A 259,099-nucleotide genomic window follows, 5' to 3' on the forward strand; every position below is an offset into this window, starting at 1 on the left:
TGTGCAGCCTTCTCAAGAAACCAGACTCTGAGTGGGCCCTGAACCACGCGGGTCGTGTTAAGGGATCCCACACTCAACTCAACTGTTTAAGAAGGCTATGTGCACAGTGGAGGACATTTGACTGTAGAACTTATAAATCTGCCTCTGGCTGGAGATCAATTTGCCAGGAATACAGTTTGGCCTTAAAAGAAGATGCCTGCTTGAGTCCATTTATGAGTGTAAGTCACCATGGACGAGTCTCCAATGTGCGTATCTATGGTCCCGAGGACACTAGGCGGATCACGTGTGATCACATGCAAGCCGCTCGGTGCAGAGCCAGCTCCGCTGTGGCTTGCTGCTCCCTGGGACGGCCTTGCTGACCCACAGGAGGCCCAGGCTGCACGGCCCAGACCTCTATCGGTGGAGAAGCAGGTGGAGGCCACAGGGCTCTGATGCCTGAAACCCACATTTCAATTCTGTTTGAAAAACATCTATTTTAGGGCTTTGGTACAAAGGAGTCATTTCCCAGACTCATTTTCATTCTGGCTGAATACAATGATCAAAATGATCATTGTCTTTGTTTTGACTTCCCGTTGGCCTCACATCAAGTCTTCCCCCAGAGGGAGCTTTACCACACTTGGCATTCTGCTACAGCAGTGATAGGAGAGGCAGCCCGCCCAGGCCTCACAGCCGCGGGCCGGGGTTCCCTGGGTGCAGTTCTGGGTGATCCAGAACATTCTTTTCCTGGCCTCTGGCTGTCTTGAGAAGGGAGAAGTCAGAGGTTGTTAGAGTGCCTTAGCCTTGGTGGTGAGGAGTGGAGTGGTGAGTGGGGAGTATTCAGCTGAAAGGACCTGGTGTTCTCAGGGTGCACATGGGTCTCCCCTGAAATCACTGCTGCCTCTGCAGGTGAGTGAGCTTCTGGAGGGAGCGAGCTGCAGGGGGGCCTTCTGGGGACTCCATTAAATGGTGAACATGTGGTTAGGTTTGAAGGTTTTGCCTGGAAATGGTCCTGTGAGATTGTTGTTCAGACCAGCTCATTGCAGCCCATCCTTTCTCTGTAGAACGTGTGTGTGCATGTGTCTGAGCATGTGCCTCTGTGTGTGTGCATGTGTGTTCAACACCCAGCCTTCCAGCATGCAGGTTCCTTCAGGTCAGGCTGTGTCAGGCAGTGGGGCGATGTGCTGTGAGAGCAGGGGGTTGGAATGGGTGAACCTGGTCAGGGGTGGGCTGGTGACATGGAAAACACTTGACCAGAAGCCGGATGCCTTGAGCTTCCGGCCCCGCTGCCATCCACTGGGGGTGTGATTGTGTGGCCATGGGAAAATCCGTGAACCTCTCCCCATGTCGGTGTGTCATCTTCTGAGTTGGGATGCTGACTCCTGCCTCCCGGGATGCTGGCCACAATTAGATAAGATTATGAATGTGAAGGAGCTTTGCAAATTGTAAAGTGGGTTTCGCTACTGTTCTAGCAAGAGCTGACCTCATGTGCGTTTGCTGGGTTATTTGAGAATATATTGTTCTGCTCAGAAACAAGAGAAACAAATGAATAAGGAGGGTAGATAAAACAAACTGAAGCAAATGGTAAAAAGATGTGAAACAGACAGAGTGAATCACGTGTGTGAACACAGAATGGGAAAGGAGCTGAGTAGGCACTGAATATTCACGATTCACACTAAATATGCATGAGCACGTGAAGCACCAAATAGGATACATCCAACACACGTGAGACCCACGAGGCTCTCAGCCTTCAATTAGCTGCCCACTGTTGATGCCTGTATGGTCCCACTCTAACCCAGGAGATGCAGATAAACAGCCCTGGCTTTGGCTCACTAATCTCGGAGCTACAGCTGTGCCAGCCGTCCCTGCGGCAGGTCTCGCTGACAGACCACCTGGGAGCCTGGGCCCCAGCACCTCTGTCTCCTGGGCTCCTTGCGGAAGCCTTTGCTCAGGTGCTTGTAACCACACCATCAGTGATGTGGTGCCTCCCCCTCCCGCCCTCTCTCCTCCACCCCGCAACACAATATTCTAAGTGTGTTTGCTACTCCGTCTCCCTCATCAACTATGTGAGCTGAGCCTGGTGCGTCTGTCTACCAGATTGGAGATTGGAGTAACTTGCTGATAGTGTCCCCTGGAGGCGACCAGCAAGGTAATCTCCCCGGTGACACCTGGGTCCAGGACAGGGGAGCCAGGTGGGGGGAATGGGGGCAATCGACGGAGCTCGGGCAGGGTGACTGTGTGCTTCAAACCATTGAGCTTGGCTACTGAGATGTGGGTGCTGTGCCCACATGTGTGGTGGACAAAGGGCTGCCTGTGCTGCTGGCCCCCAGGAGGTAGAGCTGAGCCAAACATGGTCAATTATTTCTAAATCAGATAAGTCTCTCAGCCTTCATGACAGGGGAGGAACCCAGCCTGAGAACAGGGTTCTCAGCTGCTGACAGCCCTCACTTTCCACAGCTGAGATGCTATCCTTCCACCCCCAACCCCAGCCTTATCCTAGGTCTACCTAGCCAAGGACAGTCTCCGTGGAGCCAATTCCCAGGATTTCTAGTCGTTTCTTGGATTTGCTCAGCACTCCTCCTTTGCAATTGTGTCCAACATAGATTAGAAGTAATCAGGTGTGCGTGTGTGTGTGTGTGTGTGTGTGTGTGTGTGTTTTAGGCAAATGAAATGTGTTGGAAGTTCCCTTATTAAGAACAGTGGGTCCTAGCAGGTTTGGCTCGGTTGATAGTGTCGGCCTGTGGACTAAAGGGTCCCAGGTTTGATTCCAGTCAAGGGCAAATGCCCTGTTGTGGGCTCAATCTCCAGTAGGGGGCATGCAGGAGGCAGCTGATCAATGAAATCCTCTCATCATTGATGTCTCTCTCTCTCTCTCTCTCTCTCTCTCTCTCTCTCTCTCTCTCTCTCTCCCTTCTCTGAAATCAATAAAATATGAAAAACAAAAAGAGCAGTAGGAAGCTGAAGAAGCAAGCAGGCTAGTGTTCTGGCCAGGCCTCCTTCCGGCTATACCTAATAGGACTGTCACTGTTCAAGGCTGAGCTGGTCAGAAACCCGCAGGGCAGGGCGTCCAGAAGTGACCAGTCTTTGGGAACTTGGGTCCTCACCAGTCATGCTTATGTGCTTGTAATGTGTCCTGGGAATTCAATCCACCAGTTGTCATTGAAGAAGTCCCCTTTAGTGTGACCATACACTTATGTCTGCCCTCCAAGAAGGGCCACTTCTGGGCTCCAGAAAACGCAAGCAAATCATTGGATGGCTAAACAGACGGAAACAGGGAGTGAGCGGAGCCCGAGCGGCTGCAGCACAGGCCTTTCTAGTGTTACATATTTGTGCTGCCAGATGCACACTCCTTTATCCCCTGGACAGCCCTCCCAACATGTGAGCTCTGCGCCCATCTATCTGCCTGCACTTGTGCGATGTCACCTTCTTCACTGGAACACATGGAGCTTTCGAGGCAGGCCGCACTGTCCAAGTTCACAGATGGGTTTACGATGATTGCAGTTTTGAGTGGCTGCTTCCCTGGTGGCCTCTCTTGCACACCCCCAGCCTCAAGTGAACACCCCAGCCTCACGTGAACACCCCAGCCTCATGTGCACCACCAGCCCCATCCCCAGACCCGGTGTGAGGACCCTGGGGCTGAAGGCAGGACCTGGGGAACTGGTGACCAGCTGGGGCCCGGGGCCCAGCAGGTCCCCGGAGCTACAGGGAAACGCTGAGGGTGCCATGTGCTGACTGGGGGCCCAGGGGACTTGAGATGCTGCCACGGGGGTGGGGTGGCATCTGGGATTTGGACCAGGAGGCACAAGACAGAGCCACATCTCGCTGAGCAAATGCAGGAAGTCTGCTGGTTTACGGACCCCGAATCTGTCTCATTTCAAGGTAAAAAAAAAAAAAAAAAAAAAAAAAAAAAAAACCTGCCAAGAGAGGCAGGTGGTGAAAGCCAGGCGGGGGTGGAGGGTAGAGAAGGGCACTTTGTAATCTAAGCCACAGGCACTCCTCCCACCCCTCTCCCCAAGGCAGCAGGATTTGGCCAGAGTTTGCAGCTGGGAGGGACCCTGCCTGGGGCAAGAGAGACCAGCCCTGCAGTGACAGGACCCCTGTCTGCTGAGGTGGAGGAGGGCTGTGAGGGAAAGGATGAAGCCCATCTGAGCAAATGGCCACGGGGGGAGGGGCGCTTCCCCAGAGGTCACAGGTCAAGGGGACAGAGGCTCTGGGTAGCCCAAGCTTCCATTTTTCTCTCTGCCCTTTTCCTGCTGTGTACCCTCAGAAGAAGAAGCCCCTTGCCCTCTCTATGCTGCCTTTACTTCACCTGTGGGCAGGTGCAGGGGTGGGGGGGAGCACCCAGAGAGCTGAGGTGTGCACTTGATGGGGACAGGGCCACGTGGACAGCTGGAGGTGCTCTCCTGATCAGGGGCGGGGCCACGAGATGGGCCAGAGCTGTGCAGGAGACCAGGGGGCGGGGCCCATGATTGGCCTGAGGCGCCCACTTGAACACAGTGTGGGCTTCCATTAGGGCTGAAGAGGCAGCACCAGGACATGGAGGCAGAGTCAGTGAGGATGGCTGGAGAGGCCAGGCCAAGAGAAGGGGACCTTGGAGGGATCCAGCGAGGAGCAAAGGAGCCCCGGGAGCCCCTAGAAGCCTACCAGCTTTCATTCTCTTGTCTGTCTTTTCTAAGCTTTTCAGCCGCCCCTCTCAGGGCCACCCTTGTCCATGTGGGATAGCACAGTGCTGGTCCTGTGTTTTGAAGGATGCCTTTTGGATTCTCTGATGTTTTCCTTATAATAGACTGGGGTTCAGGGAAGAGCACCACATGTGTGGAGCATGCTCATTGCACAGATAAGGGCACAAGATACCAACACGAATTATCCGTGGATCCCTGCTGATGTTGGCCTTGGACAGCAGGATCCTGGGCTGTCTGCCAGGGTCTTCACTGTACACCTGCCATGATTTCCATCCCACAGTCTGAGCATTGGGAGCGAGACACCAAGTGGTAATGGGAGGAAGGCAGGGAGCGGGGGAAGTGCTTAGGGTAGACACAATTGCCCAGGGTCCTGGAGGGTAGATTGAGCCTGAGCAGAGAGGATGAGGCGGGACCAGTAAAAAAGGGCTGGGCCTAAAGGTGGGGGTTGTTAGGAGAGATCTGTAGTTCTGTAATTAATTTGTGTCCTGCCTTGTGGACCTACTTGCAACCTCACCCAATGGTTGTTGAGGGGTAGGTCCGGCTGCCAACCTCACCCAATGGGAGTCTAGGGGCGGGTTCCACTGTCACCTCAGCCAATGGTGGCTGAGGGGCGGATCCCACTGCCAACCTCAGCCAATGGTAGTTGAGGGGCGGGTCCTGCTGCCACCTCAGCCAATGGTAGCTTAGGGGTGAGTTCCCCAGCCAAACTCAGCCTATGGTAGTTGAGGGGCGGGTCCTTCTGCCAACCTCACCCAATGGGAGTCTAGGGGCGGGTCCTACAGCCACCTCAGCCAGTGGTGGCTGAGGGGCGGGTCCTTCTGCCAAACTCACCCTATGGGAGTTGAGGGGCAGGTCCTGCTGCCACCTCAGCCAATGGTAGCTGAGGGGCGGGTTCCCCAGCCAAACTCAGCCTATGGTAGTTGAGGGGCGGGTCCTACTGCCAACCTCAGCCAATGGTACTTGAGGGGCTGGTCCCACTGCCTACCTCAGCCAATGGTAGCTGAGGGGCGGGTCCTACTTACATTTCAGCCAATGGTAGTTGAGGGGCGGGTCCCATGGGCAACCTCAGCCAATGGTAGGTGAGGGGCGGGTTCCCCTGCCAACCTCAGCCAATAGTAGTTGAGGGGTGTGTCCCACTGCCAACCTCAGCCAATGGAAATTGAGGGGCGGATCCCACTGCCAACCTCAGCCAATAGTAGTTGGGGGGCCAGTTCCTCTGCCTACCTCAGTCAATGGGAGTGTATGGGCGGGTCCTACTGCCACCTCAGCCAATGGTAGCTGAGGGGCGGGTCCCACAGCCAAGCTCAGCCAATGGGAGTTGTGGGACTGGTCCCACTTCCAACCTCACCTAATGGTAGTTTAGGGGCCGGTCACACTGCCTACTTCAGCCAATGGTAGCTGAGGGGCTGGACCCACTGCCAACCTCAGCCAATGGCAGTTTAGGGGCTAGTCCAACTGCCAAACTCATCCAATGAGCTTTGAGGGGCCCGTCCCATTTCCAACATCATCCAATGGTTGTTGAGGGGTTGGACCCACAAACCAGTCCCTGGGCTGATGCTCTTACCATTGAACATAATTGTCCAGAGCTGTTCATGACATTTTCAAAAATAAATTTTCTTGTTTTGGAATAATTCTAGATTTCCTCTCACAATTGCATAGTTAGTACAGGGTTCCTTGCGCACAGGTCTGCATCGGTAGTCTCTCCGGTTGTTCAAAGATTCCATAACCCCGGCGCCAACACAGCTAACAAGTGAGTGCTGGTGCCTTGCTTGAACCAGACTATAGACTTGTGTTTTCCTCATCTTTCACTAATAGCCTTCTTCTGCCGGCGGATCTACCCAGAACCCCACACTGCTTTTAGCCCCATCTGGGCAATGTCTCCCAGGCGTGCTTGTTTTTAATGACCTTGAGGAGCTTGGGGGGTGCAGAAGGGCTACAGCATTTTGACAGGTTCAAAACCAGAACTAATGAGAGGACCCAGTCTTCTCTTGGCCATGTGCATGTCCCAGCTGGGAAGGCAGAGCCTCCCAGCACAATTACATCCAACAGCTAGAATTGTAAGCTTGAACCTATGGTCTGAACACGTGGCCCCACTTGCCTGAGTGATATAGGCTGCAAGTAACCCAGGTTTACTCAGGTGCATGTAATGGATGGGAACCCTTGAGAATGCCGTAAACATCTTGACCAAGTCCTTACTTTTCCTCATGGCATCTGCTAGAAAATAAAGCCTCGGCTCGTGGGCTTGGGTGCTGTCTCTCAGGAAGCAGCATCCCACCGAGCCCCAGCTTTCATTCTCTTGTCTGTGTTTTCCAAGCTTTTCAACTGCCCCCTCCCAGGGCTACCCTGGGCCATGTGTGGCTGCACCGTGCTTGTCCTGTGTTTTTGAAGGATGCCTTTTGGATTCTCTAATGTTTTCCTTATAATAGACTGGGGTTCAGGGAAGAGCACCACATGTGTGGAGCATGCTCATTGCACAGAGTAAGGGCACGAGATACCAACACGATTTATCCGTGGATCCCTGTTGATGTTGGCCTTGGACAGCAGGATCCTGGGCTGTCTGCCAGGGTCTTCACTGTACACCTGCCGTGATTTCCATCCCACAGTCTGAGCATTGGGAGCGAGACACCAAGTGCCAACTGGTAATGGGAGGAAGGCAGGGAGCGGGGGAAGTGCTTAGGGTAGACACAATTGCCCAGGGTCCTGGAGGGTAGATTGAGCCTGAGCAGAGAGGATGAGGCGGGACCAGTAAAAAAGGGCTGGGCCTAAAGGTGGGGGTTGTTAGGAGAGATCTGTAGTTCTGTAATTAATTTGTGTCCTGCCTTGTGGACCTACTTGCAACCTCACCCAATGGTTGTTTACGGGGGTACCCACTTTGAATGTCACCCAATGGTTGTTGAGGGGCGGGTCCCACTGCCAACCTCAGCCTATGGTAGCTGAGAGGCGGGTCCTACTGCCACATCAGCCAATGGTGGCTGAGGGGCGGGTCCCACTGCCAACCTCAGCCTATGGTAGTTGAGGGGCGGGTCCTTCTGCCAACCTCAGCCAATGGTAGTTGAGGGGCTGGTCCCACTGCCAACCTCACCCAATGGATGTCTAGGGGTGGGTCCTACTGCCACTTCAGCCAATGGTGACTGAGAGGTGGGTCCCACTGCTAACCTCAGCCAATGGTGGCTGAGGGGCGGGTACCTCTGCCAACCTCACCCAATGGGATTGTAGGGGCGGGTCCTACTGCCACTTCAGCCAATGGGAATTGAGGGGCGTGTCCCATGGCCAACCTCAGCCAATGGGATTTAAGGGGCTTGTCCTACTTACACCTCAGCCAATGGTAGCTGAGGGGCAGATCCCTCTGCCAACCTCAGCCAATGAGAGTTGTGGGACTGGTCCTACTGCCAACCTCAGCCAATGGTAGCTGAGGGGCTGGTCCCACTGCCAACCTCATCCAATGAGCTTTGAGGGGTGAGTCCCATTTTCAACATCATCCAATGGTTGTTGAGGGGCGGGACCCACTCACAACCTCTCCCAATGGTAGCTTAGGGGGCCAACACACTGCCAATCTCACCCAATGGTATTTGAGTGTCGGGACCCACTTTCTACCTCACCCAATGGTAGCTGAGGGGAGTGACCCACTGCCAATCTCACCCAATGGTTGTTGAGGGGCGGGATCCACTTTCAACCTCTACCAATTGTATTCGAGGGTGGGACCCACTGCCACCCTCAGCCAATGGCTGTTGAGAGGCGGGACCCATATTCCACCACAACCAGTGATTGTTGAGGGGGCGGAACCAACTTCCATCCTCACCCAATGTTTGTGGAGAGGTGTAACCCTTTTGGAACCTCACCCAATGGTTGTTGAGGGGCCAGTCCCACTTCTAACCTCACCCAATGGTAGTTGATGGGCAGGGCCAACTTCCAAACTCTCCCCATGGTTGTTGATGGGTGGGACCCACAATCCAGTCCTTGGGCTGTTGCTCTTTCCTCTGAACATAATTGACCAGAACTGTTAATTACTTTTTAAAAACGAATCTTTTTTTTTTTTTTTTTTTTAAATATTTCTCGATTTTTTCCACAATTATATAGTGAGTACATGGTACCTGCGCATAGGTCTGCATAGCTAGTCTCTCCTGTGGTTCACAGCTTCAATAACCTCGGCGCCAACACAGCTAACAAGTGATCGCTGGTGCCCTGCTTGAACTGGACTATAGACTTGTGTTTCCCTAGTTTTTCAATAATAGCCTTTTTCTGTTGGAGGATCTACCCAGAACCTTGCACTACTTTTAGCCCTGTCTGTGCAGTGTCTCCCTGTCGTCTTTGTTTTTAATACCTTGACGAGCTTGGAGGATGCTGTGTGGAGAGGGGCTACAGCATTTGGACAGGTTTAAAACTGGCAGTAATGAGAGGACCCAATTCTCTTGTGGACAAGTTCAATTCTAAGCTTGGAGAGCAGAGTCTCCCAGCACAATTATATCTGTCAGCTAGAGTTGAAGCTTGAACCTGTGGTCTGAACACGTGGCCCCACTTGCCTGAATGATATAGGCTGCAAGTAAACAAAGTTTGATCAGGTGCATGTAATGGAGTAGGATCCAAACAGTTGACCAAGTCCTTACTTTATCTCGTGGCATCAGCTATAAAATAAAGATTTGGCTTGTGGGCTTGGGCACTCTCTCAGGAAGCAGCATCCCACCGAGATCCAGCATCTTTGGGTTCAGGGAGGCAGGTCAATTCACCTCTTAAACCTGAAATTCTGGGGCCAAGACATGAAAAACACGATTTCACATGTTCACACAAAAATCAGTAAGATTCCAAGGTATGCACAGAACCATTGTTTCAGTACCTACCAACCTCTCTTGGTCACATTCCATCCCTCTCCAAGATGGGTCCTGTGGCAGGCTTCTGGGACACACTAGATTCATACAAGGTAGCCATCAGATGAGCACTGGCAACCCTGGCTTCATGGCAAGATGAAAAATGGCGGGTGTATGTGTGTGTGTGTGTGTACATTTCCACATTCTTCCTCCCTGTGGCTGTTCTCTCAGTCCCACACTTTCTCATTGCCCCCACCCCCCCCACCCCGGCTCCCCTGTCCCAGCCCCAGGTGTCACCGGGGAGACTGGTGGGGACCCCAGTTCCCTAGAGCTCCCCAACCTAACATGGATCTGAAAATGCTGGGTCTGACCTGTTGGCTACCACATTGGCTCAATGTGGGTACCTTGTTGGGAAGAGAGGGAGCTTTGGCTTCCTGGTGCTGGTGTGCACACATTCACTTTAGGGTCTTCATCTGCTCTGGTAGATAAATCACAAACATTTCCGTGAGTAACTGAGACTGTTATGTAAATTGGTTTCCGTCTGCTGGTCTGTTGAGAATAATGTTCCATAATTACAACAGTTATTTACTTATGGGCAAATAGCTTTCTCATCACCTATTTCATTTGAGAGAGGCCTCTAACTGCTGCAGGAGCCCATGTGCCTGGAAGGGCCGGGGTCTGAGTTGGTTCCAGGACAGAGGAGGAACCAAAGACCAACATGAGGGGCTGGGCACCCTCCTGGCTTCTCTGCACTCGGATGTCTGGGGCCCACTCCTCAAGGGTTTCACTAGGAAACAAGTCACGTGGAACAAATGGGAGCGAATGAAAGCCCTAAAATGTGTGGTTCAGCTCAGGATCAACGCAGTAAGTATTCAGCAAGGAAGAGATAGATGTGGCCTGAGGATTCTGAGTTAGTTTCCTAGAGGGAAACCTGCCCTGGGCGTGGGATTCCCGGAGAGGCCTCAGATGGGAGGCATTCCAGATCCAGAGCAGAGGCTGGAGGCAGATCCAATGTACCATGGCCAGTCTGGGTGCAGGGAGGTGGGCCTCCCAGCCTGGAAATAACTGAGATGGATTGAACAACTAGTCTCTTGCCTCTGACACGTCAGGCTCACTTAGCTGTCTGACAGCAGTAGTGAGGGAGGTGTACCGGGACCGGTTTGGCTCAATGGATAGAGCGTCAGCTTTGGGGACTGAAGGGTCCCGGGTTCGATTCCAGTCAAGGGCATGTACCTTGGTTGCGGGCATATCTCTGGTAGGGGGTGTGCAAGAGGCAGCTGATCGATGACTCTCTCATCAATGTTTCTAACTCTCTATCTCTCTCCCTTCCTCTCTGTATAAAATCAATAAAATATATATATATTTTAAAAATAGTGAGAGAGGTGGGAGCATCTCCAGATAGGAATACTGAGGCAGGGAGAAGTTGAAGTAGATTACCTTAGATTACAAAACCCGAGAGGTGAGTGTAGGAAAAGGAAGCAGACTGGAAGACAATTGAAGTTCTAGAATTTCAGGGAATGCCATTGGGACATGACTCTCTGTAGGACTGTGCCATAGGACTGTGGTGAAGTGGTGGACAATGTTGGGCGAATGAGTCAGATCAGAGGGGGAGCTGGGAGGGTGGTCATGCTTTCTTTTCTGGATCTTTCATCTTCTCTCCCCAAAATGTCTGTTTCTCTTTGATTTTGTAAAGTGAATCCAATAAAGGTCCATAATCCAAGATTAGGAAAGGCTTCCAGGAGGAGGTGACATCTACTCATGGGGCTCCAGCCACACTCATCTTGAAGTTACAGATTCTTCCCCACTGCAAGGTATTTTCACTCTCTGTTCCCTCAGCATCAAATGCTTTTCCTTCTCCTCTTGACTATCTACTCCCATACATCTTCCAGTCTTGGTACAAATACTACTTTCTCAGAGAGGTTCCCACTGACCTGACTACCCCCACGTCTAAATAGTGACTCCTGTTACTTTTCTTTTCTACTATCCCATTCCTTTCCTTTATATCACAAACATATTTATACCTATGTAAATCTTTAGATAGTTGTCTATTTTCCTTACTAGCATGTAAGCTTCTCAAGGTAGACTTGTGTATGCAGTAGTGTCTGCCCCACGGAGGACATGCAATAAATATTGGTGGGACGCATGGATGAAATTACCCAACAAAGTCAAGTCAAGAAAGTCAGTTCACGATTCCTTTGAATCTCAGTTTCTTCATCTGCAAAATGGGATTTGCCTATCTACTTTATAGGGTTTCTATAGTGTGGTTAGCTGAACAATGTCCCCCAAAGATTTTCATGTGTTAGTCTCTGCAACCTGTGAATATATTACCTTAAATGGCAAAAGGGACTTTACAGATATGATTGAATGGAGGATCTTGAGATGGGAAAATTATCCTGGGTTATCCAGATGGGCCAGATGTAATCACAGGTGCCCTAATAAGAGGAAGGAAAGAGATCAAAGGGACAGAGGCAGTGTGATAACAGAAGTAGAGAGTGACTTGAAGATGTTATGTGACTGGCCTTGAAGATGAAGGAAGGCCACAGGCCCAGGGCTACAAGTTAGAAGATACAAGAAACAGATTCCCCTCTGGAGCCTTCAGAAGGGACCACCCTTGCTGACGATTTAACTTAGTCCTCCAAGACTCATATTGAACTTCTGACTTCCAGAACTATAAGAGAAAATATTGTGTTATCTTAAGCCTCTAAATTTGTAGTAATTTGTTACAGCAGCAATAGGAAACTAATATGTGTAGGGCTCAAATAAGATCATGTGTGGGAAGACTCTTGGAAAAACACAAGATCAGGAATCATTAGTTTATGATCTCACCCCTTGTTTATTCTGTTTCTGTGCAGTGCTTTGTAAGTTCCAGCTACCATAATGAGGAGAGATGCTTGAATAATAGCCCTGCATCCCAAGGAAGGGTACTTTTTTATGGTTTATAATTGCCATAGAGCTTGAAAATCGTCTAGGTCTTATAGTTCTTAATTATGCTCTCATGCATATGCATCAATTGCCCACATGCTCCTTACCTAGCTTGTTATGGCAAAGATATTAAAAAAAATATTTGGAACCATTTTGTCTGCATGCATCTCCCTCTGAAAATAGCCTATGAAATATATCACCTCTGCTGCAATAATCTGCTCCAGTTGGGACGTGCTTGCCAATCTTTTCCTGCACGATGGAATGAAACCTCGCTCTCATCTGCTGTGGTCTGTGTCTGCTCATCCTACCTGGCAATGCTCTCCTAATGATCATTAACTCCCCGTGGCTTACCTGCAGATTCCGTTCTCTGGCTTTGTGTCTGCTTTGCTGGTATGGTCTGCAATCTAGGGAGAAGCAGGGTGTGCCTGACCAGGAGGTTATGTTGAAATGGCAGTGGAGGGGAAGGAAGACACTGTGTTGATGTCTTGGCTTGCTGTTTCTGCTTGTGAGAAGTGGCTTTGCCGAGTCTGTACTTCTGGCCCACTGAATTGCCATTGAGTCTTAGTGCTACAGAGGAATTTTACCTGCAAATCAAGACTTGGCGAGTGTCCCAGGTAGCTCTTTGGTGATTTTCAATCCCAACTAGCTCAGTTGACCAAACTACAAGTGGATTTTATTCTTTCCTGATCTTCCTACACCCTCACTTCCCCCACCCCTTCCTTCTATTCCATCTCTCCCTGACTGCTCCCTGTCCTAGAGATCCCACGGGAACTCCATCTGCTTGTTTCTGTTGGGAAAATCACAATAGAACTTGATGGGTGTTTTCATGAAAAAAAGTGTCATTCTGCTGGTGGTCTGCTTTAATTTTTAAATTTTTTTTATTGATTTTAGAGAGAAAGGGAGAGTGGGGGAGAGAGATATAGAAACATCAATGATGAGAGAGAATCATTAATTGGCTACCTCCTGCATGAAACCCAGGCATGTGTGCCCTGACGGGGAATTGAACCATGACTACCTGGTTCATAGATCCAACCCACAACCACTGAGCCCGGCCCACTGGGCCTGCCTCCACTGTTTGACTGTTAGACTGAACTTAAAAATTTTATTTTGTGAAAAAGATGATGTCATCTTTGGAGTCTTTATTTTATAAGGTGAGTGATATCACCGGATAAATCCCTTGACCTCTCTCCATCTCAGTTTTCTTATCTGTCAAATGGAGATAATCATGTAAACATGGTAGTGTCCTTCGGAGGATAAAAATTAATTAATGTTTAAAATGCTTATCATATGAACCAAAAGATAGATATAGAGACAGTAAAGCAACAAGCAGATTGTCAAATTACAGCAGGGAGGGGAGGAGGATCTGGGGGAGATAACAGATCAACCGAAGGACTTGTATACATGCATATAAGTACAATCAATGGACATAAAACTCTGGGGAGGGAGGGGATGTGTGGGAGGGAGGGAGGGGGGCAAAAAAAATCAATAAAATATGTAAAAATAAAAATAAAAATAAAAAATAAATAAAAAAAGCAAAAATATTTTTTTAAGAAAATGAAGCAAAATGAGAAAAAAATAAAATAAAATGCTTATCATATATGGAACACAGTCACTCAAAAAATGGTCCTTCCACCTTCTGCCTCCTCACTTCGTCTTTACGCTTGAGATGCCTACACACCCCCTGGTGAGTCTGCTTTACTGTGACCCCCTGGGGTCTCAGTATGGAGTGTCAGACTAGGCTAGTCTTGGAGGAAGCCTGGGAATCTGCACTTTGAGCCAGCAGCCCAAGTGATGTTGATGCAGATGGCCTTCAGACTCTGCATATAGAGACTGCTCCACAGGCTGTGAAGATGGTGAGCTTGGTGTGGCATCTTAAAGGCAGCACCTGGGTGGTGTCAACTTGTATGTAATCACAACACCTGTCACAGAGGAGACACCCATTGCACACTGGCCAATGCTCAATGATTACCTTTGTGCACTTTCAATATTACCTGGATAATTTTTTTTTTAAGTTTTACTCCTCACTGGACAATTAGAAGGTTATGTATAGAGTACACCAGTGCAAAACCCCACCAACCTTGAGACATATTCCTAGGGTTTGTTTGGAGTCCCCAATCTTCCCCATTTCAACATGTCCAAATCTAACCATCCTTCAATAGATCCAGTTCAGAACCATATGACACCTTTCCTAGTTAGAGCAACACTGTCCTCCTTGTCAAGCATATTTCTATGTCATTGAAACCAGATGAATTTTATGGTTTTTTTTATGTCTGAGTATTAGCTCTCTCAGCAGATTGCATGCTCTTACTGGTTTCCCCCACTACCTCTCAAAATCACCCCCATCTGTTGTAGGAAGTGGTTATAGGGTTAAGCCTCAGACTGACCTGTGGGCAAAGTCGCAAACAAGTCCCAGCTTGGAGGGCACAGTCCTCTAAGCATAATTAAGCTTGATCTTGTGACTGCTCCCTAGATCTTTCCTGGGTAGCTAATGGGCTGTGGGAGGTGCAGCAAATACTGCCAAAATAAGGGAAACTGATAAGAACATTGTAAATTACCTTGTTTGTTCCTCACAATAAATAAAGCATCAGCTTTGCAGTCTAGATCTGTTCTGTGGCCTCAGCCAGGCACAGAAGATCTACCTAGACCCAGCTTTTTCTCTTTGTTTATCATTTCTCCATTCTTCGTCGACCCTGCTCAGGTTCGTTGAACCCTTGGCTCTGCTGGCGCGGCAGATTCTGTCATCTGACATGTTGGCCCAGTCCCAGGCCCATCCTCTTGCTTGTATTTACTTTGTTAGCTTCTTCTTTGGTCTGTCCAGCCATTCTGGACCTTTCCAAATTGCTCTCATTTTTGTAGCTGAAGGAGACCTTTGAACACAAGGATACAATAAACCATCCCTTTACAGCCCTTACTCACCAATCCTGTCATTTAGAATCAGCTCCTGGCTCTGCTTCTCTGTGCTATTGGGATAAAACTCAAAGTTTTGAACATGATCTCCAAAGTTCTATGGGGCTGGCTATCCCCCTGCCTCTCCAGTCTCCTCCTGTACTATTTTTCTCTCACTTGATCTTCTTGCAGTTCCTGAAATGCAACATGCTGCCTCTGGCCTCGGGGCCTTTGCACATGCAGACCCCTCTGCCAGGAGTTCTCTCTTCATCTCTGCCCCTTGATCTAGGTAACTTTGCTTTCAACATAGAGTACAAGTCTCCCTTCCTTAAGAAAACCTCCAGTGGAACCCTCAGTCTAAATGAATTTCCTCTGTTATATGATATCCTCAAATGGTGTTCCTTTCCCCCATTGTCCTCATCTTAATTACATATCAGATAATTTATTAATGTTTGTCTCCAAAAGAGAAAAAACAGACTTGTCTGTTTTGTTTACTGTGTCTCCTTAGTCTTAGAGGGTATACACATACCAGTATACATTTGGTGAATAAAAGAAGTAAATGCATGAATGAGGAATATGCACATTTTACCCCCAATGGGGACTGTTGTTTTGAACTCACCCAGAAAGCACCTGGTTTCATTAAGTCTTAGGAATCAGAATGAAGCAGTTGGCCTCTGGAAAATAAGTCAAAATTAAAAATTTTTTGAAAATTTGCTTCTGGCTTGAACTTGAACTGAAGGATTATGCTGATTGATCGTGATATGACTACATCAAATTCTCTAAGACAGCAGGTTTTGCTGGCTAAACGACATATAGAACAGACTTTGGTTTGACAGATGACTGAAGAGTACTATGACAATGTGAGCTTTGGAGACAAATGCTTTCTGTTGAGCGTGGAGCTGACTGCTGTGATTAGATAAGTGAAGTGTGGTTGGATGAGAGTGGGCATGGAAGATGTGGAATCTCAGGATTGAGATCATATACCATCATATGCCCTCCATTCACAATTGAATCTAGGAATATCATTCAAGAGTAGATACAGCTAAGGGAAGGTGATGAGAAAGTAAAGGCCATGGTCAGGATAAGGTTGCTTACTGAACATGAAAAAATATATAGAAGAACAAGATATGTGGAATGAAGGGCAACAGGATACAGAAACTATGGGAAATAAAAAGACTCAGGAGATTTTGATCATGGAAGCTGCAGTCACATCGCTTGGGGTTCCTGCCCCCACCCAAAATTTCCCTCTCAGGCAATTGCTCCTAGCCCAGCTTGGCAAAGGCAGCCATGACAGTAGCATGCAACCTGTTCCCCCCATTCACTTCTCATATATATATATATATTTAGAGCAGTTTTCAGAGCAGAGCTGAGTCAATCTGACCCCTCTCTTAAAGTTTGGAAGTAGAATAGTGAGGGACTGAGTTATTTGTCAGAATCTGAGCCTCAGTCTCAGGGGCTCTACCATAGCAGGCCATTAGCCCAACTCAAGCGAGGTCAGATGAGCAGAAAGGAAAATCTCCGTCACTCAAGTGTAACAGAGAATGCCAATTACATAGACACAAGAACTAGAGATGGGGTCAAAGTCACTCCAGTGCAAGCCAAACTAAAAATATGGGAGCAGAAACCATGAGTGAGGAAGCAAGTGTGCAGAGAGGGGAAGGCAGAGATGCAAGACTTTTTGTGTCAGAGAGCCTCACAGAGAATAACTGCTTGGTCCCTGCATCTTCCAATCACTTAGGTCCTCTCTCTAAGAGGCCTGAATGGCGCAGGTGACTGTAACTTCTCTATTTTATCAATGAACCCTCCTTTAAGGACTAGCTTAAGTGGGTCTTTCTCCATTCTTTGTATTCAAAAGAAATGTGGGAAGCCATCAGTGATTGAGTATTTAATGGAACGAATGTTTCTATCTGAATTTGAGATATACCTCGTAGGATTCAGCTTTCCTAAAGACGGGAGCCATGAACATGGCCTCAGCAGAAACAAGCTGGAAATATTATGCTTGTCTGTAAGCCAAAAGCTAGTTCTTGTGTCTGTGTAATTGGCATTCTCTGTTACACTTGAGTGACGGAGATTTTCCTTACTGCTCATCTGACCTCGCTTGAGTTGGGCTAATGGCCTGCTACAATGGAGCCCCCGAGACTGAGGTCTGGAGAGGAGTCGGCTGTGTTTCTTTGGGAGATGATAATGGAAATGACAGGCAGACAAAGAACTGGTCTAGCGTTTCCCTCTTCCCATAGAAGCCTGTCCTAGTAAAAGGCGTGGAGTCCCTTCCTTGCTCTTCTAGATCATTTCTAAGGTGTTAGCACCATGCTGATGCTCTTTAAATCACACTGGCGGCTACTCCCCTGGGATGGTGTCTCGGCCACCAGCTCTAAATGCCTTCAGATGTTCAAGTCGGCAGACTGAACATCCTCCTCGTTGCCCAGGTGTTGTCAGCTCGTCAGCAAGCGTTTACTGAGCATCCCCTGGGTGCCAGGTGCTCTGTGCCCTTGGCTTACATGTGTGAAGAAAGCAGTTAATTGACTGCCGTATGTGCTGTTCTGCTGGAAGGTTCCGATGCTTTGGTGAGCATTGCCAGGGCAACTGTACCAAGAGTCTGTTAATTAATAAATGCTGCAGTGGTGGCACCCAACTCCAGCTACAGAGCGGAGGAAACTGGTTGGGATGATTTTCTTGTTTGGGAAGGTCAGGTAAAGGTAAAAACAGAGCAGAATAGAGGTTAGATCCCATTTTAAAGATAACTGGGAAAATACACAGAGAGTACTGGTGTGTGTGTGTGGGGGGGTAGGGGGGTGGGGATTGTCATCGATGACAATAGTTCAGTTCATAACCAAGTGCAAGATCAGTAGAAAACTAAATGAAGGTTTTCTTAGGAAAGGAGAAAACCACAGCTTGAAGGGTCTATCAAGGGAGATGCTGAACTGCTGAGTTAGGGGTTGGGTTCTGTGTGAAGGCTCGCCTTCTGATCAGGGTTCCTGAGAAGTTTCATTGAGAAGGGCCTTTACAGAACAATGGGAATTCATAAAGAAAGACACAGACATATGTATTTTGTGTATTTTCTTCGTTTAATTGTGTGTGCGTGTATGCAATAATTTAATTTAAAAAAATCAGTTGTTGTCCAAGTTTCCCATTGGGAACTTGATGTTTTTGGATTTCACATAAACACGCATGAAATTAAACAACACAAACACATAATTGTGTTGGGCTTAAGGGTGCACGTGCTTTCTTCCCACAGTCCTGGCTACCTTTTTGTACTTCGGGCCCCAATCTGCAACCGAAGGACTTTGGACACATGATGGACTCTGAAGGAACTTGCCTGTAGGCTGGGCTGTGTCAACCAGAATATTTTCTCTCTTCAAAAATTTCACGAATAAACGAAATTAGTCAATAATTAAGAGTTTGAATGGGGCTGGAGAAGGGGGTGTCACAGAAACCTGGTTCTAGGCAGCCATTTTCTTCCATGAGCTCTCAGAGGCAGAGAACAAGACTGGAGAGAGAAGGAGAATTCATTCATTCTTCACTCATTCAAAACTATTTATTGAGCACCTTCTATGTATCATGCCCTCTTCTGGGCTCAGACGAAGCAACCATGATTTAAACAAAGTCCCTTTCTTCATAGAGGCGAGGGAGAGACAGAAAAGAAACATACTATATGCGCAGGCAGCACTAAGGGCTATAAAGGAAAAGAAAGACACTAAGGCCATAGAAATTGAGAGGCGGCTATTTTAGGCTAGGAGGACAGGTGAGGGGAAACAAGGGCACAGTTCCATGTGGCTATCCAGGGGGGAAAGACTGAGGCAGGTGGTTGAGAGTTCTTAGGTACAAGGCTTCCTGTGGTCCTAGGAAAAGGGAGGGGGTTCGTGTTTTGAGATCTGCCTGTCCTTACTGTCCTTGGGTTCTGTGAGATATCTGCATACATCCAACGAATTACCCCTCTTTGCTTAAGCCAGTTTGAGTGGTTTTCCCTTTCTTATGCTTAACAGAGATTGAAGTCATCTACAAATCCACAAGGTGGGTCTAAAGCAGCTATAGGCTGTCTAGAATTTCTGTCAAGACTCCATAGGCAGAACCTGTGGCTCTTTATCACCACCTAATGGCAATATCCTTGAAGTTCAGGGGTCTTAACAAAGGGGCCAAACTGGACCAGTCTGAGCAAAACAGTTGTCAGTCAAGAGGTAATAATACTGCAGCTATTGGCTGCACCCTGGAGATTGCTCTGTCTTTGAGAGTCTGAAAAGAAAAACCGATCAAGCTGTCAAAGATTTTTAATTATTTATTTTTAATTACTCAAGCAATGCATGGATATGTTCAGGTTGTAAAAAATTCACACAATACATGTAAAATTAAAGTCTTCCCCAAGCAAAGAATTTTAAGTAGCTCTGGTTCTCACCTGTCGGACCACAGCTCTGTTGTGGACCAGTTCTGAAAATGTGGGTGAACCAGGAGGGGAGTTAAGGAAGCACAGACAGAGCCCTTGTGGTACTGGGAAGAGCTGGGGTTACTTGTAAAATGGAATGGGGGCGGGGGGAGGTCTCAAGCTGAACTTCCTCATGCGACCCCTGTCCCATCTGACTTCCTGAAGGAGCTTCTCAGTGTTGGCTTACACCCTCCTGAGCTTAAGGGGCTTGGGCACACTTGGCCATAGCAAGTGGGTAGGTGTTTGTCAAATTCACTTCTTTCTCAACAGCATTCTATTATTGGGTCTTTCCCTTGGACTCAGTATACCCCCATATAAATTTGCTGCCAAACCACATGGAGATGAATAAAGCATTTTGGAGGCAGAGTCAGAAATGCATTGAGCCAAAGAAAGATTGACATGGAGAACATCTTAGAGACCATCTATTTTAGTCCTTCACTTTCCAAGTCCAATAGCAGAGCCAGATGCAGAGTGAGAGCCAGCACTCCATGTTCTCCATCCATTATACCAGAGTTGGAACCCCAGCTGCCACCGTGACCTTCCTACAGGACCTGGGCAGGTCACAATAATTCTTGGCCCCAGCTGCCTCATCTCTCCTCTCTACCTTAGAGTAGCAGTGCTAACAGCATCAGATAAAACAATAGCGGTTAAGTACCTTGCAAATTGCCAATTTTCAAGTACAAAAAGTGAACTGTGTTGCAGTTATTGGAAAGACAAGCATTCTTAATTAGTCAATTGTTTACAGTAGCCTTTCTCAAAGCATGATCATTGCCTAACTGATCAAACATTTTTGGGAACCTGGCCAGAAAACTCTGCTTTTTTGTTTTTGTTTGTTTGTCTTTTTTAATTCCCTAGAAACTTGATTGTGGGCAGAGTGTTATAAGATCTTAGGAAATTATTTTTAATTCAGTTAGATGTGATAATGGTGTTGTGGTTATGTCCAGAAGGTCATTCATTTGGGGAATGTGTGCTGAAGTATTTTTGGGTCACTGAAGGCTATTACTTAGGTGTTATGTATTATGATGGCTACAATTTACTTTTTAATGGCTCTGCTCATGCGCTCACGCACACACACATATGGCAAAATGTTAACATATTTTGAATTTAGGTGGTAGGTATGTTATATGTGTGGCAGTTGAGTATAGTATCTCTCTATCTTTCGGTGTACCTGAAATTTTTTTTATAATAAAATGATGGGGAAAACAAGTTATCCAGGCAATTCTGGGTCTGTCCCATGGTTTGAGAACTGGTGATCTAGAGCTGTGAGCCACTGCCCAATGACAATGTGTGAGTGCAAAAATATTTTTAATCTCCTCTTCAATGTCTTGTAAGAAATGGAGCCACTTTTCCTTAGCAATACTGGTACCAGAGGTTCTATTTGCCTGGGTTGTCGAGAAGGCCAAACTATTGAGCTAATAGACCACCTTTCTCATTTCCAGGCAGGCCTAGAAGTGATGCTGACTCAACTGGATTAGACCAATGGTTCTCACACTTGGGTGCCTGGAAACATCACCTGTGGAACGTCAGCAGGGCTAAGGTGAGACACAGCATTTCATTTAATGGCATTCAGAGGTACTTCTAATGTACATCTAGGTTTGAGACCACCCACTGCTTTCAACCATCATGACCACAACGCCAAGGTCATGGGTTTGATTTCCAACCTACGAGCTATTGAATTTGGCAGGGAGAAAAGTCCTGTTCTTTAATGACATCCTGCGCTGCTTACCCTGCTCTACCATTTTGAAAGAGGTGTCCCAATGGAAAAAAAAAATTAAAAAAAAGAAAGAACAAGGAGAAAAATGGTTTATGGATTGGAGCAATTTACTATTGTAAATACACGTATGATTTCCCCCCCCTTCTTGTGAGAACCTGTTACTTTCTATTGTAGAGGTGGCTGCATTTTATTGATGGGTGAAAAGAGGTCTTTCTTTGTTGTTCTCCTATTATGAAATGTATCAACTACCTTAGGAATTTTGGATGAAAGGGGAAAAATGTTTTTTCGGCATCCGTGATTTATGATCAAAATGAATGACGCTTTTAATGAAAACCACTTGATGAACACTTACCCGGCAAGGCCGAAGGCAGCAATTGAAGCTCAGGAAACAGAAAAATGAACCACTCCCCCCTCATCCAGCCATCTCTATTATTCACACTTTCCGGAGCTTCTCGTGTAAAGGAGGCGAGGCCCACCGCTCCAATGTAGCCCTGGTTTCTGCAGTGGTAACCAGCAGGGTCCTTCACGGACACCCCATCCAGCGGCGTCCCTGGTTTCCTATGTAATATGTTTTCGCAGCTCAAACCTTTAATTAACCAGAGATGTCATCAGGAAAAGTTTGCCAAGGGAGAGGATGCCTGGTTTAATTAAAAAGATCTTTAATAGTTATTAAGGGAATCAATTTGGAATTCAGGCCTGAGAGCAGTGATAGGGGAAGAAATCACAGGGAGGAACTTTGCCATCTCTCCGGGTAATGGAGGTTAACCCTTAGCTCTGCGTTGTTACATAACCTGCTGGGGCAGTGGTGCGGGGGATGGAGAGCATGCTTATCACCCATCACCTCTGAATCTGCATCCCCCTCCCAGAGGCCGCTCTGTCCTCCATACGAGAAGCCTAACCTTTCCGGAATGCAGTTAGTTATCCCGGCAATCGAAGAAAACAGTCAACCTTAATAAATTCAAAATCTCCTACCTCATAAGTATAAGCTATTTTTTTTCCTCCCCAAAGAGATGCATTATTCTCCCTGAGGATTTGTGCTCAGACTATACCCATCAGGCTTTTTTCCATTACCACTCAAACCCGCCTTCTTCCGATCCAGCCAGAAAAGGGGATTTGGCTCTTTGGAGCATAAGGGAAATATTATTTTCACTTGCCTCATGAAAATGATGACACAAAAGGTGAAGTAGCCAGAGGATGGGCAAAATAAATTGTCTGAGAAACTGCAGAAGGGAAGGAGTTTTTATGTTTATTTTTTAAAAGAAAGAGCATTTGCCATCAGGCGAGGGTATTAATATCACCCTCTGATGCCGCCCGGGTGAGTTCAAATGCTAAAAGCACCTTTCAAATAATCTATGTTTAATTAATATTTGTACAGCACTTAGCGAGGGAAACTGAAGACAGGTGCAGAGAATGGCTGCACACCGACTTTCAGGTTGCAATGTCGCTATTTCTCAGGTGACCGAAGCACGTCCTCCTGAGACTCAGTGGCAGCTCAAAGGGGAGGAGGGACCAGATCTTTTAACACTCGGCCCTGCGTCCTAATCGCCGGCTCACACTTGCTTGAAGAACTGAAAATAGGCCTTACATTTATTTGTATTCTTCAGAGGAAATTGCCCAGAATTGGTGCTTGCTGAGTATTTGTTAATTGCTTTGCTGACTACCTGAAAACATCTGGCCATAATAGCCTCCCCCCCCCCCAAAAAAAAAAAATGTCTCAGCCCCCTGCTTCACTTAGTCTATTAAACCTTGTAAAGGATGGCACTGGAGAACTGGGGGATCTGGATAGATGACTTATAACTCAAGCTTTACACATGGACTTGTCCTCCTGCTGCAGGTAGATGATGTAGCTTCTCTAAACGCGAGTTTCCTCAATTATAAAATAAGGAGCACTGAAGTCGTTGGTCTCCATATCTCCTTCTCACCCAGTACTGTCTGACCCACCGCTTCTCCTTTGCCTTAGCTGGGTATATCTGCTTGAAGTTAGTAGAATGACGGGACACAGGAAATCTCAGTGCTCATTAAAACATTTATGGCAGAAGTACAGGTTGTAAACTGACAAGCATCAGACTGGAGCTAGACTGCAGAGTGTTTGGGTTAGCCCACCTGATGTTTGGGGGTGAGCGGTGGGAATTGAATTAGTTAACCATGGTTAAAGTCCAGGAGGATTCATAGTAATCTGGACTGCTGTTTCTGTTGAGAAGTAGGAGAACTCTGGTACCACCTATTCTACACTGGCCATGATGAGTTGGAACTGCTTCCTACTGAGACGGACATGGACACCACCATTTCCTATTATGTCATCAATGTAAAGGTTGACTGTCCAGTCCCACTGTTATCATTGGGCTTCCGCTCCTGCTTCCCTGAGCCCATCTCATTTCACTTGTTCATGCGACTTTCAAGGCCAGAGTAGGTATGTGGGTGAGAGGAAGAGGTGGCTGGAGGCATCATGATAGTCTGATATCGGGAACCCCTTGCCCCCTGAAAAGGCATCTGCACCAGGACCATGGCTGCTTCCTGGGGTGGGTGAGCTACTAGGTGGGTAAAATGCCTTCAGTTGGGTGGATGAGAGCAGAGAGCCATTGACTGATGCCGGCAACACATTTCCTATTCAAAGCTCAAACTGTCCACATGGTCTCTTCTTTGAATAAATGTCTTGAATATCATTTACTCAGAACAGTGCCCCATAAGCACGCAGGCTATCCCCAACTCAGCAGAAGGTTCACAGCAAAGATGCACATTTTCAGTCACCTAAGAAAACCAGACTTCCTTTCAGCACCATTATTGGAAGTGCTCCAGTCCACTGGAGTGGCCAACCAATTTATTGTCTAAAGTAGACATATTTTTTTTAGACGTCAAAGGGGGCGTCATTACTAACTATGCCGGGAAAACAGGAATAAACCAGTAAGCAAAATGGGGCTTGTGGTCACCCTGCTCAATACGCAACCTCCACCGATGTCCTGGTTATAAAACCTGCCATTGGCCACTGCAGGTTGTTCTGGGAGACAGGCTTGTCCCATTTCCATCCCCGGAGTGTGCTTGGCTCATGTCACTGCTGAAGTTCCTACTGGATTAGAGAAGACCCACAAGCTTTGTTCTCCCAGAGGTTGAGCTCTCCCACCTCTTTCTACCTCTCACTGATGCCTCTAAGCCTTAGCCCATTAAGGACAGCCTCAGACACTCAGATGATGCAGGTGGGACCTGGGGAGCAAATGACAGGTCTTTGGATCCCTCCATTTCTTCTGCTGTGCTCCCCTCGTGCAGAGACCCTTCTGGGTCATTCAGGTGAAAGAAGTTTCCTCTACTTTCTGTTAAGCTGATTGGGTCACCCCTTCAGGCCACTAGAAATTCACAGTCCCAGTGGAGGGGGAGGGCATGGCTCAGATCACTGTAGGACACCACCATGGATGATCAAACCACTTTCCACAACCAGCAAAGACGTGTCATCGCAGCAGCAGTAAGTTTAACACTTCCCGTTTGGGGAAGAAACAAAGAAAAATTGGGGGCATTTCAAATATTGAAAGAAAGAGCCAGGTTTTTGACATGCAAAGGTATGAATCCCTTTCCAGGAGGCAAATTATATAGTAGTACCTAAAGCTATAAAAGGGAGGAGGAGGGATGGAGCATAGTGGGATGGTGAAAGAAGTAGTCTAATGGATATAGGAAGATCCAAAAAGGTGACTCTCAGATCCCTTAGATAAAGCCACCCAGCTACTAGTCAAAGGTGAGAGGAAAAGCTGGCTGGCTTTATTCATTTAACAAAGATGCACCCATGTGACAGAGAGAGGAGGTTAGAAGGTTGGCAACAGCTCATTCTCATTTACTGCGCATCCTCAACGATCCCATCACCTTATAAGAAGGCCTGGCACGAGGCTTGGACATGAGGTTTTGACAGAATCTACAGTGGCCAGGAAAAGGGAGAGGCACACGGGGGGGAAGGAGGGCTGATGCATTATTTACAGGTGGAGAACTTGAACAGAGCAGCCTGGCCCAAAGACCTGTGTCTGCATGACTGAGGAATAAAGACAGACATATCCGAATCCTCACGCTGGCCCCCTTTGCCGCCAGGCACCCAGGGCGGCGCTGGGCCAGCCTGCGTGTGTGTCATCTCGTGGCTGCGTCGTAGTCTGCCCTGCTACCGGTTACCTTTCCCTGAGGGCCAGAATCATAAAGACCTCCACAGAAAGCTGTTTGGGCTTCTGTGGGTGAACTCTCATTCCGTTGGCAAGGAGGGCATCTTGCTGGTGGTGACAGGTCTAATAAGCATGCAGATGGCGCGCGCGCACACACACACACACACACACACACACACACGCTGCGACTGAAGTCACCACACAGTGGGCAGACAGGAGGGATGTGGGGAATCTGATCTGAAGGGAACAAAAGGCTGCCTCCTGTGGAAATGAGCTGAGCGGGAGCGTCAGGCGGACAGCATGAGGGAACAAGGAGCCGCGTGTGAAAAGCCACAGCAAAAGCCGCCGGAGAGCATATGCATCGGACTTCACAGCTTCCTCCCACCTCCGGCTAGCGTTTGCTCCATATGCTGCTCCGCACAGCGTTCCGGGGCCGTCCTGGGTTTTATCCCGTAGTTTTTACACCAACATGAATGACTCCCATCTGCTCCCATATCCCATTCCCTCGCTAATGTCTTCAGCTGTGAGGAGAGAACAGCTTCCGTGAAACTTGCCAGCGACAGGCGTGGCCAAGGGAATCCTAATTCGGGGAGAAGGACGGCTGGAACCTGTGTGGGCAGGAAGGGCCTCTGAGAGGGCGTGATGTGACCGACGGGGACACGGAGACCCAGAGGAGTGTGGGACTTGCTTAAGAACATCAAGACCAGGGAGGCCCCTTCATTTTTGGGGCACCAGGGTACACCTAATTCAGGGGGCCGCCTATATTTTTATTTCCTGCCACATGAAATCTTTTGCTGGGAGGTTTTCCTCCCCATCTAAACTGCAATGAGAAAAAAGTAACTTGGATTCGTTGCTGATGATAGTTAATCCCCCTGTGCTCTGCGTACCTCAAGCTGGTTATTAAAGTTTTAAATATCCGCCGGAGCGTGGGGACCCCCGGGTAGGCTGTGTCCTGGGAGAGACCTCCAGGGCGGGGCTCCATGTGGACACCCACTTGGCTTCCAGATGTTTGGAGTCACATCCAAAGTAGATCTCAATCCTAATAACACTTCCTGGTTTGACAACCCAGACCAACGTGCCTTTTGGCTGGATCAGGTAAGGGCACTTGGCAGAACCCGATTCCCTCACCAGCTCCCAGAGGCCCAGGAAATCTCCTCTTGCCTGGAGGACAGAACAGTGACTCCAGAGGCAAGCACGGTGGAAGGCAATCCCTGCCCTCCCGGCTTCGCAGGCCTTGCACGGAGCTGATGTCCCGGGGCCCCGTGCCCCTAGGCGCTGGACAGCCAGAGGGGAGCACCTAGCCCCTCTGCGGCAGGCGGTGTGGCGCTGCACCATCTCGGAGCCTTGGCGTGGTTGGCGTGGTGTTGTATAACTCCCCGCCATCTGTTACTCAGAAGCAATATCACTGAGCGCTGAGCAACGGGCTACGGTGCTGCAGCTCCTGCCTGGAGCTGACAGCGGCTCAGCCGCTTGCCCGGGGGTCCCCTGCAGAGTCTGCCGCAGAGCACTTTGCAGGCCCAAGCCAGCAGGTCCCGGGTGAGGCTCCTGGAAGAGATCCAGGCAGCTCAGAGGCTGTAGGGATGGGTTCTCCTGGGCCTCCCCCCCCCCTCCCCCCCCCCCCCCCCCCCCCCCCCCCCCCCCGTACTTGGACCTTTGTCTGGCCAAAGTGATGGCTGGGGAACCCACCCCAACCTGTCAGTATCTAGAGTAGTAATGAAGGCGGACCCTGGGCCACCCCTGGGTTCTGTGTGGTGGTCTGAGCGCTCAGCCAAGCTTTGAGATAGGCTGGCAAGAGTGCTACACTCTTCTGGATTGTTTGAGTCCCCCCTCTGCTCCTGGCCAAGGACTCTTTGGGGCTGTGCGGCAGGACTGCCCTGTGACAGGAAGACAAGGTACCAAGCAGATTCCTCCATTTCTGACTCCACTTCTTGGAGGCCCCCTCTTATTGAAGAATTAATTCAGGAGCCCCACTTTCAGGAGGGCATGGGGGCTTCCCTTATGTGGAGCTTGGTGAGGAGAGGCAGGGAGGATGGTGTTACAGCAGTAGGGACATCATTCTCGCCTCTTTTTGAAAGGTAACCCTCTACGTCCAGTATCCCGCTGTCCAGGGTCACTTTCCAAGAACTCCACGTTCAGACCCCCTCCTTGGAGCATCTGCCAGCCCAGAGCTCTAATGCTTACAGGGAGAGCAAACCCTTGAGGGAAATAATGGCGCCTTAATTTTTAAAAAGGATTTCTTCAAAGTTACATTTAGACCGACTCAGCGTTCCATTAAGCAGGAAAAGTTGCCAGGCACCTGCATGCAGGCAGAGAGACACCCGGGGAAGTTGGCTGAACGAGGCCTTGGCCCTGAACCTCTTCAGGTCCCAAGCTCTCAGAGCCGCCTTCTGGGGGAGGGGGAAAAGGGGGTTGCATGCAGGGGGGTGGTGGTGCATTGAGGGCGGGACTAGGGTTTGAGCGCCACGTGCAGACCCCCCTCTGTGAGCTGGAAAGTCCTCTGGGAATAGCCACAGCAGACATAGGTACGGAGGTGGAGCTGGCGCTGGCAGCCTCCTGGATGCACCATCCCGCCCCGCCCCGCCCGCCCCGCCCCAGGACGGCCCGGAGCTGCGCTGGTGCTCGGCGCGGGCGGGCGGCCTCCGAACCGCACTGTGCGCCTCGGTCGGCGGGCGGCGGTAGCGCCCCCTCTCCGAGCCCCCTCGCTCGCACCCTGGCTCCCTCCGAGTAGGTCAGTCAGTCGTGCCTACCCTCCCCCTTCGCTCTCTCCTCCCCTTCCTCCCTTGTGTTCCTCTCGGGGTGCCGGGCACTGCCTGGGATCCCTCCCTCCCCGCAGCAGCTCCGTCAGTTTCCCTCCTGGCGGCTGCGGCGGGCGGGCGGGCGGCGGCGGCGGCGGCGGCGCGGGGACCACGTCGCTGCTGCTGCGCTTGACCAGCTTGGCTGCCCCGGGCCCTTCCCTGCCGCGTCTCGGGGCGCCCCGCTCCCCCATCCCTCCTGTTCTCTCCTCTCGGTTGCAGGCGGGGCGCTTGCTTTCAAGGATCCCGCCGCCCGCCGCCCCTGCACCCGCGTTCCTCCAAGGAGCGAGCTGGGAGCTCCCGGGACTCCTGCCCCGCCGGCCCTGGCCGCCAGGGGGTGCCCCAGGGTCGCAGTTCCGTGGAGAGAAGGCGAGGAAGGGGGAACATGCGGCGCCTGTCTCACCGCCTGGTGCTGCCGGTCTTCGGGGTGCTCTGGATCACCGTGCTGCTGTTCTTCTGGGTAAACAAGAACAAGTTGGAGGTGCCGAAGGCGCCTGAAGTGCAGCCCACCAAGGTGAGGGGGTCGGCAGCGCGCCGGGTTTGCAGGCTCCCGGGAAGCCGAGGCGGGGGTCTGGGTGCAAGGGAGCAGGTAACGGGGCGCCGGATGCGGCTATAGGATCTTTTTCTGGATTCAGAAAGCTCGGGGGGTATCCACGGAGTCGCCGTGTGTGAAAGTGGGAGTGGGCGCGCGTCCGAGTGGAGCTCGCAACTTGGGCAGCGCGCCGGGGTCCGGAGCAGAGGGGGCGCCCCCTGCGGAATTGTGGCCCGGAAGGTGGCGGTCTGGGGACTCCTCCAGAGAGTCGCTGCCGGGGTTTGGTCCGGTGGCCGGGCCAGCCAGGGCTGGTGTCCGAGAGAGAAAGTCTGGCGGCTGAGCTGACCTCCTTCCTTCCCGCGGGCGGCTGCCAGGCCCGGCGTTGGGAGGCCAGAAGCCCCGGGGTGCGCCGCGCGTGTCTTATCGCCAGCGAGTGCCCTGAGCCTCCCACGGCCTGGTGCCACGCCTGCTTTATGATTGTCCTAAGCCCTTCAGCTGCATTGGGAATGGAACATCACTAAAGAGTCTGTTAACACCTACCCCCATCCCCCTTAAAGAAAAAAAAAAACACAAAAAAAAACCTCCTTGGAGAATCCAAGTGGCTTTTCAAACTCCTGCTCCGTTGGTTCATCTGAGCAGAGCCACTTTTACCTGGAATTCAGAGCTCCCATTTCTCATTCTCCTTCTCGTCCACGCACCTGGCTGTGGGACAGAGAAAGAGGCAGGCCTGACCATGGATGCAACATTTATGAACTTAAAAAGCCTTGGGTATGATTTAAGGCCCAGAGCCGGAGCCTGACAGCAGGGGGAAGGGGAATGTGGAGTCCCCCCCAGAGGACTCACTGTGTTCCAGGTGACGCAGTGGGTGCTTCTCCATAAGTAGCTGTTTGAGTTGTGTGGTACTATCCTCATTTCATAGATTAGGAAATAATCTACCTTGGTTCAGTCTTTAACTACCTTGCCTTAGTTCACGCTACTGATTTGAACTCTGACCTTGGATATTCAGGATCTTTCCTGTAATATCTAGGTGCCTCTCAGACCCCCTTTTTAAGTGTCTTCTGGCACTGGTGTTTTGGAATCTTGCCAACTCTCAGTTGCGTCCCACAAGCATTTTTCGGCCGAATGGCATCACTGTGCTAGAATGTGAGTAGAGAGATGCAGAGCTTACAGGCTCGGGTGGGATTTGCTCATCAGTGGACCAACCATACAGCGTGCTGAGAGCCGAGATGGTCTCAGTGCACTTGGTGTCATGCGAGCCAGGGGGCTTCCTGGAGGAGGAAGACTTGGCAGAACTGAGTTGAGAAGTGTGCACAGTAGGTCTACCGGTGGGTAGGGAGGGCACTCCAGGGAGAAGTGAACGGCACCGAACAGGCTCAGAGGAATGGCACAGCGTGTCGTGTGAGTTTGGCAGCGTTGGAGTGAGAAGCAGGTGGCAGATGTCAGGGATGAGGCTGGGGATGTGAAGGTGGGTTATGTTGGGTAGGACCTCGTGGTTGCTAGGGAACCTGGGGGCGGGGATTACTAAGCAGGAAAGTGAGGAGGCTTCAAACAGCCGTTAGAGCACAGGATCAGTTTTCTCCCTCACCTCAGACTTGCCCCTAGATCTAGAGAGCTTTCCTCCTCCTTTCCCGGATGCTCCTGCCAGCGCGGACGTACACTCTCTGATTTGTGTTGGACCTCATTACCTGAAGTTCACTTGCCTTATTCTTAGCTTCCCCCCCAGGGTCTGTGACAAGAGCTGTTTCCTTCTCTGGGTACTCTGTCTTTCCTTACCTGCCTCTTCTCATCCTGGTGTGCACTGAACACACATTGATGGGACAAATGCAGCCCTGTGCCAGGCTGTGGGCCCGGTGTGGGGGCTACCATGGCGAGTACGTTGGGTCCCTGCCCTTTGGGGGGGCTCTCACGAGTGCCTGGTTGAGGTGGCATTACAAACAAATGAATAGTGTCAGGAGGGGTCTGATGCCACAGTGCTGTGCAGTCACGGAAGAGGGGCTTCTAGTTTTGACCACTTGCTCTGTGTCTTAACATCCTATCCCCGCCCCCCCTTTTCTGTATCCTTTATTGCTAGGAGTTCCTTGGGCCTAAAAAATCTTGGTATCTTGATTTTGTTGGTGGACCAACCATACAGTGCGCTGATCAGTTAGGCATCGATCAGGCTGGCCGGGGAGTGGTTAGGGGGTGGTCAGGCTGGCAGGCAGAGGGATGTCCCACTGCCCATTTAGGCCTTCTTTTTAGTTAGTATATTTTCCCTTCCCGTTTTTCATCGGTATGTTTGACTGCACATCTGTATAGACGTGTTGTGTGTATTTATGGGTGTGTTTGTGTCTGGAGAATGACCACGCCTCTGTTCTTAGTGTATATGTGTCTGAGAACAGAGGTGGAGAGACCGAGAGAGATCTCATGTTAGCCCCAGAACAATTTTATTCGCATGATGACCAATCCATGGTGTAGGGAATTTGCTCATCCTGCCGGCAGGTGTGCAGTTGGGGTTCCTAAACCTGACTGCATGTCAGAATCACCAGGGCTGGGGACTTCCCGGATTTTATTTTATTTTTAAAATACATATATTTTATTGATTCTTTTTCAGAGAAGAAGGGAGAGGGATAGAGAGTTAGAAACATCGTTGAGAGAGAAACATTAATCAGCTGCCTCGTGCACACCCCCATTCGGGGATGTGCCTGCAACCAAGGTGTATGCTCTTGACCGGAATCAAACCTGGGACCCTTGATTCCCCAGGCGGACGCTCTATCCACTGAGCCAAACCGGCCAGGGCGACCTCCTGGATTTTAGATGCCATGTGGCAAGTTGCCTTCCCTGGGGTCCGCTACAGATTCGAGTTCTGGTGCTCCAGGCCCTGGTTCTCCTTTCTTCAGGGTCAGGGCACATCTCGTTCACCCAGTGCCGGGACCTCCACGGAGGGCCTGAGAGGAAGGTATGCTGGGCTCCTGGCTGAAGAAAACTGAGTTTTTGTCCCCCCTTAGTTTCAAGAAGGGCTGGTTCTATTAATAGCTCAAGTATAGATTTCTTTAAGTGTGACTTTTTAATATTGATTCTGCCCTTTTAGCCGGTCCCCTCCCCCCACATTCAGCACGCTCTGATTCCTAATTGGAAATCATGTAACACGTTTGATGTCTTCATTCAGGCTGCATGGTTAGCCATAAATATGGTACCGCTAAAAAATACCCAAAAAATCTTTTCATTTCTTCTCGCCTCTTATCATTTGTTTGCCTTTTGAAGAATTCTGCAATAAATGAAGGGATTGAAAAAAGAAAGAAAGAAAGAAAACCAAAAAATTTGTCTCCTATTTCCTATAAGTAAATTTATAGTCCAAAGGCTTAAGTAAAAGGAAAAAAAAAAAAGAAAGAAAAAATTGAAGCCTGAGGGTACTTTTTGAGGAAAATATTGGAAAAGTAAAGGCTTTGAACTAAGTGCCTGGGGCCCATGTAGATGTATTTGTGTTGAACTAGAAACACAGCATACACTGTGAGAAAAGAACTCGTTTTCCTCTTAACATTTGCATACCACCAATGCTTGCAGTACATGACACTGTTATTTTATTCCCCATTTAGTAGATAATTCCTCCCATTTAAAAAATCATGAATTTCAGAGAGAGCCCCTATTAATCTGCGGATGCTCAGTGTGTGGGGATTGGACTCTGTCCAGGGAATTTGGACTCTGGCACGACCGGAAGTAGCCCGTTGTCAGAAGAACGTTAATCTTTTCATTGGCTCCTGTGTGGGAGCTGGGCCCTGGGCAGAGGCTCCCGGAGCAGGTGGTGGGAGGGTGGTGCCTGGTGGCCCAGCAGTGGCTGCTGTGAGAGGCTGGGAAATAGGGAAAGTAGGAGGTTGGAACCTCAGGTATTCAAGAAATAGCATGCCGCTGCTTTCTGGACATCAATAAGCACTTTTAAAAAATAAACAGCCGAAACCGGTTTGGCTCAGTGGATAGAGCGTCGGCCTGCGGACTGAAAGGTCCCAGGTTCGATTCCGGTTAAGGGCATGTACCTTGGTTGCGGCACATCCCCAGTAGGGGGTGTGCAGGAGGCAGCTGGTCAATGTTTCTCTCTCATCGATGTTTCTGGCTCTCTCTTCCTACTCAAGCTCTAGCTCCCTTTTCTCAAGGAGGGATGGGGGCGGGGGGGGGGGGGCTGTGGTCCTCATCAGAAGAGGGGTCAGAGCAGAGAGCCAGGAGCACTGGGTGGGGAGCTTAGGAAGAAGTCTGCTGGGAGGCCCCGTCCAGGGACCCACAGATCTGCTGGAAGGGAATCTCTCTGAGTCAGTCTGGGGAGTTCTCTTCCTCCCTCAAGTTCCTCTAATTGGCCTGGTGCTTTTGGGAACAAAGATCAGGAATCCCCGTCTCCAATGTTCTTGGAGGCACAGAACGGTTCCTGCTTAAATCCAAGAAGACAAAGGGGCAACACGGGGAAGGAAAGAGAAAGTAATGGCCCTGTCACCAGCTTCCCCAGCCTGTCTAGGGAGGACCACCCTTTTTCAAGGTGGCTCATCTGTCTGTGCCATTTAAAGTGTTAATTTCCACGCAGCAGAGGCCATTGACAAACCGGGACGGAGTGAGGCTGCGTCTGCTGATGCCACGGCCCCAGGGTTTCCGTGCAGCTCGTTCACTGCCATCTCTGGTGTGTGCCGGCGTGTCCTTTCCCACACCTCTCCCGTCCCAGGCCTCCCCAGGCCTTCTCCGTGACCAGGCCCCGGGAACACATTGGGGGGAAATGTCGCTGTGCCCTTGTTTGGTTTCTGACGCTCACAGTTTTGTCACTGTTCCAGAGCATCTCAGACACCCCTCTACCTCCCCCCTCGTGTGTTTTTTTTTTTTTTGCGGAAAAGAACCTGAATTAGAAAGCAGGGACACATTGCCAGCTCCTCTCTTAGAGGGAGACTGTGAGCCCTGCCACACCTTGTGCACATTCCAGCCCAGAGACCAGCATTCTGGACCCGGCGTCTGTGTGGGGAAGTGAGCTTGGTAGTGCCCGGTGCCCTCGCCAGCTGGCAGCTGGTGGCTGGCCCTTCCCACTTGTCTGCAGTGATCTGAGCTCGGTGGTCAGCCTTCCAACTCGATGGACCTCAGAGAGACTCACAATGCTCACTGGAGTCCAGAGAGAGAGAGAGAGAGAGAGCCCAACCCTCTCCCGGGGGCTCCCACGTGGGTGTCCAATCCAGTGGGCACTCACCTTCTGGGTTTTCTGATACACGTGGCAGCGTGGGGGTCTCTTTCTGGCACAGGGAGTGCCAGGGCCAACGCGGGTCCCCTCTTCAGGCTCAGTCTCCTCAGCTGTGAACTGGGGGCGGCGTGAGGCAGCACCGCCTGCCTCCCCCTTGCCCTGCCATCCGTGGCAGTGGTTCTGGGTTAACTTGTGAGTAACTCTACAGTGAGACCTCATGGCTATCAATAATCACACCACTGGTACCCTGTGTCTGTTACTGAGCTTCTAATTATTTTACCAGAGACGCTAGATTAACCAAACATAAATCAGTCTCCGAGTCCTCAGATGTCGAGCTGATTAAGAAAGAACCCCGCTGGGACACTGAGGGGTGCACACACATGCATGCACGCTCAGCACACACACTCAGGCGAGCGCGCGCGCATCCCCGGGTGCCCCGGGGAGTTCTGCAGAAGCTCCTGAAAGTGCTGGCTCTCGCCTTTCGGTATTTCAGGACCCGTGGCCTGATGTGACCTGCTGGGCAGGCAGCTGCTGCCATCACAGGACGTAATGAACGCCGGGGAGCTGAGAGGGAGAGAGATGGGGAGAGATTTCTACGCGGTGAGACATGCCTGGGCCACCCAAGGAGTCCTCTTTCCTTCTGCTTTTCTTTCTATGCGTCCCTCCTCCCTTCATCCTATTCCTCCTCCTCGTATTCACATCCCCTGCCCAGCGAGTGGGTCAGAGCAGAGAGCCCCGGAGCACTGGGTCGGGAGCTTAGGAGGAAGTCTGGAGGGACAGAGCCCAGTCCTTCCCTGCAGGCTCAACCAAGGGCAGGAGCAGCCTGGTCCCCCCCCCCCCCCCCCCCCCCCGCACCCAACCCTGGCCTCGAGGCTCTGGACACAAAGGCAGTTCTTTCTGGAGGAGGACGGTAACCTCTCTGGCCTCGCTGAGCCAGTCGGCTCAGGTGCCCTGAGATCGGCGGGAGCCCCCGAGTGTGGGGATTAAGGAGCCCTTTGACCCACTACCCCCTGGCCTCCTGCACAATGCCGATTTTTCAAGCACCAAGTCTCTTCTGCACCATTTCCGGGAGACAAGATTGGGCACTTAAAAAAAAACACCACAATTAAATTCTCCTCATGTCACTTGTCTCCTTAACTGTAAGCACTACAGAGATCTTTCAAGGAAAGGCTGGGGAGACCGACATGCTCACATGGTCCTAAAGCCGTGGGTTTGTATGCCAAGAGGAAGAAAACACCCGGGCTGCCCCCTTTCTAAGGATCCCATCATTTAAACCCAGTTTGCATCTCATTCCAGGCCAGGAGAGAGTGGGAAACATCGCAGGACTGGTCTGACCACCCCGTCCTGGCCACCTCTCTCCAAAGAGCTGGCCGTCTCCTTTCTCTTCCTCACCAAGGTTTAGAAATGAGGGTTTTTCCCCTTTAGGGTCCGATCTGAAGATTTATGTATCTTCTCGTGTTCCTCTGAGAACACTTGAATGATTCATACCCGATCCCCTTCTCCCCCGCCCCCCACTCCCCCACCCTGCCACAGAGACTGGTCTAATCAATATTTATGTGCCCATCACTCCAAGCTGCAACATGCAGGAATAATGAAGGCCCAATTCCTTGATGGCTGTTGAAAAATTAGCTGGTTGCCTGTATTTCAGGCTCATTGTTTTCTAGGATCTCGGGGAGATCAGACCACGTGGCCCACGGATTAATTCAGCCACCCAGATAATTGGCTGTTAATAGATGGCCAGCTGATGGCTGCCAGCCGGGTGCTGAGTTGGCTCCGGTCCTGGGGGGGGGGGGGCGGGGGGGGGGGCTGTGGTCCTCATCAGAAGAGGGACAGCCAGGAAGAATTGGCGGATGAAGGGTGAATCAGGACCAGGGAGATAAGAGGTAGCTTCTCTCCTCCATCACCTCGCGTGATGTTTTTTACAGTCGACAAAGCATTTTTCCTTCACAAATGCCTCATCCTTCCTGCCACCCAGAGAGGCAGATGTGATTATTATTATCCCCATTTTCTAAACTGTGATGAATCAGAGGTGATGCAGGGAGGAGACTGGCAAGCTCCCGAATGGCCTTGAACTCACTCTTTGAATTGTAGAGTATTATGGCCATCCTCAACACCTGTTTAGCTTCCTTTTCCAGGGGAAATTAAACTTATTTTATCTATGTACTAGAGGCCCATTGCACGAATTCTTGCATGAGTGGAGTCCCTTGGCCTGGGCAGGGATCGGTGCTGATCAGGACAGTCTCGCCCAGTCTGGGAGGGTGGGTAGAGCAGGGAAGAGGGGGTAGGGACCATGGGAGCACACTGACCACCAGGGCAGCTCCTGCGTTGAGTGTCTGCCCCTAATGGTCAGTGCAAGTCATAGCTACTGGCTGGTTGTCTGGTTGTCAGGTTGTAATATATTTTGTAATGGGATCATAAAATATATTCCATGTATATTTTCATATGGACGGAAAGTGAGGGTTCTTGCTGAGAAATGACTCCCTATCTCTGGTTAAATACCAGCATTGCTTTTCTGCACACTGAAGGGAACTGAGGAGTGAGTTAAGGGAAATATAGAGCCCGTCTCTGGAGGGCTATGGGGGAAGGGTACAGGAGGAATTAGGTTTCTCTCCAAGATAGCCCAAGTCTAATCCCTTGCAGGCCTTAGAGCAAGTATGTCAAACTTGCGGCCTGGGGGCTGCATGCCTCGTTTATTTGGCCCGTGTTAGCCTTTGAGTTTGACACGCTTGCCTTAGAGAAATGTGCCACAATATGCTGCCTTCTGCTGTGGGAAGAGGCTGGGCCACCGTGGCAGATTTGGGGTCTCAGGAGAAGTGGGGAGAGGCTCTCCCGCCTCCGCAGATCTGTGGTCAGCACTGGCTCTGCCCTGACGTGGTGAGCCCGTGCTGGGCAGCCATCGCCCCCCGGGGCCCTGGGGTTTGACAGCAGAAAGGAGGCTATGTTGTCATTCACGAGGCTGCTCAACTCATAAATCCAAAAGGATTGTGCAATTAACACAGAAACTGTTGATTGGAATCCCTCCCGTGATGAATGCGGTCCTTAAAGCATCGGAAGCCATTCCCTCCTAAGGAAAAATGCCGTTTGAAAGAACTTCATGCAGCCAGTTTGAGATGCAAGGCCGGTGTCCGGGGAATGACTCCAGGGAAGTACCTTTAGGAGACAAGCTCTTGGATTCACCCCCCCCCTTCTCCACGACAGGGGGCGCGCTGCCTGGGTCTTGCTGTTTAGCCTTGACTGTCCACTGAGGACTGCTCAGTTCAGTCCATTCTGTGCGGATGGACTGCTGGTTCTGCCCAATACGGGGCTCAGCTGCTTGGTGGCTGCTTTGGTGGCTGGGTGTGACTCATGTAGTAGCTGCTCATATATATGTTTAATCTTAGAAAAGCATAAAATCAGGAGACGAATGTCTTCCAGGGTATTTTGTCTGCAGTTCCAGTAAATGACGGGAGGGCTCTAGCTACGTGGCCTGAATGGCAGTCAGTCTCTACTACAAGTTCCCCGCCGGAAACGTGTCCACTCCTACTGATCATGGCAGCATTAAAGGGACTGTACTTTTAAAGAGTGCACATGGAGGAAGGAGGAAAGAAATGCAACCCTAGACAACCCTGATGTCTTCCCTCTCCACTTGGAGGCCCTGATAATTTTCTAATTATCTGCTCAATTCAGGATCAGACCAACTCCCTGTAATCCTCCTGTTTATTGTTAAGTGAGATTATGGTTTTAGCTTTTCTCTTAAAACCGAGCATATCTTTCTTGGGGAGCTTCCTGGCGGTGTCTACTAAAGCTGAACATATGTCTGTGACCTTGCAATTCGCCCTTGGCTATAAACCCAACAGACATGAATATGTATTCCAGTGAATGCCATGCACTCGAATTGGAGTTGGCAAACATTTTTTTTTTTTTTTTTTTTTTTTTTTGTACAGGGCCCGGTAGTAAGTATTTTGGAGCTTTTAGGATTTATAGTTTCTGTTGCAAATAGTCAGCTCTGCTGTTGGAGAGTGAAAGATGGCACGTGAGCAATGGGAGTGGCTGTTCCAATAAAGCTTTATTTATGCACACTGAGATTTGAATTTTATATATTTTTTTCATGTCTCATGAAATATTATTCTTTTTTTGGGTTTTATTTTCAAATATTTATAAATGTAAAATCCATTTTTAGTTTGCAGGGTGTATTAAAGCAGGTGGCAGGCCAGATTTGGCCTGAGGGCTGTGGGATTCCATTTATATAATGTGTGAGAACAGGCAAAACTAAGCCATGGTGTGGAAGCCGGCTTCACGTTGATCCCTGGTTGGCGTTAGTGACGAGAAGGGAGCAGGGGGCGCTTGAGGAGAGCTGGCACCGTTCAGTTTTTTAATCTGGGTTCTCCGATGTATTCACTTAGTGGAACTTCATTGAAGACGTGCTCTTTTGGCTTGTGTCATCCACGCTAATGAAAAATTCAAAAAGAAAAACCTGAACTGTGTATGGCTTCCAACTCCAGGTTTTAGCACTTCATTTGGGCTTCGTGTGTAGCAGGTTTCAGTCTCTTCACAGCCACTGCTGCTAGGTTTCTGGTAAGAGAGTCTCTTTGGAGAAAGGCCTTACTATGCCTTTTCCGCTTCCCCAACCTTATTCCTTTTTACAGATGGAGAGAGACATTTAACAAGGGTGTGGGACAGGCACCAGCCAACCAACCTACGAGTGTGAGGACGAGTGTTAACCATTTCGTTGCTGGATCAGGGGAAGATGGAGAGGAGTTGAGTGGAGATGGGAACCAGGAGTAGGAGTTTAGCTGGTACCATTGCCCAATAGCGAGTCTGGGCTGAACTCTACCGATGCTTATAAGTAAGAGGTGGAGGCTTAACTGCACGGAATGGAGGCTTAACTGCACCTGGCTTGTAGAAAACCAGCTTCTATTTATTTATTTTGCATCTGGAGGAAAAAAGCAGAGAACCAACCATCTGAACCCCAAGTGTCAGGTGCCTCCTGCGTCAGTCATCGGTTCTTCATAACAACGCTGGGCAGTGGGCATCGTTCGCCCTGTTTTTCAGATGAGAGAGTGAGGTGACTTTCCCAAGATCGTGCTGCTCAGATGTGGAGGAGCTGGATTCCAAACCAGCTCTCTGTGGCTCCAGAGCCACCCTGTTTCCCCTTCACCATGCTCACCCCCGGCTTCCTTCTCTCTGCTCACAGTCACACGGAGTCTGATCTCTTGGGAGTGACGGCTTGAGTACATTCCCCCTGAGCACCAGCCTTTATAAAAGCCCGCCTGTGTTCTGCTTCCCAGAATTGCACACACTTGTTTAGACCAGAGCTGTGGCATGAAATAGTGTTCTACCAGAAGCCATCTTTTCCAGGACGAGTCTTTTAAAACACAGCAGTGAAAGAGAAAACTTTACAGCTTTTTTCAAAGAGAGATATATTGGGCTTTCAGCATTATTTGACATCCCTTATGAATACTTCCCTCCTACAGGCAGGCTTGAAAGGTTTCTGGTCCCAGGGTTATGTTTTAAAAAAGGAAGTCTCCATGGTCCCATGTTCTGGGCACATCTCAAGACTGATCCAGGAGGCGGCCGTGAGGAACTGATCAACAGATTCAGAAAAACGCAAAGGCGCCTTTTACCAGCGGATGGTACACACTCCCCACATCACCCCTTCGGAGAGGAATAGTCTGGTGTCTAGCATAATAGCACCAATTATTTGGTTGTTTGTGCTGAGGAGTTGAAAGCTATCATGTGCGGGAGAAAATACTCAGCATGGAGCAGTAATTATGGATCAGCTGATGATAAAAAGATGCTTTGGATTGACTGCTAATTAGATTATTAGCACCAAAAACAAATACCTGCTAGGAACCATACATAAGCTGCATTTATAATATTTTCTACTTTTTAATGCAATTTTCTCTCTTTTTCTGGGCTAAGACTTTCCATTTTCGCTGGTCATATTAAGCATATTTGTTTATTGAGCTGTAATCAAGTTGTTTTCTTATTTCCTTCTAATCTCAAAAGGGGCTGAGAGCACTGACATGTATTGAGTGCCACATGGCAAGGCCCTCCGTGGAGCGTGTTAGATCTCCTCTGCTATTCCAGAGCAGGGACCAGGTCTCTCCCCTAGGCACAGGGATGGCAGGGTTTCCCCAGTGAAACCAGTGGTGGAGTTGATTGTCAAAAAAAATGACCTGGTTGCTTTTTTGTGGCACTTGGAGGTTAGGTCTTTTTGATTCTGGATTCAAGGAGTATGGGATGGGCATTTGGGTGCTTCAAATGCCCTTCCCTCCCCACCAAAAACCAGTCAACAAATAGGTTGACAGTGTATCCCCTGCAGTATGAGATTCCAGCTGTCTTCCTGCCCACTTGGTTGTGGGTTCTATGAATAGGACCATCTGGAGGACACTTGAGAGCTCCCTGGGTTATCCAGAGAGAGAGAAGCCAGCATCATCCAGGGGCCTCTCTGGCCATGTCCTTGATCAGTGATGCCAGTGATGGGCAGCGGTCCCGCAGAAGTGCTGGAGATGGAGCCTCCTCGTGGCCACCATTATAAGCCAGGAATATACATGTAGAGAGGAGACGTCTCCATGGGGAGAGGTGCATGGGACTGCCTTTTGGGAGAAAGGCCAGCTGCTTTATGTGTAGGCCATTCATTCTTTTTAAAACACCCCATGAGGCAGGTGGGCCGAGATTTAGCTAGCGCTTGTCAGTGTAGCCATAATGGGTGATTGAGACTGGCACCTTTCTGATGAAACAGTGCCTGAGCCACACAGGTTGTCAAAATGGTGTCTGATGAATGATGTCATCTCTCTCTGGATGGTGCCCTGATGATCTTTGTTTTACCAACGTGGGCCTTGTGGTTTATAAACGTCCAATAATTTGCCTGAGGCTGTAGAGCTAATGAGTGGCAGAACTGAGATAGGCCTGTGGGAAGGTGGAGCCCGTGCTGGGGTGCCTTTGGGATCATTGGCAAGTGAGAAACATGGTGAACCCTCACATATATTTTCTCCCCTTTGTGTGTCTACCCAGTGTGGGCAGAGAGAGTAGGCCAATTCTGCACCTGGCCATTGGGTTGAGTGCAGAGTTCATCAGCAAATGGACACGGGCATTGCTGGTGGGAAGCCCTGCTCAGGAGATGCCGGTCTGGCTGCTGACCTCCGTGCCCAGGGTGGATTCTGGGGAGTGGTTGGCCCCTGGCCACTTCTGCCTCTAGAACTCTGCCTTCCTCCTGGACTTTATCCCTAGAAAGACATAACCGTGTCTCTAGGATGCCTGTTTGACGGGGAACAGGACTGCCCAATGGATTAAAGTCTTTCCTCGCTTCTGAGTCAAAGTGAAATGTGAGGTGGAGGGGATGGAGAGAATCGTTACGCAGGTTCATGGGATCAAAGTCTGAGGCAATTGCTTTTGAATTTCCTCGGAGTCGTTCTGCAAGGGTGAATTTCTTCCCCTGATCGTGCCCCTCTTCGGTGAGCTCAGAAAACTGTGCGAGGTCTAATCTCACCCTGAAAGCTGTTTCGGTGAAACAGGAGCCTGCTATTCCACAGGGCGTCTTACTGGAAGGAGGAGGATCTCAGGCAGTCTTTTAAAGTCATTTCGGTGATTTTTGAAGAAGTGTATTTGCTGGAATCCACTTGTCCCCCAAGTGCCTGCTGTTTGAAAAGTGTAGCGCTAGTGGAAGGATAACAGGAAAGGAAAGCCAACTTCAGGGGAGAAAATAGGCTGACTGAGCGGCCGACTTTAATTGAATTAGTCGGGGAGGCCTGCTGTGGGCTCTGTACTGTTTTGGGTACCGATGGCCAGGGTTGGCCCCTGGCAAATCCAGACCCTCTTCTCCTGCTGTTTATATGTGGCTCATGAGCTAAGAATGTTTTGTTTTGGTTTTTTTTTTTTTGACACTTTTAATGAAAATTATATAAAGTTCAAATTCTAATGTCCATAAATGAAGTTGTGTGGGAACATAGTCATGCTCATTCCTTTGTGTATTGTCGAGACTGTCTCTATACTACATGGCAGAGTTGAATAGTTGCAATGAAGACTAGCTGGCCTACAGAGCCAACATTCCCAGGGTGGCTCAGGGCTTGGGCATGGACCCATCAACCAAGAGGTCACCGGTTCGATTCCCAGGTGCCCCGTCTGCTGGCTAGATCCCCAGTGGGAGGCATGCAGGAGGCAGACCATCTATGATGTTTCTCTCTCATTGATGTTTCTGTCACTCTATCCCTCTCCCTTCCTCTCTCTCTCAAAATCAAAATTTGAGCTGGTTCTTTAAAGAAAAAGTTTGCTAATGCCTGCCCTCGACCTTTGCTTCTCAAAGCATGGTTCATGGGTGACGGGTGCTGGCTCCGTTGGGAAGTCTGTTAGAAGTGCCATAACTCAGGCCTCTCTACACCTACTGATTCAAAATCTGCATCTAAGCAAGACCTCCCGCCAGCCTCCTCTGTAGATGACCGATGACTTGCTTACCAAGAGCTAGTGTGAACATGCTTCCCAAACTGAGGTCTGCAGTTGGTGCTTAATTTCCCTAATGAATTCAGTTCCATCCTGAGCTCCCATTCTCCTGGTTTGGAGTGGGGATTCCTCTTCTGCTTACAGTATCACAAGGATCCAGGAGCTTCCTCAGTGCCAGAGATATGGGAAGAGGCTGGAATCTTCATCACAGACCAGACCCTTTATCATTCTGCTGTTCTCAGGCTAGTGGGTTCCTTGTGACGCTGGGAGCCCTGGTGCGCTGGGTCCCATCTCCTAGGGGTACCACATGGCCATTCCTCTTTGACCCCGCTACCCACTGGGGCACCCACCACTCTCAGTACTCGCTGGCTGCCTGCATTGTCTTCCCAGCTGAAGGACCTGCCTTTTTCTATCACCCTCCAGGCTGTGCATTCTTTCTACCACCATATTTTGCATACCACCTCCATGGAAGCAAGAGAGCATCCTGGTTTTGTGCTGAGATGAGAGTAGCTGGGAAGAATGCATGAGAACAAATTCAGATGGATATCCCAGTACATCATCACCCCACCATACCTGTAGTACGTCACCATGCAGTCGAGGATACAACCAACACAATCTAGACAGCAAATGCAGGCTATCTCCCTGTAGAGCAAGAGGCAGATTTTGTAGGAGTTTAGAGAAGGGGAGGGTGTGCGGACAGCAGGGCCAAGGGAAGCTGTGGGACGCAGCGAGAGCGACCATAGGCCAGTGGGAACCAGGAGCTCGCCAGATGGTGGAAGAGTTTGAAAATCCATTTGCTTATTTTTGTTCTAAGATGTAAGTGCGTCTGAAAGTAGACAGATCCTCCCAGTTGGGATTATTACTAGTATAGTCTACTCACTGGGGAGTTTGTTCAGGAAATGTTTGGGGTTTAAGGGTTTTAAATGCTCAGAGTACTCGAATTGCTCTTAAAGGGACAATTCAGTGAAATTTGAACTTGGCATTCCCTTTCTTTTACCTCTCCCTCCAACCTAAATGATAGTCGCATATGTTCTCTATTTTCTCTATTGATGCTCACTTCTCTGGGCTATCTGTTTTCCTCTTTAATTCATGTAGTTGCTTTTAGAGGAATGCCCTGTGGAGAAGTCCTCTTGCCTGTTTACATTCCCTTGAGTGAGGCCTTGGTAGGGTCATGGCCAAAAGCCACCTAGTCATGCCCTTTGAGAGGGTATGCTGGGCACCTGAGTTTGAGGGCCTGAGTCCCGGTGCACTCATTGGAAGAATTCATTGGAAGAGCTGAGAAGTGTGGACATCCCAGCTGGTGTTACCAGGAGGCTGGATCAGGATAAGGACAGGGAGGATTTCCTTCTGCTCATGTATGCCAGGTAGCCCACAGGCTGATGGATGGTCCACTGATGTTAATGGTAATGTGTGGCTGGTCCACTGTGCCTCTCTCCAAATTATCCTCTTAGGACCCTGGGTTAGGAAAGGACCTAACATGGTGGACATAGAAATATGCTCTTGATAAAGTTTTTAAAAAGTTAGGCTGAAAAAAAAGGGGGGAATTCGAAATTGTGTCATAGTAGGATCCTATTTCGTTTAAACCAGATGTACATTGGAAAAAATCTTAGAACATCAAAATGGGCGATTTACATAAATGGGTATTGTTAATGCTGTACTTCTCATTGCTGCTTATTGATTGCTTGATTAAGGGTTATCTTTTCCCTAACTCCCTCCATCCTCCCTCCTCCACGTTTCAATAAACAACATAGCAACCTGGATATATAAACTTCCATATTATTCTTTGTGCATCCTGTAATCAGTACATAATCATATATAAACATTGACAGATCTGTTTTTGGTTATTATTAAAAGGAAGAGAGAGAAATTGATCATATTGTATATACTTTGCATCTTACTCTTCATTTAATCATGCATCCTAGAAATCCTCATGTCAGCTAACTTATCTTTTTTTAAAAAAATATATCTTTATTGATTTCAGAAAGGAAAGGAGAGGGAGAAAGAGGGAGGGCTTGTGCCCTGACCGGGTATCAGACCATGACCTCTTGTTTCATGGGTTGATGCTCAACCACTAAGCCACACCAGCCAGGTAGCTAGCTTATTTTTAATGATTGCATAATATTCTACAGTATGGATGTGACATTTTATTTAGTCATTTCCTTTTGATGGATATCTAACATATCTCTTATCTTTTATAGCTACACAAAGAGCTGCAGTAAATATCTATGTACACATATTCTTTTAAAAAATATTTTATTGATTTTTTTTTTTTTTAAAGAGTGGAAGGGAGAGGGATAGAGAGTTAGAAACATCGATGAGAGAGAAACATCAATTCAGCTGCCTCCAGCACACCTCCTATTGGGGATGTGCCTGCAACCTAGGTACATGCCCTTGACCGGAATCGAACCTGGGACCCTTCAGACCACAGGCCCGACACTCTATCCACTGAGCCAAACCGGTCAGGGCAACATATTCTTACATGTTGGGGCTTTTATTTCTATAAAATAGATTTCGAGGAATGGGAATTCTGAGTCAAAGGGAGTCAGACACACACACACACACACACACACAAATAATGCTTTTAAAACAGTGTAGTGATCCACTTTTCTGTTAGCAAAGTATGAGAGCACTCTTTCCCCAACATCCCCTTCAGCATAAATTTGTCATTATCATTTTGCCAATTAAAAGGCATAAAATGGAATCCTCTTGTAATTTTATATTCCTCTGTCTACCAGAGAGGCTCTCCGCTTGTGTTTGCCATTAAAGGAGCTGCTCTTCTGTGAAGTGTCTATTCATAGCCTCTGCCCATTTCTCCTCTGGGCTGTTTATCTTTTTGTTGTCAATTTTAATTGTTCGTTGTATGCTATGGATAGCTCTTTGTTGCTCATATGTACTGCTCATATTTTTGCTAATTAGCTGTTCTGCTGTTGATTTTGTTTATGATATATATTGTCATGTAGTCTTTTGCTTATTTTTATATAGTTAAATATATCTTTTTAATAATAACTAATGAGTATCTGTCCTATTAAAAAGACTTTCCTAACTCCTAGGTTGTATATAGAACATCCTAAATTTCCTCTTCATTATGATTTTTAAATCTTAAGTCCATCTGGATCTAATTTGTATATCTAGTTTGAGGTAGGAATTTAACTCCATTTATTCCAAATGGATAGTTATTTGTGTTAAAGCCATTAATTAAATAAGCCATCTTTTCCTTCGCTAACTGAAATACCATATTTGCCATACATTTATTTCCCACAAACACTGGGTTTTAGTTCTGGAAGCTTCATTCTAATCTATTGATCTATTTCTCTCTCACTATGCCAATTTCATACTTTTAACAAGATTTTTGTTATTAAATCTAGTAGTTACTTCTTAATTAGCCCATCAGATTTACTAGTATTAGGTCCAAAAATCATTATCAAAAAGAAGTTTATCTCACCTTTTGAGTGATTTATCTTGATTATTTTATTGTTTGTTTTGTCATATTTATGAGAATATTCAAAGTGAGATACAATGAGCCCTGGCTGGTGTGGTTCAGTTGGTTGGGCATTGTCAGGTGCACCGAAAGGTTGCTGGTTCAATTCCCTGTCTGGGCACATGCCCTGGTTGCAGACTCCTTTCCCAGTTGGGGTGGGGGGTGTACAGGAAGCAGCTGTTAGATGTTTCACTCTCACATCGATGTCACTCTGAATCAAATATAGTTTTACTTTTATTGATGCAGTGAATTATTTTGATTTCCATATTTTGAACCAACCTTGTATTCCTGAAATAGGTAGGCCCTATTCAGTTATAGTTTATTTTTATTTATGCTGCTGTAGTTTATCTGTTGCAATTTGATAAACTTGAACATCTATATTCATGAGTTATATTCATGGATTATACTGATTTATAGGTTTTTTTTGGTACTCATTTGTGTTTAGACTTAAGCATATACCACTACCATATTTAGGGAGAATGAATGAATTAGGGAGATTTTATTTTTCAACATGTGGGAATAGCTTCTTCGCTGGAAGCGACAGCTGTCTGTGGGGCTGGGCTGTTGGTGCTTCCGTGGCTTGTTTAAACAAAAGGTAAGTAAGACAGGAGATGGCAGTAAAATAAATATAGTCAAAGGAGGAGAAGACCAAATTGAAACTCAATCTTGCACAGAACAAGTGACTCATATGAGAGAAGGTCCTTCGACTATAAAACAGTTGTAGGCAAGCAGCTGTCAGCCTGCGTGGCACTCCATTCTCAGAAGGCAAAAGGCGCTTACGGTGTGCCCGATACGCTGATTCTGCATAGCCCTGTGTGGTTTTTCCTGGTTTGCTTTGGTTTATTCCCGGTTTGGTGGGTGGTAGTCTGAAGTCTTGGATGAGAGCCACCCGGGCTGTGCCCGCCAAACCAGCCTGGGAGCTAGCAGAGAGGGGCTCCCCTGCTGTCCATTTTGTGATCAAGTTAAATTCCACAAATGTTGAGTGAGTGTCTCCTGTGTCCAGCACTGAGCTCAGCAACACGGGGATGAGGGGAGAAGCCCTGGCTCTGCGCCCGGAAGACCCGTGCAGTTTTGCAAGGTAACTCCCCCTTCCCCCTCCCCTCCCCCCCGGAGGCCTTGCTGTGGTGCCCTGGTGCCTTGCTAAGGCAGAGCCTGGGTCAGCATGCTGGGCAGCTCGGCCGAGGCATTCCACCCACAGCTGATGCTTTCCTGCCCTCCTCTGGCCTCCTATCCTCTAGGCTCGGAATGCCTGCTGCTTTAAATCCCCTGACTCTGGCCAAAACCAGTTTGGCTCAGTAGACAGAGCATCGGCCTGCAGACTGAAGGGTCCCAGGTTCGATTCCGGTCAGGGGCATGTACCTTGGTTGCAGGCACATCCCCGGTGTGGGGTGTGCAGGAGGCAGCTGGTCGATGTTTCTAGCTTTCTATCCCTCTCTCTTCCTCTCTGTAAAAAATCAATAAAATATATTTTAAATGATGAATAAATAAATAAATAAATAAATAAATCCCCTGACTCTGTAGGAAGACCACAGGGGTGGTTTGTCTAACTCTCTGTTACAAATGGGGCATGGCAGTGAGGGAAGACTAAAGTCCCTGACCCCGAAGGCGTTCAGAGGTTTGGAGTTAGAGTCCACGTTCCTGCCTTTTCCCTCAAACCCCCTGACTCAGGTTGAGTCATGTCTTTGAAAATCAGGTGTTAAGATGCTGTTGTTTGCTTGAATCTAGTGCCTATAGGAGAGTTGACATAAGTCTTGTAGACTCGGAGAAAAAGACCAATCAGCTTGACATGAATTCCCTGAAAATTTAGAACAGATGGTTTTCTTTTCTTTTTAAAAAATATGTTTTTGATGATTTTTTTTAGAGAGAGAGGAAAGAAGAGGGATAGGAACATTGATGAGAGAGAAACATTAATCGGCTGCCTCCTGCACGCTCCTTACTGGGTATCGAGCCCACAGTCCGGGCATGTGTCCTGACGGGGAATGGAACCTGCAACTTTTTGGTTCATGGGTCGATGCTCAACCACTGAGCAACACCAGTGAGGCAGGACAGATGGCTTTCTGAGCACTTAGCGGAAAAAATGTGGTGATTGCCAGGCTCTCTTAAGAACAGAGCGTGTCTTCCTTCCTGTATTCGCTCTACTGGAAGGTCCGGGGAAGGACATAGTAAGGCTTGGCCAACATCTAACCCACGTGCTGGCACTCCTCCCTCACCCCCGGCACTCCAAGAGAGGTGGCACTGATCCTCCCCTGTGCCAGCATATGCCCACAGTTTTCATGGAAGCCAGCGCCATGCTTGGTATCTCCTGGTACACTTTGATTCTGCTTACTAAAGCTTGCCTTCAGGGTAAGAAACAGGCTTCTTTCTCTTTTGTGTGACTTTTAACATCCTGGGCCTGTTCAATTTTCAAGATGCCTCGTATTTGGAAGACGTGTCCTTGGGCAAGATTGCAGGTAGGACAGCCTTTGGATTGATGAGCTGGTGAACAGAGTGCCCAGAAGTGGGAGCCACGAGGAATCTGTGTGCTTCTTGCATTGATCGGGAACGCAGAGATGTAGAAGGGACGAAAGGGAGAGAGAAGGATCTAGATGGGCTATTCGGTGACCTGGCAAACGCAGAAATTAAACCATTTTCTTTGGAAAGATAGGACTCAAAGACAAGGAAAGAATGGATTTGTTTTTAATGATTCCAAGTGGAATTGAGCCTGTTCCCTGCGATAGTTGGAAATAAAATTGGTTAGAGAAATGATGTCAGCGGAGAGCGGGGATGGTGAACCAGGAAAATAAATGAGCTCTGAAATCGCCTTCTATTTTATAAATATTGTTTCTGGAGCCGAGAAAATTGAGATGGATTATTCCTTTCTCTCTCTCCCAAGCTACGGGTGGGAGAAGCCCTGAGTATCCCATTTGGACCTTGTGTGAGGAGCGTCTCAACCTGTCCGGGCGCGCTAAGTAGCTCTGTCTGCATTTAGACACACTCCATTTCCCCTTCAAGGACCGCTAGCTAGCAGCAGTAGCCAATTACAAACACACCTCATAACACATTATTGAGACACACCGCACGCAAATAAGCTGCAGAGATGTTTCCTGATTGTGCGGTGCAGCGTCCATTGCATTCTCCACCCGTTGGATGGACGGAGGGGCCGGCTCCTGGGAGTGAGCATTTCTGGGTATGTGTGCTTATGTGTATTTCACTGTCCCTGTGTCTTAGTTGGGCATCATCCGAGCCAAATCAGTGTACGCTCTGAAGGAAGGAAAAAGGGCGTCACTTCGCATGATGACAGGCTCCTTTTAAGTGGGAGATTCCTTGTCTTTGGCTCTCCGGAAGTATCGGCACTATGAGCAGCCTGAATTCACCTGAGAGCCAGGGCAGATGCACTTTCCGACTCAGTGGGTGGCTGGCTTCAGTTATCTGTTTCTCCTGGAGAGGCAAAACGTGGGCAGTTTAGGGAGATGTTCCTTGAGCTGTCACTTTCTCCACTCCTTCATCTGCTGGCTTGGTTCTGCAGTAAACATTTGCTGAATTTTATTTCCCCGGCTGTTTGCTATTGCCATTGGATTTGAAGTAACGACTGCATTCCCGGTCTGGGTGAAGTGGCGGCTGATTCACAGAACCCAGGGAGCTTCTCCCTATGGTGTTGTGGGGTGGGGGTGGGGTCTGGGAATGAGATAACAGCCAGGCTCGGGGCTAAGCCCGGATCTCCACTTGTTGAGGCAGGAGGCCTTGGAGTCTGTCAGACCTGCTAGCTCTCTCTACCTCTGAGGATGCTGAGGCTAGGGGAGAGGAAGTTACCTTCTCAAGGTAGCTATTTAGTGATGGAATTTATCTGGAACCTGACCTTGTGGCCCCTAGTCCAAGCTCTGCACTCTGTCTGTTCCAAGCTGGCTCTTTGCTTCTGTGAAGTGCAGACTTGAGTGGGGAGCTGGGAGCTGCCTGCCGACAGGGATGCTATAGGTAGTCCGTGGACCCTCTGCCCTGAATGCCATCCCGAGAGTGCAAACGACAAACACCTGTATCATGCTCAGACCCCAAGGAAACTCCATTCTGCAGAGTCCTAAGTGAGGGCATGTGATTGCAAAGGCTTGTTTTTATCAGAGGATTCGTTTTATCTTCATTTTTTGGAAAAACTTGAGTGCCCAATCCACCTACCTGTGTTGTTGACTTGAGTGTTGCTCTGGTGGTTGCGGGCTGTCCTGGAAGAGGTAGCAAAGGAAAGAGAGAAAAAACCTGCAAGTCAGCCAGACCCATTGGTTGGGGCCTTCCAAGCCTGTTTGTGTGGTTGAGCAGGTGACACGTCCAGCCTTCTAAACGTGGAGACATTTACTGTTCACACTGCAGTCCTATGTCCCTGAGTCCTTGGCAAATAGATTGCTTTTGAAGAACTGGTGTTCCATCTGCCACTGCTATTGGTAAGGGTGGCATTTGTGACTGATGTGGAAGTGGTGGAGTGCTGGGGCTTTGGGGGTTTGATGTCACCTGTGGGGTTTGATGTCACCTGTCTGCAGCCTGCAACCTCAGGGTTCACATGGGTCAGGGGTAGGAGTGTGGGTTCGGTGTTTCCTGAACCACACCGCCTGGCTGAGGGAGCCTGTGTTTGCTCACAGCCAGGCAGCTAGTGCCAAGTAGTGGCACGTTCCTACTGCTACTTTGCAGCCAGCAAGAGAAATAAGACCCAGCCAGCAAGTTGGTATTTTGAAGAATCTGCTCGTCTCTAGGTGTGTGGGTGTTGTTGGGGAGGTGGTGAGAGTCTGTGGTATGGGGTATGCTTCTGTCCCTAAGAACCAGCTGTTTCTTGGCTGGTGGTTTTGAGAGGAGCTGGTGCCGAGGGAAAAGAAACGGGATGGGAGGTGAAGCAGTCAGCACCCTGGGAAACACCATGTTTCTTGCCATTTAGGAAATTTTTTTCCCAAGAGCAATGAGGCAATGAGACAATTGCCTTATGTCTACACTCTGCTTTAATCATCTTCAGAAGGAACTGCTGCCCATTCTGCTAATGGGAAGACTGAGGCTCCAGGAGTGACTGTGGTTTGAGCAAACATGAATTCCAGCATGACATGGTTGTTTGTGCAAACCAACCCCTTCTGTTTTCCGTTCTTGTATGTTAGACAAAAGCAGCAAGAAGAACAATTTAAAAAATTTAAATGTCACTTTCTGTAGGATTAAAGGATGGATATGATCTGTGGAATTTGATTATGTACAAGGGCTGCCCCGTCGGCTAGGTTTGGAAGAGGCCACGGGGGTGTGTGAAGAGGTTTAGAAGAGTGACAGGAGTGCCAGATGGTAGAGAGTGCTAGCAAAATGTGTGCCCCAGAGGTGCAGAGGCATCCCGAAGGGCCCTCAGCTATGTCCTTGATTTGCAAATATTGAGCAGTGGCTGGCCTAAGCAGAACTGAAGGATGGTCCTTCTTGGGCCTATTTTGCTTCAGAGAAGCAGTGGGTTCATATAGAGGATTCTCCAAGGAGACCTATTTGTAGGAAGTAATGTGTGTGGCAGCACAAAAAAAATCTCTCGCCGGGACCGCTTTGGCTCAGTGGATAGAGCGTCGGCCTGCGGACTGAAGGGTCCCGGGTTCGATTCTGGTCAAGGGCATGTACCGTGGTTGCGGGCACATCCCCCAGTGGGGGGTGTGCAGGAGGCAGCTGATCGATGACTCTCTCTCATCGATGTTTCTAACTCTATCCGTCTCTCTTTCTCTCTGTGAAAAATCAATAAAATATATTAAAAAAAAAAAAAAAAAAAAAAGAATCTCTCCCTCTTCCTCCTCCCTCCTTCCAAGGAGTTTCCATGGGTCAAATTGAGTCAATATGAGCGTCAAAGTAAATAATTAGTATCAGATTATGACCTATTGAATAAGATAGGATTCCGTGAGCTCATACTGTTGCAAGTAGATGAGCAAATAAATAATGGATAATAGATAAGTAAATAAAAAGTGAGTGGGTGAGACGGGATAGCTCTTTCTTACAGTAGGGTGTCACCTGAGAAATGTAGAGGGGCTGATGGAAATACCTAGTCATCACTTGCCAACCACTGTAGTTGTCCATGGATGGGTAAATGTTGTGAGCGGAGGTTCTGTAAGGGTTATTGTGTTGGTGCCATATTGGAATCGTTTCCCACAAAATTGTAATCAGATACAATGGAAACACGATGAACTGTCCGTGGTGAAATCTGGCAGACACCAAATTGGCCAGTTGAGAAAAGTTTACATCATTAGTGGTGGGATGGATTGGCCTAGGGTGACCCTAGGTGTGATGCACTGCGACTGTGACATCATTCCTATTGTAGTCCTGCCTAGAATGCATGGCTTGTGTCTGGTCATGAAGAGACACCAGGTGGACTCAGTCCCTATAGAATGAAATGTCTGCAACTCTTGGAGAAACCTGAAAAACAGAAAGCCTGAAGAACTCTTCCAGATTGAAGGAGACAGATGAGACTTGATAACTAAATGCCATGCATGTTGGTGGATAGGGTCCTGGACCAGGATGGGAGAGGAGACATTGTTGGGACAGTTGAGAAATCTGAGTGGGTCTGAGGGTGAGTCTGTGCTGTGTCAGTGTTGGTTTTCTAACAGGAGGTTTAATGGTAGAAATAGCAGAATGGGGCATTCACTGGAATAGTCAGAAGTGATAGACATCATGTGAAAAGAAAAATCTCTCTCTGAAATCTCAGTAAAATATCATCACCTAGGGAATTTGTGTGGAGAGAGTATAAGAGTTTGTACTATTCTTGCACCAAGGTTTGAAATTACTTCAAAATTAATAATAGGATTATGAGAAAGAACAGTAAATAAAAATTAAGAGGAAAAGAAAAGAAAGAAAGGAAGGAGGGAAGGAAGAAAGAAAAAAGGAAGAATCTACTGGGAATCCAGGCAAAGAACTCAAGTTACATACGAGGAGAAAAATATCAGATGAGCCCTGGTTTCCTCTGCAGCAACATGCAATGCCCAGAAGACAGTGAAACGTCTACATGATAACCAGGGAAACGGTGAGCTAAAGATTTATATGCATCCTAGCCGTCCTGTAAGTAAAAAGACAGTTTTGAGCATGTGATAACTCAGGGAATATTGTTCCCGAGAGCCCTTCCTGAGCAAACTAGTAGGGATGAACTTTAGCCAATAGAGAGAAGACTGAACACTAAGTACTTCCTTCCAACTGTCAAAATAAAACAAGCTTAAGGATTAGAGCATCAGAGGAGAATATAAATGTGCTGTGCCCTGATGATACAGAAAGGACAAGACCAGCAAATATTGGAAGAAGGAGGAAAAAAAGAGTATGATCTCTGGGTGCCTTATTCTATCATATCAGGAAGGCAAAGGATATAATTTAGAGCTGACAGATGAAGTAATATGAGCATAATGATATTGAAAAGTTAATAGTGAGCATTAAAGAAGATAACATTATTGAATTAAATTAGATGGTGGAACGGAGACACAGCACAGCCAGAGTAAGTGGTCCACGCCCAGGACCTATGCAATGTGTTTGTTTCCCTGTGTGCAATTGCAATGTGTATAAGGGGTATCCAGGGACATGTGTCTCTTTTTCTGTCTACCCCAGTCGAGCTTTTGCTATGCTCCTGTGGAGAGGGAAATAAAGGGGAAGAAGAGAAAGTATACCAATTCAACTTTGCTTGCAGTGTACGACTAATGATATCTAAAGGCATGGGTTAAAATTATCATCTAACAGTGTAGGTATGAGTGCAACCACAAGAATAAAAGCATGAACCTTCCCGGAAGACCCACCCATGAGAAACAATCACAGAAAGACTAAAAATAATGCCAACGACCCAGAGAACATGATATAAAATGAGAACTAGGAAAAAGCCCATTCGTTATATTGCTAAATATAAATGAGGTTAACTCAGCTTTTAAAAAGATTTTCAGATTGGATCACAAATCACAATCCAGTTCTTCGTTGTTTATAGAAATGCCCTAAAGGAAAGCGATACAGAAAGGTTGAAAACACAGGAAGTAAAGGTTGAAAATAAAGGAATGCCAGGAAAGTGCTTATACGGTTAATAAAAAGTACATATAGAAATAAAATGTAGTAATTATAAGCTTGCATCACACAAAGTGGAATTCAGGCTAAAATGCATTAAATAAGACAAAGAAAGGAACTTCTTAATGCCAAAGTGTACATTTCAGAATGAAAAAACATAATAGCAATTCTGAAAAAAATGGAACTCTCAGGAGATGCAAGGAAAAATAGATCAAAGCACAGTAACAGATCACTTTAATTTACATGTTTCAGATAACTGGACAAAAAATAAAATCGGTATTGAAGACATAATTAACATAAGTAATAAAGAAGATCTGATTGATAAAGAGCAAGCCCTTTAGATTAAATGAAAAGAGTGCATCTTTCAAGAGCCCATGAAACATTCACAAATATTGACCTTCTATTAGAGGACAAAGACAATCTCAATGAATCTCCAAAGGTAGAAAAACATAAAAAGTATTCTCTGATTACAGTACACTTAAACTAGAAATTGATACTGAATCAGAAAACCAAAAGACCATTCCACTGAAAGTAAAATAAAAGCAAAACAAAACCACCACCACCACCAACAACAACAAAAAAACTCTCAGTGCATGGCTCATAAAAACTGAAACTGCAGATTTCCTGGAAAATAATTATTAGTGAAAACACTAGCAGAACAGATGTGATATAGCTAAAGCAGTACCCAGAGGAAAAATGATGGCCTTAAATATTTATACAAAAGAATAACACATGAATTAGTCATGTAGTCATGTAACAATAAAACATTACTACAGAGGAGAAGCAGAAGGAAGAACTGAATAAATGTAAAAATTAATGAGTTAGAAAACAAAGCTGTTGAAATAAATGCCAAAGCTGGTTTTGGTTTTTGTTTTTTGGAAAAAATAACAATGAAATGGATGAGCTATTGGTTAACCAATCAAGAGAATGTGAGAGCAAGTGTAGATACATAAAATGAAAATTGATACATGGGGAATAATGATAAAAACAGGAAATTAAGGGAAGCACAAGAGACTACTTTGTCCAGCTGTATGCAAATCCACTTGAAACTGTGAATTAACTAGATTTTTTTTTTTAAAGAAAGTTAAATTTACTCAACTGGCCCCAGAAAAGAATCCAATTTTTCAAAGGTGGAAATTTAAAACACACACCAAAAACAAGACTTTTAAAACCAGTCCAGATAGTTTTAAAGGGAAAATGTTACCAAACTTCTGAGAAGCAATTTCAATATGCACTACACTACAGACAAAGACGAGAAATAGTTACCAAAATCTGGCAAAAAAGGCATGACTATAGAAACCAAAGACTAATCACAAAAAATATAAAACAACTAATAATTAAATAGGAAAAAGATATGTGGGATCTATAAGATAATTTAAAAACACGAAGGGTACAGAGGGAGCTTGAGCAAGTGGAGAGGAATATCATGCTCATTTAGAGAAAAACATGTCATTCTCTCTAATTTGTGAATTTAATGCAAACTAAATAAAAGTGCAAGAAGGTCCTTTTTAAAAATGAGCTAAGTTTGCTTTAAAGTTCTCATAAAATAATAAATAAGGATAGTCAGGGGAGTTCGGAAAAAGAAAAATAAGGTGGGAAACTATCCGGACTAGAACTTATTGTAGTGCCTCAGATATTGAAGGTGACTGTTACAGGAACATGGATAAAAGAAACAGAATAGATAGTCCAGAACAGTGGTTCTCAACCTTCCTAATGCCGCGACCCTTTCATACAGTTCCTCATGTTGTGGTGACCCCCAACCATAAAATTATTTTCATTGCTACTTCATAACTATAATTTTGCTACAGTTATGAATCGTAATGTAAATATCTGTGTTTTCCGATGGTCTTAGGCGACCCTGCTAGCGGTTCTCACGACCCTGCTAGCAGTTCACGACCCACAGGTTGAGAACCGCTGCTGTAGAGTCTAATTACAGTTATGAAGCAAAATTACAGTTAGGAAGTAGCAATGAAAATAATTTTATGGTTGGGGGTCACCACAACATGAGGAACTGTATTAAAAGGTTGAAGCATTACAAAGGTTGAGAACCACTGGTCCAGAAAAAGACCCAAATGCCTATAGTCATATAAGACTTGATAAAGGTGGCATTCTCAAATCCCTGGAGGGAAAATTTAAACATGTGCTAGTGGAATAGCTTGTAGCCCTAATTGGGGGTAGAGAGTGGGGGGAGTAAAATTGGCTCAATACAGCATACTAAATAAATACCAAGTTTAAATTCAAAGTGAAAATAAGATTTAAATGCAAAACAAATCTATGGAAATAGCAAAAGAAAACATAAGGAGCCCTTTCTAACTAAGAGTCAAATCCAGAAGGCATAAAGGGGAAATCTGATATATTTTATTAGATGAAAATTGAAGGAAAACACACACACACACACACACACACACACACACACACCAGAATCACCTGACTTAGCAAAAAGCATCTACATAAAGTAAATTGAAAAGACACATGAAGAAGGACTAGTCACCTTAATAAATAAAGAGCTCCAAAGAGTCAATAAGATGAAGCATTTCCATCCAATAGAAAACATAGGCAAAAGACATAACCAGACAATTCACAGAAGAGGTAGGAGTGCTCCAAAATGTATTAAAAATAGACTCAATCTTACCTCATAATAAACGAAATTAAATCTCTATATAAATGCAACCATATTTCATCAGATTGCCAAGTTAAAAAAAAAAAAGATTCACAGCAGTGTATCTACAATACTGTCTAAAAGGTAGTAGAATGGAGATGGGGACAGAATTAGAATGTGTATTTATATTTGCATCTATGTGCATAAGAAAGTCGGGAAGCATACACTGACAATGGTTTGTCTTTCTGGGTGGTGAATGAGGGGTGGACAGGATAGAAGGGAAATTTTTCACTCTACACTTTTCTTTAACCATGTAAATCCATTTATTCTGTAAAGGGATTATTATACTGAGAGGACTCTGACATAGACACATAGTCACTGACACATTTACATCACAAGATGGTGCACATCCCTTTATCTCCCCCCCCCCCCCCCCCCGCCTGCGGAAATGGCTGCCAATGCTTCTACTCCAACCAAATGTAATTTGCTCAAAGCATTTCCCCCCTTAATAAGCCGTGAAGGATAGAGGCAGAGCTCTCAGCGTCCACTGAGTTTTTCAGGTAAAATCAGCATCTTCTCAAACCACTGACTTTTATTAGGCTCCAGAGTGTTTGTTTGCAGAACACAGTGCGTTTGCTGAGCGTGCGGTTTGCATCTCCCCTGACGATTCGGCGTGGCTCTGGATCAAGTGTTAGATGCTTGTTTTGCAGCTTTTTAATAGAGATGTGCAGGGGTGATTGATACCAGCTTGCGATTACCCAGTTTCCAATTACAATGGAGGTCTTAGCAGCTCTGCCCGGAACAGAGCATAGAACACAAATTGTGGGCGTTGAACGGGTTCTGTTGACTTGTGAAACTTTCCCACTTCATGGTAAGGAAATGAAGAGGGAGATCACAAGGCCTTTGTGAACGTGGGAAATGAGCGATGGGGGGAAAGAACAACAACAGAAAAGCACGACTGGCAGGTTCCAGCCCAGGTAGAAGGTACTTGGCTTGTCAGTGCTGAGCTGGGAGCCAGATGGAACATGAGCTTCTGAGCTGGAACCTGCCAGTTGTGGGTTCTTTCCCGTTGCCCATTTCCCACAGTCATCAAGGTCTTGGCTGGGCCAGTTCAGTGTACTCTTATGGACAGTACAGTGGCAGGGAGGCACAGTAGGAGAGGGGTAAGTGTCATCTGGGTTAGGATGCCTGGATGTGAACAAGAGGAAACCTGACCCAAATGAGCTTAAACAAAAGCTAACATAACTGAAAGGCCCAGATAATACTCAGGCTCTCTCTGTAACAGAACCCCTATTTTATTATTTTCATAACCCATGACACTCGTGAAAAATATCTTCTTGGATGATTTTTGCTTATTTATGTATTTGGGAGCTCCATGACAGCAGGGGACTGACTCGTCTATTCTTGTATCTTGTCTACTTTTGTCTCTCTCATGCCTAGAGTACATATTCGATGCTCAATAAATACTTGCGGAAGGAGTTAATTTTCCACCCTTGGAGTGGAGGGTGGAGGGTGGATCAAGCACATGGTCTGAGAATAGGGAGAGAGATTGTCCCCTGAAGATGTTGATGTGACAAACAAATAATAAATATTGACAGCACCTCAAAGACTTTCAGATAAACTTTAGCTCCCTCCTCCTCCCTTGTTTCCTAGAAAATGTCTCCACTGTTCATGTTTTCCCTTGCACTGCATTTGACGTAAGGGGACAGGGAGAAGCTCCCATGACCGTGATTAGTTGCCCTGTCGTGGGTTCTTTCCCATCGTTCATTTCCCACAATCACCAAGGTCTTGGCTGGGTCAGTTCAGTGTACTCTTATGGACAGTACAGTGGCAGGGAGGCACCTAAGCAGAAGGGTCTCGTGTCCCCAGCATTGCACAGAGGACACGAGACTCCCCCCACCCCAGCTGGAGGCTCATGACTTCTTGATTTAGACCCAGGACTGAAAGTCCCCTAGTAAGAAAGGAGGAATTCGGTTCTAGGAGAATACTTTCCAGGAGACGCAACCTGGCAGAGTCAGGAACCCAGAGGGGGAGACCAGGGGCCCGAGTTATCTTCAGAGACCACTCCCACCGTTGCTTCCATGACTTGATTCTGCTGTTGGTTCTCAGCACATCATTTGCCCTTTTGGTGACGGAGTTAGAGGATGCTCAGAGGAATCATTGATTCCACTCCAGAGTTGGCATTTGCTTGGCCATTTTTATTTGTTTATTTTTGTATCAGCTCCTGGCTTCTTTCTCATTTTGATCTTGATACTCCTTGTGGCTCTGGCCTGGCTCCTGGTCCAATCTGCTCACTGGGCAGATGAGCCACTAAGGCCAGGGAGGAGAAATGAACCACATGGGGCCAACATGATTGGGACAGCAGTGAGGCTGGAACTCAGTTTCCCTTACTCTATTCCTTGCTGTCCCTCCAGCACGCCCCCTACTGTGAGTATGTACAGGCAACGTTGCTAGACCAGACACAGCCTGTGCCTTCTAATCTTAAGACCAGCCTCATTTTCTTTGGGAAAATTGCTTAAACCTGAACTTTCATTTTCCACACGGAAGATGGAGAGAGCAGAGCAGACACGGAAGGACACCTGGGAAGCAGCGAAGTCTGACATGTGGAATGAATTGGGTCCAGGGAGGACCAAGGCCATCCTGTTGCTGGAGCAAAGTGTCCACAGTTTCTAGGGCTCTCTGATCACACACTCCCTGTGGCCTCCAAATGGGCTGGGTCAAAGCCTGCAGCCGGGGGTACATCTCACTGCACCACGGTGAATGTGAATGGCCTGGACTCGGTGGGTTTTCCAGCCGATCACCGTGCTGGAGGGGGGCTTCTCCAGCCCTGCTCGGGGTGGTTCCGTCTGGGACGTGGAAGCACCTGGCAGCTTTACTACCGTCTGTGCTCACGGGTTTTCTCTGGAGACCGCAAGTCTGCAGAAGTGTTTGTCAGCCCATTTGCATTCACTGCCTGCTGGATGCTACAGAAGTAAAGTGATGTATACATGATAGATAATAATAAGAAAGGTAACACTTGTCACTTGTTAACGGTGCTATTCATTACTCTTCCCGGCAGCATGGTGTGATAGATGCACATTATCTTCTTCCTAAAGAGGAGGAGATAAGCATAGTGGAATCAACCCACCATGCCTGTGGTCGCTGCTCAGGATGTTCAGTGGCAGGCTCCCCATGCACTGTTTCGGAGGTGGCGTGGCCTCTCCTCCAGGCTGGCTGATGTCCCCAGAAGAGGCTGGTCAAGCGGCCAGGGTTGGAGTCTCCTCCCCCGCAATGACATTATTTAATGTTTCTGAGGCTATAAGTCAGAGAATCCATCTTAAGCTGGTTTCTGAAAAATGAGATTCTTGTAGTGACCCGGAAGTGTGGTCATGGAAACCTCATGAAAGGTTTGGAGGCCAGGACACAGGGGTGTTGGGGGGCCCGAGAGAACTCTTTCTCTAGCTCATCCCTCTCTCCTCTCTCTGTGTATATCAGCTACATTCTCCTTTCCTAGTAGGCCCATCTTCTCTTCTCCTGAGCCCACGTGGTGGACAGAAAGGTTACTGGCCCAGTCACACAGAGTGCCCTTGTTCTCTCTCCCCCACCCTAACCCACTCTCAAGTTCTAACGTAAGGGACTCTCATGGGCCCGGCCCCAGCCAGGAGCCACTCCTGGTCCAATAAACCATGGCTGAATCACATGGTACGAACGTGGCATCCTGCGGATGCTTGCAGTGAAGTTAAGGCGGCCTTTGTCAGATAAGTCGTCTTCTAAAAGATGAGCAGATGCTGCTCATTGATCACTGCATTTTACTTTTATCATTTAAAAAAAAATATAACAGCCGGGACCGGTTTGGCTCAATGGATAGAGCGTCGGCTTGGGGACTGAAGGGACCCGGGTTCGATTCCGGTCAAGGGCATGTACCTTGGTTGCGGGCATATCCCCGGTGGGGGATGTGCAAGAGGCAGCTGATCGATGACTCTCTCTCATCGATGTTTCTAACTCTCTATCTCTCTCCCTTCCTCTCTGTATAAAATCAATAAAATATATTAAAAAAATAAATAAATAAAAAAAATAAAAAAAATATAACAATGATTTTTTACAGAGAGGAAGAGAGAGGGATAGAGTTAGAAACATCGATGAGAGAGAAACATCAATCAGCTGCTTCCTGCACACCCCCTACTGGGGACGAGCCCGTAACCAAGGTACATGCCCTTGACCAGAATCGAACCTGGGACCCTTCAGTCCACAGGCCGACACTCTATTCACTGAGCCAAACTGGTTAGGGCAATCATTGCATTTTACATTCACTGCATTGTACATCCACTACTGGGATGTCTGTAGTGACACGAAACTTGTCATTGAGACAGTTCAGTCAGCTAGGATGTTTCTTTATATTGAGCTCAAATGGCTTTTCAGTCCTCAGTCTATTTCTTGCAGCCACAGAGAATTATTCTTGCCTTCCTTCTTCGTGGCAGCTCTTTGGATCATTGAAGGCCCCCTCACCTCCCCGAATGATCTCTCTAACCCTGCTTCCCATGGTATGTCTCAGTCACGGCACATCCCTAGTTGACCCCTGAGCGTGATCCATTTTGTCTGTCTCTCTCTTAAAGTGGAATTCTCAGAATCAAACTTGGTCTTTACATCCTTTTCTAGGAGTAGCCTTGAGGCAAGTAGAGAGATGGGCTGTATCTGGAGTTGGCAAACTTTTCCATTAAAAACCCAATAAGTAAATAATTTGGCTTTATAGGCCACATGGTCTCTGTCACAGCTACTCAGCTCTGCTGGCGTAGCAGGAACACAGCCATAGCTAATACGTAACCCAGTGAGATGGCCATGTTTCAGTAAAACTTTATGGGCACTGTAATTTGAATTTCATGTCATTTTAATGTCACAAAATACTCTTCTTTTGGCTTTTTCAACCACTTAAACATGTAAAAACCGTTCTTAGCTCAGCTGCCTTACAAAAAGGAGTGGTGGGTCAGATTTGGGCAGGGGTCAGGAGAGGAAAGGGAGGTCAGAGGTCTGTTTGTAAAATGAAAATACTTCGGCAGCCGAAACCAGTTGGCTCAGTGGATAGAGCGTCGGCCTGTGGACTGAAAGGTCCCAGGTTTGATTCCGGTCAAGGGCATGTACCTTGATTGCGAGCACATCCCCAGTGGGGGGTGTGCAGGAGGCAGCTGATCGATGATTCTCTCTCATCGATGTTTCTAACTCTCTATCCCTCTCTCTTCCTCTCTGTAAAAAGTCAATAAAATATATTTAAAAAAAAAAAAGAGAAAAAAAAAAAGACACTCGCCAGTTTATAAAACATGCATTTTTTTAGTTCTCTCTTCCTGGCACTTGTGAGGTAGAAGTTTTAACGTTGCCTTCACCAATGAGAAGAAAGCCCTTTACAGAAGAAGCCACTGCCTCAGGCCCCCCAGCCCAGGAGAAGCCAGGGCTCGTCACAGGCGGGTCCGGGGTTCTGCCTACCGATGCTTTTAGAGTAAACAGACCGTTTCCTGGGCACTCACGTGGGACTGGCCTGCTGCCAGAGAAGGAAGTACAGGTGTATGTGATACCGCTCCAGTCCCCGAGAGCGCTGAGTCTTGGGGAAATACCTAAATCTCTGCAAGGTGAGAGGAGGGTGCACCCACAGCTCAGGAGAGGGACCCTAGGTCAACCGTGCTCTGGGGGCTTCTTGAGGAACACTTTGCCCCCACAGAGGAAGAGAGTGGCCGGCTTGGCCTGAGGATTCTGGGGTCTGGAAACGATGGGAGCTCGAGAGGGTGGATGCAGCCTCCAGGGGAGGGAAGGGAAGTGCCCTGGTGAGCTTGTCTGTGGCAGTGCTGTTGCTAAGCAGGTGTTCCCTGGACCAGTCCTGTCTTCGCAATAACCGGTGGGTGCTGGAGATGGCAGAGACGCAGGACCTTCTGAAACATGCCTGTTCTTTGAACTGAAACTTCAAGGTACACTCAGTGACCCTGGCCCAGGCTGGGGAGTTTCCTGAGAGCTCCCTCCGCTCTCTTCCAGGCATAAACACGATTTGCATAGTTGGGATGGAGAGAGCACGCAGGCTGGCTGCTTGCTAGTTCTTGGACCCCTAGCATGAAACACAGACTCCCTAGCTTCACCTGTCAGAGAGGGTGCTTTTTGTTTCATTAAAAAGCAAACAGGAAGCCCTCTAAGCAACGGCATTAAAGAACATCTGGAAAATAACCCTTTTGCTTTCCCGGGGAAGATGTCAGTACATCCAAGGCAGGCTGGATGAAAGAATGTTTGAAGCAGTCAAGAAGAATAGATCAGGCTACAGGGAAGTTGGCCTGAAAAGTAAGGAAAAAAATAACCCCAAACTAAGAAACATGTTCGCCTCACAAAAACAGTAGTTCTGGTGGCTAACTCTTCAGAGCTGGCCTGGCTTGATTTGTTTAGGTCCCAGGCAGCTCTTCTAGAAGAGGAAACGGTGACAGACAGATCCTTTTTCTTTTAGAACTAGTTGACAAGGGATTTTTAAGCCTCTCCAGCGTGACCATTCCTCTATCACTGACATTGTGGGGGATTCCAAAGGAGCGGACGCAGGGCCCCCATGTCTCATCAAGCTCAAGGCCAGCGGAGGGAGGGGATGTGTAAGTCCTGCCTTTGACAAGGAGAAGACTAGTCAAAGCTGGATGGGGGTGGAGATTACAGATGCTATAGGAAAGGGGCGGGGCCATGGTAGGCTGGACGGGTTAGCAAAGTCTTTCAAGGAAAAGTGAGATTTACTGGGATTTAATTTAGTGGAGAAAAGGTGGGAAGACTTTTAAGGAAGGGCAAACAACGGTCCCCTCAGCACTGCCAACAACACTTTTCTGGTGATCTTGCCTCAGCATTTCCTGAGCTGGTCTTCCCTCGAGCAGACTCTAGTCTTCTGACCTCTGGGACGATCTCTTCTGTTTCAGCTGTTTGTGACATTGCCATTCGGATGTCATGATAACTTCCAAACCTAATGCATCCAAACGGGATTATTTCCCCCTCTCTAATTTGGCCACTCGCTGTCCCCACCCTCAGCCCCGAGGGCCCTAAGCAGACCGTCTCAGAGCCTTTGGAAAGGCTGTTCCTTTTGCCTGAAATGCTTGTTGCCCTTCCCCCACCCCACCTCTCCCATGACTAGTGTCTTTATCATCATCCAGGGCATGGGATTCAGTGTTACACCCCAGAGGTGCCTTCCTTAACCATCTCTCTAAAAAGGCCACCACGTTCCCTATGTGGTCTCATTTTTTCACATCAGTCCCACATCTTTTACCAGTTACCCTAATTTATCATTCTTTTATTTGTTCTCTTGGATGTTTTCTGTCTCCTTAACTAGAATGTAGACTTCTTCTTACACACTCAGTAAATATTGGTTGAATTAATGACCTTGAAGGGCCCTTGGGAATGGTCTAAAGTCCACTGTTTGCCCGCCTGTGGGCTGTGGACTCTGGGGGACCGTGGAATTATCGCCCTGGGTCCAAGAGTGCACGGTGCTCCAGCCATGGCTTCGCCGTGGGAGAATGAAATGGTACATCTCACGTGTGTGTGTGCTCTACTGTTTTTCAAATGATGGTGTTGTAATGGATACAATACAGATTCATTTGCAGGGCTTACTAAATTCAGAGGGCCTTCTTATCTCACCTACTCACATGATGTGTGTAACTTCTACCTTTACAGTGTAAATACAGCTCCGGAGGGGTGCAGGGACTTGTTCCAGGTCAGCTTCTTCAGCAGCAGCAAGGCCTGGAGGGGGTGGGAAGGGAAGGTCGGGGAGCTGGGGAGCTCTCAGCCTGGTGATTGAGAGCACGGCTGGGAGGCAGACACCGAAGGTACTGCTGCCGCAGGCAGTCCCAGGTTCTGGGCCTGAGCAGATTTGTGGGGTTGAAAGCCTAGGACTTGGAGGCTGGTTTCCTGCCTCAGTCACCATCAGCATCATCAGTTCGGTGATGGTTCCAGAATCAACTGTTTCAGCTTCAGCCAACCCTGAACCACCAATGAAATAGCTTTGTTGTCTTAAATAGCTCATCTCTCTTAACCTTAGAGCACAGCTCCCTGAGACTGTCTTCTTATAAAAAAAAAAAAGGGGGCATACTAGTGCTTATTTTGCAGTCTTGTGGTGAGGATTAAACGAGGACAAATTTTGAGAAAGTGCCGCACGCAGTGGTTGCTCCTGTGCCCAGCTGGCAGGTGCCAGTTGCAGCTGAGCTTGGAGGGTGCTAAGCAGGCAGGTTCTGGCTGCGAGTCCAGTGCACTTTCTCCCCTGCTACGCTCTGTATCTGCAGCCTCTAGAAGTCGTGTTCCTCAGTCAATCCCCATTCTTGCCCCCACCAACAGCCTCTCACCAAATGCTCTGCAGGCCCTTCTTGCTCCCAGTTTTAAGATGCACCAGCAGCAGAAGAGGGAGTAGGAACCCAAGGTTTGTAACTGCCCTTTCTCCGTGTCACATGTGGAGTCTGGGGTCAGGGTTATGGGCAAGGCCTTGGGCCTGGGCCACCTGGGACAGGGAGCAGGGCCTTCCTGCTGAACCATGGCTCCCTGATAGTAATTCCAGCTAAGCGCCTAGGTCAGTGGTCAGCAAACTCATTAGTCAACAGAGCCAAATATCAACAGTACAGTGATTGAAATTTCTTCTGAAATTTTTTAAACAACTTCTTCTAATGCCATTTCTTCAAAATAGACTCGCCCAGGTCGTGGTATTTTGTGGAAGAGCCACACTCAAGGGGCCAAAGAGCCGCACATGGCTCGCGAGCCGCAGTTTGCCGACCACTGACCTAGGCTATTCTGCAGAGACATGTGCGAGGAAGTGGCAGATGGAAACCCCAGCCCTGTCACCGGCTTATCAAATGCTGTGCACCTGCCAGGCCCCCGAGTGGAGGTTAAACTGGACAAAGGGTGAGGAGATCAGTGAAATTCCGTGATCACTGGCAGGGCCAGACCTGGCATCCTCCCTGCTCCCTCCACCTCCTTGTTCTGTTTTCTTTAACTGGAACTGACTGGAGGAAATGATTAGATTGGGCAGCTTGTTAACGATCATCGATTCACTACGTTCCCTCCACCAGGCACCTTAAAGAGAAAAGCCAGACCATGATCCTCAAAAAAACAACAACTCAGCTTTCCATCCAAGCAGTTGTGTCTGGCTCCCTGCCTCTATAGACCTCTGATCCCCACAGCTAAGGGCTCTTAAGCCCACCTGCAGGGTCCGTCCCGCCCTGGGGCTCTGTGGTCAGTCTGAGCACAATGCAGAGAGAGAAGGGTCTTCCCGGCTCTTTCTAGCTATAGCTCTGAATTCCGGAATCCTGGGAAACCCATCCGTCCTAGACAGACTTACAGCTGGTCCCACTAGCAGGCAACATCATTTGTTCTTCTTCATCATCGTCATTATTGGTAATAACCGGTCTTGAGCACTTCCCGTATGCCAGGTTGGCACTATACATCTTTGGGAGGTCCATAGTCCCCTTTGGGGAGCTCAGGCAGAGGCTATGGTTAATTCATCTGGTCAACCTCTGCCTGACCCTCTTTCTCTGTACTCCCAACTCGTGTTTCCAGCATCAGGTCAGGGGCCCCTCCCCTCTAATCCTCGGGCTCTAAGAACTGGTTTCCTCCGCACCTCTGCCTCGTCCTGGTCCCTGGCTCTCAGCCTCTCCTGCGGCTGGGACCCGCTGAGCCCTGCAGTTTCCCGTGACTGAGGTCAGCCTTGTTCCTGACCTCCACTCCAGAATTCTATGAGAGCCTGGAGGGTTGCACCTAACCTTCTGTCGCTGAGGCTTGGCCTTTACACCTGCACCCTGCATCCCGCCTGGCTGCCTTGACCTGCGCTTGATCAGCTGCTTAGTAATTATAAGATGGCGCTTGGCTGGCCTCCCTGGAATTATCTGCAACCGGTCTAAGTTTGCAGAAGCCTCTGCTCCTTGCTTTGTTGGTATGGCACGGAGAACACAGCCCTTCTTTTTTTTTTTTTCTTTTTCTTTTTTTTTTTTTTAATCAGTCTGAGCATCCTATAATGAGGAAGACAAATAGGCCACTGAAAATAACATTCTGCGCTCCGAAGGCACGTATCAGTGACTTTTGGATGGGGTGGGGGTCCATTAAAATCCAATTGATTCAGATCATGAAGGACTAGTCAGGAAGAGTCGATTAAATCAATCTTTTCCCCTTCAAAAATGCATTTATTTTTTTTATATAATTTTAATGCACAGTCTCCCCAACTCTGACAGAGATAGATGTGGTTTTTCATTTTTAGGAGTTACATACCATGCATTTTTAAGCTGTGATTTATTTTGACATTTCGTTGAATCAATTTTGCAGCCACATCTGAGTCTTGAGTGATGACTTGGTTATTTTATTTACCAAAGCTAATCAAACAAATGTGTATAATTTTCCCAACAAAATAAGCATGTGCACTTTTGAATGTTTGACTGTGGGTTTTGTTGTTGTTGTTGTTTACTGTAAAGTAAGAATGTGTTTTTGCTAAGATGGATTAGACTGTTTCGGGCAGATCCAACCCAAAACACTTATCATACTCTATTTCGGAGTTAACAAGTCTTTACCTTTCATTTCTGTGTATTTGTGTATTAGAAAAGAAAGTAAGCTTTCCTACCTTTGTAGTTCCCAAATGATTGTTTAAATTTAGACTGAATTTGTCTCTCTTGCAAGACACTCTTGTATGTGTGGAGAAGAACTAGCTGTGATCACACCACTGTGATGTTCCTTTTAGTCATTGGTGAGAATCCCTGTGTTTGGCTTCTGCCAGCCATTGGTGTGAACTTCTGGGAGCCTTATCAGCATCTTTCATGATTAATTGAGCTTTACGATCTCTGAGACAGATTGTCCTCATAGGGATCAGTGGGTTTTATTTGAAGAAAGTATCTTCACAATAACCAAACATTTCAAGACTCACATTTGGAAGCAGTCTATGGAAGGACAGTTGCTCTTCCCCTCTATAAGCCTCAGCATGTTTGGGATGGACCCTATGCAGCGTCGGAGGCCTGGGTGTTGGGCTTACCTCTGTCTTTTCTGAGACTATTTCTGGTTTCAACTTATGACATTGTCTCCACAAACCATGTATTGGATTGGGTTATTTTCTCCTCTTAGCCTTCATCTTCTGGAAAGTAATGACTTTTTTTCAAACTAATCTCTTTATACAGACATCTAACGTTTGTTCATTTACAGCTGCCCTTTTCTGGACTTGCATAGGCTGCACGACAGTCTAGGTGTGGATGGGCACCACGTGCTTCTGCCCCAGGGACGCTAGGTTTAACAAATAAAAACAGAGGACAGCCAGTTAAACTTGAATTTCAGGGATATATTTAGTGTAAGTATGTCCAAAATATTGCATGGGACATACTTGCACTAAAAACTTGATTGGGCACCCTCCTTCATATCTCACAATCCTATTCTCCCTATTATTCAGGATAATGTATTGTGTCTGGTCTCTCATGCCGTTTTTAAGGTGTTTGTTAATGTACATAATTCACCTTATAGATGGCCAGACACGCCTGAGTTATAATTCACTGTGTATTCTACTCTGTTCTGCTTCATTAAAAATATATATCTAATGATGTAATAGGTTGTTGATGACAGTGTCTGACAAAATTTTCGTTCAAAAAAGTGATAAATTACTTCAAACAATGGGCAGGGCCATATATATATATATATATATATATATATATATATATTTGGTTTTTTTTTACATTTGGGATTCAAATATCAATGACATTAAGTAAAAATGATTAAGAAGGGGCCCAGCCCGACCGGTGGGACTCTATGGTTGAATGTCAACCCATGAACCAGGAGGTTGTAGTTCGATTCCAGGTCAGGGCACATGCTCAGGTTGTGGGCTTGATCCCCAGTAGGGGGCATGCAGAAGGCAGTCGATCAACAATTCTCTCTCATCAGTGCTGTTCCTATGTCTCCCTCTCTCTCTCTTCCTCTCTGAAATCAATTAAAACATCATTATAGATGACTATAAAACATATATATGTATATTATTTTTGTCAGCTCTGATTATGTCCCGTGTTCCATTTTCCTCAACATGGACACCGCAAGAAGGGATCCTATGCCTACAGAGCCCATGCCTGCCTAAGCCAACCTGTGTGGCACCAGGTCACAGGAGACTGGCCTCATCCCGGACTGCTGGGACCTAGAGCAGTGCCCTGAGCGCCCAGGTGACCACCAGAGGGAGTAGCTGTGATGGGGGCTGAGAGACAGGCCCAGGATGGGAGACGAGGAAGCCTGTGCAAAGCTCCTGCTGACACAGCCACTTAGCCGGTCGATGGGAGCCTCACTCAGAAGCCAATTATCCCTTGACACGTGCTTTCTAATCGGGGGAGCGTTTCTCTCTGTCCATTGCAGCCATGTGCTCCTCTGGTTTATGAACCAACGTGGCCTCCTCGGTCTCCACACCCGGGTTCGTTCTCCCAGACCGGTTTCTTGTCCTGTGTGTTCATCTCATGCGCCGTGTCATTCCCTGTTGTTTATCTTGGTGGCCTCACCGTGCCATCCAGCCTCTTCATCTTTGCCATGAGTGAACTCTGTCCCGAGTGGGTGGTATGGACCCCAGGAGCCAGGGCCTGCAAACCCCCACTGCCCCCCCAGTTCTGGCACTCCTGCAGGCCTCATCCCAAGACAGTGCATGGCCGCCAGGCAGGGTGGTGAGGGGGCCTGATTTGAACGGGGTCCAGGAGTGGGAAGAGAACTCGTTAGTGGGCCACATCCTCCCAGGACTGCTTGGATGGAGAATTCAGACACAGACCTTTTATTCTAAAGTCATTTAGTTGGCTTTAATCCTCGACACAATTTTCTGGTAACCTTTAAAACAATAAGGTTTCCTTATCAATTTGTGATCCTTTAATAAGGGACCGGCTGGTTAAGATGGGAGTTGAGGGGGGGGGGGGGGGCGGTGTGGGCAGACCAGGGGGAATGTATGAAGGTAAGGTCTAATGTTATCAGACCTAATTATCATTTTCCGAGCCTTGCTGAAACCCTGCAAGTTGTTGAGTCGGGTCATTACCATTCAAGTTCTCTCTTGCTAATGAGCCTGAACTTTCCCTGACGCCGCTTATGCCTGGTGGTGCTTTTGGGCGGTTGTCCCTGTTGACGAATGAACATAATTGGTCCAGGACTTTTTTCCAGCCTCCTCATTTCAGAGCGAGCCAGGTCCCCCCTGGGGCAGACTTTTCCCAGGATTGCCCTCCACTGCACTTCTCCTCGGGCGTTGGCACCTCTGGCCTACAGAGCGATGGCCTCGACTCCGGGCTTGAGCGGTTGTGTCCTTCCACGTTGCCCCAGCCTCTTGGTCGGCCCCGGTCTCCCCAGTTCCTGGGGTGGAGCCCCACAAACACCATGTGTACACGTTTCCCGTGGGCACCACATGAGAGAGCTTGGTCACGTTCCTGGGCCAGTCCGTCACAGATTGTACCTGAACTCCGATGCTTGTGCAGCGGGAAAGAGGCAGCGACGCGGGGTGGGAACCGAAGGCGCTGGGATTGAGTGAGAAATGCGTGTGCTTCGCCGGTCCTCAGGGGAAAGTGAATTTAATTAAAGCCGGTTAAAGAGGTAAATAACGATTTCTGGGGATTGTGAAAGGGGACTTCGGGGCACTTTTTATATCATTATGGAATGATATAACCGGTTATTATTTTAAATGTCATCTTACAGCCTAGGCTTCCTTTTGCCTTCATAAAGAAACTCGTAGATGTACCAAACAGGATTAGCTAGGGTGTCTGGGGCTTTGTAACAAGAATGGAGATGGCAAAAAAAAAAAAAAAAAAATTAGAGGGAAGAAAAATATTTTCTGAGATAGCTGAAGGAGGAAAAAGGACAGATATTAAAGAGGCAGAACGTGTTAAAATTGGGGAGAGAAACTGCCTGCCACGGCAGGAGGAGAGCTGGGGTAGTAAGAGGTGGGGGTGGGGGTTGGATCTTATGGCCTCCTTGACAAGGGATTAATAATGAGAGAACCAACCGTTTATAATTAAGACGAGGTCTTTAAATTCAGTCCTAGGTTTGAACACTCACTCTTCTGGGCACTGAGTATGTCACTCACCTCTTTGTCCCCTGTTTTGCTCACCTGTAAAATGGGTCTGACAGTGCTCACTTCTCATCACCGTGAGTATGAAATGATGATGTTTTTCATGGCTTAGTGCAGTATCTGGAATACCAACCAACAGAAGCTGCCATTATTATAAGGATTGCTACTATGATGATACAAATAACGCCAGTTATCATTAGTCACAAGGCACAGCGGGTCCTGTGCAGAAGTCCACACGTGTATAGGACACGGAAAAGCTGAGTCTGCATGAGTTTGGCTGGGGCTTGTGACCCCCTAGCCACCTTGGTTGACCTTACGCACGGGTTCACCTGCCAGTCCCATTTACACCTGTTGTCCAGCCATGGGCGGGGATGAGCAGTGCCTCCTTTCCTTCTTGTGAGCGATCCAGTTTGGATGACAAATCATACAGTTACCCGACATTTGATTCTTACTGTCTAAATCAGTAAGGCGGTATTACTGCATTATTTATTGTTTCCTGTTTTCTCAGATAGATTGTGTGTCTCTAGAGGCCACTATATATGTATGTGTAAATTTGTGTACATGCACACTTTCTCTCTCTCTCTCTCTCTCTCTCTCTCTCTCTCTCTCTCTCTCTCCCCCCCCCCCCTCTCTTTCTCTCTTTTGTATGTGTATGCACACAAACACACACTCTTATTATAGAACTGCTTTAGCACTTGCATCAGTTCCTTAACAGTGCTCATCTTAAAGAGATGTGTCGACCTCATCCTATGTGGTCATCTCTACAGAACCCCTCCCCTCACACTGCTTGCTGGTAAATGGGCCTCTCTCAGAGAGGGGATCATCAGAGGATGGTGGGCTAAGAGGAGAGTGATGGGAGGGTATTCATAGCAGCAGAGTTGGTTCTAAAACGTGGAGCTGTGGACAGACCAGGAGTCTGCTTCCTCGCCTGTCACCTGGGAGCTCCCTGCTCCTGGGCCACTCCCTGAACTTGTTTGAATCTGTTGGCTTGTACCGAAAAGTGAGCAATAAAATAGACCTTGAAGGCCTGTTAGGATCGCATTGCACTGGGCCTGACTGTGGTGGGTGATCAATAAATGGGAGCCTTGTAAAGAACAGTCCTTCCTCTGGGTTTTCCAGCTGTTCTTTAAAAAAAAAAAAAAAAAAAATATATATATATATATATATATATATATATATATATATATATATATATATTGAATTTTTACAGAGAGGAAGGGAAAAGGATAGAAAGCCAGAAAAATCGATGAGAGAGAAACATCGACCAGCTGCCTCCTGCACACCTCCTCCTGGGGATGTGCCCACAACCAGGCACATGCCCTTGGCTGGAATCGAACCTGGGACCCTTCAGTCTGCAGGCCGATGCTCTATCCACTGAGCTGAATCAGTTAGAGCTCCAGCTGTTCTTTATATACCATGGTTTCCAGGTCCATTGGTGACCGGATATGCTTGAGTTAGATGGTCAGGTAGATGGATAAGCCAATTCATTCACTCAGGAAGGATTCACTGAATGCCAGGCACTGGACTAGGCCCCGGGAATTCCCTGGTGAATGCCAGCTGCGGCCTGTGGTCTCACGGACCTGGTGGCTGCCGGCGCTGTTTGTAGAGCGCTCTAGAAAGATCTCTCTGGCCCTCTCACGAAAGCGTGTGTGGAACTGCCAGAGCCCCAGAGCCCAGCATCCTCTGAGAGAGGTCTTCCTCCTATGAGCTTTGAACTTCCTGCCTGCCTCAAAGTTAAATCATGTTATTCAAATGGGATATTTGTGAGTCAATAATCAATTCAGCAGTGAAAGGCGCGGGAGCAGCCTGCCAGGCCTGGCAGAGTAAATCATCCCGGAAGCATATGAGGAGCAGCAGCCTTAATAGCTCTCGTAAACATGCTGTCACTCTCGGGTTGAGCACGGTCCAGCCCAGCCTCGCCATGTTCCCCTACGTTTCTCGGAAACTGGGAGAGCCAGCTGCACACACGTTCCGCACCAGCCCAGGAACACCACGCAGAGATTGCTTCCGAAGTTTGCATGTCAATCAACAAGGCTTTTTGGGGGTAGCTTCTAGGTGGGTGGAGGATGCAGGCTCAGAGATCCAGTGAAACACATTTGCAAGAGAAAGAGGGGTGGGGACCTAGGAACCTCTATTCTCTGCCAAGCTCTGCATAGGTGCTCTCATTAGTGCTCATGGCAACTGTCCCTGTGGCTTTGTTTTGCATGAGAGAAAGCTTCAACTTGAGAGGTCAAGGGACTTCTCCAAGGCCACACAGCTGAGGGTTGGGGTCAGGGCTGACTGGAGGCGGTGTTCTCCGCTCAGTAAGCTAGGAGCGGACAATCTCTGTTAGACCCGCCTCCTCCCCTGCAGTGACTGCTGGCCCTCCCTTAACTGCTTCCCTGCAGCAAGGTGCCATTCCTCACCCACATTTGCCTCTTCCAAGTCCCCGACTCGCAGGTAGTTGTTTTCATTGTAAACCCCAAAGGACTATTATGTATAGAAAACTCAAATAACATACAGGTGGAGAAGTAGCCAGCCTGAGGTAAGGCAGAGGGGCCCAGGTGGCTGTGGAAAGAGGGTTCCACCCTAGACATGGATCCTCTTTTGCACAGTAGCCCCTGAATTTGCTTTATTTTTCGTCACGACAGAGATAACTTATCCATGATTTGTCTGTCTTCTCCAGTGGGGTGCAGGACCCAATAGGACAGAGTGAGACATTGTTCTTGAGGGACCCACTTGCTGCCATCACTCAAGCAATCGGGGGAGGGGTTTTCCCAGCAAAAATTGCCCGGCCCCTGCAGTTCCTGGTATTTCCTGTGACCTTGATTGTTTTCCTTACCCACAACTTCCATGTTCCCAACACTCAGCTGTTTCAGAGCAAAAGGTAGTTCATCATTTTGGGTTGAGAATTTAGGGTTACATCAGACAGATAGACAACTAGTAAGCCTAGTGCAAGGATGAGTCCATGTGGTCATGGAATCCACTGAGGGCTCTGCAGGAAGAGGGAGGGTCCAGAATTCAGAGGAGGCAGTGGTGAGAGGGAGGAGGTGGGGAGAAGGTGGGTTGGGATGCAGCTTGGATGCTGTGGGGAAGATTCCTGGGACCAGGTGAGCCAGTCATCCTGTAGGGCAGGAGAGGCTGGCGAGGGACCCCCAGAGTCAGCCTCCAGGGCTTTGGGCCTGGCTGCAGGGAAGAGAACATCTCTCATTAGAGGGAGACGCTGTCACCTGACACCAGTTTCTGAACGCAGCTTCTCTGTCATCTCTGACTGCAGATCCAAGTGGCTGTCTTGAGAGCACTGGCCGTCCATTATGCTCCAGTGTCCTCTGGATGTGGTTCAAGAAATAGCTGTAGAAGGTCAAGTCCAGGGAGAGCCCAGACTCATCCTGGGCATCCTGGTTGACCCTGGTTCCACCTTTCTCCAAGTTCAAGGAGGCCCTGGTATCTCTCTGCTAACAAGGACAGCGTTTGCTGTTCCTGCAAGCACAGTGCCTCTCTCATCCCTCCCACCTCAAATTACCCGACTTCCGCATCTGCATTTTTGCCGTTGGACAAGGATCTCAGCTTGCCCCACAAATGCTGCATGCGGGAATTTGGATGCACCTGAAAAAAACTCAGACTCCAGGATGTAGAACTTCAAATTAAAATTAGATGTGTGCTCACAGCATCGCTTGTTTTGGCTGCACTGGCTCATGCCTGGCAGTGCCTCTGCTCCAGCACACGGCTCAATGGCTGCCAAGCTTCTTCCGGGCTGGTGGGCAGGAAGGAATCACAGGGCTTCTGGCGCCTAACTGCAAGCCTGTTAAAGTTCAGTGTCAAATGGGCAGGTGGGAGAAGAAGGCCTTCGACCCAGGCCCACAGGGAGAGCAGGGCAGTCTGGGTAGGGCCTGCGTGGCGTTGCCATTTCTGGGTTCCTTCCGTCTTATAGGAATGTTGGAACTCTTTATAACCTAGATTAGAACTAGATTATCCAACCCGATCTCCTAGGTTTGTGTAGGGCAGCGGTTCTCAACCTTTCTAATGCCGCGACCCTTTAATACAGTTCCTCATGTTGTGGTGACCCCCCAGCCATAAAATTATTTTCGTGGCTACTTCATAACTGTAGTTTTGCTACTGTTATGAATTGTAATGTAAACATCTGTGTTTTCCGATGTTCTTAGACTCTACAGCAGCGGTTCTCAAGCTGTGGGTTGCCTAAGACCCGTGGTCATCAGACTGCGGCTTGCGAGCCACATGCGGCTCTTTGGCCCCTTGAGTGTGGGCTCTTCCACAAAATACCACGGCCTGGGCGAGTCTATTTTGAGGAAGTGGTGTTAGAAGAAGTTTAAATTTTTAAAAATTGGCTCTCAAAAGAAATTTCAATCGTTGTACTGTTGATATTTGGCTCTGTTGACTCATGAGTTTGCTGACCACTGCCTAAGACCATCAGAAAACACAGATATTTACATTACGATTCATAACAGTAGCAAAGCTACAGTTACGAAGTAGCAACGAAGATAATTTTTTGGTTGGGGGTCACCACAACATGAGGAACTGTATGAAAGGGCCGCGGCATTAGGAAGGTTGAGAACCGCTGGTGTAGGGGCTCCTTTCAGGATGCTGGACAGTGCCGGGTCCAGACTGAATGTGTGACAGGTGCTGGGTGAGTGAGTGACGAGGGGGAGCAGGCCCTGGCTCACCTGGGGAGGAAGAACTCAGGAGCAGACTCTGTGTCCTGGCAGGTGATGACGGGCCTTCTCTCTGGGACTCCACTCAGGTGGTGGCTTCCACCTCGCCTGTTTCTTCCCAGAGGTTCTTGGAGGATGCTTTGCAGACTTCAGGGGAGGGGCTGGTGGGTGGAGGAGAAGCTGGTGGGTTGATTAAGCCGTCTCCTTTTCTTCACCCGGGCCGGGGCCAGGGTTGACGGATTCCCCTCCTCCCTGTCACGGCGCCAGCTTCTCACTGAGCACCGCAGTTCATCACCCCATCGGGACGGGGAGACAAATGACAGCAGTAACGGGAACCGAGGAGGATTAGATAAAACCAAAGAGCTATCACACACAACAGTGGACAGTCATTTAAAAGGAAATCCATCTCGCCGAGGCCCGAGGCTTCTCAGGAAGAAAAAAAGACATCTTCCTATTGCGAGTTCAGTTTTTATGGCCGGGGTCAGCCTCCGGGAAGCGGGGCCCAGCTCCGGCAGGTTGGCACTGCCCTGGCTTGCCTCCAGCGAAGTCTCCCCGGGTCAAGGGCAAGGAGAAGAGGGAAGGTTCTGGAGAGACCGCCCGAGACCCCATCCCAGCACCGCGTCTGCCTTGCTCGGAGGAGGTATCACGTCTAACCTCTCGGTGAGTCCATTTCCTCGCTTGTGAAGTGGGGGTAATAAAAGCATTTACTTTATGGAGCCATTGTGAAGAGTAAATGAGGAGATACAAGCAAAGTGCTTAGCATCTAACTAGGATGCCATAAACGCTAAGTGTGGTGATTACGGGGCAGGAGCAGGCTGTCCGACCTGCCCGCAGACAAATGCACACGCATAAACACAGGCCTCCTCGCAGCCCTCTTATGACCTTGTGGTCAACAACAAAGGGACTGTCTCACTCTGTATTTGGGCTATTCACCTTCTCCCTGGCCCTCAACAAAAGGGAAGATAAGGGGGTGGGGGTTGGTAACATCTTTTGATTTTGTTTTTTCAGAATAGCATTATTGAGATATCATTTATCTGCATGATATCTTAGAGCTTCTTCATCCTCCTGGAAGAAACCCTGTACCCATGAGCGGTCACTCCCCATGCCTCTTCCCTGGTCCCTGACAGCCTCGACTCTACTTCCTGTCTATGGGTTTGCGTAGCCTGGACATTTCATATACATGGAATCATAGAATGTGTGGCCTTCTATGTCTGGCTTCTTTTACTTAGCATCATGTTTTCCAGGCCCATCCATGTTGTAGCACAGATCATTCCTTTTCATTGGCAAGTGGGATGCTCCCTTGTGTGGATGTACCTCGTCGTACTTGCCCATTCATCAGCTGGTGGATGTTTGGTTGTTTCCACTTTATGTTGAATAACCCAGCGTCATCTTGAACCGCCAAGAGCCTCGCTGTTGTGCTGGGCTCCGGGGTCGTGCTGCTGCTGTGTGCTGGCAGGTGGCCCCGGCCTGCCCCTCGGGTGGGTCCTCTGGGGCTGGGAGGGCAGAGGCGGTAGCGCTGCCCCTTTGGTTACTGTTTAAAGGGAGTTGGCCTTCGGTTAGTTGTGGACCTTTCTTAGAATGCAGCGCTTTGTCTTCTTAAGCAGCCAGAGCACAGGTGCCTGTGGGCTGGGCCCCACCATCCTGACCAGAGGTTCCCGTTCAGAGAACAATAGGAATGCTTTTCTGGGCAGAACTGGGGGCAGGGTGGGAAGGGGAGGCTCCTGAGCTTTGTGGCTGGTATAGATGGGGAGAATCCACACCAACAGGAGGGGAGAGCAGACTCAGTGAAGGGCCTGCTGCCCCAGCCTTTCTGCCGGCATCTCCCTCAGCCGGCGATTTTCAGCCGGCGTGCCGCAGGGACTTCTAAAACATGCAGTACCTGACTACTTTGGTCAGGGGCACTGACCTCTTTCCCCCTTAGATTGTCTTAAAAAGTGACAACAGCCAACACGACAATAACTGTCCAGCGTGAATGAACCAAAATGACACCTGTTTTTCTGTCAGTTCGGCATAAAATACTTCCTTTTTAAAATTTTTATTAATTTTTATTTATTTATTTTTTTTTCTTGGTGTGCCGCAGAATTGTAGTAATGAGCTTATGTGTGCCACGAGAGGGCAAAGGTTGAGAATCGCTGCCCTGGATGATGGCTCATGGGAACAGGGACACAGGGGTCCCCCCCTTATCCTCAGCTTCCTGTCCTGCAGTTTCAGTTACCTGTGGTCAACTGCGATCTGAAAATATTTAAATGGAAAGTTCCAGAAATAAACAGTTGTTAAATTTTAAGTCACATGCCTTTCTGAGGAGGGTGAGGAAATCTTTCACCCGGGCTCCGTCCCCCCGGGGCATGAGTCATTCCTTTGTGCAGCGTATCCACTGGAAACGTATACATTTCCTGCTGGATCGTCATTTAGTAGCTGTCTTGGTTATCATATCTGTTAACAGAGAGAGACCACATTCACATCACTTTCATTACAGTGTATTGTTCCATTTTCTATTGCTATTATTAATCTCTTTCTATGCCTAATTTATAAGTTACAGGAAAAAACTCAGTATGTATAGTGTACTATCCAGGGTTCCGGCATCCACTGGGGGTCTTGGAATGTTTCCCTCCAGACGGGCGGGGGGTGGGGGGTGAGGAGGAGGGGGTCGTGGATGGTGCAGCAGCTGGGCTGGCTGGGAAGAGCCAGGTGGCCTGGAACAGGTGTCTGTGGCAGCAACACAGTGGCTCCCGCCCACCTGGACTGAGACCCAGGGGCTGCTCTGTGCTCTTCACACATTTGCAGCCGATTTTATGTTTCCATTGGGATCGCTGGGATGGGTGATGTTTCGGCCGAGATGTAGTTCCTGTCCAACCCATAAAGACATTTCTGAGGGAAGAGCTCTAATAAAAGGCTTCCCTGCATGGCCCCTCCCTGCTTGCTCAGCCCCAGGGACATAAATAAGCCTCTTGTTTCTCTTTCACAAGCAAACAGGGACCCTTAATAGTGGTTGGATGCCACCCCTCCGGCCCCCACCCTCAGCCACTGGGAGTCCTTGGGCAGAGTCGGTGAATTACAGCTGCTGCCGAAGCCACAGCCTCGTTCCTCCAGCTCCTGGCAGGCTCCTGGGTGCTTCACAGCAGCCGCGGAGGGTGCTGTGAATTCCTCCTCCACCTCCCTAAGACAGTGGTGCTCTAGCCTCCAGGGTGGCCTAAAAACAGCTCAGCTGAGGAGCCAATGAGAAGCCTACAACAGTGTGCTCTCACAGAATGGGGCCTCCAGATTGGCGGGGAGCTCAGCAGGCCCATGGTGCTGGGAAGGGCTGCTAGGAAGAGGCCACCTGGCCTGTGCAATCCTGCTTTGAGCTCAGCACCTTGCAGCAATGATCTCCTCTCTCTCACCTAATAACCCTGCGGGCAAGGTGAGGGCAGGAAGGCTCAGAGATACTGAGCCACTTGCTCTAGGTCACACAGCTGGAGAGAGGATGGAGCAGGGTTTTGAATCCTGAGCTGAAGGCCTGTGCACTGGCAGTTGAGCTTTGGGACAGTGTGTGGGAATATGTAGGTAAGAGACAAGGCATGAAGGTGTTAAAGCTGGAATTCAAAACCCATAGCTGCCTTCTGCCTTCTGCCCTGCTGTTGTGCTGTCCCTGGACATGGCGGGGGAGGGTATAGAGGGGGAAGGTTGGTTGGACACCCAGGAAGTGTTGGGCACCTAAGGAGGACTTGTAGGAGGGTTTGTTCTAGTCCTTTTGAAAGCAGGAAGCCCCCCAGGGCAATCAGAAGGTGATTCCTTTCACAATGCTTCAATTCACACACCATCTTTATTTTAATTTCTTTATTTAATATATTTTATTGATTTTTTACAGAGAGGAAGAGAGAGGGATAGAGAGTTAGAAACATCGATGAGAGAGAATCACCGATCAGCTGCCTCTTGCACACCCCATACCGGGGATGTGCCCGCAACCAAGATACATGCCCTTGACCGGAATCGAACCTGGGACCTTTCAGTCCGCAGACCGACACACACCATCTTTAAAGTCTCCCATGGTGAGCAGGGCCTGTCAATATGAGACCCTGGAAGGGCCTCAGTAGCATTCACTCCCCAGAGCCTTCCTCCTGCGCCACACACCCCACACAGCACTATGCTGATTGCTCATTGCTCCCTTGTCTTGTCCCCTAGGATTTGCCAGGCACCAAGCTTTGTGGTTTGCCGAGAATATCTACGTTTCCTTCATTCTTACTACCCTCCTGAAGGGTATTCTCCCCATTTTTTCCAATGCAGAAAACAGAGCTCAGAGGGCGTCAGTGACTTGCCCAAAATCACACAGCTATTTGATTCGACTCACCGGGATGCTTTCCCCACAGTCATTCCAACCTTCTGTGGAAGGAAGAGAGAGGAAGGGGGAAGCTTGAAGACAGGCTGTCAAACATCAAAGCAGTCCCTGCTCTCAAGGTCCTAGGAACTGAGTGCATCCACGTAACAGTTAAAATAATAAAGAGTGGATAAAGGACCAAGCTGGATGCATAGACTGCAGATTCTGTGGGGTCCAGAGTCGGAGGAGGGCTTCTGGCTGAACTGGAAAGGAGAGGTCGATTTGGGCTTTGCTTCCAACCACTCCTCCATGGCCCCACTCTCCCTGTCCCTCTCCCCCCAGGAGACGTGCAGTCAGCCTGAAAGTGTGAGCACTCAATGTGCCAGCTATGAGGGAGGAGATCAATCTCTTTAACTGTTGTAACAGTTTTTCACTATTTGTTCTGGGGATCGATACAAAGGAAAAGTTATTCCCAGGAGAGGACTTGGCTATGTAGCTTTAAAAAAACAAACAAACAACATCCTTAGTCCTCCTTCCCTGGTCCTGCTTGCCTTCCCCCATCACATATTTTAGAGCAGAGCCGTTTCTGAGAAGGGACATAGGGTTGGTGGTGCTGAAGTGGACAGCGCCATGGCTGCAGCCTGCTGCTCTGCAGGGCCCATGGACACCTGGCTCAAGGAAGCAAGGAAGTCACCTCTGTTCTTTGTTCTTAATTTTTTTAAATATATTTTATTGATTTTTTTTTTTTACATAGAGGAAGGAGAGGGATAGAGTGTTAGAAACATCAACGAGAGAGAAACATCAATTCAGCTGTCTCCTGCACACCTCCTACTGGGGATGTGCCTGCAACCAAGGTACATGCCCTTGACTGGAATCGAACCTGGGACCCTTCAGTCTGTAGGCCGACGCTCTATCCACTGAACCAAACTGGTTAGGGCTCACGAGCTCTGTTCTTTGGATAGAAATGCCAACTTCCTGCACCGGAAGCCTTTTCAAGAGAGGGGACCTAGAGGCAGAGGGGACACAGTGGTCGGTGGGAAAAGAGTCTTAAGTCTTCTCTTGGATTCAGATCTCAAAATGTAGGAGTTTCTGGCAAGATCCAATAGGACAGTCTAAAGTCTGCCAATCCAATAAAAGTCAGATCTTCTGTGCCATGTATTTCAACATGTAAACATACAGTCTTGGCTATCCTGTAAGCTAGTTGGTGTTAACTTTCAAACATTTCCCCAATAGAATCCTTTTAGTTTGATTGAAATCTGTGCCAGATCTCATAAATGAACTGGATGAGAATGGAGCTCTGTTTTAAGGGGACATGGTTGGGGCAGACTCTACTGGCCTAGTGGCTCTTTGCTTTAGAATCTATGGCTGAGAGGGGTCAGCCCTGAAGGTTGTTTACAATAGAATATTCCAGAAATTCACTCTCTCACAAGATTCTCCTCTAGTCTTGTGCCTATGTCTAGACTCTCCAGGGGGCCTGTGAAAGCTGTGTTGGCAGAAACAGTATCTTAAATTTGTGTCCTTGCACTCAGTATGAACATGAAATAGGTGTATACACAGTTGAGCTTCAATCTCTATTCCCACTGAACTAAAGTGTTTGCAGCAGGGTTTTTAAGGCAAAATTATTCTTACTTACTGTCAGTCAGGGATTCAATTCATTGTCAATATTTTTATTAAATGCTGGGGGTGTGAGTCAGCTTAAACTATGATGCTATTTTCAAGGGCTGTTCAGTGTGGGTGGTGACAGTAGGCACCTGAGAGCACATGACCCGGAGGTAAGATGTAGTGGCTCAGAAAAGAGGCAGGTGTAGAGTAAATTGCAAGATTTTATTCTGAATGGTCCAGGGCATGTGGCTTATAGGACAAGGATTAAGGGGAAGAACATTCTGGGGGGGAAAGCATGCATAAATACTCACAGGGATAGCAATGCTTATTTTCCATGGTTGCATGGTAGTCAGGGGTAGTTGACAGGTTCATTGGGGAAAGTCACTTGAGGTAAGACTGGCCAGAGAGTTTAGGTTCCAGATGGGAAAGACCATATAAGCCACAGGACAAAAAGTGGGTTTCCAGGAGAGGGAAATTTATGGTCACTACTCAGTTTGAGGAAAAGTATCCTGATGATCTTTTGGAGGACGAGTATTATCCTTGGGAGGAATGATGGGCACCCAGACTGAGATGAGAAGATTTCATTTAAAATGAGAGACAGGAAGGAGATGGTTGCTAGAGATATTTGGTAGTAGAATTAATAAGCCCATCCATGATGTGAGGGTTGAGAAAGAGAAATTAAGAAAAACAGCAAACGTTTGTGTTGAGAAATTGGGTGGAAAAAGGAACTTGCTTTTTGAGATGGGAGTTGGGGGGAGAAATTCCTTGCATGTGGGAAGTGGAGATAAGGCTTTAGCTACGTGGAGATTGAGGGGGCCTATGAGGCATAGAAGTGGGATGCTTGCTAGGGAGTTTGGAGCTCAGAGAGAGGCCGAGTGGAACCTGGGACCTTTGGCCTATGGGTGATGGTTGACTGCCTGGGGAAGTAACAAGGAACTGACAAGTAACAAGGGGCCACTTGAAGGGTGGGAAGAGAAACACCAACACTTAAGAAGATGAGAAGAAATGCAGGTGGGAGAGCCAAAGGGAGGCCTGCCTTCTTTTACAAGCCACCTGGAAAGAAAGTCTGCAGTCCTACAGCAGCCACCTCTGTGTCTCAGAGACAGTCCCATGGCCGTAGACGCCCATTATCCTTCTATGCCCTGGGGCTCCCCCATGAACATCCTGGCCAGTGGAGTGCACTCAAGACCTAGGACACAGCGGAGCCAGGTGGCTCTGCAGAACTGGCTGTCTTCCAGCTTCTCCGACTTCCCTTGGAGAGGGTGACCCGCTGGGCCCAAAGCACCGAAACTAATCAGGAGAGCTGCTTAACTTAAACGTATCACCCGGCTGTGCTGGCTTGGCCCCAGGTGTCACGTTGACAGCCGCTGGCCCATTAAAGGTGCATCTAGGCTGGCGAGGCACAGCTCTGAGGAGCTGCTATTGACAGCATTTGATAGCAGGACTGCAGTTAATAGTTAGGCGGTGTTTTATGAACAGGTTCTTTTGCGCATTTTATTCATTTTAGAACAAAATGTCGGGCTGTTTCTGTTCAAAATAGAAGTGGGCTATGATTTTTTTTTTTTAATTCAAAGAAAATGAACACTTTTTTTCCATTAATGCTGGACAGGTGAGGAGGAGGAGGGCAAATCATGGATACATGGAACAGACGGAGGGAGGTTGGGGGATGGGGGGAGGGACCAAATGAAAAAAGGTGAGATTAGCGAAAGAACATGTATGCATAGCCCATGGACACAGACAGAGTGTGGTGATGGCCAGAGGCGGGCAGGGGTGGGTGGTGGGTGGGAAGGGCTGAGTGTAGGTGGGTAAAGGCGGGGAGGGGATGGTGTTACTGGAGCCACTTTGGATCCCTGGCAGAGGGTGGCTTGGCGTGGTCAGCTCCCAGGGTGCATAGTGGGATGGGAGAGATTGCTGTGGAGAACAAAAGAAGAACAGTCAGGATGCAAGCCCGAGTCTCTGGCATGGGAACCAGGCTCATTGCCATTTCTCTAAGCTGGCCCAGTGTTCCACACAGGCTCCCACGGGCAGGGGTGGGTCATGTGAGGACCTCAGGCTCTGTGACAGAACTCAAAGCACCTGGCGATGTTTGTTACCTCCCCTTTGGTACCCGAGTCAGGCCCCGGGCCTCAGCGGCTAAGCCGGGTGCCTAACTTGGCCCCAGCTTTACACCAACACATGCAGCTACTATAGGCATTTTGACATTTTCCCCCCCATCTTGTGACTCTCTTGAAATTATTGCAGTTATTAGACCATTGCTGGATCCTGTGGTTGAATATATTAGTAAACATGTTATTATTATATCAAATTTAAAAACTACTTTGAAAAACCAAATTTGAATAGAATTTGTTTTCTTTGTAACACTATGCCTTTGATCTGTGCATGTATAAACATTATTCTGAGAAGGGTTTCCCGTGGCTCCCACACCCACAGAAGGTTCAGCATCCCTGGACTGCATGGTCTTGACCCTGTCTGTATACGTTGTTGTAAACACAGGCACTGGATTGTGGCGGGTGAGGCCTCCAAAGTCTGGATCAGAGGGCCTGGCCAGTGGGGAGCTGGTCAGTCCCCTCTGCCATGAGCCTGCTCAAGGTCCTCATGACACAGAAGGCCCCTCCCAGGACCCAGCACACTGCGGGGGGGGGGGGGGGGGGGAGAAAGGGGCGCCATGGCTCAGGGAGCAGATAACAGCATAATAGACCCTCTGGCCTCCGGCAGCTGAACCCCCGCTGACCTTGGACTGTTCCCTTTCGACCCTGAAGCTTGCCAGGCAGTTGATCAAGTGGAATGACAAGTCTGTGGTTTATCCAGCACCTTTAGCCCCAGCATTTAAAGTGCTATCCAAAGGTCAGCTTCCGAGGGCTAAGTGCCCATGTCATTTATGCTTTTTAAAATATTAGGATAATGAAAAGCAGTGTTGTTGGCGCCTTGCTAATGGGTGTACCCTTTCCAAATTTTCATTAGGCCTCGGGAAGATTGCTAGCATTATGTGGATGATCTATTTGATAGCAGCGAGCCGGAAGATACTGTGTGTCTGTGCTGTGAATAACAATTTTTGCTTTTATTTAAATGACTCCCTTTTCCAGGGCATGATTCCTTTGATGAGCAATATTTTCATGGCCGAGTCTCATTGTGTTTTTTGCTCAGATAGTTTCCGGGCTTCCTGCTTATGGCTCTGTATGGCCCCAAGCCTCAGTCTCGCCTCCAGAAAACAAACGGTATCCGTAGTCTCTGCCCTGCCACGAAGACCGGCCAGTGCTTTTTAGTTTGTCCATGGTCTCCAGTCTGGAAAGATGTTATCCACTAAACAAATGGCTCTGGTGTTATGATGCTTTTGTTTTCCGCTTTTAATACCCAAAAATCTATTGACTAATGAGAGTTTCCGATATTAGCATGGGAGGCAGTCGTGCTGAGTTGATACCGCTCTAGTCCAAGGCAAAGAAGTGTGACATTTTATTTCTCCTGTGAGGCTTTATCAAGGGTACGCAAACAGATGAAGTCTGTTAGGCTTGGAATGTATCAGAATAGCTCGAGGAATCTTGTTATTACACTCAAGGGCCCCTGGGGGTTGGGGACCAGTGGGTTGTTGTTCTTCCCGTTATTTTGTTTGTTCATTTATTTGTGCAGTAAACACCGGCGGAGTGGGTGCCGGGAGTGTAGCATCACACCAGAAAGACAAGGATCTGCTCTCGGCGGAGGATGGATTAACAAATAAGGAGAGGCCGGGCAGAGAAAAATGCCATAATAAGAATAAAACAGGACGAGGGGAGGGAGAGTGACGGGGCCACCTCAGACCGGGCAGTTGGGGACAGCCTCTCAGAGGAGAGGGCACTGACGCTGAGACCGGAATGACAAGCAGGAGCCAGCCACGCCAAGATCGTCTCTGGCCACATGGGCACAATGGCCAGAGTCAGTCTGCACATATGTAAATACGACTTCAGTCTGAGCTCCAGCGATATTTTAAAAAAGAATGAAACAGCCATTAAGTAGACAGCCCACCCCAGGGGGTTGAAGGGTTTGTCACAGTTCCTTGAAGTGGCTGGTATCCGTGTCTCCCCCTAAGTCACGTGCGATCGTTATTGAAGGCGGGGATACGGACTTGCTTTCCCCGCGCCCACAAAGCAGTGCCGGGCTCAGGGGAGGCCTGCCGTAGGCCAGTGGATGGATGCTGTAGTTCTCACGGATCTCCTCCATTGGAATTAGGGATGCCAGGTAAGATACAGGATTCTCAGCTGTACTTGAATTTCAGAGAAGCAGTGAGTAATTTTTAAATTATAAGTATGCCCCAAACCTTATTTACAGTTGATCTGAAATTCATACTTAATATGGCATAGGGCATTCTGTATTTTTTAAAAAATATATTTTATTGATTTTTCACAGAGAGGAAGGGAGAGGGATAAAGAGTTAGAAACATCTATGAGAGAGATATATCGACTAGCTGCCTCCTGTACACCCCCCATCAGGGATGTGCCTGCAACCAATGTACATGCCTTTGACCGGAATCGAACCTGGGACCCTTCAGTCCGCAGACTGACGCTCTATCCACTGAGCCAAACCGGTTCGCCATTCTGTATTTTTATTTGAAGAGTCTGGCAACCCTAATTTGAAAGCAAACAAGCTCCCAAAGAGGCTGTTGATTTCTCAAGCTTTAGCTGTGTGGCTCATCCTCTGTGGTTGAGGCCGAGGGAGCTGCTGTTTCTCTTCCACCTCCCTGAGCACCTGTTCCTCTGGGTTGGCAGTTGAGCTGAAGGATGAAGCCCTTCCTTCAGGGCTGGTGCGGAGGGCAGGGGTGTCTTGGCTGGATGGAGGAAGGATGCCCTGGGGTCTCCCAGGAGGCCAGGCTTCCATGGAGAGCAGGCTGTTGCTCTTTGCTACTGCTCCCTGGAAAAAGAGTCCAAAGTAAAAATGCCCAACTTCCCACTTTGTTGTTTGACCTTGAGGATGTCCTCTACTGACTCCTAGGATGTGACCTACAGGATGTCACCCACACTGTATGGGTCACCAACATCTGTTGGGTGACAGAGCAGGGGACCTGAGGCTCGCAGGAGTCCTGGGAGATGGGTGTCTCAGTGTTGCGTGGGGTGCTGAGGACGCGCCCCAGATCTGTGGACTCCTGGTCAGCTTAGAGCCCACAGACACTGTTCTTGTCCTTGATTCTGAGACAACTGCGAGCAGAAGGACAGCTCTGAAGGCTGTCCCGGTGCGGGGGCTTGCTGTGTGCTGGTGGACAACTCAGTGAGTGCATCTCCTTGGCAGGTGGCACATTTGTTCTCTTCACCGAGGAGATCCTGTCAGCCCAGGGCACCCGTGACTGGAGGGCAGTGGGAAGCTGAGTGATGTGTTGTTATTTCTGAGTTGAAAATGAGAGGCAGTGGTGGGGGGAATGTCCACTAAGCTATTTCTGAAATGTATGTCACTTACTGTCACTTTTGAGTACAGGGAAAGACATCCTCTTAAGACAATCAATATGAACTCTTTATTTCACTGACGGAACGGGAAAGCTGTGGATGCACCGGTGATGGGTGTCACAGGCTCTAAACCCACAGAGAGATGTCAGCAGGATGGTGAATGGAACAGGCACCTCCACCCTCCAGGAAAGCAGAGCCAGTGAATATGCATGTCTCTGTCTCTATCTCATCTCATATCTATCTATCTATCTATCTATCTATCTATCTATCTACCTATCTATCTATCTATCATCTATCTATCTGTCTCTATCTACCTATCTATCTCTATCTATCTATCTAGATTGATTTTAAGATATTAGCTCAGGTGATTGTGGTGGCCAGCAAGTCCAAACTCTGCAGGGTTGGAAATTCAGAGAAGAGCTTATGTTGCAGTCTTGAGTTTGGAATCCAGAGGCCAGGCCAGGCAGAGTGGAAGCCCAGGTAGGGTTCCTATATTTCTGTAAACCTCATTCTTTGCTTAGGATCTTCCACTGGTTGGGTGAGGCCCACCCACATGAAGGGGGATGATCGGCTTGACTCAGTCTTTGAGCTAAATGCTAATCTTTTTTCAAAGCCCCTTCCTTGGGCTTGTGATGAGCATTACACACATGCCCAGCTAGTAGAAGGCCTCCCACACTCCACCGGAGGCAGGTTCAGAAGGAGTCCAGCAATGGGCTTCCTGATGCCAGCCCAGAACATTCCACGTGGTGTGAACATTCTAACCCAGTTCATCCCACTGCCTCCGTCCAGGTGACTTTTCTGGCCAACTTCTGAAGGAGGTTTCTCTAGGGCAGCGGTTCTCAACCTTCCTAACTGTGATTTTGCTACTGTTAATGAACTGTAATGTAAATATCTGTGTTTTCCGATGGTCTTAGGTGATCCTGCTATTGCAGTTCTCCACCCACAGATTGAGAACCGCTGATGTAGAGCCTAAGACCATTGGAAAACACAGATATTTACATTACCATTCATAACAGCAGCAAAATTACAGTTATGAAGTAGCAACGAAAATAATGTTATGGTTGGGGGTCACCACAACATGAGGAACTGTATTAAAGGGCCGCGGCATTAGGAAGGTTGAGAACCACTGCTCTAGAGCATCTTCCCGCCTGACTCCTTTGCTTCCATTTCTCTTCAAAGGCTTCCCCTCTCCTTCTCTCCTTTGCCCTTCTCCTTAGTTATAACCCATTTGTGACCTGTGGGCTCTATCTGGGGAGAGGTCCCACTCAGAGCAGGTCCCTGTTGGTGCTCGGCTCTCCCTAAACCCCACCATGCCTCATGGAGAGCCCCTCACCTCCAAAAGGGCTGTGCATTCACTGTTAGAAAGTGAACTTATAGTTTACAGGAAAGTAAACTATATCATTTTAGGTTTACAGGAAAGCTGCAAAGAGTACAGAGAGTTCCTGCCTACCCCTCACCCGGTTCCCACTAATGTCATCATCTTACATTACAAGGAACATTCGTCATGATTAAGAAACCACCATGGGTACTATCTACATTCCTGTTCACCTGGCTCCAGACTCTGCTTGGCTCTCACAAGTCTTTCAGCCCCAGGATTCAGCCCCCGATGCCACCGTGCCTTTTGTGCTCCGCAGGCAGGCTTGGTCTGCCAGCCACTTGCTCCTTCTCAAGCAGCCTTTTTAAAAATATATATTTTATTGATTTTTTACAGAGAGGAAGAGAGAGGGACAGAGAGTTAGAAACATCGATGAGAGAATCATCGAGCAGCTGCCTCCTGCACACACACACACACACACACACACACACACACACACCCCACTGGGGATGTGCCTGCAACCAAGGTACATGCCCTTGACCGGAATCGAACCTGGGACCTTTCAGTCCGCAGGCCGACGCTCTATCCACTGAGCCAAACCTTTCCAGTTCTCCCCTCCCCCTGCTTCCCAGTCTCGTGTCCCTAGTTGATGGTCACTGTCTGGAAGCCCGGTGGCTGTATCTGTTGATCTTTGTGCAGAGTTCTAACGCAGAGCTTTCTGCCTCTTGCTTAGGAGGAAGGAAGCCACCCTGGCCGCTTCGTAAATATTTTACAGCATCTAATGGAATCAAGTTGTTTACTCTGCAGGAAATGGAAAGGCATTAGTTAAAGAAAGTAACAAGCTGGCTGGTTGCTGACGCTTCAGGTTTAGGGAGAGTCCTGGGAGCCTGAATGATTTCCACTTAAGGAGTTTTAGTGCCGGCAACGGGAGCCTCCAGAAGGGATTGGTGTCTGCTGCTTCTCAGCGGTGGGGTCCTGCCCGCCAGAGCCCCTAGGGGCCAGGGTTGGGAGTCAGGCTCCCTGGAGCCTCAGGTCCCCAGGGACCTTCCTGGGCTCCTCCCTCAGCTGTTCCCATAATGCGTTCCCACCCCCCAACCTCATTCTCAAATAGTTCTCCACTGGGCCTGCTCCTCCTCAGCGGGACTCTCCCAGCCTATGTCAGTGTGGGTTCATGGACCACATCCTGAGCCTGTCATGTCTGTGCCCATCACCGTGTCCCTCGGCGACAGGACCTGGCTTTCTAGTCTGGAATGAGAAGGGTGGTGCTCAGCACATGGCTCTGAGACATTGAGCTGGACTACATTGTTTCCTGCTTCTGCCTCACCTCCCCCCACCCCCACCCGCTTTGGTCCCACCTCGATTTTTTCATGCTTTGCCCCCAAGAGTTTCATTTCACAGAAGAGGGAAATAAAAATGTTTATTATTTAAACCAAGGCAGATAAAGGCTGTAGTAAATTGTTTTGATGCCATTTACAAGCTGTGCGTTGTAGTCAAGTTTAATGTGAAGTCAGAAGGGATTTCGTGAAGGAGGACTGAGCGGAATCGTGAATGAAGGGGAATGGGTTTTATAGACCGAGGTTTGCAGGGTGGTCAGCTCCTTCCTGCCACTCCAGGAAGAGTGCTGTCTGCCTTGGTCCTCCATGCTTGCCCTGTGGCCTCCCACCCCTTCACCCACTCTATATCCTCACTCCTCCCTCTTCTCAGCCCCTGCCATACACACACACACACCATAGTTCTGGGATTCTCCAGGACCTGAGGCCCGGACACTGAGCTCCATGGTGCCTCAGCCCAGAAGCTGCGCCCATCTGGCTGCCCCCCAGTAACCTGGGAGCCGAGCAGTAGAGCCAGCTCAGCTCTGGCTTGGAGCATTCAGGAGGCTTCTGAGGCACCTTGGCATTCCTGTGTCCCCAGCCAAAAGCCATCGAGCCAGGCCAAGCCTGTGGTCCCTACGAGAAAGCAAGAGAAACAGACCATTATGGAGGGTTTTCTGCCCCCACCCTCCCACCTGAGGTGGGACTGAGCATGCCCCTCTGGGCCAGGGCAGGGGGTTCCATGACCCCCGGGTCGGGGCTGTGTCTCCCGGAGAGCTGGGAGCTGGCTCTCTCCGGGTGTTTGGAGGCATCCCACGTGCTCAGCATCTTTGGATTAAATGTGCTAAATCCACCTATTATGGACACTAAGCTGGAGCCCCAAAGGCCTTGTGCTTGGCTGGGAGCCAGTACTCCCAGAATAGGTTGGGCATTGGCACTCAGAACACGCCTGGAGATGGGGTGGGTGGGCAGCCTCGGCTCCCGAGGCACGTCTTCGTCTCCGGCGGTCTGTCCTCTTGCTGGTTGTGCTGATAAGGCTCCATTGCAGCTTTGTTTCCTTATGGCACGAGACTCCTCTGCAGAGCTCGTTAGCATGAAGGTTCCAGGGCCCTGCCTGCGGAGTTTAGGATTCCGTGTGTTTGGGGTATAGCCCTGGAGTCTGCATATTGACCCAACTCTCCTGGGTGCTCCATGTGCAGCCAGATTTGGGAACCCTTGCTCAAGGTCACCCTCTCCTAGGAAGAATCTCTTCAAGGTCACCAGCCCAGGCTCTCATGGATTTGGATTTGGAAGGGAGACTGGGGAACACCTTGGGCCCCCGGCCCTTGTTTTCAGTTCTACAAAGATGGGAGATGTTACCTCCAGTGCCCATCAGACCTCAGAGTCCAGAGTGCTTGGGGAGAGCCAATTCAGAAGCTGTTCAGAGCCTGGTGAGTGCTGCACGTGGGATCTGGGCCACTGGGATTGATGCCCTGTCTTACAGTAAAGTGGGCAGGGAAGGAGCAGTAGAGGCGGATGAGGGGCTCTAGGGTTGCATGACTTAGGATTTCCCCAGCAAGATAACCTCTGTACCCAGGGTATGATGTCAGACCCCAGAAAAGCCTGTCAAACAGCCCCACCCTGACCTCATGTTAGATGTTTCCACTGGCCTTTCATTCTTGCCTTGCAGGGTCTTACTGGGGGTGGCAGGTAAGGTGAGGCTGCGAGGCAGGTCTCCTCTCTATTCCTCTCAGCTGCCTGAGCCCACAGCTCAGCCTCCTGGACCGCTTAGGCTCTGCTGGTTTCTCCTGGAGGAGGGCGCATCATTGGAAGTGCTGATTGGCTGGCCTTGTGTACCTTGTGTTCTACCCGGTACCCTTAGGGAGGGTGGTCTAGGCTGTGAGATTCACCCCATGACGAGGAAGCCGAAGAACCGAATGGAGTTTAGTTCCAGCCACGCCACTTCCCAGCCTCCCAGCCCAGGCAAGGGGCTTGACTTCCCCGAGACTTAGTTTTTCCATTTGTAAAAGGGGATTTTGATTTCTGTCTTGGCCTCCCTTATGGAAACATTTCAAAGACCCAATGAGCTGAAAGATGGGGGAAATGTTGAAAATTCTACAGCAAGGTCTGTGAACTTGAAATGTGGGACATAAATGAGTGAGCTGGGCAGTGAGCAATGGCAGGAGCTGTGGAGAACTGGAGAGCAAAATTAGATTCGCCTAGGAAAAAATACATACCACAGGCTCCAAATAACTCATATCTACGGGCCAAATTTAGCTTGTGGGCCAACAATTAACCGCTACTGTAAAGTGTTGTTCAAAAGCCAGGTAGCTATCATCAGTTTCCATACACATTCATCAACTGTGCCATAACAGCACTCCAAACAGTGCCTGCAAAGTACTTTATACCTCGTTGTGTGTACACAGAGGGGCTCTTTGAGTCCAGGCTCCAGAATCAGTCTGCTTAGACTCAAACCTGGTCTCTAATGCTTGGACATGTCATTTCACCTTCTTCTACTCCCGTTTTTTGTTTTCTCTTTTATTAAATGTACTAGAAGCCCAATGCACTAAGATTCATGCCAGAACGGGCCTTCTTTTCTCTGGCACTGCCTTCGCTCTGGCCAGACCCACCTTTCTGCCTTCCTAAGCTGCTCAGAGGCCTGAAGCAGCTGGAGACCTGCATATGCAAATTAACCCACCATCTTTATTGGGTTAATTTGCAAACTCACTCCTGATTGGCTGGTGGGCATCTTGAAGGTATGGTCAATTAGCATGTTACTCTTTTATTAGGTAGATTGGGATAACTTTGGTTAATATGATCATGCAGGTTTCAGATGTGGATTTCTATGTTACAAGATCTGTATATTGCACTGTGTGCCCACCACCCAAAGTCAAATCTTCTCCCCTCACTATATATTAGGACCCGCTTCACCCACCCAACCCCCGTCCTACTGGCAGCCACCACAATGCTGTTTGTGTCCACGAGTTTTGGTTTTATATCCCACATCTGAGTGAAATCATATGGTTCTTAGCTCTTTCTGACTGACTTATTTCACTCAGCATAATGTTCTCAAGGTCCATCCCTGTTGCTGCAAAGGGCAATATTTCAGCCTTTCTTATGGCTGAGTAGTGTTCCATTGTGTATATGTACTACACCTTCTTTATCCTGTCCTCTATTGCAGGGCACTTTGGTTGTTTCCATGTCTTGGGCACTGTGAATAATGTGGCAGTGAACATAGAGATGCGTTCTCATTTTTTTTTTTTAATGTATAAAATGTGGGCAGTAATAACACCTTCCTCATTGGAATCCTGTGAAAAGTTTAGCCCAACGACTTCTCATAACTTAACCTTTCCAATAAGAGTTTATAATTATTTTTATTATTGTGTTACTATTATTCTCTCCTTTGTTGCACAAAGGAATAGAAGGACGTAAGCAGCAATAACAACATGATAATTACAGAATAAAAGAAGAGTCAAAACTTAAGAGCAGACTAAGATGACCACAGAGGTCTCACTTTGTTCCCGTTGGGAAGTTTCACATTTTACTTTGAGCTCCTTGATAACTACAGGGGACAGGGAGAAATGACCAGATGAAGCTTATCAAAAAGGAGGAGGGATCATGGAAGCTACCCCTGGATTCGTACTTGTATTTTGTTCAAGAGAAGAAGTAGGAAAGATTTTCATTATTAGGTAGCCAGCTATGGATGTACCTGGATAACTTATGTGTGTGGAGTTTGGAAACTAGCTTTTTCTCATTGATATGTCTGAGCTCAGATTGACACCTTGGTAGTTTTACACTTCAGCTGGTCCCTGGATTCTGAGACATTGAATGGCCCCCTATGACTAAGGCGTCAACATTCAAGGCTTGGGCCAGTTTTCTCACCTGCGTGCATGCACCAAGATAGATCGTGGATGCTACTCAGGTATTTCAGTAGTCCCAATCTTGCCTGCACTGTGTACCCGACCCTCTCCCTCAGTGACCTGGTCATTCTTCTCTTCCCATCATGCAGAGGGCTCCTGACACCTGCCTGTTTACCTCTCATCAGGAAGCCCTTTCTGGAGGTTTTCTAGGTGGTGATTTCTTTTGAGCATGTTGGTTTGAACTTCCGGTGCCTTTGAGGGATCTGTTGCCCCATACTTCTGACTGACCAGCCAAATGCACTTGGGACAGAGTGTAGCCAGTGTGTACTTTCTAGAAGAATCCTTCCTGGTTTGTACACTGTTAATATGCATTATCGAAGTTACTAGAGTACAGAGACCACATGTCTGTTCATCTTGCTCTGAGTTAAATCCTAGGCACAGAAGGACATTTAATAAATCCATGTCCTGATGAAGATGGTGGTATTGTCAGAAAGTGATAATAATTGGGAACGCAGAAGGGGACAATGTTACTTGATTTGAACGTGCACCTTGGGTTTTTGGGAAAGACAAGCTCTCTGCAATGTATTTAATTTAGGAGGGCAGCGTGCTCAGTTTGCAAGCACAACTCCATTGCAGGGTGAAATGAGCAGTGCATTATTTTACTGCTGAGCCCTTCCAGATATCTCTGGGAACTCTGATGTGTCAGGACAAAAGGCTTGTGTTTTGCAAACATCGTGTGCTTTTAAAGGGCTTACTAATGGGGCCGTGAAGAAACAATTACATGAAAAAAAATTGATCTTTGAATGATTAAATGGTCTTAAAGAATGATCAGATGGTCTTATAATAAGTTGCGTCCTTTGCTGTGTTGTTATAGAGGACAGTACATGAAGTTGGCAGTGGGAAACTTGACAGCATTCACAGAGGGTGGGTGCTCCTGGTTCTGCTTTCCAAGATGCAGGGAGGCACCTCTATCTAGCCTGGAAGGTCCATCCCCTACCCCTGCCCAACCACCACTGTTCTCATCCCTGTGGTATCTGATTCCATGGCACTCTGCATAGACACCTGATATTGTATCTATACACTGCGTGGCCAGATTATTATGTGTTCAGAGATCATAATAATCTGGCCACTCGGTGTATATATAAAAGCCTAAGTGACCGAATGACTTGAAGCACCAGTCAACCAGTTGCTATGACATGCACTGACCACCAGGAGCAGATGATCACATAGGAGCTGTCCCCTGCTGGTCAGTGTGCTCTCACAGCCAACCTCCCATGGCCAGCCAACCTCCCCTGATCTCTTCCTCCTATCCTTCCCCCATCCGGCAGGCCCCATCCTGTGGCCAGCAGACCCTGAGGCTCTCACAAGCAGCTGGCAGCTGACAGGCACCCAGGCCCCAGCTGGCCTGGTCCCAATTGGAACTGGGGAAGATGGCCCCAATAGGCCCTGATCGCTGGCCAAACCTAGGGACCCCACCTGTGCATGAATTTCGTGCACTGGGACTCTAATTGTATTATAATTCTTTGTTTACAGGTTGATCTCTCTGTATTGTGGGGAAGGACTGGTGTGGGGTGATAGCTTATTAATCTTTATATGCACAGGACCTAACAGGTAGTAGGCCCTCGATATGTATTCATTGAGTGGATTAACTATTTTTGCAAAAGCATGAAAAAAAAAAAAAAAAGATCCCCTGGTCCATCGCTTCCTGGTAAGGTGGGGAGCCCAGAGAGTTTTAATACCTGTCTGGAGTCCCACAGCCAGAAGTGTGTACCCTGAATGGACTGGATCTTTCATCTTCTATCTCTTAAGTGCAGCATTTTTGGCTGGAGACGTTGAGTTGTGGGTTTTCCCCCATCTTGTTTGTTTACATCATTTTCTCTTCTTCACTTATTCATTCATTAACTCATTGCTATGCTATTTATCAAACAGCTACAATGAGCTAGGTACAAAACAAAACAGATAAAGAACGCTAATGGAGTTTTTTATTTTAGCAGGGGAAGATAGCCAATAAAGAATAAGCATAATCAATAGGGAAAGCATATAGAATGTTCAAAGGAAATAAGTGCTATGTAAAAAACAAACAGGAGAGACCTAGCTGGTTTGGCTGGGTGGATGGAGCTTCGGCCTGTGGACTGAAGGGTCCTAGGTTCGATTCCGGTCAAGGACACATACCTGGTTGCGGGCTCGATCCCCAGTGAGGTACGTGCAGGAGGCAGCCGATCAATGATTCTCTCTCATCCTTGATGCTTCTATCTTTCTCTTCTTCTTCCTTCTTCTCTGAAATCAATACAAATATAAAAAAGAAAAAACATAAACAAACAGGAGAGCAGGGGGAGGGTTGGAAATACTGAGGGGAGGCAGTAGGTTTAGCATTTCATGGGGTGAAAGGGAGGTGTGAGCAGCAGCCTGAAGGAAGGGCAGGGTTTAGTCTTGCAGATACCTGGGGAAGTGTGTTCCAGGCAGGGGACAGAGCTACAGCAGAGGCTCCAAAGTAAAAGTGTGCTTGGAGAGCTTGGAGAATAGCCAGGGGCCAGTGGAGTGGAGTGGAATGGAGTGGGCTGGTGAGAGAGGAGGGGGAGATAGTTAACCAGAAATATCAAGTAGAGCCTTGTAAGCCTTCAAAAGGACTTTGACGTAGATTGATTCAGAAGGAAATGGAGAGCTGTTGGGGGTTTTGAGGAAAGGAATGACATGATCTGAGTTGTCTTTTAAAAAGGGCCATTCCAGCTGTTGTATTGAAAATAGACTTTGCGAGGGCAAGGGCAGAATCCCTTTGGTAAATAGCAGCAATGAGACCTCTAGGAAACTGTTAAATAATCCATGTCCGAGAGGGTAGTGGCTTGGATCAAGGTAGCAGCAGTCGTGGAGATGGTGAGAAAAGGCAGATACTGGGTATGTTTCAAATTCTGGGAAGCCACCAGGATTTCCTGATGGATTAGATGCAAGATGCATGAAAAAGGAAGAGAGTGAAGGATGCCTCAAGGTTTTCATCTCCAGGACGGGTGGATGGAGTTGCCATCAGTAGAGGTGGAGAGGGCTGTGGCAGAGCTGGATTCCCCACCATCCAATCAGCCGCACTGGTCCCTGGGAAGGAAGTGGAGGGGGAGGATGTGGGAGGCTCTCCATCCAAGTGAGACTACACTCCCCCCTTTGAGCCCTCAGCCTTTTTTCTTCACCAAGTCGAGTGCCATCCTTTCAGTATTCCCTTTAAGATTGATCACCTCCTTCATGACATCTACCTTGATTGATTTTACCTGGCTGAAGTCTCCCAGTCCATTCCATATTCAGACATAGATATGCTTTACTTAACACAATAGATGGGTTTTTGAAAAGAGAGGTGTAAGTCACCTTTCAAAAAATATTAAAGCCTCTTTTATATTCGCCAGGGGAGCTAACTATTAAAAGTACCCTATTATTAATGCGTTTGTAAGGTGAGGAATCTTTTTGTTAGATGACTATGGAGCCCCACTCATTTATCAGCTTTGAAAGACCAGATTATGCACGTATAACACCGAGTGTACACTTGTATAATATATCTCTGTACATAAGATACCTGCTAAGCATCTCATCAGAGGCCCACTGGGACCTCAGGCTCAGTGTGTTCTCACCTGAGCTCATCATTTTCCTCCTAAATCCTTGTCTCCTCGCTCTCTTTCACCAGGACTGAAATCTCAGAGTCCTCTCTCGAAAGCTGTCCTCCTCATTCTCCCCCACCCCCAGCTTGTACCTTCTTCACATCTTCGAACTCCCTTGCATTTCCAGTATTCTTTCCAAGATCGCTGCCTCTATTACAGTTCAAGGGCCTGTGCCATTTTCATGGACTTCTTAGCACTTCTCCCTGTAACTACTTTATCCATGCTCTCTGATGTATCATTCTACATTCAGCTCTTTGAGCAAACTGCCGAAAGCCATTTTTCTTATCATGACCCTTCTCCGTTCCAAGCTCTGTAATCTCCCCATCTCCTTGTCGCTTACAATCTGAACACCTGAGCATGGTATCCAAAACCCTGTGACCAACCTGCATGCACCTTTCTGGCCCTCTCACCACTCTTATCCGTCTATTCTCACCCATCCTGATGACACCTTTACTACCCCCTCTCCCACCCTGCAGCCCTGAGCATGAGCAGGTATGCACCCCCATCTTCATCACACCTGGTCTGCGGTGCCCTCAGCCACCGTATTCTGCCCAGATCCTTCCCATTTTCAAAGACCAGCTCAAGTGCTCCTCCCTCTTGGAAGCCTTCTCTTTCCTCAGACACAAACGACATCTCCTTCCATAACACTTTCTACAAATCATTTTGATATCCTGTCTTCCTCTTCTAGCGTGTTGTTCCTCCACCTCTCCTATCTTCCTCACCAACCTGTACATGTCCTGCCTGCTGGGTGCTGTCCTCATCCTCACCTTCCTTATGTGTGGTGAGTGCGTAATAAAATATGTCGCACGACGGTAGGGCTGTCCTTTTATTGTTGACATGTGCTGTCTACATTAAATTGTAAGTGTTGTGAAGGCTGTAACTGTCCTTGCCTTTTTTTTTTTTTTTAATCTCCATCCCTTACCATCAGTCCCCGCAGATGGTGTTTGTTGGGCTAAGCCATGAGTTCCCCATTAGCCCTGTGCTTCAAGGTTACACGACCCTAATGGTGGAAACACGGCCAATTGGGAATTGATCCCGTTCACTCTGGCCTCTGGTCTGCTTATTTACTCATTCATTTATTTATATCCCATGTGGCGTGTCTGAGTTGCAGGCAGCAATAGCAGGGTGCCGGGGATGTCACATTTCTTTGTCTAAAATTCAATCCGTGCCAAGCTTCCACCTGCTGAACTGGCAGGAAATTCAATCTGTCTCTTGAGAACCCTCCACTCCTAACCACCGCCTGATGATTGTACAAAAGCCTCTGGGTTGTCACCAGTTCTGAAGGGCTGGGCTAGGAGCACCCTTTCACATTTGAGCCCATGTGGTTTGCAGGCCAGTGGCTCTTCTGCTTCATTGTTAGGAGAGGGCAAGTCTCCGGGCTGGAGGTCCTTTCTCAGATCCTCCCTGAATCCCAGGACACTGCAAGGAGAAAAACCCCAACATCCATCACCCATGGAATCTCCAGAAATCAAGCCCCATCCCAGGTTCAAGGGACACTCTCAAACCTTTCTCCAGATGAGAGAGAGAAAATAACTTGTTCCTTTCAGCCTCTTTCAGTATTGCCAAAAATATATATATAAATAAATAAAGTCAGAATGATTTTCCTGTCACACCTCTTAATAAAGTGATTTATGCTAAGAACACATGTCATAAATTATGAGTTAATAGAAATAGAAATAAGGAATTTGGGCCAGGGAAATTGCTCAAAGTTGCAGTGACTGTAATTGCTATAGTTAAACTTCACTTTTGACTCTAAGCTTTCTGGTTGTCAAAGTGGAAAGGGAGATGTGGTTTCATAACTCTGTTATCAGAAAAGGAGGAACAATCAGTTCTTCAAGAGAAGCAAAGATTTTTCTATTACTTGATTCTAAAGTAAATTTTTCTCTTTTTTTGTTAAAAAAATATCCTCAGCCAAGGATACTTTTCCATTGATTTTTAGTGGGAGAGGGAGAGACAGAGAGAAATATCAACATGTGAGCGAGACACACCAATTGGTTGCCTCCTGCACACACCCCAATCAGGGCTGGGAAATCTGCAACCAAGGTACATGTACTTGACTGGAATCAAACTTTGGATCCTTCAGTCTGAGGGCTGACGCTCCACTGAGCCAAACTGGCCTGGCCAGTGGTCGACAAAATCATTAGTCAACAGAGCCAAATATCAACAGTACAACAATTGAAATTTCTTTTGAGAGCCAAATTTTTTAAACTTAAACTTCTTCTAACGCCACTTCTTCAAAATAGACTCACCCAGCCCGTGATATTTTGTGGTAGAGCCACACTTAAGGGTCCAAAGAGCCGCATGTGGTTCACGAGCTGCAGTTTGCCGACCACGGGGCTAGGGTAAAGGGAAATTTTTCATGTGAAACTTTATAAAGGAGATATCAAGTCAAGTCTTTTAAGGTATTCACATAGGTCTCTGTTTCTTGAAGTTGTGCTGCTTGATAACCTCTTGTGAGGATAAGTATGTCCGGGGGCCTGCACACAGACACTGGACTCTTCTTTTGCTACCTCTATCTTCTGTCTAAACTCCTAAACATGACCAGGTGTTATAGATGGCACCACTGCATGATAGCTAAACAGAACAGAGATTGACATAAATATCCACTGACGACCATATCCTAAGCGACATACAAGTATGGCCAATCTGAGCAAGCAGATTCTGCCCCTCACGTTGCCTTTGCGTGTTGATGGCCTTGGCCATGTCTTCTCTTCTGTTAAAATGTTTGTGAGCAAGAGACTGGGACTTTATTCATTACTGAATCACCAATGCCAAACATGATGCCTAGCATTTACAGGCATGTAAATCATTGTTGAGTTATCATGCTTGTTTTCCCCTCTCTCTCACATCTGAAACATGATCTTTTAAGTTACCCTCCTGTGTTTTAGGAGTGATGTGGAGCTAAATGAGAAGAGAGTTCATTCAAGGTGGACCCTTCTCTTCCTCATACATGACCGGACTAAGGAAATAGTCCCTTTAGTGAGTTAGGGGACATATGAGATTTAAAGGAAAGTATGAGAAAACTATTTGATTAAATAAAGAATATTAATAAAGACTTATACATTTTACATATATATATATATATCAGTTATAGTTTTTATGTTTTACATCTTAGGTATATATATATATATATATGTATATTCAGTATATATGAAATAAAAATTCACTAAAGAAGGTGAATAGCATATTTGGTTTGGAAAAAGAAGGATCCGGCAAATTTAAAAATAAGTCAATTAATATTATCTGGTCTGAGGAAGGATGAAAATAAAATTAAGAAGAATGGACAAAACATGTGAGACCTATAGGACACCATAAAGCATATAAATATACACATGATAGAAATTCCAGGAGAGAATAGAAATTGGCAAAAGGAATATTTGAAAGGATAGCATCTAAAGACTTCCCAAATTTATGAAAAACAGTGTACACATTCATGAAAGTCAACAAGTTCCAAGTAGAATAAATTTAAAGAATTCTTCATCTAAACACATCAGAGTTAAATGTTGAAAGTCAAAGACAAAAAGAGAACCTTTAAAATAGCAGGAGAGAAGAAATGTGTCATAAACAAAGGAACCTCAAGAAGATTAACAGCTGACTTCTCACCAGGAAGCTTGGAGGCCAGGAGTCAACGGTATGAAATATTCAAAATGCTGGAAGAATATCGACAAGCATTTTATACTCAGTAAAAACGAGTCTTTAAAAGTGAAGGAGAAATTAAGACATTTCAGGTAAACAAAAACTGAACTTATTGTTAGAAGACCTGCCCTACAAGACATACTAAAGAGTGTTTTTCAGGTTGAAATGAGGGAATAGGAGACTTAACTCAAATTCATATGAAGAATTAAAGAGCACCATTAAAAGTTGCTACAGTGTAAAAGTATTTTTGTTACTCCTTATCTTATTTTAAAAGGAACTACACAAAGCAATAATTATAAAAATTATAGGATTATAGTGCATAAGTATGTAATTTGTATGGCAATAATTGCATGAAATGGGAAAGAATAGAGCTATGTTGGATTAAAGTTTTTATATACTATGGAAAATAAGTTGAAATTAATCAGAACTAGATTGTTATAAATTAAGATGTTAATTATAATCTCCTGGGAGTCCAATAAGGAAATAATAAAAAAACAAACAAAGAAAAAGAAAAAGAAACAGTAAGGAATATAAATGGTACACTAGAAAACATCAATTTAACATAAAAGAAGCCAGTAGTAGAGAAATAGAAGAACAAAGATGTTAAGACATACAGGAAACAAATAGCAAAGTAACAGACATAAATCCTGCCTTCTCATTCATGACACAGTATATTTAAATAGACTAAACACTCCAGTCAAGGCAGAGATTGGCAAATGGATTTAAAAGAAACATGACCCAATTATATGCTGTCTACAAAAGATATATTTTAGATTCAAAGACACAAATAGGTTGGAAATAAAAAAAAAATACTTAAAGATAATAACATGCAAGCAATAAACAAACGAAGCTTTACCAGACATAATAGACTTTAAAACACAGATTTTAGTAGAGGCTAAGAAGGACTTTTTGTAATGATAAACGTGTCAACTTATCAGGAAGATATAAATATAAGCATATAATCACTTAACAGAATTGAAGAAAAATAGACATTTCACAATAATAGTTGGTGACTTCAATACCCCACTTGCAATAACGGATAGATAAACTAAGCAGATGACCAACAAGGAAATAGAACGCTTGAACACCATAAATCAGCTAGACTTAACAGACATCTGTAGAACACCAGCAGAATACACATTCTTCTCGAGTGCACGTGGAACATTTTCCAGGATGGACCATATGTCAGCCCATAAAACAACCTCAATAACAATTTAAAAGGATTCGAATCATACAAAGTAATTTCTCTCACCACAGTGCAGTGAAATTGGAAATCAATTACAGAAAGAAATTCGGGAAATGAACCAATATGTGCAAATGAAACAACCTAGTCCTGAATAACCAGTGGGTTAAAGGAGAAATCACAGGGAGGCTAGAAAATACCCTGAGAAGCATTCAAGTAAAAAAGCACAACTCAAACTTATGGGATGCTGCTACATCAGCGCGTAGACGGAAATGTATGACTCTATGACATAGAGTCTATGTGCCTAATCTTAAGGAAGAAGGGAGATCTCAAATCAGTCCCCTAAAATTTCCACCTTAAAAATTTAGGAAAAGCAGGTCAAAGAGAAGGAGGGAAATTAATAAAGCTTGGAGCAGAAATAAATCGAGACTAGAAGAACCATCAGAAGACTAGAGAAAGATCAAAAGTCAGTGATTAGAATAGCCTCAAGGCGCTCAGGGAACTGGCCAGGGAAGGCTGGGAGGACATTGGGACCATTTGGTGAAGGGCCCAGGAGCGGAGTTGGATGTGTGAGCTCGGAGGAGTCCTTGGAACTTTCTCCTAGAAGAGTCACAAAATGAAATGTGCTCTAAAGGATTGTTTAGTGTCGGTGTGTATTATTTGGAAGCAGCGTCCAGTGTATTATAAAGACTGAAGAATAAAATCGATAAGGGGAAGCAGGAGGCCACTGGAATGGCTCAGCCAGCTAGGGACAGAAGTCCAGTCGTGGCCAGGGGAGCACGGGTTCAATATAAATGGGATTAGGCAGCAAAGAAGACTTCATTGGATTTTTATGGCTGTTTGGGTCTTTGATCTGAGAAGTAAGAAAGCATAAAAACTGACTTGAGTCTTGGCTCTGTAATTTACCAGCGATTTGCTCTTAGACAGTTCTGAGCCCCCAGTTCCCTGGTCTATGAAATGAGAATAGCATTGCTTTTCTGGCTTTTCTTTCAGGAATTTGGAGTGTGATTTAAATGGGATAATGGGTGTAAAATAGGTGTAAAAGCCACTTATGAAGCTCAAACTCTTGATGAGTATGAGGGCTTGTTTGCTGTTGTCACCGTGAGTTCAGTTTCTGATGCATTTCAACAGTGAGAACATCCAAGTGGAGATGTTGAGCTCAGACAGTTGAAAACATGGGAGAGGATTCTGGAGAGAAATTAGTGCCCGAGCTAACATTTGGGCATCCCTCACCTGTCTCAGGGAGAGAGAGGAGTGGAGCGTGGAGTGAGTCTTTGGGCGCAGTGAGACTCAGCCAAGGGAGAAATCTAAATGGTTAGGGGCAGAGGAAGGTCAGGGTAGAAAGGAGGCAGGAACTCAGGACAGGGTTTCCTAGAGCCACAGCCATCACCCCTGAGGGGAGAAAGAAGATGGCAGGACTGGGGATGAGGGCCTGTCCGTGAGCTAGATATAGGCCTTTCCTTAGAAAACGAGGGAAGCAAAAGCAGCATTTTTCTGAACTTGAAATTCATGAGGAGCAATGGTTGGCAACCCTGTTCGTTTTAAACGATTGGCTTGGGAAGAGGGAATTGGGACAATTTCAGGGTCTTGCACTGAGATTTCATGGCTCTTTATTTTGAAATGGAAACTGTTGTGCCTCTGCTGTTAGAAGCATCGGGGCCATGAGGGAGGACCACATCTTGTCCCTGCCTCTGGTGCATTGAGTTTTGCAAGCAGGAGCCATGCCACACGTGACAGATAGATGGAAACCCTGTCCAGGAAGCAGGAGGGGAAAGCTCTGCACATCAGAGATACCCCAGAGCCTCTGGAGCTCATTCACTTTGCAGTGGCTCAGCCTGAGCACCCAGAGAAGCAGCCGCCTGAGCCCGCAGAGCTCACTGGACTGCCCTCTGCCCCCTTGCTCATGTGGCAGCAGCCAGATTACACCCAGTCTGTTCCCCAGCCCAAGGGGATTCGCTGACCACAGTATGGCCCCAACCTTGGGGTGGGGTGTAACCCCAGGCCCCTCCCAGCTCAGCGCAGCTTTGGTGCCTGTAGGGCATGGATGCAGCCTTTCTGGCTCCCCCCACAGAGCCAGCTGTCTCTCCAGTGTGGAGCCAAGTGCCCCTCGGAGGCAGGATGCATCTTCCCTCTTCACAGCAGCTCTATGGGAGGCTGATAGGACTTTATGGCTCAGCAGTGCTGCTGAGCTGTGCTGCAGAGGGGCTTCCTGGGGGGAGAGGAGGGAGGAGGGAGGAGAGAGCATGGGGCTGGAGGTGGCAGTAATATTCTCAAGAGCTACCCTGGCAGGAAGATTACAGAAGCAACATGTGCACTTGCTCGCGCAGACCTCTGGGCTGCTGCAGTCATTTCGCAGCCTCAGGATGCTGCTGAATAGGCTTGACCTTGGGAGGCACCGGAAAAGCAGAAGCAGCAAAAGTCAGGCCCAGCTACCCTGAACTGCAGACTTCATCTGTTTCTTAGAACCAGAAAGGAGAGTGGCCCTGTCTCTTCTTGTTCAGGACATTCTGGAGCCCCGCACTGCGGCCTGCCTGCAGTACTCCTTCTCATCCCCACCCCTGGCTCAGGGGGAGGTAACAGTTATGGGATGTCAGTGGCTGGGAGGTAGCTTGAGGAGGTGAGTCCTCTAGGGACCATGGGCAAAGAGGACTTTCAGAGAAAAACCATTCTTTCAGTGGTTAGGGCTTTGGGCTCCAATTGGTCCCTACCTCAGGGATCCTGCTTCATCACCATGGACCTCAAAGGCTCCATTGTACACACAAGTCTGATCCCCGGCTATTCCTCCCCAAATCCCACCAGTGGTTGCAGTGGGGCCTTCCTGAACGACAGAGATGCCTCCTTTCAAGTGAAGAAAGGTTCCCAGCAGGTTAGTGTGGCAGCTACAAGGAGTCCCTAGAGGAGCAGGCAGAGGGAACGGACAGCTCAGTAATGCCAGACACAGGCTCCAAAGAGAAAGACACTTATTGGAGAGAGAACACGTTACCCCAGTATTGTGTGTGCAACTCCTGCGTGACCCACACACGGGTCTCTTCACGAGTGGGACTGTAGAGGTGAGATTCTGCACCCAAAGCCACATTTTTTCATGGGACTCTAAAGGTGGCAGCTATTTTCAAGGCTTACGCAGGACAGTTAAAGACTTCCTTTTCCTTGTCGCCACATGATCTTGTGGAGAGCCTCGCTCTGTCTCGTTTCCCCGTGCCTTAGAGTGATGTCCTTGTCCACATGCTGAGACTGGCCATCAGCATCACTCCCTCTCCCCGTCCAGGGTGAGGGGGAAAGAGAGGAGTGGGGACAGTCCATTTCCTGTACACTATACACATAACTTCCACTCACCTTCCTTTCGTTACATGGCTCCATCTTGCTGCAAGGCACACTGGGAAATGTAGTGGCTCGCTAGGGGGTTGTGCCCAGCTAAACCTCAGGGAGGGATCCTGCTACCAAATGAATGACGTGGGGAAAGATTCAAGGAGACAGAGGTCCGTCTTTGCCCGATGGTTTCATGGGGAGGGGATGCAAGAGTGGCTGTGTGGGCAGAAGACCAGGCATTTGGACAGGATGGTGGTGGGTGCAGTGGGAGTGATGGTGGTAGGAGGTGGTACAGGGGCATCGGGACAGTGAGTTTGGAGGTGGAATGTGTGTGGATAGGCAGGCTGGCTATTCCTGGCTTCAGTTCTCCATATAAGAGCCACAGACTTGCCTCACCTTTTATTTTACAAGTGACGGCACAGATGCAGAGAGCTGAAGTGGGATGTTCAAGGTCACTCTGCTCGGGAGTTGTGGTATAGAAACTCAGCTCCATGTCTTCGCTGTTCTGGGCCAGTACCCTCCCCTCGGCACACGTTAGAATTGGAGGGGCGGGCAGCTTGATAAAGGGGAACCCAGGGAGGACCCCGAGAGCTGAGGGTAGTAAGAGCATTTGAGAGCTGCTAATAATTGCCCTCTCTCCTGGCCCTCGGCCTTCATTCTGAAAAGCAGCGCTTTTGTTTTAACTTTTCATTTTTTTTTTTTTTTTTTTAATATGGCCAGCCCCTCACCCGTACCCTCTTCTCAGCCGCTGCTCCTCAGCACGTGAGCCAGGCTTCTCTCCTCACCTTGCCTTCCCCGCGCGGATACAGAAGCAGTGAAATACCACGTCGGCTGAGTCAGAAAATTTGTCATTTTTACATCTCCACATTCCAGTGTCTTCTGCTCCCGGTGACACATAAATCCCCCAGCTGATGGCTGGCCCCAGCCATTCATTAAGCAAATAAAGCCTCAGCGTGCGAGTGGGAGACTCGTAAATAATTCCTGGTATTTTATCCCCGTCGCCGGCTGCCTCCCAAGTTTTGCATATGTATAACACGGGAGCAGTATTTCTGACATGGACTGTTATGTGTGGGAGACTGAGGTGAAGGACAGACAGAAGCGGCGGTAACCAGGGTGGAGGTTGCCCGGTGGCTGGGCCTGGCCTCGGGCAGTTGCCCTGAAACCCTGAGTGTGGACATCAAGTCCAGCAGGGTTGGTTTAGGGACTGTGGTGTTTAGACTGGAGCCGGCTTGGGAGAGTTCTGCTCTGGCTCCCAATTGAGGTGGGAAGAGGAGGGTGACCTGGGGCAAGTGGCACCTTCAGCCTGGTCTGTCCTGGGGATGGAGGAGATCCGGCTGAAGGTGCCACTCTAGCGAGGTAAGTGCTTGGCAGTAAAGGACACAGTGGCCGGCACTGGTTTGGCTCAGTGGATAGCGTCAGCCTGCAGATTGAAAGGTCCCGGGTTCAATTCTGGTCAAAGGCATGTACCTTGGTTGCAGGCACATCCCCAATAGGGGTGTGCAAGAGGCAGCTGGTCGATGATTCTCTCTCATTGATGTTTCTAACTCTCTATCCCTCTCTCTTCCCCTCTGTGAAAAATCAATAAAATAAATAAATAAATAAATAAATAAATAAATAAATAAAGGACACAGTGTCCTCTTCAGAGAGGCCAGGCACCCTCACACCTATCTCCCTGGTCACTCTCCCTGTCAGACTTTGGCACTGAGGAGAAAGAGTTCATGCCGGTAACAATGAGAATGATGAGAATCACTAACAGGAACATTTTTCACGAGAGAAGCATTTGAGTTTACGGGTGTATTCATGCGTGTATATTACTAGAGGCCTGGTGCACAAAATTCATGCACGTGGTGTGTGTGTGGGGGGGTGTCAGCCCAGCCTGTGTCCTCTTGCAGTCCGGGAGCCCTCAGGGGATATCTGACTGCTGGCTTAGGCCTGTTTCCCCAGGGCAGTGAGACATCCTTAGTGCTTCTACAGAGGTGGAAGAGGCTCCCACCACCACCACTGTGCTTGCCAGCCATGAGCCCAGCTGAGCACTAGCAGTTAGCTCTTTTGTTGAGCATCTCCCCCTGGTGGTCAGTGGATGTCATAGCGAGTGGTCATTCTGCCGTTCAGTCGATTTGCATATCAGCCTTTTATTTTATAGGATGTGTCTCCTTACACATGCTCTTGACCAATGGACTCAGCAAACCTCGTTTACCTGAGGAAGATGCCACTAGTTCTCACACACACACACACACACACACACACACACACACGCATGCATCCTCTTAGCATGCCATATACCTTAGGCAACAATTGTTGCCTAAAGCCTTCCTGAGATAAAAATAAATTATTATTTGTGCCTGTGTGCAGTCAACAGGACTAGACAAAGGTAGGTGTGAATTTCACTTAGGTTTCTATTTGACCATCTAGGGTTGGCACAGGACATTGTGGTGAAAAGCAGAAGCACAGATCATGGGAACAGTACACCAGTCCTGAAGGGAACACTTGGGACCTGTTCTTATTAACTCACTGGTACCCACGTGCCAGGCTTCTTCCAAAAGTTGCCAAGATTGGCTGATCTCACAGTGACCCACATCGTCTGGGGTCTGTGTGCACTGTGTGAGGACCCCAAGGTTAAAGGTTCCATCACTGACCGGGCCCCGTGACCTCTCAGAGTAAGAAAATGCAGAGCAGAACCTGCCTTTAAGCCCCAGTGAGAGCATGTGGACATACTGGGTCTTCACCTTGCCTGGGGCCTGGGTATTGTCCGGTGGCCCAGAGACACATGTTTTTAAATGGACCTTATGATGCATCAGCAAATTGTTTTTTGTTGTTGTTGTTGTTGTTGTTTTTAAGGGACAGGACGGAATGAGAAAGCATCACAAACAGAAAGGGAGCTTTCTATTCATAAAATGTTAGCCTCTATTGTGTTACGGATATATGTGCTGGTCAACTATAAAATGTATTTCTTATCTGGGGTTGCACTGAAATGAATGGGCAGCATAGGGAAGACTGGAGAGGAAAGGGCTCTGAACTTGGGAGTTGAGGGTCCCAGGTTCAGTTCCCAGCTGTGCCCCTGACATCCTGAGCACATGTCTACATACCCTGACTCAGGAAAGACCCTTTCTCTGTTAAATGGGCATGACAGAAATGACCTGCCGTGATGGCACTGTTAGAGCTGGAGGACACCTTGGAGGTTAGCTAGGTCTGCAGGAAACTCAGCGACCGGGATTGGGACAAACTGGTCCACGGTCACTTGGCACATTCCTGGCAGAGGCAGGACTGGAACAGCTGTGATTCTCGGAGCAGCCCCCTTCCGCTAAGTGAGTGACGTGCACAAGAGCCTCAGACTCTTCTTGAAGCAAGAGTCTCCATGCAGCAGCCAGGATGACCCGGCGTCACCCCATCCCAGCCCTCATTTATCTCTGAGCCAGGGCAGGGAAGCCCCTTAGCCTCTCCCAGGCCACACTCCAGCATCTGTCTGGGAAAGAGAAGACAAGATATTCTGCATCCAATTAAAGGCAACAGGAGCCGAAACCGGTTTGGCTCAATGGATAGAGCGTCAGCTTGGGGACTGAACGGTCCCGGGTTCGATTCCGGTCAAGGGCATGTACCTTGGTTGTGGGCATATCCCCAGTAGGGGGTGTGCAAGAGGCAGCTGATCGATGACTCTCTCTCATCGATGTTTCTAACTATCTCTCTCCCTTCCTATTTGTACAAAATCAATAAAATATATTATATTAAAAAAAAAAAAAAAAAGGCAACAGGAGTGTGTAAGGGAAACTGAAAGTAATTCTTCCTCCTGGAAGCCAGCCAGGGCGTGCTCGTGCCAAGATGGAGAAGGATAATCACAACAGCCATAATGGTGGGAAGGAAGAAGGTTCTACAAGGCCTCGGGGACCTGGCCGTGTAATAAGAGGCGAAGGGAAAATAGAGATGGATACGCTGATCTTTGCAAACCTCCCGTAGAAAAGCCACTGGCCCAGGCTCTTCCTGGAGAGAAATGGTCCCTTGGAAGTTCTAGACCTCACCAGCTTGCACACTCGGCACATCTGAGGACAAGCTCACTGTGAGGGTTCAGGCTGTGTGTCAGCTGGGCGGGACGGTTAGGTCAACACAAGCCTAGACGCTGCTGGGAAGGTAGTTTAAGCGTGTGATAAACATTTAAATTCATAGCCTTTAGTTTTTCTTTCTTTTTTTTAAAAAATATATTTTATTGATTTTTTACAGAGAGGAAGAGAGAGGGATAGAGAGTTAGAAACATCGATGAGAGAGAATCATCAATCAGCTGCCTTTTGCACACCCCCCTACTGGGGACGTGCCCTCAACCAAGGTACATGCCCTTGTCTGGAATCGAACCTGGGACCTTTCAGTCCACAGGCCGATGCTCTCTCCACTGAGCCAAACCGGTTTCGGCAGTAGCCTTTAGTGAAGGTTAACATTTATATGAGTAGACTTTGAGTCAGGCAGATTACGCTTCCTAATGTGGGTGGGCCTTTTCCAATCAGTTGAAGGCCTTCAGGGCAAAGGTGAGGTTTCCTGAAGAAGAAGGAATTTTTCTTAAGGCTGGATCATCAACTCTTGCTGGAGCCAGTTCTTTAAAATCAATGATACACACACACACACTCTCTCTTTCTCTGGTTGGTTTAGTAGTTTCTCTGGAGAACCCTGACTACTACACTCACCCTCTCATCTCCACTTCATTCTGTGTGACAACCACATCCCCAGCCAGGTGAGAGCTCTCCCAGCTGACCTCAACTTTGGTTTCTTCTTCCTTCCTTTACGCGTGTCCAATTGGCCAAATAAGCCCAAGTGTTTTCTCGCTACTGTATTACTTTGCTCCAGGCAAGATTAAAATGTTTACCATCCCTTCAAACATGCTTCCCCCAACTCCCCCATAGATTGGTTTGCCCCAGACCCTTACATATCTTGAAAGTTCCTCCTAGGTTCCAATCTGTTGACATTGTGTCTGTTCTACCAGGCCTGTCTCCAATGTACCCCTCCTGCAGTAGCATTCCCACAGCCCCTTCTTGGAAGTGGTCCCTCTTGACCATCTGTGTCCTTGGCTTGGTCTCTCCAGAGCACGTCCTGTCAGTGCTGTCCTCTTCACTAAGCAGAATGAGTGCTTGGCGAGGGCAGAGGCATGAAGGCGAGGGCAGAGGCATGAAGGCCACGCATGGGTGGCATGGGAGAGAAGGAATTCAGCTTCCACGAACTTACCCAGAATTGTGGTACTAGAAAAGCTACAAAGAACCTCTGTCCATTTTAGTATACTTGTAAATATTGTGCTTTAATGTGGCATGTCATTCTAATGTATAATTATACAGGGTGTCCGAAAATATATACACACTTGGAATGATTATAAAGTCAATATTTATTAACATACAGTTCATTTTCAAAATTTAAGAGAACCTACAGAAGTACATCATATTTTTGGTTAATGCCTGTTTTCAAGCCGATGAACATTCTGGTCTGGGCGCTGCTGATAACGTGAAGCAAGGGAATCACAAACATCAAGAATCGTTTTGTTCAGTATTTGTGCGCCCTCAATTTGTCAACTGTTTCTGGTTTTGTATCATAAACTTTATGTATCCTCATAAAAAAAAAAAAAACTCTGGTGGTACTTTAGGGTAAATTTTCTTTGTTCAAAGCTAGTCTGGCTTCACCCATTATTTCTCATCAGTTAAACCGGAAAGATTAAGTTATCAGCTGTTAAAGTGTGTGGACATTCTTTTGGGACACCCTCTATGATATCTTCTGTGCTTAGACCCAAAGATCCCTAAAGATCCTTATCTGGTCCTGCTGACCCCCTTTTCCCTTCAGGAGGGGGCATAGCACCTTGAAGAGGCATTGGATCCCAGAGAGGTTGGCCTGGGAGGGGCCGTCCTAGACCCAGCATGACTGCTGAGGAGGAGAGCATTAAATAACTTCCGCAGGGTGCCAGCACCTCCTTAGCGCTTTAATACACATTTGCTGAGTGTGACGACATTGTGTTGTAGTACTGAGGCCCATGTGGGATGGTATTCTCACTTTGAGGAAAGAAGGGTGTTGATTAAAAGAGCTGGAATAAGGCAGGGCTGAGCCTGGGCTCCAGATCCATAATACTCAGCCCAAGGGAGGCTGACCGCAAGCCAGGTATTACGATGGGCCCAGCTCCCCACCATTGGGCCCAGCTCCCCACCATCTCCCCGCCCCCCCCCCCCCCCCCACAGGGACTACATGGCCACATTTTAACCATGGTAGTATTCATATGCAAAAAGAAGGCAGGCTTGGATTAGACTACTTACCAGTGTTTCTCCTGGAAAAATCAGAGCAGCTCTCTCTTCTTCCCTCCCTCCTTCCCTCCCTCCCTCCCCTGTCTGACCCACACCTCTCATCCACATGCATATTTACAAAACACTCGGGGTCACAGAATATTCCATCCACACAGAGTGCGATGCAAAAATGTATGTCAGGACCACAGAGGAAGCAAGGGTCTCTGGCAATTCCTATGGATGCACCTGCCTTCACAGCCTTCACTGGCCATGCACGCGGCTTACCTCATTTTCACTAATTATACCAACAACCCTGTAAAGTAGGTACTGTGTCCCCATTTACGGATGAAAACCCTCTGACCTCTAGAGAAGTCAAACACAGCACACATTGCATCTCAAGTCTCCCGACTTCAGGCTCCAGCTCCGCTGTTCTTTCTGCTACCCCAGCATCACAAAGATTCTCCCACAGGCCAGGTAGTAAATGTTTTAGGCTGTGTGGTCGCATGGTCTCAGCCCTGCTGTCCTTTTGAGAAAGCGTTCAGTGTGTAAACGCGTGGGGGTGACGTATTTCCACAAAACTATCAGAGCAGGCGGCCGACTGGAGGTGGCCCACCGAGTAAGAGAGAGGACCCCAGGCCTCCTCCAAAGCCACCTCTTCCCTTGATGTCCCATGGCCGCCATTGCCCCTCCCTCCCCTGCACACCGGCCCATCTGCGCAGCGCTTGCTGGCTTTTCCAGCTCGTGCGTGAGTCTCTTGGCTCCGGGATGGGCATTGATGCTCCTGCCTTCCCTCCAGGCCCATTGGCAGGTGATGAAGAGCCCAGCTCTCCGTTTCTGACAGCAGTGGCTGGCAGACGGGACCGCACGGCTGCGATAAGCGAGTGTGTGCTGGGGAAGGGGGGACTGGCCACGGGGGACGTGGGTTTCGTTCCCGGAGAGGAGTAATAAGCATGTAATTGGCTTTTCAGAAATGTGCAGGCTGCTGGCAAGCCTGTTTCTCCCCACACCACGCTCTGCAGGGCGGCTGAGCCTGGCTCACCCTGCGTGGAGAGGAGCCAGGTGAATTCTGGATCAGCAGGTGGGCGTCGCTGGTCCCAACTGATCCCTGTAAGCTGTGTGGTGCTTGGCAGCCAGGAGGCAGATAAGGACAAGACCACGTGTTCCCACCAGCATCACATGTCCCCACCCCAAGGGACAGAGGGGTGGGCCCGGAGGGGCAGTCCTAGACCCAGCATGACTGAGGAGTAGAGCATTAAGTAGCTTCCCTGGGGTGCCCAGAGCCTTGGACCTGGGGATGAGATCATCCGTGTGCGATTCCCCAAGGCCGCAGGGGGGATCGCCTACCCCCAGCTTTGTGCTGCCCAGGGTCGGTGTCTGATGGTCTTTGAGGGGGGAGGCCAGGAGCTGCTGGGTGCCCCCTGTTTCTGTCTAAACCTCTCTGTTCTCTGGGGCACCATTGACCCACATGTAGGGATTAAACACGGTAGCTGTGCTTTTGATAGAACAGTTACAGAAAAATCAGCATTCACTCTAGGTTCATTCCCCTTTTAATGAACGCAATTAAAATGTACAGTTTATAGATGGAGTCTATTTTCATGTCCCGGATAATGATCCAATACCGCCTGGCTGTGTTACAGCGGCAAAACACATCTATCTAACCGGTAGGGCCCCAAATCCCTTATCAATTATCACCTGTGTGTTCAGCAGAGATGCTGTTTGTAGGGTAGACCTGTTGCCCCCACTCTAGGACAAGTCTATACTTAATTCTTTCAAGAATTACCTCTTGCCGAAACCGGTTTGGCTCAGTGGATAGAGTGTCAGCCTATGGACTGAAAGGTCCGGGGATCGATTCCGGTCAAGGGCATGTACCTTGGTTGCAGGCACATCCCCAGTAGGATGTGTGCAGGAGACAGCTGATTGATGATTCTCTCTCATCGATGTTTCTAACTCTATCCCTCTCCTTTCCTCTCTATTAAAAAAAAAAAATTAATAAAGAATTACCTCTTAAATTCTTTAGGCTGTCAATGAACTTTTGTGTGAATATTTTTACTTAATTCCTCCAATGATCCTGTGAGGTAGGCAAGCTAGGTATTATTCCAATTTTACAGAGGGGCAAATGGAGGCTCCCTCGGGGTCTTTTGGGGTCTTTTGGGGCCACGCAGGAGTAAGCACGGAGATAGAGCTAGACTCCGGTGCTCTTCCCTCTGCTCCAACCAAGCCACCATTCTCACGAGGGTCCAGGCTCCAGGCTGAAGCCGGGGTACCAGACTCCCGGAAAGGGGGCAACAGACACATGACCCCTGTGAGGAACCCATACATCCCTGCGCCTGCCCTGCCCCGTCATAACCCTCATGACCTGTCAAGGCCAGCTGCAGGCTCCTGACGCAGGGGACTGGGTTGTGTGGCTGTGCGGTGTATCCCCATGGCCTGGCCCAGGCCCTGCAGGGCACAGCTAGATTCTGGGTGAGTGGTCATTAAATGAGTGAATGAACGAGTGTCCTGAGACCCTGACAAGTGCATTGTGATGGCCACTAGGTGTCAGACACTAGGCCCCGCAGTTCCAGAGAGGGATTCCCGCAATTGAAAATTAAAGCAAAACCCACTCACAGTAAGCTCCGATGTCAACAAGTTCTCAGCCCAAGTCAGGGTCTAAATGAGGACTACGTTATGTGGTATTGACATAGAATCGCAGCTGAAGGGACACGCGGAGGCGTGGTAGCGTCTGCCCTTTTGAGAGCGTTCTGGTCCTCGGTTCTCCATCCCTCCCACCCTGGGTGGAGGCTCTCGGGGCACTGATTTAGGGCACCTGTATATGGAGGCACCATGCCTTCTACCGGCCTGTGGCCTCGGAGACGTTACTTAATTATTTCTACCTCTTGGAGCGGTGCCCAGGATTCTGTGCGCTGATGCTCAGTAAAGCATTACGTGTAGTCCCGCAGAGGCCTCACTCACCCTCACCAGCCCCGTCCCACTGCCGTTCACGCATTCAATGCCCACTCACTGAGAATCGGTCGGGGGTACACCACGCAACCACAGAGCCCGCAGGCCACAGGAAAGGCCACAAGGTCACGAGGGCCCTGTGCTGAGTAAAGCTGCGCATTTATCCTCACCATCCCTAGCCTGGCGACCTCACGTCCCAAAGAACCTGCACACATTCCCTTCCGATTCACTCTGCCGTCCCTAGAAGCCCTCACTGTTCCGGATGTCATCTTCCTCAAATGTTAAAAAGCAAAAAGAGGCCTCTAGTCTCTTTAGCAAAAATGAATAATAGCCGAAACCGGTTTGGCTCGGTGGATAGAGCATCGATCTACCTGTGGACTGAAAGGTCCCAGGTTCGATTCCGGTCAAGGGCATGTACCTTGGTTGCGGGCACATCCCCAGTAGCGGGTATGCAAGAGGCAGCTAATTGATGATTCTCTCTCATCAGTGTTTCTAACTCTCTATCCCTCTCTTTTCCTCTCTGTAAAAAATCAATAAGATATAAAAATAAAAAAAAAGAATAATATGTGGTAGTGGTTTCTCTCGAGGCCTTCAGAGCGGGTACTCCCTCAGCCCCCACCCGGGGGCCTCCTTCCAATGGCAGAGGCAGGCCTGCCCGTGGGAAGCCTGGAGCTGCTGGTCTCCCCCTCTTGCCGCTGGCTCTCCGGGGCTTTCTCCCTTCCCCTCACACGTCTCCCGCCTGCCTTTCTTCTCAGGAAAATAGCCCCTCCTGGGGCTGGGAAGCTGCTGAATGCTTGGCCCTGACCTTCGTGGGAAATGAGTGGAGCGCGGCCCCCAAGGCCGAGGGCCCGCGGGAGGGTAATCTACCCTTGTCGCCATAACCACAGATGCCCTTATTACTCACACGGACGGCTTGCCCTTGTTTAACAACATATTAAACCATTAGTCTCCGTGCCAGTGGGTTCACTCAGTTCACAGTGGCAAAAGCTGATCATTAAATTCCCCTTTCCCTGCTTAATCTCTTTTAAATTGGTTGCCTTTTAATTTCATCAACTGCCGTCTTTCTCAACCATCCCGCTGTGCCCGGTGCAGGAGCGCTGGCGTATTCCTGTATTCTTAGCCGAGAGGAGCTGGAATTCTCAGGTCTTCCCCGAGTGGTCTCCGTGGGTGGCAAGGTCATGGGGACAGAGGCTAAGCAGGGTCCTCTCCCTACGGAGTAGGCCGCTCTGAGCGCCATGAACGGGTTTTGCTTCCTCCTCCTTCATCTCTGAATCAGTACCTGCATCAGAAGATTCTGGTTTTTAAACCCTTTGCTTCATCAGTCTGTCCAAGAACTGAGGCCCCCTACAGATCAAAAAGTAAAATCCTGTTTTCTGAAGGGGAAATGAAATAGTTATAAAAATGGATACCATGTTATGTGTGTATTACATACAATAAATTCAACTGTCATCAAAGTTGTGATAGTTGGGAGAATTCAGTTGCGATGGGAGCATTCAGTTGCGATGGGAGAATTCAGAAATGCTTGTGTGGGCAGGGGAAAGGGAGGTGGGAGGGGTTGCAGAGGGTCTACTGTCACTCCTGGCCTGTCTTATGGGCCGTGGGAGAAGTCCCAGCTTTAGGGTGCCAGGGGTCAGGCCATTCCTGAACGTTCTGTCTCTCCCAGGCCCCCTTGGCACACCCTGGAATGGCATGTGTAACCTTGTAACAACCCTATACTCCAGCCCTGCTGTTAACTAAACCACAGTCTACAGCTCCACCAAATTTTCCATTAATGCCTGCCCTTTGTCTCCTCTGGGATCCAGTTCAGTTGTTATGTCTCCTTGGTCTCCTCCAATGTGACAGTGTCCCTGTCTTTCCTTGTCTCTCCTGACCTTGACACTTCGAAGAGTATTAGTCAGTGACTTTGTAGAATGGCTCTCTGTTGGGCTTGTCCGATCTTTCCTCCTGACCAGATGAGGTGATGGGCTTTTGGCAAGAATGCTCTGGAGGTGATGTGGAGCCTTCAGTGCAGCGTTTCAGGGGACACATGATAGCGCTATGTCTTATTATTGTGCTGTTTACCCCCATCGCTTGGCTAAGGGGGTGCCTCCCAGGTTTCTCCATTGTAAAATTATCATTTCTCCTCCCCCACTTTGGAATTCCTGGAGGAATGTACTTTGAAGCTATGCAAATATCCTATTTCTTCTCAAAGCCCACCAGTTCTAAGACAGATGAATGCACTTTGTGTGCCTCCTGTGGTCCCTTTTTATCAAGTGGAGTTGACTTCTTACCAGAGTGGAATTTGGGGTGTGAGCTCAGGGGGTAGGCAGCAACTCTCAGCTGTTACTGGCAGGGAGCCCACACTCCTTGAAGGCCATTGAACTTGGTTCTGTCATAGGCTACAGAGCTTTGGCTCTTTCCTGCTCCCTTTTCTCATCCCCTCCCCTCCCCTGCTAATTTACACTTCGATCTCACGTTTCCTGTGCCTTTCTCCCCGTTTCCTTTGGTTTCCTTGTGGAATTAATTATGGCCACGAAGACTTCCTGTCGGGGATACAACCAGCTCCGAACTTGGCACTCTACACCCAGGGCAGACCCAGGGAAGTCAGAGAACTCCCACTCTCCTGCTTCTCTGAGGAGTGAACGGACACCGAGAACTTAGGAGCAATGAGTGGGTGCCAGGGCCAGGTCTAGGACTCAGCTTCCCAACCCGTGTGCTGTGCTCCCAGTGGTGCTCCATCCCTCCAGGCTGCTTCTACAGAGATGCCCCAGGCCCTCAGCAGGAGGTGTCCTCCGGTTAGCAAGCTAGAGCCACACCACCTGCCACCCTGCTCCTCCCCTTCAGTCTTCAGCTCCTTTCCCCCAGTCCCGAGGAAAGGGGGGTGCTCGCTGCCTGGTTGGAAACTGGTGGCCCACGCTCTCGTTAGCGGAGGTTGCACCTCTTGCCTTTCTTTGGAGGGAAGGAAGGAGGTTGCCGGGGATCACTTGGGATGCTCACTTTCATGCTCATTTTCATCCTCATCTTTGATCCCTGTCCCCTCTTAGCAAACAGTTGACTATAAGCAGGCCACAGCTTTTTACATTGGATATTTTCATTTAATCCTTAAGCCCTGTGAGATGCAATCATCTCCCCATTTTACTAGTGAGGGAACTGAGGCTCAGCTAGGTTAGGTAGCTTGCTCCAAATCACAAATAGTAAATTTTCTGAGCTTTCCCATAGATGTGTCGTTTGCTTCCCTGAGTACGTAGAATCAGTGTTCTGTTGGTTCTTAGCCTCCATTCCCTGGCTCTCGCGACCAACCTTCTCCTCATGGGCTGGGTGTTCTCTAGTCCATCCTTCCAAGCGTTCTCGGGCACAGTAATCCCCGCTTCTCCCACCGTGAGAATGTCCCTCTCCTGCCTTTCACACTTGGACAGCAGCCCAGCAGGTTAGGATGCTCTGGGGTTGCACTGGGCCTCTGTGGGCTGTTTCCTCATTATCATCTGACAATGAATGTTGTTGCTGCGGGAAAGTTTGAGGTCAGCAAACCCTTTCTCCTTGGAGGTGACTCATTAGCTCCGCCTGGATGCTTGATGCTTTTTGGTCTTGGTTTTCCAAGTTCAATACCTATACCAGGAAATGCCTTCATGTCAGTTTTCCTGTATCCATTCTTCATGGAAAGCATGCACACTCTCTTGATGTGCAGATTCAGGTCTTTATTCCTTTTAGTTTTGTTGGTTTTTTTGTTTGTTTTTTTTTAAGGTGAATTCCTTTTTGTGTGTCCCACCTGTGCATCTGCTTCAGCTTCACCAGTGTTGTAATGTTGGGTCACCTTTGCTGTGTCTACATGTTTTTTCTCGCCTCCAGGCACTAATTGACGCCTTTCTCCTCTGATGTCATGGTGACTCGTCCAAGGACCCACTGCACGTGGCAAACCAGGACCGGAACCCTGTCATTCGTGTTGCTAATTAGGCTTTCTCCTGTGCTTGCTCAGCAGTGCCTAGGTTTACTTATTGGTTCTGCAGAAGTGTTTTTGTGATTCTCAATCATGTAACCCTTTGTTTCATTTCTTTGCTTCATAATCTTATATTTTAGCTATTTTATTAAATTTCTATTTTACTAATTATGTGAAGCAGTTCTGTAACAGAAGCATATTTGGGCAATTTCCCTCTGTTCCTTAGTGTGTTTTCTTCCAGATTAGGGAGACTGTTTTAAGTGTGTGTGTGTGTGTGTGTGTGTGTGTGTGTGGTGGTGATTTTAGTATTTCATTCATCCTTTGCTCCATTTCTTTGTTTGCTTTTGTTTGTTGTTGTTTTTTTGTCCCCCCTGACTGCGCTACCCACCACTCCCAGGGACATGTTTGCATCATTGCCATACAGTTTCTTCTCATCCTGACTGACCTAATGACCCTGGTTTAGGTCAAGTCAATTCTTGACACTTTTCCCTGCCTGCCTGACCTTGTTCATCTCTTCCGAAAGGCACAGTGTGGGGGCTGGCAGTCCTGTGTTCTGACGACTGTTCTGCAGCCTGAGAGCCTTGGCCAGGCGGAAATTGAGAGGGAGAGCCGGTCTGAGGCTGTGAGCAGCCGTCATCAGCACGCCCAGCCTCTCTGTGAGATGCCGGCATTTGGCATTTAGAGAGAAACCCCTCATTCCTATCTCTAAGTCTAAGGCATGCGCAATTTAGGGAAGAAGACTCGATAAACGCAATTATAGTGAGTGCCATGACATAGGAGGGGGCGCTTTTAGATGACAGGGACCAGATTTTCTCAACTTACTTCCATTGCTGGTGGTGGCCCTTGGAGGATACCAGTGTATGGCGGCCAGGATGGAACCAGATGAGGCTAGAAGGCCAGCGAAGGACCTGCAGGCCACAATAAGGAACTTGACCTTTATTCTGTTAATGGGATCCAACTGCATAAGCTCACTCCAGCAGCAGTGTGAAAAGTTAACTACAGATCTAAAGACTCAAGTCCCTAGAGTGTATCCGTTGATCAACTCTGTAAAGGGGCCAAGGAAATCTCTTTTGTAGTCAGAGCCAGGGCATCAAGGGGTATAAGAAGTTCCGGAAGGAGACTGACTGTTGGAAACAAATCCATTTCACTAAAAGAGAGATGTGGACAGGAAGCCAGGAAGGCTGGTCAACAACCTTAATTGCTCTAACCACTCACCCTTTAGTTGAGACATTGTCAGCTGAAGCAGCCTCCACCTTGTTTGTCCCATGTAAGTTTCTGTTAGTTCCTGCCTAAGGGCTACATGTAAATTTCTGTTTATGTTGCCTAAGATGTCTTCCCCAAAGCCTCAATAAAAGGGATGGCAGGGCCAGAGCAGGGAGTAGTTCTCCCACTAGAGTTGGACTACTGCCTGGCCCCCCATATCGCCAAATTGAATTTCTTCAAGTCTCTTTTCATTTGTGTGTGGCCCTTCTCCAGAACTCGAACCCTGAATTGGAACCCTTTCCACGCGGGGGATGTAAAGAGATTTCTACAGCTGACACCCCCACCCTTCTTTACTGCTGCCCCTTTTAAGGACCCCCAGCTTCTGGGCTGCAGCTGAAGAGCATGCAGCTTTCCTTCCCAGTGATATTTCCTGGGAGGCCTCTGGAGATGATTTTGAGGGTCACCGTGATGGCAGTCAGGGCCGTGGACTGCCCATCTGGATAATATATCTCAGGATTGCTGTCTTTTTCCAGCACTGCACAGAGCAGGAACCAATTATCGGGTCCCTCCACACAGCACGCCTTATTACTTTGCTCAGCGTGGGATGACCAGAGGCCGGCAGAGCCTGGGAACTGGCTCCGGCCGCCTAAAGGGTAGCTGGGAGTGGAGGCAGGACTTCATTGATTTCTTCCTGCCTCACAGGTCTGTCCACGTGAGCTCATCTTGTCAGGAGGCAGCCACTCCTGTTTACCCTACTTGGTAGCCAGGTGCCTCCTGGGGCTCATGGGTGGCCCTGGGTCCTTGATACTGTAAGCAGAAATTTACGCTCATTTCTGCAAAGACATTTCTCTGGGGACACGGGCCATGGCTTCCGTCACATTGACAATGGGGCCATGTTTCCTCAGAATCGTTAAGAACGCCTGCTCTAGGTACACCCCTGCATTTCATAGGTGGGGAAAGGAACCAGAGACCCAGGGAGCCAGAGACCCAGAAATAATTTACCCAAGGATACAGGTGGTGGCAGAGGCAGAACTAAAAGGCAGATCTCCTGGACCCTCCAAGGACTCATTGTGAGATCGCCTTCTGCCCCATGGACACGTGGTGGTGTCTGCCTGCACCTTACTAACAGCCTTATAGCCACTCTCCATTGAGTACTTGGTGTGTGCACAGCACAGTGCGAAGTGCCAACTTGTAGCTCAGTGCTGGGCAGCCAGTAGGTGCCCATCAGTGTGGGATCCTTAGCTTCGTCACTCACTCCTTCTGAATTTGTCCTCTTATTCCTGAGGATGGCCCTTTCCCTCAGATCACAGTGAGAACGCAGGAACACTGAGTGAACAAACGAATGAATGAATGAATGAATGAATGAATGAATTCAGGCATCAGTGGATGAAGAAGTGTAGGACACATGTGAGTAGGTCTCTGAGATGGGCTGTCACTTCCTCCTCTCCCCACCCGCAGCCAGGCACCGATTTTGTCCAAGAGTTAGACTGGGTACAACTTCCCTGGGTACCAGCGTCTCCTGTCTGTCATTGGGCCCCGTGGGGAGCCACTTCTCATGCGTGTCACAGGCATCCCAGCCCGAGCAGGACGGGGACAGTCCCCTCGGCGGCCCGTGCAGGGAGCCGCCTCGCCCAGCAGGCCGCCGGAGTCCCTGTCGCCTTTCCTCCCTGAGCAGCGTTGCCTGCTCTGTAATCACACAATTACGGTGCCATTAAAATGTCACATTTGGAGAAATCCATATAAACAAAGCATTAACCACCGCTTGGAAATTGTAGTCTTTACCACTAACGACCTACTTTCTCTGCACACCGCGCCCTCCCGCCACTTGCACTGGGCTGCCTCTTTCCCCGGTCTCGCTTCAGAGGCAGACCAAAGGTACTGTCCTCTCTGCTCCTCTCTAAATACTCCGTTTCCTTAGTGCATGAAGGTTAGATTCTGATGACAAAGAAAATGCAGTACCCAAACTTTCCCAGCAACCTATGCTGGAAAATGGGGTGAACATTATTGTTCACATACATTCTCACCCCCGCTCACAGCAGTGGGGGGACCCCAAGCTCTCTGGCTCACGGCCTCAGGGCAGGACAGTCCTGGAAAGCCTTATTGTTGAATGCACCAGGAGAGGCTCTTGGATGGGGCCAAAGACGGCCAGGCCAGGGGAGCCCAGCCCTGAGCACTTAGGGACTGAAGCGAGAGGATGCCACACCCAGGCAGATCTACGATCTGGAGGCTGGAAGGACCGTCAGAGAGAATCTGGTCCCTGGGCAACTGAAGGGTGAGGATGGTGTTGAAAAGTCTGAAGGGTAGATTCATGCCATTGGCTCTGACTCCTTCCTTTTAGGGAAGAAGAAGCCTGGTCTTCCTCAGGGCACAGCACATTGCGGGAGGAGTGTCCTGCCCAGGGATCTTGGGCCAGAGAGCTTGGGGCCCCCCATTGCTGTGAGTGGAGGTGAGAATGTACGTGAATAATAATAATGTTCACCCCCTTTCCCAGCATAGCGCTCTGTAAAGGTTCAGGAACTGCATTTCCTTTGTCATCAGAACCCAATCTTCGTGCACTAAGAAAATGGGGTATTTAGAGGAATCTTGTAGTGAGTGATCCTGGGAAGTAAAATGCGAACCGAAACAGCTCTGACGAAGGGATAATCTCTTTCCCATGTCTGCAATGCACATCTGGTTCCCGTACAGTCCCGGCTGTGATGAAAATGAGAGTACGTCTCGTTCTGAGGCAGCCCAGAGAAGGCCACTGTGGAGAGAAGTTGAATTAGCGTGCAGGAGACATATCACTTTGGCTCCCTGCGTGCCTAGGACAACTCGGGATTAACCTATAGAAGAGGCATCACGTCACAGTTGCCTAATGACTAGACAAGAGTGATCAGTGACAAGCCTGTCATTTGGGGAGCAATTATGGGTGGTTCCTAAGGTGGGGGCACTCCCCCATGGGTCTCATTTACATAGCAGGTACATTATAAACCCCTTTTCCGGGGGACTTTTATTTTTTAATTATTTATTTTCTGTGGAGATCCCTTTTCACGTCGCATGTGGTTCAGGGTTCCGGTTCAGTGTTCAGGTTTTGGAGAAGGGGCCACACACAAATGAAAAGAGACTAGAAGAAATTTAATTTGGCGATATGGGGCGGGAGGTGCGATCAGGCGGTAGTCCAACTCTAGTGGGAGAACTACATACTGCTCTGGCCCTGCCATCCCTTTTATTGAAGCCGGGGGAAACACCCATAGCCCTTAGGCAGGAAATAATAGAAGAAACTATTACAGATGTCCCCATTTCCCTCCCCCTTTGCCCACCTCCACCCAGCCCTGCCTCCCATCCCTCTGGCCATCACCTCACTGCTGTCTGTGTCTGTGGGTGATGCATAGATGTTCTCTGGCTGATGACCTCCTTTCATCCATTCTGATGACAAAGAAAATGCAGTACCCGAACTTTTCCAGCAACCTATGGATGTTGGAAAACATCCCCTCCCCCTCCGACAGCCATCAGTCTGCTCCATGTATCCATGCCCCAGATTCCATTGTGCTTGTCAGTTTACTTTGTTCGTCATTAGATTCCACATAGAAGTGAGATCATATGGTACCCATCTTTCTCTGACAGACTTATTTCACCTAGCATGATGCTCTCAGCTCCCTCCATGCTGTCACAACGGGAAGGAGTTCCATCGTTTGTACTGCTGCGTAGTATTCCTATGGTGCAAATGCACCGAAGCTTTTTTTTTATCCACGCATCTACTGATGGGCACCTGGGTCATTTCCAGATCTTAACTATTGTAAATAACACTGCTATGAACCTAGGGGTGCATATTTCCTTTCTGAGTGGTGTTTCTGGCTACTTAGGATATATTCCTAGGAGTGGGATTACTGGGTTAAAAGGCAGTTCCATTGTTTAACTTTTTGAGGAAACACTATTCTGTTTCCCACAGTGGCTGCACCAGTTTGCATGCCCTCCAGCAGTGCACGAGGGTTCCCTTTTCTCCACATGCTCACCCACACTTGTTGTTTGTTGATTTATCTATGAAGGTGATAAATCCTTTTTTTTTTTTTAATATCATGCAAGATGCCCTTGAATAGTTTCCTGCTGTGCTCTAAAGATGGTCACTATTAGGACAGGCTCCTAGGGTTTCTCCCAGTTTTTCGGCCAATTGTCTTTACCACTTGCTGTATCCCCTGCAGCGCTTAATTTGCCCGTGGCTGAGGCCAGCATCCCGCCCCTACCCCGATCAGCAGGCATGGCATCCGGTACTGCGGGTCTGCTTTTGACATAGAAAGAGCCCCTTTCATGAAAGAGCCAGCCGGCAGCCCCCATGCAGTCCTGAGAGATAAAGTCCTTTCAGAGTCACTCGCTCCCACCCCACACCTTCACATCCAGCAGCTGACCTAGTTTTGAGGGAACCGGAGGGTATCTGTATGCCGCCTTATTTATAGAGTGGATGGAAAATGCGCTCAGCTCCGGGCCCTGGCTGCACACAGTGTCTGGGAGATCGCACCGGCAACTCAAGAGCTCCAGGCTTCTTCCTGATGTGACCTCAGGGGAATGAACGACAGGGCTCAGGGGATACTAGAATCTGAAACTCTCTCCTAGCCAGGTTCCAGTTGAGCACTTCTCGGGGTGTGGATCAGGGAAGGTGCTTCCAGGCTAACCTCAGCAGAAAGTGTAAGACCGAGCTCTGGCTGGCCGCCTTCCTCCTCCCTCTTTTCTCCTTCCTCCTCCCTCCTCCCTCGTCTCTCCTCTCTCCTCCCTCTTCTCTCCTTCCTCCTACTCTCAGCAATGCCAGTCTGGAAGTCTCATTTCACCAATGACCCTTTGCCATGTGGGTTCCAGTTAAGAATGTGACAGAGCCCACCTGCCTGGGTTTAATCCCAGCACCTCCACCCACTAGTTGTGTGAACTTGGCCGAGAGTCCCTTTAGCTCCTCAAACCTCAGGCTCCCCTTCAGTAAAGCAGGGTTCATCATAGTGCCTGCTTCAGGTGTGTCCTCCGTGTTCAGTGAGTGACATGGTTAGGACAGAGCCTGGCACAGAGTGAACTCTGCAAAACTGTTAGTTGTGCTTGTTGTTCTGAGCTGTGTCCAGTTCTAGTCTGATCACCCGTTCTAGTCTGTCCTTCCCTTGGCTTTCCACAGCTCCCTCCACCTTGATTTCTCCACGGTCACCTTTGCCTGAGTGGCAACACCCAGGGGAGAGGTGGACAAGCTGCAAACCTTGCTGAACACATTCCTTGTGAGCGTAGCTGCAGGACTGGCCATGCTAGCCCCCAGAAGCCAAGCCCCAGGCGGCCTGGAGAGGACCCTCTGAGATGATGTCAGGGGAGGAGAAGGGGCCAGTAGCTGAGCAGGGAGACCTGACGGACGTTCAGGCTCCTTGGCCAGGTGGGAGAGGCTTGGGGTCCCAAGCAGGTTCAGGCTTCTGACCCCACGTCTAAGATCCCCAGGTCTCATCTCTCTGCTTCATTGCCCACCCCAGCTTCTGCCCCGCCTCCACCTGCATAAAAAGGGGTTAACACGGGGACCACGCGAAGCTCAATTTCCAGCCTTCTAACATCGTGATCATCTTCGGCATTATGCTTCGTAAAGCAGTTTCCCAGTCCTATCATTGGCATGTCACTGTGCTCAGACTGCTTGAGACGGATCGAAAAGACCTGCTGAGTCCCAGGAAGCATCGGCGTTCATAATGACCATCGCTTTCATCACAGCCGGACAGCAGGCGATGGATCCAGTCCCCCGTGGACGCTGTCAGAGACCCCATGGCCGCCCCCGGCGAGGAAGAAGCGAAACATAAATTGGCTGGCTGCAAACGGCATTTTCTCCCCATTAGCATTCAGTCCCCCAGAAGACATAACGGTGGCCGAGGCAATGTTGACGATAATCATATGGTGCACGCGCATTCTGTTGTGCCAAGCAATTTTTCACGTCTTATCTCGTTTCTGAGATCTCGTTCTGCAAAATTGCGTGGGGGTGGAGATTAGTATTGTTCTCGGGACGGAGGGAGGACGAAAGCGGCCGTGAGAGGTTGAAAGGACGTGGGGAGCAGAGCCAGGCTCGGAGACTGGCTTTCCAGTCTCCAGTTCTCTCATGGCCTCCGGCCTCCATGGGACTTTGGAGAAGAATGTCAGGGCCATCCATCCTAGTGTGTGTACTTCCCCTTTCCCGCCCAGCTGCGCCCCCTGCCGCCCCTCATGTCTTTCCTCCAGGTGAAATCGGCTTGAAATGTATTATATAAGGAGCCCCTTGGAAGTAGAAAAGAAGTCTCATAGGATGAGCATTTGTCCTTTGGTTTTATTTCCCCCTCCGTTGTCTCTCTTACCCTTCTCCTTTTAATCCATTACTGTCCCTGGGGAACCGAGTGGAAGGAAAAGGCAATTTGGTGGCCTCCAGGCCAAATCCAGCCCAGGTGCATATTTTATTCCACCCAATGGGAGGCTTCAAGCAGCGTAAGGGGCGGTTCTTGGGCAGAGGTGGTCCTCGCTGACATTTGGCTTCTCAGTGACACTGAAGGTGTGTCCGTTTGTGACCCCTACTGGGGATCTTGGTTCGGTAGGGCCCCTTGAACACTGCTTGCCTCCATCGCTATTCCTGAGGCCAATGAGCTTTCTGATGATGCCTGAAGCTATCTCCTGGCCCGATGCAGGCGAAGTTGGAGAGAGGAGATGGATTTTTGAGGGAGCCCGCTTCTGTTGCTGAGAAATCAAAATCTTCTTTTTAGTTTTCTTCTCTTTCTAGAAGTGGCTTCCTGTGGGGTGAGCCTCTACTACCAGATCCCATCTCTGCCCTGCTGGAGGCCACTTTGGCCATATTGTTGGGCCAACCCAGGAGGAGCTGTCCTCCCTTTCTCTTACACCCCGGCCCTGGGAAGTGCCACACCATCCATCACCCTTAGAGACCCGCCCTCCGTCGGGTGAGGTGGCCCTGCACCCCAGCCAGCTCAGCCATCCACACCAGACACAGCGTGGTTCAGCCTTCAGCTCTGTCCAGTGTGAGCCTCCCCTCCTGAGCCCACTTCCCCCTCTTCTGGTTCTTCTTTCCCGGAGTCCAAGCCCTCTCTTTGGTCCTACCTCTCAGTGCATGCTGTCCTCCAGGGCAGGCAGCCCACCCTCCTGTGCCACCAAACCCTCCTTCTCCTGGGCCCCATGTGCATTCCTGGCTCCCTCCCTCCTTGATCTCCTGTTCCCTGGGTTCTAGAGCTGGGGGGACAGAGGCTTCTTGGGGGGCCAGTGATCAGCTCCAGTCTTTTACACAGAGAAGCGGGTGTGGAAGCAGATGGTGTGGGTGGGGCCAGCTCTCTCAGTCCTCATGCTCACCAGCCCTGGGAGTGACAGGAGACTGCAGACGCCTTTATCCCCATAAAGGAGCTCTGGGCTTTGCTGGTGGTGGTGGGATTTATAGGGCGTCGGGTCGGAAGGGAGCAGACACATCAGCATTCGTACTCACCACACACCTGGCCTGTGCAGGGGAGCCAGCTGTCTTCCCAGGCACGCTGACTTACACTTCCCTGGCACCCCCTCCCCCAGTGCTAATTAGTGAGCAAATTAATCTGCGTATAGGGTCCAAGTGGTGCGAGTTTCTTTATTTCTATTCCAGAAACGAAAGTTGGGCTTCTGTCCATTCGGTTAGTCACATTATATTTTGCAGTTGGAGTTTCCGGGCAATTATAATCACCAGAACGTCTCTTCCTCCAGAAAGCATGAGGCACCCCCCAAAGCTGTGTTTGCACGTGGCCTGCGATTGGGATATAGGTGGTGAGCGAGTGTATCGGGCCAGTGGTGGGGAGGAGAGCGCCAGGCGGTGGCGGCTCCTGTTGTCAAAGACTAAATGAGCCCTGACCGGTTTGGCTCAGTGGATGGAGCATCAGCCTGAGGACTCAGGGATCCCGGGTTCACTTCTAGTCAAGTGCATGTACCTTGGTTGTGGGCACATCCCCAGTGGGGGGGGGGGGGGGTGTGTGTGCAGGAGGCAGCTGATCAATGTTTTTCTCTCATCGATGTTTCTGACTCTCTATCCTTCTCCCTTTCTCTCTGTAGAAAAATCAATAAAATATATATATTTTTAAAAAGACTAAATGAGTCTGAAGCCGATGGAGAAGAAGCCAGCATTCTAGAAGGCTCTAGCCTCGGTGTTGCTCAGAGAGGCCACAGCGATCAGCTCCCAGTATTATCCAGGCACCTGGCTTTTGAGGGGGGGTGGTCAGAGTGAGAAGCAAATTGGGGAAAAAAGACATATGGAGGTAAAATGAAAGAAAGAGTAAACTCAGCCCTGCTGATCACACGCCACCTCATTGGGTCTAAGGAATGGCCCTTTCCCCCTCCATTATATGTCCATTTCATCCGTCCTACTCTTTAAGGAGCGGCTTTCATATAATTAATACTCACCATTAAACTGCAGCATTGAAGAAGCAATTGCCTAATTCTGAGGAAAATTTAAATGTATTAGCAGCACCCGAGATAAAAATGAATGCTAAAGAGGAAGAAAACCCCGCCGAAGATAAATAGAAAGCCAAGTGGGATATTGACTTGATCCTTCTCCCTTGCAGGGTAATTTGGCTTCTAAAGTGAGTTAGATCATAATAAATTAAATTTAGATTTCTGCACATCATTTAAATAACTCCCCAGACAGAATTGCAGTGAGAGGATGAGGTGATAATACATGGCGGAAATATTACAATGAAGATCTTATCTAATAATCTGTAATTGATGTGCCGTCCCCAGATGAAGGAAAAAGGATTTTCCAGCTCTCCTCTTTGTCATGGCTCAGGTGAGCCGCTGGCTGGCTTGCCCCTCCTTCTGTGTTTGAGTTTGTCTTGCACCCTGGGGGGTGCCTGTTAGCAGCGGCCATGCTTTACCCAGACCAGTGGTCGGCAAACCGCGGCTCGAGAGCCACATGCAGCTCTTTGGCCCCTTGAGTGTGGCTCTTCCACAAAATACCACAGGTGGGCACACACGTACAGTGTGATTGAAATTTCGTGGTCATGCACAGAACTCAGTTTTTGGCCTGGGCGAGTCTATTTTGAAGAAGTAGCGGTAGAACACTCAAGGGGCCAAAGAGCCGCATGTGGCTCGCGAGCCACGGTTTGACGACCACTGTCCCAGACCATGCACTGTAGGGAGGACTTACAGAGCAGTGGACAGGCTGTCCTCTTCCCTTTAACTGGCCTTCGGAAAAATGAGATCAGCTAGGGGGACAATAGAACAGCATAGGAGTGAGCAGATATACTTTGACATTCCCCTGACTGCCCAGTGGGGGGAAAAACGATCCTGTGGATGAGTGAACCATCTGGAGATGTGGAAGGAACATCAGCTTTGAAGACAACAATCCTGGGTTAGAGTCCCAGGAGTTAACTATCTATGTGGTTTTGTGCAAGCTCCTTGAGCCTCCGTTTTCATATCTGTAAAATGGGAACAATATAACGGGCCCACCTCCTTCATAGGGGTAATACGTACAAAGGAGCTATTTCCATAAAAACTTTTTCAGATTATACACATTTCCCTTTGGCTGGTTTGGTATTGAACTTCCATCTTTATGAGACTTAATTTCTAAAAGTTATACTGGTTGTTTTTCAGAGAATTTTTGTTCTTTGCTATTTTTCTGTCTCCTATTTTAACCATTTTATCTACAGTTATGCTTTATTTTGTATCTCTATTTGATGTCCTTAGGAGACATTGTTTATGGTTTCCTCTGACTCCCTCTTACAGTGACTTATTTCCTCTTATGTCTGATCAATACTTTCGATTGGGCTTCATCACTTGGTGAGCTTTGTAGAAATCCTGGGAGCCTGGATTGGAGCTGCTTTTCTCCAGATGGGATTTGCATTCGCTTCTGCTGGGAGCACTGGAATCAATTGACCTGGGATATTTTCATCCCTTGCTTGGACTCAATCATGAAAGACTCTGGTTCAGATTTGCCACCTTTTGGGGCAGTTTACTTTCTCAGTGGCCTTTCCCCTCCGGGCAGCCTCACCTTTCTTTACTTAGCATCATAGCCCTGATTTCCACACCCTGTGTTCTCCCCCAGCTTCATCCCTCCTCTCACCATGAAGACCTTCCTTCTAGAAAACCCAGCAGTGTATTTGCAAACACGTTTGTTGTCATTAATGCAGAGTCTAGTTGTAGTTTAGCATGAGTAGCGTGAGTTCCCTGGTCTATCTGGTCTGCATGGTGCTAGAAGCGGAAGCCCAGTGGGCGAGGAGCAGGGGCACTGGAGAGGTTTGGGGGACCCAGAGGCTGTGGGCACACGTGGGTGAGAACTCCAGGGCCACACAGCTGCCTTAGAAACGGGCTCTGTGGGCTGTGAGACAGACGCCTCTCAGTGGCGCGAACTTCGGCAAAATCACATACCCTCCTGTGCCTCAGTTTCCTCACGTGGACATGGGAATACAATTTTCTGTTGCATGTTAAGCTTATGATAATGAGAGATTCTCACTCACAGCTTCCCTAACAAGGGAAGTGGATTTTGAGTGCCCAATAAATGGCAGCAGGGGGAGGAGGGAGATGGAGGAGAGCACAGAGGGGATACATGGTCATGGGAACATGAATAAAGTAAAATGGCAGGCATCATCACGGCCCAGCATTTCTACACAACAGCTTCTGTTTAGGAACCTGGATATCCAAGTTGGACTCCATCATGACGTGAGCTAGGTCTCCCTGGTCAGACCACTGAGTGGAAGGCTTTGCGGGGTATCTCAGTTCCTTGATGGACCCCATCTGACTTCAGTTGACCTAGTTCTCCTTGACCATTTGGTGTGCTTTTCCATCTTTCTGTATCATTCCCCCTCTTCCCCAAATTGTAAGTGTCAGCTGGTGGAAGCCCAGGAGACACAGTAACTGCCACTAAATGCTTGAAAGGTATGAGAAAGATTAGACTTGTATCAAATAGCATTGCGGATTAAACCGGGCCCCAAAGGGAGAGATTGCCAGGAGACAGATTCCGGTTCAATAGCAGAAGGAAACTTCTAGAAGCTGCAGTCCTTTGAAGCTTGGAGGGGGCTACGTGGGACCTCTGTGTCCCTGGCTGGACCCAGGAGGGATGTCCACTGGACAATGGAATGGTATGCTGGGGTTTCAAACACTCAGTGGATAGTTTAATTATATCATCTTTAAAAAATATGTCATATTTCTTCTTTTTACAAAAATATTTCTTATTGATTTCAGAGAGATGGGAGAGGGTGAGAGAGAGAGAAACATCAATGATGAGAGAGAATCATTGATCAGCTGCCTCCTGCACACTTCCCACTGGGGATCGGCCCCCAACCTGGCATGTGCCCTGACCAAGAATGGAACAGTGACCTCCTAGTTCATAGGTTGACACTCAACCACTGAGCCATGCCAGTCGGGCACATCATATTTTGTTCACTGGTGACCTACTCCCTGTGTTAGCCTAGCACAGTGGTCAGCAAACTCAATAGTCAACAGAGCCAAATATCAGCAGTACAACGATTGAAATGTCTTTTGAGAGCCACATTTTTTAAACTCAAACTATATAGGTAGGTACATTGTTATTAACTTAATTAGGGTGCTCCTAAGCTGGCCTTTGCTAAAGACTCAAGGGGCCAAAGAGCCGCATGTGGCTAGCGAGTCGCAGTTTGCCCACCACTGGCCTAGCACATTCCCTCCTTCTTGCAAGCCTGTGACTACAGACTTTTCTTTCCTTGAATGTGGGGGTGATGGTGAAAGGGGTACAGATACCCTTTGAGGGAGGAAGATCCTGAGCAAAGAGAGAACTTGGCTGAGAAAGATGACGGAAGACCCATAGATCATCTTTGAAGATGACCCAAGAAAGTGGTAGTGAGGCTGTGACAGGCGGTGCCACCTCGTGGCTGAGAGCACGGGAGCTGAAGCCAGGCTGCCCGAGTTCAAATCCCAGCTCCAGCACGCGCTTCCTCGGTGACACGGGGCAAGTGACTCCATCTCTCTGTGCCTCAGTTTCCCCCGTTTATAAAATGGGGACAATGCTTTCGACATCTATGATTGTGGGATTAAATGTAAATATTGATGACACATGATAGGAACCCCGAGGTGTGAGCTGTCTTATTATTGGGCAGGTTTGAGAAGTTTTTATTCAGGATCTGCACAGTTCAGTGTAGGATCGAAGCCTTATGAATAGATAGAGGTGTTCTTGTTTTAAAGATGTAAAGGGAGAAAATTAGGACAATACAGGAGAACTGGTAGAACCCAGCTTGGGATAGGGGGGAGGGGAGGGAATGGAAGAAGTGGGAAACCGAGGCACTTCAAAACCGAACAGAAGGGAAGCCTTACAACCATGGTTTCTGAGCCAAATATCAGCTTGAAACCAGAGTGAGAGAAAATAGGCCAGGAAAAGGAAGTCGAGATTTCTCTTGGAAGCATGGTGGGAGCAGAGAAATGAAGCAACTTAACAGATGTGCTTTTGAGCTTTCGTTTTCGGAGCCACGTTGTGTAAGCTGCGATCTTGGCCAGGGGTTTGGCTGACTTAATCAGATATTTTCTGTTTAAAGGGCTGTTTTCCACTTGTGGCACCGTACTTAGCATCTGGCATCCCCACCCCTAGAATGAATAAATTATGGTTAGAAAGCTAAGTAGGGGCTTGCTCAGGGGCATGGGTGGTGGTGAGGGCCACCCAGGAGTGGGCACGGTGCCATGGGGGTGCCTGGAGTGTGTGCTCATGTCCCGGAGGAGGATCGCTCCTTGCACCGGGAAGGTGTGTGAAGGGGTAAGGGCCGTTCAGTTGCTTTCCTGGATGGTCACATGAGACAGGAAGCAAGTGGGTGCGATGTACTGCGCTCTCTCTGGACCCTCAGATGCTGGTCCTGGGGCCTTGAATTGTGGAGCTTGGTAGCCAACCCCACACTGTACTGGAAGTACCTGGGGAGTCAGTGACCCTCCCACAATCCCAGGAGGCCCGCAGCAAGTCTATGCTGGGGCAAGCAGGAAAAGGGTGGCTGACCTTTCCTGTGGGCATGCCCCCAACTGACCCTCATGGGGGGTTCTCTGCCCACTCACCCTCAGCAGAGAAGATGCCCCTCATCTCTGTCCGTGAGAAGACAGAGCAGACCGTGGCCCTGGGATGCTCTGGGAAGGATTCCATCAGCTGGCCCTTCACTAACTAGCTGTCAAGCTTGGGCAAGCCACCAGACTTTTCTGTAAGCCGACCCCTCCCTGTACCAATGGGCTTGTGTGCGGACTCGGTGACAGTTGTGCAGGCTGCTTTGTGAAACAGAAATTGCTGGCTGGCCGGCGTGGCTCAGTGGTTGAGCATCAGCCTATGAACTAGAAGGTTCGATTCCCAGTGAGGGCATATGCCCGAGTGGTGGGTTCAGTCCCCCATGTGGGGCATGCTGGAGGCAGCCGATCAATGATTTTCCCTCATCTTTGATGTTTCTCCCTCTCCCTTTTCTCTGAAATCGATAAAAATATATTTAAAAAAAACAAAACAAAAACAAATTGCCACTCGAGTGGTAGTGGTTTAATTTTACACACAGGTTCACCATTATTTAATATGTCCAGGTATTTGTGATAGGAAGCTCTCTCTCCCTGCAGGGCGTTCCCCCCCGTGGATCTCAGAGCAGAAGAGTGTGGCCCAGCTCTGTACAGGTGACCATGTGAGGGAGCAGCTCCCTCCCTTCCCCCCGCCAAGGACAGCTTAGTCCTGACTGCTCAGGCCATCTCTCTGGCCAGCTTGGCTATGGCTCTGGCTCCAGGCTCTCCAGGGGCCAGAACCCCACTGAGTTCTCATGGCAGCATCTCCCAGGAGGCAGATTCTGCTAAGGAGGCTTATGATTGCCAGGCTGAGCAGGTCACCAGTCTTGTGCCCTCTTGGCGCTGGGCCTGGTCTAGTGGGAACAGAGAATAGGGGACGAGGCCAAGAGGCTGGCTGCCTGCCCGCTCCACCTGCTTCTCTCGCTGACACTGGACCCATCCATCTGGGCCCCAGCAGGGCCTCCGTTCAGGCTGCCCTTCCCACCAGTGAAGTTTACTGCGGTCACCTCCCAGTTGGCCTCCTGCAGGAGCTCCCTTGCCCCCCACTCCATCCCGCATGTGGCCGGAGACACTGTCCACTGACCTGCTTCAGACAAGTCCCACTGCGTTCCGGAGCTTTCTTTCACGCCTGCTCTTTGCCGTCCCACTCTGGCCTCCCATTCCTGAGCTGCCATTCCCTGAGCAGATCTTCCTTCTCCAGGCCTCTCTGCCTTGTATCTGGACCTTCACTGCACACGTATTTCCCTCCCCATCTCCTCTTACACAGAGTAACATTTCTGCCCAGCCCTCCAGCTTTAGCTCACTTGACACTTCTTCCAGGAAGCCCTCCCATTTCTCTCATGCCTGTTAGAGGCGCCCCCTCGGAGCAGAGTGCTGTGGGGCCTTGCAGCATATTAGCGAATTGCAAGGAATCAAATCGGACATGAGCCAGCAGGAAGCGGATCCGGACCCTATGGTCCTTGCCTGGAAACTGGGGGGTCGGGACGCCCCGCGGTGAAGTTCCAAGCACAGGTGACAGCTGTCAGGCTGCGGCATTGCACAGCACACCCCTCCAACGTCCCCCTCTTTTGCAACAGTATCACAGGACATTAGTAAATTCAATTATTGGATAAAAATCACTACTTTCTAAAGCTTCATTTTGTGCTATTAGCAGGAGAATGCTGTTTGCAAAGGAGATAACGAGAGAAATGGAGATCAATTACCAGATAAGATCGAGTGGCGCCCGAGGTACATGGGCGCACTGGCAAGCGGCCCCTTACCTGCCATGCGAGGGCCAGGCGCCTGCACTGCTGTCTGAGCACCTGCTCTGGGCCTCCGTCAGGTTCCCCAGTGAAGAAGGGCATGCTGGTCCGTGATGAGATGGGTGGTGCCTGGGCAGCTTTGGATACTTGCACAGCCACTAGGCTCTGTAGCGCTGGAATGAGCATCTCATCCTAGGTACGAAGCCAGCCCCCTCTCCCCATTCCCCTCCCCTCTCCCCGCTGGATTCCAGGTCAGACCTCGTCAATAGGTTCTTCCCAGAGACTCCGTGTTCTTTTGACTTTGGTGCGCCTAAAAGGTCTGAGCTTGGTTGGATACCGACTGGCTGTCACCTCGGGGTGACAGAGCTAGTGGTGGACAAGGGAAGCGTGCAGCTGCCAGAAAGGCCCTGCAGCCCGCACTCCTGCTGGCTTTACAGAAGGCTCTGTTGGCTGTGAGGCTGGTGTGGGTGGGGCAGATGAGGCAGGGAGGCCTCCCCGGGTGGAAATGTCCTCTCCTCCTCCGCCATGCAAATGCTCTGGAGGGCACGAGAGAATGAGTTCTGCTGTGGGCTCTGCCACTCTCCACCTGGGCGACCTCAGACAAGCCGGTCACCTTTGCGGAAACCTTGATTCCCCACTCAGTGCGGAGGGTTTGGGGGAGAATGAAATGAGATCATGAATAAGGGAACCACCTTCCACCTTCTAAAGTGCTGCCTCCCATATGGTGAGGGTTATGACTTGCTCCCCCATCAGTGCTTCTCAAAAATAATCACAGCCCTGGCCAGTGTTTCTCAATGGTTAGAACATCGGGCCGTGCACTGAAGGGTCATGGGTTCAATTCCCAGTCAAGGGCACATACCTGGTTTGCAGGTTCGATCTCTGGCCCCAGTCGGGGTGCACGTGGGAGGCAATCAATTGATGTGTCTCTCTCCTTTTAAAATCCACTAGTACTGATGTTTCTCTCTTTCTCTTTCTCTCTTTCCTTCTCCTCCTCCTTCACCTTCTCTTCCTCCATTCCTTGTTCCCTTTCATGCTCTCTAAAAATCAATAGAAAAAATGTCTTCCGGTGAGGATTAACCAAAAAAAATAAATAATCACAGATTCCTAGGTTGGAGGAAGAAAGGAACACATAGGATGCCTGTCCAGTGGATAGCACACAATTCTATTATTATTTATTTATTTATTATTCTTAATCCTCACCCAAGGGTATTTTTTCCATTACTTTTTAGAGAAAGTGGAAAGGAGGGAGAGAGGAAAAGAGAGAGAGAAAGGAAGAAAGAGAGAGAGAGAGAGAGAGAGAGAGAGAGAGAGAGAGAGATAAAGAGAGAGAAATATCAACATGAGACACGTTGATTGGTTGCCTCCTACATGAGCCCCAACTGGGACCAGGGAATCTAACCTGTAACCTAGGTACGTGCCCTTGACCTGAGATCAGCTGCTTGATTCCCCTTTGTGTATGGGCTGACATTCTAACCACTGAACTACACCAACCAGGGCAGTAGCACACCAGTTTACATGGATTGTCTACTTGTCGTCACTGCCTTCCTACGGGGCTGACAGTCATTGTGTACCTACTATGTGCCATCTACGGTGCCAGCAGTTTCAGTCGTGTGTTCTCAAATGGCCATGGAGAGGTGGTCTCTGGAGTCCGGATGCTGAAGTTCATTTCCTAAGTGTGGGATGTTGAGCAAGACCCTTAGCCAGGGGAGGCTGTTTCCTTTCCCGCATAACGGGAATGTGAGCAGTTTCCATCTCATAGAACCTCTGTGAGAAATACACGAGGCCACGCGAGTGACAGTCCTGGCACAGCACCTGCTGTATAGTGCTCAGAAAACGGTGGCCGCCCTATGGTCGTTCTGTTTATTTTGTTGCTGAGAGTTTTATCAACGTCCTACCCCTGGCCTCATCTTTGAGCTAACCCTTCCCAGACAGAACAAGCCTGGTCCCCGCAGTCGGGCACTGACCGACAGACGGAGGGGCTGGTAGAGGGCCGGGAGCCATTCTCACAGACTTCCCGTTCATGTCACGCAGATCTTGGATGCTGACTGGGACGACCTGTGGGACCAGTTCGATGAGCGGCGGTATCTGAATGCCAAAAAGTGGCGCGTGGGGGACGACCCCTATAAGCTGTACGCTTTCAACCAGCGGGAGAGCGAGCGGATCGCCAGCAACCGGGCCATCCCGGACACTCGCCACCTGAGGTATTCCTCCTTCTCTGCCACTCTCTCCCCCCCCTCCCTGCGGTCATGACACATCCACAGCAGGCTCGCTTTGTGCAGTGCCCGGTGCCAAGTGCTGGGGCAGGCAAACCATTTGCTGCCAGTTGGTTGCTAGAGGATTTACGTATGATGTGGTCATTTACACAGTCTGCGCTGCTCCTGGTTGTGAGAGGGTAGGAGGCCCCTTTCCCCGGCAGCAGGACAAACAGAGACCCAGGGGATGGATTCTACCTAGAACAGCCCCTGCCGCTGGCCTGAACGCTTCTTGAAGTCAAGAGTCTTTTAAACACCCCTGGCACTGATCCTGGTCCTTGGTGTCTGACAGAATTTTATTTGAACATTAGGCTATTGATTTCCCTGAGCAGAGATCGGAGAACAGGGAAGGGGGAAGGGACGGAATGCTGAGGAGCCCCACTGGGTCTCAGTCTGGTGGTCCTTCTCTTGTCCGGAGTCCAGATGCCAAGCCCAGAGGGGGGCAAAGAGCTGCTTCCGGGCCAGGAAAGGAGCCGGTGCGTCTGGGTGGGAGCCGTGGGGGACGTGCCCCTGAATGCACTCCCCTGCAGCAGGGAGGCCTGGGGAATTCCCTGAGTGGGCCATCACGCAGGAAGCCCCGAGCAGGATGAGTTTCTGTGTTCACCTCTTCTGTGATCTGAGAAGCAGAAATGAGAGAATTTTACAAAGGCCAGGTGTCTGGGGGGGTTGAAGAACTGAGCCTGTCCCCAAAGATCTCTAAGTTCCCCTGGCCCAGTCCTGGGCAACTAACCCAGTGAGTTCCATCTGTTCAGGAGTGTGATCTGCTGGGATCACAGCAAGAGGAGGAGAGAGGTTTCAGATGAAATCCAGACACCCTTTTTGGAAGACAAAAAGGAAAAGTGTACCAGCCATATGTCATCCTCGGGACACTAACCTTGCCCTGTGGGAGCTGGGCTTGTGTTACTCAGAGCATTTCAGACTTAATGGATCCTAATCTGAAAGAGCAGGAAGGGGAGAGGACAGGGGATTGGGAATAAGGGCAAGCACCTGGGACTCGGCAGTCATGGCAGAGGTATTGAGCACCTACATGTGCAGAGCCCCAGGCTAGCACCGTGAGAGGCCATCAGTTGGATAGGCCATCTCCAGGCTGAGTGGTAAAGGGCTGATTGTGCCCATAACATTTTTGTGGGGTTGGACATTCCGGAGACTGCCAGCAAAGCCTGGTGCTCTTCCCCCAAATGGGCCCCATTTCGGGGTAACCTATCCATAGGGTCTCCCATTTCTGACCCTTGCCTCCCAGGGAACCTGTGTTCATGAGATTAAGCTCACCATCTAAGACCTGAATCCTTCTGTGATCCCAGCCTCCCCGCTCTGTATTGACTTTGCCCTGCTTTGATGCCCAAAGGCAGAACCAAGCAGGAGGCAGTTCAGCCCAGGGGTGAAGGATGCAGACTCTGGGGTCAGGTCACCCTGTTTCCGGCCATGGCCGTGCCGTGGACTTGGCTCAGGGAATTCACCGATGCCAGACTTCTCTGGATTGCAACTTCCTCTTTTGAAAAATAGGGATTAAAAAAGAACAATAATGATACCTACTTAATTCAATTTTGAAAGCATCAAATAAAATACATGGAAAGTACTTACCTACTCCATAGTAAATGTCAAAGCATGCCCATTGTAGTCACTATTGCAGGGTAATAATATGAGCAAGCGGACACCGCAGGGCCTGGAATGGAAGCGGGGTGGCTCTCCTGAGAAAACTGAAGATGCTCAGGCCAGAGATGCACCCCCACCCCAGGTATCAGGGAGGAGCACTAGGAAGATCACTAAGTTGTCAGGAGTGGTGATGGGCAGGGAGGGACGGAGGAGCGTTTCAAGGTTGAGTTCAATGCTAAAGAAATGGGAGCAGTGGAGTCAAACCCATACGTATGGACATGGAGTGTGGACATAAGCATGAACCTCAGCAGTATTCAATCCAGGCATCCGTAGAGGAACCACATGGCAGCTTTTTAAAAACGCTGATGCCCAGACTCGGACCAGCTAATGTCTCTTGCCTAAGCTCCCCGGGTGATTCTAATGAGTCAGGTTAAGAACCACTGCTCCAGGTAGGCTTTCTCACACTTACAAAGGCAAACTAACAAATCATGTGAGGAGGTTGTTTCTCTCTGATTCGGCAGATCTGGCGTAGGGCCTGGGGTCTGCACTTCTAACAAGCTTCCTGGCAATGCTGATGCCACCAGTCCTTGGGGCACACTGTGACTAGCAAGGACTCAGAACAGTTCTCAAAGTTGGTTCCACAAACTAGTAGCCCAACAGCAACTGGCATCATTTGGGAACTAGTTAGAAATGCAGCTAGTTCCCAGAACTATGGAATCAGAAACTCTGGGGGTGTAGACTAGCAGCCTGGGACTTAACAGGCATGAGAGGTTACCATATTTTCTGGCGTATAAGACGACCCCCTAAATTTACAGTTAAAACATAGGTTTAGGCCTATATTCGCTGTATAAGACTACCCCCCAATTCCAAGGCAACACCAGTTCTTTTTTTAATAGTCCGCCTCTCTGACTCTGGCCAATCTGAGCAGGCTTTTTACTAGAACACAGTGTAGCTTCGGGTACAGAACATATATAATTTGCATGCATAAAAAGCCTGTTTGGATTGGCTGAGTTAGAGAGGCAGTCTATTAAAAAAAAGAACTGGTATTGCCTTGAAGTGGGGGGTAGTCTTATACAGCGAATATAGGCCTAAACCTATGTTTTAACTGTAAAGTTAGGGGGTCGTCTTATACGCCGGAAAATACGGTATTATTCTGATGCCCGCTCAAGTTTGGAAACCACAGGGCAATGGCTTACTCTCTGTGGATCAGATGAAGTCTACGGGTGGCCTGGTCTAGCTGGAAGACTCGGGGTTTGAGTAGAAAGAAAAGGCCCTGGAATAAGGCCACCAACCTCCCCACAGGCTGCAGCCCTCTCCCTCTATCCAGGTGACAGGACTTCTGTCTCAGGCCGTGTGCAGAGCTTTGGCTTCTCTGGTCCCTTCCTTCTCCCCCTTCTCCCAGTTCCTTCAACCACAGAATCTCTACGTAGCCATCCTCCAGGCAGCTGCCATCACCTTCACCAAGAAGCTCCTGCTGTGGGGCCACTCCTGGACAGATGGCCACTGGTCCACACTGGACCCCAGGCTCCTTTGTGGGACCCAACCCCCTCAATACAGGCTTTCCTCCCACTGGCCCACTTTTCTATTCCCGTGATGCCTTGTCTCTAAGGTTCTACTAGTTATGACACCAATTGCCCTCTAGGGGGAGTGATCTTTGATAATATCCTCAATGCCTGTTGTGTGATAGGAATTCAGTAAATGTTGTTGAGCCAATAATGACTGGGAGAGTACCAGAAAGAATGAAAAGATAATTTACTTCCCCCTCCCATCTGCCATATGTGCAAAGAGGAGAGAGGAGCTAAAAGACGCCTCTTCCTTGTACCCTTCCGTCCTCAGGGTATTCCGATGAGGGATCTGGAGCAGGGGTCCTCAAACTTTTTAAAGTGGGGGCCAGATCACGGTCCCTCAGAGAGCTGGAGGGCCGGACTATATGAACTACTAATTCCTACTGTAACACCTCGGCTGCGCTCACTGCCCAAAAAACCTGGCGGGCCGGATCAGACTCCTCTGCGGGCCACATGTGGCCCGCGGGCCGTAGTTTGAAGACCCCTGATTCTGGAGAACAGAATCCGTTAAAGGAAAAAGGCTTTTCCCCTGGAAAATAAGTTCTCATTACTGAAAACAGAGGAGTGAAGACACAGCCTGTGGGAGGGGTCTGAGCTTATTATTATACACTTACTTCCAATTTTCTTACCACAGTAATTGGATTCTGATTTATAGGACGAGTTCGGACAGCGCCTGAAACTGAGAACTATTAGCGGAGCATTAGAGCAGCGCTGCGGAGAGGGCAGGCGCTGGGTGAACTGCCTGGGTAGCCAAGATGCAGCAGGTGGGGTGAGGACAGGGAGAAGGAGGGATGTGCGGGGCAGGTTTTCCCCCAGTGGGCCGCTGCGCTGATCCGAAGGCCTAGTGCATTGGAAAGCCTCAGAGTGGAGCCCCAGAGAGGCTGAGGGCTTGCTTACGTTCCTTGTATGGAGCAGGGCGGAGTTGCCATTTTCCCCTTGGGCCTTTGCCCCATGGAACCCTTGGCTTAAGGGGTACATGGGGTGAAGTGAGTGAGCCCGTACCCAGGGTGGTTTGGAAAGTCTGCATCGTTTCCATCGGATCCCCTGTTCATTCCCCCCTTTGGGGTTAACGACCTCCCCTCACCCACCGCACCCCTTCTATAATGTTTGACATTTTCACCTAAAATTGCAACCTGGTGTCATCGGCCTTCAGACACAGTTTGGTGTGGCTGGGTATCCCCTTCTCCCCAGTTCAGGGCCTGTGAGAGGAGTGGGGATGAGGTAACCAGCAATGGCCTTCCGCACTTCCCTGCTCCCCTCCTGGCTGCTGTGTCTTCTCATCTGTAGTTGGATTCGAAGCCTCCTCATTCTGTAAGTCACCACGCAATTGTAGATCAGTTCACCTTCATAAACACACACTGCTCTCTCAGCCTGCCTCAGGGCTTCCTAACCCTACATTTCCCCCCTAAGGCCCACAATTCCGTTAACACCGATAAAAGCTTTCACTTCCAGGACACTGCCTGGGTCCTGTGGGGCCACAAGGAAGAATAAGTCGTGGCCACCTATGTCCGGGAGAGGGGTGGTGGTAAGGCCATAAATAACTTACAATGTAAGGAAGAGGCAGCATCTAATGTAAGGGGTGAGTCCCGCTGTCTGTAAATCATGGACTGACCCTACAAACACTCTTGATGTCCTGCCCCTACCCCCCATCCCTGTGACAGCAACTGGATCTGCCGTCATCCAAGTAACACATAAGACATCTGGCTGTCCAGAGGCCCTTCCATGGAGGCACACCTCTCTAGGAGGGAGAAAGTATTTTGATGAAGCAAATGTATATCTTTGCTGTTGCCCAGCAATACTTATTACTGGGTTGCTTTGATTGCAGGGGAGCAGGCAGCAGGGTGGACTGAGCTCAGGACCGTGGCTGGAAGGAGTTGGGGCTGGGAAGCCCCATGGGGTCACCTCCTCCTGGCCCGGCTGCTGCTGTGCTTGTTCCCCTCAGCACATTCTCCCGGCCTTCGCCCAGCCCAGTGCCGTGCTAAACGGTTCAGGCAGCAGGATGCCTATTGCTTGCCTGGAGGGAAAATTCCACACTTCAGTACATCTCCCTGGGAGGACATTTTTCCTTTGCTCCTTTTCATCCTGGGCAATGAAAGAGCGGTGGCCCAGCCTGGGCTCCCATTTCTCCCTCCTTGTATTTACTCGGTTGGAGTGGCTGCCAGAGATCATCATCATTTCTTTCCTTGTACTCGTCACTTAGCCGTAATAGGATAAAAATCTTTATGGCTGGAGCAGCTAAGGATAAAAAATGTTCGTATTCCCTCAGACTCAAGGCTGTTCCACCAGCTCAGCACAGCGTTGGTGATGCCACATCAAGGTGGTGGGGAGGGGAGGTAGGGGGGGGCCATCATAGATGCTTAGCTTTTGCAAACGGGCTCCGAGCTCCCCGTCTGCTGCGTCTGCTGCATCCTGGCCCCTCCCATGCACCGTTTCTCAACACAGGAGTTTGTGAGCCTGTTGGCAGCGGCGCTGAGTGCACTTCACCCCAGAGCATCTCAGCCTTTCGGGGAGCTTTGGAAGGGGGAGCGGGAAGAGTTTCTGAGCATCCTGGAGAACTGTGTCTGCTGCCCGGGCAGCTGTTTGAGCGCCATCAGGGGCTTGGAATGGGTCCTCACCAGGGTGGGGGCAAGAAAGACCACAGAGGCCCTAGCTGGTTTGGCTCAGTGGACAGAGCGTTGGCCTGCGGACTGCAGGGTCCCAGGTTCCATTCCGGTCAAGGGCACATGCCTGGGTTGTGGGCTCAGTCCCCAGTAGGGGGTGTGCAGGGGACAGCCAATCAGTAATTCTCTTTCATCATTGATGTTTCTCTCTCTGCCTCTCCCTCTCTGAAATTAATAATATATTTTAAAAAAAAGAAAGAGAGAGAAAAGGAAGATCAGAGGCTGAGATCGTAGGTACCTCTGGGCCAGGATTCCTTTCATTCCCAATCCCCCAGGTCCTTACTTACTGCCCCTCCCACCACTGCCTGCTCTGTGAGTTTCAGACAAATTTTCCCGAGAGGCAGCTCAGCCTTTGAAAGGGGACCAGTCAAGAAAACCTGATGAGACGTCACCTGTACAAACCTCATTCATTCATTCCTCTTCCTATTGATGTGCTCATTCATTCGCTCAACACATTTATTGAGCACTAACCATACGGCACACTCTATGCTAGGAATTGCTCCCACTCCCCAGGAGCTCGAGATGTGTGAGAGAAATGCTTTAGACTGTGGGATGATATAGGGGAAACTTGGGGTCATGTTATGGCAAAGTCTTGAATTCAGGGTAAGGAGCTTAGAGTTAATTCCGTGGACATTGGAATGCTTTGATGTTCATACTGTCATTGACTCATCATCGTGATGATATCAGAACTGGTGAGCAGGAATTCTTCCTGGGGCTGTGTCTCATGGATCGAAGAATTTATCAGGAGCTTACATTTCCCAAGTGAGCAAATGCCCCAGTCAGGTGACTGGGAACTGCCCTAGTGCCCTCCAGGGGCCACCAGAACCCTCTCCCCTGTGGGTCACTCCGGAGAAGACACTTCCCTTAAGCCAGCCTCGAAAATAAGCCCTCGCCCAGGCGCTCAGGGCCGGTGATGACAGGGGAAGGCGAGGGAGGAGGCTGGGTTTGCGCTCTGCATTCTGGGAAGTTGTCTTCAGCGCTGTGGGACTGCTGGGTGGCTGGCGTGCCCGGGGAGGGGAAGGCATGGTTGTGCACAGTACTCCTTTGGGTGAATATATTACATGTATGTATCTAGTCTCCTGTTAATGCTCACTTGGGGTTTTCCCAGTGGGCTCTTAGGAACCAAGCCTTTTAGTCTGTTTCTCTTCTGATTGTTTTGTCCTGCATCTCAGCAGCCTGATAAAAAGAGTGGGAGGGGGGTGGCGGTAGGGGGAGGGTCCTAGGCTGAACCTGGAAAGACCTGCGTTCTGTCTGGGATATCCCCAGATCCTTCAACAACTTGCTGCCCCTTTCCTCCTGTCAGAAGAGGTCATTTCCAGCTCTCGGCTGGTTGAAAACACTTCTGCCCAGAAGGACTGTGGGACCGGACTTAGGAACTGAATCCGATTGGAGGCTATTTCTAGCCGCGTGACTCCCCCAGCTCAGTGCAGCTCCCCTCCCCCACGCCCTGGACTGATATTTTCCTTCACACACCTCCCTGCCCCCACGGGACAGAGGACCTGCCAGACCATTAGAGCTGCCCTTTGTCATTGCCTCCCCTGCTCCTTGGTGCCTGCCACTCGGCAGAGGTCAGCAGACTCCCCGGCAGCTTAAGATACAAATGTAAGCTGGTGTGACACGGTCTCCGCTTATCTGAAGGCCCAGGATCTGTTAAGCACAGAACAGCAGAGCTGTTTGCTCCTGGAGTTGGCACATCACGTGGAGGGCAGCCTGCCGGCACACTGGTGACCTGCCCGCAGCTTTCACTTGGAATAAGGAGTTGGCACAGGCGGACTTTCCAACCCAGGGCACTGCCATGCTCGGCTACCACTTCCACCAGGGCTCCAGAGAGCCCCTGGCTTGGTGCGACACACCACACGGCCTCCAAGACTGGAGAGAAACGGAGCTGGAGTCCTCGGAGTAAGAAGAATCACACCTTGTAATTCGGTGAGCCTTACAAAATGCCCTCACATCTCTGGCTCACAGTGTCCTCCGAAGCCCTTGGGATGAGGGGTCATCACTGTTTCACCAGGGAGGAAACTGAGGCCCAGGCAAGGTAACTAGCTAGCAGGAGACCTAGCTGTGTGAGCTGGGAGGTAGAGCACCTCTTCCAGTTACTATCTGGTCTTTGCGTGCTCCACTCAAACTCTCTGAGCCTCAGTTTCCTCAGGGGAATAATCATGGTACCCGGGCTGCTGTGAGGGGGCACATCCACAGTCCGTGTCGAAGGCTGACACAGTCTTTGTTTTCGAGTGACACTGGGTGACTGTTCGCTGTGGCGATGAGCAGTCGGTGTTGTATTGGGATCAGCGTTAGCACACGGGCCCTGCCACGTCTTCTCCGCTCCGCAGCTGTGGGTAAACTCAGGGTGAGAGGCAGGTGGAAGAGTGACAGCTCCGGAGGAGAGGGGGTGACGTGCATGAGTTTGGGGTGGTCCTGGTTGAGCACCCTGTCCCCCATCTCCGAGTTGGGCTCCGAGTTGGGCTGTGCTCCAAGAACAAGGCAGGGCAGGGTGGAGGGAACAAGGAGGGCACAGAGCTTCCGCCTCAGCCTCAGCCCCCTGCACCAACGCTTCACTTGTGCCTGAATGTCACACTTAACTTTGAAAACTGGAAGGCAAAGTAAGTGATGAGGCAACTGCGATGCCAGGCCTGGTGCCATTGGTACTTTTCAGATGCTGGGGAAAGAAGCCAAGGCCAGCAGAGGGAGTGACGGGAGGGGGGAAGGAGAGGAGTGAGGAGGGCGCAGGAAGTGAAAAATGTGTTTGATGGGAGCTGAAAAGAGCAGAGAGGAGATGGCAGCTGTGGGTGGGAGAGGCTGTGGCAGGTGGCTGGCTGCGGTGACAGACAGTGGGATGGAGCCATGCGATCAGCGGGCGCCTGAGGGCGGCTGCAGAGCTCACTGAGGCTGTGTGATGTGGTGGGAGAAGGCTCTGCTGAGGGACCCGGGGAGCCACAGAGCAGCCCGGGTCCCAGCTGGACTAGCAAACGCCCCTGGTGGTTATCATTGGTGTTTCTGATGTTACAAGAGGAAACTTGTATATTTGATTGGAGGTTATTGTATCCAGATAGTTCTCATCCTCTGCGCTGGCCTGACCCTCACAATGACCTTGAAGTAGCCAGAGTAAGGCATTGTTCCATTCTCCTGCCTCCCCACTCCTCCCTGTCTCTCCTTGATTCATCAGACAGATACATGATTTATTCCTTCCTCGAGCCTCTCTGAGCCTGCCTGGACCACCTCTAGAGACAGCAAGCACCCATGTTGCTCTCCCCTGCCTCATCTCAGAGCAAGCCCTGCCGTTCATCCTTTGACCTCAGCCCAAATCATTGGAGTCCTAATCGCCTCTTACCTCATTTTGTTGAGTCTACCTCCTAGATAGCTCTTGACCCCTGACCTTGCCGCCATGCTCATTTGCTGTCCCCTCTCACCTGGGTAATTTTAACAGCCCCCAGCTGCCCTCCTACTTGTCTCTGGCCCCTCACCAGTTCATCCTCTACACCTCTTCCACCTCATACACCTCCTTCACCTCCTCCATCTCCACCTCCTCCACCAGAGCTTTCCCAGGGCAGACACACCACTCCTCATCCAAAACCTTCAGTGCCATCAGCTCACCCCTCCTCTGAAGGCATGTCCACCCCAGCCAGGCCCGGGGTTTGCAGCTGCCTACTGTCCCCGAAGGTTCACGCCTCCAGATCTTTGTTGCTCTCTCAGTGCAGATCCTTGTGCCTTTCAGGAATCCAGCTGGCGGGATCCCCTCTCCTGGAAGACCTCTTGTCTGCTCAGGCTAAATTCTGTACCTACTCATCACTCACATGCTTCCCTCTCAACAGCATCTACAGCCCAAGTTGCAAGCATCCATTTGCTTTCCTCTCCCCTTGGAGGCCTTGAGCGACTAGGGGCAGTTCTCCCAGTTAAGCCCCCCGATAACTTTGCTGTGGTCCTGGTTTTAGAGATGAGGAAATTGTTTCCAGTCAACCGAGTAACTTGTCCAGAGCCTCCCACAGTGCCTGCACCCAGACTCCTCACCAGTATCTGCTGAGTAAATGTGGACTCAAACTACCTTCTGAAACATCAGGGTTTGGGAGCGCAGGCATGGAAATGAATTTTCAGAACAGAGGGGGAAATCTAATCACAGGAAATTTAAAACCATAGTCACTCAATTAAGAATTCTCCGTTAGTGCATAAATCTAAGGTCATAATCAGCCAACTTTATGGAGCAAACTATCCCCCTGACATGTGTTAGGCACCTTATATATGTTCTCCCAACTAAGCCCCCCAATAACTTTGCTGTGATCCTCGTTTTAGAGATGAGGAAATTGACTCCAGTCAGCCGAGTAACTTGCCCAGAGGAACTTCAAGTTGAAAAGGGGCCCCTGGCCACAGGGAAGACAGTACAGCAATGGGGAAAGGGGGGTGGCCCCAGGCAGCCCATGAGAAGTGCAGTGGGAACAGCCGAACTTGGGCCGGACAGTGCACAACAGTTAGAATGGAGACAGCCTTGGGAAGGAAGCTGGCAGGACAGGAGGTAGGCGTGTGGAGGTTGTGGCCTGGGTTTGCAGGGCCAGAAGGCTCAGACGGAGGGGACTGTGGGGCAGGGCTCGGGGTAAACCTGATGGTGGAGGTCTTGAGATGTGGGCATGGTTTACCTTCAGGTGATTACTGACGATAGAGTTGTATGAAGAAGTGCAGTATGAAGCTTACTGTGGAAAACGGGGAGGAATGGGATGGAGGGGAGAGCCTGCAAGTGGGAAAACAGTCAGGAGGCTGGTACTGTCCGGCAGGCCGAGGAAGAGAGACTGAAAGGAAGTGGTGGTGGCAAAATTTGGAATAAATCTGACTCAGGGACGGATTGACTGACCAGAGGGGCAGGAAGGTGAGGGAAGCCTTTGCCCTTTACCCCTGACCTCCCAGAGGGGAAATCTAATCAGGGGAAATTTAAAACCGCATTTGCTCAACTAAGAATTCTCTGTTATGATGTCCTGGAGAAGGAGACGTGGACACTTGCCCCGACCAGGCCATTCCCGAGCTCAGTGTGCTCCATCTGTGACATCCCTGCAGTCACTAGACTGCAAGGTGACTTATCTCAGCTTCTTCTGCTTGAGGACTTTCACCCACTGACATAGAGGGAATGACTCTGCTCTAATGCTTCAGCGGGAAGGTCTGGAAAATACCAGGAGCTAGCTCCGAGACTGTCAAGGGGATACATCGTTCTTTCGCAGGTGATGAATATCCCAGATTTGGGATTTCCATCTTTCCAGAGCTTCCTAGCATGAGGCCTTCCAGACCAAAGACGGAGAGCAAGGTCAGTATGAACTAAGGCTCTGCGAGCCGGGGAGCCGGATGACCGACGGGGTCCTTCTAGTGGAACGTGCGAGAGCACAGGGCTGGGAGCCAGGCCGTCTGGCTTTACACCGAGGCTCTCTGCCCACCGACCGTGACCTCACCGTCTGCTCCACGAGAGAGGAGGCGTCGCCGCACCTACCGCAGAGAATGGCTGTGCAGATTTACAGCCCCTGAAGAACGCCAGAGACACAGCCGGAGTTCAGTAAATGTTATCTCTCATTGCTACTGAGGAATGTGATTCCAGCAGGGCTAAAATAAGACTAGAAGGAGCCCCCGTCTCAGACACTGAGAAATCTTTTTTAGGAAACATTTCACAAATAAATGAAGTTGGCCTTCCTCCACACTTGGGGCCCAGCTAGACTCAGCATTTGCCTTTTGAGCACACTCTGCCCTGTGTGTGCCCACGCCTACCCACATGCACATGTGTGCGTGCAGCTGCTTTCTGGGTGGTGCTTGGTTGCACCTAACCTGGGTCCCAGAGAAGCCTCTTTGCAGCCTCCTGAGGGCAGCTCATCTTCCCACCACACGCCAGTGTCCCGCTCACCTCAAAGGGGCTGGTCTGCATAAGAGGCCAAAGTCAGTTAGTTGTCTGGAAAAACCAAGGGGCCCTTGGTGCAGACTGGATGGAGCAACAGTCATTTCTAGGAGGTCTCGGTGCAGCCACAGGTGTCTGCGTTCTGCAAGTCAGGAGAGAGCCCGGATTGCTCATGGCAACGTGGGCAGCAGAAGAGCCTGAAAAGATACGGGAACAGAGAGGGGAAGACCATACCAGCTCGTTAGCATGGAGGACAGAGTTGGAGCTGCCAGAACCAAGGGTGGAGATGGCGGGTCTCCTGGGCTCAGCATCCATGCTGTCTGCAGAGGGTGGCCACACAGGCTCATCAGGAGTGGAAAAAACCCTGGATGCCATTTGGTGAGTTCGCACTGATGTGACCCAGGGAGTTGGGAGTTGGGAGTAAGGGAAAGACGATGACAAAGGTTTTCTTAAAGTTAAATTTTACAATTTAGAGGGTTTTTAAATTATCCTGAGACTGCAGCCTTTTCTGGTATTTAAATACCCTTTCTTTTATGAAATAATGATAGTAGGTAATGGGGTTTATAATATACTAGAGGCAAGATGCACAAAATTCACGCAAGGAGCTTGGCCCTCGCAGCCCCGGCTTGGTCTGGAAGGTCTTCTGCTATTTGGCCATCTAATCTAATAAGCAAATTATGCTTTTGTTATAGATTCTTTCCTGCAGAATGAAGTGTTGCAAGCAATGGTCTCTATAATTTAAAAAATATATTTTTTAATTGATTTCAGAGAGGGAGGGAGAGGGAAAGAGAGAGAAACATCCATGATGAGAATCATTAATTGGCTGCCTCCTGCATGCTCCACACTGGAAATTGAGCCAAAACCCAGGCATGTGCCCTGACCAGGAATTGAACCGTGACCTCCTGGATCATAGGTTGATGCTCAACCACTGAGCCACACCAGCTGAGCTAATTTTTAAGTTTTATTTTACTTATATGAATGAACCCAACATCTGGGAACCAATATCTGACAACTAAAATTTCAATTAATGTTGAGATTTTAAATTGTATTACCGTGTTTCCCCGAAAATAAGACATCCTCTGAAAATAAGACCTAGCGCAACTTTGGGAGAAAAAATTAATATAAGACACTGTCTTATTTTCTGGGAAACAGGGTATATACAAGCTAAGATTCAGGGATGACCTAGGGCAACAGCACCCAATAGAAATTGATGTAATCTAAATTTTTTTCTAGCAGTCACACTGTGAAAAGAAAAAGAAATCAGTGAAATTAATTTTCATAATATATTTTTAACCCAATGTACCTAAATAGTATCATTTCAACATATAAGCAATGGAGGGGGAAAAAGGTTTCTGAGATATTTTACATTCATTTTGTATACAAAGTCTTTGAAGTCTTGTGTGTATTTCACACTTATAATGTATCTCCATTTCAACTCATCTCAAGTGCTCCCAGATTGGACGGAGCGGGTCCGGGAGAAGAGAGGGATGAGCCTATCAGACAGGATTCAGTCTCTCTTGTCTTACTCAAGGAAGCCTCCTTTATCATCCTGAGGACTTTGGTATATGACAGGAACATCCTGGCTTTTTACTTTTTATTATTATTTTTTTTATCCTGCACTGACCCAACCAGGACCTGGGGTGGGGAGGAACTTACAACCGAGGTATATGCCCTTGAGTGGAATCGAACCTACAACCCTTCGGTCTGCAGACCAGTGCTCTTATCTACTGAGCCAAACCAGCTAGGGCACATCCTGGCCTTTCAAACACGGCTGAGTACTTCCAGTGCAATAGACAATGAGTCAGAGTTCTTCAGAGGCTCCATGTGACGCCCAGATGTCTGCCAGGACAGCCTTAGCCCAGGCTTCCTGTTCTCGCCACTGTGGCTTCATACCCCAACTACAGTTTTCATGACTTATTTTGTCTCTTTACTCCGACCTTGGCGCCTCACTCGGCTCACAGCTCTGCAGCTCAGTGGAGCTGGCGTCACCCATAACTTAGCAAGATACATTCTCCACTGTGGCTTTGTCTCCGTGGAGGCCTCAGCTGCTTCCTCCCCCCTCATTCTGTAGACATTTATTATGTATCTGCAGTGCTTAGTCGCTCTGTAGGTACTAACGGAGGTTACCGCTGCAAATAAGTCCTTGCCTCCATCGCAGCTAACAGTCAGCAGAGGAGAGAGAAAAGCACATTGACAAGACTCAACAATAACTTTCAGTGATGAGGTGGGTACAGGCCTTCGGGGAGCCCATTGGAAAAGCCTTGGGAGGTCAAGCACTGCTTCGCAGGGGAAATGACTTCCCAGCCAGGATCAGAAGAGGAGAAAATAGCCCAGCCTTGGGGGACAGACGAGGCATTTCAGACACATGGGAGGGAGGCGGCGCCTTCATCAGCCCAGAGGGAGAAAGCAGGCCAGACACAACCTGGCTGGCACATGGAGGATATGAAGAGAGGAGTCAGAAGTGGTGCCCGGTCCCTGTGATTAGGAGTTTCAGCTTTATTTTGTGAGAAGTTTGGACAGCCCTAGCCGGTAGCTCAGTTGGGGAGAGCATTATCCCGGTGCGCCAAGGTCGCAGGTTTGATCCCTGGTCAGGGCACTAAATGCATAAATGAGTGGAACAACAAAGCGATGTTTCTCAAATCAATAACAAAAAAATGTAATAACCCAGAAATTTGGACAGCGTTGAAAGGTGATAAACACTTGCAGTTTGAAAAGATCATGCTAGCTGCAGTGTCCAAGATCGATGGGGAGGGGAGAAAGCCAGCTAGAAGACATGATGGGAATGTGGAACATCGGTCTGGGGTGAGGAATGGTTGATGGACAGGCCCTAGCATTACCTTGGAGGCCACCAGGAATCAATGAAGGGGCCTTGGGGACGCTGGGAGCCCGAGTGGAGCAGTCATGATGCAGTTGCACAGCTCTTCTACCAGGTACCCAAGAGAATGTACCTTTGGGGCGTGAGAAACCTGGTAGACTTGTTTTTTGTTTTGTTTTGTTTTGTCACTAAGAGTGCCTGTATTGTCTATTGCTGCATAACGAATTACCCCAAAACTTAATGGCTTACACTGATGAGAGGTTTCTGTGGGTCAGGAATTCGGGAATGGCTCAGGTAGGTCCTTCCTTCCGGGTCTCTCACAGGCACAACCAAGGTGTTGGCCAGGGCTGCAGGCCTCACAGGGCATGGCTGACCCTCTTCCAAGCACCCTCACGGGGTTGTTGGCAGGATTCAGTTCCCCACAGGCCGTTGGCCAGAGGCCACACCCAGGTCCTTGCTATGTGGGGCTCCCCAGCATGGCAGCTTGCTTCACCAAAGCAAAAAAGATGGAAGTCACGGTCTCTTGTACCCTAGTCACAAAAGTGATATCCCATCACTTCAGCTGCATTCTGTTCCTTGGAAGCAAGTGGCCAGGTTCAGCTTACACTCACTGGGAGGAAATCACACAAGGAGGTGGGGACTGGGGGCCACCAGCTGTCCATCACGGCGCCCAGTCAACTTCCTGTGCCGCTCACTTCCCTGCCCTGCGCCACTTAGACCCTCCCAGTATCCTGGAATTCAATAGCATGCTCAGCAATTCAAAACACGGCAAGTGTCGGGGAATAGCAGATCTCACTATTATTTTAAGTGGTTTTTTTTTTTGTTTTGTTTTTTTATGAGCTGGAGGATTTCTGTAACAGTAAGGAAGGGTGGCTATTAAAGCAGGAAACTGGGACAGTCTATGTTTATGAGGACGAACAAATTAATCTGCATGTGAAATCCCAGGGAAATTGACATGAAATAAAAATTTCATGCTTTACAGTGTATTAGCGTTGCCCATGAAATGCGATTAAAGGGAGTTTCTGGTGCTACCGCCGTCATACGTCTTGGACAACTTGTGTTCCACTCTTCTAAAGGGCTGAGTCGGAAACTAGAGGCCAGCAGGTGCGGCATTCTATAGCTCTAGGTCCGCTCCCTTTTCCCCGCGGCTAAGAGCAGGCTTCCTTGCAGAGTGAGCTGGGGATGCGTTAGGTGTTCTCAGCTCTAAAAACTAAATCGATGCTAAACGCTGGCAGCAGGTTCACTGCGCCTGTCCTCGGGGATCTGGCATTCTGGAAAGGTCCCTGGGACAAGAGCTTTCCCTTCTCACCCTTTCCTCCTCACACACATCAGTTTTGGTGGCAGGAGAAATGAGGGGAGGAGGGAGGGAGGATGTACTCTGCTGCCTGCATCTGAGAATCTACAAATTGCTACTCCCTAGAGCAGTAGGTCTGCAAACTCATTAGTCAACAGAGCCAAATATCAACGGTACGATTGAAATGTCTTTTGAGAGTAAGCTTCTTCTAAGGCCACTTCTTCAAAATAGACTCGCCCAGGCCGTGGTATTTTATGGAAGAGCCACACTCAAGGGGCCAAAGAGCCTCATGTGGGACCCGTTAAACAGTAGCCCCTCGTCAGGCTGTTCGGAGCCTTCAGAGGTGCTCACTGCAGTGCCTGGCGGAAGGGGTCACTGGGAGTAGTTTTAAAGCATTCCCTGAGGTGGGTGTTTTCACCTTTATGAACCAGGAAGCTAAGGCTTAGAGAAGTCAGGTCATTGCCAGGATCCCAGGGAGGAAGATTTGACCCCATGTGCCCCACCCCAGACCTGCCGGGTTTCCTTACCCTATGTGGCGTGACCTTTCCATGACCTTTCCCCTTTTTCTAACTGCTTTCAGTCTCCCCTCGGATGCCAGAACTCCTTCCAAGAGTTTGTCTTCTCAGACTTGGGGCTGTTGTCAGACCTGGAGGAGCCAAAGCAGCTTTGCTTTGCATGCTTATCTATAATAATAAAAGCATAATATGCTAATTAGACCAGATGCCCTTCCAGACCACCTTCCAGACAAAGCCTGGGCTGTGAGGGAAGCCCCGGTACCAGAAGGGGAAGGAAGGCCTACTCTTGCACGAATTTTGTGCATCGGGCCTCTAGTTTTAGGAATAACAATCAAGCTCTCCCCTCTGCTTCACAGTTACCGAGGCTGCCTCCCTCCGGATGTTGTGCTCCAGAATAAAATCTGGGATGTTTATACTTTATGACCACATCTCCTCTTCCCTAAGGGCAGTGTGCTGTAGGAGGGAGACTTTGTCAGGGAGCCAGAGGACCCGGGTCCTTCCCCCACCAGGCACCCTACAGGCCACCAGGGGCCCCTGCTGCCCATTGAGAAAGTGGGGGGTGGTGATCCTCTTGGCACTGTTTACAGGCTGCTGTCAGCGTAATGAGCTTGTGCGATGAGCAGAAAGGCATGTGCACGGCATTGTGTATCTGTGATAACCGACAGTGATCCTCGCTAAGTGAGCTGCTGACATGCCCGAATTGGCACGTGTGCGGGTGCAAGGGTGGGGGGTGGGGGGAGCAGGGGAGCAGCGATTGGCTGGTGGAGAGATGGAAAGAGGCAAAAGAGGGAGGCGTTCCATCCCCAGGCCAGGGGTGAGCATCTCGGAGCCCTCTCTGGGAAGCAGCCTCTGCCAGTAAGTGGTATTGAACACCCAGGAAGGTAGTGGCTCAGGAAGCACTTTGAGACCCAGCTGAACGTAGGGAAATGAAGAGTCTTAATAGACGCTTTCTTTAAAGAAAAGAAGAAGCCGCTCGTGGAAAATTGGCTGAGAGGGGTGTGTATTATTCAGGAGCTTCTGTGGCAATCCGGACGGCAGCCGGCAGCCCGGGGCTGGCACCCGTCTCTCAGCACAGCAGTGATCCCGCCCCTCCTCCTCCTCGGTCCACCCCCACGCCTATCCTTTCTGCTCTCTAGCTCTCCTCTCCAGTAAAACCCCCGAGCCCTTAATAAATTATAAACATGCTTTCTGGCCCGGCTGTCGGTGCCAGATCTCAGTGTTGGCAGCCTTTCTCATTCCCCTCGTGTCCCCAATAGATCTCGCTGTTTGATTAATCTTTTAGATTGCTCTCACAGAGAGCCGCCTCTCCTCACTGCGTCAGATTTTAAGAATTTTTTTCTCAGCCCTCGGCTTTGTTGCTGCCCGTGTCCTGGGCTCCTCTGTGGGCGGGGCTGTGGGCCCTCTGGGCCTGGGAGGGCAGGTGGCTCGTGCGCAGGCCTCAGGCAGGTGGGCCCCACTCAGCACCGGCCCCTCCAGCTCTGTGCCTTAGCCAGGGTGGGTTCACAGTGGGGCACGAGAGACACTTGTCAGGTGAGAAGCCACGGGACCTGGGTTCAGCTCATCGCAGCCACTCTGCTGGTGTGTGACCTTGAGCGCGACTCTGAGCCTCAGTTGCCCTCAGCTGTTGGAGGAAAGGTTCTCAGAGGCTGTCATGCCATCAGATACGATAAAGGATGACTCCGGGTATCGGGAGCCATGAACAGGGGCAGGAGGCAGATAGTGCTAAGTCCCAGGAGCAAGATGCCTGTGCCTCTGAGGCCCGAGGTCCCGCCCCCCCGCTACCTGCCCTCCCAAAGCCTGCCCATGCCCAAGGCACATACAGGGCTCCTGATGCCCAGGCCCAGGAAGCTGGAGGGCTGAGGCCCAGGAGAGAACAACCCAGGCCTGTTAATGCCACAGATTTCTGCCCAGTTTAGGAGCCCGGCCTGGGCGATCTCCAAAGCCCCTTCCTCTTCTGAACCATGACTTCGTGGCTCTCATTCAGAAATACCAAGCACTGCTCGGAGGCTGGTTCGACCTCAGGGTGGTCATTCCAGCTGTCGTTCACTCAGCATCTGCGGAACACCAGGTGCTTTGCCTGCAATGTCTGCGGTCTTCAGAACAAGCCCAGGAGGGAGGTGTTTGTCCAGACTGGCTAGGTGACAGCATTGAGGTTCAGAAGGTAAATGGTGTGCCCACGGGCACACAGCAGTGCCCGGCAGACCCAGGATTCAAATGGACATCACAGCGCGGGTTCTCCTCTCTGACATTGATGCCACTTCCTTTGCTCGCATCTCTTCCTCTAGCCTCAAGCACCCCTCACCCACTATTGCACTGGCCAGACAGCTTCCCAGCCCCTGCAAGATCTGACTACACCCACTAGAGGAGGAGTCTGTGGACTTGAACTTGGTGTGAAAAAGGAGTTACTATTTGTCAGCCATCTATTAATAATGGGGGGGGGGGGCCCGCGGGGATGGGGAGTCTACCATTTAAAAACTGTCTCCACTTTCCAGATAAAGAAACTGAGGTTTAGAATGGTAAATTCAGGTGTGCAGCCACACACTTGAGCCTCAGTGGCAGAACATTTGTGACTCTGCCTCCTGCCCCTGCTCCCGGTACCATCGCATCTGATGTCATGACAGCCTCTGAGAACCTTTACTCCAACAGCTGAGGGCAACTGAGGCTCAAGGTCACACACCAGCAAAGTGGGTGCGATGAGCTGAACCCAGGTCCCGTGGCTTCTCCGCTGACGCGTGTCCCTTCCGTGTGAATCAACCATGCTATTGCGTGTCAGCCCTGATCAAAGCGTTGGATTGCTGATGCTGTGAGGACCTTCGGCAGGAGAGCCCTGCCTTCCAGGGCAGCACACAGCAGCCTGGAGGGGCAGGTGGTCTGCCCAGGTTCCCCCGGCTGGCCATGGTGCTCAGACCCTTGTGTGGGAGGGTGGTCCTGTCCCCAAAGGTTCTCTCATTCAGTCTTTGCTTTTTAGGGAAAAGAGTTCAGAATTACCAGTGAGGCCGAAGGGACGTCAGGCCGCTGGCCCAGGAATGAGGCTCTGAAGTATTTTAGGACACAGACTTCTCTGAGAATCTACATAAAACTATGCAGCATCTCCCTAAAAGAGGAGGTGGGGGCAGGGGGGGTGGTGCATAGCACATTTGCATATGCGTCTTTCAAACAATTTCAGAGTTCACAGCTCCCTTGAAGTCCATCCTTCGGTTTCTGGACCCCCAAGTTAAAAACCCAGGAAGAAATCGGAAAATGGAGAAAGCACTCTCCAAACCTGTTATGTACTTCCTGTTTAGTACCCCTCCGTGGAATCGGACAGCCCCCCGAAATAGCAAGAAGCAGGGACAGCTCCTGGTGGCACCAGCCCCTCTCTGCAGGCCTGTTGTCGTTATTATAGTAATTTCCGGGCTGCGGGCTACAGTTTTCACTTGCAGCCAGGTACTGAATTCGAAGAACCCCAGATGTGATTGTCATATGAAACGATCCTGGACACGTGGAAATGAATGCTTTTTCAAGACGGGGTTTTATTGTTTATGCTGGGGTTTGAGGGCTCTGCCTCTGTAAGCTTGCCCGATGTTGGTGTGTGGGGCGGGAGGTCGGGGTTAGCACGGTGGGGTGGGCTGCAGCTGCTGGCCCAGAGCGTGTGCAGCCGCTGCCAGCTGGATGGACCCGGACCGGGGAGCAGAGCCCAAGATTTGGGGGCAGGTGTGTGCGGCCATAGGAACCACTTGGTACTCACGGGGGCGTGGGAGAAAGCCCACATTTATGTTCTGAATCTCAGCTTAATTAGGCTCCAAGCCCAGGTTCCCCAAGGTATTAGGAAATGGAGCTTCAGTCACTTTTGGAGCTTCCCTGCCCCCGGTCGGACTGGGTGAGGCCCTGGGTCTTGCCCTATCTGACGCCAGGCATCTGTCCACGCTGGTGACCACCATGTTGCCTGTGGTTCCAGCCCCTGCCATCTGCTTTTTCCCCAAAGGTCTTAGCTTTCTCCGCCTTTCTTCCCCAGATGCACGCTGCTCATGTACTGCAGGGACCTGCCTCCCACCAGCATCATCATCACCTTCCACAACGAGGCCCGCTCCACCCTGCTCAGGACCATCCGCAGGTAAGGCAGCCTTCAGGGTCACCCAGCCCGCCTGAGGCAGCACTTGGTGACGGCTCGTTTTGCTTGCTGGGGAGACTGGCTTTGTGATGAGAATATCGTGTTTCTAACCACCCGCCAGGCACTGTTCAACACACTCCACGTGTGTCTACTCGATTACTCCTCACATCTCCCATTCCACAGGGGAAAGATGGAGGCCTGAAGTGTTGGGTAACTTGCAGAAGGTCACTGAGAGTCATGGAGGGCCCGGTGGAGCCTTGCCCTTGCCTACTGTGTTGATTATGAGTTCTAAGTTCACAGCTGCCAAAGGAGCTGAAGCCTGAGAGGCTGAGTGTGTACCCGCCCCCAGCATCAGGCCGGGATTCGAACCGGGGTCTGCCAAGTGCTACCTATCCCAGCACCTGCCTCTCCACAGACTCCCACACCTGTCAGGGCCGATGGTGCAAACCAGAGCAGCCCAATGGGTAAAGGCTAATGTGTGCTTTCTCAGCCACCACTGTTTCAGCCCTGTTCCCTCTTGGGCCTTTCCATCCACCCTCAGGGCCTGGTCTAGGCCATGCATTGCTCTATAAGTAGGTCCTTGCTTGTGTGGCGTGTGGCCTGCATGCATGTTTGATGTGCAAACGTTCCGGCGTCTGCCCCCTGCCGAACACCCCTGGAACACAGGCCCCAGAGACCTGGCCGGGAATTTTGGGGGGTTTCTCAGGAGATCCTGGTTGTTTCGACTCCCCTTCTCTGTGCCTAAGAAGGAGACAACCAAGCACAGCAAAATCTCTTGTCATTTCCATCCACAAGCCACACCTCATCTCTCTCCTAGCCTTACCTGCATGGCTGTTGGCAGGTTGGGAAGCCCCAAATGGCAGGAGGTAGTCAGCAATAGGGTCCCCCTGGTGGCAGGCACCAAGTCTACGGTGACACCTGTCACTCATGACGAGTGTCCACTGTGCAGGGTCAGTGTATCCCTTAGAAAAGGAGGGAGGGACCAGCCCAAACACACAGGCTTCAGTCCCACGTTCCCCTCTGGCCACGGGGGCAGCTCTGTCTGCTGCCCCGATGTCCTGGTAACTGGCTAGCTGGGTCCTTCCACCAGCTGCTTGCCCTGTCTGCCCTGGCTTCTGCATCCATCCCACAAGCCGCCTGGTTTGAATTATATTTCCAACAAGACCAGCTTTTGACAAGAAAATGCACCTCACTGTCAGGTATCACTGTGAGTCTCACGGTAGACTAAATAACTTACCTCTCGGACTCACAAGCGGTGTGGGGCGGGTACATGGCGGAGGGGATGAGGGTGGGGGTGGCCTGTTTACCCAGGTCTGTTCTGGTGAAGGGAGAGCAGAGGTGTGGGGCCTTTCAGGCAGAGCAGCACACGGCAGCAGAGGCACTCGTTCCAAAGTGCCAGCCACAGCCCCTGCCAAGGCTGTGTGGGCACGTCCACTAGATATTTCCAGGAGGACCCTGTAGCATCCGAGAGAAGCCCTTCCCAGGATGGCTGCTGCTCCTTCAAGGAGTCTTCTGATGCCACACACCTCTGTCCTCCTCAACATACCTGCTCACACGCACACTCACATATATATATTCACGCACTCTCTGTCATATACACACACTCACACACATACACTCACACACACATACACTCATGCACTCTCATACACACACACTCACATACATTCACACACTCTTTAGCTCACACACTCACATACACTCACACACACACTCACACATATACACTCACACACACACACACACACACACACACTCACATACATATATTCACACACATACCCACATACATTCACACACATATACTCACAGACATACACACACACACACACACATTCACATGCATACACTCACACACATATACTCACAGACATACACACACACACACACATTCACATGCATACACTCAATCACACACACACACACACACACACACACATGCTCTAACCATTAGGGGACTGCGATCTGGGCCAGTCCTTGATCAGTATTAGCCATCCCTATTTTGCACACCTAGCGAGCACTCAAAAGACAAGAGGCAAAGGGGTTCTTAAAGGGCACCACACTTAGAGTTTGAGGACCTGGGGTCAAGTTCGTACCCCACCGCTTCTAGCCTGGTTACCTTGAGCAGGACAGGAACCACATCGGTAAAGAAGGTGATAAAAGGGTATTCGATGTCGCAAGTTCTGTCACATCCCTCACAATAAACCTTCCTCCTGGGGATGTCTCGGGAACATTTTGGGGGTGTTATAACATGGAGGCCACAGGCCCTACAGCTTCCCTATGTTTATGTTCTTGGGAACACTTCAGCTGCTGCCCTTAGACTCAGCCCTTTTAGTCCTAAGACATATTTCTCCTCTTCCAGCTGCTCCTCCACCTCTTCATTACAGCAATAACGATACTCTGTAATCACAACATGTTAAATGCACACCGAGCTTTAAGTCTGCGGAGCGCCTCACTTTAGTTGGGGCCCCAGTTGGAGTCTGTGAAGTTTGGGTGTGTGTGGTGAGTGGAGGACAGGGGCCAGGGCTCTCGGGTCAATGTCCTGTGGTTCTGTGTGGAAGTGGGGGCAGCCAGGGCTGTGGTCCCCATGCCTCTGTCCACTGGCCTGGAGGTCTGTCTCCGATGCCCTGTGCACATCATCAACATAGTTTTCAGAGGGTAGCCATGAAGTGCCAGACCATACCGGATGCTGGGCTTCTGTGGAGAGCCATGGACCTGTGTCCCACCTCTCAGAACTTCCGATGTAAGCTGGGCCCCTGGCTCAGGCCCCAGTGTAATGCACACAAACAGCAGATTGAGGATCTGAAAGCCACGTGGGAACAGACGTTTGTACATCAGCAGCAGGCTGGATGGAAGTGAATTTTAGGGAGGGAGGCAAGGAAGATTATTTCTAGAAACTTTCATGGCCAGGTATCACTGCCTTGAGATTCTGAACCTCCTTCCACTCCTGAGAAGGGACTGACTAAGAAGCACTTCCCAACACTTCACCATAGATGAAAGGGTCTCCTCTAAGGCACCTTTCATCTTTAATGTTGTAGAGTTCTGATAGCCAGGCCCTCAGAAAGGAAAGAGGCTCGAGGAACTGGGGGTGGCGTGGTGGGGAGACTGTTCCTCTCCTCTCTCCTCCCAGCACTGAGCCAGTGCTCACATCTGCCCAAGCTCTCTGCCCTGAGCTCCTGAGTTAGCTGGAGGGCAAAGGGCTGGAAGGACCCATATAAGGACTCTCAGAGCCAAGTAGAAGCATGATGGGGTGGGCAATGGGGGGAGGGAGAGAGAATCACAGCCTAGGTGAGTGAGGGGAGTTTTCTCACTTCAGGAGAGAGAGAAAAGCCTGGCAAAATGGTTTACCGTTGGTGTTGCAGCAGGTCCCTGTGTATATGTGAAACGCAGGTTGTCCCCTTCCTTGGGGGCATCCTTTGGCTACACACACACACACACACACACACACACACACACACGGGGCTCTGGAGCCTACACGATTGATACTTCATATCCGCGTCTCTCCCTGTAGCTTCTTTGTAAAGTCCTAGACTTAGAGGAGCAATTTCTCAGGTTAAGGTGGTTAAGAAATCGGACTCTGAGACCAGATTTGGCTGCCAACCACGTGACCCTGTGTTAGCTCCTTCACCTCTCTGCCTCAGTTTCCTTTTCTGCAAACCAAGGACTCCTGGTAATAATGACTTTGCGGAGAAGAGTAAATGAGCTCAGGCAGATTTGGTACCAGTATCTGGTACCAGTTGAGCCTGTGCAGTGACAACAGGTGATGCACCTCCAGTGGGTAGGCAGCACTGGGAGGGCTTGTTAAAACACGGTTTCTTGGACCCCCGATATTCTAGCTCACGAGTCTGGAGTGGGGGCCCACAGGTGAGGTTGATGCTACTGGCTCTGGGATCACACTTTGAGAACCAATGTCATGACTATCAACACTCAGACTCCAAGAGCAGCGGCTGTGGGGCAGGCACAGTGCTGAGCGCCTTTCATGCAGCTGAGGGAGTGGTGGTGCTGTAGGCTCAGTACTCCCTGGAGCTCCCCAGCTGGTGAATGGAGGCTGGACGGGTTCAGGGCCTCAACCCACGCCGGTCTGCTCCAGAACAAGTCAACTTCTCCGCCGCCTCAGGTCTTCATTCAGCCGGTATTTATGGAGCGTTTGATAAACCCTGCCTGCATAGAGACCGTGGAGTTCACGAAGCAATTTCAAATACATTTCCTCATTTCATACGCACAAAAGTCTGTGAAGTAGGTCAAGTATTAATATCGCCTGCCCTTACAAGGAAAATGTAATTACAGATGGAAAGGAAGGCGGCCCAGCGTCTTGTTCAGGATCGCACAGCTAGTAGGCAGCGGTGGGGCCTCCTGACCTCCCACGTTGCCCACACCGCCATGCCCACCCCCTCTCGGGATGCCCATGTGGGCTCCACAGCTAGGGCAGCAGGCAGGAAGCAGAAAGTGAGATGCTGCCTGCACAGCATCCTGGGGATGTGAGCTGTGGACGGGAGGCTCAGGTGTAGCAGAATTCCCAGCACACTGTGACCTGGATATGCCAGGGAGGTAAGCACCCACTGCCATGCTGAAGCTGCGGAAGGAGAGGGCTTGGGACAGCCCCAGGGGGCCGGAAGCAGGGGGAAACATGGCTTTGTCAGGGAGGGTGCTGGTGAGGTGTGCTGGCCAGGGAAGTGATGAGAGCAAAGGAGGGAGACCTGAGCAGCTGGGGTCCAGGGTGGGCATGGGAATAGAGTGTGCAGAAGAGAGGGCCTCCTAGGCCGCTCTGGACCCTTCTCCTTCACCGGCCACCCTGCCGACCAGAGCACCTGCCCAGCTCTGTCCAGCACCACTCTCTGGAAGCCACCCCCCCAACCATCACTCCAATTGCTGTGATTAGAGGAGCAAAAACAAGCCAGGTGTTACCAGGAAATGGACTAATTAGCCCTTACTGTTGATGATTTCTTTCTTTTTCTTTTCTTTTTTTTTTTTTTCTTGTTTAAACCCCGGGCATTTTTTATTTGCTAATCATCTCTCAGTTCAACCGGCACAGAGCCACACACGCGATTTACCTTTTGATGTTCGCAGAAGAGAACTCTTGAATTTCAAAGAGCCGGCAGGGATTTGGGGAATCGCATGCGGAAGCGGCTGCCATAATCAAACCTCATTAGAGGGTATTCTTCAGGCAGGTTTTCCCATTCTCGCTGTCTCCTTCTCCCCCCTCCCCTCTCTGATTAGCCGCTGTTTGTTGAGCTTGCCTGTGTTTTCTCTCCGAAGATCACGGGTGAGGTGGTGAGGGTCTCCTCCCGCCACCTGCTGACCCTCCTGGTTCCCACCTCCCAGCAGCGGGCTCCAGGCGTGGGGTTGGGGCTCCTCTCTCTGCCTGACACCAGTTGCCATGGTGAGAGCTAAGGCTTCATGAATAAAGGTAGCTCGAGGCAAGGATCTGCCCAGAGCCTTCTTAGAAAGGTGGATGGAAACAGTGCTGAGTGTCCCTCCTGAGAGGAGGGACATGCACTGCCTCTTGGCCTATCCGAACCCCCTCCCCAATACGTGGATGGCTCCAGGCATTCTGAGGTGGATGGTGCCGCCCAGGAATATTTCTGAGGAACCATGTGGTTTGGGGTGTTCATGAGGAGTGCGATCCAGCCTGACACCCAGAGAGAACTCCAAAACCCAGCCTACCCTGGGGATACAGAGCCACAGCACTGGAGGGTAAACTAAGTCAATTCGAAAAAAATCCTGCGGAGGCACAAAACAATAATAATGGCTACCAGGTTTCATCCTTTATTTCCAGACACCCTGCTAAATGCTTTAAATACATTTTTAAAATATATTTTATTGATTTTTCACAGAGAGAAAGAGAGAGGGATAGAGCGTTAGAAACATCGATGAGAGAGAATCATCCATCAGCTGCCACTTGCACACCCCCTACCGGGGATGTGCCTGCAACCAAGGTACATGCTCTTGACCAGAATCGAACCTGGGACCTTTCAGTCCGCAGACCGATGCTCTAGCCACTGAGCCAAACCGGTTTTGGCTTTAGATACATTTTCACCGTTAGCTCTCTCAACAGCCCTGTGAAGTGGCTACTCCTACTGTCATCCCCATTTATAGATGGAGTACTTCACTGCACAGAACAGTCAAGTGACTCACCCAAGATCGCACAGCTTGTACTAGGTAGCTGCTAGACCGCAAGCTTCTGGAAGGCAGAGCTCATGTCTCCTTTGTTCCTCATCACACACCTAGTGCCCAGCACACAGTAGGTGTGCACTAAATGTCCCTGGAGGGGGTAGCATGGGCCAAGGGGCTGTGCCGGTCTCCGGCAATGCAGAGGTCACCTGACAAGGCTATGACCTGTCCCTGAAGATGTGACCAGGTCCAGCAAAGCCAGCCCCCAGTCAGGCAGCAGTGAAAGCCGAGGGAAGCTTCAGACAACAACTGCTGAGGAGTCCCAGAGGAGGAAGCCATTTGTTCTCACTGAGTGGCTGGGAAAGCTATTAGAGAGGAAGTGACATTTGAACTGGTGCTCACGGCAGAGGACGGGCATTCTAGTCGTGGCCGCCATGAGGGACAGGCTCTGCGTTATGAGCGGGCAGGTGTCTCCAGGTAACTGCCCTGGGCGTGAGCAGGCTGGGAACCTGGGGGCTGGCTCCAGGCTGTGGCAGGCAGCCTTGAAGGGCACGCTGAGGGCTTGGGGTGTAGATTGTGGGGAGCCACGAAGGAGGGCTTGTCAAATTATTTGTCTGTAGCCCTAACCAGTTTGGCTCAGTGGATAGAGCATCAGCCTGTGGACTCTAGGGTCCCGGGTTCAATTCCAGTCAAGGGCATGTATCTTGGTTGCGGGCACATACCCAGTGGGGAATGTGCAGGAGGCAGCTGATCGATGTTTCTCTCTCATTGATGTTTCTAGCTTTCTATTCCTCTCCCTTCCTCTCTGCAACCAGAGGTCAGAGAGTTTACTCTGGGGGCCCCAGGAGGATGGCCTTGGGCAGGCCAAGGCTACTGGAATACACTGTACAAGAGTTCGGAGCAGGTGTAAGACGTGACAGGGATGCAAGTCACATTTGCAAGTGGAACCAGCCAGTCTTTCTTGGTCACTGGTTTGGTGTGGGGGTTCAGGGAGATGGGGGTTGTTGAGGATGACTCCCGCATTTGCCTTGGTGCTAGGGGAGTGGTGGTGGCATGCATTCACTAAGAGCAGAGTTCTCTGCCAGGGGGCCCAGGGGAGCCAGGGGCCTGGACAAGCCCTTTAGCTGCTCTTGAGTTTTTATTCCTCAAATGCAATGGCATCTTTTTTAAACTCAATTTAACACACTTATTTGCCATTAGAAGTCATAACGCTCTTTCCTCTTCCCATCTCTCAGCGTATTAAACCGCACCCCTATGAATCTGATCAAGGAAATCATATTAGTGGATGACTTCAGCAATGACCGTAAGTAGCACCGCTCCCTTGCTCTGTAGACACAAATGTCTGTTCCGGCCCCTCAGTACCAGGCAGGGGCGAGCCCAGGGTTCTCGGGGGATGGAGGAGAGCCTAGGTTTATAGCAGGACTGGAGCCTTTGAGCATCCAAGCGGAGCTCAAGAGGGAGATGAGGCTTACCTTTGTAAAACAGCGTCTTGGGTTCTCTGCTATGAGTCTGTGAGGATCTAAGCAGGTAAATTTAATAGATTCCTGCCTGGGTTGGTGTGTGTGTGCATGTGTGCACACCTGGGTGTACATACATGCATATGTGTCACTGCTCCTTATCCTACATTCCTGGACATGGGAACTCGACCTTCAAAGGATTGACCCTGGTGCTCAGAGCCCAGAAGCAAATATATCACCAAAGATTCCTGTGTGGGATGCTGTGATCAACTGCTAGCCTGAGCCAAGGAGACCACACCCTCTCCCTTCCATTCCTACAGGAAGACCAGGTGGGCTCTGTCTTCGGCATCCCCTGGTGGGACATCCCATCAGCTGGCCACGACACAGTGAGCCCCTGCCTTCCAACCCTGCAACCTGCTGGTCATCTCTGTTTCCTAGTCATCCTGTCAAAGAACCCGGGCCCCACCCAAATTCATACTCCAAACCCACTGTCCCCCAGGAAAGTTTGACATCTGTGTGCTCAGTTTGACAGGGACAGTCGTTAAAGAAACATCGTTGGGCTTCAAGTATGAATAGTGCAGACACCTCTTCTGAGAGCCATGGGTACAGTTCCAGGCAGTCAGCCACACCCAGGCAGGCCCGCCCCTCCCCACTGATGAACCAGGGGAAGCAGACAAGGGCCACCGGGGGCAACTCCCAGTCCAGGCGGGTGGAGCTGTCCCCACCAGAGCTGATGCTGGATGCTGGTAGAGGAGGCACTGCTATGCTGAGGTCTGCTGCAGGAAGGCTGGAATCCCACATCTGTGACTAAGCTTCCGGACCTTGGAAACGTTGCATGAGTGGGCTGTGCACCAGGTCCACTCGGGTGCTGTAACTCAGTGATCTGATCTCCTATCCCTGGTGGAGAAGGGGTTGGAGATGGGGAGGCACCTGTCCCGGCCGCTAGGCCATGGCCTGGCACTGAGGCTGGAGAAGGGAATGCTGCTAGATCCACTTAGAAGCAGAATAGCCTGGTATTTGGAGCGTGGACTCTGGAGCCAGACTGTCTGGCTTCAAATCCTAGACCTGTCACTCACTCTTACTAGGGAAGTGCCTTGGGCAGATTATTAACCTCGATGTGTCTCCGTTTCCTTGACTATGAAATGGAGATAATAATAGATGTGGTTTATATAAGAATTTAAATATGTTAACACATTCAAAGGGCTTAGAACGGCATGAGGTCCCAAGATAGCATGTGTGAGTCTTTGCTGTCACTCGGTAGAGTCTGAGCCAAGCAGAGAGGCCAAGGTTGGTAAACTGATGGAGCAAAGCCAAACTGGTGGGAACGCGATAGAGTTCACAACCAGGGATGGCGAGCCTGAGGAATTCTGGGCAGCAGGCAAGCTAGAGGATGACCCTAGGCTAGTGGTCTGCAAACCGCAGCTCGTGAGCCACATGCAGCTCTTTGGCTCCTTGAGTGTGGCTCTTCCACAAAATACCACGGCCTGGGTAAGTCTATTTTGAAGTAGCATTAGAAGAAGTTTAAGTTTAAAAAATTTGGCTCTCAAAAGAAATTTCAATCGTTGTACTGTTGATATTTGGCTCTGTTGACTAATGAGTTTGCCGACCACTGCCCTAGGCAAATGCCTCAGATGGGCTCCCTTGCCCATCCTGGCACTTTTTCCTGTGTGATAGAACGTTGGACCAGCTCTGTGTGATGGAAGACACTCTGGATGGACTCCCTTAACAAATAGGGTCTCCTGTATGGAATCCGTGGTCTGAAAGGAAACTCCAAAATTCACCCCATTCCTTCTCTGGCCGCCAGCAGTGTTTTCCAGGCCCCCGTGAAATGAACAGGACTCTTATCTCCTGCTTAGAGTGATCTGGAGGAAAGGAGCAATGGCCCCCAGTGACCTTGCTCAGAATTCCCATCTGCAAGTGTTTTCTAACAAGTGTGCATGTGACTGACCTCCATAGAGCCACTCTGCGTGGACTGGGCCACATCTTACATTGATAGCCATGGTCGGTGCCCCTGCCAAAGGTCCCGGGAGCCCTGGAGTCAGGACAGGGCTCTGCAGTTGGTGGTGGGTACCGCAGTCAGTGGCGCCTTACCTGTTCTTCAGCCTCACCTCCATCCCGGGTGCTCACTTCACATAACCTGTTGCCTTTGCAGCTGGTGACTGCGAAGAGCTCATCAAGCTGCCCAAGGTGAAATGCCTGCGCAATGACCAGCGGCAAGGTGGGTCTGTGCAGCTGGCGGGATCTGGGGATGTGATGCGGGGAGGGATTGGGGTTATGTGTGTGAATGTTTTGGGGGTGTTCCATGTACGGGGAGGGTGCCAAGTGGTTCCTCCGTGGGCCTGCTGGCACCCACTTGGCCTTTTGTCCCCCTCTTAGGTCTGGTCCGGTCTCGGATCCGAGGCGCTGCTGTTGCCCAGGGCACCACTCTAACTTTCCTCGACAGCCACTGTGAGGTGAACAGGGACTGGCTCCAGCCACTGCTGCACAGGGTCAAAGAAGTGAGTGAGGGCGACTGAGGGGCCCAGGGATCCCGTGTCCCCATTCTCCAGGCTCTCTCAGGCTCAGTCCGTCCCACGTGCCCTCAGTCCCTCTGGGAGGTGGATGGGACAGATTGCTGTTCCTGTTTTATGGGTGGGGAAACTGAGGTAGAGCAGTGCCCCAGGGTCACACAGCAGGCAGTGAGGGAGCAAGGCCCAGGGCCTGTCCTTTGTGTCACAAGGTCACCCACAGTAGGCTTGCAGGCAGGGCTGTCCCAGCTGGTACCTGTCACACACAGCTTCCTGGGCTAGAGAACTCACTGCCCAAAGCGATTTCACCCAGACGGTAGAAGGTTCCAGAAAGGGCGCCCTGATGCGTGCCTTTGTGAAAAGGGGGCCATGGAATTAACCAGGCCTCGCCTCCCAGTTTGTGGGTCTTGCCTCCATCCACGTCACCCTCACCCTCAGTGGCCACAGTAAGTGGATGACATGCCGAGACCTGAATTCCTTGCCTCTGTCTGTCCTTAAGTTACTCCAGAATTTTGCATTCCATCTCTCTCCATGTCTCAGTTACTCTTCTTAAACGTGAAAAACTTTTAGGAATTTTCCCCAAAAATCTACCGCCCCATCCTGGAGTGTAGAAGGCTCTGCGTGCTGTAGCTGCCGGTGTTGGTGATTAGCCTCTGGACAGTTCATTTTTTCCAGGTTATTATTGGTCAGTCCTACAGCTGCTCTGTGAAATAGGAGGCGGGGTGGTTTTTACATACCCATTTCACAGATGAGGACACTGATACACTCCCTAGCTGGTCCAGCCAGTACCGGAACCCTCCATGTGGCCTGTGCTTATTTCCTTCCCGTTCTTCCCATTATTTTCTTTTTTAACATTTTTTTAAACATTTTTAAAAAAATATTTTACAGAGAGGAAAGGAGAGAGATACTTAGAAACATTGATGAGAGAGAGAGAGTCATTGATCAGCTGCCTCTTGCACGCCCCCCACTGGGGATGTGCCCGCAACCAAGGTACATGCCCTTGACTGGAATCAAACCCGGGACCCTTCTGTTCACAGGCCGACGCTCTATCCACTGAGCCAAACCAGTTTTGGCCCCACTTTCTTATTCTCTTCCACTTATACTTGCAACATGACGGTGTTGGGAGGGTGAAAGAATTGAGATGTGTAAACTGCTCAGAGGGTAGGAAATCCTTACCAGTTAATTCATTCCACGAGAGAAGCTTGGCAGGTTTTTAAACTTCTCACACACGGGCCTAGATGTTAAAAGCCATCTGTGACCACTTTCCCGAGTTGGGAAGGCTCGTATTGTGAGTGCCGATTAGAAGAATCCTCTCTTCCCTCTTTTTTTGCTGAGACCGGTTTGGCTCAATGGATAGAGCGTCGGCTTGGGGACCAAAGGGTCCCGGGTTCGATTCCGGTCAAGGGCATGTGCCTTGGTTGCGGGCATATCCCCAGTAGGGGGTGTGCAAGAGGCAGCTGATCGATGACTCTCTCTCATCGATGTTTCTAACTCTCTATCTCTCTCCCTTCCTCTCTGTACAAAATCAATAAAATATATTAAAAAAAAAAAAAAAAAAAGAAGAAGAATCCTCTCTTCCCTCTTTTTAACATTATTTAGGCAAAGAGGTCTTGGTTGAGAAATAGTAGGTTATGAATGGACCGGGGGTTTTGCCTGGCTCTGGAGGCCCTAAGCCCACACCACTGACTCCCCCTGGGCTCGGTCTGCAGGTACAGCGCTGCCTCCCCACTCATCACCCGCTCCTTCTCTCTGAACCTGCCCCCAGTTCCTGCAGCTCCGTCTCTGACAATATCCTTCCTGTCACTGGGTGCCTCTATATATTAGAGGCCCGGTGCATGAATTTGTGCATGGGTGGGGTCTGGCCAGCCTGGCCAGGGGGAGGGGACATGGGTGGTTGGTCAGCCTGCCTGCTGGTCGAACTTCTGGTGGAGGGGCCAATTTGCATATTAGCCTTTTATTATATAGGATATACATTGAGTGGCCAAATTATTATGCATTCAGAGATCATAATAATCTGGCCACTCAGTGTATATTTCTTACTGTATCACATCATCACAGCATAGACCACATTTTGTTTACCCATTCACCCGCTGATGGGCATTTGCACTGTTTCCCACTTTGTATTATTCTTTTTTAAAAAATATATTTTATTGATTTATTCACAGAGAGGATGAGAGAGGGATAGAGAGTTAGAAACATCGATGAGAGAGAATCATCGATCAGCTGCCTCCTGCACACCCCCTACTGGGGATGTGCCCGCAACCAGGTATATGCCCTTGCCCGGAATCGAACCCGGGACCTTTCAGTCCGCAGGCCAACGCTCTATCCACTGAGCCAAACCGGTTCCGGCTCACTTTGTACTATTCTGACTGGTGCTACTGCAAACATTGGTACAAGTTTTTGTTTGAGTACCTGCTTCCAATTCTTTGGGGGTGTCTACCAAGGAGTGGAATTGCTGGGTCATACGGTAACTTCGTGTTTGACCTATAGGATTCCCCAGGCTGACCTGTCCCTGCAGGGTGTGTTTAGGAGCTTTGGCTTTCCTGAGACTTCATTCCCAGGGTCTGAGTCCATCTCAGAAGCCCTCTCTGGAAAATGCTCTCATTGCTGCATCACTGGCCCCCTTCCCTGTAGGCAGAGGAAGGCTTCATCGCCTCCTTTCTGCCTGTGAGTGTGGCTGCCACCTAGGGCTCCTCCTCTGCGACTCATTCCTCCCCAGATTGAGCTCAGCCTCCCAGGCTAAGTTCCCAGCAATCCCCTCCCCTGTCTGACCGACAGCTTTTGTAGCAGAGGGGCTGGTCAGACAAACTGTGGACCGTGGTCCTTGCTCTGCCCCCAGAGAGCTGGCCGCCAGACCCTGACTCTTGCTGACTGAATGGTTCCACAGAGTCATCCCTTGCAGGACAAGGAGTGGGCGTGAGTGTCAGCCTGCATTTCCACGTGCCTTGGTGTGTGTCTTGTCTCAGAGTAAAACGCGATTTGATCTTGTGAATGGAAGTGGAAGTTTTAAGCTGTAATTGGGGTTTGGGATTTTTCAAAAAGTAGAGAAGAGATAAGAAAGAGGCTGGCTGGAGCTGTCAAGCTGTCCTGGGCTGGAGTTTTTCACATGGAAAATCTCCATTCCCCTTCTCTCCCCTTCAATTACATATGCTTGAAACAAGCTCCAAGTTGGTGTGTTTAAAAAAAAAAAAAATACAGGCTTCTTTTTTTTCCTCCTTATCTACATATTTTTTACAAATAAATATATATATATTTTTAAGAAATTTCAATCTTGTAGCATTTGGTGAGTGGATATAAATAATGGCTTACATATGCTCCAAAGCCCTTTTCGCATGCTCTCCCTAATTATTCGCTCCAAAAGCCCCGTTGGGAAGACAGGACAGTTTTGCAAATACGGATTTGTCCTCGCTTCATAGACGAGACAGACTTCCCCGGTGTGTGCTGATCTGCTAAAGGTCATGTGTATTTTCGATGGCAGAACCCAAAAAGGAGCCCGGCTCTCCTGTCACAGCATCGCCTCTTTGAGGGTCCTCGCCTGCCCCCACCCCTCCCTCATGGTAAAATCCTCCTCACCTGTCCACCACTTTCCCTGGACTGTGAGGTCTTACTCATCTTCGTCCTAAACTGCAGTGGGTGCTCAGGAATGCTGGTTGAAGAATCCAGCGAATGAGTCTCCAGGAGTTTTTTTAATCTCCCATTTACCCTGTGGTTTTAATCACATGAATGGGTGCAGAAATGAGAGGTGTGACTGCAGTGGTGATTGATGGCCATCGGTTCCCAGTGGAGGGGTGGGGCTCGGGCTTGGATTTGAGTGGGGGAGGGGAGAAGACAGGAGCTGTAGTTCTGGGTCTACCAGGGATTCCACCAGCTGCCTGCTTGACCTACCTGTGGACCTAGCCTTAAAGATACAGCCTCCCGGGGCATGCAGGTGGGCACCTGGGGTGGGTCTGGGTATCTTTACAGAGAGACCCTCCTATAGGGAGAGCCTATGGAGGAGAAGCCATCTTGCTCAGCTGTAATTGGCCCACCTTCACTGCTGCCAGCCATTGACACTGTGCCCTCAGCAGGAATTAATAGATGGCTTCTTTTAGCAACACCAATTGAACACCTGCTGCCCACCAGGCTCTGGGCTGGAGCTGAGGAATACAATAGTGGAGCAGATATGACCTCCCCTCCCAGGGTCACTCAGAGAGATTTGTGTCCTGGCTTTGATGGGTCCTTTATAGTTTCCTACAGCCCCTTCTCAAGGTCATGGCGCCACACACCACTTAGCCTGAAACATCTCTCATTGCTTATCTGGTCTCCATGACTCTAAACAGATGCTGTGACCAAATTGTAACAGGAATAATGGGACAGAACCCCTCAGAACTTGTAGGGGCTAGTGTACCAGAGCCTGTCCCCGCCTTGGGGGCAGAGAGCCCCTGGTGGCTTCTAGGGAAGCCCATGGATGAGGTAAGCAAACAGCATTTTATTTTGCATTTCAGTTTCCAAATACTGAGCCCTCAGGTTCAAGAGTTCACTGGAAAGATTGAAACATAACAAAACTGTTACAGTCATGTTCTTACAGTGAAGGAAGACAGATTGAAATTAGCAAGGGAAAAGGTACCTTCGGAGAGCTCTGGGCACAAACTTCCAGTTGTCCTGTCTCAGGCTTCCTGCACACACAGCATGTACTTCTCCCGGCAGGGATGTGTGGCATCATGTGAAACAGGAAGCCCACCTGAGCCTTGGGGTCCAGGGTCTTTCTTGGGGGTCAGTCACACAGACATGGCTGATCGCCCTCAGGCTGTATAGGCACCTCCAGAAGTCAAGTTGAGTTGGGAGCACATGGCCAAGGCCCTCATCCTAAATCACATTGTTAGCATAGACTATCTGGTGCAGCCCAAGGCTCCCAGCAAATAGAGATATTCTGACAAGCAGGACATCCCAAGGGCTTAGAAGTTACCTTGGAGGCCCTGGGCCAGGGCCGGATATATCTACGGGAAAGGTTAGTCCTTTATTGTTCAGCACAAGGGTCTATACAGGACTTAGTGAAGATGCAGAGCTCCCCAAACTCAGCAAGCAAAGGCAGAATGAGGGTGTTTGATCAGCCTCACAAAAGGTCAGCCTCTGATCTCCTGAGAACATTTCAGAATTCAAACCACAAGAATGTTTTTAGGGGTGTGTCTGTGTGTAGATACTGGTGTGGACAGCTGAGTGTGTGTGTGTGTGTGTGTGTGTGTGTGCGCGCACGCGCGCACATGTGTGCATACACATACAAATGCATGATGACAGTGGCCTGCGACGAGCCCCAAAGAACTGTGGCAGCTGGGCAGGTGCTGTGTGAACCATGAAGGAAGCATCTGTGCACATCCCAGAGGTGGAGGCACTGCATTGGAAATGAGCATTTTCCCCCCCACGTGAGCCGGTTGGCCTCAGAGGCACCTTGTCACTGTCAGGATGAGACACACGTGGAGGCTGAGGGGCCAGATTAAATCTGTGAACGTAGAAGCTGGCACTTGCTGAATCTGACCTTAAAAGAAGAAGACAGCCTCATTGGGAAGGGAGATTGAACCAGGAAATTAAATGGCTGCGAAGAGAAACAGAGGTTCCCACCTGTGCCAGCCAGGGGCGTGGGTGGGAGGGTTGGAGAAGGGGTCCTGTCTGGTTCTCCTCGGCTGCCGGGCTCTAGTTAGCCATCCACGCTCCCTGCCCACAGCTAGTTCACTGCCCACGGGCGGCGTCCTCTCCTGCACACCAGCCACAGGGTGTTCACGCAGAACTAGGGAACATTTAAAATACATTCAGTGTCTTGGTGGCCCTCGAGAGGGAGTGACTTTGTCTTGCAGATTTCGAGACTGTCCTCTGGATGACTTTGGTGCCTGTGGGCAGGGCGGCCTGGGGCCAGTAGCCAGCAGTGAGGCTGGACCACTAGTTGCAGGCCTGTTTTTGATGGCTTTTGGATGCCAGGCTAAGGAGTTTGAACCTTATCTTCCAGGCGACGCAAACCTTTTTAGCTGTTGAGCTGCAGAGTGAGGTTTGCATTTGAGAAACACGACTTTGTCAGTCTCCTGTAGACCAGAAGGAAAAGGGTGAGGGGGGCGGGGAGAGGAGTCCATTGCAGTGCCCCGGTGTGAGGGGTCAGGGAGAGGCAGGAGTCATGCCGAGGAGCAGTTTGGGTGATGGGCAGAGATGAAGCTTCTGAATGTAGTGCTGGGGAGGAAGTGGGGGATGTGATGGTCCCTGGGACAGAAATGGGGAACCGAGGGAAGGGAGCGCAGTGGGGGAGGTGGTGATGAAGCCACCATGCAAGGCAGTGTGGAATCCACATGGTGGTGGCTCCCTGCACCCCGGGGACACGAGTTTGGAGGCGAGGAGAGAAGTCAGGGCTGGAGGTACAGATTCGGGAACCTCACAGGCGACAACCGAAGTTAGGAATCTCTGGAAACTCTAGCCATCCACTTGCCTGGAGACATAGGCATAGAACGAAAGTATTTGGAAATTCCAGGAGGTTCCCAGGGGAGAGGCTGCGCCGTGGGGCTGCAGGCTGGAGGTCCCCTTCCCAGCTGACTGTGTCCTCCGCCTCCTGAGTGGCCCCTGATGGTGAAGGACTTCTGGAGCCCCCTGCTGACGTCCCCTTCCTCAGCGCACAGCCCTCCCTCAGCCTGCCTCTCCCACGCCTGTCTCCACTGTGCTTGGGTGGCCACTGGGCCAGGAGTCTGAGCTCTCAGCATCGGAACTAGAGAGGTCGCAGTGTCCGGTGCCCACTTCACAGATGAGACCATTGAGACCCAGGGATGAAAGTGTTTGGTCAAGGCCCACCAACCAGTCTCTGGCACTGCCAGAGGGGGAAGCCCTGCCAGGCTCCCCGATTCCCGCCATGCCGCACGTTGATCGCGGGTCTGTTGTTTGGCAGGACTACACTCGGGTGGTGTGCCCTGTGATCGATATCATCAACCTGGACACCTTCAGCTACATCGAGTCGGCCACGGAGCTCAGGGGGGGTGAGTACCCTGATGCCTTCTCCCGGGGCACTTTCTGTTCCTCCGGGTCATGGTCATTGCTGTGGAGGGGGAGAGGGGCCAAAACTTGCCTCCTCATGGCTTGTCTGGACCGTCCCAGCCTGCATCCTGTAATATCAGGAGCTCCCTGTGGCCCTTACCACAGGGGAGGGGCAGGCCACTCCCAGCACCCAAGCTCTGCTCCAGCGCAGGCCTCACACCCAGACCTAGTGTCGCCCCCACCCCAAGACCAACTTCAGGCGACTTGACCCCTCCACAGCTCCTGTTCCACCTTCCCGAGGCTCCTGGCCAAGGGCCCCATCCCAGAGCTGACCACCTTGTCCCCTGTGGGCTCTGTTATATCTCCCCCTGCACCCTCTACGCTCCATCCCTAACTGCAGAGCAGGTGCAGAGAGACAGGAGGCAGAAGAAAGGAGAAGGAAGCGGTGAGAGGGAAAGGGGCCGAGGCGACTGCTTCTGCTCAGCGGGGGGAGGCTGTGTATTCCTGGGACCAGCTTCCTGGGGACACTGGGTACATGCCCGCCCTTCAAGAACAGGGACAGAACGTGTGAGCTCAGCAGGTGCACCCGAGAGGCCAGATCAGCCGAGTGGGTGCTGTGTTTTAGGGTTTGACTGGAGCCTCCACTTCCAATGGGAGCAGCTCTCCCCAGAACAGAAGGCTCAGCGCCTGGACCCCTCGGAGCCCATCAGGTAAGTCAGGGCCAGGGTGGGGGGCTGATGCATTCCCTCCTGCTCCTTCCCACTGGCCCATGGCAGGGAGAGGTGTGCAGCACTGGATGCTCAAAAGACTGGGCAGAGACCGAGAGAGCCCTTTTCCAGGCCAGCATCCCCGCTGCCCTCATTCTAGGAGGTTTCTGTCCTCGAGGAAACGTCTATTACGGAGAAAGGGCTGGTGGAGTCCTGTGCTGGGAGTTGCCCGTGGTTGTCCATCGACAGACGTGTCATGATGTACTTGTGCTTTCTGCTAAGCACGGGAGGGCCCAAAGGGTCCTGTTTGAGCCTCAGACAGGAGACAGGGTCGCTTCGGGCCAGGAGGGGAGCCCGGGTCTCGGGTGTCAGGATTAAGCCCAGGAAGGCGGAGTCAGCCTCTGCAGTAAGAGGAGGCTGACGTGAGGCAGGGCCACTGTGGCTGATCAGCAAACACGCCTCCTCTATTTTGTTTGTTTGTTTGTTTGTTTGTTTTACAATAAAATATATTTTATTGATTTTTTATAGAGAGGAAGAGAGAGGGATAGAGAGTTAGAAACATCGATGAGAGAGAATCATCGATCAGCTGCCTCCTGCACACCCCATACTGGGGATGTGCCCGCAACCAAGGCACATGCCCTTGACTGGAATCGAACCGGGACCTTTCAGTCCGCAGGCTGACGCTCCATCCACTGAGCCAAACTGGTTTTGGCAACCTCCTCTGTTTTGTGTGAGGACATGACTGGCTGGGTGTGGCCGAGGGAGTCTGTCCTCATCTACATTCTCTCTTCCAGGCCCCAGTGTGACCACCCCAATGACTTCCTTTTAACTTGCTTACCTCTGTGAAGACCCTCTCTCCAAATAAGATCACCCTCTGAGGTGCTGGGGTTAAGACACCAGCGAGACTTTTAGGGGAACATAACTCAACCCATAGCAGAGGGAAAAGGGAGAGGAGCTCAGTCTCAAGAAATGGACGCCCTGTTGACAGTTGCTGCCTCAGCCCTTCTCTGCCTGGTCAGTGGTCCCTGGCCCCTGGCCCCCGTACCCAACAGTGAGCTCCTCAGAGAGCCATGCTGGGCGGGGCCTGGGGGAAGCCAGTGCGGGTGGCCCTCACAGCAGCCGGGGTTCAGCAAGCCCTGGTCCCCCATGGCAGGTGTGCTGATGAGTGAGTTAGCCTGCCTGCCAGGTCAGGAGATGTATAATCAAAGGGAAAAGCCCAGGAGCAAGTTTGTGTGTTAGGTGAGATGGAAAACACTGGGCTCCCCGAAGAAGAGCCAAAACCGTAAGAAAATGGCCTGGCGTTCCGGGCAGCAAGGGCAGGAGAACGTAACAAATGGTCCCTCCCTGAGGTGATGCCCCGTCGCCGCCTTCTCTCCGCACAGGACTCCCATCATAGCTGGAGGGCTCTTCGTGATGGACAAGTCCTGGTTCAACAACCTGGGGAAGTATGACACGGACATGGACATCTGGGGCGGGGAGAACTTCGGTGAGTTATGCCTCTGGGCCCTGGAGCTGGGCTGGGGAATGTGTCCTGGGACCACGTGTGCCTGGGAAAAGGGTCGGGGAACGGGGGACTTCGTCACTCCTTTGGGGGAAGGCCAGGTGAGGCACCAGAGAAGGGAGCGGTTGCTGGGAGGGTGCAGGCAATCAGGGGATTGCTCTGTGGGACCACGTGGATGCTGAGGACCAGGCAGACCCTTAGGGAGGAGTTGAGATGTAAAAGCCAGGAAAACCAAAGAGGAACGCCAAGAGCCAGAGGCGGGCATGAGCTGGGAACACGAAACTTGGGAGTTTGGAGTTGCAATGAGACTGGAAGAAAGAATGAAGAGCTGGATAGACAGTGACATTGGAAACATCTAGATCCCATCTGTTGGCTGCTCTAGGCAGATAGCACTCAGCACTGGGATAATGAGGAGGCTCTGGGGTGGTCGCTACAGAAACTCCGGGGGCCACTTGTCCTTAACCTTTCAGAGAAAGGGGTGGGTAGAGGGCTGGGTTAAGGTTCCAACACTGTGCCAGTGGCGGGTCCGGTGCAGCCGCTGTGGTGAGGGCTGCGGTTTGTTCGCAGAAAGAGCGCTCTGAGGCCCATTCCATCTGGTGAAGGACACTGAGTGGCCTCCCGGTTTCCTTGTGTATTTAAAGCATCCTGTTGGGGTGCTTCTTGGGGTCACTGTGAAAAATCCATTGAGGCAAGTCTATAAAAACCCAGTCACCACACCACACGGGCACAAGAAATGTTAGCTTCCCTTCCTTCCCTCCCTCCCTCCCTCCCTCCCTCCCTCCCTCCCTCCCTCCCTCCCTCCCTCCCTTCCTTCCTTCCTTCCTTCCTTCCTTCCTTCCTTCCTTCCCTTCCAGCAGGGAAACCTAAGAGATGACTAGAATATGAGCTGCACATGGCGGGGAGTTGGCTGTTTTGTTCTCAGCTGTCTGAGTGCTTGGGATAGTGTCTGCCATGGCGGAGGCCTCGGTAACTCGGTAAGGGAAGAGGAAGAGGCCCGTAGTGCTGGGGCTCGTCTCCTCCCTGGGCACAGGGCGCTGTGTTTGGCACGGGCCCCCTGAGCGGGGGCAGAGGCCAGCAGGATGATGCATGGGGCTCTGCCGGCATTTAGCCGTAATCGGGTGCATTGTCCTCTGCCATTGTTTTCTCCTGCCCCTGCCTCCAGAGTGTTTTATGGCACCTTCCTCGGTCACTAAGAGTTATTTCCCGGGAATTTATGGCTGTTGGCCTGACCCACCGCATCTGTTCTCCCCAACTGGGCAGGGCGGGGAGATCCATCAGGAGAGTCTGTCTCCTGCCGCACAGGGCGGGGGGTGGGGGGGTGTAGATTGGAAGCTTGGCAAACAAAGCAGAAAACCCCAACACCCCCAACCACACTGACGCCCCGTCTTGGACCCAGTCCTGGAACACAAAGGGGCCTCTGGTGGGGTTTGGGGTCAGATCTGCAGGCAAAGACCCAGGAGGACTTAACGCCAGGCCCACCCTTGTTGTTCTCAATGGGGATGGGAGTTCCCTCTTTCTGGGCGGAGCCGGCCAATGTCCTGATGATCACAGCCCCTCTCAGACCCTTAGTGACTAGTGCTAGCCTCTCCTCGCACCAAGTGGATTCTTTCTGTGACACTGTCAGCCAGCAGTCGTGCATCTCTGCTCAGATGCTGCCTAAGGTGACGCGGCCGCTGCTTCACAATTCAGCATGTCCCGCTGCTGAGAATTTTGTGTTGAATTCTTCTACGTCACAGCCCATCTCCCTTTCGCCTTTGTCTGTCGGGGCTCATGCCCTTTGGAACCTCACAACGCTAGTGTGTTCCTTCTTCCATGGGGCAGCCCCATTTGGACTCAGAGAACATGTGATTTTTAATGATGGCACATTGGGTCCCACCCACCAGTACCTTCTCTGTATAGCAATGTTGACACACATCTGCTCAAATCAACCGGCCATCTCCTGTGGCTGCATTATCTGGGGCTGATTCAAACGGGGAAGTGGGGAGGGGTTCTGCACAGCTTGGGGAGAGACAGCCTACACTCCATCACAGAGTGCAGACAGCTGTCCCGGGGACACGTGGTGGTCTCCCCTCCCAGCATTCCACAAGCTACAGCCAGCCGCCAGCACTTGGCTTTCTTTTGCTTAGCGCTGTGTATGCCAGGAAACGCAGTGCTTTTCCCGTGGTGGATCCAGCGTGTGGACGGCATCAGTGCTGTGGGTGAGGGTTGCCAGGCACCTGAGTACATGAAGGTGGGCGTTGGGGAGAGTCTGTACAGGATGGGGTGATGCGCAGGGGTCTGAGGGGGGTGGAGGGTGACGATGCTTCAGCTGCAAATAGAAATGGTGTTGAGATGTGGAGGAGGCTGCGAGTGAGAGTGAAGTGAGTTCAGTGCCAGGGTGTGGTGAGTCCTTGAGGGGAAGGCCCGGTGGGGTGCCAGAGAAGGAAGCAGTTGCTGGGAGGGTGGAGGCCACCAGGGAATTGCTCCAGGGACCAAGTGGATGCTGAGGACGAGGCAGCTTACCAAGTCCCAGCCGACCACCCTACCATCATTCACATCCACTCCCTCTTCATCCCAGTACTCCTGAATGGCCCCCACCTTTAGTCTCCTCCCCTCACAGCCATCCTCCCACACGCCTGCCAAAGCGCTCTCTCTGAGACGCAGGTCTCGGCCACCCTCCTCAGCTGGGCCTCCCCTAGGCCTTGTCCTCCCCTCTTTGGCCTTGTCCACCCCTCCCGCCTTCAGTCCAGAGGCTCTGCCCTGACGTGCGCAGACTCCAGGGACCTAGCCCCTTCCCCCCAAGCTGAGGAGCACAGCACTGGACGCCTGCCCCAGGACTTGGACGCCTACCTGCCTCCTCTCCCTCCCACCCTGCTCTGTGCCCCTAGCACTCCGTCTCCTCTTCGCCCTGGCACCGAGCGCTCCCATGCATTTGTGTTTACTCATCGGCGCCTGCCGCCCTGCCTCCTGCTAAACTTGGAACAAGGCAAGATCATTCATCCAGCTTCTCGTCTGTAAGGCCCTGACAGTGGAATCTGCTCTCTGTGCTCAAAAGCGGGAGACGGGGAAGAGGAGTCAGGGCGGGAAGGTCAACCTATGTCTGGTCTGTGAGGCTCCATGCAGAACGGGTCCCATTGCATTAAACGGAGCCACGAGATAAAGAACAGCAGTGGCACAGGTGCTTCCTTTCCAAGGAGCGGAGTGCTGTGTGTGCCAGGCGTGTTTGCCTCTTTGGCATTGACTGTAGTTCACAGCAGAGTCCATGAGGTTCCTGAGAAAGGCTCCGGCCGGGGTGACCTCCCGGATCCTCAGCGGCACGCTGCCCCTGCCCGCCCATCTCACTTGCATCTGCTGGAAGCGGCCTCAGCTGCTGTGGGAAAACCAGCCCCCATGCCCTCACTCGGCCTGAGCTCGGTGCCTATTCCCACAGAGTGTTTCTAAGGGAAGGGGGGCTGAGTAGTTTGGATTATGACACCTGCAGTTTAGCATAGGAGCAGGCTTTAGGGCAACTTGGCTTTTAGCCTTTTCCCCCAGTAGTTTTGCATTAAAATCGCGTGCTTAGACTCCAATTTACAAAACACAGGACTCATAGCCTATCTGATACATCTACTCACTTCCAGCTGCACCTCACGCTTAGCTTTTTGTCACCGGAAGCTGTTGCTCAGTGAGGTGTTGTGTGTGTGGGTTGCACATTTAAAAAAAAAAAAGGAGGCCTTAGAACATATATGAAGGGTGAGCATGGGATTCCTGGATTTAGAATGGGGGGTTTCTAAAGCTTAGCAAATACAAGGATAGTGCTTGCTGAGGAAAGAGACACGGTGAGAAGCTACCACCCGCCCCCTCCCCCGCCCCCCTTAGAATGTAGTGGAGGAGGTCAGGGTGTCAGGGTGTGTCAGGCTTGGCACACACACTGTGTGTATGACATGAGCTGCAGGATCGGATGGGCCAAAGTTTGAATCCTCTAGTCGTTCCTGGCTGTGTGTCCTTGGAGCAGGTGCTTGGCTTCACTGAGCCTCTCTCCAAGTCTTTAAAGTGGAGACAGTGGTGGGAGAATGGCCTGCTCCAAAAGATACCCACTCCAACCCCTATGCAAAAGAAAGAGTGGCTGGGAGCCTTGTTCAAATGGTTGGGAAGCCTTCACTCAGGACTCTCACAGCAGGTGGCAAGACTGGCAGCAAGCCAGGGAGATGGGTCAACGCTGAATCCAAGAACAGGGGGCAGGGAGGAGGTCGGCGGGTGGAAATTACAAGGGTGGGGGATTCTCGTCCAGCTGGCTCAGCAGGATTCTCACTACCATGGGGAAATGTAGGCTCAGCAAGGACAGGGGCCAAGGCCAAGGCCCCACGGAGAAGAGGGCTGGCCAAAGCTGGGGCAAGGAGGGCATCGTGCCACCTAGAACCTGGCAGGACTTCACCTCCCACAACCAAAGGCGCTGGGCAGATAGGATGAAGGCGGCCGACCGTGACCTTAGGAGATGATCCTGGGTTATCCAGGGGCCCAGTCTAATCACGTGAGCCCTCAGAAGCAGAGAATATTCTTCAGTTGGAGGCAAAAGCGATGGAAGAGGAGAAGGCAGAGGAGATGTGAGCAGCATGAGAGAGGCTGATTTGGCCACTGCTGGCTTGCAGGAGGAGGGGGAAGTGTGGACGTAGGGGTTCCTGGCCTACAACCAGCAAGGAAGAGGGACCCTCAGCCCCACACCCACAAGAAACCAAGCTCTGTGAACAGCCTGGATGAGTTGTTGGCAGGTTCTTCAGGCCCCCAGCCAGGAGCAGGATCCTGCAGACCTAAACCTTGATTTTTAAAAAATATATATTTTATTGATTTTTTACAGAAAGGAAAGGAGAGAAATAGTCAGAAACATCGATGAGAGAGAAACATCATCAGCTGCCTCCTGCACACCCTCTACTGGGTATGTGCCCGAAACCTTGACCGATTCCGGTCAAGGTACATGCCCTTGACCGGAATCGAACCTGGGACCTTTCAGTCCACAAGCTGATGCTCTATCCATTGAGCCGAACCGGTTTTGGCTACACCTTGATTTTTTATTTTGGCCTTGGGAGGCTCTCAGCAGAGGCCCAAGCACACCCACGCACTAGGTGAGGTGGTAATTTGTTACAGCAGCAACAGGAAGTGATCCCACTGCCAGCTCCTGGGAAGATTAATTAGAAGCAGGGCCTCCGCTTCCCCGTCAGGCTCCGTGCGAGCTGCGTCGGTTAGAGGAGATGGTGTGGGACCTGCTGGAACGGCTTATCCCTCCAGCCTTCCTTCCAACCTCGCCCTTCCCAGGCCCGGTGGCTGGCTCCAGGCGAGGGAAAGGGCCTAGTCTGAGAAGAACCCCCGAGTCTGATGAAAAGTCACCCTTTGCCCCATTGGAGAGCAGAGTGAAAGCAGGTAACTCTGTTCCCATCAGACACTGCGTCTGATGGTGTCCCGTGCACCTCGCTGGTGTGGAGCCCGAGCAGAGCTGGGGCTGCGGGATGGCGGCGGGGCCTTTGTGTCGAGCAAACAAGGGGATCGGGTGAGGAAGCCGTGTCAGGAAGACCCTCCCAGGCTTGGAGTGAAGAATGAACGCTGGGAGACCAGAGGAGGATGGGAAAAGGCCAGGTCAGGTGACAGTACTGTCTCAGGCAGGGACCTGTGCATGGACAGAGGGGAGGGGAGTCAGCAGACTGAGAGAAAAGCTCCGTGCTGGACGATGGGAAGACAGGGAAAGGAGCGGGTTTCAGGGGGCGAAGGGGATAGGACTGAGACAGAAGTTGGAGGTGAGGCCTCCCTTTGCAAACGAGGAGGAACATATGCCTCATTTGCATGCATGGGAAGGAAGAGACCACAGCGGAACCGTGTGCGTATTTTGGGGGGAAAGCTGGCACGGGATGTGCAGGTTACACCTCGTCGGCAAGGCCCCCATCCCTCGTTTTGAGGGATGAGAGTGTTTTCCATTTTAGGAACGAGAACAGACCGTGTTTTGAGATCCTGGGAAGGTGTCCATGGCAGCACAGTAGACCTCACAGCTGCTCAGGGAAGACACTCGGAGACTAACTTCACGCATGTGCTGACATAACTCCCCTGACGAGTCTTCAGCCCCGGGCACACTCCCTGTAAGGTGGGCGGGTGCCAGCTGTCAGCTCAGCCCACTCGTTGCCCCTAGTCTCCACAGGGGTCAGCTTGGGCACACGATCCCCACGGTGCCCCTGCCAAACGCCGGATCACTGTGCACCGGGGACCTTGATGGAGAGTAAAAGTCTCAAACATTGGCCCGTGAATTTCAAATGCCTCCCGTGAGAAGGAGGGAGGTGGACGTGGGCAGAGGGGGCGAGGCCACCGGGGTCCGTGTGCTAAAGACACGGGCTTCATAACTGCCACTGACCTTCCCGCCACACTTAGAGTTTCCAATGATTCTCAAGATTTCATTTCATGGCGACAGCGACCCTGTGGAGTGTTTTTATGATCTTGGTTTGACACAGTAGGAGATGCAGCCTCAGCTGGGGCAAGCAGGATTTCCCCTGACGCGGCTGCTGACCCCAAAGCCAAGCTCTTCCCGATTCTTCCCCACCACATGTTCTTGCCATTATTCAGCCTTGAGGAGTCCTTTCTCCATCCTAATGTGCACGTTGTCCCCACTTGAGGGAAACGCTAGCTCCTTGGGGATGCGCTGAAGCCCATCCGGCAGCACTTGGGGCAGCACCTGGGCCCATGGGAAGAAGGTGGCAGGGTAGGAAGTCTTTTCTGCAAACCAGTAGCTTTTCCAGGGACACACGGCAGGGGGCAGTAGGGGACAGACAGGTGAAGGGTGGCTGAGGACTGAGTGAGAAAGCAGATCAGGATTAAGATAAAGAAAAGGTCCAGGCACCTGCGTGGGTAGTTGGAACGGAGACAGAGAGCCGGGGGGGGGGGGAGGGGGGTGGCAAAGGGAACTGCACTCTGGGTGTGGGAGGTGCCTGTTGGAATTGACGGGTCCTCTTTCTTGCACCCCGGCCCTGTGGTTTGCTGGCCTGTGGAAGTGCGGAACCCCTAACTCTGGGGCAGCCACTTCTATCTGGATCTTGACCGTCAGCAAATTCTCCCATTGTCTCCAATGGAAATTCTTTCTCCTTGGTCCTGGTTCCAGCCCTCTGGGGTCCTAAGAGGGAGTTCAGTGTCTTCCACACTGAAACCTTCCACGTGTCCAAAAGCAACATTCTCCTGGCCACACGGCTTCTGTTCTCCAGACTAAGGCCTCGCAGCCCGCCCTGCACCTGCTCCCGGGCTGATTGAAATACATGCTCCTCCACGCAGGCCACCGTCCCCAATCAGCGCACACCGCCCCCCAGGTGTGGGTCATTAGCATCCTCGTTTGTGGATGGGGAATCGGATTGCCCAGGTCGTGGAGCGCACAGCTGTTAACTCTCACCCTCGGCGGGTGCAGAAGGCCCTCGCCGCCGCCTCGGACCTCCTCGCCTCCAAGCTGCCTTCCTGTAACACCCCCCCCCCCCGCCCCCACGAGGCAGAGCCGTGACGGGAGGCGTGGCTGTCTTGCAGAAATGTCCTTCAGAGTGTGGATGTGTGGGGGCAGCCTAGAGATCGTCCCCTGCAGCCGAGTGGGCCACGTCTTCCGGAAGAAGCACCCATATGTCTTCCCGGACGGAAATGCCAACACGTATATAAAGTAAGTGCGCGTCCCGGGGGCTACGAAGGGGCTGCAGTGGCCCAGGGCTTTCCTGGCGATGGACTGTGGCTGTCTCGTGTTTTCTCCTGAGTGTTCTGTGGGTGGTCAGGAGCCACATGGCTCACCCTCCAGGCCTCTTCCTATGCAGGGGGGTCAGGGCTGCCCTAGCGTTCGGCAGGGACCCCCAGGCTGTCAAGGCCCCATCTGTGACCTTGGAAGCTTTAAGTCACGTGTGTCAAACACACGGCCCGCGGGCCAAATCCAGCCCGCCAGGCCTTGCAATGTGGCCCGCTCCGCTCTGTCATCACTGCACTCCGCTGTCAGTTTATGACATTGTCAGTTTATGACTGTTCAGTAAACCATTCGGCCCGCGATTTAGGCTGGATTTTAGATTTTGGCCCCTTCTCTGATTGAGTTCGACACCCCTACTAAGTCATTGGGCTCAAGGTTCTGGGTATTTTGTGTTGTTTGGGGTCAGGGAAGGGCCGAGTTTTGGGCCCCTGAGTTCTAGAAGGCCTGCTGAGTCACCAGGGAAGATTCGGGAATGGGGCGGCACAGGGGATTCAAGGCCCATGCCTGCTCTGCGGCTGGCCCTGGGCTCCTCGCCTAGGACAGTGGTCGGCAAACTGAGGCTCTCGAGCCACAGGCGGCTTGCGAGCTGCGGTTTGCCGCTCTGTTGACTAATGAGTTTGCCGACCACTGCCTTAGGGAAAAACACTTAAAAATATTTTAATAATGTACTAATGTTTTTAACCTGAAGTCAGTCAAAGCTGCTCCCCACGGTTCCCCTGGAATCTGGTTATTTTCTGATTAGATGTTTCTGGACTCTGGGCTTCTTCCCGGTGTCCTTGCCTCTTTGACCACTGAATGATGACATTCTCAGTGCCTCTCTCCCTCTCTGTCTTCTTTCTGTGTCCTTTGGTGTCAGACTCAGAGCAAATACCTGATTTTTAAAATAACCTAAGCGTGCTCTAGCAAAATGTCTGCAATGGCTTGATTGCTTAATTCTTTACACCTGCAAGCAGCTAGTTGCTTGGACAACAGGGAGACCCTGGGAGCTGGGGCCTCCCCACGCCCCCTGTGCAAAGGGGGAGCACCTGGAGCAGGACCAGGGACGGCCAGGGCAAGGTGGCAGCGCGGCCCTGCTCTTTCCGCCCGCCTACTGGCACCATGTGGATGTGCCGGGCTGCCCTGGCTCTTTTCTTTCTGTAGTTTCTTTTTTGAGAGTCACAGAAGTCCAGTTTCTGGGTAATTTTCGGCTCCATATCTTTTGGGGAAGAGCTTGTCATTACTACAAAAACCTGATATATTGGGTAAAGGTACCATTGGAGACTGGGTGGGATGTGGCTGGGCTTAGCATCCTGGGGAAGAGTAGATTTACTGGACCATGGTGGAACCCTGCCGCCAACTTGCTCACATGTGTGCATTTAAAAAGTTTTATATATGTGTGTGTTTATATATATATATATATATATATATATATATATATATATGGATATATATATATCCATCCTATCCAATAAAAGAGAAACATGCAAATTGACTGTACCTCCGCTATGCCCACAAGCCATGCCCACCAGCCAATCAGGAGCGAGTATGCAAATTAATCCAACCAAGATGGCGGCAGCCACGGAGCTGGAGGGAGCAGGAGGCTTGGGTTTCCCCCAGTAACAGAGGAAACCAAGCTGCCTGCCCGCCCTGGCCTCTGCTCAAGGAGGTGTTGGGGGGGGGAAAAAGCAAAAAAGGAGAGGCTGGGGGCTGTGGCCAGCCTGCAAACAGCCATCAGCCCCTCACCCAGGCTGGCCAGGCACACCAGCAGGACCCCCACCCTAATCCGAGACACCCTTCAGGGCAAACCAGCCAGCCCCCACCTGTGCACCAGGACTCTGTCTATACTAATAAAAGGGTAATATGCTAATTAGACTGGGAGACCTTCCAGGAGACCTTCCAGATGTTCCTCTGGACAAAGCCATGGTGGCAGGGCCGAGGGAGAGGCATTTAGAGGCCAAGAGGGGAGGGCAGTTATGGGTGATCAGTCCAGGATGGAATGGCAGTTGTGGTGGAGGGTGGGGCCGTTGGGGGTAAGCAGACCAGCAGGGGGGTGAGTTGGGTGCGAGCAGGCTGTCAGTGGGGATCAGTTGGAGGTGATCAGGACAGCAGGGGGGGGGCAGTTTGGAGTGAGCAGACCAGTGGGCGGGGGGGGCAGTTGGTGGTGAGCAGGCCATTGGGGAGGGAAGATAGGGGCAAGCACACTGGCACGGGGGGCAGTTGGGGGTGATCAGGCTGGCAGGGGGGCATTTACGTATGAGCAGGTTGGCAGGCAGAGAGGTTAGGGACAATCAGGCAGGCAGGCAGGTGAGTGGTTAGGAGCCAGCAGTCCCAAATTGTGAGAGGGATGTCGACTGCCAGTTTAGGCCTGATCCCTGTAAACCGGCAATAGGACATCCTTCGAGGGGTCCCAGATTGGAGAGGGTACAGATCGGGCTGAGGAACACCGCCCCCACCACCCCCGTGCACAAATTTCATGCACCGTGCTGTGTGTGTGTGTGTGTCAGAGAGGAAGGGAAAAGGAGAGAGATAGAATCATTGATCAGCTGCCTCTTGCATGCCCCACACTGGGGATCAAGCCCACAACCCGGGCATGTGCCCGGATTGGGAACAGAACCGTGACTCCCTGGTTCATAGGTTGATGCTAAGCCACTGAGCCATGTCGGCTGGGCCGTGTGTGTGGATTTTAAGTGGATATGTCCCAGGTCCTCTCAGGTAGCACCTTCCTGACACCCCCTGCCCTCCCCAGGAACACCAAGCGGACAGCTGAAGTGTGGATGGATGAATACAAGCAGTACTTTTATGCTGCCCGGCCATTCGCCCTGGAGAGGCCCTTCGGAGAGTAAGTGTCCCTCCAGTTGACTTGTGCCCCAGCTCACGGGCCCGAGGCGAGCGGGTGCTGACAGGCCTTGGCTTAGCTTGTCAGCCGTTAAGCCTGTCCAGCCCCAGGCTGCTCGGCTCTCCCTTCACAGCCTCTGGTTCTGCCGGGTTCTGGCATGTAGGGCTCAGGCAGCGCCTGTGGAATGACTGTCTGGCAACCCTGGCACCGGCTCTGTGGGTGGGCTCAGATAACAGTGGACTGATATTTCCAGGTTTTTACGGGAAGGTAGGATGTGGGACTAAACTGCCTCAGCACCTGTAGGTCAGAGTGCCCGCCTCCTGGTTCTTCGTTACCCAAGCCTCACTCCTCTTCTTCCTGGAGCTGCTGACATGACACTCTGTAGCATCAGTCTCAGGAGGCCCTCGGTATGCCCCATCTTTCCTGGCCAGCGTTCTCCCTCCAGATCCATTTAAATCTTCTCTGTTCTCCCCAGCTCCCGAGTCCACACTCTCCTGTCAATCACAGTAGGTGACACCTTCTCTTTTATAGATGAGATAGATGGTATCAACTTCCCAAGACACACCAACCTATCAACTTCGCCGTATCTGCACCATCCTTCTCTATCTCTTTCCTCTCCAAGGACAAGGTGTGCCTCCTGCAGTGACGGGCCAACCCTCCACCTACACTCCAGACAGACCTTTTATTCCTGCATTCATTTATAAATCAACATTTATCGAGTTCCCACGGCCTGGATTCATCTCCGCCTGCCTCCTGGCTCAGAGCTTATCAAACTTTAATGTGCACACAGACCTCACGGGGATCTTGTTGAAATGTGCATGATGGTTTGGTGGGGCTGCATTTCTGATAAGCTCCTGGGTGGCTCCGGGTGGCTGGTCAGAGGACCTCAACTCAGGAGCGAGGCTCTAGGGCGAAGGTTTCCAACGTAGCCCCCACATTGCAATCCCCGGGGGAGCTTCAAAACCTACTGATGCCTCTACTCCACTCACAGAGAGTTGATTTAGTCCTCCCTCTCCCCTCACATCCAAGCAATCACCAGGTCGTGATAAACTGCCTCATTCATATACTGAGCTCCCAGGTCCCTGCTAAACATGAAACATTTAGCACTTTAAAAAAAATATCAGCCATTCCTGTCCCCATTGCTTAGAGCCTGGTGAGGAAATGTGGTTTGTGCTATGTGAGAAGTCCCGCTGCCAAGAGAGTGGTCTTAGGTGGCAGCAGGCATAGCTGGGACAGAGCAGGGCCAGTCTGTATGGATGCCCAAGAGGGACAAAGTAGAGAGGTCCCTTGGATACTTGGATGTAAGAGACTGGTGTAGATGGAGAGAAATGGAGGGACTTGAACCTGTCACATCTCCATTCCCAGACCCTACTTTATACCTGAAATCGTGATCAGCACCCAGGCTTCTCCAACCGCCTCCTAACTGTTCTCCCTGCCTCCAGCTTTGCCCCATCAGTCCCGTTCGCCATCAGTACAAACGCTCTTAAAGTACAAACATCACATCATGCTCCGCTCAGAACCCATCAGTTGCATCGTTGCCCTTAAAGTCCCACCCACCCCCTCCACAGAGCCTCGCCTCACAAGACACAATATGGTCTGTGCCTCCATCTCTCATCCCACTCATTTCTTCTCTTCCATCCCCCCTCACACGTACATTTGCACACACACATATGCTCACCTCCTACAGAGCTGCTCCTGCCCACAGAACTAGCGTGCTTTTTTTTTTTTTTTTTTTTTTTTTCATGCATTGCTCTCTCTGCTAGTCCCCTGCCTCCATGAGGGTTCCTGCCTCACCCTCTTTCTGGTTTGTCTAGGTAACATCCACTTTTCCTTCAGAGTCACCATGTTGACCACCCCTGACCTGAAAGCAGGGCACACTCTGAGTTTCTCCCATAATCCCTGCGTGCTCACCCACGTTCACATCGGGTGGGGATCACTCATTTCATTACCTTTCTCTAATGCTCAAAAGCTCATCATTATATCCCACATTGGGACACAATGCCTGGCACATAGTAGGTGCTCAAGAAATGTTTGGTGAACAAATACATGACAAGGCCCCAGAACCAGCCAAAGAAGAGGATTCTTTGTGAGGCTGCAGTGGCGGGGGAGTGGTACTTCCACTGCAAAATCCTAAGAGGGATTTGTGAGTAACTAGACTTAGTTTTATGAGGGTGAATTATTGCAACACGCCGAATGTTCTTGTAGCCTTGCTTTTAATGAAAAGTCAAAACACCCCCAAAATCCATTTTCAAGTTGAAGTACAAGTCCTTGGTGCCGTTATTGCACCACAGTGAGCTATTGCTCAGTGTCCGGAGCTCTAGAAATCTCCCTCGGTTCATTTTTCCAGCGCCCCCCAGAGCGATGTGGGCGCCGAGCATGGGCACGGGGTGTGCCATGGGCCTCCCAGCCCGGCTCCTGTCTCTGACACGGCCGTGTTTTATCCTCTCTGCCCCCAGCATTGAGAGCAGATTGAACCTGAGGAGGAGTCTGCGGTGCCAGAGCTTCAAGTGGTACCTGGAGAATGTCTACCCAGAACTCAGGTATCTGCCCTACTGTGTGAGCCTTTGTGGCTGCACGAGAGGCCCTCGCTGGTCTAGATAAGGGACGGCCTGTGGCCAGCGGCGTGTCTATAGAGAAATCCACTTAGCTCCCCTTTGTCCTGAAAAGCAGCAGCGGAGTGATATTAACCTGTAGCAAGAGGGATTGAGGGTAGCGAGGAATAGCGTTTCTCAACGGCTGGGGTCTGAGCCCCGGGTGTGACTTGAGGATGTAGAATTCACAGGCTGGCTCCATTCCAGCTCCATCTGACCTTTGGCTCAAGGGGGTCTTTCCTGGCTGCCTTGTTTTCCGGGGCCTCCTCTTTCCCAGCTGAGTCCAGGGCGAAACGCCCTGCCATTCCCTAAACACTGCCCCCACCTCTTCAGCTGCTAGAGTTCAAGACCCAAGAGCAGCGGATGCTCACCTCCCTCGGCTTCCCTCTAGAGTCCCCAAGGATTCCTCCATCCAGAAGGGCAACATCCGACAGCGGCAGAAGTGCCTGGAGTCTCAAAGGCAGAAAAACCAAGAGATCTCCAACCTCAAGTTGAGGCCCTGTGTCAAGAGCAAAGGCGAGGATGTAAAGTCCCAGGTAGGTAACTGGCCGGGGATTCGAGAACGTGTGCCTCTGTCACCTGCGTTTATGTGACGCCAGGTGCCCAGTTATACCCAGAGGCCAGCAGCGGAGCAGGAGAAGTGGGGCTCCCCCTCACTCGGGGGCGGGGTTCACTCCGCCGGGTCCCATGGAATTTCTATGAGAGAGGCCTTACCAGGCAGCATGGTGCCCGTAGGAAATGGCCATTCAGTGAGCAGCTGAATGAGTATGTCATTGGTGCCCAGCCTGCTGGCAGTAAATGCGGGCCGGGTCAGGCAGGGTGGGTGGGACAGCTACTCTGGAATACAAAATGCCAACAGAAAAGCATGCCGCTGGGTGGCACTGCTCCAGTCTGAAGTGCCTGCTCTGCGAATCGCCGCTCCAGCTCCAGGAGGTGATGTCAGCTTTGCTAAAGCAATTACCATCCTCTGCCTCGCCTGCCTCTGAGCAGGGCCTTGTTCATCCCCATCCTGCCCTCACCAGGCCTGGGGCGCTGCCCGCTGCTTCCCCCAGGTCTGGAGGAACCACATCGCCCCTTATCAGAAAGGTTTCTTGGTGCCTTAGTGATTCATCAGCATAGCACCTGTGGGTCAGCGCACTGCCCCTGATGCTAGAACGGCTCTTTTAAAGGTCACTGACCAATACATGGCCCACTTCAACCTCTGAACCGTTGGCCTGCTGGACGCATTAGAGTCCACCCATCTCGTAAACGTCCCTCCTGGCTCTGGGGGCTCTCACACACTTCCATGCTCCCTGTCTCTGTTTTCTTTGCCCATTCCTCTCTCCAGCTCTCATGCCATTACAGTGAGTATTCGCCACAGATCTCAGGTCACAGTTCCCTTCTATCAGTGGTTTCTTGGAGATTTTCTCCATGCTTCCAGCTTTGGGAACCTCCTCTGTTTCACTGATTTCACAAGTTCTGTACCTTCATCCATCTATGAACCCATTCGCTCATTCAGCAAACATCTGCCTTCTCTGCTGACGGTGACGATGCAGACAGGAAAGGCTAGGTTGCAGGCCTCCGTGGCCCCTCAAGGGATCGAATGCAGAAAGAAGCAAGCCAGCAAGCAGCCATTCTCCTGTGAACTGTGTCCCGGGTAGAGTTTTGTCCACATGGTATTCAACGTACCCATGAGAACCAGGGACATCTCCCCAGAGGACTTGCTCTTGAGCTGCATCCTGAGAGAGGAGGGGCTCTGTCATTCCAGGCCTGCACACGTGCAGCGGCTCCTCTCTCACCCCTGTTTCTGCAGCACTGCTACTTCCTCCCTCGGACGAGTTGTCCTGGGACCCTGCCTTGGCCTCCTCACGCCTGGTCAGCGTTCCTCAGTGTCAGCACTGTGGACTAGACAATTCTTTGCGGTTGGGTTTGTCCTGTGTTCTGTCGGCTGTCTAGCAGCACCCCTGGCCTCTGCCCACAAAACTGCCCCAGTTGGGAACCACTGTGTTCGATGACAGCCATAGTGTCCAGTCCTTGCCCCTGGGCCCCCATCCGGCATGCTATCACCTCATTGTTGCTCCCCCATCTCTATATAGCCTTCAGTGGCTCCCCATTGCCTCCCACAAAAATCCACATTCTCGGCCTGGCATTTGAAGCTTCTCACCACCAGCCTCCACTGGCCGTGACTTTTCTAAGAACTGTCCCTCTGCAACATCAGGACATGGGAGGGGCTGCCTCAATCACCCAGGAAAGGAACAGAGGTGTCGGTTTTGTTCTCAGTGTGGAGGGCTGGGTGGGAATGGCACAATTGTCATTTGTCAAATGTTTTGAGTAGCTGACATACTTCCCTCTCTTCTGAATCGTGTGTGGGCACTGCTCTTGGGGATCCCAACAGCCAGGATGCTGTGTCCCCCTGTCCCTGGGATGGGAGTTTTCCTGTCTGTGTCCAGCTAAGTGGAGGCTTCTCAGTACTTAATGTCTTTGGCCACATGCAGAAGTGGGAGGTGGGGTTCTCTGGGTCTCGGGGAGCGGTCCCTGGTCGCCTGGCCCTGGGAGAGGCTGCCAGGCCTTTAGTGGACCGGAGGGTCAGAGTACCTGTCCCAGCTGACTTTGGGGAAGGGAGGGAAAGCACTCATCTGTGGGAAACTAAGGATTATCATAGTAACAGTCTTCCGAGTGAGCAGCATTCTTTTCTAGACGATAGTGCCAAGCTGTCTCTCCTCGGCTTTGGAGGGAACTGCTGGGCTTGCATAGCAGCAGGGTGAGTTAAGGATAATGCAAGAACACGCTGAGACGGAAGGATGTGCAGTCTGCTCCAACTCACGACACGGGGTGCCCGTGGGGCCCCGGCCACCAGGCTGTGCACTGGGCTGCAAGGTGGGACCGTGCTGGATTAGACACAGCCTCTCCTAGGGGCCCATGAGTGCAAGGCCAAGCATTCTGAAGGTGTTGGACAAGTGTGCTGTCCAGTGTGACCTTAGAGATTCGAGGCTAGCTGGTGGCCCTGGTTACTCAGCTCAGATCCCATCTCACCAAGGAGGTCCCATGTTCACGGTCTACTCCGGGGTCTGCTTCTGGCGTTGCCCAGAGTAACACTGACCTCAGTAATGGACGTTCTTCCTTTAAATTGTACCTGCCTCCCGGAAGTAGGTGCTGATGATTCCATAGACAAGAATGTGAAGCACCTGGGACCCACAAGTCCCCATGAGTGAGCTGTTGTGGCCGTCTCGCCACAGCGTAACTGGTAGTGCTGCCCCTGGCATTCTGTGTTTCTTCTCAGTGGTTTACACTCAGAAGGAGTTTTGAATGGGAAACTTGCCTCCATCAGTACCTGCTATGGGCTTCTGCGTTAATGGAAACACAGCCCCATAACTCTGTTTCTCCATCCAGTGCAAGGGAGCAGGCCCCAGGCTGGGGAGGCTGCATCCAGATACTGGCAGTCCCTTCTCTCTCCCTCCACTGTGGCTGTCTCCAGGGACCCCAGAGAGCCTCAGAGCCATCTGGCCTGGACCTTCCTCTCCCCATCACCAGTTCCCTCTTCCTGGGGATAACTCCCTCCTCCTTAGCCCCTTACTAGCCTGTTCCAAAGGGGACAAGGCCTCCCACACCGCCTCCAGGATGGCGTCTGGGTTTCCTTCCATGGGTGTGACTGTGCCTGTGTGCACTGGAAGTGGGGGCTTCGACTTAGCCCCCAAACAGAGCCATCAGCAGAGGCCCAGCACTTACTGATCGAGGTCAGGCCAGTCTGAGCAGCCGCTGCGGCCTTCCTGAGTTCATATCTGATTCTGAGATTTGTTTAATAAACCCATTCATCACCGGCTATTCTGGGAAGTCTGACAGGCTGCAGGGGGGACTCAGAAACCCCTCCTCACTCCTTGCCCCTGCCCCTGCTCCTGTGTTCTGCCACCCCCCACCCCCCAAAACTTCTCTCCTGCAGATGTGGCCATTGAGCCGTGTTCCTCTGGGAAATTCAGAGGCTGAGTTATTTCAATGCCAGTAAAGCACCAGCTAATGGAAAGTCCACTTAGTGAAAAGGCTTCGATCCCTGTCTGCGCAAGACCCACGGAGGTCTTGAGGTGCTGTCCCCAGGGCCATGCCCTATGCCCGCCTTCCCAAAGGGCGTTTGTGGTTAGGGTGTCTCAGATGTCAAAAGAACCACCCCCCTCCACCGGCCTCCTCGCCATCCCTAGCACTTCCAGTTTTCCAAACCACTAGGATATTAAAAAATAAAAAAATTTCAAAAAAAAAAAAAAAGCCAAAATGAGCTTTCAGAAATTAGGGAGCATTTTTTAAGTTTTTGTTGTTGACCCAGTTAATCCTTTTTGCGTGAAAACTACAAAGCCAGTGTCTGGTGGTGATGACAAGATAATTGCAGGGTTATTGTTAAAAATAGAGGCCCAGTGTATGGATTCATGCACTGGTGGGGTCCCTTGGCCTGGCCAAGGGGATCAGGCTGAAACTGGCCTGGTGCATAGATTCCTCCAGGTTGTGTCTGGCCTGTTTCATCCACTCTTAGCCGGACCCCAGCAGCAAGTTAACCTACTGGTTGGAGTGTCTGTCCCCTGGTGGTCGGTGCACATCATAGTGACTGGTTGAACAGTTGGACACTTAGCATATTAGGCTTTTATTATATAGGATGCTAAGATATAGCTCACTGCAAGCTTTGAGGTGGGATCAAGGGACAGAGGATAGCCCTCATCTTCTTTCCTCTTCGCAGACTGTGTGTTTAGCCTCATTTCTGGACTCTGGCAGAAGTCTGGAGGTGAGCCAGTTGTAGGTGGGCCTGGGTAAATGGCTCCCTGGTGGTCCTGACCTTGAAGCTGGGGCCCCACGTGCTTCTCTCCTTTCCTAGCAGAGCAAGGAATATACTGGGTCATCACCAAGACCTAGCTCCACCTTCTAGATCAACTCTAGATGTGTAGGACCCTTGAATCCCTCACCCACGTGGCCCGAGTCTGATTTCAGGACCTGTGTCGATCTCACCCCTGGGTACGTCCTCCCGAGATGGACTGTGTCCCTCTCACACACCCAGACCCACGGAGAACCATTTAGAAGGCAGGACCTAGCATGGACATGCAGGCTGCGAGTTCACCATGGGGGCGGAGCCAGGGGTGGGAAGGGAAGGGGGCCTGTCCAGGCTGAGAGCCAGCGCTGTGTGTGTCCTCTGGTCTGGTGTGGAGCCCCCGAGTGAGGGCCTCCATGCCTACACTGCCCGGTTCCCAGCAAGGCTGGGGAAGGGCCTGCTCTCCGGCCTGCCCCTCCCAGTCCGGACCTGGGGTGTGAGCGTTGTTCCCCTCCTCGCGGGGGCTGCCATTGGGAACTGGCCCAGAAGAGGAGTTTTGCCAGCTGTCTCCTGTCAGAGTGGAGCTGATTTATAGTTTTAATATTTACAACCTGGAGGAGGATCTTGGGGACTGGCGCCCTCTGTGGTGAGACTTGAATAAAAGGGGGCCAGAGCCAGCCGTGAGGGTGGCAGCAGCAGTGGCAGAGCTGATGGAGAGAGTGTGTGCATGTACCGGTACACGCCTCTGGGTAACCTCTCTGAGCCTTGCTAGTACTTTCACCATCTGTGGAATGGGGGTAACCAGCTATCCAGCAGAATAAGCTCATCTGGGTAAAGCTCCCAGCCAGTCCTGGCACACCATAGTGCTCGGTCGCTGTCAGCCATTAGCAGCAGCATCGGCCTGGTTTGCATCCCCTCTGTGCATCCCCTTTCCGCTCATCCTGGAGGGAGGCAAGGCATGTGTGAGATGGTGACCCACATCGGCCAGAGCAGAACTTCTTGATCTGTCCCAAGGAGTGCATTTCACAACTGGTTATAAAAAATTTCAAGTGTATATAAACATAGAAATAGATGGAAGAATATGAGGAAACCCCATGTGCCCATTCCAGGCTCCAAGACTCTCAAGTCACAGCCAGTCTTTTTCCATCTATGTTTCATTCACTACTTTCTGGTTTAGATCTTCTCCTAACACCAGCATCTGAAAAGGGACAGAAGAATCCACAGGCAGGACCCAATCCTAGGGGACAGAGGCTCCCACCGGGCTGGTGGCCCCATCCAGGTGTGAGGGACAGGACAGGGGACAGTCCCAGGTCAGGAGACACAGCAGTCAGCATGCAGGTGGTCCTGTGGGGACAGCCAAAGGACCCACGCCTGTGGGAAGGGAGGAGGAGCAAGCCAAGTCGCAGAAGGACATCGAAGATGTTAGCAGACAGCGGAGGCGGTAGAGCACCAGCCCCGAGAGGATACTGCCAGGAGCTAGGGAAGGTGCAGAGCAAGGGGCAGGTAAACACTGTATCAGCTTGCGGGACACGGGGTCCTAGTGAGGGCTGGCCAGCTGGAGGGCCTTTTTTTATTCTTCAGCCAAGGAGAAGTAGCGAATGAGTGGCCTGGTCTAGAGGCTGAGGGTCAGCTGGTCGGGGGGTGAAGTGGGGGAGAAAGGGTCCGGCCCCCCTCGGGCAGCCAATTCAGGAATCACCTTCGCCCCGTGATGAAGGCAAAGGGTAGGTCCCCCATCTATCTGCCTGGGCAAAACCTCTTGGCAGTTCACCTTTTGGTATTACCATGCCAGCCCTCTCGCCCCCTGGTGTAGGAACTGGGCAGTGTGTGGGCTCTCGGGGCAGTCAGCTGCTCTCTGATCTCTGGCACTTGGAGGAAATACCTGAGGAGCATTCCTGGGAATGACCCCGTCTCCGTGACCATCTGAGTTCTGCCTGCCCGTCCGCTTCCTCAGCTCCTCTCTCTGCAGCAGCTCAGGCGCCAGGGGGTCTATTCTGCTGGGGTGCCGGCGCACATGCAGCCGCTTGGAACGATTTTATTTCTCGTGACGTTCCTCTTTCCCGCTGCGCTCCTCTTCCACTGCCTCCCTTGGGACACTTTGTTCCCTTCGTCTCTCCATCTGCCTCATGCTCCCAGGACACTGGTTTAGACTCGCTTGCAGAGAAGAAGGGAGGTTCTAAAGACAGCTGGGGGGTGACCGGCCAGGTAGCTGCTAGAACTGTCCAGTGGGGAGCAGACGCCCATCCACACAGAACCTGGAGGCCACACAGCTCCGCTGGGCTCGGGTGTGGTTCACCTCCTCCCAGAGGGCCTGCATGCCCCTGCCGGCCCCCCCATGGGGGGTGGGGATGGAGGCTGCCGTGGGGGTGTGACCCAACAGTCTCTGGCTCTTCTGTAGCACGTTCCAAGGTGACGTTTGATGGATGATGGATTCCTGCCCGGCCCCCGGTACTTTTTACCAAACCATCCTATCTCCTATCGCACGTGAGCACAGTAGTACCCCACCCACCAGGGGTGGTTTCCAAGGATCCTCACGTGATGGCGCTTCGTGGCCTCTTCCCCTCCAGATCTGGGCCTACACGTACACCCAGCAGATCATCCAGGAAGAGCTGTGCCTGTCCGTCATCACCTTCTTCCCCGGTGCCCCGGTGGTTCTCGTCCTTTGCAAGAACGGAGATGACAAACAGGTAAGTGCGCAGTGGGTCCGCCCTGGGGTACCGATGCCTTTGGTAACACGCCTGCCTCGGTGGGCAGGTCTCAGAGGAAGTGTTGGTAAGAAGGAGGTCCTTGTGGCTGGGAGAGGGGGAAAATGCTGCCTCTGATCCACCGCCCCCCCCTCCCGTGGTGCTAGCAGCCGTGGCCAACCTGCCACGTGAAAGTCTGTTGACCTTCTTGGGCTCCAGCATGCATGTGTGTCTTGTTCTATCCTGTCTTGCTCTGATGCCCTCCTGAGGGCCACAAGGAGGAGCAAGGCTCAGACCTTCCAGGCCATTGGGCTCCGTTCATAGCACTGCAAAACCCAGCAGCAAGGTGCCGGCCCCACCCAGTTCCCACGAGGGAAACAGTCCAGTGTCGGTTTTATGTCTCCCTGGCTTTGTGACCCGTGGCAGGTCACTGGGTCTCTCTGAGCTTCGGTTCCTTCCTCTATGAAATGGGGTTGATGATGCCCACACCACCGAGTAGCTGTTTAGAGAACTTAACTGAGATGGTGATTTCCTAGCCCATGTCCATTCCCTCCCGACTTGTCCTGCAAGGTGGGAAGCAGCAGCATGAGACCCCCGCCCACCTGGTTGGCCCCCATATGCTGAAGCAGAGGTTTATAGGCTGCCCTGGAAACACCCCTCCCCCCGCATCACCAACCCCCTCTCTCCCTCCCGTGTCTCCGTGACCATGCAGACACCCATGCGGGTCATTTCTTTGGTCGCTCCTGTGACTAACTTGCTGGCACATTTTCTAGCTTATTGCTTGGAAGGTTATTCCCTTCTAATGAGTTTTCCTAGCAAACATATTGATTTTGATTTTGCTTTATATATATATATATATATATATATATATATATATATATATATATATATATATATCTGATTAAAAAAAACAACAATAATACCTGGCAAGGCAATTAGTTGCAGTTTTATTTCTCCATGAGACCGTGAAGTCGGGTCTCGAGGTGACCCTAGCCTTTTAAACCAGAAATTAAGCATTTCTGATTCCGCTGGAGCTCCTACTATTATCGATAGGACGCGGCCTTCGCCAGGAACCCCTGGCTCATCCTCTCCCCTCTCCGTCTCCTCAGCAATGGACCAAGAGTGGCTCCCGCATCGAGCACGTGGCCTCTCACCTCTGCCTAGACACGGACATGTTTGGGGATGGCACTGAGAGCGACAGGGAAGTCGTGGTCAACCCGTGCGAGTCCTCCCTCATGAGCCAGCACTGGGACATGGAGAGCCATTGAGGACCCATGCCGGAAGCACCGGGGCTTGGCGTGGCACTTCCCCGGTGAGAAGCAGACTGGAGATCAGGCTGCAAGCAACCCGTGATTTTTGCAGACGCCCTGAGCTGGGAGGTGGAGGCAGAGCCCCCCAGGGCAGGAGCGGCTGTCTCAGGGAGGATGGAGGGAAAGCTTGCAAGCCAGGTGGGGCTGCGAGGCAGCCCCCACATGTTCTCAATGCCACGAAGTTCCAGTCCTGGCCCGGTCGGTCTGCCCTGAATGGTGTCTGGCGACAGAGATGTGACGGGAAGTGTTCGTGTTTTTTTTTCTTTCTTATGCAAGAGGCCAGAGAGAAAAGCCTTCTTGTCACGAGGCCAGGGCTAAATTGAAAGATGAGGAGTGGAGGTGGTTTTGAAACAAATAAATGAACCTTAGCAGTTGTCTGTGTATCCCTTGCTTTGTTTCTCCTTACGTTCGCCCAGGGCTAGTCCAAGTCCTCCATCAGGTGGGCGCCAGGGGGCTCTGGGGTCTTGTGGCAGGTGGACCGAGCAGAGAGCCGAGAACAGGGTGGTGGGAGACCTGAGCTGTGACTGCTGTATGACCTTAAAAAGACCTGTCACTTCTCTGGCCCTGTGTTTCCTGTTGTGTCTGGTTTGGTGGTAGGCGCTCATCAGTGGTTCTTACCCAGGGAGACCTTGTTTATCTCGTCCGGGGAAATGGCATCCATTCAGGGCTCTAGGTTCCGCCTGCGGAGATCTCACTGCAGCAGGTCCAGGGTGGGGTCCAGGCTGCTCAGCTGAGTCCCGTGGCCCTCACAGGTTGGAATCACTGCCCTAGATGGCTCTGGGCTCTGATAGTAAAGGATTCTTTCTCTAATCAATTCCGGTGTGCTCTGTATCTGGTGGTTGTCCATTCTTATTAACTGGTGTTTAAGAGACAAACCAATCTGTATTGTTTAAAAGCTCCCAAAACATGCCTGCACATTCTCTGCCAAGGTAAGTTCACATGCTGATTAGCTGCGGTCTTGGTTATCTATTGCTAAGTAGCAAAGTACCCCAAAGCTTAGCAGCATAAATCAACACACATTTACACTCTCCTGGGTGCTAGGGGGCAAGCATCAAGGCACAGCTTTGCAAGGCACATCAAGGCAAGCATCAAGGTCCCCCACATCAGGATGACTTGAAAGGCTACGGTCACAAGGAGATGGTGGGGGCTGCAGTCATTTTGTGGTTCAACGGGAGAGGATCTGTTCTGAACTCACACAGTGCTCGTTGGCAGGATCCAGTTCCTCATGGGCTTTCGGCCAGAAGCTTCCTCGGTTCCTTGTCACGTAGGCCCCTTCAAGGCAACAGCCTGCTGCGCCAAGGCAAGCAAGCCAGGAAGGCCCGAGTGCCAGCAAGGCGGGGGACACAGCCTTTTATAACCTGATCTCTCAAGTTACTTCCCATCACTTTCCCCACATCCTAGTCCACAGATGCAAGTCAGTAGGCCCAGCCCACACCCAAGGGGAGAGGATTGCATAAGAGAGCTGATGCTGGGAAATTGGGGGCCCTTTTAGAGTCCTTCGGCCACCATAACTATTATAATACCCTACACTAGGGGTGTCGAACTCAATCAGAGAAGGGGCCAAAATCTAAAATCCAGCCTAAATCGCGGGCCGAATGGTTTACTGAACAGTCATAAACTGACAATGTCATAAACTGACAGCGGAGTGCAGTGATGACAGCGCGGTGCGGGCCACATTGCAAGGCCTGGCGGGCTGGATTTGGCCCGCGGGCCTTGTGTTTGACACATGTGCCCTACACAGATGTCCATCTCCCCTTCACCCAGCATGCCTTCGGTGATTGGCAGTTGTCCAAGCTCATCATTAGACGTGCATGACTGAAGGCTGCAGGTGTGGGAAGCCGAGGGCTGAGTGCACAGGCCCGTGATCTCCTCTCATGGTTGTATTTATTGATGCAATCCTGCTCGTGCCTTTGTCAGTTATGATTTGGCTCTTTGGTGGGACTGTTTCAGTCCCCATTGTGAAAAGAAAAGGCAACCATGGGACAAGACGTCTGTAGAAGATGACGCTCTGGTGACTCCTCAAGTTGTGTGTCTGCGGAGGTTAAGCCATCCTTGCAGGGAAGAAGAAGGAACGGACCAGTTCATCAGCGCCGTTTCCACGAGTAGAAGCAGCAGTGCTGCCCTGAAATAAGGAAAGGAGCTGGCATTGGCCTCACCGGTCCCCTTGTCTCTCCATGGATGTGCCTGTCCCTGAGTTCTCTCGTGGCAGGAAAACTGGCTCTTGCCTTTATTGCCAGCATGGGGCCGGGCACAGCAAGTGCTCAGTGAATGTTTTCCTAAATGGATGACTAGTACAATGGTTCCTTGCCCAAGAGGAAGCGACTTTAGTTACTTTTTACTTGCCCACAAAAGAGTCACAAAGTGTAGGTGGCTATAGGTCTGTCTCAAACACCCAGGGAAACAGGAGTAGATGTCCTTGCCCCCAGGGGGGGGGTAGCCATTTTTAATCTCTGCCATTAGGAGAACTAACGCTCAGCGATGCCCCCGTTCTCCCTCCTACTAGGGGAGGACCTAGGGTAAAAATAAAGGACGTGGAGGGTCACCTGCTAGTGGGCATATGGACAGATGACGTGAGCTGCTGGGTGTGTGTCATACTTACTGAGGTATAATTGACATATAACATTGTGTTAGTTTCAGGCCCAGGGGCATACATCCTCCTTAGTGGAAAAATGCAGGTTAAAAGCTCTGGTGATGCAAACAGAAGTCGCTACAACTGTGTAGTTATCCACACGCCCTCTGTCCATGACCCTGATGGTGATGAAGCATCTGTGACTTAAAAGCAAGAACAGCAGTACTTCCAAACCTCAACCCGTCCAGGACAAAGCGGATGGCGCCCTATAGGACAGCGACTGCTCAGCGTGGGACACCTGTGACGGGCGCGGGTACAGCGAAGTGAGTGTGACCTGGTGGTCAGTTTTGGTGTGGTGGTGGTTTCGTGGTTTGTTTTTTGGTGGATGCTGAAAGAGAGTCCTCAGTCAACTCTGATCACTGAGTTTGGATGCAGAATTTCCTAGAATAATAATAGCTCAGTGGGCCACCTGTAACTGTGGGTCAAAGTGTTAAGTTTTTCCAATGGCATCAACCTATGGGAACCTATATTCTTTGTAGTGTTAGGGCTCACAAGATTTACACCCCAAGCTGAACTTGAAGCGTCACCACCCTGGAGCAGTCTTACCACACCGCCAGGTGAGGAGGTGTCCAGGTGTGGCAGAAACCCCCTCACTGGGAGCACGTCTGGCTGGTGGGAACAGATGTGAACAATATGGGCTCCTATGTAACTTAATGGTGTGGTGTGCAATTTAAATGAAAGGGATACGTGTGTGTGTGTGTGTGTGTGTGTGTGTGTGTGTGTGTTGTATTGGAAAGAAGAGAGGTGGGGCTTCAGGCACCCTCTATGCCTTGGTTAGAGTTGGAGTGATGAAGATGTGGAATGGATGGGCAGAATGGGAGTATTTAGGTAATTCTGAGACCAGCACAGATGGCCGAGCCAGGTGCCATATTGAATCGGAGACTCCCGCCCTTACTTTGTTTTCTTACGTGCCATGTGATTTCTCTGTGTGAGCTCATCTTCGGTAGTTATTTCCTCTGGGTCCCCTGGTTAAGGAGATATGCCTCAGGGAAGGTTCAAGTTTGTCTGTGTTGGGTTCCATTGATGTCAAAGCAGTTTATCCATCAGTTTCTCCATTTGTGGTTTCCACACTGTGGGAACATGATGCGAATTTAGACCCCACATCTATGCGTGGCACAAGTTTGGATTTTGATCTTTTGCAGATGATCTTTCCTCGACCCAAATTGTCTTCTTGCTTTCATGTCATCACCACTCACTGGGCAGGGTGGGGATAGCCAGGCACCCAGCTCTGTCCGGTCTCACTTCCGGCCCCCGCCACAGTGGGGCTGCGGTGTCTGCCTCTTCTTAGAGTTAAAAGCCCAGCCCTGACTATGCACATCTGGCTGCAATCCCCCTTCAGCTCCCTCTCCACTCTGGCTTTGAATTCCCACTTGTATTTTTGGAATCTGGAACTTTTCCTCCCATCCTGCCGAATGCGGCTGCGGTTTCAAGTTGTTTTATTGTGCTTTATCCAATATTTATATGTGTGGGGGGAGGGAGCCTCCATGTCAGCTCGGACCAGAATTCCTCAGTGCAGTAATTGGCTGTCAGCACTGTCTTTCCCACTGGCTGTGGGACCACATCTTCGTATAGACACTTGGTACATTTCCATGAATAAGTAAGAGAATAAGCCTGTGATTCTTAGTCTCTCTCCCTAATTACCCCCTGGCTGCAGCTATCAGACATGAGAGTTTTAAACAGACAGCAAAGGCAGGAATGGAGGGCCGAGAAGACAAATGTGTAACAATGAACCCTCGTTATAATACACATAGATTTAGAGATCATGCATATTTTACTTCATAATGACAGGGTTTAATACCGAACGTGCTAACTGGCAAGAACTATCAGTAATGGAAATCTTTAATACTGCAGTTGAGCCCAGCAAGAGAAATCTGTTCTCATAAACTCTGAGGGATGGTGACGAGAAGGTAGACAGGGAGCGCTCTGCGACTCATCTGCCAGCATCGCGGGCATGTGCACCTGCATCGGCAACCTGAGTCCTGCACCCTCTCCAGCAGTAGTGAAGCCCTCTCCACACACTGAGCCGCTGTCCACTGTGACCCTGGAGAGACCTTTGTTCCTTGGGCCCCTGACAGCGCCTAGGGCAGCCTCTGGCTTGCAGAGGAGCGCCGTGAAGGCTGGAGGGCTGCAGGAGAGGCTGAGCAGCTGTGCACGCGTGGTGGTGGCCTCTGAGGCGTTGCAGAGGGCGGGTGAGAACCCGCACACAGAGCCAACCTCCCGAGCTCCCTGGTGGTCTGAGATCTCAGGCAGCCCGACCCAGATTAACAGAATCCGAAGCTCCGAGCGCTTTTCCATTTGCCACGGAGCCGACTAATTTAATGAAGCCGTCACAGTGCAAACCTCGGGGCTTATTGGAAAAGGACTCGAGCACGACATTATTTCACAGCAGTAGATTGCATCATTTTCATTTCACAGCTTTCCAATGGGAAATAATAAAACAAAATTACAAACATAATGAAGAAAGAAAAGGGGAGGGGGAGGGGAACCAACCCCAGGGTGAGAGGCGCGTCCTCTGTGCTGACAGGGCTGGTTACCTTATTCATCTGAGCCAGTGCACATTACCTGGCTTCGCTCAGCAGGCAGGAGCCTGGGCCGCCTCCACCTGCTGCTGGAGATAACAGGCTGCAATAACTCACTGTCCAGCGCAGCCGGGAGCGGTGAGCGCCCTGCAGAAGGCTGGCGAGATGGCCCTCTGAGCAAGTCTGGCCTCCGGGTGCTCAGCCCCCACCCCAGGCGCTGGGGCGAAAGGGCGTTGATGGACTGCCAGTGTGTGTTGTGCACCCCCTCCCTTGGGGAGACAAAGTGACTTCCCAGGGGAGCATCACCCATCCCCAGGGTGGAAGAAAGAAGGGGTTCCTGTCCCAGGTGCTTCTGCAGGGTGCTTCAGGGTGACAAGGTGAGCTGACAGCCAGAGGCTAAATCAGTCACAGACAGACAGACAGAGCTCTCTTCCAGGGCTGTTCCCGTTCACAGCGCTGGGGTGCAAGCTCCTGGGGCAGCCAGCTCAGTGGGGCCTTTTGTTTATTCTGCAGGCCTGTCTGTCAGGTCAGCTTGAGGATACCCGGGCCTGTCCCTGCAGTGAGGGGACTGGCCGCCTGCATCCCCCGAGGCTCGGATTCCTCCCTGCCTTGTACTGGAAGTAAATTTCTCCCAGGTCAGGGCAGAGTCAGAGGCCATCTGGAATGGGCTCTCTTTCCCCCAGTAGCCTCCTCCAAGGCCAACCCCTCCGCATGAAGGGAGTAGTGTCCCAGTTTCTCCTATCCTGGAGGACAGAAGAAAGCCTTCCCTTGAGCCTGGCCCCCTCTTTTTCTTTGACCAGCATGCTCCTCTAACAGTAGTCTGTCTCACGGACTTAGGTCCAGGTCCTGGCTCCTACAGTTCCTCTCAGTTTCCTCCTCTCTAAATGAGGCGAACAGTCACAACCTATCTCATTATTTCAGTTTGAGACGAAAAGAAATGAATCCTGTGATTTTCAACACAGAGCCAGGCACATGCTACGTCTAAAAATGTTTGTCATCACTGTAGTCTTTTAGTGAGGTTCCAAGATCAGATTCCAGAGGAAAGGGCAGGGCCTGGCAATGTGGAAGGCTGACCCTCCGTCCTCTGAGGTCACTTAGAGGTCAGGTGGGTAGCAAGGAGTGGGGGAGTAAGATGGTTTTGAGGCGAGATTCTGGGAAGAGGGGCCTGTTAGACACTCCAGAAATTGTCCAGGAAAGATTATGAGGCCTGGACTATGTCACGGTGAGTCAGAGGGGACAATGGTTATGGGGGTTGTGGCGGTGGGTGTGGGAGGAGAGGGGACAGAGCAAGGTGGGAGGATGGCCTTCATGCCAGATGCAGCCTGCTCTGCTTACCTCGCCAGAGTCTTCATGGCCCCACGTTTAATTGTTCTGTTTCAGCATCTGATACCTAAGCTCAATTATTTAATTTTAAAACATTCCAGACATGCAAAAGAAGAATAGTAGCTTAGCAACCACCCGCACAGTGCTTTTCTGTGCTCTATTGTTCTAAGAGCTTTAAAGAATTTAACGTAGTCAATCCTCATGAAAATAGTAGCTGTAGAATACTAACTACTGCTATCTCCAATGTACACGTGAGTCGCTTGAGGGCCGAGAAGGTAGTATAACTTGCCCAAAGTCACACAACTGGAGGTCGACGTGAGATTCGGGTCCAAGAAGTTTATCCCAGAGTTCCGGGTTCTTAGCCGCTGTTTCTCACATGGAGGATGGAATGATGAATGTGTGTTCTTGCCAGGAAGGAAAATGCTATAAATACAGGGAAGGCCCTGGTACAAAACTCCCGACGATGGCTGGCTGTTCAAATCAAGTAGTTCTCTGTCTTTAACCACGGGTCCGCCACACTGATGCGCAGACTTGTTCAGTCATTGGCCATTTGTTAGGTAAGGAAGAGAGGCGGCAGCTAGCATTTGGTGAACTATTGTGTGCCCTGGACACGTGACTGCACTGCTCTGAAAGTCACCGTCCTGCTCTGCAGGGGCAGCTATTGCCACCTCCTCCCGGGGCAGCTACAGGCAGGGCCTGCCTGAGCATTTTATTGACTGCAGCCTCAGCAGACATTTTATGTACTGGCTACTGTCAGGGAACACGCATCCCTGCTTAGCCGCCAGCACCTTGTGACCTGCACTTCCTCTGCAGATGTGGTTGGAAAGAGGTTCGGCCACCGAAAGGCTCGGCAAGCTTTCTTTGTCATTTCTAAAAACTCACATTTAAATCTGGTGATTATTTCTGCCAAAGTGATTCCCATTTGAAGGGATGCTTGCATATAGAAATCCCTGATTGCACATGCAGTTTCTCTCCTCAGACTTAACATCCTTCACACTCCTGGGGCTTTCCCCAGCATTTACCTCCATTACTGAAAATTAAGCTACTGTTCCTTGAAATATCAGTTTTAGACGTCTTCTAGTCACTTCGTGCTGTGGTAAATAGGGACTTGGCCTTTCCATACCACTGCCCACACTTCCCTCCTTTAATCTCTGTAACATATTTATAAAATAATTTTTGGCAAAATCAACTATCAGCCCTTACACAATGAGCCGATGGTGAATTACAACCCATCGTCCTTTACTCGTACAATCTTTTGTTTTTCCCAGAATTATTAACTGCTTCATTTTTTTTTTTTTTCATTACCCTGGTTTTCTGTGGGTTTTTTACGCTATTCTCCAAATTTCCCTGCATGTTGTTATAATGCATGCTGCAGAGCAGACATCCTGGGAATTTTCTTCTCCAACTCTAATTTTGCTGCTGCTGCTGCTGCTTCTTTTTTTCTTTTCTTTTCTTTTCTTTTTCTTTTTTTTTTTTTAATCACACACCTTCTTATTTATTTACTTAATTTTTTTAAGATAACATCCTAGAATCCATTCCTAAGAATGAGTGCATTCATTTCAGGTAAATTTTTTTGAATTTAAATTTGTCAAGGGAAAAAGTTTGAATTGTAAAACTGTCTCTCTTCTATTTCACACTTGTTTTCTGCTTCGGTTCTGTATGAAATTCTGAGGTGAGAATCATTTTTCCTCTGAAGTCTGATGGCCTGTCTGTCAAGAACTCTGAAGAGGGAGGCCTTGCCCTCCTTGTGAGTTCGAAGCTGGCCTGGCCCAGTGCCATGGAGGCTGGTGGGAGAGACAGGGCTCCTGGGTCAGACACAGACAGTTTATTACTCACAGCGATGGGAGAAGCCCAGATGTCAGCATCTTCTGCACCTGTTTCTCTAACCCCAGTTCTCACAGGGGACATAAAGAGGGCCACGTGACACCTGCACACCCATGGTGGGTTGTGTTACAAGAGAGGAACCCTGAGCTTAGGGAACCCAAGTGTTTTATAATGGGCACACCTGCCTTTGGCTGTGGAGGGAAATACTGTCTCTGTCTTCCAAAGCTGGTCACTAAACAAACACACCTGAAAAGGGAGTCCAGAGCAAAGGGCAGTCAGTGTTTCTCTCATTAGATATTCAGAAATGCAAGAGATGTGTGATAAATTGCCCCGAATTGTTGCTTTGCCTCATAGCCGCAGGCATTGCTCCTGAGCTTCCCCTGGTGTCAGTGCGTAATCTGCACTGTCAGTTTCTTTAGTCAGTTTATTAAACTTGCCTTTTTATTTCCTCTCCGGAAGCCTCTCTCTGTATACCTGATCTTTTGATATTTCCAAATATCATTTTGGAGACTCTTCTATCCTGCATTTCTGGCGATTTTTCTTACACTGTTTCTTTGGTTATTAGATGGTTTCCTAGCTTCCTTTGGATGTGTTTGTTTTGTTCTGTCATTCATTTGGAAGATTTTCCTCAAATTTCCAATTTCCTATGGATGTGAGAGTGCATTTAAGAATGAGAGACTAAGACAGCTGGAAATTCTGTGTGTACGGGAAGGGCATGCCACTTGGTGAGCTGAGCCACAGGGTGACGATGAGGCCTTTTCATGGGGGCCTTTCTTTCAATCGTCAGTATCAGGAGGTGTTTGCTCTCAGTTCCTCTAGTTTCTCTAGAAAACAGTCTGTCGGTTTCCTACCTGTGAGATTTATGCCAGGCATGGCTTTCTGGACATAAGGCAGGGGAAGAGAGCTAAGGCCACCACATTTCAGCAAGCATGTTTTCATGAAAGAGAAGAAATTAATACATTTGCTAGACCGATGCCTGTTGATCCTGTTTCTTGTGGTGGCCATACTCTCATTCCCAGCCTCTGAGAGGGTGGGCCTCAGCATAGATCCTGAGTCCCCTTTTATGATGTTGAGGAAGTTACCCACAAGCCTATTAAAGTCACAGGGTGTGAGACTTGAATACGTATTGTGCTCTCCTCGGCAGTGCAGTTCTTAGGGGATGTCTGAGGAGAAATCTGAGCAGGACATTCTGGAGAGAGAACCTGGGGTCCTGGTAGATGACATTGAACTTTCTAAAGAAAATAACTGCTTTTCTCTTTCTTTTTATTAATTTGACCTTGGTTTCTTGATCTTCAAGATGGTGTTTGCCCTTCTTTTTAAAAACGTTGTCTTCATAAGGTGTTTGTAAGCTCACCACACGTTCTGAGCATCTGGTTCACACGCCTTAAAGATCTCCAGAACCTTCAAGTCTTTAATTAAGTTCCAAGGCCACTGCTATTAGGAGGCCTTTTTAATTCATCACCTGGTAAGCACAAGCCCTAGAAGGAAAGCTCACAGTCTCTTCTGACAGTGCCTGCGACTTTATCAGAATCTCCGTGGCTAGCGCACAAGAATCTCCTAAGTCAGTGGTCGGCAAACTGCGGCTCGTGAGCCATATGCAGCTCTTTGCCCCTTGAGTGTGGCTCTTCCACAAAATACCACGTGTGGGCGTGCATGTGCAGAATGATTGAAACTTTGTGGCCCATCCACTGAAGTCAGTTTTCGGCTCTCAAAAGAAATTTCAACTATTGTACTCTTGATATTTGGCTCAGTTGACTAATGAGTTTGCCGATCACTATCCTAAGTGAATCTAATGACTTGCTAGTTGACAGTACACTCTTGCCTCTTGTGCCTGCTGCCTGTGTTTGGAGCTCTGATGTCCTAGGCCACTTGCCCCTGGTGCAAACAGCATGCCAACCCACTGCCTGGTTACCCACTGCCTGGCTAGGTAAGACCTAAACCTCAGACCTTCATTTTGCATCACCATTCAGCTATGGTCCTGCCACCTGGCTCTTCTCTGTCCTCACACTGACTGCCTGGTCTCAGGCTGGCTTGCTGGCCTCACTTGCCCTGCCAAGACTCAAATCCAACCCCCTCACCCACTACCCACCACCCAAGCCCTGAGGTCTTGCTCCGTTCTGCCTGGACCAGTCGGATCTGTCGTGCCCCAGGTCCCATGGATAGAAAGAAAGGATGCTGTTGGGTGTTGGAATGTTTGGCATAATGAGAATTCAGACAAAGAGCACGGAGGAGGAAGGGATGGCCTCAGACTGTGTCGCAGGGAGGTGTCGCACTGAAATGAGTGTCGGCAGGACTTTCAGGGGAAGAGTGTTTTTGTGTATCTGTAGAGGAGGGCCAAGTCAAACCTAGGAAACCTAGGAAATACTTAGCCGAATGCCTCCCGTTAATACAATACAGGCTCTACTGTTCTGACTAGTCCTGCTAATAACCAGATATGTTATCATTGAATCCCTATTTCAGGACCAGCACTACATTTTTATGTATGTAGATGCATATCATTTACATGTAGTTTTGGAGACTTTTCCACAACCCTGCAAGAGAGGCACGATTATCCCCATTTTAGAGATGTGGCAAATGAGGCCAAGAGAACTGTCCTCTAAAGACTGCGGAGTGTCGGCAGGAAGACTGGCAGCCCAGGCTCCCGATGGTAGGCTCCCGCTATGTCCCGGCGATTGAAGGACACAGCTCTCTCCTCTGGGAGGGGCAGCCTCTTCTCTGTCTTCCCAGGGAGACACGTGCAAATAGAACTCAGATCCCATCACCCAGTGTCTCCCCCTCAGCAGGCTCCTCCCTTGTGGGTGTTCAATATCCTGGGGGTGAGGTGAGGCTAATTGTGACACTGATAATGCGTTGCCACGGGATTTGTCTGAAAGGCGGGGTGGCATTGCCAGGCTGCAAACCCTTTTCTTTACACCCCTTTTCGTTCCCCGTGGCCTCCTGAGACACGAACCCCGAGGCTGAAAACGTGTTCAGTGCAGCTGCAGATCTGAATTATTTTGTCAGACTTAGAGTGGGGCAACCAAGTAAACATTCCACTTTTGTTCCGATGAGAGCTTCCTTTCACAGTTCAGATACAGAGAACAGCCATACTTTTGCCCTTTGGGGTCCAGTATCCGCCAGCAAGCTGCAGTAGGCAGCCCGTTACGCACACCATCCATGAAAATCTCTGTTTACAGAAAAAAACGCAACCAGAGGAGATTGTTTACAAGGACACATTTGTACAGGAATCCCAGTGACTCGGAAACTTGAATTCGGGGTCGTACCCTCCCCTACCTCTCCCTGGCATAGCCTTCCTGCACCTCGGGATTCATCTGTGCGGATGGGGAGACATGGCCCTGAGCAGTTTCACTCTCCCACGAGGCTGCCATGAGAATCCAATGAGATCCAGAGGGTAAGCTGAGAGGTGCTCAGGAAGGGAAGGCGCCTTCGATGAGAGAAGTAGAGGGTTGGGGTGAGGGGAGAAGGAAGTCCCTGCCCAGACCCGGTCCCCAGGTTGTTGGGGACCCACCGAGGTAAGCCTGTGGCCTGGCTGCCGTGGTCGCCACCCCAGAATCTGAGCACTTGCGGTTCAGTCTCCCACACAGTGTCACCCACAGCCCTGCTCGTCAGTTAAACACTTCAGCTCCTGAGCACATTTTAATTTCTGATCATTAGTTACAACATTTTCTTGTTAATTCTGATTCAGCAGATTCTGCTGAGACAGCTCTATTTTTTCCATTTTATTTTGGAAGCGCTGCACAGAGCCTATTCGGGCAGACAATAAATTCCAGCGGCTCACCTCCCTCCGGGGATGAAGCATCTGAAACTCTGAAAAGGACATGGCCATGGGGGAGGGGAGGAGAGGCAAGGATGTGGGGAGGGCGGTAGAGATAGGGAGGGCTCCTCTTCCCAAGCTTCTTTACAGGGGACTTGGGGTGCCATTGGAGGGGGGGAGGGGGGACCTCGAGATTCTGGCCCCAGGACACAAACCTGCCAGTGGTGAGTACATCAAGGATAACAAGGTTCCCCCAGAGCTCAATGACAGGCAAACCAGGGGAAAAAATAGAACAGCCCAGGACAACTCAGCAAAATCAGTTCCTGCCTCCTGCTGCTTTTATTAGATCACAGGTATCATGCCTTTGCTGTAGATTTATCTAACCTGGAGGCACCAATACAATTTTGCAACCAGCAAGATTGGATTTGAGCCCTCTGTCCCCCTCCTCTCCTTCCTTCTTGTGTCCACTTGCTTGTCATGACCATTGGCATGAGTAGGTATATTCTTCCCCTTGGTCTGGTATGTAACCCCCTCCCAACCTTGGACCTAGGAAAGCAATGAGATAGATCACCATGCTAGAATGCTGTTCTGGTTGGTTACACCAGGGACCAGTGGTGTTTTTAGACATTCTGAAGAAGAGTTAACCCTCACAGAGGGTTTATCATGTGCTGGACACTCTTCTTAACCCTTTTTATATGTTAATTCACTTTTCTGCACCTCAACCCTGTGAGGTGGGTGTAATGATTCCTTCCATCTTATAGATGAGAAAACAGAGGCACAAAAAGGCTAAGCAACTCTCTATTGTCACACATGTATGTGTGGCAGAGCTGGGATTTGGTCCCCAGTTCCAGACCCCATGACCTTCACAACTGCACTCCTTTGATGAAACTTGATTTTGTCACAAGATACAGCTGGAGTGGCCTGATGCTAAAGCAGGACAGCTCAGTCTCAGGGGAGGGACTTTATCTACAGCAGAGAGGAATAGGCCTAGCTGTTTGGCTGAAAGGAATTCCTGTCTCATGGAGTTCACACCAGGGCAAGAAGCAGCAGTCTAGACAAGGAACCCACATTGTGAAGGCTGGCAAAGGATCCAGGGGTGTCCCAGGCTAACAGTTGATCCAGGGCAAGGTACACTTGGCAGTGTAGGCATCGGGGACAACTGCCAGCAGGCTAAGGGACCCGGGCCACACCCCAAGCTGATGTGGGTTCAGGAGCCGGAGTGAAGAGTAAATAAGAAATCTCTACCTCACACCGTATACAAAGGTTAACTCAAAATGAGTCAATAACCTCAATATAAGAGCTAAAACCATAAATCTCCTAGAAGGAAATGGGTAAACCTTCATGACCTCCCATTTGGCAATGATTTCTTGGATATGACACCAAGAGCACAAGCAACACAAGAAAAAAAAAATAGATAAATCAGACTTCCTCACAATTAAAAACTGTGCTTCAAAGGATATTATTGAGAACATGAAAAAAAAAACAAAAAACGTATCAAATGGGAGAAAATATTTGCAAGTCATTTGTCTAATAAAAGCGGTATCCAAAATATATGAAGCACTCCTATGGCTCAACAATAAAAGGACAAGCACCCAATTTTAAAAACAAAAACAAAAACGAATGAGGCATTAAATAGACATTTCCCCAAAGAAGCCAACAAGCACATGAAAAAATGTCCAACATCAGTCATTACAAAAGTGCTGATCAAAACCACAATCAGTGCCCCTTACGACCCAGTAGGATGGCTATACTAAAACCAGAAAACCAGTGTGGACAAGGTTTGGGAGGAACTGAAACCCTCACCCTTTGGTGATGGGAATGTAAATGGCTCAGCCACTCCGGTGGAAAACAATTTGGTGGTTTCTCAAAAAGTTACACATAGAGTTTATCTGCCTGTCATGCTACACCTCCACTGCTCAAGTAAATATGTGCACATGCATATTCATAGCAGCACCATTCACAATAGCCAGAATTGGAAACAATACAAATGTGCACCAGTGGGAGAATGAGTAAACAAACTGTGGTATACACATAATATGTGATAATATTATCCCAGCACAAAAAAGGAGTGAAGTACGGACACATGCTATCATGTGGATGGACCTGGAAAACATGGTGCCAAGTAAGAGAAGCCGGACACAAAAGGTCTCGTGTTGTAGGATTCCAATTATGTGAAATATGCAGAATAGGTAAATCCATAGAGACAGCAGACTGCTGGTTGCCAGGGGCTGCGGGGAGAAGAAAATGAAAAATGATTGCTTGATGGGTATGGGGTTTCCTTTTGGAGTGGTGAAGATGTTTTGGAATGAGAAGTAGTGGTTGTACCACAATATGGATGTACTGAATGCTACTGAGTTGCTCACTTCAAAACGGTGAATTTTAAGTTATGTTTTTTCATTGCACCTCAATTAAAAAAAGAAGAAGAGAAGAAGTAAGGACCTTAGAACAACCATGGCACCAGGCAGGGACCAAGACAGATTCTCCGGAGCTGGAATAGAGGTATAAATGATGTGGGGACCAAACCCAGGACAAGGCAGTCACCTGATATTAGCCAGAGGCCTGGTACTGAGCCTCAGCTTCCGGGGCCAGGGTTCCCGGGGCAGGTGCAGCCCTGGCAGAGGGTCCGGTCAGAGCCAGCAGCAGAGACAGACTGTGTCCAGCTGGGCACTGAGGGGCCTGGGATCCCCTTTCTCGGTGGGAAGTTCTCAGCAGCAAGGAGAGGCAAAAGTGAGTGGCCATGGGACATGGGGCAGTGTCCTGTGATTTGGGTATTTCTGGCCTCCCTCCCTCAAGTTGTATGAGCCTGGAGGTTCAAACAAGTGCATTTCACTGAAAATAGATCTCAAACCCAACGGAACACATGGGAAGGGCAGGGAAGGAGGGTGTGTTCTGTTGCTGTTTAGAAAACGAGCCGAACTAGTAAAGCCTTCTTACAGGCCGTAGTCTCTGGCTACTGCATTCACTATCCTGACTGCGGTCTGAGAGATCAGGAGGAGGGATTCTTACCTCTCCGCGTTGCACGCACCAGCGTAGAGTCTACTGGAAGTGGTTAGCGTGTACCTTCATCTGTGTCTCAGAGATGAGCAGGCAGGGAGCATGCTCCTCATTCTGCAGAGCAGGCCACTGCCCGAATGGAGAGCCACGCTCCTCCTTGGATGCTCAAGGCCCAACTGAGGAACCCCGGGGCTCCCAGGGGAACCCCAGCTGCTAACATGAAACATGCATGGAGGCCTCAGCCCAGACTGAGCAGAGCGAAGCTTATGGCAGTGAGTTGAGGTCCTCCAACCTCCCTCTTCACCCTCAGCTGGGAGAAGCAGGAAAGAGGAGTTTGTGAAAAGGAACAAGGGGCCTTTGACACCTCTTTCCCCTGCTCCTGCCCTCCCTCTCTTCCTTTCCCGTTCCTGCCCTCCCTCACTCCCTTTCCCCTGTTCCTGCCCTCCCTCACTTCCTTTCCCCTGTTCCTGCCCTCCCTCACTTCCTTTCTAGCTGCTCGTCCTCCTCACTCCCCCTTAGGCTGCCTTTGCCCACAGCTCTCCAGACTTGCCTACTCCTTCCCCACCCAAACACTAGGCCAAGCTCAGCTCCTTCCTTCTGGGGGTGAGGCTCCTGCCACGTCTTCCTGTGACTGCTCTGGTCCCTCCATGTTGGGCCCTACCTCCACCCCTGCCTGCTGCCCTCTTACCTTGCCTGGAGAGCCAGAGACTTGTTTGCTTGCCCACAGGATACGCTGTCTGTACTTCTAAGCATACTTCTAGGACCTGTCAGTGCCTCTCTCGAAGGCTTATTCTATCCGTTATGGCTATTTCTGACTTCGTCTTAACTCCCCTTATCAGACTGTAAGGGTTTAGCCAGCACAGGGCCTAGCACATTGGAAATGATATGTGTTTGTCTAAGGAAGGAAGATAGAAAGGAAGTGGGGGGGGGGGGAAGGAGGGAGGGAGGGAGGGAGGGAGGGAGGGAGGGAAGGAGGGAGGAAGGAAGGAAGGAAGGAAGGAAGGAAGGAAGGAAGGAAGGAAGGAAGGAAGGAAGGAAGGAAGGAAGATCTTCAGGGCACAGCTAAGCCATCCAGGGATCCCTGTGCCACCAACTGTGACTCTGGGGAATAACTTGTCTTCTGCTATCTCAAGGGGCCAGGCCTGGAAAGCAACAGCAAAGGAAATGTGTGAATCCCTTTTTATCAGAACTGAGATAGACTCAGACCTGGGCACGCTGAGACTTCAGGGACATAAGCCAGGGACACAGGAGAGAGCCAGGACCAGGTGGGGGAGGTGCAGGCAGCGGGAGTGTCGGTCACTGTCACAGTTCCTGTCACCTGCCCTGCTGGCATGAGAATGCCAGGAAGGATTGGTCGCCCAGTGGGAAAGGCAAGTATTTGTAGGATGTGGGGCCCCAGCCCGCTGAGCTGGGCCTCTTGACAGGACACAAAGCAGTAGCTCATCCTTCTCATGACCTGAGCAACCCCAGCAGGCCAGAGAGGGACCGGAAACAGACAGATGGGCCCAGACAGGAGTTCACTCCTGACCCTGGGGAGCTGGAGGCTGCCAGTGTGTGCCGGGCTGGGTGTCTGGAACCCCCAAGTTATCTCCTTCCTGGAGCCTTATCTCGCACCCTGAATTCCAAGAAATAAAGCAGGAAAAGGGAGAAGTGAGCCAGCAAGGGAAGGGGGCGCAGAGGACAGGAGAGTAGCAGGGGCAGGTGTCGGCTCTTAGGAACCTGAAACTTACACAATCTGGAGGACTCTCTTCACAAACTACAAATGCAACATTGGGCATTGGAAGTGATCATGGGAGAGTGGCCCCAAGCCTAAGCTTGATCTTCCAGGAAGTCAGCCTCTGCCCAGCCTGGAGCAGTTGTTTAGACAGGGGAGGGGCAGGCAGGAGGGCTAAAGTCCCCTGGACATCCAGGCACACCCCCCTCTCTTTCTCTCCCTCACTCCTCTCTGGAAAGCCTGGCTGGGCTGCCGAGCTGCCTGCCTTCCTCCCATCCTCCCACCAATCCCAATTAAAAATTCCATTCCCTCTTTCCTGCGTGCAGCACCCTTCATATTAGGCCTGAAAACCCGTTTGCAATCAGTTGCACTAATTAATCTAATTGAATTTAATTTCCCTTTCTTGGTGTTAGGGGTGAGTGAACTCCATATGCTGACTTATGTAAAGCAATATGCAAATTTGTATCTTGAGCCCAGAGCCCTGCAAATGTCTTTGATGACAAAAAAGGCTCTGCTGAGGCCCGGGGAGGCACTAACCACTGCAACTCCTGGCCTGACGCCCCTGCCTTCCAGCTACCTGGACTCTGTATTCCCTTCCTGAGCCACCTGGGACTTGGTCACCCTTGCTCCTGCCCTAAACGACTCTGTTGGGTCCTTCTGGGTCCCTAGGAACCCAGATGCCATATTTCCCACTTCGACTCTTCAGAATCTGGGCTCCTTCCCTTTGTTTGACTGCTGTTCCTTCTCCCTCAATCTCCCATTAAGCTCAGGAATGGGTCTTAACATTTTTTAAAACCGCACCATTGCCTGTGTCCATCGGTTGTGAATATAAGTCCTTTGGTCAATCTGTTCCCTGGAAAGAAAACGGATCCTTCCTGGCATTCTCATGCCTGCAGGGCAGGTGACAGGAACTGTGACAGTGACCGACACTCCTGCTGCCTGCACCTCCCCCACCTGGTCCCGGCTCTCTCTGTGTCCCTGGCTTATGTCCCTGAAGTCTCAGTGTGCCCAGGTCTGAGTCTATCTCAGTTCTGATAAAAAGGGATTCACACATTTCCTTTGCTGTTGCTTTCCAGGCCTGGACCCTTGAGATAGCAGAAGGCAGGCACTCCGCAGAGTCACAGTTGGTGGCACAGGGATCCCTGGATGGCTTAGCAGTGCCCTGAAGATCTTCCTTCCTTCCTTCCTTCCTTCCTTCCTTCCTTCCTTCCTTCCTTCCTCCCTCCCTTCCTCTCCCTCCCTCCCTCTCTCCCTCTCTTCCTCCTCTATACATACACCCCTTTCCTGCTTCCCTCTGAGATTCTGGAAATCTGATGAGCCCCTGTAGGTGAGAAGTTCCAGCTTAGGGAGTGGTGGGCAGTGCTTCGCTGGCTGTCCGATCCCTCAGCAGAGGGCTTGGGGGCAGGGAGACCAGCCACGTGGCCCCAACTACTCCACTCCCTGCAGACGGGTGGTGTCACCATGGCTGACAATGGAGCAGAGGGCCATGCACCGTGATCAGCCACGCTGAGCCCCAGGGTCCCTGGCAGATCCCTGCCCTGAGAGCTGCCATGCGGGGAGGTGCTGAGAAGAGCTGAGCGTGGGCAGAGGCTGGTGCGCCCCTGCTGCTCCAGCCCTGTTAGAGCCCAACGCTGTAGTTTGGGGGTTGCTTCAGAACAACCCGGGACGGGGAGAGGAGTGTTGCAGGTAGAGAAGATACACGATGAGCCATGAGTTAAAAAAAACATTTTGGTTGAAGCTAGGTGGGGGCTCGTTGGGGTTTATTATACTTTTCTCTCTATTTCCATATGTCTGAAATTCTCCTTCACAAAAAGGGGTTTTTTAAGTCCTAGTTCTGAAGCTGGATCTAAGAGCAGGCTTTTTGCTTCCAGTGGAGAGGGAGCTTAGAGAGGGAAGGAGGAAAAGCACTGAGGCTTTACTGTCAGCTCGAAGGCGGCACCCTCCCGCCACCCCCCAGGCAGGGGGAGGCAGGGCAGTCTGGGCCACAGGAGCCCGATCCCAGCCACCTGCCTGTCCGGTGGCTCCCAGAGTCCACTCACTGGGCAGGGAAGACAGCAACGGAGCAGATTCCCAACAGCAAGACCACAAGGACATGGGCCAGGGCGTGGAGGGCAGATCAGAGCAAAAGGAGGATAAGGGGCACAAACCCACTCGAGAGCTTTGGAATATTTTTTTGCAAAATTAAAAAAAAAGTAAGGGTTTGAATTCAATCAGGGCCGATGGCTACATGAGGAAGGTGCCAGTGAGACCGATTCCCACAGCGTTTACAGTCATCAGTAGGTGAGAGAGGAGCAGCAGGGAGCGCCAGAGCTTGCCCCAGCATGCGGAAATCCGTTCCGAAGTCGTTCATTAAGACGAGGAGTCCAGGATGGGAGAAGTGAGCCAATGTGTTTTTCCCAGACAAATTTAATTTCAGGTGCAATAAGAATCTAAGTGCAGTTCCCCAAGGAGGCTGAGGATTGAAACTGGAGTCGCAGGATGAGGCGAGAGCTGGGGAGAAAAATGTGAAGCCATAGGCATTGAAGCAATAGGCCGGCGGCACCTGCGGACAGGGAGTGCATCTGGGGGGGGGGGGGGGGGGGTCCCAGAGAATTTCCTTGGTTAGAGGGCAGGGCAGGGATGGAGACAGCACAGACAAAGATGAAAAAGGAGAGCTTCAAGAGTAAGAAAGAGAATGGAGAGGTAGTCACGGGAGCCAGGAGAGGAGGGAACTCCGGGAAGAGCCTTTACGGATGCCACATATTGCAGAGAAGACCATAAAAAGGGGAGAGCGGAAAATTTCACACTAAATCCTATGCGCTGGGTTTTTCATCAGCTGTGGTGCGAGTTTGAGGAATTGGTGTGAATGCGTATCCTTTGCACCCAAAAATTATACTTAAGAAGCGATATTTTTTAAGTAAAAGCAATTTCCAAGCCTAGATCTGTTATGCATGAAATCCATACTCGTCCCAAAATCCAATCTTCCCGTCAGTGTATTAAGTGTACTTCAAACATTATTCAAGGGTCTTCAAGAACAAGGATGAATTCTCCAATTTAGCTCTGATGGGAGGAAGAGTTTATTAGTAAAAATAAATCCAGCCAAGAAGGCAGAAGGTAGAAGACACAGATTGTTAGGGAAAGTTTAAGGGGTGCGTCCAGGACTTTCATTTCTGATTTTTTTTTCTTCAATATGTTTTTATTGACTTTTAGAGAGAGAGAGAGAGAGAGAGAGAGAGAGATTAATGATGGAAGGGAAACATTGATTTGCTGCCTCCTCACACCCTCTACTGGGGATCAGAGCCCACAACCTGGCATATGACCTGACCAGGAATCAAATCCACGACCCTTCAGTGCCCAGGTTCAATGCTCCAACCACCTGAGCCACCGTGGCCAGGGCTTCTGATATACATATATATATATATATATATATATATACACACATACATACATACACACACATACACATACACACACACAAATACATACATACATATATATACACACGTATATATTATATATATGTTATATATATGTTTTATTATTTATATATATATATATATATATATATATATATATATATATATACACATATAACCTTATACATCGTTCAACGAAAATGTATTATGGGTATACCATGTGCCGGGCACATAGGACATGCTGGAGATAAGATTTAAGAAGCTAATAAGGATAGATCCCAGCCAAGGAGTGTAGGAAGCAGTTATAGGGTTAAGCCTCAGACTGACCTGCTGGCAAAGTCGCCAACAAGTCCCAGTGTGGAGGGCACAGTCCTCTACGCATAATTAAGCTTGATCTTGTAGCTGCTCCCTAGATCTTTCCTGGGTAGCTAGTGGGCTGTGGGAGGGGCAGCAAGTGCTGCCAAAACAAGTGAAACTCACAAGAACATTGTAAATTACCTTGTTTTCCCTGACTATAAATAATGCCTCAGCTTTGCAGTCTGGATCTGTTCTGTGGCCTCAGCTAGGCACAGAAGATCTACCTAGACCCAGCTTTTTCTCTTTGTTTATCATTTCTCCATCCTTCCCCCTCCCCCCCCCCCCCCCCCCCCCCCCTGACGCTCAGGCTCTCAGAACTCTTGGCTGTGCTGGCTCGGCACAAAGGAGGAGGCACTGCCCTGTAGGGAATTGGGGAGCCTGCCTGGGGCTTTAGCACACATGCACAGGTGTGAACCAGTGTGCAGGTCAGACAGAGCTGCGCCCTGACCCCCCGACCTAGCCGAGGCTTCTCCCACAAGACTGGCTGCCTCAGGGGCCTCCCGAATAGAGGTTCTTAGTCCATGCAGGAGGCTTACCTCGTCCAGAGCACTGTTCACAGTCCATAAGGATCTTATTGAGTTTGTGTGTCCCTTAGCAAGGATAAGTGCTGCAGCAACCCAACGGAGCCGCAGTGAGTAATTGTTATTTTCTTCCTCAACATCCATCAGGAGACAAGCTCTGGCATTTATCTAACAGCAAGTGATCGTTATCTGGGGGCAATGTTCTTCCCACTGACAGTATCTTCTAAATACGGGTCAGCCAACCCATGGTCGGTCTGCCGCTGATTTTCTCCTGTGGGATAAACCACATTCAAACCAAGGCAGCGGACGCACTGGGGGAGAGGGAGGAGCAAGAGAGAAGGTTACAGACGATGGTCATTCCACATTTGAGCCAGAGAAACCGGCCTGAGCTTTGACTCTCAAAATAGTTGATGAACGAATGTTGGGGAGAACAGAGAAGACAATACCAGGGAGAATCTTCATTTCCACATTTCCACTTCAGCAAACCATCATGCAAAATGCAGTAGACACCCAGCAAATTACCAGGATGGTGGAGTTGCGGGTGTGAGGAAGGTGAAAGAGAAAGCTCCTGTGGCTCTTGATTTCTGTTGTTTGTCTTCCTACCATTAGACCAGAATGTTGAATGGGTTTGAGTCAAGGAGCTTAGAATGAACTGTCATCAAAGTAGCCCCGGACCTGGCATCAGGAGACCCAGGTTCAAGTCCAGACCCACCAATTCCTGCTTCTGGACCTTAGGCAAGTTAGACTCATTACATATATAACACATGCCCCCCCACAAAAAATTAAAAGCTGGGACTGATACAGGCATTTGTAAACTCGTGTTCATAATAGTAGTATGCACAAGAGTCAAAAAGCAGAAGCAATCCAGTGTTCAGCAATGGAGGAGTAAATAAACAAAATGTGCTAGATACAATGGAAAGTTCTTCAGCCTCAAAAAAGAAGGAAATTCTGATACATGCTGCAACATGGATGAACCTTGAGGTCATAATGCTAAGTCAAATAAACCAGACACAAAAGGACAGATGCTTTATGATTCCACTTATATGAAGAACATATGTGGGATCTAGTAAACAAAATAAACTGATGAACAAATAGAACCAGAGACATAGAAGTATGAAACAGACTGAAGAATCTCAGAGGGAAGGTGGTGGGTTGATGGAAAGAGATCATCCCTTGTATGCATATATGCGTAACCCATGGACAGGGACAATAGGGTGGTGAAGGCTGGGGCTGGGGAGGGAGTGTGCAAGGTAGAGGAGGTCAATGTGAGGAGAGGATATATGTAATACTTTTAACAATAAAGATAAGTTTTTTTAAACTCAAATTTAGAGACAGGAAGTAGAACAGAAGTTACCAGGGACTGAGGAGAGGGGAAATGGGAGTTTTTGTTTAATGTATTCAGAGTTTCTGGTTGGGAAGATGAAAAAGTTCTGGAAACAAATAGTGGTGATGATTGTACAGCATTGTGAATATAATGGCATTGAATCATACACTTAAAATGGCTAAAATGCTAAATTTTATGCTATGTATACTTTACTACAATAAAAACCCATCAGGCAGAAATTTTTCACTTGAAGAAAAAGGACGTTATGCTACCAGCAAGTCGGGATGATTGTAATGTTTGTTTTTAAAAAATCATTAATTGCTCTTCAAAGAAGGGGCAACCAAAGACACTTACGACCAGACAAGAGAAGAGAAACAGCTCTGGGATGTGAATGTCAGTCACAAGGAAGGGAGGATTTGATTGACAAAAACTCAGTTGTTGGACAGCTTCCGTCAGAGCCCACCTAACTGCCCAACGTAAGCAAACCTGCATCAGATTCAAAGGAGCTAAAAAAATAAAAATAAATAAATCATGGTGGGATTTGACCACATTTCCTTTAAGTCACTCAGTGATGAACATTCATGCCACATGTTTCTTGGGCTTTTGAAAGGCAGTGTTCTGTGCTGATGGTCCCCCCCGGCTGTATAGATAATTGTAAAACAAACTCCATATTCCACTGACACCCTTTCTAATTACATCTCACCTTCATTAGGCTATTAAAGTGATAGATGGTAACAATTACATTGAACCCCACTGAAAACTCCCTATCTGTGACACGCAGTGACGAGAACATGAGTTATTTACCCAGAAGCCAGGAAGGACTTGGCTGCCTCTGCCAAGCTGTGGGAAGAGAAGCCCCGTGTGACCACTGGCAGCAGGTGGATTCCTGGAGCAATGTGAGGAGGCAGGTGGCAGTAGGCACTCACTTTTCTACCGGCCTCACCAGATGCCTAGGTATGGAAAACAGGCATTATAGAATCGACTAAAACAATGTGAATACACCCAGAAGATAGTCTGCAAAATACGGAATTACTCCTAGCCAGTCTCTAGGAACATTAGTTGATGGAACCAAAGTTGATTCTGGAGAAGAGAATACACAGGAGCCAAAGGTGGACATTTCTAGACGTTTTAAGATGAATTAGACTTGATACTTCTACATGGTCCAAAGAGGATGAATTAATTAGTGCAGAGAGCAGAACACCACACTCGTAACAGGTGTAAATGACTAGGGTGTTTACTAGTTTGTGTAACTGGAGGTCTAGAGGTAGATGGTCTTTAGGGCTGGTTGAGTCAGGGGCTCAATGACACAATCTTGCTCTCAGGTCTTTCCATTCCTCCACTCTGCCATCCAGTGTCAGCCTTACCATAAGTTGGTGATTCTAGTGTGCTTATGATGGCCAACAGTAGCAATGAGTGCTGCTGCATGGTCTCTTGGTCAAGTTCAGGAGGAATGCAAGACCTAACTCTCAGACTCTCAGAATAATAAGGAACGCTCTTAGAAGCCCTCCAGCAAATATCACCATTCACATCTCGCTGGCTGAACTTGGGTCACATGCTCATTTATAGTGTGGTACAGATGATGGGATTGCTCTGGTTGGTTCAGACTAATCAGGACCCAACTGTAGGTCCACTTCTGCTGGGACTTCTTGGGGGAACAGTGGAAACCTGAGCAATATTCGACTCTATTGGGAATGACTAAAGGGGGATTGATAATTGTCAAGGCCACCAACATTGTTCACTGTAAGGGGAAAATAAGGGCCAATATGGTAAAAGCAGAATTGACCCATAGAAAGAAGAACTTGTAGTACTGGAGGATGGGGCACAGATATGCTGCATGCATTCCACAGCTGCCCCCTTCTAACCCAATGGCAAACACAGTTAACTAGTCAGCCAGTCTACCACTGTGCCTGGGCAGCACCAGCCTCCTTCTTAACCTGGTAATTAATCAACTGGTCTACCACCAGCCTCCTCCTTAACTTGGTCTTCCAGACAGTCACTAACAATAAATTAGTCAGCTCTCCATCTTTCACCCTGCTGTTCTATCAGCCAGGACAGCCCAAAGAGGAAATGGGCACGCCTGACAGGTGGTGAGCTCTTGGTCACCGGCAGTGTCCAAGACCAGGCCACATTATCAATGCACAGAGATGCTGTCAAAGATTTGATCAGAGAGGAAGGCTGAGCCCTGACTGTGCCTGAGATTCCATGGTTATAGATGGCTGGGGAAGAGAGCTGGGCAGTAGAGCAGCTTCGGGCAGCAGTAGGGGAGGGTTTCAGAGTCTTCTTTGCTTCTTCTCCATGGTCCTGAAGCCTCAGATTCCTTACATGAGTTATCACCCCAGGGATCAGCAGTACTCCAGAGCACCCATGCCAATCAGAAGACAGCAATACCTTTGCCTGGGACTTGGATCTGTGCACACTCTTTCCTTTCAGCTTTCCGTGTTTGGGTTCTCATTAGCACACAGACATGACTTGTGGTCATTTTACTGATATGTGCGCCTTGGAGGTTGGTTGCCTTGCCCAGGATCACACAGCTAAGGCTGAGACAGAAGCTTGGGTTTCTTCTCCTCCAGCCCAGAATGCTCCTCTAAGGCACCCTCACCTGGGCATATACCTGACAAGAGACTCGGACAGCAGCCATGTCGGCAGGAAGGCCCAAACAGGTCTAAGCACCTGAAGTTTCCTGATGGCCTCTTCAGGAGGCCTGAGTGTCAGTGTGGGTGGGTCTTCTATCCTGTGTAGGCTTTAGCCCTCCCATCCACCTCCTCCCCAATAGCCTATAAATAGGTGATGCTACTATGGCTAAGATGCTGTAGAGCCAAGATCAGATGTTGAGGCCATTCCTCCAGCTTCTCCCCCAGGAACAGATACTCCAGGTTCATCTGAGCAGGTGGGAGCCTTTGTGGTGCTTTTCCCATTGATTTCTGGAGCCTCTAGCCTCGCTGGGCAGGGGCAGGAGGGTAGGGAGGAAGTCTTGGATTAAAGTCATTCCTTGTCTAGACACATAGCTTCTGGATCCCTGCTCCATCTCTTCTCTAGGCCATTTTCAGCTTTCCAATGTGTGTGAGACCAGCCAGATGTGAGAGGAGAACCTTTAGGGAGTTTTATTTATGCCCAGTGGCTTCTGACAGCACAGTGAGCCCCTCCTGTGTGCCAAGCCCCGTGACAGGTGCTTAGCGCATATTATCTGGTGGTTCTCGCTGCAGTCCTATGGCCCAGTGTGTGTTTCAGTCAGCTCTCGGGGATGCTCTGAAATTCAAGAGAACCTATCTTAGTGTTCACAGCCTATGGCACAGTGTCTAATCTTAGTAGATATAAAAATAATTAGCTCACAGACTGAATGAACAATTAAACCCATTTTATAGATGAGAAAACCAAAGCATGTGATCCTTAGTTGATAAGCCAAAGCAACATACAAGTTGTGGCAGAGCTGGGACTAGAAATAGGTCTTCTGCCTTCTAGTCTCATTTGGAGCAAGACTGGACAATCTCTAATATCCCTGTGTGCTCTCATACTGCATGCTAATACAGTAGCCATTGGCCAATGTGGCGATTGGCACTTGGAACATGGCTCGCGGCCACCGTATTGGACAGCTCAGCTCCAGCGTCTGCCCTTCCCCAAGGCCCAGCACCTCCACCCCTGAAAACATCAGTGCAGTGGAATTCTGCAGTTGGCAATGACACTTAGAAAAACTTTCCTACATCCCTTGGCAAAAGCACACCAGGTCCCCCCAAATGCACCAGTCATTCTTCCATCACTGTGCTTCATTCTACAGAGGGGATATGAAAACAAAATTGAAAGAGCTGAAGCAGAAAGGCTATTGATTTTTAATCCTTTTTTTATCATCTAAGAATGTCAAGGTGTATTCCTCATGTCATTCCATTCCTCCCATGGGAACAGGGAGAAACTGACCCGCAAGGCCTGGACAGCATCAAGTGATGAGAATTAAACACACTTTGAAGAAAACCTCGCTAGTCAACATCATTTTTTCTCAGTGCAATGCTTAGATCTTTACTATTATTTTCCTTGGGGTTCTTGCCAGGAGAGGATTTTTAAAATTAGATTAAGGCATGAAGTCATTAACCAGTGATTTAATTTCTAGACCCTCATTCCTCTAAATTGTTTTCTCATCACATAATGGAACCACGGCACATCTGAGCTGGAAGACAGCTTAGGGAGCCTCCAGTCCATAAAATTGATGAGGATGAAACAGTTAGTGCTTATCCAAGCTTGTGCAACCAGTGGGCTGTGTGCTCTACACCATAATTGTATCATCACCATAATCCAATGGGGTATTTTACATTCTCCCCATTTTACAGATTGGTAAGTAGCTGAGCTAAAATTTACATCAAGGTCTATCTGGCTTCAAGACTGGGACCTTTCCTCTGTACCCTAAGTTTTCCAATCATTGCCTAGAGAAGGAAGCAGAGACAAAGAGAGCTCTAATAATCAAAGAGAGCTCTAGTAACTACAGCAATCATGGCCTGACCTCATGTCTTTTTGTTTCATTCGATTTTATCCTTGGACCTCACATTTATACTCCCGCACATGCAGCTTGCACATTTCACCCACCCTTCCTCTTTAGCTGTACCTTCTTTTTTCTTTCCCAGAAAAAAATTCAAAATACTACCGTAGTACCTGCAGTTGCCATTCAAGCCCCTCCACAATTTTGTGCTGGTCTTTTCTGCACCATCCCCACCCCCACTGGGTCAGGGGAGGCGTCTGGGCAAGCCCAGTGTTTGCATTTCTTCTCCACTCACAGAACTGACCTTTTCTCTTGCTGTGATAAAAAGATACATAAAAACAAATGACATACCTGCACACTGACAAAGATGGTTTGGCACGGAACAGAAGATGTTTATTATAGCAACGTGCATTACGGTGAAATGTGACAAGCGAAAACAATGTGCATGGTCAACCAGAACAGAAATGTTAAGAGGAAAGTATTTCTATTCTGCAGATCTGGAGAAAGCCACCAGCGTGGAGGTAGGAGCCCATAACACGGGAGTATTTGGCTCCCCCCTATGGAAAAAGCTAAAGGAGAATAGATTTTATCCCCCTGAGGCCTCTTGGGTAAAGACAGCAAAACCAGAAACGGCTGAATCCGGTCCCCTAATAACAAAGATAGTGACAATGCAGATGAATTAAGCTTTGCATTAATTGCTAAGTTCAAGGTTTCAGCACTTGCCAGCTCTCCCTTGCAGCAGCCCCTGAGGGTGCCTGGGAGGCTAAAGTCCATAAGGGACTCACTGTCAGAAACCATGAGAGCAAAGCCCTGCTCAGTCACAGACATCAGTGTGTCCGCCTGTGAAATGGGAGGATCTGTCCACTATAGGGGGCTGCGCTGAGCACAGCAGGTAGCTGGCCACAGCCCTCCCAGCCAGTCTCCCTGCTACTCCTTTGGGGAGGAAGCACGGGTTCAGGGCTTTGCCCAAGCTCAGGGAGGGAGAGGGCAGCTCCGCAGGGGCACCCTGGCAGGAGAGGGGACCTGCCACTGCTCTGTTTGGACTTGCCTGTCCCATCAGGCTCTTCCTTAACTCGAATCCAAGTGATTTGCAGCCATCAGTCCACAGGGTGGCAGGAGTGGAGAGGCAGGCACCTGCCTGGGCTCCCCCGGGAATCCTGCTGTGTGTGTGGATTCTGTGAAACCAGGAGATTAGAACTGGGCCTAACAGCAATGATGGTAATAGCCACACATGTCTTGGGGGCTTTAGCAACCACTCAGAGGACATTTCCAGACTCCCTCGATTGCACAAGGCAATTACGATCTCCATAGAAGATTATTGTCACCAAATGCTCTTTCCAATCGTTTGGTTCAGCCGCATGCGCTAGCGGAAACCACTGTGGAGTGATTTCAGCTCGGCACAGGTCAGGGCACATACCCCGAAAGCTCTCCTCTAGGGCCACGTAGATGGATCCGATTTGCCTTCAAAGCTCCTAATTCAGGGCCCTTTGAGATGGCTAAGAGTGGTGGCTTTCAAAAAAATTTAAGCAACAGAACATTTTCCCCCAAAATGAAGTTTTATCTGGAACTTATGTGTTAATTTTATCATTTCTAATGAACAATATTTACTTTTTACAAAGTCAATCAGTAACAATGAGATTGTTTCGATGAACAAATATGGCTAAATCAGGAAGCAAGAATAACAGTTGTATTTTTGGTATCAGCTTTGGCATCTTATTTTTACCTGTATCCTCTTTTGGTTGTATGGTACTAATAATGCATAATAACTAATACTTCAGCACTGCTCTTAGTACCCCAAACATTTAAACTCATTTAAGCCTTAGAACCAATAATGTTGTCATTCCCAGGTACAGAAATAGAGGCCCAGAAACCCAGAAAATGATTAGAGTGTGGTTGAGATCTGCCAAAGTTGCCGGTTCAATCCCTGGTCAGGGCGCATACAAGAATTAACCAATGAATGAATGAATGAATGCATGAATAGGTGGAACAACAAACAGATATTTCTCCCCTCTTTCTCTCCCTTCCTCTCTCTTCTTTAAAAATGAATATATATATATATATATATATATATATATATATATATATATATATATATATATATATTTTTTTTTTTTTTTTTTTTTTTTTTTTTTTTTTTGTAAAGAAAAGAAACCTGGATAAGTGGCCCAAGATCACATAGCGAGGGAGTGGCCAGAGGTGAGGTTCAAACCCAGGGAGACTAGCTCCACAGTCTGTTCTTGGAATTACTGTTCTATTTTGCTGACTTAATATCTACACTAATAAAAGAAAGATGCAAATTGGCCGTACCTTCGCAACACCCACCAGCCAATCAGTAGTGAGTATTTAAATTAACCCAATAAAGATGGTGGGTTAATTTGTAGGCATGTGCGCCCAGAAGCTGGTGGCGGGATGCTTGTGCCTCTGGGCAGTGTGGGAAGGTGGAAAGGTGGCTCCAGGCAGAATAGAGGCAGAAAAGCAGCTCCAGGCCAGAACAAAGGTGGTGCCGGCAGCCAGGGGAAGGAAGGCCCTTCTTGCATGAATCTTCGTGCACCAGGTTTCTAGTGTAAATATATAGTTACAAATAATTACTTTTTAATTGACTGCCCTACAAATCCAGGCTATTTTTTTCCCATTAAATTGAGAGGGCAAAATACATTTTATTTCATGTTCTAACACTTGGAATGCCCCCATTAAGAGTCTGGGAATAGTTTGAAAATTTCTGACCTAGAGCACAAGGGACATATTAAAGGGACAATCTGTCTGTCAAAACACACGTGCAGAGGACCCTTGGGGTATAGCAGAGACAAAAGACATTGGCTGGCTTTCACCAAGTGGAAATCTCCAGCCTCTGGCTCCACCAATATTCCCCATTACAAATCTTCCAGCTGGTAAACAGTATGATGCCACTGACATTTAATTGAAATGTCAGCACATTTAGAAAGAGCCCTGATGAAACTGCCAAGTTAAAGTTATCACTGATGACTTAAGCTAAATGGAAACAGAAAATCACCACTAACACCCATTCCCCTGACAAGCTCACCCCCCCCCCACACACACACACACACACTCACACACATGCTATAATATCAGATGGAGAGAAAGCAGAGAGCTTCAGCTGTCCAAAGGAAATTTACAGATGAATTTTTATATGGAGTTTTATTCTAGCTATGAAAAAAATGTGGGGGCCATTGGAAAAAACTTGTGAAAGTAATCAGGTCTGAGACAGGCCAGTGCTCATATAAATCAACACAGCGAGCATACACTGATTAAACCGCCATTGGATAGTAACATTAGCTGTATTTATTTGCATAACTCGCAGTTTACAGAGGCCATGGCAGATGGCAAAAATGCCCCCAATTCCACACCACTCCCTGCACCTTCATCTTATGCCATTGTAACTCTGCAGCGCCCGCCCACTCAGACACTGGGCTTCAGCACGTGGTTTGCTTTGGCTAAGGGGATGTTAGAAGATGTGATATGAGCAGAGGCTTGAAAAGCACCTGCCTTTTCTCATTCATTCTTGTCCTATGCCATTGCCATTGGAAGAACATGACCATGAGCAGAGTTAAGGCATCCCAAGGCCATCCCAGACCAGCAAGAGTTAACCAGCTCCCAGGCGTATGAGTGGTCCCTTCCCGCATCAGGAGAGCTATTCTGGTGGCCTCCAGCTGACCAGTCACATGAGCAAGCACAGTCAGGAGCAGCCAAACCCGGATCAGCCAGACCCTACAGACTCATGAGCTAATTCTGTATTGACTGTTTTATGCCCTTGTAGTTTAGAGGGTTTGGTTAAGCATCCCATACATGAGGACAGATGTCTGCTGAAGGGACTTGCCTTGCATGACCTCCTGCACCCCCTCCTTGGGAGGGAATGTGGGATGGGGTGACATCCTCATTTTATAGGTGAGAACAACGTGATTCATACAGTTTGAGTGCTTCACCTTTATTTCCACAGCTGCTGTTTCTGATGCCTGGCTCTCTGCTCATGCTTAAGTCATGCAGCCTCTGAAATACTTAGCCAGTAGCATTAACCTAGAGGCTGAATCCACTTTTTTCTTTTAGATCAAAGAGACAGTTTTTAGAAGTTGAAAGCACAGGGGGAGAGCAGATGCTTTAGAAGTTCTCGGGCCTGAAAGGCAGGCGCTGCGCAAGCATTTGGCTTTGCGGGCCCCTCTCACTCTCTCACGCCGGGACGCCGCCTTCCTTCCCTGGGTTCCACTCTGCTCTGAGGAGATATGCGATTCCGTCCGTGTCAGATGTGTGTTCCTCTCGCCGTCTCTCTGTGGCTGATTCCACTCACAGGCATTCTTCAAAAGCTTCACAGAAATCCCTGCCAGGCCAGAAAAGCACTGGGGAGTTAGGAAGAAACGATCAAAAACAATTTTCTTGACCTTGCAACACTCGTCTGAAAAATATGCTCTAGCTCCTAATTTCCCCAACGAAAGCGCAAACTCGGGTGGATCCCATACAATCTGGACAAACCTACAAGTTGAACATCGCCACCACTTTCCAAAACCCTGCCCCCCCTACACACACATACACATTTCTCTCTGTTTCAGAATCAGAAATGCGCTACTCTTGCTGGATCCCTGGCCCAAGGCCACACATCTAGGGAGTGGCAGAGCTGGGGGTCCAGCCCAGACAGCTTCCTCCGTAGTCCAAGCATTTTGAACTTTCGCCTCTTCTCATGCACCTCCATCTGTTCAGAAGTCTCTCTTCTCGCATCGTCTTCACCTGGGAAACCCCTGGTTTTTCTGTAAGATCACACTCATGTCTTTAAATACTTTAAAGACCGACGGACGCCCTTTGATTTGTCTGCTGGGGGCTGGGAGGTGCCGAAGTCCCTGCTGCCAGAACCTCATTGTAGCCTGGTGGGGGCAGAGCCCTCAGGAATCAGGGGAATGGTAACCTTGTTCTACTTTAGGCTGCCCCCAATTAAGGGTAAAACATAATAGACCCCAAGAAGGTAGGTTTTGCATGATCAGGGGGAGGGACAGGAGTACTTCCTGTTAGGAATAGGTAAGTCTAAGTAGACCCATTTACTTTAAGTGGGTCTTAGACACCTGCTCATCAGAGCCTTCACAGGTAGAGCAAGTCCCTAGTGCCACTTGCCCCATGGACTGTGCCCATCACGTTGACTAGAAAGGCCTCTTCTCACCAATCCACTCCCCGACCTGCTGTGAGCTCCTCTGAAGAGATGCCCTGGTTTGCTCGCCTTCGTATTTTCCTATCTCTCTAACTTCCTCATCCCCAACTCTAAGCATCTACCACCATGCCTGGCACATATTGGAGGCTCTGTATTTGTTTGTAGAAACATGAAAACCAAAACAAGCTGCTGGGCATTAGGCTCCCGTGGTTCCTCTGAGAAGTAAAGGCACCTGCTCAGAGTCTTTGGTAAATTCTCCCCAAAATTTGGGAGTGTAGTAGAAAAAGCATGTGCTCTGGAGCCTGAAGATCCCAGGAATATCACTTAATAACATGTCTTTAGTTTCCTAATTTACAAAATGAAGACAGTATATGGTAACATCTTAATACTATTACTTAAAAAAAGAGAGAGCTCATTTTTCCAGAACCTATGATACATGGGGGAGGGAACCAAGGTGGAGAGAGTGACAAGCATGTGTATTCTGAAAAGCTTTCCCCATAGGATTCATACGTATAAGCCCACAACCAACAAGAGAATTTCTAGTCAAGATGTGAAGAAAGGAGAGTTGGATTGGAATGGAGGAGTACCTTGGAATTCTGGGAGAACTTAGAAGCTTAGACAGTGAAAAAAGGAGTGGAGTGGACTCTCAGAGGAGGGATAAAGACAGAAAACACGGAGAGGACCAGACATATGTAAAGGAAGGTCACAGCTGGGTATATTTATTATCCATTTAGACAAGAGGATACATACAGAAAAGGGCCATTAAGATATCATTGTAGATGTCTTATTGACCCTGTCTGTTTTGAGGTGTGTTTTTTTTATGGAACTTAATGGTCCAAATTAATGGAGAATATCAAAAGGCTAAGAAGGTGTACTCAGGACAATGACGGGGGCAAGGATGGGGGTAGGGAAAAGCTGTGGAGATGCTTTCACTGGGGACTGGCCTCATGGGAAAGGAGAATACAAGATAAAGGAATGGGTGTTGGCCATGAAGCAGGAAACCAAATTGTAGGACAAAAGGCAAGCAGGGAGTCTAACATCCAAAAGATGGCCCCAGACAGGATGTCCCAAGAGAACTTTTGAGAGATGCTCAAACCCCTGGGCTCTGAGGTTAACTTAGCCAAAGCCCTCAGTGTGTCCTCCCTGGACCGTTGCAGGAGCCTCACAGCTGCTTTTTGTACCACTCATTGGGGCTTCCATTTAAGTATCTTCCCCACTACTACCACCAAAGTGATCTTTGTCCCTCTTTGTTATTGGCATATTAAAAGCATAACCATATATAGATGTATGTATTTGATATACACATATATACACATATTGCTTTTTGTAATTATTTTCTTAGAAGGGGATATATAATTTTTCTAATTATTTCCTTAAAAGAGGGTTTGTTATATATGTCTTTCTGTTTCTTTCTTTGCTAATCCAGTGAAACCCATTCAATTCCCTCTAAAATCTTCTGGTAGTTCTTAAATTCATACCTTTTTATGGTTACATAATATTCTTCCAGATAGATGTACCAAGTCTATTCAGTTTGGGGCCACTATAAACACTAATAACCAATTCAGCAAATATACAGGAGTTGGCAAAAGTAGGCTTACAGTTGTTCATATGGAAAAAGACATGCAGATTATAGCTCCATTAATTCAAAAGAATGGCACGATGGATAGATTCTTTTTATTTAAATAGGATAGATTCACAGAAGTGGAATTGCTTGGTCAAAGTATATATATACTTTGAGTATTAACAATTGTTGCTTGCTAGCTTCCAAAATAGCTAAAACTAGATCACCATCCCAGCCTGGAATGTATGAGAACATTCTTTATTTCTGACATCCCTGCCGGCAACAGATACGATAGTTCTTTATAATTTTTGCAAGTCTGATGGGTGCAAAACAATAGATTATTGTTATTTTAATTTAGACTTCCCTGACTGTCAGTGAATTGAGTAGATTTTGTGCCATTTGCATATGCGTTTCTATGAATTATATCCTGTTATAATTTGTTCTGTTTATTGTGATTTATAATTTCTCTTTCAGTAGTAGGGAATTAACCCTTTACCTGCCATCTGAATTACAAACATTTTAGTGGATCTATTGCATGTTTATTATTATGATGTAATTTAAATACCAAAACATGTACCTTTTAACGCGCACACTGCATTGGTTTTTTAATACAGTCACAAGGTTTTGCGACCATCACCACTAACTCTAGAACATATTCATTACCTGGTCAATACTGGTCCCGACTCACTTGTCTGTAGGCTCCATGAAATCAGAGACTCTATCGGATTTACTGGTGTATCCTCAGTGCCCCAAACCCAAACCATTCCTGGCATCTTGCAGGTGATTGAATGCACTTCCACGCTTCTTCACCTTTGCTCTTGCATTTACCTGGGACACCCTATTTCAATGGTGTATGTTTAATTATCCATCTTTAAGGCTTAGCTCAAATATCTCTCCATTGAGTCCAACCTAAACACATCCTTCCCCAAATCAAAATGAGTGACTTTCCTTCTCTCTGCCCCTAAAACATCGTCTCTAAAATGCCATTTTAGCATTTACCCCCTTTTACTGTAATTATTTAAATATGTGTCTCCTTGTTCACTAGATTTGAATTCCTATCAGGGAAGGGAATGAGTCTCAGTCACGTACAATTTCGAACACTGAACTTCACACTGACTGGCTAGATGCTCCATAAATATCTGAGCCGGAAGAAGGTGGATTCAGACTCTGCATTTTGATGATGTACAGTCTTGTCTCCAGTTTGGCCAGGGATCCTCCTCTGCTGAGCACCTCTTCTGCCTATCTCTCTAGTTCACCTGCTAGTCTCTTTCAGGAATCATGGAACCACAGAATGTCAGAACTAGGAGGGGAAACTGAGGCCTCACAGTGGAAATGACTTGTCTAGGGCCACACAGAAAAGATAAGAGCCAAGGCCAGGACAAGATCTGTAATCTTTTAGGCCAATATCTTTCCTATTTGAGTCTCTCTCTCTCTCTCTCTCTCTCTCTCTCTCTCTCTCTCTCTCTCTCATCCTTCATTGCACTGCCTTTGACCAGTTGCTTCCTTAATAGGAGACACTGAAGGCAAAGTGTCTGGAGTGAGAGCAAGTCCAGGAGCCAAGGGATGTGTGTGTGTGTGTGTGTGCGCGCGCGTGTGTGTGTGTGTGTGTGTGTGTGTGTGTGTGTGTGGTGTGTGTGTTGTCTCCTTTCTATTGTACCTACAGTCCTCTGTATGGCTATAATAGGCTCCTGAAAGTGAGCAGAGAGCAGATAAGTCCCTGAACTTGACAGGAGCAGTGGGGATGGAAGTCATCCCTCCTGACTCTTCCCCAATCACCTGCCTTCTCAATGATGCCCAAAGTGCTCCCAACATGGGCATAGCATACTCTACCATACCAGAGATGAGACCTGAACAGGGAACCAAACACTGTGAAATGTCACCATCACCAGGAACCTAGATCCCTCAATGCCATGAAAAATGATAAGCTTGTGTCTACATCTCACTCCATTGCCTTGGCTGACAGCAACCCAGAGACAGCCGCTGACCTCTGTCCTGCCCCGGTGCCCTAAGGTCAGACAGAAAGCAAAGAATAGCTCAAAGGGATGTCAAGTTTCTGCACCTCCCAATATCACATTAAAACAACAACGACTACGACAAATGCATCACCCTCAATAGACATGGTTTTATTGTAATTGTTTGGAATTTGAATAGCATGCCATAACCACCCCCATAACTTGGACTTCTTTAGATTTATTAAGCTATTTTATTGAATGGTGGGTAATAAACATCTGGGATTAACAGCTCTGCAACAGCTCTGAGCCACTTACATATGGAATCGCTAAACTCCCATAAAATAATTATGAATGAGTTACCATGCTGACAAACCATAATTGCCAGAAGTTCAATGCAGGCTCGGGGCCTTCTTGAAAAGTTTGTTCTTATTTGCAGCTTTGAACCTCGTCTTCCTGCTCCTCGCATTCCTCTGCCTTCCTCTCTTTTTCTACTTTCTTCCCACTCCATCTGTCTTCTCCTCTTCCACCATTCGTCCTCCTTTCTTTTTCATTTGTAATACCCGGGAGTAATATGGTCTGTGAAGAAAAGAAGAGAGCTAGGGGGTCAGAGATATCTGAGCTCAAGACGGGTCTGCCACCTGCCAGCTCTGAGACTCTGACCAAGTCACTGCTCCTACCCTTTCCCTCCTGAGCCATAGTCCGGAGGGATATGTAGAACATCAGGACATAGGAGGCTTTGATAACGTTAGGCTTCCTTCCTCTCTCCAACCGCTCCTGCTCAGTTCATCCTGAGCGTGACTGCTGGCCTAAAAGGAGCCCCTTTTTCCTGGGGCTCCTCTGACTCCATAGCTCTGCCGGGCTGTCAGACCCTGCCCAATTGGGCCCACTGCCTTCCTTTACTATCAACTTTATTACTTTATCTGGGCCTAAGTATCCTCAGGATTTTAATTAAAATCAGATAAAATTTGTTAATTGTGTTAAAGTCCACATAACAAAGTTAATGTTTTCATCGCTTTTAAGGGTACCATCCAGTGGCATTAAGTACATTCATATGGTTGTGCAACCACCACCATCATCCATCTGCAGAACTCTGCATCCTGCAAAACTAAACTCTGTATCCATTACACTTTGACTTCCCAGTGCCCCCACCCCCCCAACCCTTAATAACCTCCATTCTACTTTCTGTCTCTATGAATTTGACTATTATAGGTGGCTCGGATATTAGTAAGTGGGACCATACGGTACTTGACCTTTTGTGACTGGCCTGTTTCACTGAGCACAGTGTCCTCAAGGCTTATTCATGCTGTAACATGTCTCAGAATTTCCTTCCTTTTTAAGGCTAAATAATTTTCCATTGTATTTACCACATTTTCTGTGTCTATTCATCCATTGGTAGGCACTTGGGCTGCTTTTACTTTTTGACTGCTGTGAACATGGGTGTGCAACATCTGTTTGCAACACCTCTCAACTCTTTTGAAATGGAATTGCTGGAGCACGTGGGATCTAAATTATGAGGAAATATCACACCATTTCCCAAGCAGAAAAAAAAATATTTTTAAAAAAAAGTCTTCACTAATTTTTGGATAATATATGTGCCTATGGATAATTTGGAAAATATAAAAGTCTGAAAAAGAAAATAAGTTACTCATAATGCCACCATTCAGAGATAACCAGCATTTAAATTTTGAAATACTTCTGTCTAATCTTCATATTTTTTGCAGCTTTATATTTATAGGCTTAATTCTATTTACTTGTATTTTTTTAAGCAGAATAATTTAGATTGCACCATCTATTAAATTTTTATCTCTCTTTATATTCTACATTATTGTGAGCATTTCCCAATGTTGTTAAGTGTGTGTGTGTGTGTGTATTTAAATGGTTGTATACATTTTTTCTATGAATAATGAAAATTTATTAATAGAACACAGCTAAATTAAATCAATGAAAGTCTATTAAAATTGATTCTGTGTAAAATTATATTTTGTTCTTAGAAGAGGTGATACTAATAAGTATATAAAATTCATCAGCTACCTAAAAATTTTTAAATTTGGGGTCTTTAAGGAATGTAAAGCTTCATCCCAGCACCTGTATCCCCTACTTCTTCGTTTTGAAAACAAATAAAATAGTTGTTTTCATCTTGAAGAAGAAATAGGTAATGAACATGTAAAAACAAATACCTCGTCTTATACGCCAGAAAATACGATAGGGAGGAAAATTACCTTATCAGGCTGATGCCTAAGGGAAAACTTACAGGTTTTGTTTTGTGTCTCCTGATGCCCTTCAGGTTGCCCTGAGGGGTGTAGAGGCCTTGCATCTCGGTTGGAGGCCTGGGTGGGGTGTGGGATGGGGTCCTGGATGACCAGATCCATTTGCCAAAGAGGATCTGAGCAGACATGAGAATCCTCTTTAGCAAATTCTCTCTCTGTAGTTGTCTCCTTTTAGCATCTTCTGTGAAGTGTCCCAAATATATATATTTGCATTGTGCAATTGAATTGACAGTTTTGCATATTAAAAGAGTGATGAGTGGACAACAAATGAATAAAGCTTGATTGTTCAGTTGAAGAGTTTGCAATCTCAAATAGATAAAAATAGATGTTAGTAGGCTTGTGCACACCTCCCCAGTAGCATCTCCTTATCAAGGAAGCATAACTATTTACCTGACCCCCCCCTCCCCACTTGCATTTTTTGATGATAACTGGCATTATCAGAGCTTGAGTGAAGTCTGATCTGTGTGAGGCATCTCAGTGTAGTCCTCACACAGTGGTACTTGGCAGTTTTAATGTCCTTATTTAATTACTGTGATGGTGCCAGCACCCATATAAATGAACTTGCTGAACTTCCATAGTGTGTCAGTGGACAGTTGGCAGCCCTGTACAGAGTCCACAGGAGCCTCTGGTCCAGGCCCCAGGATTCCCCATTCCTCTTCTCTAAGGCCCTGCCTGCTCTCCTCCTTTTTTTGGAGGTACATGTCTCTGCTCTTATGTAGTTCTTTTTGTCACCCCCAAAACTGGCTTAGATGAAGACAGTCTCCTCAGGACATTCCTTTCTTTCTCTCCTTCCCCCTCTCTCACCTCCCAATGAACACAGGCATCTATATATATAAAAGTCTAAGCAACCAAAAGACTGAGTAACAACTGGTTGCTATGATGCACACTAACCACCAGGGGCAGAAGCTCAATGCAGGAGCTGCCCCCTGGTGGTTAGTGTGCTCCCACAGCCAACCTCTTGTGATCTCTACCCCTAGCCACCCGCTATGCTCCCTATTGGCCCTGATAGCCGGCCAGGTCAAGGGACCCCATTTGTGCACAAATTCTTACACTGGGCCTCTAGTTTTTTTTTTATAGTGGTTTTCTTGTTCATGACATTGGAGAGCAGATGGAAAAGCCCAGAAATCCATAGAAGGTGCACTGGCTCAACCAAGCTTCCTAAGATCATTTGCTTACAGGGTTCCTGGAGACTCTCGCATTGGGACTGAGAGCCTCTTTTCAGGTGACTGACTCAGAACTAACTGTTCCCACAGTACCCCCATTTGAATTTTGGCCGGCACGACCCAAATCTCCAGTGGCTTCCCAGGCCCTGCAAGTGGTTGCTCACCTCCCTTTTGTCCTGAGCTCGCTGCCTCTCCCTCCCTAGGGTCTGCTCACCTCCAGGGTTGGTCACTGACTTTTCTGGGCCAGTGACAATTTCCCCACCAATTTACCATTGCGCTTCCTCTGTGTCAAGCCATTTGCACCAACTTTGAATATGTCTAATCTGTCCCTGTTCCTACTGACTTGTCACCTTTCAAGAAGAAGGGTTTTCCACTAGGCCCCTGGGTTAGCGAAAACATGAAAATGGGGAGCACAGCTCACTCCAACCCTCCCTCATCTACCATGTGCACTGGTGGCCCTAGGCCTTCTTGCCTCAGATTCCTCAGAACTTGTCTATCGGGGGTGCAGTCAAAGAAGGAATCAGTGATCAGAGGCCCATGTCTTATCCCCTCACCCATTCCTAGTCCCAAGATAAGAAACGGTCCTGGTCCGCACAGCCTCCTTGGGCTGCAAGGACAGTGACCACCCTCTGAGTGTGTGTTCATGGACCTGGTATCCACCAGAGGAGTTCACCCTGAGGGATGCTGGAACATTGCAAGGGGCAGAGCAAGCACTGGGTAGCCCTGCCCGGACACCCACACACCTCTCAGTGTTGGCTCCCGCTCCTTCAGCAGGTGCAGCACTTGGGTTTCTCCAGTCCCTATCAGGGCGGCCACCCTATCAGAAGGCAGTAACAGGTTCATGTCCTTTGAGCCCACCCATGACTAAGGCTTCCACGTTAGCAGCAGAGCTCATTTCTCCTTGGCCAAAGGCTTCTGTCTTTCTCAGATTAGCAACATGTGGAAACAGCAGAAATGAAGGATGCCGGTCTCTGTTGGTCTCTTCAGCTGATATTTGCAGCATGTGGCCTTACTTATTGAAATAGATCTTCAAGAAACAAGTGAACATGACTTCCTTTTTCCTGCCGTACCTTCTCTTGGTCAGTGCGTCAGGCTCTAAGTCCCTGGGTTGTCTGTCACCTTTCTCATTTCCATAAGTGTCTATGCTTCCACCTTAAAAGTCCAAATCTCTCTCCCAACCCACTTCTCCTGAAGGCCCACCAGGCAGGTATATGTCTGGTTTACTAAATCTATTGAGTAGTTACTAAGTACCAGACTTAGTATGTAAGCAATTTCCCTGCCTTTGCTTTTTTTAATTCTCCTGGTGCCTGATGAGTTAGATTCTGTTGTCTATCATCACCATTTTGATGTTGAGGAAACAGGCTGAGAGTTAAGTAGCTTGTTCAAAATTCTGCAGTTGGTAGAAGGGCCAGTCGGTGGGCACTTGGCCTTGAACACCTGAGGGATTATAATGCCTTCCTTGTAGGTAATGTTGGGTTTGTCACCTGTTGCTCTGAGTTTAAGAAGGTGACTTGGACGGTTCAGAATCCATCCAGAACAATCAATAGCACAACAAATTTGGGCTGGGTGAGTTTCCATTGCCTCATTCTTTTGGGCACTAACAAAAATCACCTCACTTTGTTGACTTTGCTGTTCGACCCACAGAGCCATGTAAAAAATGCATGAAATCTATTAGATGATCTGTTTGCCTGTGTGGCAAACACTCTTCCTGTTTGCTCTGCCATACAGTCCCCTTTGTCATATTTAAACATTTGGTTTAATCCCTTAAATCAACACTGGGAGTTTTTCTTATGAAAAAGGGTGGATGGAGCTAATAAAAGTGAACAAGTTGGGGACAGTATTTGCTGAGGGTATCCTGGAGGGTAGTGATGGGGCAGGGTTGTCAAGGGAGCTTTAGTATCAATGATGCTGTCTCTTAACCTGGGTTCTGGTAACTCGGGTATCACTTTGTGAAAGCTCATCAAGCTATCCACTTGGGAGGTGTACTTTCTCACCAATCTCACCCCTGCCTGGACCACCTCCACCTTCTCTTGGTAGGCTCCCCCCTCATCTGTCCCTCCTCAGCAGGACCTCCCACGAGTCCTCGGTTGAGATGAGGTTGCCCTGTAAAACCCTCCACAGCACTGACACAAGTAAAATTATCCATCTCTTCCTGTGGGCATTGGTTTCATGTGTGTCTCTCCGCTAGACAGCAACCAGGGCTTTCTGTGTCCACTGGGTCTGCCACTGGGTCTTTTGGGCCTGGCCCAGGTGGCCACTGGGAACTAGTTGGTAAAGGAATGATTGAGGCTAGAGAGAGGGAAACAGATAGAGAGACAGAGAGATGGAGGGAAGAAGAAGATGGGAGGAGGGGAAGAGATCTGGTATTTTGAGGCACTATCAAAGGCTGGCAAGGGTGAGCACTTGTGAGGGTATTAAATGAATGAGTGAAGAATCTCCTGAGAAAGAAGTCTTTCCAACAGAAGGTGGACTCTCTGTGGGCAAGCTTGGCTCGTATGGGAGTGGGGGGTGAGGGGGACTCTGAGCCCAGTCTATCTCAGATTTTCTTTTGGTTCAGGGGAGGTTGCTGTGAGTTAGAAGAAATTTTCCTCTACCCTCCAGGTTCTTTGGATAGTCTAATCCTATACAATAAAAGGCTAATATGCAAATTGTCCCCTTGGGAGTTCAACCCCTATGCATGCACTGACCACCAGGGGGCAGTGCAGAATGAAGGAAATCCCCAGCTGGCAGCGCCAGAAGGCCCCCATCAGCCCTGATTGCCATCCAGGCCTAGAGACTCTACCCATGCATGAGTTTTGTGCACCAGGCCTCTAGTAATGAAATAAACACAAAACAGATCAATATGAGGAAATAAAAGAAGTTAATGCATGCATGGGTATGGGAACTCTGAGGACATGAGAGCACCAGAGCCCCACATGCAGGAGGGGCTCAGAGAGAAGGCACTCTGAGCTAGGGATGAGGTAGCCTTGAGAGCTCCAAAGAGTCCTTTCTGGATAAGAAGAGCAGATGTTTAGTGAACAGGAGTTTGTCCTGCCTACAGATAGCTCAGAAGAGGTTGTCTCAGATAATCCCTTATGGTCAAGACCCTGATTCAGGCTCTTTGTAGTTCGTGGAGGGACAGAAGTTTCTCTTGAGCTGTGGCTAAAGTTGCCTTTCACTCAAAACAATCCACAAACCACAGAGGCCCATTTGGGGTGACTCGTTCTGAATCCCCACGTTGAAAAACAGAGCAATTTCTCTGTGATTCTATAGGACACAGAAAGCCTGAGGTGAGAGTCACTGGGTGCAGGTGGCAGCCCTGGGGACAGCCGAGGTGCTGGCAGAAGACATGTGAGGTGACCACAGCACAGTGGTGATGACAGTGAACATCTGAGGTGCAGCCCTGGTGGCCCAGGCCATGGCAGAGGCCTCAGTTGGCCTTGAGACACAAAGGCCATTGTATGCAGGGAAGGCAGTCACACCTCAGTGGACAGTGGGTCCCTCCATGTCAGAGCAGATGCGAACTGCCCAAGTGGGAAGGATCTGAGGGGCATTGCACACTTCCTCACACCAGAGGAAGTCAGCTGGAAAGTCTCGGCTAGAGGTCACTGGGTTGATGACCCCAGGCTAGAATTCTCTGGAACACAAAAGCCACTGAGCCGTGGCTTTCAGGGAGCACATATGAATGAGCAGAGAGAATATCTGAGAGCCAGTGAGGCCCCCAAAGCAAATAGGCCCTTGGTTTGGTGAACAGGTCTTCCTTCCAGCCCCTCGCCTCGGCCATTCTTAAGGCAGAACTAACACCCACAACCACTTGGCTCCTGGCTCCAGGAACACTCCTCAGGGGGTGTTTTCCTTTTGTAACTCAGTATGCCCAAAGACTGCTCTGGAGTGACAGGGGGAGCTTCCTTTTATGACACGGGAGAAGACAAAACTATCATCAGCAAGCAGGAAAACTGTTACTTTTCTATAGGCACTGTCTCAAGGTATACTGATTGGGTAGGACTTTCTAAAGCATTTTCACATCCTTTTTCTTTTTCTGCAACTATGGCTTTCAAACGTTTTTGATTGCATACCCTCTTAGTGAAATCGTTTTGAGCACACGCATATGTGTATTTATTCATTAATTACGCTTAAACAAGAGTGTGTTTATTGTTTACTGTATTTATAGTCAAAGCCCTAACAGAGTGTGTCCCTTGGGATGTAGGCACCCCAATAAATAAATATGAGGGAGACGAGGCTGGCATTGGAAACCACAGTTAACAGGTTAATAAACTAAGCGTCAGAGTGGGGGGAGGTGTGCTCAAGTCAGAGAGCCAGCGATTATAGGACTGAGATAAAAACCCAGTTTCAGGCCTTGAGTGAAGCTCCTCACCTATGGTCCTGCCTCCCAGGTGTGTGGGGTGAGCCACACTTCCCAAGCGCTCTCATTCCCAGTCCCATCTCTTCCCACCACCCCAGTCCGGGGATGGATCCCATCACATCTGTTCCCGAGGATTCCCACACTCCTCTTGCTGCCCTAGTTTATCACCCCTCCTATAGCCTAGGGGGAGCCTCGCCACCAGGGTGCTGCAGGCAGGAAGCATCTGCTTTCCACACCTCGTTGCTTTCTCTCCCTCCATTAAGCAGGGGTGACACCAAGACCTTCCCCAGTCTCCCAGGCCCGGTTACTGCATTCTGCAGTGATCTGTAGAGAGATGGTCTCTCCAGCAGGAAGACCAGGCGATGGGATTTACTGAGCGGCCAGTCTTGATCTGCAACACATGGCGAAGGGGCTTCCCTGTGTGAGAATGAGGCAGGCAGGAAGCTTGCTTCTCGGGTGGTTTTGTAGAAACACAATTCCCTGAAGTAAAATAAGCTGATATCTGGAAACAGTGAGAAACCCAAAACCCAGGCAGCCGGGAAATCTGCAGCTGGGGGCTCCAGGAAGTGAGAAGGGATCAGGTGGCAATCGTCTTGGGGCCCAGTATGGATAAAATCTTGCAGTTAAATCCAGTGTCTCCTCTCAGAGAGAGGCGCCCAATGTTTGCGGATTATTGTTTAACTGAGGTGGGGCAATGTCTAGGGTGCCCTTATAAGGAAGAGCCTTAGGGGAAGAAGCAAACAGATGCCAGCTGCCAGCACTGAGGGCTGCAACTTCACTCCCCCAGAGAGACTGCCTCTCTCAATCCCCAGGCTGTGCTGAGCCCTGGGACCTACTGGGATCCAGATCCCTTCGGGAATACTGCTGACACCGAGTGCTCCATCAGACATACCTGTTGGAAACAGGTAAGGTGTGAATGGTGACCTCCCAGAGCTTTGGACCAAGACAGTCTCTTAAAATTATGTAGATTCCTAATCTCCAACCCCAGAAATGTGTTTTCAGTAGCTCTGAAAGCTGTATTTTTGATGTGGTGTGTAAGGATAAGCTTTAAGGAAACCCAGGGCAAAGGATGAGTTGACTCCCTAAGAGAGTCTCTCTTAATCATTGAGTCACCTTTGCTTTCTACTCATGCAAAGCCGCAACCTTGAGCACTGTATTGACCATAACAGATACCCCCATCTGTGTCCCCCATTCAAAGTTCCTGACTCATGGTCAGTATTTAATACTGAGGGGAGGAATGGGGCCCAGGCCTGGCCTTCTGTTCTCTAATGAGCCAGCTGAATAATGATACGATCAGAGTTGAAAAATCTGGGTTAGTCCCAAAAACTAAGGGCCGCTTCAGAGGTTCAGGCGGTTCCTATACCCCTGCAGCTGCTTCCCAGTCAATGCTTGTGCCTCTGTGGCTGCTGGAGGTGTATCATCCTGGAGATGTGATCCTGGTCTCAGAGAGAAGAGCTCACGCTGTTTTGCTTGAAGCCAAGCTAACCAGGTTGCAATAAGTGCGGATATGTTTCCTCTGTAGTTTCAGTTGGGTTGTGACCTGCCCGCTGCCCGTTTGCTCTGGCACACACACAGAACTTTGCTGATGCCTGGGTGGCATTCCCTGGATCTCCAGTTGCCACATCCTCCTGAGTTTCGCACCTGTACCCTGCTGGACCCAGACTTTGTGGTTGATAGCTGCAGGAGGACTCAATTGGTAGCACATTGGTTGATGCCAATATATATATATATATATATATATATATATATATATATATATATATATATATATATATATATATATATATGGCTAAGTGACTGACTGTATGTCCATCCAACTGACCAACTGACCGGTCAGTACATATGATGTGCACTGGCAATTTAAAAATAATCATTGATTGACACATGTGCAATACATGTAAAGTTCTCGCTGGTGCCAATTGCACACGTGTTTTAATTTTATAATACCATATTATATATGCTATTTTGACATGTAATTTTTTGCAGTAACGTAATTACCACATGAGTCTTTCTTCTAATTAATTTCCTTTCACAGTGCACGAATCTGTGCACTGGGCCACTAGTGTAGTAATAATCTGCCAACTGTGTAATAGGGAAGAGTTATGTGTAACATGAGTTCATTATCTCCCATTTATAGATTAAAAAAAAAAAAAAAGTGAGGTACCTGGTGAGTGACTTGCTGCTGAGTGCACACCAGATGCAAACAATGGAGCTAGAGCTAGATTGTTCCCAGGACGCTGTCTTGTCCCCCTGTTGGTTGTATTCAGGGAGGGATTCACTAGAAAAAATGCCTTAGAAGAAGAGGTGTTATCAAGAAATTACAAACTAATGACCCAAGTATTGGCACTGGGTGCTTCCTCTCTTTCCAGCACTGTGCGTGCTCTCACCATATGTGTCATGTGATACTACCATTTGGACATGTTACTTAACCTCTCTGGGTCTCCGTTTCCTCGTCACTAAAACGTGGTAACAACAGCCTCTGCCTCACACAATTACTGAACATATTAAACGATATATGCGAAGTCCTGGGCAGTGGCTGGCCCATGGTCCACGTTCAAAGAATTTTAGTGCATACTGTTTATATTCCTTGAGCCTGGAAGAAAGCCGACGCTGAGGTTAATATTCTTGCTCTGCCACCTGGGCCACAAGGGATCCTTAAAACTGAGAGTGGCCAGGACCTCGGCTTGATTTCTCTCTGACAGGGTGGTCCCTTGGGCAGCACACTGGCCGCTGTTCCCTGGCTGGGTCAGCCCTCCTGTGCCCACCTCCTCTGCGGAGGGTCAAGCCCCTGCAGCTCATAGAACTGAGCAGCCTGTGGACAGAGATCCTGAGGGTCAGGTCTCCAGCAGAGCTGACCACACACACCTGCCTTCAGGGCCCATATCTGGGTCCGATTAACTCTCAGGTGCCTGAGGAAGGAGGTCAGGGACGTTTTCCTCGTTCCCAGCCAAACGTTGTCCTCACCCCCCTCAAGTCCTTACCTAGATCTGTCTGCCAACCAGCTGCGCTGTGTTGCTCAGCACTGTCTCTGAAACGTCCAGCTTCTTCTCAGAAAAGGAAGGTATGAGACTTGCCTGAGGCAGAGATTCAGGGGGAGGCCCTCAGATGGCTGGCTGCCAGGCCACCATAAGCATGTTCCTTCCAGTCAGCGGCTGTCCTAATCCAGTGTTGCTTCTTCTTCTAACTCGGTTCTCAAACCCTGTCTACTCACTTCATCGGGTCATTTTATGCAGATGGACACAGGACTACCCCAGGCCCCCCCCTGCCTCACCTTGGGAAGTGGTCATGCGTCTTTCCCAACTCCCTGTAGAGTTGCACGGATGGAAAAATTCCCTCTTTCTGTTTATTCCTCCCTTCTCTGCTCTCGCCCCTCCTCACCTTCTCTGTTTTTCTCTCTCCCTCCTTCCTGCCTCCATCTCTTCTTCTCTGTCCTTTACTCTCTTTCTCTCCTCTCTCCCTCTCCCTCAAACCGTGCCTCTCCCCTTCCCTCTCTCTCTTTGTGCTCTCTCTCTCCCTTTACCTCTCTTTTTCCTGGTTTCCCCTCCTCTTCCTCTCCCTCCATAGCCCAGAGGTGTGCCCAGGTGGCATACAGCTAAAAGTGGTTTTGTGGTTTTTTTTCCCACCAGAGAACAGTTAAGTGCCTTATTTTCTCCACTTGGGTGGCTAAATTATTCTCGATGTGTTAAACAGTGTAATTAAACACATACACACCCGGGTGCGCGGCGCCTACCCCCACCCTCCCTCGCTCCTTGTCAGCAGAGAGAGTGTGGGCCCCAGCCTTCAAGCTCTGTTAGTTTTAATTTGAGTTGTGGAATTAGTAATGGGTTTTGCCGGAACACTGCTGTGGGAAATAGATCGCTCCTCGAGCAGGGCTTGGGCACCATTTCAAATGAGTATTTGTTAAGGGGAAACCGTCCCTTGTCGTGTTCTGCTACATTACATCCGATTTATTTTCATTGTTCGGAGAAACACCAGCCAGGAGAGAGCCGTGAGCACCACTCCCGGGCAGGAAGCGCCCAACGCTGCCGCCTGCTTCTTGCTTCCCAGCTGATGGGAAGCAAAATGCAAGACAGAACCACCCTTGGTCGCTGGCACTTGCTAAGCTCACCCTGGACACCCTGGCAAGCCCGGCACCTGCCACTGTGAGGCCCAGGGAGCTGCTGCCACTGGCAGGAATGAAGGGGTGGGTGGTGGCAAACATACAACGTTGAAGAAAAGCAATTGAGTGGAGAGGACCCCTACAGGTCAAAGTTGGAAGGGACCTTTCTTCCCTCTTTAAGGGTGATTTTGCAGCCCTTTCCCCCCCCCCCCCCCCATTTTTTTTTTAATTAAGGTATTATATGTGTACATATCTTACCAATCCCTCCCCCCCTTACTCCCATACATGCCCTCCCTTCCCAGAGTTTTGTGACCTTTGGTTATGCTTATATGCATGCATACAAGTCCTTCGGTTGATCTCTTATCTCCCCCATATCTCCCTACCCTCCTCACTGTAATTTGACAGTCTGTTTGTTGCTTTACTGTCTCCGTATCTATCTTTTTGGTCATCAGTTTATAATGTTCCTTATTATCCTTAAATGAGTGAGATCATGTGGTGTGTTTTTTTGTTTTGTTTTTTTTGTTTTTTGTTTTTTCATTGATTGGCTTATTTCACTCAGCATAATGTTCTCCAATTCCATCCAGGTTGCTGTAGCCCTTTTAATAATTGTCCCACCGCAGCTTGGTCATTCATCGTGGTCTGTTGTCATTCATCGTTTGGCAGGTCTCTTCTTAGGCGTTGTCCAATGAGGCAGCCACTAGCAGTGTGTGTGTGTGTGTGTGTGTGTGTGTGTGTGTGTGTGTGTGTAAATTTCAATGAAAGTTAAAATGAAACAGAATTTCAAATTCAGTTCCTTAGTTGCACTTGACATCTTTCAAGTGCTCAAGAGCCATGGTCGACGGTGGCTACTATCCTGAACACAACTCTGGGGCCCTGGAGAAACCTCCGGGGGGGTGGGGTGGCGGGGGAAGACCAGGAGGGACCTAGGCAATGCCTGGGGAGCTCAGTCACCTGGGGAGAGTCTTACAGGGTGATGGTCACGAGACCTACCACATAGCTTTTACTATGTCCTATGCCAAGCCCTTTGAAAGAATCGTTCCATTTAATGCCCACCTAATACTTCGAGGCGGGTTTTGTTACCACCAGCCAGCCCATTTTATGTGTAAGGAAAGGAGGCTCAGAGATATTCAGGTCATTGCTCAAGATCATTCGGTCACTAAGCAACATCCGGATTCAAACCACAGTTTCAACCTGACTCCTCACATGCTTACTCACCATCCCATGATGTCTTGTTTTTTTTATTTTAAGGGACAAGGCAAAGCTCCATTTTTTCAAACAAGACCATAAGATTCTTTCTTTGTCTTTCACGTTTGCCATTTTAATTATGGTAAGTCTAGGTGTGGGTCGTTAGGGTCAATGAAGAAGCCAGGGGAGCCTCATTGTGGGACCAGAGGTGATTAAATCTCTGCTCGCTCTGACCAGGATTATCCTGGAAGGCTAGGGAATAGGATTCAGGGCTGGCTCTCAGTCTGTCTTTCTCCCAGTCAACATTTCTAGATTTCCAGTTTCCAGGAAGTGATCTCTAGGTTCCTGGTGTGTTTACCTAGTGGTATGTTTGTACAATTAGAAACAGTCACCACCTTTTCCAGGTAGAATCCTATATAATAAAAGGCTAATAACCAAATAGACCAAACAGTGGAATGACCGGTCGCTATGACATGCACTGACCACTAGGAAGCAGACACTCAACACAGCAGCTGCCCTTTGGTGGTCAGTGCGCTCCCACAGGGGGAGCACCGCTCAGCCAGAAGCCAGGTTCACGGCTGGCGAGCACAGCTGCAGTGGTGGGAGCCTCTCCCACCTCCACAGCAGCATTAAGGATGACCGACTGACAGCTTAGGGAGCGGGCCTAACCCATCAGTCGGACATCCCACAAGGCTCCCAGACTGTGAAAGGGAGCAGGCCAGGCTGAGGGACTCCCACCCCCACCACCAAGAGTACACGAATTTTGTGCACTGGACCTCTAGTACAACTATATTCCAGAAAACCCTTCTTCTTGCGAGCAGACTGCTTCCTGGCCAGCTGCCCCGTGCTACTCTAACATCCTTCTTTGGGTTCCATATATAGTGTTGATGTGCCTCTTGAAATGTATCCCCCAGAACTGAACACAGTGGATTAAATGTTCTTGTGGGGTCAGGAGCATTTTGTACAGGGAAGGGGTGGGGCTATCCTGTCCAGAGCAATACCTTACTGCTGTCACAGCAGTTCCAATTGTGTCCAATCTTTCTCCATATCACCTCATTTAAAGTAGGAAGCCAAGCAGGCCATACAAAATATTTTTTAAATGAAATTTAGCCATGGCAGACTCACTACATACACAATTAACTTTTAAATGTGAAGACAGATTTACAGTTTCCTTGGTTAAATTCCATCCTTTTGGTTTTGAGATATTTTTGAATTTTTATTGTTCTTCCTTTCTTTCATCATTAAGAATGATGAAAGAAAATTGAAAAGTATTTTCATTTTTATTTCAATATCTTTCAGGGCAGGACAAGGAACAGAGTTCTGTGACCATTACAGTACAGTAATTCCAAGATAATCCGGAATCATTTGTCAGTAATCTGATTCAAACTGTGAATTCTATTCACTGTACTCTTCTGTATGTCTATACTTTATAATGCTATAGGATGCCACCTACCCAGTTGACCAGTCCAGCCTGGTTTTAGCATCTTATATATAGGAAATTAAGGAAGAGCTTATCAACTACTTTTTAAAAATCATGTTATATATAAATACATATTATATAGCATATATTATATATATTGATTTGTATATCTACTTATAAACACATACGACTATATATATATATATATATCTCAATGGCATTCTCCTATTCCTCCAAAATAGGAACTCTATTTTTGGAAGAAGAAAAAAAAAAAACAGAAAAAGAGGCAAAGGGGAAAGTTAAGTAATTGGTTTTGGTAAGGCTATATTTGCTTCTAGAAACATGAAACTTATTTCCTGAGTACTCAAAGAATTTCTTTGCAAATCCATGTCAGAATTCTGCTATGAATATTACACTTCTTAAAAGTATTATGGAGTTACAAAAATTATTAAAAATCAGTGCTTTGGGAGAATGAATATGGTTAATGACAACAAACTTCCTGGCTTAGAAAAAGAGACTCTCACAAAGTTTCTTATACTAGGTTCCCATAAGAATTAACATTTGGCTCAACTTATTAAAATTAAACTTCGAAGCAAAAATTCATAACACATTTATATTTGTATAAAGTGAAGAATATCTGTTATCAAAGACACTGCCAAGAAAGTAAACAAATAAGCCAACCACTGGGAGAAGATTCTTGCCACACATATGGCCAACAAAAGATGTCTAACTGGAGTAAAGTATCAAGTCAGTAAGAAAACGGCGGCCCAGTAGACAAATGGTTATTGCCTAGTTTTATGAACACTCATTTTGCACGAGAGGGGATATGAATGAAGGACGAACATATTAGCAGTAATCAGAGGAACATAAGTTAGGATTGCAGGGAGTTGTCACTTGACTCCCACCAGATGGGTACAAATAAGGAGCCTGCCAATACCACACGTTAGTGAAGATATAAAGCACTGGGAACTCTTTACATTGCTATTGAGATGAAATCTCGGTACAGCCTTGGAAAATAGTTTGGCATGTTTAGTGAGGTTGAGTCATACTCTAAGCCTAAAAATTCTATTCAGTTGTTGAACCATTTTACATATCCACCAATAATATAAAAGTTCCATTTTAAATAACATAGACATAGATAGATATAGATATAGAGATATTCTTATTGATTTTAGAGAGGAAGGAAAAAGGAGAGAGATAGAAACATAAGTTAGCTGCCTTCTGTATGACCCATACTGAGGACTGAGCCTACAAACCAGGCAATGCCCCGACTGAGAATCGAACCAGCAACCTCTTGGTGCATGGATTTACATTCAACCATGAAGCCACACCAGCTAGGTGAAAGTTCCAGTTTTCATGTTGCCTAGTTTTATGCAATTGCATTTGAAAATAGGCATGGTTATTGCCTAGTTTTATGTTTAATGGGTTATCTTTCTGTTATTATTGATTTATAGGAGTTTGTTGTATATTCTGGGTACACATCCTTTGTCTGATATAGGTGTTACAAATTTATCTACCACAGGTTTGCAAGTATGTCCTCCAATGTTTTTTCCTAAAAGTGTTTAATTTTTATTTCTAGATTTTATTTTTTGCTTGATTTTTTGTGTGTATAGTATGTAAGGGTTCTTGTGTGTTTGTTTGTTTTCCATATGGATATCCTGTTGATCCAGCATTATTTTTTGAAAAATGTTTCTATTCCCATTGAATTGCTTTAGAAACTTTGCTCAAATTAATTGACCATATATGTTTTGGTCTATTTTTGGATTCTGTAATCTGCTCCATTAATTTATCTGTCTATAGATCTCTATTGATTTATCTATTTTCCAATATTATAGCTTTATATTAAAGATTGTAGTCAGGTTAAGTCTTCCAAATTTTTCTTTTTTTAAAACATTTTTTTGTTATTCCAGATCCTTTGCATTTATATAAATTTTATAGTAAGCTTGTCAATTTCTAAAAAAGAATTTTGATTAGGATTGTATTGAATCTATGTATAAATTTGGATAGAATTGCCATTTTGGCAATACTAAGCCTTCCAATCAATGAACCTGATGTGTCTCTTCATTTATTCAGGTTTTCTTTAATTTCTTTCAGCAACGTTTTATAGTTTTTGGTGTTGAAATCATAGAGGTCTTTAGTTAGACTTTTTTTCACCGAGTAGTTTTTCTGATGCTACTATTTTTCTATTGTTTATTCCTAGTACACAAAAATTGATTTTTATATTAACTTGTATCTTGTGACTTTGCAAAACTCATTTATTAGTTCTAGTAGTAATTTTACAGTTTTCATTTTTTTTTCTTCTTTCTGATATTTTGAACTTTTATTTTCTTATTGAACTGGTTAGGACCTCCCGTACAATGATAAATAAAAGTGTTGACAGTAGACACCCTTGCCTTAATTATGATCATAAGGGGGGGAAATACACTCTTCTATCATTAATATGATATAAGCTGCAGGTACTTCATAAATGCCCATCAGTTTAAGATTACTTACTTTTTCTAGATTTTTGAGAGTTTTTATCATAAATATACTTTGAATTTTGTCAAATAATTTTCATTATATTGTTTAATATAGTAATTACACTGGTTGATTCTTTTAGTCTTAAACCAACTGTATATTTCTGAAATAAACCCAACTAGGTCTTGATATATTTATTTTATTTTATTTTCCTTTTTACATTATTGGATTTGATTTGCTAAAATTTTCTTAAGAATCTTTGCCATCTGTGCTCATGAGGTATGTTGATCTGTAATTTTGGGGGGTGAAGATTCCTTTATGAGGTGCTATTGGCAGTGCAATGCTGACATGATATGTTCAGCTATGTTTCCCTTCTGCTCTACTTTCTGAAGATATTTGTTTTGTTTGTCCTTGAAGTTATAATAGAATCCACAGTGAAAGTATATGGGTCTAGAGGTTTCTTTCTTGGAAGGTTTTTAATAACAAATTCCATTTCTTTATTAGATACAGGGTAATTCAGATTTTCTGTTCCTTCTTGTATCAACTTCGGTAAATTGTATTTTTCAAGAAATCTATCTACTTTCTGTAACATCGATTTTGTTTGAATTGGTTTGTTCATAGTAGACTCTTCCTACTCCTTTAATGTACATAGGCTGTGTGGTGACAAGCCCTTATCAATGATGATGCAATGTTGGTGATTTGCATTCTCTCTTTTGTCCTTGACAAGTTTGACTCTGGGTTTGTCAACTTTCTTGGTCTTTGAAAAAAGAGTCAGTTTTTGCTTTGTTAATTTTTTACTGCTTTCTCTTTTATTAATTTCTGCTAGTGCCTTTATTATTTACTTCCTCTACTTGTTTTAGGTTTTCTTATTTCCCTTATGATGTCATCTTTGACTCATGAATTATTTAGAAGTGTTTAATTCTGGATTTGGGGGATTTTTCTTAAAATTATTATTGATTCTAATCTTAACTTTGTTTCTATTAGAGCATGCTCTGTGTGATTCATTCTTTACAAATATATTGTTTTATGGCCCAGCATACTGTCAGTTTTGGAGAGCGTACCTCATACATTGAAGAGAATGTATATTCTACAGTTATGTATAGTGCCGTATATATATCAAATATATCAAGGTGATTGATAGTGTTATTCAGATCTATGGTTTTACTGATTATTTTTTGTCTAGATGGTCTATTAATAGCTGAAATATGAGTGCTAAAATATTCTACTCTAATTGTGAAATTGTTTTTCTTTCCTTTAATTCTGTTAAGTTTTGCTTCATTTATTTTCAGGTTTTATTATTAGGTGTCTACACATTTATGATTTTTATTTATTCCTGATGAATTTTTGCCAATATTAAATTCCCTAGTTTATTCCTGATAATACTCTTTGTTATGAAGTCTATTTGATCAATCTATTAATCATCCCAACCTTCTTATGTTCGTATGATAAATCTTTTTCATTCATATTTTACAATTTACTTGTGACTTTGTATTTAAAGTGTGTCTCTTATAGGCAACTTATTGTTGAGTCTTGCTTTTTTATCTACTTTGTCAATCTTGCCTTTTAATTGGAGTTAATTAACATTTCATTTAATTATCGATAAATATTATATGTTTGGTTGTGTCTGTTTTTTAGTTTGTTTGTTCACTGTTTCCCCTTTATTGATTTCTTTTGATTATTTTGATTATTTTGAATTTATCTATTGGTGTTTTGACTATATTCTTTTTAATTTTTGTTAGTTGGTGTCTAGGCATTATACAATAATACACATACCTAACCTGTCACACTCTATTTAACACTTCATACAAAACACTTGCAACCATTATAGACTCCTTTAATCCCCTTCCACTGTCCTTTATGCTATAGTTGTCATATAAATTATATCTGAATACATTGAAACCTGTCCAGAAAAATATATTTTCTCGAAACACGTACATATATTTTTAAAGAATTTAAGGGGAAAAATAGTTTTAAATATTTACTCAGCTATTTAATATGCATCCTTCCTGGAAATTCCAAATTCCCTGTCATGATTGCCCTTCAAATTGAAGATTTGCTTTGTCATTTCTTCTCAAGCATGTCTTTGTGTGATGAATTTTCTTAGTTTTCCTTTGTCCAAAGAGGCTTTATTTCACTTTTATTCCTGAAATTTGTTTTCACTCAATATGGACTATCTGATCATTTCTACATTAGATCACTGCAGAATTGGCACCTGCCAGTTGGTTGTTTTCTCTTAAGAATGAGACGCATTCTCTTAGTTCTTTTTATTTTTAATAGTTTGGGATTCTGTTGGGCAAAGTGAGTGTTATGTTGTTCAGACTGTGTTCTGTTAGAATCCTCTGGAGAATGTTTATTTTTTTTAATGTAGTCAATCAAAACAATTAAGTTGTCTGTGCATTCTAGCTCATCTTCTGTGGGCAGTGATCAAATCACAGTTCATTCCTTTAAGCTTTTGCTATCCCGGTTTGGACCTGTCCCATACAGCCACGGTACCGATGGGTTAGGCCAGTGATCAGCAAACTCATTAGTCCACAGAGCCAAATATCAACAATACAATGATTGAAATTTCTTGTGAGAGCCAAATTTTTTAAACTTAAACTTCTAACGCCACTTCTTCAAAATAGACTCGCCCAGGCTGTGGTATTTTGTGGAAGAGCCACACTCAAGGGGCCAGAGAGCCTCATGTGGCTCGCAAACCTCAGTTTGCCAACCAGGGGGTTAGGCTAAGATTCGTGCAAGTTTCTACTCAGAATTAGAGGACCGCATCCTCTGGCTCTCTCCCTTCTCAGCCTCTTACCACCAACTCCCAGGAGGGCTGTGTCCTTAGAAGAAGAGAAAGACTTTCTGGCATCCTGACCTTGGACGTCCAGCTTCCGGACCTGTCAGGAAATACATTGGTCTGTGGTATTGTTTTGCAGCCCAAGCGAACTAAGACAGTCACCCAACCCAGCAGAAGACATAGGGAAGGACCCAGTCGAACTCATTTTATCAACACCGAGGCAAGTGGTACAAGCTTCAGAGCCTGCAGTGCACCTCTGCCTGCTTCTTCTCCTCCTCCTCCTGAGTCTTGATTCGTTAACTCACGCAGCTTCTCACATTAAGAACTTTTTATCAACTCTTTTTGCCTTTTTTTTTTTTAAGCTCTTCCCGTGCCATTTTTCTTGCTCTCCCCCAACAGCTAACCCAGCAGCCAGACAGATTTTTATCCTGAATACCAGGTAGGCCTTCCATCTCCTTTTTCATTAAGGCAGCTGAGCTTCCCCTGCCTTTTTTATCTTGCAAAGTGAGGCAAGCAGGGGAGGGAAGAAAGGAAATAAGCCAAGAAGCCCTTCCTGCAGTGACAGGCAGGAAAATTGGTTTGCCTTTTCTGCTGCACACAAAAGCGAAATGTCGTCAAGTCCCGTAGATCCCGCCGCCTGAGAAAGTGAGTCCCCACAGCCCCAGAGAACAGCCTCGGGTGGCCAGAGGGAGGGGCCGGGGACTGGAGACCGGTGCTGGGTGGAAAAGGCGAAGGGATGAAGAAGTACACATCAGTGGCTGCACAATAGTCAAGTACAGCGGAGGGAATATAGGCAATAATATTGCAATAATGTATGGTGCCGGGTGGGTACTAGAATGTTGGGGGGGATCACTTTGTCAGGTATCTGGTTGTCTGACCATGATGCTGTACACCTGAAGCGAATACACAATCATAGTGAATGTCAACTGTAATTGAAAAGATAAACACCAATTTTTTAAGTGACCTTATAGGCTGTTCCCTGACAAAGCCATAAGCCATTCAGAGAGAAAGGTGGACCCCATAGGTGTGAGGTCCACAAGGGTAGGGGGCTCCCCTTCCTGCCTGCCTTCCCTTTCCTCATCAAGATCCTTCTCCCTCACAGAGCAGCCCATCTCCTCCAGCAACAGTCACCCAGGCCTGCCCCCCGCCCCACCCCCTGGGTCCCTTCTCCTTCCACCCGGGCGCTCAGGAGATGCCATCCCTTGGCCCCGGCTCTCACCCCTGCAGACCCCTCTGAGCCCAGCCTGTCCTTCGTAAGGGCAAGGCCTCATATCAGAGGGATGGGGCTTCTGCACACTCCCTTTGTGGTCAAAACGGCGATAGTCACACTAATAGCCATCACGTATTGATCACTCTCTGTTTACACATCACAGTGCTCAGTATTTGAGGAGCACGGTTTCATCTGAGCCTCACGACATTAGGCCCTGTGTGTAATCACCATCACCACTTTACAAATGAGGAAAGCAAGTCTTAAAATGGGATTGCTCAAGCCAGCCAGTTCCTACAGTCAGCGGGCAGGCAGGGCCCTGCCAGCAGCCTGGGAACCGGCCACCAGAGACAGGGTCTTTGCAAGATTCTGATGGAGAAGTCAAGCCAAATTATTTAGGCTCATTCTGTAGACAATTAAGGGCTGCTTAGTGGCCGTCGCGTAATTGCATCATTTAAGGGGAACTACCATTTGGTTTTCATAAACGAAAATGAGCTCATGGCTAGAGTTTATCGCATAGGCTGATCCAATATTTCACTGAGATGTGGGTGGCTTGGCGAGGCTGTATCGGTTCCACGGTCGCCAGGCATGGGCAGAGCCTGAAGACCCATAGTTTTCACAACTCTTAGGGATGTCTCAGGTGTCACTGCCTTGGTCTTGAATTTACAATCAAGCCTATTGCTGTTTACTTGCTCTGAAGTGATATTTCAGCTCTTACTGATATTTCAGCTTTACCACTAGTTATATTATTGGTTGTGGGCTTACCTCTAAACCCTATAGAGAGTGGTGAGGTATGTTAACATATTTTTCACCTGTTATTCTTCAAGAACTACACTGAAATGTCCTAAATTGCCTGTATTCAACCATTTTTACCTTAGGTTAAACCATATGAAACTGACTCCAGTCAACCATTTTTGACCTACAAAAAAATGACAGTTTCATGTGGTTCAAACTAATAGCTCAAATATAAATTCTTACCTCATTTGCTAGAAATTGTGTGTATAATACCCTCCAAATATATAGGTACTGTACCACTTCACAGAACCTATGAACTGGTGTTGTAAGTAATTTGTAACATATCCTATATAATAAAGAGGTAATATGCAAATTGACCATCATGCCCTCACAAAGATGGCTGCCTACAACCAGGCCGGCAGAAGGGTTAGTGAGGGATGACCAAATGACTGAATAGCAGACTGTGTGGGGAGACCAGGCCAGCAGGGGGGCTATGAGGGGTGACCAGGCTGGCATGGGGGGCAATTGGGGGTGACCAGGCCAGCAGGGGAAACAGTAAGAGGTGACCAGGCCAGTTGGGGGGGGGGTCAGTTAGGGGTGACCAGGCCAGCGGGCGGGGGGGGGGGGGAGGAAAGGGAAGGGGGGTGCAGTTGAGTGTGATTAGGCCAGCATGCAGAGGCAGTAAGGGGTGATTAGGCCAGCAGGGGTGGGGGCAGTTAGGATAAGGTGACCAAACATCCTGCTTTAGGCGGGACAGTCCCGATTTTTAACAATTTGTCCCGCGTCCCACAGCGTTTTAAAATCGGGACTATTTTAAAACACCACGGGACGCGGGACAAATTGTTAAAAATTGGGACTGTCCCGCCAAAAGCGGGATGTCTGGTCACCTTAAGTTAGGAGCAATCAGGCAGATAGGCAGGCAGGTGGGTGATGAGGAACCAGCAGTCCAGGATTGAGATGGGGATGTCCGACTGCCATTTTAGGCCAGTTTAGGGGGATCGAGCCTAAAACGGCAGTCAGACATCCCCCAAGGGATCCCAGATTGGAGAAGGTGCAGCCAGGGCTGAGGACCTCCCTCCTTGCACTTTCGTGCACTGGGCCTTTACTTATTATCATCAGCCACTATAAGGAAATTGCTATTATTGGGTCGGCAGCTAAGTAATTGCGGGTTTCACACATATATGGCTTCAGTTGAATTTTTAGTTTGCAGACGTAGTACAAATGTAAAACACATTTTGTTATTTGATAGTTGGCTATTCAGCTGTTAATCAGTAAAAAAAGTTTTTTGATCTGTTTTGTAGTTTTCGTTTGGCGTTCGTTGAAAAATGGAAAATCAAAAGGAACATTTTCGTCATATTTTGCTTTTTTATTTCCGCAAAGGGAAAACGCATCGCAAGCTCATAAAAAGTTATGTGCTGTTTATGGTGACGAAGCCTTAAAAGAACGGCAGTGTCAAAATTGGTTTGCCAAATTTCGTTCTGGTGATTTTTCACTCAAAGATGAAAAACGCTCTGGTTGCCCAGTTGAAGTTGATGACGCCCTAATCAAAGCAATAATCAATTCAGACTGTCACAGTACAACACGTGAGATTGCAGAGAAGCTTCATGTATCACATACATGCATTGAAAATCACTTAAAACAACTTAGCTATGTTCAAAAACTCGATACATGGGTTCCTCACGAACTGAAAGAATCACAGTTAACGCAACGCATTAGCAGCTGCAATTTGCTAAAGAAACGTAATGAAAATGACCCATTTTTAAAACGACTGATAACTGGCGATGAAAAATGGGTTGTTTACAACAATATCAAGTGGAAAAGATAGTGGAGCAGGCCAGGTGAACCAACTCAAACAACATCAAAAGCTGATATTCATCAAAAGAAGGTTTTGTTATCAGTTTGGTGGGATTACAAAGGAATTGTCTACTTTGAACTCTTACCACCCAACTGAACGATCAATTCTGATGTCTACATTGAACAACTAACGAAATTAAACAATGCAGTTGAAGAAAAGCGGCCCGAATTGACAAATCGAAAAGGTGTTGTATTCCATCATGACAATGCAAGGCCACACACATCTTTGGTCACTCGGCAAAAATTAATGGAGCTTGGTTGGGATGTTTTGCCACATCCACCATATAGTTCTGACCTTGCACCATCTGATTACTTTTTGTTTCGATCTTTACAAAACTCCTTGAATGGTAAAAATTTCAATAATGATGATGATGTCAAATCGTACCTGATTCAGTTTTTTGCTAATAAAAACCAGAAGTTTTTTGAACGTGGGATTATGATGCTGCCTGAAAGATGGCAAAAGGTCATTGATCAAAATGGGCAATACATTACAGAATAAAGTTATTTAGTTCCATGAAAAAATTGTCTTTGATTTTCTTTTAAAAATCCGCAATTACTTAGCTGCCGACCCAATATTTTAAGTTTGCAGCTATGTTTCTCTCCCATGCTTCAACATCACCTGATTCCTTTGTCACTGTGAAGTGGGAATGGATAAGGGACTTTTGTGCTCCCTTGACAGACACTGGTCAAAAAAAACATGACAAGCACAGCTCTCAAGGTGAGGGAGGTTTTCCAAGCCCCACAACTAGTAAGAGTGGATTCAGGATTCAGATGGAAGTCAGCTTGCCTCGCTGACTGAGGAAATGATGCATATTTTCATAAATGACGGCAGTTATACCTCGGTAGCCTCCTGAACAAACAAACAAACGAAAACCAAATAACCCAGGCTTCCGTGATATCCCTGTGGGGAGATTAGGTTACCACCATTTACTGAGTGCCAGTCACTCTGCTTGGTATGCTAGGTAAACCTCATTGAATGCCACCACAAGCCTTGGGAGGTCGGTGTCATCAATCCGTCCTGGTGGGAAACAAGTTCACAGGCTTGAGACTAACTCAGTGTTGCAGAACAGGTACTGAGCGCAGGAAGCAAACTTCAAAACCCATGTGAATGCTCATTACCTGCTTTTTCTTGTTCCTCTCCCCTCCTCATCCCCCTATTTATTTTACCATCAAATCCTATTGGTCCTACCTATACAATGCCCCCTGGAACCTGCTTCTCCACCATTTTCCCTGTTAACCTTTGAACACTGTCTCTCCCATGGACAAATGCAGCAGCCTCCTGAACTCCACCCTCTCTCCATCCCTACCCACCCCCCACATGGCCTCCAACTTGCTCCACAACTCTATGCATAGATCTGATCACAACCCACCTCTTCCATGGCCTTGTGGTGCTGGTGAGGTCGAAGGCATTTCCCAGTCCAGCCTTTCAGCTGTGGGGAGACAGTACCGTTCCATGCCTCAACCACGGTGGGTCCCGCAAGCTGGGTCCGGGCCAGAAAGGACGTTGCTTCCCACAAACCTCCCTTAGAGACTATCTGGTCGCAAACGATGTTCACTCTGATACATACCAGCACCACTCCACTGCCTCCTGCTGTGTGCTGGCTCCTGGCACAGGTTGTTGTCCTGACCTGGCCAAGCATGTAATTTCCTGTACCTGGTAGAAACCTCATGTAGTCCCTGTGACTGTCCCCCTTTATCCCACATTCTTTTCTGGTGCCTGCCAAGTGGCACAAGGGTCTGTTTGGTCTTGCCGCCACCCAACACATGCCTCCTGTAAATTTCCCTTTAAGAAGTCTATTCATCAAAACCGGTTTGGCTCGGTGGATAGAGCATCGGCCTGCGGACTGGAAGGTCCCAGGTTCGATTCCCGTCAAGGGCATGTACCTTGGTTGCGGGCACATCCCCAGTAGGGAGTGTGCAGGAGGCAGTTGATCGATGTTTCTCTCTCATCGATGTTTCTAACTCTCTATCCCGCTCTCTTCCTCTCTGTAAAAAAATCAATAAAAAATATATATATTTTTCAAAAAGGAAGTCTATTCATTACTAGCCAGTCTCTCTTCCGTCGTTCCCTCCTCTCTCCTTACAGATGTGGATTTTCAGATCCAGAAACTCTCCCTGGTCTCTGTGTGCTAGCACCCACCTACCTTCCATCTCGGCCAACACTCCCTGTCCCCAGTCCCCACCCCACGGACCCCTCCAGCCCTTCTATTTCCTCTAACACCCATGACCTTTCCAACCCAACTCCTGAGCTTCCTTGCACTTGCTACTGAGGGCACCTGGAGGGACTATCTTTTTATATTTTTATTTTTTTACTACCTACCATTTTCCACCTGGCAAATTCTCCAAGGCCCAATTCAAAGGGCACTGCCTGTGGGAGAGCCAACCCAGACTCTCCCTGGCAGCTCGTAGCTCCTCTGTATCCACAGGACTTTGCACACATTTTTAATTAGACAGTTTCTGTTGAATGATAGAATGTTGAATGTTGTTGTTGAAATGTCTAATCTATCTCTCCCACTTGGTAATGAGCGCCTGGAGGATAAAGATCATGTTGTATTTTCTTTGGATTGCCAGCACTCAGAAAGCGCTTGGCACAAGGTCAGGACTCAATAAATATTCATTAATGTGCAAATACCCCCGTAGTCTCTGGTGCACATAGAGCATACTGAGAAGCTGCTCGGTACA

General features: G+C 49.1%; 1 protein-coding gene across 1 annotated transcript; it reads left to right on the forward strand.

Moving 5' to 3' along the window:
* Positions 1-28,186: 28,186 nt before the first annotated feature.
* Positions 28,187-197,816, forward strand: GALNT14 (polypeptide N-acetylgalactosaminyltransferase 14). Its single transcript, XM_084900175.1, has 15 exons — positions 28,187-28,835; positions 135,703-135,872; positions 156,217-156,315; positions 163,659-163,726; positions 166,033-166,098; positions 166,257-166,378; positions 173,283-173,370; positions 173,994-174,078; positions 175,458-175,561; positions 183,077-183,203; positions 186,001-186,093; positions 188,547-188,630; positions 189,073-189,217; positions 196,008-196,127; positions 197,234-197,816. The coding sequence occupies exons 1-15, from the start codon at positions 28,707-28,709 to the stop codon at positions 197,390-197,392; spliced, it is 1,659 nt and encodes a 552-aa protein (XP_084756301.1). The 5' UTR covers positions 28,187-28,706; the 3' UTR covers positions 197,393-197,816.
* The last annotated feature ends 61,283 nt before the right edge of the window (positions 197,817-259,099 follow it).

The sequence above is a fragment of the Pipistrellus hanaki genome (assembly GCF_964339955.1).
Source record: "Pipistrellus hanaki genome assembly, chromosome: 12".
In the NCBI taxonomy this organism is placed as follows: domain Eukaryota; kingdom Metazoa; phylum Chordata; class Mammalia; order Chiroptera; family Vespertilionidae; genus Pipistrellus; species Pipistrellus hanaki.

Bases quoted from the DNA above. Each gene is read 5' to 3' on its own strand.
- GALNT14 (XM_084900175.1), top strand. From the start codon at position 28,707: ATGCGGCGCCTGTCTCACCGCCTGGTGCTGCCGGTCTTCGGGGTGCTC. The intron at 28,836-135,702 runs GTGAGGGGGTCG...CATGTCACGCAG, and splicing joins CTGAAGTGCAGCCCACCAAG to ATCTTGGATGCTGACTGGGA. The intron at 186,094-188,546 runs GTAAGTGTCCCT...CTCTGCCCCCAG, and splicing joins CTGGAGAGGCCCTTCGGAGA to CATTGAGAGCAGATTGAACC.